This window comes from Lissotriton helveticus, chromosome 1_1 (genome assembly GCF_964261635.1).
Source record: "Lissotriton helveticus chromosome 1_1, aLisHel1.1, whole genome shotgun sequence".
NCBI classification, from domain to species: domain Eukaryota; kingdom Metazoa; phylum Chordata; class Amphibia; order Caudata; family Salamandridae; genus Lissotriton; species Lissotriton helveticus.
Window position 1 is genome coordinate 2,055,603,740 of NC_136057.1, and position 288,358 is coordinate 2,055,892,097.

Genomic DNA, 288,358 nt, shown 5'->3' on the forward strand with positions numbered 1-288,358 from the left:
CTGCCAAAGGAAGGAGAAAGGAACTTTGTGTACTTTGCTTTCACCTTATGGAGGATCTCCAAGGGCTTGGAAAAGAACTTGCCTCCTCCTGAAGTCTCAGGGCCACCAGACTTCACTCCCCAGCTCCCTAGATTTCTTTGGAAGTGCCTGCTGCTGTTTTGGGCCTTCTGAGGGACTTCGTGTTGCAAGGAGTTGGAAGCGGGACTCAATGAAGAAGAAGCGTGTCACCTTCGCTGTGCCTGCCATCGCAACTCCGAAGGAGCGTGTCGCCGCTGGAACTGTTGCACTACACTGCATCGAGAGAAGCGTGCCGCAACAAAGAGGAAGTGTGTCCCTGCTGCTGCCATCGCAACTCTGAAAGAGGGTGTCGCCGCTGTAGTTGTCGTATTGCACCACATCGAGAGAAGAGTCTCGCAACAAGGTCAAAGCGTGTCGCCGTCGCTGTGCCTGCCGTCGCAACTCCGAAGGAAGGCATTGCCGCTGGAACGTTCGCACCGCACTGCATCGAAGAAACGCACCTCGCATCCCCAAGAAGCGCACCTCCGTTGAAGCTGCTGCTGTCGCATCATGGATGTCGCCGCTGAAGTTGCCGCATTGCGCAGAAGCTTCACGCATCATGAGAGAAGAGTGTCGCAGTTGGAGCTGTCGCCATTGCAAGGCTGAATAAGGGTGTCGCCGCTGCAATCCGCGCATCAAACCGAGAACTTCTCGCATCCCGGGAGAAGTGTGCCACATCTGAAGATCTTCACGTCTTTATTTCTTTGCACCTGAACATTACCGCATTTCCCTTGCTGAGACATTGCTTGTTGTGGAAGCGCAACGCAACCTATGGTACATTGACGCAAAGTGTCGCATCTAAGAACTGAACTGAACTAAGCTAAATCTACCATCTTAAAGTAACAGTTTTGTGTATTTGTGTCAGTTATGGTCTTGTGGTAACTCTATATAAAGAATATTTATTTTTTATATAAAATCTGTATGGTGTCCATTTGTAGTGTTGTCACTGGATTACTGTATGTGGTCACAAATGCTTAACACACTGCCTCTGAGATAAGCCTGTCTGCTCGTGCCAAGCTACCAAGGGGGTGAGCAGGGGTTATTTTAGGAGTATAATCCCCTCATCCTGACTAGAGGCAAGGGTCCCTATTTGTCACAAGTACCTACCTGTGCCAAATAGAGACCCCCAAATCTAACACACACCATATCTAAACTTAACATATAGAGATTTGGTCAGTTGTGGGCGCACCTCATCCAGAAAGGCCGCAAAGCTTGCCACTTCTTTAAAAAGAAGGAACTTTGTTCTTAATGTACCAGTTTCCGAGCTATGTAACACACTATTTTGAATGTAAGCGCAGAAAGTGGATTTTAGCAGTTTCCTGGAATATAATGTCAACTGGGTTGGTTCTTCCCAAAAATGAGATAGACCTAGTTTCACAAACCAAGAAGAAACATGTTTAGGCCACGGGATACTCCTGCTCTCATCAATCTTTAGGATCTCCTCTAAATCTTCCTTATAGTGTGTCTATATATATGGTTGACCAGAGTCGCACCCAAAATAGCAGAGGTCTTAATATAGCATGGTGGTCTGTACATTTGACATTTAGGCACATAACAATGGGAATTAAGGGTATTCGTACCGGTAGGCTTAATAATCTTCTACAAAATGTGTTTTCTCCTAGTTCAAAACCCTTTTTTCAATAGGGCCCCCATATTTCAGCCCATAAAGAGAGGCTGATTGTGCTCTATGTTTAAATTCACCCTCAAGGGAGCTAACTAAGGGAGTGCCACAGGGCTCATGCCTAAGCCCCACGCTTTTTAACATATATGTGGCACCCTTAGCAAATCTGATAAGATCTTATGGTTTCTCCCCGGTGTCATACGCTGATGACACCCAACTCCTATTCCCATTCCAAACTCTCACACCGGCAATTCAATCAACCTTTGCGGATGGGATGAGAGCAGTGGCGCACTGGATGGCTTAGAACTTCCTCCAATGCAATGTATCCAAAACCGAGGTCATGCTGTTCGGGGGGGCGACTCTTTTATGGTCCCCAGAATGGTGGCCCCTGGAACTGGGTCCTGTCCCTAGCCCCAAACCAATAGCAAAAAACCTGGGCATCAAACTAGATCAAGCGCTCCTACTCAAGGAACACACCACCCAAGTGGCAGGTGCCTGTTTCCATGTGGTGGGGCTACTCCGACGCGTCTTCCCATTCCTGCCAGACAATCACAGAAAAACACTAATTCAGACTCTAATTATAAGCAGAATGAATTACTGCAACGGATTGCACCTATCGGCAAATGAGGAACAGCTGGATAAACTACAGGTTGTCCAATATATGGCTGCAAGACTGGCCCTCAATGCTCCTCCCAGAACACCCTCCCGCCCTCTACTCCGCCAACTTCACTGGTTGCCGGTAAAGCAGCGCATCAAATTTAAAATATGTAGTATAATACACAGATGCCTGTTTGGAACTAGCCCCAAATACCTAAAAGAAAAATTTGTCCCTTACATCCCCGGACGCACTCTACGTTCAAGCAACCATCAGTTGCTACAGGTCCCTAAAATAAGAAGAGCTAGACAAGGCGGTCGAGCTCTGTCATATAAAGGACCAATCCTTTGGAACTCCCTACCCTCCGCACTGAAACAGATCAGGAATCTTGAATCATTTAGGAAAAAACTTAAAACACACCTTTTTACGCTGTCATAAACTTAGCCTACCCTCCCTTCCAAAGATGTATTTCTAGAGCGAATTGTCCAGTGCAAGCAAAAGCGCAGAGATATCCCTTCGGAAATTGACTCAGGCGCTTTATAAGCATATAAATAAATAAATAAATAAATACCTCCAATGCGGGGGACACCGCTTTTGAGATACTGCTCCTGTGTCTCTTTATTATCTGCAATGAATTTTGAAGCAAGGTAATCTTGTTTTTTTCCAATTGTGGCTTCCAAGATAGTTTTGTATCTAGGGTTATACCTAAATAATTAAAACTGTGCAAATACTCTAGCTTTTGGTTATTAATCACTAAATTCTCTTTAAAAGATCAATGTGGGTTTATTGCCACATACTTAGTGTTGCTGTAATTTATTTTAAGGACCTTGGTATTGCAATATGCATGGAAAGGATCCATTAAGCATTGTAGTCCTTTGGGGGTTTGTGATATCAGTATGGTGTCGTCAGCAAATAAAAGTGCTGGCACCAGGTCCCCCCCAACTTAGGCGAATCGTTTGCACATCCGTGCAGATGGCTTAAGATATCATTTACATACAATGAAAATAAGGTGGGTGCCAGTACACACCCCTGGCGTATACCCCTTCTTACAGGGATAGCCTCGGTGAGTTCGCCGCTCGGGCCCCACCTTACTTTGGCGACGTTATCCTTGTGTGATCTAATTATTTGCACAAGTAATTCGTCTGGCACCCCTTGGCATTTCAACAAATCCCAAGGTAAATTTCGGGGTATAAGATCGAATGCAGCCTTTAGGTCTACAAAGGCAATATACAAGTGGCCCTTTTTTAAATGTATGTATTTCCAGCATAAGCATATGAATATAAAAACCTGATTGATTGTACTAGTTTTAATACTAAATCCCGCCTGGAATTTTGAGAGTACATTCTTCTCTTCAAGCCAATCATTCAATTTGTTTAAAACATGCCAAGCTATTTTTTTTTGTAAAATATCATTTAAACTAATTGGTCGATAATTTGCGTGGTTGTAACGATTGCCTTTCTTAAAAATCATAGTAATTTCTGCCCCTTTCCAAGATTCAGGTATTGGTGCGCCCAAGGCTATTGCATTGCACAAGCAGTTTATGTATGGGGCCCAGACACTGTTGTCATGTCTCAGCAAATCTCCTGGTATTTTGTTGGGGCTGAGCGCTTTCCCTGGCTTGACTGCATCGACTGCCGTCAGTGTTTCCTGCAAGCTAAAATGTAGATGAATAGCATTTGGATTAGTTACAAAATCAACAATAGTAAATGTTTGTTCAATTTCAGCGACCGCGTAAAGGCTGGAAAAGTGATCAACCCGAGTATTAGAATTAAGGAAGAGATCCTTAGTATCCCTACCTGTCGTATTTCCTTTTGTTATTAGTCGCCAAAAGGCTGCCTGGTCTTTGGACTTAGCTGCTCTAATTAAGTCCGTCCAAATATTATCATCCCAGGTTTTTTTTTGCATAAGCAAGGATTCTGTTATATTTAATCCTTTTTTCCCTTATGACAATTATGTTGTTATTTTTTATTGCCAATATAAGTTCAGGTTTTGCTCCGAGATACTCCTTGTTATACCAGGGGTTAGCTCCTACATTTGAATCATTTTTTCTTCTGCTACACTCCGTTGGTATTCTACTCACAATCGGTGCTAAAGCTTCTAAAAGGGCATTGTGTACGGCCAGTATTGGAATCTCTACTGCTGTAGTGGGGGGAAATTATATCGACAAAAGTATCATAGACTGATCATTTACTAAGATGTGAGGCCACTTTAAGGCTCAGCGATTGTTGCTCACTAAGGTGTCATCCATGGAGATATTATTATCTCCACTACTCAAAAACGGTGGGAGAAAAAAGGTGAGTTGCTAGTGTCAAGTGTAGAGGTTGGTGGTCACTCTCAGTTCTGGTGTCTACTATTAAATCATGTACATTATGCCAGAACTAAATGGATACCATTATGTAGTATATGTTACTCTGGCAATTACTTCAACAAAATGTAAAAGCATTTGGTCTGTCCGAGGGTAAGTGGCCATTACAAGCTCTAAATCCCTGCCCTGATGATAATTTCATAATTTGTGCAACAGCTACGGTGCACAACACTATCGGGCTACCTTACTGGTTCAAATTTACAATTTAGATCGCCCCTACAATTACCATTGCCCTCTGCTCTTTGAGTTTAAAAAATAATTGAGTTGCTCTATTACTAAGGGTTCTTTCGTAGCTGGACTTGGTCTATTATAAATATTAATTACATATATTTATTTTTTATCATGTGTGATAATTTTTATGCCAGCCATATCCTGGGATGATATGTACAACTGGGTTGTGGTAATTTTAAGAGTAATTCTTACCCATATGACAAGACCCCCTGATGGCCTAACTCTTGCTGATGGAATAGCGGTGACACTGAATATCTTGAACCCAACCCTGTGAGGGGTTTCTAGTGCCCAAGTCTCTTGCAAAAGGCAAATATCACGTTGTTATATATATTTGAGCCATTCAGTGTCTCTAAGATTCCTGTTAAGTCCCCCAATATTCCACGAAGTAAGTTGGAATTCTGACTGCTTATTTGCTTCTATATCTAAGTATAAGCTATTGATCGGTTTATGGTTAGTTATATTTGTCGTAGGGGATTTAATTGTTGAATCAGGAATGGGCTCTAAAATAGTAAGAGAAAACATTTAGGTCTTCTTTCCCTTTTCTTCATGAGACTCTAATGTCTCACAAGTGTTTGAAATGCCCTGGGTCTCATCTAGGCCCTTTATGTTTAAAGAACCTGTCTGATCCATATTGCAATTTGTCTGGATAATAGCAGGAAGATGTATTCCATGTTCTAAAGGGGTTGGTTGTCAATCTAAAGCGTCTAAGACAGATAGTGCCTGGAACCTATTTGAAAGTACAAACTAGGCACCATCATAGACAGGTTTCCTTGGTGGTGGTTTGCAAAAATAGCCTAGGGGAAGAGCGCAAATACAAGTACTTTGGGAAGATATCTCCTCTTGCATATTTAATTGACTTCGAACCATCTGAGGCCAGCGGAAATGTATTACTACACAATCGCCAGCTATATTCTTGGGGGATTCGCCAACCCACCCTACTCCACGAATCATGAGAATGTCTTTCATATTCTGTGGGTTAAAAATTTTTAATTTGGTCAACCAATCAACAGTCTTATTCCGTAAGTTGGGCCAAGATTAATTCTGCTCACTTTTAAGAGTGGGGACCCCAGCTAGAAATAGCACATAGGGACATGAAGCAGGTAGCAGGACCAGGACAGCAGTGTTTGGTTTCGAGTCGGTACCTTTTGGGCCATTTGTTACAGCCGAACCAATACGGCTCACCGATAGATTAGAAGCTGCATGTGCAGAACATGTGTCATGTGTTTCCCCTTGTTTGTCATTTGATTCATGGGATATACCCCATGTGCTTCTCCCCCTATTGCTCAATTTTATCATGGGATTTATCGTAGACATATCTTTCCCCATATTACTCATTCTGACTTGGCTGTTAGTTAATGGGCCTTCTGCATGTATTGATTAGCTCGCCCCTTCAACAGCATCAGAGTGAGTAATACCATTGCTACCGCTCAAATTTCCTAAAGCAATGTTCAGCTGCTCTATCTTTTTATCCATTAAACTAAATTTCTTGTCCATTAGTTCATTGATCTGGGTTAACATAGATCGAAGTAAAGTTTCTAATGTCAATGTTAAGACATGATCTAAATCCCCAAAGCCCTCTTTCATTGGTAAAGGAAAAAGGGGAGAATCTCCTACTGTCTGTGTAAAGGTTTGTTCAACATTGCATCTTGTTCATCTATATGACAAGTTAGATTAGTCAGAGGCCGTGATCCCCCTGCTCTCTTTGTTTCGGGTTTTGTGTGACTAACATCTCACTTCTGCTTGATTTGATGGTCTTTCTCCTTAGGCTCTTCTATATAATGTCCTCGGAGCATGTAGTCTGGTTGCTATGCCCGATCTATTTAGATCATCTAATGCTGTAATCAAAGGTGTAAAAGGTGAATTTGGCGGAGCGGGTGTCATTGGCTTATTTTGAGCTATTATTGTTCGAATTAATGGAAGCAGTTGTGGATAATCACTCAGATTCAGAAAGCGTGTTTGTTTATGTGTTGGGAGTTTTGAGGGGTCAAGTGACGAGCTCCTCTCTGTTATTTGTATTTTGAGCGGCAATAGGGATTCCGCCCTGATAATAAAGGCATCTAGGGTGCCTGCAGCACCTTTACGCTTTAAATCAACTTTAAAATGTATAAGTCCCAATCAGGTAGCATAAAAGCTTAGGGCACTGTCTGAAAGTCTTACTGCACGGTCTGAGAGTGAGGCGTTTCTCAGAAGGGTGGCCCATCCTAGCCTCTTCCGGTCGCTGACGGGCGAGATGAGTCTGCCCTTTGTCGAGGCACGGCCTGGGTGCGGCCCGGGCATGCCTGCATGCGGTCCGGGCATGCCTGCATGCATCCCTCGATGCGGAGGTGGCCGTGGCTTTTATTGTGCCTCTGGGCGCGAGAGAAGGGTCAGGATTGCACGAAGCTGCTCGGACATGGAGTTCTTGCCGTTCCCCTCACAACCGTAGGTGAGACTGTTGGCGTTCCCTCCTGGCAATTAGTTGCAAAGTAAAGCCGCCCCCCCCCCGCGGCGATGAAATTAGATAAACTGAACAGGACCGGCGGCAAAACCAGCACGTGAGCATCCTGTGATGTGCGAGGTGGGCGTGGCTTTTATGGCTCTGTTGGGCACGAGAGCAGCATCAGGATGGTGCAAGGCTACTGGGATTCGTAGTTCCTGCCGTTCCCCTCACGTCGTATAGGTTAGTTGCAAAGTAAAGCCGTTCCCCTCACGGAGATGAAATTGGATAGACTGAACAGGACCGGTGGCAAAACCAGCGTATGAGCTTAAATAAGAAGATGACGTCTCCCATCCCTATCCTCTGTGTCATTCCTTTCCTTTGGGGCTGCCAATGAGGATATAAAACTGAGGCTATTCTATACTGTGTATAGGAGAAGATAGAGACATTGATACAGCACACACTTGGAATGGATACCCTACTTTCTATAATGAGTATTCCCGGCACTGACCTGAGGAGAGCAGCAGTCCTAAGCAACGCCGCACCAGGCGCCAGTCACCGCGAACACCAGGCACGCCAACGACGCCCCGGGACTTCAGGTCCCGGCAGCCTTTGCGGCGGAGGCGCGTTCCCTGACGCGTCATCAACGCGCCAGGAGGGGCAGATAAAATCAGGAAGCCCTCGGTCGAGTGGGGGGAGCAACATTTAGACACTGTCTGGCGGAGCATTTTGGGAGCCGGCACTGACCTGAGGAGAGCAGCAGTCCTAAGCAACGCCGCACCAGGCGCCAGTCACCGCGAACACCAGGCACGCCACCGCCGCCCCGGGACTTCAGGTCCCGGCAGCCTTTGCGGCGGAGGCGCGTTCCCTGACGCGTCATCAACGCGCCAGGAGGGGCAGATAAAATCAGGAAGCCCTCGGTGGAGCGGGGGGAGCAACATTTAGACACTGTCTGGCGGAGCATTTTGGGAGCCGGCACTGACCTGAGGAGAGCAGCAGTCCTAAGCAACGCCACACCAGGCGCCAGTCACCGCGAACACCAGGCACGCCACCGCTGCCCCGGGACTTCAGGTCCCGGCAGCCTTTGCGGCGGAGGCGCGTTCCCTGACGCGTCATCAACGCGCTAGGAGGGGCAGATAAAATCAGGAAGCCCTCGGTGGAGCGGGGGGAGCAACATTTAGACACTGTCTGGTGGAGCATTTTGGGAGCCGGCACTGACCTGAGGAGAGCAGCAGTCCTAAGCAACGCCGCACCAGGCGCCAGTCACCGCGAACACCAGGCACGACACCGCCGCCCCGGGACTTCAGGTCCCGGCAGCCTTTGCGGCGGAGGCGCGTTCCCTGACGCGTCATCAATGCGCCAGGAGGGGCAGATAAAATCAGGAAGCCCTCAGCTACGCGGGACGCGAGCGGGACGCCCGGGGCTAAGCCCGGGCAAAGGGCGGGCCCTCTGAGGCCCTCCGAGGCACGAGAAGGCCAGGCAAAGCTATCCCCTTGGCATCTACCGTGTGGACACTAAGGTACTTTTCCCAGTTCGATATTTGGCATACTACATCGTATAGATGACATTCAATCGTTATTACACTGCAGCTGTGTGAAATTTACACCACCCCGTGTTATTGTCATCCACTGACTTGGTCTGAGTCTAGTTTTGATAGGCCCTTTAGAGTCATAGTCCAGAGTATGGGGAAAAAACTGGTACCTGCCCCTGCCGAGACTTTGAATACCTTAGATTCTTATCTTGTTCAAGTGGTCAGCAGCATCAATAATAAGCGAAGGCAATCTTTGGGCCTAAGCCAATCACCTGTGTTGCCTGCAGAAAGCCCATCTACAAGTGCATTAAGCACAGCAATGTCTGATTCATTGCTAGATAATCCTCCGCTTAATCTAGCTGACTCTAATTCTTTAGATAACTGCATTGAGGCAGCCGATGACTCTGATCCTGTAACGGATAGAACAGATTTAATAGATTTATCAGACAACGCCATTATTGATTCAAACAGCCAGATAGCTGCCACGGACGAAGACCTACAACCCCCGCAGCTAGAAATACGTGCTGTTAGAGCGTGTAGAAAACCTCCAGCGAAACGAGGGGGGAAACAACTAGGTAGGAAAAAGCCTGCCACCCCTCCTTCTAGACGGGTGGGCAAACATGTAGATCCCGAGGTAGATATTGAGTCCAAACGCATTATCGATGATGACCTCTTTAATAGGATTCAAGACATGATAGACATCAAAATTAGGACCATAATTAAACCTCTGATCGGGAAAGTGGATAAACTAACTGCTGAAGTTAGGAAGTTGGGTGGGGTTCATAGTAAATTGGCCAAGGAGGTAGAGAATCTATCTTCCCTCGTCACAGATTTAACAGCCACGGATGAGGAGGTTACCCCAACCGAAAGCAACTCACAGCCCATCCAACAAGGGCTGTCGCCTTCACCTTCACCACCATCACTAACTGTCCCGGGTCAGAATGTTGAAACTGGAGTCTCTCACATCAGTTTAACTGATGCAACAGCGGTAAGACATCAAGAGGATGCTTCAGTCCAATTCATCGTGGAAGCCTCACCGGTAGTTTTGGTGTTGGCTAACGTCCCAGTTCTATCACAAGATAAAACAGAGTCCAATCAGGGTCTAAAAGATAAAGCTTTACATTGGCTTTCAAACAATATGCATATGGCTCAAGAAGGGTTCGATAAACTGGCAGGGGATATAGTTCTGACTAGGAGGGTATCTTGGATTGGCAGTAAGCCTAAAAAGTTTAAAGGCGATTGTGTTATTTTAAACTTTGCTAATGCCGAGGTCCTTCCAGACATCCTGAGTAACGTTTTTCCACCCCAACGTCGCAGTGGCTCTATAATTCCATTGACTCTCAAGTTCTTCTATGATGAGTGTCAGTCTGCTACCTTACCCAACACCAACAGATATAACAAGCCTATTAATACCAGTAGCTGGGGAGGGGCCACCGGATCGCGACATCCAAATGACTGGTTTCAGCCTATTGCACATCGGGAGTTAGGAAGAGCTATTTACCCGTATGAGCAAAATATCAAGTCTGTCCACCCGTATGAGTTAAGAACAAACGGGTGGGGGCCTGGTCCCCTGGGTTATGATCATAGTGTGCGGGGTATAAGGCCAACACATTGGCAGAGAACTGATCCATTTTTGATCCGCCCAAATACCCCACATTCCATGTGGAATCCAGCTCTAAATGGACAGGTTCAGTTAGCCACTCCATCTGCGTGGGGTTTCGCCACAGGAAATAGGTTTGGCCCTCTATCTGACTTAAATACCTGTGATTGACTTGAAACAGGAGTTGATCAAGAAAGTGTGGGGCTGAACAACCCAAAAACTAGTAGTGGTGGTTTTAGCATTGATGATCATTCTAGTTTTCCAATGTTTAATGTAGCCGCTGAGTCTCAATTATCTACAAACTTTGACCAGCAATTAATTCTATCTGGGACTGTGGCCTGTGCTAAACCGGGTCCTATCGGAGAGGTCACACAGAGCTGCGGTCAAGCGGTAACTAGCGAGGTACTATTACCGCAAGAAATAGCGGAAGGAGACTCAGAGGGTGGTAACGAGTTAAGGACAGTTACTGACTCGTGTAAGATCATAAGCTGGAATGTAGCAGGTTTAAATGCTAAACGCCAGGACCCCGTTTGGCGGAGCTTTATTTCAAAGCATCACATCATTGCTCTGCAAGAAACCTGGGACACATCCAGTAATATTTGGTGGGATGGGTTTACCAGTTTCACAAGACCTGCAGTCCCTAGTAGAATGGGCAGGTCTAAAGGTGGTTTGGCGTTCTTTTTCGCCTTGGATCTAAAAGGAAGTTACAGGCAGATTGTCTCTGATTCTGATAATATCTTAATAGTTGAAAGGGTGATTAACACAACTAGTAGGACTTTATATGTCAATTTTTATAATTCTGGGAACAGTGACTATGGCGGCTGTAATATTGCCAGTCTGGACAGTATTTTAAACACAGTCTTACAGAATATCTCATTTGCTTCTGAGTTCATTTTATTAGGTGATTTTAATATTCATTTATGTAAATTATCCTGTATGGGAAGAGGAGCTAACGAAGTTGACAATGCGGCCCCAACAGGGCCTCACTTCGAACATTCTGTAGAGGGACAGGAGCTTGAAGACCTACTTGCAAATTACAATCTATATGAACCCGATTATGGTTTGAGAACGCCAACCTTCACTGGCGGCCACCATGGTACGGTGATAGATTATATTTTTGTCTCTCTTGGTATTCTAAATCGGACCACCGCTTATCGCACAGTAGCAACTCACTATAGTGATCATAATCCAGTACTACTCGAAGTGGCCTGGGGTGCTCAGATGGGTGTATCACCATCAATTGTAAAATCGACACATCCCCTGAGGACCACTGATCAAGATAGAAGAGTGAAGTGGGCAAATGTGATTCCGGATAATTTTTACGAAAAATGCTACCCTAAAATTAAAGACCAGGTTGAGCTTTGTCAGAATCCGGACACTCAATGGAATCATATTGTAGCAGCTTATGAGGAAATATGTGTCCAGGTCTCTAATGATCTTTTAGCTAAACCCATCCAGGGAGCCCAAGGACACAAGCGATGGTTCGACTCAGCATGTTCGAAGGCCCATAGAGATTTGTTGGTGGCTTTAAAAATTGTCCCGAGGGTAACAGATGACATTGTGAGGCTAAGGAAAATTTATAAGACAGCCATAAAGAATCGCAAAGAATCCATTAAACGCGAAACATGGGATAACCTCCTTTCAGCGGCGGTGCTGAAGGACAGTAGGATATTTTGGGAGATCATTAAGCAGCCCCTATTCTCTGAAGATAGCAATGCACCCATGGACTGCGTGATTAGTGATGAAAAATGGCTGTCTTTTTTCAAAAATGTATATGGGGGTGACGAAGTGGAGGAGGGCATTAATATGGGTCTGCCCAATGTGGCTGCACATCCTATCGTCTTTAATCCCCAAGAAGTGGAGAAAGCACTCTCGGCAACAACCAAACATAAGGCACCTGGACCAGATGGAGTCCCGGCTGACTTTTTTATGCACTCGCCTAAACTGTGGTCGAAGGTTCTGTCTAACGTGTTTAATGCAGTTAATGGCAATTCAGCTCCCGCATCATGGGCAATATCCACCATCGTCCCCATTTATAAAAACAAAGGGCAGCGGGACGATCCAGCATTTTATAGGCCCATATCCCTTTTGGACTCAACCATAAAAGTTTTGGGTAGAGTCCTTTTATTTAGATTGAGGGAGAATGTTGAGGGTTGTGGTGGGCTATCCGAACTGCAATATGGCTTTAGAGAGAGAAAAGGGACCATCGAGCAATGTATTAATTTGCATTTACTCATCTCTAAGTACACGGTGGCCAAGGAGGGTTCTATGTATCTTGCATTTATGGACCTCTCCTCGGCTTTCTACCTCGTTAATAGATCCAAATTATGGTCGACCCTGCTGGAATTGGGCATTGATGAAGCCTTGGTCATGTTTATGGCCACCTTGCATCAGGAGCTTTTTGCAGCCGTTCGAGTGTCAAACAACGGCAGGTGTACCCCTCTATTTAAATCCTTAAAAGGGGTACGGCAAGGTTGCATTTTGGCCCCCACGCTTTTCACCATCTATATTAACGGCCTGGGGGCACACCTGCGAGGCCAGGGCACGGACGTTCCACGTGCAGGAGATGTCCAAATCCCGGCACTCCTGTACGCGGATGACGCCGTGTTGATCGCCCGCACTGGTGTTGGTCTTCAGCTTCTCATGAATGCCTTTGGTTCCTTCATGGAAAATCTGGACCTTAAGGTTAATGTGTCCAAATCACACACGATGGTCATGGGGCGTGAGTGTACTAAAAAAAGACACAAATCATTTTTTTGCAGCGGGGTCTCTGTCTCCAAGGTAACCACATTTCCCTACTTGGGTGTTTTGTTCGATCAAAAAGGAACGTGGGGACCACAGATAAGTGCAAAGAGGCTGGCGGTAATTAGATCTGCCTCAGCGCTCTTGGGTTTTGCTGGTAAGTTGGGAGCCAGGCCTATGGAAGCGATGTTAAAAATCTATAAGTGTAAACCTGTGGCCATTGCATTATATGGATCTCCCTTGTGGGGTATGCAAACCTTGACCCCATCCAGAGAGCAGAAAACAGATTCATTAGATCTCTCCTATCTGTCCCCCAGTCAACCCCAACTTATTCCATCCATAAGGAGGAGGGTTTACCTTACCTGTCAGACTTACTGAGTTTAGCGCCCTTGACCCTGTGGTTGAAAATGTGGTTAAATGAAGACCTTCCACTGAATCACAAAATTTTGAAGGACGTCCAATTATTGGATAATTATAGTAAAATTCCATGGCTGGCCTACCTAACTAAATCATTCTCAGAATTGGGTCGCCCAGAACTTTTCTTGTGCCCAGAAAAAATTAGGGCCCAGGACGTAGGCCATATAAAAAAGTTATTCATTGAAAGGAAGGAAGCGTGCCGTGAGGCAGTCGAACTGCAGAAACCAGCAGTTAGGGCCCACTATCTTTTGGTGAGTGTACCCAATCTCGCACCTTATCTCAGCTTTGTTACATTCCCTTATCACAGGTTTTTATTAACCAAATTCAGGTTTAACCTGTTACATTTTTACCTTGGTTCCTTTAAGGGCTGGCAGAAGCCAGAACTAGCCGCCCCTTGCAGTTGTGACCATTTTTCTGTGCAGGATACAATGCATTTTGTCATGTTTTGCAGTCTGTATCATGAGCAGAGGAAAAAATATTTGTTCCCCATTTTGAAAGAAGCAGGGTTCACACAGGTGCGCCCTGCGCTGCTCTACTTACAGCTCCTGTCAAATCCACGCACAACTTTTAGTATTGCAAATTTTCTAGTGGCCGCTGCGAGGGTGAAAACCGTTGGCCAAACTCCGCCTTAAAAACGTTCCTTTTAATGGGATAAGATGTATTGTTTTATATAAAATGTATCTTTTTAAATTTTGTATATAGTATTTATAATGCACAGCTAGTTTGAAGCTTTTTATTTTCTTTTTTAAAGGTAAAAGGAAAGTCATGTTTGCTTTCCATGTTATGTTTTTATTGTTTTTTGTTTCTTTGTATGACTTGGAATAAGTCGAATAAAGATATTCTGACTGAGTATTCCCAATAATGATTCATCATGTTGTGCAGGATGGGAGGGTCTTGTAAGCCACATTTGATAATGTAACGCTTGGGGGGATCATTGTCCATCAATGCTTGCCTTTCAAATAATGGGTTTATATATTTGAATTTTCAATCATTAAAAAGTCCCTCATTTTGAGATTATTTTAAGAGCAGTGAGTATATTTTCAAGAAAAAACGAATCTCCAAATTATTTTCATCTTCTTGTCAAAACTTCAGATATATCTCTTTTTGGCTGAAATAAATCTTAAAGTGCCATTAACAATTACCAAAAGAAGAAATATTGCCAAATAATTGCTTTAATGGGAAACAAGAGGACTGAAAGAGGCCTACCCCTGGAGGTTTGAGTGGTGTGTTGATCAGGAAAATGCAGACTAGTGTCTCAAATCACAAACTCTATATAAGTGATTGCTAGAGGGATCAACCGGATATATGAAATTGGTTGTCTGTGATAGGTGGTACTAGACAGGTTCTTCTCACTTCTTAGTTAATGGCACACTACTAACCCAGCCCATGCTCTCCTGCTATTCACGTTCAACATGCTTACCTTAACTCTCCAATATTGGCCTTTTTTTTTACACTCCATAGGCCATCTCGCCTCCTTAGCGCTCCAGCTTGGCAATTAAGTCCTGGACCCAAGATGGAAAATGTCAGCTGAATGCAGATGCATCGTCCATTTGTATACATTATTATATTTCTTTGCATAACTAGAACTAATTTGTGAACTGTAAGGGTCCTCCCTTTTTTGCATTTTTTTAAGCCATAGATAGAAACATTATTAGATAGCTTGGTAGTTTGAGGGCTGAGGGACTGTTTGCTTTTGGTAAATTAACTCTCATCTTCCTTCCACAACAGATGTGATAGGCTCATCAACTTGGTGAATTTTAACTTTGTATATCACTCCCCTTTCCCTTACTCCTGCTACCCCTTAATTTGTAAAACCCCTAACCCTCTTCCACAGGCTGTGTAATCAGTTGAGTTGTTTGTTAGTTTCCACCATCAATGGATCTCACTTAGCTTAACAGATGTGGTTAAAGCGACACCAACGTTTCAAGGAGGTGATTAATACCATTATTGACATTTCACCACACCACTCATTCTGCCCAGGCATGAAAGGAACTTCATAGAACAGCGAGTTAATTAAAATAAGTTTTCAACAAAGATAGGTAGTGTACACTTTTTTCCACAAGTTACACCCCATATATTCTCCTGAAGTAACCTTGCACTGAGTCCTGCTGAGACTTGAGGTGTTTATTATGCTTACAATAGTAACACAACACTATGTTGATAATTATTGTTTCATCATGGTAGTCACGATCTTGGATTTTTCACTCTTTCTGTTTTTTTCTTTTAATATAGTTGATGGCTGTGATGAACTAGTTCATCAGATTCATTTATGAATAAGAAAGATGTCCTGCTGCAATCTCTATAATTTCAACAAGGAAATATCCCCTACTATGTAAGGTCTAGTTACAATCACTACTATTAGTCAACTCTTGTGGACATTCATTCACTCACTATTCTCAACACACTGAACTCTTATATATGCAAAAATAGTCAACAGTTTATTATATTGATTCCCTATACATGTACAAAAAACAGTTAAAAAGGATAAATGCTATACGATCAATCCACATATTCTCATCTTGCCACTTTCTTTTACATTACAATACCTAATGAATATGTCTTGAGATACATAAACCAGGTGTACTACTTTATATTAAGGGCAATGGTCTCCATACACTTCAGGCCATATGCCCCCCTCTCCTTTAACTGAAATTGGCCCTGTGGATAGGGTCACAGGGCCCTATAGTGGCTCAGGGAGTGGGACCACATGCCCTCTCCACTTTATTTTACAAACTGCTCAAGGGGATAGGGACCCAAACACTAGAGTGATGCAGGGAAGGGGGCCACATGCCCCCTCCCTAAATAATACAAAGGTACCCTCCCCTTGAGCCTTGGCTCACCAGGGGGTGGGGGTTGATTTCATTTTTTTCAAAGATCCACGGAGCTTCCATGGAGCTATGGCGCTGGTCAAAAAGAGAAGCCATTAAAAGGAAAACGTGATGTGTTAAAAAAAGTAAAAGCTTTTACAAACATTTCTTAAATAAGCAGTGGTCCCATGATGACCCCTTCCCATTTGTCAATGGGTTACCACCTTGTAGTGTTTTGCTTGTTCACGTGACTCGACCTGCTAGGGAGATCACGAGGACAAGCAGAAACAAGACTGTGTTACTTTTCAAATGTAGTGCTCGCGCGTTGTTTACCACGCGCAGTATACAACCGATTTGTTAAGGTTTAAAGTATTAACGACTTAAGGACAGTTATTCCTTGCGGAGTTGTGGTGCTACTCGCAGGTGGTGATGTCCGGTTAAGTTTTTGAAATAAATACTTCAGTTCAATTAATCTGCTTAAGTGTATTCACTACACACCTCCTTTGTGGTGTCAGCAAAATACCAATGTTTTGTTACTGGATTTCGGTTGCAAAACATTAATACATACCATAATGACGTGGTACTTGGAAGGGACATCCTTAACACTCCGCTGCCAAATACTGATTTGTATGCTTTCCTAAACCAATTCAATAATCCATAATACCTTTGTTAATTTTGTAAATTGGCCTAGTAAACTTCAAAAAGGATTTTAGCATCCATAAACCTTCTGAGTTTCCAAACTAGAGAGTTTGTGAATGCTGAAACCCTTAGTACATGAGACCCTGGAGCCAAATTCCTTATTCTCTCCCAGTCAACATCCCTTTTTCATCTCTGTATCGTCTAACACCTCCAGCCCACCTTTGCGGTAGCGGCACTAAGGATTTTAGGTGCATTTGTTAGTAAATATTTGACTGCAGGTTGAGAGTCTTTGCTTTGTCTTTTGAAACTTTTTCAATCTTGCCTAAATCTTTCTGTGAGACCCAAAGCCTGTTTGGTGTGCATTAGTTTTAAACTGCATTTAGAAATCACCCTGAAATCAGAGCAAGTCATTTGCTCATTCGCTCACTAGGACCGAGGCAGCAAGACAATGTGAAAAAAAGACAGAACTCCATCTTACATTCACTTTCCTAAATGCAAGATGTTAACAGAAATTATTAAAGTGAATAATGATAAATGTTCCCAGAACTTTTAAATGACTTCACTAACCATTCTTATGTTTGCCATTAGAGAGTCAATTTCCACACACATATCAATTTCAATTTTATTAAAGAGAGCACAAAGTTCCTTAACAGACTCAGGCTGATTTGTATGCATGTCACAGATCCCACCTCACAGGTCCAGGCACTTAAATGTATTTGATTCAGGAACAGCTGCAATTGGCAAGGCACATATAATGCCAGTCTTGTTAACCACTCACATTCTGTGACATTTACCTCTCAGTGTAGAATAATGCCTTGTGAAATGTTAGTTCTGTGTAATTTAGACACTCTGCTATGACGTCTGTGCAGCTATCATGTTGTTCAGAAGCTATGTCAGATGAGAATGTAGGAAGGAGAGGAAGCACTTGATATTGCCTTTGTATCAGTTAGAACATTCAGTCCATTTACCAATGTTAAGTTTATCAAAGACGTCCCCAAAAATATTAGTTAAATTGCCTGATTATAGTTAACACTGGACTGGAGGAGCGCATATGCTCATAAACAGCAAAGTGAAAGATCACAATCACTTTAAGACAGTTAACATTAGAAGTACATTCCACATGTGACTTATAACAGTGCCACTGTGGGGGTTATTTGCTAAAGTTTTGTGCAGAATTTTCGCAAAGCATTACGTTGATTTACTTACAGTTGTAAGAAACGACTGGTGCAAAGTTGCTCAGCCATGTGTCAGCACATGTGAATACCTTCTTACACGCTATTTACATCTAGCTATACCTTGCTTTTAGTAGCTAACTAATAAGACCCTCGTAAGACATTCCTGTCAGTAGTGCAGTCGCGCATCTGTGACAGTAATTCTAGGATTCATTGTAATGAAAAAGAGCTGTTCCTGCCCACTAGAAAAAAAACACTGAGACCCTCGTTATAAGCTAGACAGAACAGGGTGAGGTAAATACCATAACTCCAGATGCAAACACTTAATTTGAAAATGTATATGTCCTTTTAAATACATACACTGTGACCTGACCTCTCCAAATACAATAATTTGCAAGGTAAAACGTAGGTATAGACCTCAATTTATCTTGAAACCATTCATATAATTTTCCGGATGTTGCAAATACCTCCTATTTCAAGTTTTCGACTTGAAAATGAAGCATGACAAACAAGAGAGGTTTTTAGCTTGCCAAATTCTGCATGTTTTTCCTTTTTCATAGCCTGTTTCTCCTGATAGGTTTGACCTATAGGAATCTGCCAGGGGGATTCTACTTCTGCATATCGACACCAACAATATTGCAGCATACTAATATTGAGAATATTGAGGGACAAAATATCGATAGGTAAGTGCATATATGGAAACATTGATTATCTATCCCTGACTGCAGATCACATACTTTCCAGATATACGCACTGCATGGGTACAAATATGTGGTTAGGTATACAAAATCTAGCCTTTTTCAATATTCTGCCCTATTGAAATTGTTGATTCCATATTCCTTAGGCACACCACCAGGTGGAAACCATACTCATTGATTCAATTACATTTTCAACACCTTTGAACATAAGTGGTCATAAAGAAGTGATGAGATCAACTTTGTCTGACATCTGCTGCATTTGCCTGTTGTCAACACTAACATCTCCTATTCCAGCTTTTCCATTTCCATCATTTGGCTCTCAGAGGCTCTACTATTTCTATTTTGTGCCTTTGCTCCGACTGTTCTATCTCTCTGATAAAAAATGTGAAGTTTTCAAGACGTGTATAAACGTTTGTATTATATCTGTGTGCTATCTAGGAAGAAATGTTTTTGTTATTTATAATGTGGGTTACCTATTACCCTGGTTACCTATGATAAATATGATAATTGAGATGACTTAGTTGTCTCCATGATCTTTTAGTCTTGTTGATGCTTTGGTGTCTGAAAGCCCTGCATTTGATTTCACAATATAAGATAAAACTGCTAATCAGATACTATAATAACTATTGTTAGTAAGGGGCTTTGAGCTAGGACTATCAAGCCAGATGTCATGACAGTTTGCAGCGCAAGCCATCCTCTTTTGGGGCAACTTAGGAACAGTGAGAAGAAGTAGCCTTTAGTCTGTTGCTTTTTATTTTAAGGCTGTGAGCAATCTGAGATAGATAATAGCTGACTTGATATTTTATAGCGAAAACATAGGTATGTTGTGTGATCGATCTCAGAAACGAGCACAATCTTGCTATTTATTGCTTTAGCTAAAACTTAGTGTAGCGCTTGGTAATAATAGTCTTAGGGTGTTAGGATGATAACAACTCAATAACCATGTTAGTAATGGTCATGCTATTTTCGTTGATCATGGTATGTTTCAGTGCATTCATTTTTGCTTTCTGGGCGCTCACCATTCACATTTTGTACCTTAAAATAAAATATTTTCAATTAAATATTTGTAAATACATGCCCTGTTTCTTAGAGCTAGTTTGAGTGTGTTGTTGATTCTCAAAAGGGGGTTTGGAGTTTCAGTCCCTGAGCTCATCTTGTGGGACTGATCATTACCACCAAACACTTCCTGCCCAGTATTGTTCAGTGAGTTGAGTGTGGGTACCAGTCCAACTAGATTTTTATTTTCTCTTGGTAAATTAACAAACTCCTTGCCCCAGGAGGTTAGAAAGTTGACCCAGATCATATTGCATAATTTGCATATGGCACCTATCGCAAATGTATTCCGCTCTATTAGTACATCAGGAGTTTTTGCTTAGGGCTTCCCGCTTTTTGCATCTTTATTGTAGATGAGCCTCACTAGCTGAGTCTCATTTACATTTACATTTACATTTACATTTACATTTACATTCATTTCACAGTACTTGGACATGGCATGTTAACTTCCACTGTCTGCCTTTTAAGAAGATAAGGCTGCTGCACAGCTAAGGTAAGCGGCACCATGCTGATTACATATGAATACGTGTGTACATATGTGTGAGCTGCGCATTTGAGATTATCATAGTACAGAGCTCAATAACTGCACACAACCAGCCTGTGACACAGGGACCGTGCAAGGATTGATGCTGACATGGGGTAGGCCTTATAATATTATTGGGCATTCATAGATACGTCAGTAGGGTTTATTGGGAAATCTGTTGTGTTTTCACTGTATTATACATATATGCAAGATTTGTCTTAAAGTGCAGTTTTGCCACATTTAGGACTATACAGTCCAGTCAGATGTTAAACTGGGGTAAAACATGCATTGCAAGTTTTATTTTGCAGTTTTTAATATTCTAAATCAACACCTTATTGGACTTTAGGACTTGCCATAGTTCTCTGGCTCAGTTCATATCCAAAATCCAGGCCTTTGTCCCTCCCTACTAGGTGAAGTTAGTTACTCTGCTCCCGAGCAGAGGGAACAAAGGCCTTCCCATATAAAATGAGCAATTATCAATTAGCAATGATTGAGCTAGTTCCAAGGTGAGGAAAGGAGTGTGTGCAAAATCTGCATCTGATAATTAGCTTGTCGGACTGCTGGGGTGGGGTTGCCTATTCCCACTGAAAATAGGAGAAAGGTTGTGGGAAGGTATCAGACAGTGATGCCTGAAGCTCAACACAGAGAAGACAGAAGTCCTTGCCCTTGGTACCACCCCTTCTGCATGGGACAGCACCTGGTGGCCGACCGCCCTTGGAAGCCCACCTACTCATCACTCACCATGAACCGACTGGTCAATGCCGTCACCTCCAGCTGCTTGAACTCCCTCTGCATCCTCCTCAAGACCTTCAAGTTGAAACAGACATCAGCCGCGCCCCCTCCCTGAACACCTTCAGGAAGACCCTCAACACCTGGCTCTTCGGCTAAACAGATCTGGGGATGCCCCCACCCCCTCAGCGCCTTGAGACCTTCATGAGTGAGTAGCGCGCTTACAATTCCCTGATTGATTGAATGATTGAGCTAGGGGCAGAGCTGAGACCTTCAGAAGTTCGCTTTTTAGAGACAACTTGACGGAGCCATTTTGAATAGCTAAAGAATGCTGTGCAGGAGGGTTAAGGCAGGGCTGAAGGGATGATGTGGCATCCTAGGGTTGGCATCTAAAACATTCCACCCCACTTAAAAACCATTGTAGGATATTATGTTATTATTTGTTCAGGATGTGATGCCTGTGCAAGTAGTAGAACCGCAATTTCCCCTTACCAGGATTGAGCACCCTATTGTAGTGCTTGACTCACTCAGGGTAGTGAAGCATAGCTGTCCAAGGAATACACAGGGTAGGTGGTGTGGGCTACTAATCACCATTCGCTGGCACTCAAAAATAAAACTTTATAAATGAATGTCCAGTCTGTGTTTTTCCTTTCAAAAATAAAAAGTACATTTATTAAACACACACTATGCATTCATTTGTAAATATATAAATAAGGCACATTTATACCTGAGAGGACATTCTGTCATTTTTGACCACCAAAGAGTCCTAACCATGAAAATGACAGTACCCTCCTATACCTGGTAGCACATCACAATATAGGGGGTATCACTTCAAATAAGGCAACTCACCTGTATTTCACTATAATCTGTAATGACCATGTGTAAATGCAATACTTATTGTCAACAAACATTTTAACAATCACTGTCAGCATGAATGGTTAATAATGCATTAAAAATTAGCATAACGTATGTCTGTGTCATTTTTATAAACATTCAGGCCACATAACATGCAGCCACAGTGCCAGTCCCTAGAGGACGCTGCACTCCCATCTGAAGAGCAAAAGCTCCAGCCACGGGAATGCATGAAAACATGAATGGAAATCCTGCGGGTCCTAAATTCTGGTAACCCAGCAAGTTAGGGTCATTAATTAAAATGTTATTGGGGGGGCTTCTGCACCTCCTACAACCCCCATGACATTGCTTGTGGTAACCTTCCACTTCTGGGGTCACCACAGGTGAAAAACACTTTCTGTTTAAAGCCCCACAGGGCATTATTAGGTGCTTCTTCATGAAAGATGTTTCTGAGTAATGAGTGCCTCCCCTGCTGCACTGAGGAGAGCTGTTTTCCTCTTTGTTTGGCATACAACCTTGTGGTGCCATGTGCCTCCTTTTATGGTTATTATTTTATTTTTCAAAGGCACTGCCTCGTCCCACCTGGACACCCTCGTTTTCTTAATCATGGGGCCGTGCTGGGATCCCACTCCTGGGTGACCCGTCAATTTCCTGCACGACTGGCACCACAGAAGCAAGCAGCCGTCTTCTCACTGCATGTTATGTGCAGGCAGGGTACTGGGATGGTTGGCGGATGCCCTGCTCCATCAGGCATGGGCAGGGAGAGAGGGAGCTAGGCCACCACAATTGTGGGGGTTTGACACCACCCCCCCTTATTAATCCTTGCTCAGGATCTTGGGGTTGGGGCACAGGGATCCGGGATTCTATTCTGTACTCTCGCAGGCCGTATTTGTTTTCTATTGGCCCCTGAGGAGATAGTGTCACCAGGGAGAAGGTGGCAAAAAGCCCCACACATGTTCCTTCCTTAAACATACATAAGTAACACATGCGCTGAACCCTGGGACTAGGCCAACCTTGGGGGTATTTCAAAATACAAACAGCGGAATGCTATGCGCTTGGCTTTCCGTTGGGGTCAAAGGTCAAATTCTTTAACAGGACTGTACCTCGAGCCCCGATAGATCAATTTTGAATGTCCTTGTCTCATTTTACTCCTGCTGGTGAACTCTAGCCACCAGGTGCAGTTTTCATAGATCACCTCACCTCCAGGGTGGTGTACTTTGCAGGGAACCGGTTCCTCTGGCTCCATGAGCTAGCTCTCCTCCTGGTCTTAGTCGCTGGTGCTCTTCCTTCTGGGGTGCAGAAGTCCAGACCTTTCACCCAAATGGCGCTCAGGGTGGTGTAAGGTGACCAGTCTCACTGGCATTTGGAGAGACCCACTTGTCTAAGAGTCAACTGGGGCAGATCTCTCCGTCCCTTAGAGCATTCGGGGGGTTTGTCCTTTGAGTTGTCCATTGCTTTTACTGCTGTCAGTTCCAATGAAAAGCACAGGAAAAAACAACCGCTCACCTTTATGTCGACATTTTTAAATGGGGGTCTAAGGTTCTAGAAGCCAGGCACCCCTAGCCAACTATAGGTTTCCACATCACCTCTAAACCCAGCATGTTGGGACACTCCAGAAGTCACAAGCCACATCTCCTCTGGGAGCCTCAGCTCTGCCACTAACTGACATCACTGACAGGGCCTTTCCCATCAAGCCTTCGAAGAGGAGCCCCCTCATGTGTTGTCTCCAGTTGTCTGGGCTTCCTGCTTGGTTCAATAGGCCTGGGCCCTCCCCAGCTCTGGTAGAGTGTGATGACTAATTAACAGATGCAGATTTTCTTGACCATCCTTTCCTCCTCAGGAGCTGAGGGAAGCACTGTTACTTACTGTTTTTGTGTGGGGAGACCTTTGTTTCCTCTGCTGGGAGCAGAGTAATTAACTTGGCCCAACAGAGTGACAAAAGTTTTGGACTCTGACCCTGAGCTCAGCTGGGAAAATTAGAACATTCTGGACGGCCCTTAAGATGCCCATATATGATCTTTGGACATTCATAGTTCAACTGTGTGCACATGTTTCATCCCAGTTTCATACATCACATGCCTTTGTTTGGCCTAAGGGAAGCAAAACTGCACTCTAAGACAGGTTTCCCGCTATGTGTATAATAAAGTGTCACTGCAGACACAACAGTAAATCATACTGATGTTACCTATGAGTGCCCACTAATATTATAAGGCCTAACACAGGTCAATATCCAACCCTTCAGAGTCCCCACTCCACCAGGCAACCTGGGGGCAGTTACTTGGCTTTAAACAACAGTAGTCTCACATGCACAGCCACACACGTGTCCACACATGTGTGCGCACATGTTCAAGTGTAACCAGTCAAGTGTCCTTTACCCTAGTTGCATCATAGAGACTTTATCATAAAAGGTTGACACAGAGTAAACACACGCAGTGTGCTTACCATGTGATTAGTGCATGTAAGGCACAAGTAATGAGTCTCACTCATAGAAAAAAGTCCAAAACTGGGTGATCACAGACTGGACCTGGAAGGTGACAACAACTGAGGCATGACCAGCAGAAAAGGGGAACACCTGATGCCCTGCAAGATGGACTAGGGACTTTTTAACAACTGACCCCAGGTTCATGGCCGGATCTCTCCAGGACCAGTGGCACTGTCCCACCTATGCCCCTGAAGATCAGTTTGGTGAAGACCTGGATTTCACTTCACCCTGGAGTCCTTCAAGCCTGCCTGGAGTCCCTGGTACCTGGTGAGTGCAGGAACAGGTGTTGTGCTGGCTGGTGGTGAAGGGGATGTACAACATGTCTCATCACCAGGAGAGGAGCACCAGGAGACAGGCAGAAGAAAAGGCTAGTACTGGGAGCCATAAAAGCCAGCTCTCCACAAAGGTACTCTTTGGAGACCAGGAGACCTGGCCATCAGGAATGAAACAAGCCAAAGATCATCAAATTCCATCTTATGGGGCCAGAGTTATGATTTTTTTCAAGAGTTATTCTTTTAAAAAGTGGGAACGTGATGCCAAACATATGGTTCTCTGCTGAGATAACCTTCATACCCCCCGGGTGGGCCAAGGACCGGGTGTTCATGCACTCCTGAGTATTTAATTCTCATGGGGAGTGCCTGGGGCGCCTCTCCGAATGCTAATTCTCTCTTTTCTCCTGATGCTAGTATTGGGAGCCAGAAAAGCCAGCTCCCCACAAAGTACACCCTTCAGAGACCAGTAGGCCTGGCCAACAGAAGCAAAACGAGCCAAAGATCATCAAAATCCACCCTAAGGGCCAGAGTTATGATTTTTTTCAAGAGTTGTTCTTTTAAAAAGCAAAAACATGAAGCCGAATATGTAGTTCTCTGCTGAGATATCCCCTTCATACTTCTGGGGTGGGCCAAGGCCCGGGTTTCAATGCACTCCTGAGAATTACGTTCTCAGGTGGAGTGGCTGTTGCCTCGCCCTGAATGTCAATTGCCCTGAGAGTCCCTCATTTCTCCAGGGGAGATGCAAAGAAACCAGCAGTGCTGACACACCATGTGTGTGTCCTGGGACCCCATCCTCTGGACCAAGGAAAAGGACCTAAGACTGTTGGTGGGATGCTGCACTCATTACTGTAAACAGAATGTGGGAGCTGCATAAGGTACAGCTGCCCCAGGAATGTGCATCTAAAAAGCAACTCTACCTCTCCCAGGGAATTACATCCTTGACCCTGCAAGAGGTACACCATTGGTCTCAAACATTCCAAGAGCTAGAGCCTTTGGTCTCAGACTCTCTAGCAGGCACTCCAAGTGGTTGGTCCTATCGCTACATTATGTGACCTGAGAAGTATAAAAGAAAGACTGCAACACATGTTTGTTATTGATTAATTATGATTATTGTTCCTATTGGTTTTTATGACCATATCCCTATATCACGTGCTGTTATACATATTAATGTGGTGACCCCCTTGACAAGGCCAGTAAACCTGAATTATATATATATATTGATGTGGTATCCTTTAGACACGTCCAACAGGCATGCTTTATGTTTAGTGTGCTGACCCCTAGATTAAGCCAATTAGCCATTATTATAAATATATTGATCTGGAGCCCCCTTGAGGAAGCCATTAGGCCTGCCCTTATTACAATAACACCCGCTTTTATTGTGATGGTAAGTCTGGTATAGATTGGTTGGTGCTGTGAATATAGGGTTCAGGTACCACTAGGGGTGCCATATGTAATATGATATGAGGGTGTTACCATAGGATTTCTATCTACCTTACATGGCTGGACTGCCTGTAGCAGCCATCGGGCATTTCCCCGGAAGGCTGGAAGGGTGGGGGCAGGTTTTGTTACTGGGGGAGGGTATTAGAGTGGTGCTGCAATATTGGCCCCCATTAACAAAAGCAGCAGTGCTTCACACTTGCAGGTCCCCCCTCCATCCCCTGCCGGCGGCAGGTCTGCCAAAATTTCAGGGTTTCTTTGGGTTCCTAGTGCGACTCTGCTACCTTATGTGCATATTGGTGATTTATTGTATAGTATTTAGTAGTGTATGTGTAATAAATGTACTTTTCCTTTTTAAAAGAAAAAGCACTTCTGGATAATAATTTATTGAATGTTGTTGTTGTGTTCCTGTGAATGGAGCTATTAGCCCTCTCAATCTCCCCTGAATTGTCCTTTAACTGTTCTGCTATGTAAACCTGAGACGGTCACGTGCTACAACCGTTGCTTGGTTCCCAGTAACAAGGCAATTGCAGACCTACTACTTGAGAAGGACTCACATTCTTCCCAGATATTAACACAATTTAGGAAAGCAGCTCTTATACAGTTGAGCGAAAGAAAGTAAAGAATTTAAAAAGAGATAAACAGCCCTGCAAATGTTACCCTAACAAGAGCTGCTCATATGTAATTCTGTTTCCTAGAGGGAACTCTTTGGACCTGATTCAAGAAGCCATTTAGCCTATAAACCTATGTTTATGACCTAAAATAGCTCTGTTTGCACCTATCCAGGAAATCATACCTGTCAGGCGAATACGATTCCCTTGCTGCATACGTATTTGCCAAGACTGGCACAATTAGTCAGTGGCGAACCCTACACATGTGAACCTGTTGACATTCACATGCATTTATTTGCCAAAAGCATATGCTTGCCAAATGAAAGAAGATTGCAATTCCTCATTCTCTGCTATTTGTCTGAGAAACAGCTAAGCCAACTCAATCTGAAGTAACGCTTTGTTGTTCTAGCCAACGTGCCACGAGCAATAACTTTCATACTGCCAGTACCCAAAAAGGAACTCACTATCCTATCACATTAGGTCGCCAAACCTTGTTCATAGTATTTCAGCAGAGTATCATATGAAGTCAATACTTTCCCTAAACAACAAACATGACAGCATGTTTACAAAAATAAATTTTATCGAAACGACTTTACTATTTATTAAACACTAAAAAGAAAAATCAGAGCGTAATGGGAGAAGTACTCAAATGACTTTAGAGGAAACATCAGAACATTCAACAATTAAGGCTCTAAAAAGAGTGCCATAAAAACTAGAAACCGACTTTTTATGTGTTTCATGTAATTATTATAACTGTTCTTGCTAAAACGTAGTGAGAACAAAACAGATCAATCTATCGTGAAAAGTTGAAATACTAGCTTTCATAGAGAAATATATTTCTTAACACCTCCATGAGCAATCAAAAAACGCAGATGAAAGAGAACAATCTATCGAGCAAAAACTGTGACAGCACATATCACCAATCATGATTTATGGAACTGTGTTTAGAATAGCAAAATATTACAAAAGCAGTCAGGGAGGGTATTACGCGTATTTATTAACTTTTAAAAATCAAGTTTGCTAATTTTATCAAGGTAGCTCACCAAAATACAATGGAAATCCAGCACTAACTCTGAAATTATCAGCTGAGTTGCAGTAGAAGGCTTTCTGAGATTTTATACAATTTTGCAACCTGTTGTGGTAACAGCATGTGATTCCTACTGATTCCAAGTCAAGAGGGCACAATGTCTTGTCCTGGCCATTGCTTCAAAAATTGTTCTATTAAAGTGTGAAACCCAAGTGTGTTCAACTGAAATAAACCAAGAGTACAGGTCCAGAGTTCATTCCTGTGGATGATCTAAGTTTATGGCAGGACACTAGCTTTTCCTTATATGTTGCATTTTTTCTAAAGGGGGCAGAACATGACCTGGAAGGAAAGCAGCGGACAACCTTCTGGAATACATAAGAAGGAAGCTCAGGAGGATGCTCCCGGGGGAACACTGTATCCTAGCACAAGGCCATGACCATAGTGCGAGTTGTCTAAAAAGAGAGCCATGTGTTGGACAAAGAGTCAACGGCTGCCTGGCGTCATTGGTTGGAATTCTCAGCTGACAATCCGCACAAGAGCGTTTAATATTATAGTTTTATAGGGTCCTTTTAGCAGTGCCATGGACAACCTGCATACGTCCTGTTTCTTAAGTGAATAACACAAATATTGCTTTAAAATATCGTGTTACCTAACTATCGTGTCAAAGATATTGTCACTCCAAAAATATAGAAAAATAGAATATAGGAAGTAAGAAAATAGTTGTTTACGTACATAATATCATTTTTTTAAATTGAGTGGTTTTTATATTGTTTGCTTTAATATGGATGTATACATATTGTTTTAAATTGACTTAATATATATTATTTATTATATTATTTTAGGCGTTGCTTACTCAAATTATAAATTATTTTTCTTTACATTATTTTTTATATTAATTAAATATGTCATTTGTGATTTGTTATGTAAATTGTTTAATTGATTTTTATACATTTGTTGTGTATTTTGTGATTTTTATTGTCTATTTTATTTTTGTATAGATTTTAATTACTAGTTTATGTTTCAGTTGCATGAGGGTTTGTAAAGGTTGGAAGTTCTTTAAATTACATGTTTTTACAAATTATTTGTTTTTCTGGTTAAATATTTATTTCAAAATCTGTTTATTTACATTTTTCTTTGGAGAGTGCGACAAAAAGCATTTCATAGGCAACATCAGTCACAAAAACATTCAGCCCGGAAGTACAGTTCGCTCATGAAGGTTACAGCTTTTCCACAAGGTCCGTGGCGAATGAACTATGATACAGAAAAAAGCATCCTCATAATGTATTGCTTTCAGGCCCATGTTTCTGAGCATCAATCAACCCTCCCAAGAGAGTACCAGAGAAAGGAAACTTAAATATACCTATAAATGAACAAAACTGCGATGTCATGGTGCAATTCGAATAAAATGAGCTTGACGAATGGGCTACCGGTGCCTCTACTCTAGTGTGCATCACACTGTTCAGTGATCCCGTCACTGTGATGTGACATCACTTATTTGTCACCCTGTGTTTGGCATTCAAATTGAGATCTCGGACCCCCAGCAGGACCTGTTCCATAGAGCTGGGACATGGATAGCCTAGGATAAGCCTAATTTGGGACAACATTTCCTTCCAGAATGGTTGTATGGAGGGGTAGTCCCACCAAATATGTCTGAAATCGCCTAACATCCCACAACCCCTGCAGCAGCTGTCCGACGAACTGGGAAAAAACGTGTGAAGTTTCTGAGGGTACAGGTACCAATCATATATAATTTTATAGTGTGCCTCCCTGAGGTACATTGAGCTGTGAGTGTGTCCCCAAAAGCGTTTGAAATGCAGGATCGCTCTGGGACTCATCGCTTGTCTGAGAGCATATAAATAGGAGATACATCCTTTGGAAGAGGACCCAGATTGAGCGAACTTCTGGATGGAGACCAACTCCCTGGTGGCAGCCAGCCACACCAGGGGCTGCTGCACCCAGTGTTTCAGCTGCAGGTAGTGATATTCTTCTTTAGCAGTCAAAGCGAATTGCTTCTTGCATTCCTGAAAAGTGAGGAGTTCTCCTCTGCCAAACAGGTAAGAGATCATGTGGCAACCACCCTCCCTCCAGGCTTCAAAGGTACCCTCTTATAGCACATGGGGGGATGCAGTGTTAAAATGTATAGGCATGCGAGGGGAGGGGAAGGTCGATGGGTGAAATCTTTTGTTGAGGATTTGGTTTCCATAGAAGATCCCAGATGGTGCGCCCTGTTATCTGTCTGTCTACATGTAGCCAGTGCTTCTCTGAAGCCCGCAGTGACCATTCCGTGATTACCCACTTTTGTGCTGTTCTGTAATAGGACTGGAAGTCCGGTAATGCTAGACTGCCTTCTTTGCGCGGTCATATGAGCAAATTATAGGGAAGGCGGGCCCTTTTACCCTGCCAAATAAATTTGCTAAGTATATTTTGCAGCTCCCTAAAGAGACCTCCCTCCACTGGAATAGGCAACCCCTGAAAAAGGTAAAGTAAGCGAGGGAGAACATTCAGCTTAATGGCATTAATCCTACCCAACCAGGTGGGGTATTCCACAATCCATTTACCCAAATCAATCTTTAGTTGTCGCAGAAGGGGGGGAAGTTAGCGTTATACAGATCCCGTATTCAAGGGGTGACCTTAACACCTAAGTATGTGATTTCCTTAGTGGTGCAGCGAAAAGGTGACACCTCTTCAACCCTTCGCCAATCGTCTTTTGATATTGTTAGGTTCAGTCGGAAGGATTGGTCAGATTAATCTTGAGACACGCCACCCGTTCAAATGGCTCCAGTTCCTCATTGATAGCCAAAAGAGAGACAATAGGGTCTGATACTGGGAGAAGCACGTCATTGCCAAATAGCGATATTTTATGATCTTCTGTGCCAAAACGTATTCCCCAGATCTTGTGGTTTCCCCTAATCCTGTGGGCCAGGGGTTCTATGCTCAAGGCACAAAGGAGGGGGGATATGGGGCAGCCCTGTCTCATCCCACGAGACAGACTAAAGGGGGAAAACTCAATTCCATTAACAAGAACCCAAGAGCTGGGAGAATGATAGTTACTGTGAATCATCCCTATAAAGGTTTTATTGAAGCCAAAGCACTGGAGCACTCTATATACAAAAGTCCACTCCACGCGATTAAAGGCTTTCTCCATGTCTAGCGAGAGAAGCGCTCTTGGGATGTTTTTCTTGCGGGCCTTTCCAATGATATGGATGATGCGTCGCAAGTTATTATGAGTCTGACGACCCTTAATGTATCCGGACTGATCCGGATCTATAAGATCAGGAAGAACTGATTTGAGACGAGTGGCCAAGTACATTTTTGCATCTAGGTTCAGAAGAGCAATCGGGCGGTAAGCAGAGCAAGCTGATGGATCCTTACCAGGCTCAGGAAGCACTGCCACTATCACTTCTCCCATGGAGGGAGTAACTTGTTACATGGAGGTGATGCTATTGAATAGAATAGTTGTTAGAAATGGTATCTCTGGTTGGCTATGGCTTTCGCCAAAGCCAGGCAGAGACAACCACTCTAGTCAGGGCAAGGGAGTTAAACGCCAAAGATAACCCCTGTTCACCCCCTTGGTAGCTTGGCACGAGCAGTCCGGCTTATCCTGGAGGCCATGTGTAAAGCACTTGCGCATGCACACAGCAACAACATCCCGGACACACTACAAAAAGAATTCCACACAAGGTTATATCAAAAATAGCCTTTGTATTCTCATAACACATTAGAATAGTAATCACACAATATACAATGTGCCAACTGGCACTGGGCAATATTTACAAGGGATTATATACACATGACAGGGCCACATGGACCACTGTCAGAACCATTACAAACTGAACTTAGTAAAAGTGAAACAGATCATAAACGTACAACCAGTAACCACTGGTAATCACTGTACCTAGCATCAGCCTGTAACATAAACTACATTATGCACAGTATCACATCAGGTGCAAATCACATTCTGCGCCAACCTCACCAGCATAAACACATTATTCAATCCTCTCACAAGTCTAAACACATTAGACCGAAATCTCCTAAGCGTAACTCACATTAGGGGCATAAATCACAGAGAACATAATCTCACTAGCATAAACCATGATATGCAAAACAACCTCATAATCATAAAAACACATTTAGAGGTATAACACAGGGTGCGTAAATCATACTACATACATGACATTTCCTAGCACCCTATAACTCACACTAGGGCCTGGCGCCCTATAATCCTAACAGTTCCCCTGGCCTTAAATGCCCTATGTCCCAAGAGTCAGGGCGCGCTGCCAAAGCAGCAAAAGTCAAGGGTGCGCAATCTGCGCAGACCTAAACGTTGCAGCTGCCCACTACTTGCTGGGCAGCTGGGAATGTCAAGTAAGGGCCTAAACGATGCAGCTGCCCACTACTTGCTGGGCAGCTGTGTATCTCAAAGCGAAGGATGGCACCACTGTGCCTCTTCTGTCCCACCTTAGGGACCAAATAAAACTTGCCCCAACGTTGCAGCTGGCTGCGCTCTCGCAGGACAGCTGGGATCAGCCCTGAGGACTAGCGCTGACACTATACATGCTGTAGGAGCCCCCCCCGGGCACTCTGGAATACTAAATTGCCCAATCAGGGCAGCTGCCCGCTATCAGGTGGGGCAGCTGTGTAGGGAAAAACAAATGTAACACTGGCACTGACCGTGCCTTGTGGGCCTCACTCCGGGACTCAGGGAATCCATCTTGTCCCAGCTGCCCACGTTCTCGTGGTGCAGCTGGGAAGATCTAGTGGGGCACTGACCAGCACCAAAACAAACTTGCCCCCAATGAACTGTGGGGCCCACTGGGGCTCTCTCTTGCACCCAAGAAGTGGCTCAACAACGTTGGAGTGGCCCGCTGCCAGACGGGGCCGCTCTGACTCTGCCTCTCCCAACCCAGGCTCCCTCGAGCTCCACTCACCGGCTTGGAGCTTCTCTCTCACCAGTCCTTCTCCCTCACTGCCGGCTCTTCTCCAGTGGGGCAGACATCCTCCAGCCAGACGGGATGGTGCTTTTACCCATGTGGCGGGGCCAGACAAATTCAATGTGTCTCAGGCCCCTCTGCCTCCAACACCATGGGCTGCCGGCTCCTTCGGTCAGCGCAGCACACATGGGGTTCTCCCTTTACCACGGGAGCCCCGCTGAACTGCCACAGCGCTTTTCCTTCTGGGATTAGCTCCGCCCGAGTTAGGCGGACATGCTTGTCTTTTGCTTTTTGCCCTGGGTCGTTGCGGTGATCTCTCTTTGTAGCGGGGTGGGTACCCGCTAAGTAAACAACTAGTCAAGGCGGGGTGGCCACCCGCAGAAGTGCAAAACTGCGGGGTGGGCACCCGCCAATTTAAATAAAGATAAAGTGGGGTGGGCTCCTACTAGGCTCCAGGCCATAAGAAAAATAGCAAAATAAGCGGGGTGGGCCCCCGCAATTAAAGAGAAACAGGGTAGGCACCCGCAAATGTAAAAGCACCATAAAGCGGAGTAGGCTCCCTCTATTTGAAATAGAGCCAAGCAGGGTGGGCACCAGCCATCTAGACATAAAGGGGGGAATCCCTACGTCAAGATTCCCTCTGAGAAGGGGATGCAGCCCAGCGCTGCGCAGCCCCCACGATGTCCCTCTGTAGAAAAGAGCCAGGTGCTCTTAAAGGTAAAAGCCAAGCACACACAGGGCACCAAATAATGCAACCAAAGCCCTGGATCCCAAGAGTAAATGTTTTAGGCATCATGGAGCAAGGCAGGGCCCAGGGAGGTAAGCCCTCCTGGCAGCCCCCACCCTGGGCCCCAGCAGCAGCGCGCCCTTCCGGAATCAGCACACAAAAAAACTGGGCACTTCATGGGGTCACGAGGCACTTCATGGGGTCATGGGGACTTGAACAGAAAAGCCTTGTTTCTAGCTCAAACATTACCAAAAATGCAGCGACAAGTGTTACAGCGTGGTGGAAGGCCCTATGCTAACCTAGAATGGTCACCTGTACTTATTGCTAAATTTGAGTGTTAAATTAGTACTAGTGGGTGTCTTGCCTCTTTCTGAAAATCTCTTCTACGTTGTGCTCTTCTCCTCCCTCTTTCTGCACGTCTGTTGAATCTTTCTGCACCTCATTTGCATCATTCTGTACCCCTCTTGCCTCTTTTTGCACCTCTGTTGCCTTTTTCTGTACCCATATTATGTCTTTCTGTACCCTTTTGGCCTCTTTCTGCTCCTCTGTTACTTCTTTCTGCACTTCTCTTCCTTCTTTCTGAACACTCTTTCTTCTTTCTGTACCTTACTTGCCTCTTTCAGCACTTCCGCTGGTTCTTTCTGCACTGTTATTGCTTCTTTCTGTACCTCACTTGACTCTTTCTGCACTTCTCTTGCTTTTTTCTACACCTCTGTTGCTTCTTTCAGCAAATCACTTGCCTCTTTCTGCACTTTTCTTCTTTCTTTCTGCCTCTCTCCTGCCTCTCTCTTAAGATGTATTTTTCAGTAGGTGAAATACATTTACTGATGACAGATTCTTCACTGTAAAAGCAACAATGTTGTGCCAACTTACAAAATTGTTAAACATAAAAAAACTGTTATTAATGTATTTTCTGATAAAGACATTTGAAATAAAAAAAATCATTGGAGTATTATATAAATATGATACACAATATTCAATTATTGAAAAAAAGCATGGACATCTTACAGGTTCACTTACAAAAAAATGGACATTACAATTGTAAATTGTAATTGTAATTTGATACTTGTATAGCGCACTACTCACCCGCAAGGGTCTCAAGGCGCTTGTACGAATACCGCTGTGGAACCCATCCTGGCTTTCCCTCTGAGGTGTCCACTCCTGGGCACCCCCAAGGTCGAGGCCAGGCATCCTTAGCTTTGTGGGGGCCGTTGTGGAGATTAAGCAAGCTATTGCCCAGAGTGGGACTCCATGATTCGAAAAGGCACCGAGGCGAGCTTTATCAGGTCCGTGGAATTTTTGAGCCCAAGACCCGCCGAGGCGGGGAATTGAACCCTGGTCCCGGGCTAGACCTCTGCATCAGGGTCTGCCGCTCTAACCATTGAGCCACACTTCTCCAATTAAGAAATAGAATCTGAAAAAACTTTTAAATTAAAAAAAACAAAAGATTCAGGAATGTTATAGTTAACAATTAGCCTTAGAAATTCACTGAAAAAATCAAAGGTTACAGGGACATTATAGTTAGGCTGACATTTCATGCATACAAAACCAGAGGAATTCAGCATTTATACTTTATATTTTATACTTAGCTGAGCTAACTATAACTTCTGACCCAGCAGTGTACTGCTTATGACCTCACATAAGACATCACTCATGACATGGTCAGTGATGTCAGTGTTCACATCTCAAATATCATCACTGATGACATCATCCTAATAATCTCTGATGCAGCCAGTCACACCCCTATGTAACCATTTATATACCGTTTCCAATGCTTACATACCCACTCACTCATTCCTAGGTCTACACCAGCATCCACTCACTCACCCATACAGCCACTCCTATACCCACTCATTTACTAATACAGCCACTGACATATCCACTCATACACGCATTCAGCCACTCATACATTGCTAGATGCTCATAGAGGTACTCACACATCTACTCACTCATCCATAGCGTCAATCACACTACCACTTTTTCACCTGTACAGCTATACACACACCAACTCACTTATTCATACAGATAGTCACACATACTTGCTCATCTATACAGTCACTGACACAAGCACACACTTACCCATACAGACACTCTCACTATCACTCACTCTCATATAGTCACTGATATACTCCAACACTCACATACGCTGATTTTCACATATGCAGTTACTCATCCATATACCACTGAGACATCTATTCACACACCGACACAGCCATACACACACTCCCTCACCCATACAGCCCATCTCAGATGCACTCATAAACCCATACAACCAGTGATTCACTCACTCACTAATTCAATCAATAACACATACAACTACTCATGTACCTACTCGCCAACCATTGCAGCTGCGTACACACCAACAGACAAACTGATACAGATATTCACATAAATTAGTCAATTCCCCATACATTAACTGAGGCACATATAATCACTCACTTATACAGTTAGTCACATCTGAAAAGAGGGGTGCAGGAAAAGGCAAGCGATCTGCAGACAAAAATAACAGGTGCTGAAAGGTGCAAGTGAGGTGCAGAAAGAGGCAAGAGATTTGCAGAAAAAAGCAACAGAGGAGCTGAAAGAGGCCAATGAGGTACGGAAAGAAACAAGAGAGGTGCAAAAAGAGGCAATAGAAGTGTAGAAAGAAGCAACAGAGGTGCTGAAAGAGGAACAAAGGGTGCAGAAAGAGGCAAGAGAAGTGCAGAAAGAAGCAACAAAGCTACAAAAATAGGCAAAAGTGATGCAGAAAGAGGGAAGAGAGGTGTGGAAAAGGCAAGATGGTTGGATAAATAGGGAAGAGGGGTGCAGAAAGAGGCAGGAGAGGTGCAGAAAGAATTAACAGAAGTGCAAAAAGAGACAAGAGAGGTACAGAAAGAAGCAAGTGAAGAGCAGAAAGAGGCAAGAGAATTACTAAAATGAGCACCAGAGGTTTAGAAAGAAGCAAGAGGAGTGGAGAAAGAGGCAATAGAGGTGCAGAAAGAAGCAAGAGCAGTGCAGTGCAGAATGAACGAAGGTGCAAAAATAGGGTAGAGAAGTGCAGAAAAATGTACTGAAAGTCTGGGGGTGATTCATGAAGTGGGGGCTGAGAAAAAAGAGGGTCCCAAAACATGTTTTCCCATGCGATTTTCCATAGGAACCATTCATCGCGGCTACAGCCCGAACTGCTGAATAGAAGTACACCAAATTTGGCAAAGAGGTAGTCTTTAGTTCAGACTCGTGCCTTTTGTTTAAATGGTGTAAATCTGTTCAGTAGTTCCTGAGAAAATGAGATTTAAAAGTACATATATATCTATGGCCGTGTAGGACTCGCACATCCTGATCGCGTGCTGAATGCTAATTGGCTGTCAAGTGGTTGTCAACATTTAAAACCAGGAAGTGTTGGCAGCCATTTTGCGCCTCAGTAGATGTGAGGCTGAAGAAGTCAGTGGAACAAGTGTGCAAAACGTATAAAGGGGGCAGGGTAAAAATACGCTGATCCTCTAGACCTGCTGAGGGGGTCCCTCAAAGACTCCCAGGGCCCCAAAATGTGTTTTTTTTAAAGTTTGCGCAGGGTACGCCGATTCTGCCGTAAAAAACATAAAACGGAGCTTCTTTAATAATTAGCCCCAGGGGGCAAAATTATTCAAATTTATGGGGGGCCCAAAGGGCCCCCCAGCCCCGGGGACCGCCAACCCTCAGTGCTACAAAATAAATGATTGGGGTGGCTTCAAGGTCCCCCGAGCAAAATACGTGGATGGGGGTTCAACTGCCCCCCAAAGCCCCGGGGACCACCACCCCTCGGGCGTTGAAAATAAATGGTTGGGGGGCTACAAGGCCCCCCCAGGAAAATACGTGTTTTGTGGGAGGAGGGCTATGTGGCCCTCCTGGAGCCTTTGAGGGCCCTGGGGACCGCCATCCCCCAGGGCTGGCTCCTGCAGTGTCCCGGGGTACCCACTTCCGGGAAACCTGCTCTCCCTTTCAAAATCCAAACCAAATTGCTTTTCCACACGGGGAGCTGCATGTTAGCAGCTCCCCATGTGGAAAAGCAATGCCGGCTCATTAAGGATGCAGGGAGCCGGTTGGGACCGTTGGGGCATTGGGGCTCCCCCTACGGTCCCCAATGTTTTATATAAGCCCCGCGGGATGGGGTGGCTGGGGATAATAGAAATTAGTGATAGGGGATATTTTTTTAATGGTAAAATTAGGAGTTGCACAACCAGCACAGCATTCAGTGTGGCCCCATGGTGTGCACACGTTGGATGCACGACTCATATCGTATAGGGTACGCGACTGCAATGCGTTTGGTGCACGTCTTCTGCGCATTGGGTGCAGGACTCTGACTAACTAACTAAGGGGTCCATTAGGATGTCGGGCGGATTTCCCCCGCCATATTAGGATGGCGGGGGGGACTGCGACGGATGAAAACACCGTCCACCGCTTTTCCGCCCCAGTCGCTTTTTGGCCGGGGCGGTAATGGGACCATATGGTGGCGGTGTCTATCAGACAGTCTAAAAGAGCCGAACGGATTTGGAGAAGGAATTATGAAGATGGCCTTAAAACTGTTTATTTGGCTAAATTAAAATACGAAATGCATTTTTAAGATTGTTCAGGAGCTGAAGAACATCAAAGCTTCGGGCTCCTATGTAAAATCGGCACAGCAATGCGAGGAGCTTGCTTCTTTCTTTATAAATAAAGTGCAGAAAATTTATGATACATTCCCGCAGCTTTCCTTTGTCCCGAGCTCTGTCATGGTCAGTGAGGGGGTTTCTACTTTGACAGCTATACCCGAGATTTCTTGTGAGGAACTCGTGAAACTCTGTAAAAAGGTCAAATCGGGATCTCCATTAGACCCCATGAGGCCGGCGCAATTTATGGAATCTATGGCGCTTGTTCAGCAGCCGTTAGGCCATATACTTAATCTATCCTTTGCCACGGCCAGAGTACCCATGGCCTGGAAACAGGCTTGGGTCTCTCCCATCATTAAAAAGCCCACACTGGACCCATCTTCTCCAGACAGCTTCAGGCCGATTTCTTTGCTTCCATGGGTTGCTAAACTGGCAGAGGCACATGTGAACGAGGTGCTATCCCAGCACATGACCCTTAATAACTTCCTGGATCCATCGCAAAACGGCTTTAGATCGGGTCACAGCACCGAGTCTGCCTTGTTAGCCACCACTGAGCATTTAGGAACGATTCTTGACGCCGGTCAGAGTGCAGCGCTTATATTATTAGATCTCAGCGCTGCCTTTGATACGGTGTCTCATGACATCCTGTTGTATCGCCTGGAGGCAATAGGGAGTACGGGCTGGGCCTTGGAATGGTTTCGGGCATTTCTGTCTGTCAGATCCTTCCGGGTTTCGGCACCGCCATTCTTATCTCAACCCCATTCCATCAGCCAAGGGGTTCCGCAGGGATCTGCGCTGAGCCCGACTTTGTTCAATCTGTATGTACAACCGCTTGCGGTAGTGGCAAGAGATTGGGGCCTAACGCTGGTATTGTATGCTGACGATACTCAGCTGGTTATTACCTTAGCAGAAGGCCTTTCCATATCAGCCACGAGGTTTAGAGATGGGATGGCTGCAGTTGCTCAGTGGATGGCTGACAACTGTTTGCAACTAAATATCAGTAAAACGGAAGTGATGCTGGTAGGGAAAAACATCTCCCTCTGGAATGAGCATTGGTGGCCGGCTTCGCTGGGCACCATGCCAACATCCAAGCCAGTGGTTAAGAACCTAGGAGTTTGGATAGATGCGGGTCTCAATTTTCAGACCCACACGAAGAAGGTGGCAGCGACTTGTGTGGGCCTGTTGAGAGGTCTGTACCCTATCCTGAGGTTTTTTAATGCGTCAGTTAGGCAGCTCATTGTCCAGGCTACTATTTTATCGCATCTGGACTATGCGAGCGTTCTACTTCTAGGTGCAAACAAAGCCGAGATTTTATGACACCAACAAGTCCAAAACTCGGCAGCCCGGGCACTGGTGGGACTCCCACGTAGATGTTCTGCCAGAGCCACAATCAGAGCCTTACACTGGCTACCGATTGAAGTAAGAATCCAGTTTAAAACTCTTTGTATGGCGTTCAAAATCCTAAAAGGTACCAGCCCTGAGCTACTTCGACCTCTTCTAACCCCATACATTCCCCAACGTAGCTTGCCCTCCTTGGGTCAACATCTGGTAACTATACCAAGGACTAAACTATGCCGTGTCTGGGGCCTTTCATTTCGGCTCTTGGCGGCTAAATTGTGGAATTCTCTGCCAATCTTCATTCGTGGTATAGAGGACATATTGATTTTCCGGAAAGCCATTAAGCCCTTCCTTTTTCCACTGTCTTAGGGACTCTGTTTTCTTGGCCTGCATCCGCTATCATGTACAATTAGACTGACAGCGCCGGGACGCCCCTTAGCTGGGGCAGCTGCGCGCTTAACAAAATTATAACATAACATAGCATAACATATTAGGATGTCTGTCTGCAGCTGCTTTTCCGTGGTGGCAATGCCGCCACAGAAAGGCATGCGGTAATTGCTTGTGGGGGCCCGTTGCGGACCCCCAAGGACTCGGGGGGTGTGGGGGGTGCACATGGGGGAATACCTATGGTACCCCCCAGCAGTTCCATGCACAGCATGGCAGGCACCGCGTGGTGCCTGCCATTGTGGCGGGAGGTGGTGAATGCACCGCCCGCCACAATGGAATGAATGCAGGATGCGCCCGCCACTGTGGTGGGCGCATCCTAATGCTGCCCACGGGACCCCCGCCCTTAGGGCGGGCGGTCCCCTACTACGACAGGATGTCCGCCCGTCATCCTAATGGACCCCTATGTACACAATTGTGTTTCAGGCCTACAATTCAACAGTCAGTATCCATACACTTCAGCAAACACCCTGTGACTGCTCTTGCAATCCCATAGTGACTCTTTCAGTACCATGTACTAATCCATTCTCTAAAGTAAAACTCAACCAATTCTGAATTCACCCAGTGTCTCTCCTTATAGTACTGTTATCATTCAGTCAGTATGCATGAACTCATGCAGTGAGCCAGGCTTTAGGGCACGGAGTGCTTCAAACTCCTATGTTGAAGGGGCGTTCCATAGGTGTACGTGTTTGTACAGAACACTCATAGAACAAGACACATCTCCAGTTTTATTAGAAATCATAAATCAGGACATGTGTGTGAATGCTGCTCCATCCTCCAATTGGTGTAACAAGGCACAACAAGGCACAACAAGGAGAATTGAATTCTTTTAATTTCTCCTCATTTTTGTTCTTTAAATGTATGCTAAAATGCACAGCATACTTTGAAGGAGAAAAATGCCTTTACAGATTGTTTTTGTGCAGGACGTTGTGTCTTCCTGCACAAAAACAAATTCTGCATGACAATGATATCCTTGCGCCATGGTGCAAGGGTGCCTGTGCCATCGCATGGCTGCAGTTTAAGCAGCAGTGCAGAGGGAAGCATATACTTGCAACATATTTCTGTACATATGTTGCATCTCTGTGCTTCGGATGTACTGCAGCTAAAGAGCTAAAAGTGTAATTCAACAGTACTTCCTTATAGTTCTGCACTTTTACATACAGCATACAGTACTAATGTATTCTTTCAGTCAATCATGCACTATGCATACATTCAAACAAACTTTCATACACTATCATACAGATATAGCTCTTTCTTTAACCAGAGAAGTTAGTTCTGAAAATAACTTTTTTTTTTGTTTTATATTTTGTTGTAGTTTTTTTAACAATTTTTTGATTTTTTTGTTGTTTTTTTAAAAGAAAAATGGACAACAAAACCAGTGAACTTCAGAAACTAACAGCCAGAAAAAATAGTCTAACAGCAGTGGTTTTGTTTTGCTCTACAAAGTCCACAGACTACTCTCCGTAGCACAGAAGTTGGTTGCACTTGATGCAGTGTATTTTTATGTGTGCAAATTCAAAACATATGTCCTGACGTGCTGGCGAAGAGAAACTGGCAGAAGTACTTGGGACTGCAGTTTGAGGGTGGTCTCAAAGTATGCTGCACTCCTCCCAAGACAGATTAACAGGGTGCAGACTCTTAAGATGTTTGTACATACTTGCAGTGCCGCAAGAGTACTTTTTATCGGCACTGCCTCTTGAAAGCACGTTACCACAGATTTTACAGGTGACTTTTGTGGCATTCACCTTCTTTTGTCCTTCAGGGTAGGTAAAAAACATCCACACCACTGAAGAAGGTCTTTTTGGAGGTGGAGGTTCCACAACAAATTCTTCGTCTGAAGAATGGTTCAATTCTTCTGGTGGCTGTTGTCCTGACGCCATTTTTCCTCAAATTGGAAAATATCAGAAAATAAATAATCCAAAAGAAGTTCTTCTCAGCTAAGAGATCTGTCTCCAAAGAAGATCTCAGAAGAATGATTGAAATGAGTGGGGTCCTTCAATAGTTACAATGGGAAAAGTTATGAACCAATCAAATCTCTTTTTTCTGGTCACATGGAATCCACGTAGGGTGCGCAAATGCAGCTCGCACCCAGCGAGACTTCACAAAATTGCATTGAAAAGTAATATAACCTCATTAAATGTAAAAGAATACTATTTTTATGATTAGCTCAGATAATGTCTTGCCTTAATATCTATAAAAAATATATATATATATATATTACCTACTGGCGGTCGCCAGTAGGTATATATAGTTAGGATTTTTTCCCTATGGGATTTTTGAAAATTCTATGTCTAATAACTTTGGCGTTTGTGGACGGAATTGGCTGAAATTTTCAGGAAAATGGAACATTTTGTTTCTGAGCAGCCCCTGAAAATTGGGGGGGGGTTCGTCCAGGGGGGGTCGAGAAAAAAGGGGGGTCCCAAAACGTGTTTTTAACATTGAGTTTTCCATAGGGCGGTTGGCCTCACTTTTAGCCCGAACGGCTGAATGGATTTGGACGAAACTTGGCAAAATTGTAGGGACTGTTAGCCCGATGTGCCTTTTGTAGGTCTCAATATATGTGCTCCAGTGGATTTTGAGTAATTTAGGTTCAAAAAAAGATATATATCTGGGCGGAGCCTAACCACACATCTGATCTGATTGGCTGTCAGCACTTCATCCAAGAAGTGTTGGCAGCCATCTTGGGACCAATATACATGATAGCACCTCATTAAAAAGCATTGTAGTTAATAGAGGGTTTTAGGACTTTAGTTACATTATAAATCATTTGTTGATGGTACCATACTCGTTTTAGGAATTGTGGTGGGTTCTAAGGTGATTTTACCATGTGAAAAAACCTTCTGCTGTGATATCATGAATATTGTTTGAAAGAAAACTAATATCTCATGATTTTCCCACAGTGGTTTGGAAGGGGATCTATAAGCTAAACTGAAAGCATATTTTCTGTAAATTCACATTATCTTTCTCAGTCATGTGAAAATGAAGTCTGACATTCTCAGTAAAACATGTACATCCAACAAGGACAGAGACTGTCAGTTGATTCCTTTGTGTTCTACTGCAGCCTCCTAGAGTGTTCTAAAGAACAACTAGAGCGCTAACAGTCCTACTTATTACAAAGGTATGGCACACCTGAAGCCATCTTGATTGGAATAAAGTGGTAACTCTTAAAACATTTAATTTAAAAAGAAACAACATGAGGGGGTATATTTTGCCATAGAAAGTATGATTAGTGCTGCAGAATGAAAAATTAGGGCACATTTTGAGTGACTTTTCAAATCCTTTTCTATTTCATTAAAACATTCTGACATGCAGTCTCTCAAAATGGCCACCAGAGACAAAAGAGCCCAAATGTAGCCCAAATATCACCCAGATGTAGCCCAAGTATAGCCCAATGACAGAATGTCCCAGAGTGTTCTAAAGAACAACTAGAGCGCTAACAGTCCTACTTATTACAAAGGTATAGCACACCTGGAGCCATCGTGATGGGAATAAAGTGGTAACTCTTAAAACATTTAATTTAAAAAGGAACAAAATGAGGGGGTATATTATGCAATAGAAGGTATTATTAGTGCTGCAGAAAGAAAAATTAGGGCACATTTTGAGTGACTTTTCAAATCCTCTTCTATTTCATTAAAAAATTCTGACATGCAGTCTCCCAAAATGGCCACCAGAGACAAAAGAGCCCAAATGTAGCCCAAATATCACCCAGATGTAGCCCAAGTATAGCCCAATGACAGAATGTCCCAGAGAGTTCTAAAGAACAACTAGAGCGCTAACAGTCCTACTTATTACAAAGGTATGGCACACCTGAAGCCATCTTGATTGGAATAAAGTGGTAACTCTTAAAACATTTAATTTAAAAAGGAACAAAATGAGGGGGTATATTTTGCCATATGAATTATGATTAGTGCTGCAGAAAGAAAAATTAGGGCACATTTTGAGTGACTTCTCAAACCCTCTTCAATTTCATTAAAAAAATTCTGACATGCAGACTGAAACATGCACTTTGAATACCAGCAGCAGACGTCCCTGGTGAGCAGTAGCTTTACTACAGTGATCTAATGTGCAACTAGAGTGCTAACATTCAGAATTTATGGCAAATGTGTGACAGATCTGAATGCCTTCTTGATGGAACCAAAGTAAACAAGCATTGAAAATGCAATAGATCTCGCCCTCGTTTAAGTTAAAGCCATTCTGTTTGTAATGAGGTGGCTTTTTAGCTTTGCTTTTATTAGTGTTTTTTCAACTTTCATGTAAATAACATGCATCTGTATGCATATAAGTATATGTATGCATGCATTTATGTTTGTATTTATATAGATATACAGATGATATATGTTTATATATGTATGTATATATATATATTCACTGAAAAAACCATAGGTTATAGACCATATATAGTTAGGAATTAGCATTTACAAAACCTTGAAAATTCACTGAAAAAACCATAGGTTATAGACCATATATAGTTAGGAATTAGCATTTACAAAACCTTGAAAATTCACTGAAAAAACCATAGGTTATAGACCATATATAGTTAGGAATTCGCATTTACAAAACCTTATTTTACTCACACAAAACCATTGAAATTCCATATATAGTTAGTTGCACTAACTATATATCGCGCACCCGCAATCCACTGCTGATGATGTCACATATTACATCATTCATGACATGGTCAGTGACATCACTGATGACATCTCAAATGACATCACTGATGACATCACTGATGACAACATCCAGTGACTGTATGTTTCTGTAAAGTTAAAATATGTCTTACATATTGAAGAATGAGTGGATGTATAAGTGTCTGGATGAAGGATTTAGTAGGTGCATGACTGACTGTATGAGTGAGTGATTAAATGTGTCTCACTGAGTGCATGAGTTAGTGACTAAACTGTCTTAATTTGTGCATCATTATGTCTGTTGTTCTGTAAACTGTTGCATGTGTTGATAAGTAGCTATATGAGTAACTATATGGGTTATTGATTGGTTGCCCAAGTATTTGTATGGGAGACTGAGTGTGTGTGTGGGTGGCTGGGAGGTGTATGACTCTGTGCATAGATGTGTGAGCAGTTGATTCACTAGATGTATGGTTTCAAAAGTGCATGTGGAAACAGCTGTATGGGCGGTTGACTGTGTGCATGAGTGTATTGGTGAGTGAATGGATATCTCAGTGCTACATGTCAAAGTAAGTACATATGTAAAACACAGTACATGTGAGAGTTGACATATATAAATAACTGTGCATAAGAGCCAGTGAATGTGTGAGTGGCGGTATGGATCATTGTGAACTTGTATCAGGGATTGTATAAGAGAGTAAATATGTGTTAGTATATGTTTGAATAAGTAAAGTTTGTATAACTGTATAGTTGAGGAAATGGAGGTGTGATTGATTCTTTGCATGACTGACTAGGTGTGTGAGTAACTCCATGGATGAGTGACAGTCTGTGAGTGTCTGTTTACACTGATTGTATCTAAGGTTATATTAGAGTCTGAAGAGGTTCATCGTATTATCACATGAATGATATCATCAGTGATGTGATCAGTAATGTCAAATGAGATGTCATCAGTGATGTCATTTGAGATGTCATCAGTGATGTCATTTGAGATGTCATCAGTGATGTCATCAGTGATGTCACTGACCATGTCATGAATGATGTAATATGTGACATCATCAGCAGTGGATTGCGGGTGCGCGATATATAGTTAGTGCAACTAACTATATATGGAATTTCAATGGTTTTGTGTGAGTAAAATAAGGTTTTGTAAATGCGAATTCCTAACTATATATGGTCTATAACCTATGGTTTTTTCAGTGAATATATATATATATATATATATATATATATATATATATATATATATATTTTTTTTTTTGGACATTAAAATTTTTTGCGGAAGTCGTGCACCCACCGCATCGAACACGTATATGATATCACGCGAAACCGCGCGCCCATCGCGTAGCCTAATGTCGCATATGTGCCAGAAGTTGCGGATCGATCGCATAGCAATCGTGCAGGAAAATTAGTACCCGTCGCACAGCCTACGCGGATCCTACACAACAATCCTAAAATGGTGGCTAGGTTCCGCACAATGATCGAGAAAGGTGCGCTCTGGGTGCGCGATTCCAAAAAAAATTAGAAAAAAACAATAAAGAAGATAATATAAATATATTTCAAAATATATATATATATATATATTTTTACTTTTTTTTAAATATATTTTTATTAAATATGTGTAATGTCATTTAAAAAATAAGATATCTAAAAATACATAAATTAACAAAATTTAGTAAAATAATATGAAAAAAATATAAAAATAAATACATTTAAAAATTATCAGTGAACAAAAACCTTTGAAATTCTCTGAAAAAAACGTTATAGTTAGTTGTACTCACTATAACTTCCTCGCCCGCAATCCACTGCTGATGATGTCACATATTACATCATTCATGACATGGTCAGTGACGTCACTGATGACATCCCTCATGACATCTCAAATGACATCAATGATGACATCATTCACGTGACAATGACAGCGGGACGCTTTGCTGCTGTACCATTGCTCGCTGCTTCTCACTGGATTCGCTGTTGCTGCCCAGGGGGAGACTGTTGTAGCCCAGGGGAGACCGCAGGTGCAGACGCGGCCACACCACGATCATTCCCTCAGTTCCGGGACTACATTGCCCAGAAGCCCGGTGGGCACAGGACTAGCGCGTCACTGGGAGCGCCGTACGGTGATCAAAAACACCCGAGCCCTCACGCGGCGCGGGACGCTTTGCTGGTGTACCATTGCTCGCTGCTACTAACTGGATTCGCCGTTGCTGCCCTGGGGGAGACTGTTGTGGCCCAGGGGAGACTGCAGGTGCAGACGTGGCCACGCCGTAATAATTCCCTCAGTTCTGGGACTACATTGCCCAGAAGTCCGGTGGGCGCAGGACTAGCGCCTCACTGGGAGCGCCGTGAGGTGCTCAAAAACACCCGAGCCCTCACACAGCACGGGACGCGCGCAGGCGTGCCTGGGCAAAGCCCGGGCCAAGGGCGGGCCCGTCTGCGCCCATCTGAGGCCGGATGAGGCCCGGCTGGGCCTACTCCCTAAGCCCCACTTCCGGGACTGCATTAAAGGAAGAATAGACAGTAAGGAAAAACTGCCACTTTCGGTGTACAGATTGACTAATTACGTGATTTTGCCCTTTTCTGAAACTTTATTGCACTAAAACTGAACGTGTAGCCCATTTTACCTCGCTAACTAAGTTCTTTCTAATTAATCAGCAGAACTTCGGGGTTTTCCCCCAAGATTAACAGCTGAGGGTTACGGGAATCACATACCTAACTCGTATCATATAAGATCCTGTTTATTAATTTAACTTTTCCAGAAGGGCCATGGGCAAGAGAAAGATGCCTAGCCCCAAGGTGGGGGGACTGGTCCGAATTTCGGGTGACACACAGCAAACTTTATTAAGTTACCTTACAGGTGCCATGGGTGCTTTAGATAAGCAAATATCATCCGTTTATGAATCACTGGAAGCAGGCTCTGCCTTGCCCCCGGACAAAACTGAGGTACCAGAAACCTTGACGGTAGCCCCAAAAACAAAACTAGCTTTAAATGGCTGTGTATTGCTTCACCAAGATGATATAGTAGTAAGTGACCTGGACTCCCCGAAACAGCCCCCCCAGAAGAACCCAGTACAAGGCATGGAAAAAACGGGCGCCCAGAATCAGAGAGAAGGTAATAACAATTCCCAAAAATCACAGAAGCCCACTTCGCTGTTAGCAATGAAACAGGGTCACCAAGGAAAAAAGAGAGCGGGAACTAGAAAGGTCTCTTATAAGGGGAAGGAAGATAACAATAGAAAGAGCGAAAATAATTCAAACGAAATAAGAAACTTAGCAACACTGGTGGAAAGACTGGATCTTTACTTTAGAGTCAGATTAGATCAAATGAGTGACAGACTAGATCGAATTGAGCAAACTATTGCAAGAAACCCTGACCCTGAGCTCGCGAACCCTTGAGATTTAGCCAATCTCGAGCAAGCTCCTGCGATTACAGGGAATAATATATTAACCAGTCAGCTACATCCCATAGACACTGATACCAATACAACAAATCCACTGAACCAGCCTAACCCTTCAAACAATACACATCGGATAGCAAAAGATTTATACCTACAAAAGAACACTCCAAATTTACTACCTGTCATAGGGCTAAGGAACGAGCACAGGGCAATCACTACAATTGGAACCACTAGTAGATCTAACCTTCCCTCCCAACAGTTAAAGATTACTCCTGGATCCATTCCCCACGGAGAACATCCAGACAAACTTAGTATAGATCAGCACTTACATTTACCATCGGAGGCAACTCCGTACGTAGTTGTCCTAACAAACGTCCCAAAATTAGCTCAATCGCAAAAAGAAAATTGGGACTCCCTGAAGAACACATCACTTTACTGGTTAGGGGAGAGGATGGGACTAACCCACCAACTGTTTAGTGAGATTAAGATGGCTAGGAGGGTACAATGGGTTGGGTATCATGGTAAAACCTTTTACGGTGACTGTATATTTCTCACGTTTAAAACCCCAAAATTAGTGAAGAACATACTATGGGCTGAACGTGGGTACACACTAGATGTAGGCGACATTAACGTTCTGTCGCTAGGAGTCTTTTATCCACCTTGTACTTGGGTTGATCTCAATAACACGAACATAAACACCAGTACTTATGGTGCCCATCCTGGAAACCGTCAGAATCTCCATCTAACTAATAGGTTTAGTGCTCTATCGGGCCTGGAGGACACCGATTGACTCAATAGGATGAAAACTGACCAACAAGAAAAAACTTGAGGCCAGGATATATACGCCCCATTAGTGACCTCACCCTCTCTTTTCCCACAGCCTCCCACAGCCATAGAGAGCTTTAGAGCCCAGGACAACCACCTTCCCCATTCGTAAAAAAATGCAGTTTCTAACCCATGTAAAACCGTGCCACAGGTACAGATGGAACTAGCGGTTGTGGTAAAACAGGATAGCCCTCCGCACCCTAGGAATCATGATAAATTGGGACTTCACGAGAAGGGAGATTGGGATAGGACAGGGATTGACATAGTATTTGGAATGTAGCGGGACTCCGAACTAAAATAGATAACGATATATGGCTTAAATTCTCTAGTACATTTTCGGTCCTTTGTAAGAAGTGCGCTTTTCACCCTCTTGAGGCAACAGCCGGGAGGTCTCTCTTTCCATTTTAATTTGTGATATTTTGCGATATTCGTGATACCTGTCTATTTTAAAATATATACTGAGTTCATTGAACCTGTGTGTCTCTGCTTGATTAAAAAGCATTTGAACTCAGGACACTCTGTGGAGACCTCCTAGAGATCTCTCTCCCCTTCCCCTCGCCACCGGGCCACTCTAAGCTGAGTACCGATGCTGAGAGCCGTCTCGGGCAGCCGATCCCAAATTAGCGGCCATATTGGGTGTGGGCGAGCGCGGTGACGCGCTCCAGCTGCAGATAAAAGGCCACGGTCATGCCTCCGCGCAGCGGACCGGTCAGCGGACGCGCCGGGCCTGTGCCGGAGTCGTACCAGAGTCTTGCCCGTCTGCGCCCGTCCGCAGCTGGACGGGGCAAGGGGCCATTACCCCTAATCCTTCAAACAAAAAGTCTACGAGTTATGATAACACTACATTATATTGGCTAAAACCTACTGAGATAGCGAAATGTCAACATACATTGGACCCTGCTAAGTCTCTTTTATTATGACAACATTGTCATAGGCATTTTAAAAAGCACGAGCACCGGGACAGAGACCATACGTCCACTACACTTTACAATCTAGCACTTCTAAATTGTAGATTCTTGCCAAAACACTGCACAGAAATAGGACTTTTAATAGAAGAATTTGAATTGGATGCCATATTCCTGACCGAAACCTGGCTCCAAACAGGAAATGAACCAGACATCGTTCGCACCCTTCCTCCAGGGTACAATATCTGTAGAATAGACCGCAGCACAGGAAGAGGTGGAGGGCTAGCCATTATTTTTAAGGACAAGTATAGCTGTCGCCTCCTGCCTTCAACCTTTATAGAAGGAGAAAACCTTATTTTTTCTCTATAGCTATCTTCTACAGACTGTCTATCTGGCACTCTGATATATCGCCCCCCGGAGGCGCTTAAGGATTTCATTCCAAAACTGATTGATTTAGCCTCTGAACAAGTGATAGCCATGGCCAATTACACCATCTTAGGAGACTTTAATATTAATCTAGATGATGTCTCTCTGTCCACCACCAATAATCTCCTATCTGGCCTTCAGGCCTTAGGTCTTGACCTAAACTGTCCACTTCCTACTCACGGGAAAGGCCACTTACTGGATTCTGTATTCAGTAACCTGCAAAATCTTACTTCAGGAGATCCTATTCCTCTACCTTGGACCGACCATTTTTTAGTTCCCCTGTTCTGGGTCACTAAAAATACGCGAGAGGTACCTCCCCTTAATGTGATATACGACCGAAAGTGGGGTAAGCTACCCTTGGATAAATGGCAAACCTCTTTAAAAGCCACTCAACCTGTAATAGGTACCAACATTGAAGAGACAAATACCAACTTTAATATCTGGATCCAAAATACGTTGGACTCCATTCTCCCAAAAGTTATCACACAGGAAAAACACTGCACCATGGTATAGCCCTCAACTAAGATTGTTAAAACAAACTTCCCGTAGACTTGAAAGAACCTGGAGAGCTTCTCCCTCGAAAGACACAAAAGATACATATAGACAAGCTATTAGGAGCTACAAAAAGGAGATAAAAGAAACACAGGCTAAATTTTATGAGGAAAAAATAGCCACTGCCGCTAACTCTCTCAAAGAGATCTTTCGAATAGCGAAAACTCTGATTAATCCGACACAAACACCCCCTGCTAAAGAAGGAGTCCTGGAACGCTGTAACAAACTTGCAGCGTTCTTTAAAGAGAAAATAGAGATGATATATAACACCTTTCCCTCCAATCAAAATGATACAGATAGTCAGCATCTTACTAATTCAACCGGAGTACCCATCTTAGACCATCTGGACCCTCTGACGCCAGAGACACTTGATACAATCATTAGTAAAGTAGTCTCAGGTTCTCCGACAGATGCTGCACCGCCCAAACAGCTAAAAGCAATAATTCATTCTGTCCAAACTATCATACTGGACATATTAAATCTCTCCTTATCGACCGGTATAGTCCCCCCATCATGGAAGTGTGCAATGGTGAAAGCATTAATCAAAAAGCCTAGTCTGGACCCCTCCATTCTATCCAATTATCGGCCGATTTCCCTCCTGCCATGGCTCAGTAAATTGGTGGAGAAACATGTAAACAACATTCTCACCAATCATCTCGAATCGAACAGTCTGTTGGATGACACCCAGACTGGGTTTCGACCTAACTATGGCACGGAGACTGCACTGTTGCTAGTAACAGAAGAGGCAAGGTAATTGGTAGACGAAGGAGGAAGGGCAGCAATCATTCTGTTGGACCTCAGCGCAGCGTTCGACACTGTCAAACATTCCATCTTGACCAACCGCCTCAGAATGAGCGGGGTGTCGGGCGCTGCACTGAATTGGATTGCCTCCTTCCTTAGTGATCGCCATTTCCAAGTCTTCGAGGGAGATATAGTTTCATCTATTCAGTTGCTGGAATGTGGGGTTCCACAGGGTTCGGCATTGAGCCCAACACTATTTAATATTTACATGAAGCCGTTGGCAGCTGTGGTACATCTATTCGGCATTAAGATCGTCAGCTACGCAGACGATACCCAACTGGTGGTATCGCTGGGCCAAGATGCGGGTTCGTCTGATAGGCTCACACCCTGCCTTGAAGCAGTAGCCGGATGGATGAAGGACTCCTGCCTCCGTCTTAACGGAGAAAAAACTGAAATCATGTTGTTGGGCAATGCCGCCCCTGCTTCCACCATGCCCTCATGGCCCACATTTGTGGGTCTAGCTCCACTACCCAAACCGCATATAAAGAGTTTGGGAGTGTGGCTTAATGACAAATTGACCTTTAATCACCAGGCCACAATACTATCATCAACATGCTACAGCCTGTTAAGGATGATACGAAAAATTCTCCCTCTCCTCCCTTTTGTAGCACGAAGAATTATGATTCAGGCCTTAATTCTTTCCCGGCTGGATTATGGGAACTCACTATACCTGGGAGCTCCTCTGTCCACCATCAACAAATTACAGGTGGTACAAAACAGTGCAGCCAGACTACTCCTCCAAGTCCCTAGGAGACAATCGGCCAAACAAGCTCTGCATCAGCTACATTGGCTGACAATGAATGCCAGAATTCAATTTAAAACACTGTGCATAGCCTATAAAGCCATTTGGAAAGCAGGCCCTAAAATTCTCCACCCATTAATGCCACTTTATTTACCATCTAGACCGCTTCGATCCAGTAACCAATTTTTAGCCTCCACCAGAAAGATAAAGAAAGCAAGATGGGGGGCCACTCCTTTTCACACTTAGCGGCTAAATTGTGGAACGCCCTTCCCCAGTCTTTGAGAGAGACACGTAGCCTGACTGTCTTCCGCAAACATCTGAAGACACATCTCTTCAACTAGCGTCTTCACTGAATTGACAGTCTTGGTTCTGAAGCGCTACGAGACCTCCGGGTAGTCTGGCGCTATATAAATACTCTTTCAATTCAATTTCAATTCAATTCAATTCTGCAGGAAACCTGGATCACCTCTCCCATACACTTGAAGGGATACAAAACCTATTTTTCTTCTGCTATTCCCACCACATCTGGAAGAGCCAAAGGTGGCCTGATAACACTCATATCCAACCTCTTAGACTTTAAATATATAGTCCCCCTTAAATTAGAGCCAAACTTTCAAATAATCTCTCTGGGAATAAGCAAACAAGAGTCTTATCTCTTGATCTATTTCTATAACAACATTTACAATGAACAGCTGATTCCTATCTTGAAAGAGATCAGGTCCACTTTGTTGGACTTCAAATTTAAGAGCTCCAAAAATGTGTTTATAATCTGGGGAGGCGACTTTAATTTATCCCCCTGTGGCAATAGCAAAGGCCCAGCTTGTGGCTTGATTGATGAGGAGGGGGAAAACTTAATTCATTTCCCCCATACGATAATTGGAAACTGTCTAAATGAAACCCTTTTTTTAGTAGACCTCACAATAGCTAACGAGCTGGTCATACCCCAGGTCCCGCTGACACAGACGTTTAGTGGAAGAGGAGCAAACACTATAATTTATTTCATATTCGTATCCAGAAATGCAGCTTCCCATATATTACATTTTAAAACTCATACAAACGGGATTAGTGACCACTTCCCGATTAGTATAAAATTAAATAATCCAAATACACTTAGGCAGAAGCACAGGTCTAAAGAACCAGCACAAGATAAATTGACGTTAGATAGGCTAAATGGATACTCCCTGAAATGGGAAAAAATTAATCCAATACAAATAACTGAGACAGTCTTAAAAAAACTCCATTGATTCTATAGAGGTCTGTCTGAGTGATTCTCCCTCTCATATGGAGATTCTAACAAGTTTTGAAGCCATAGTTAGAATAATAAAAGATGCTCTTACTGCGCAACAGAAGCATCTAAGAACATCCAAGGGGTGGTTCAATAATACATGCACAAAGGCATATTCTGCCTTAAAAGACTCCCTACGTAAACCAAGAAGAAATAAAAATGAAATAGCACTTCTGAGGAAAGCATACAATAAGTCCATAAAAACAAAGAAACTTGAAATAAAAAACGAGGCCTGGGATCAACTAAACAAGAGCTGTTCCAAAAAGGACTGCACGTCCTATTGGAAAATCGTTAAAATGCCTTTCCTAAACGAAGACAGAGAAATCCCTAAGAAAGAAGTAGCCATAGACGAAACAACATGGATAGATCACTTCGCCCAGATTTTTAGAATAGCGACTAAGGAAAGTACCCCATCTTCAGTTTGGGTTCAGGGAGGGTATGGGTAAAACAGAACAAGCCCATAACCTTGCCCAACTGATGGCTAAATATACTAATGCTAAGGGGGGCCGTTTTTACATGGCTTACGTAGACTTGTCAGCAGCATTTGACTGCGTAAGCCATTCCAAGTTGTGGAAGGTACTGAGTAAAATGGGGGTTGATCCTCCTTTACTAAATTTTCTGAGAGAACTGTATTCAAACGCTACGGGCAGAGTTAGGTACGGAATAGGGGGTGATCTTACAGCGCCGTTCAGAGTGGAAAGAGGGGTCAGGCAGGGCTGCGTCCTGGCCCCCTTCCTGTTCTTGCTCTATACCAATGGCCTGGAGCGGGCAATGTCGGAAGGGTCCCAGGACCTACCCTGCGTGAGAAAAAGACCAATACCCGCTCTGCTCTACGCGGACGACGACGTAATTATAGCCCAAACCCCATTAGAACTCCAACATGCGGTTGACAGATAATATACCTACATGGCCGAACTAGATCTAAAAGTAAATATTAAAAAAACTTTCGTCATGATTGCAGGGGCCGGCGAAGAGGAAAACACGCAGTATATTTATTGAACAACTTAAACTGGAAATCACTACTGCGTATCCCTACCTTGGTATTTTAATAAATATTAAATCTTCTTGGAAGCAGGCAATAGAGGCAAGGAAATTGTCGTTTATTAGGACTACCACCGCCCTGGTTAATTTCGCTCGCAGGCTTGGTAAAAGATCACCCGTAGAAATGATTCAGATTTACCAGGCTAAATGCTTAGTGTGGCGATTTATGGAGCAGGAGTTTGGGGCCATTGAAGAGTGGAGGCACTCCAAAAGGTGGAGAATAGTTCTCTTAGGTTCCTCTTAGCGGTTCCGCGTAGCACCTCCACCTTTAGTTGCCATGTAGAACTGGGTCTCCCATACGTTACTTATCTAGCCAAACTCCAACCACTCCTATTATGGCATCGAATATGGTCAGTGCCAAAATTAGCGTTTAACAGGGAACTCATAAGCGATTACCTTGCCCTCGATAAGGTACACAAAATAGCCTGGCTGGCTTACATTAAAAACTTTTTGTCAGACTTGGATCTAACTCGGTATTATCACTACCCACAACAGATTATTGAGATTCCCCAGAAAAAACTTTACGAAATTATATCTGGCACACATGGCTGAACTACGACTGGCCACTGAGTCCACTAAAAGTTCAGCCCAACACATTCTACTGGTTCAAACTACTTTGAACATCCAGCCTTACTTGACCTTTAAACTGAATGGATTTGATAGGTTTGTTCTAAATCATTTTAGAATTAACACATTTCATCGCCTGATCAGATTCCCTAAGGTCAACGACTGGTGAAATCCACTGACTCCCTGCCCCTGTAACTGTGTTTTTTCTCAGTCCACATTTCATGTGGTTATGTTTTGTAAATGTTACCAGAAAGCAAGGTTACAGTGGGTCATACCAATACTAAAAATTCTAGGGCTGGGACAATGCCGTCCAGCTTTTCTGGCAATCCAATATCTGGAAACAGAGTGTTTTGCAAAGAGCCTGGCCAGATTCCTAAAACTCTGTTTAAAACATAGACCAAACTTAGAATCATTGTGTTGAAGTAACTGTACCTTATATAAAAATAGGACATCTTTCGCCTACTTTTCCCTATCTTTTTATTATGTTTCGATTTATTCTTGCACCTGGACATTCTGTATATTTCAACGTTCGTGATATGAAGTGGTCCTCTTAGCAAATTGGCAAATATCAATCATGTTTTATTCTCTTTTTAACGTATTTATTGTATTATAGATTTAAAAAGTCTCATTACTTTTATGAAATTGTTTTTATTATTAAACTTACATGGTTTTTCTACCTTTAAAAACCAAATAAAGTATAATTGACTTGAAAATGTGATACATCTCATCATACACTAGTAAAACCTTTCATCACTCACTATAAAATACAGAGAACAATATTTGAAACCATTGACACACCAATACAAATTTCTAAAAACCCACTCAGTGATTCTGACATCTACACGCACATCTAAACACTTACCTATACATTCACTCATACATGCTAACAAAGATCAATAGAATACTATTAAATATACTTATACACCATCATCGACATTACACACCAGTACACATCCTATTCAGTTATGGAGTGCTCCTACTCACTTATGCAAACAATTTATCATACTTATATTTACTAAGCTGCACACTTATACAAACACCACTTTATTCATTCATATAGGTAGTAACTCATACTAAGTGTGCGATAAAATCACTATTATAAGTATACAGTTTTCTATACAGTCACTCATGCAATTACTGAATCTTATGTATACTTATTTATATACAACAACTGTCACATACACTGCCTTTTATATTTCTAGTTTGTTGGACATGTATCATTGAGAAATATATTTACTCATTACCACACCCATAAAGAGATTCACTCACCCAAACAACTGTTTCCACATACAGTCTTAACTCATATACCTACTAAATCAACTATTTGCACATCTTTGGATAGTCACACACCTCCCACCCAACCACACACACATTCACTATTCCATAGAAATACTCACTTAACTAATTATTAACTAATATAGACTTTCACATAGCTAGTAACCAACGTATGTAGTAGTTTACACAACAAGGGATAGAGTAATACAGGTATTCACACAGTTTGGTCACTATCTCATATATTTAGTGAGACACTTTAAATTAGTTACTTAGACAGTCAATCACAGTGCTACCAAATCCTCCATCCAAACACTTATACATCCACTCAGTCTTCAATGCAGATTACTGTACATATAATACTTATTTAAATATCGAACCAAACCACATTCACTGAATGATGTCATCAGTGATGTCATTTGAGATGTCATCAGTGATGTCACTGACCATGTCATAAATGATGTAATATGTGACATCAACTGCAGTGGATTACGGGCGCGTGAGTTATAGTGAGTACAACTAACTATAACGTAGGAATTTCAATGGTTTTGTACGAGTGAAATGTCCAGCTAACTATAACACCCCTAAAACCTATGTTTTTTTCAGTGAGCACATTTTATTCTGGTGAGTTTCCAGATTAATCGCCTCCAAACACTTTTCCCATTTCTGTGAAGACAGAGGAAGTTGTGATGACGTCAGTAGACACGGATTGCTCAAATATTTCAACAACTCTGAAATATATATGTAGAGGTACTGTGAACAACTTTGGTATAGCTCTTCAGTATAATATTACAAGTTCTGCTTTTCTTCCAGTTTGAACAAAACTACTTAAATTTATATTTTACATTTCGACTGCACCTTGGTAACCACAACTATTTCGGTCACCGCAAATACCACATGACAGGGAAAGCAAGGAATATGATTGGATAATATACTTTTCAGCAAAATTAATAGGAAGTATACACCCACTGCTCCTTCTTGAATCTTTTTTCATAGAACTTCATTCTAAGCAGATGGATTCAGTTTGCATTGGAAATGTGTTGCTGTTTTTTTTTTCAATTAGAAATGGCAACACAGCAAGGAGATGGGGGTGAGCAGGAACAACAGCTGTACCAGGATGTAGAGAAGGTGGACAATGAAGGTCTGGAAAAATTAGAACCTCCACAAAAGAAAGCCAGCTTGCCTTTCAATTTTTTTACAATCCCATCTGATGAATCAAAAACAACTACCAAACTTGTGCAAAGCACAATTTGCGGTAAGAACCTGTCTATCATAAAAAAAAACCTCTCCAATGGGTGATCAAGAAGAGGGAAGCTGGAGGACCATCTACTTCAGTGGCAGCAGCAGCAATTCCAGTTCAAAAACTCCCATCTGAGGTGCAGAGTACTGCAATATATATGGCTCCAGAGTTAGCAAGAATGGCCATGTACTGCATGGACTGTAGTGCTGCATTAAGTGCTGGTGAGGAGTCTCTTACAGCTATTAACAATGCTGCGAAACAGCATACATGCTAATTTGTTTTCTCTTTTATATGCTATGCACATTTTCAGTGCATGTTTTTTCAATTCCTGCTGTCCCAGTTGCCATTTTTGTTATTATAAATAACAACAAGAGAAATTAAAACTTTAGAAAAGTCTTTAAAAAAAGCGCCTTTAACAGTTAAAAAAAGATAGAGTATGTATATATGCTGGAATGAGTATATGGCTGGTGAATAGATAATTGAATTAGTGCAAAACTGGTGCATGGATGTTACAATGAGTGCAGCAGTGGTGCGTGAGTAAATCTATGAGTGTATAAGTAGTGCCCGAGTGATTGGATGAGTGCAAACATAGTGATTGAGTGATTGCATGGGTAGTATTACTCTACACTTCAAACTCATATTTTTTTTTCAAAAATGTTTTATTGGGTTCAAACTCATATTTTGTTTAGTTTATTTTTTCAACAACCATCTCTAAAACCTTTTTCCGTTTTCGCAGTGACTCCGGATATTGCAATGACGTTGCTCATCGCGGTCCCTGCGGTTATGTTGTGAAAGTGGAAAACAAAAGCAGACATTCAATGACCACCAACACATCCTAAAATGAATATGTACAAAATCCATTCTGAACATTCCCCTACACATATTACTATATACACACTTCTTTTAAAGCATGTTCAATTGCAATCATCACAGTAGATAACTCACTATATAACCCTATAAAAGGATTTATCAGAATTTCAATATCTCTGTAAGAATGTGCATTAATGATTCACCAATATTCCTGATGATGTTGATAGTCATGATGTCCCCACATTGGTATATGGGGGGATTATGCTAACGGTAATGGCATCATCACAAAAAAGGTGTGTAATTAAAAAAACTATTTTGGACACATAACTTGTGTCACTAACACCTTCATTTCTCAACCATTGGGTCAGAGTAACTCCACTCTGACCCCTTATGCGGGCTTTCACGCACAATTTCAGCCCCGGAAACCATTCCCAATAGATAAACTTTCTATTCAGGTTGTGATAAGCCAATCAGAGCATTCCCGTTGGTGCGTGCATTCGCGATTCATCGTGAAACCACTTCAAAATATCTGCGGGCAGAGATAAGACTATAATTCTAAACTTACATTTCTCAATAACTGCTGAACGGATTTACATAAAATAAGCAAAAGGCACTTCCTTGACCTGACATCTACATCCCTGCCAAATTGGTTGTAAGTTCGTTCAGCGGTTCGGGCTGTAGAGATGGCTAAATGTTCCTACGAGATTTAACATTACAAATACAACCTTATTTCATGCTCCAAATTCTCGGTCCCCACTGTATGGATCATCCCCAAACGTTCCCAATCAATAGTATCCTCTGTGACACTTTTTTGGCAAAAGTTCATGCAGTTTGGTCAAACAACGCCAAAGGTATAGCTAAGTCACAAAATACTTTCCCTATGGAAACTATATCCTAAATATAACTGTAATATATATATATATATATATTTCTTTGGACGTTTGTTATAGTTTGGAAACCTATAGTTTTTTTTGTATGGTTTCTATAATTGTATTGTTTTCATTACCCATTTTTCTGGTTCCTTTTCACATGAGGCGTCATGCACCTTGCATATTGGGATTGTAAAATATATTTTACTATTCTGTTTGCCACAATCGGTGTTTCACTATTCTGTGTTGCTTCTTCTATTTGCATCCTCCAAACAGTTACACCATGCAATTGTACATATTTTTGCAGCAAGTATAAATTTATTATACCATTAGGGGCCATTGTTATTTCTGGTATTTTTTAATGCCCTGGTTCCTTTTGAGTGTGATTGCCTTTGTATTGTGTTATAAAGCTTTCTAAAGGTGGCATTTTCAAAATTGTATTTTAAAATCGACTTTACCCTGAAAGAAGATTTTTCATTAGCATTCCAATGACACCAAACATGAACTGGTCCCCTCCTCCCATTTGGAAATTACAGCCTATTAAAGGTAATAAGGTGACTCCAATGTAATCCTATGGGAGAGGTAGGCCTTGCAGTAGTGAAAAACTAATTTTAAGTATTTCACTACTAGGTCATGAAAAAATAGTAAAAGTATGTGGCTAACTTTTTTAATTCACTGCACTCTGGGCTGTCCAGGGCCTACCCTAGGGTTGACTTATGTGTATTAGGAAGTAAGATTTGGGTCTGCCAAAAGTTGTATTTCACTCGATTGAACTGCAGTTTAAAACTGCACCCACAGGATGCAATGGCAGGCCTACAGTGGCGGCTCCTCCGCTTATAATTTTATGTTTCCATTGTGGGCGGGATGGTTTCCGGGGCTGCTCTGCTAATGGAGCAGGGCAGGAGAGGAGTGGTTTGCCCACTTCTAATTGTGCAATGACTGTTTGGCCTGCCCTCTCAGGCAGCCCAAACCAGTCATGTGCACTTTCCCACTTCTCCATGCAGGCTGCAGTACAGCATGCACGGAGACCATGCCTACCCCTCTAGCCCCTGGCTGAGCGCTCAGACCATTGACAATGTTTTGTTTGGCTTAGGGGAGGGAGCCTGGCTGCCTGCTTCCTGTTCCTGAAGTAGGAGGCAGGAGAGCAGGAGCAGAGATGCAGACCTGGCGGGGGCAAGATTAGTGAGTATTATTTACTTTTTTAAATTGTGCTCCCTCCCGCAAAGGCACAATTGCGACCCCAAAGCGACCCCCCATGACCACCCCGGCTGCCTGCACCCACTCCCAGTAACCATGCCGGAGGCTACTGCAGGCCTGAGAGATAATTGAAGGGCTACCTTAGTGGATGGCACAATCAGTGCTGCAGACCCACAACCAGCATTTAATTTACAGGCCCTGGGTACATGGTGTACCATTGTCCTAGGGATTGACAAGTACATTAAATATGCCAATTAGGGATGAGCCAAGGTTACCATGTTTTAAGGACTGAGTACATGCACTTTAGCACTGGTAGCAGTGGCAAAGTGTGCAGTCCTTAGCCAGCAAAAGCGAGATCATCAAAAAATTTTGGAGGAGATGATACAGATTGAAGGAAGACCACCCTATGACTGACAGGTCTAACAAGAACTAAGTGCCTAGTTAGAAGCAGTGCAAATAATGAATTCCTTCTCAAAATCAGTGTTGTTTTGGATTCTTGAATATAACCTCATGGTCAGTATTGGAATGGCAAGATGTTAAATAAAGTTTTGTTGCCCTGATAAATTCCTTTAGGAATGTACCGCCTTAGAACATGGTTTTCACTCTTTCTGCATGCCTTCTTTTGCCATTACTGTCTGTTTGTGCTTTCAGAACTCTGCTGTGCCTGTGTGAACTCCACCATACCTGGAATGTACAAAAGCCATCTAGCTAGAACACTCCACCCTAGACCATTGTCCCATCTAGTCGAGGGACTTAATTTTAACTAATTTTCTACAGGGACAAACAGTGTTACTCTTCATGCATAATGCAAACACCCAGACTCTGGGAAAGAGTCTTTCTGTCCACAAAATAAAGGCCCATGAGTATTATCCCTCAGGCCAAATTAAAATAAATAATAATAAAACTGAAAAGTTGGGCCAACATTGGGTGCCTGGTCAGTGGATGATGGCAACTATGTGGGATAATAGATACTGTAGGATGGAAAATCAACATACCTGAAAATTGTCATAAGAGGGCCTTCTTATTAAAAAATAATCACCATAATAATAAGTAAAAGAAGAAGAAGTAGCAGAAGAACAAGAAGAAGAACAAAAAGAAGAAAAAGAAGAACCTACAAAAATACATAATATTAAGCACATAACTGATGTACTACAAGTAGGAGTAGTGCATAAAGGATGTTACTCTTAACAAACACATGACTGCCAAAAACACTACTGGTTACCAACAATTTCGCTGAAACATCTGCATTCAACTAAATGTAAAGGAGACACATGCTGACCAAATGACACAGATGTCCAATACACTTCAACTTTGCAGCTGTCTTTGCGATTGCAAATGCAAATCCTTGCAGATCATAAAGGGTATGGGTGGCGACCAGATTTGTCTTCCCTCGCCCAACTCACAAGAAAACACACAAATTCTTCTCCTGTATTCGCAAACCAATAAATTGTTGCTGACTGTCGAGGTGTTGCTTCCTGACAGCTTAAATGATGTGCGCAAATGGTTGCCATCGAAATGGATAAATAATAGCCTCATAAGACCATTCCATGAACCTTCCATCGACGTCCCATTGACAATTTGCCACTTTTGAGGTATCGTGACCATGTTCTCCAAACGCGAAAGCATCTCATTGCAGACAGATTGTAAAATATTATGGCCCTCATTACTTGTGGCCCATAAACAGTGTGACATTTAGCGCATCTGATAAAATCCGACTCCAAAAAGTCGGAATTTATTGGGTGCGAATCTATTGCCTGATTACAAGTTTTTGATGGTACTTTCCGCACCAAAATTCGCACGCATTGGTCAATCCCAGAGCATTTTTTTCGGAAAAGTTGCAGCAGGTCGGAATTTATCAGGAAAAAAACTCTGAGGATATAATAATAATCTCACAGGAGCATATTACCAAGCAATAGCGATAATTATCGCTATTGCTTGGTTAGAGACAAAAATTTACCGCTAGGCTGCGGCGATTTTTATCGCAGATAAACCTTGGTATTACCAAGGTTTATCGCAAATGCTATAAAAAACGGCCGCAATGCATGAATATCGCTGAAAAGTCAGCGATATTCATGCATTACTGAGCTAATGCTCTTAGCCATGTTATCCACCTCCCATTGGATAACATGGCTAAGAACTGCTCAGGGCAGTTGTTAGCTTTTGGAGATATTCGCGCTTAGCGCGAATATCTCCAAAAGTTGGTAATAGGAGATAGCGATGTCAGCGACTGTTTCCAGTCGCTAACATCTTGGCACGCCCACTTTGCATGTCATTAGTGATAAATATCACTGAAATGCAAAGTGGGGTCCAAGATTGTCGCTATCTCCTACTAGCTGTCGCTAACTGGTGTTAGCGACAGCTAGGTAATAGGGAGATAATTTTATCTCCGCTTTCTTGGCTTTTAAAGCCAAAAAAGCGGAGATAAACCCCCTTGATAATATGCCCCACAATTCCTAATTCCGATCCCTGTGCAAACACGGGTTTGCATGGGGTCTGTCTGACTTTAACCCCGATCTCGTAATGAGTCCCTTAGTTACATGAACGTCTATTGTCCTTTACAGGCACCCGTCTAAGTAACGGCAGAGAAAGGCATGCACTGGATTGCACCTTGCTGCTTTGATCACCACGCAAAGCAATCTGCTGCCAAGCCGAAGCAGTCTGCACTTCTCCAGAAAAGTAATTACAGTAAAAAACACAACTTCTGATGTAAAATGTTTTGCATTCTTGTCAATACAGCTACACAGCAACACAAATAAGCTCCTTGAACAGGTTGGCGCGATTCACTTGGGGTATACCACGGAGAGTCCATGGCTAAAGGCGGAACTGTAGGTTATGTTTAACTACAAACCACATTCACGTGGGGCAGTAAACAATCTCCATCCCTGCAGCAGTGCGTCAGTACCTTGTCTGTAACATCTGCTCTCTCCCCTGCTGCTCGCCTAATGCCAGTATTGATTGGACCGGTCGATGCTGTTTGGGGCCATCACCATTGCTTAGTACACGTTCTTTATCCTGTGAATTATTGGCCTGTTTCCATTGGCAATGAGGTTTTCAAAGTAACTATCCGAGATATTATGGCTGATGCACTTGAGCGATTTGGCCAGCACACAACATTAACTGTTACTATCATTTTCTTTTGTAATTCTTGAAAAAAAACACAGAAATAAATATCACATATTATGTTCGTTTAATGGCATTTCACCACTCACCATTTACAATTCATCAGTTAGTTTATTAAGGTATGAGTGTCGAAAATTAAACATCCTGGAAAAAACAAACTCAGAACATCAGTTCAATACATAGTGGACTTATTGGTCAAGCTATCAGCAATTTGATTATAAAATTGACTAAAAACAGGTTTTAGTTCATGGATCCATTGTTTAGCAAAACGTAAGTGCTCTATCACCATGGCTACACACATGTATTCCTGGCAGTGTTCATCTGCCTTCCCAAGTAAGACTGTTTTTGTTGAAGCGAAGATAGACTGATTGATAACCATGATCAGCATTGCAAAGTCTGAATATCAAACTCTTAAGGAACATGTTGCAAATATGTGAGTTTCTTCACCAGCATGGTCCTTTGAACGTTCACTTAGGTGTAAAATACAGCGCAAATTGTCTGCGATATTATTAAATAGTTAACCAAATCTTTTCTGATATAAAGTTGATCTTTTGCAGAGAACATTAAATTCTAATTTCGAAACTATTGTCCCTAATCTCTGTCTATCTTCCCATTCCATCCCAGTCTCAAAATAAAGACGTTAACTGTATCTGTGTGTAAAACTGAGATAGGATGATACAAAAACAATTCTGCAATAAAGAAAGAGCAACTAGCTCCTGAGAAATAAGGTCCCTTATGTAAAGCCTTTTACAAATGAATCTGTGCTGCAAGTAAGCTGTTTATTTTATATTTCTGTTAATGACCGTTAAGTTGTCCATGGGATTTCCGCTGTGAGACCAAATGGTACGAGAATCAAATGGGCTAAAATTGACCCTGACAAGTTAATGAAGGATGTTATTTGTAAATGCACTAGAGAGGTTGAATATTGTCTTGCACCTAATGTGATAGCAACAGCCGTTCTCTCTAATTTTATGAAAATTACATGCACAGTTGAAAATACTTTGTTAAGAAGAAATAGTAGGATTAAAAGAAAAAAAACTGTCTGGTTTGACAAACATTGTGCTGAGACTTTGAAAAGGTTGAAAAGTGTACTTGATGTTAAACCCAGAGATAAAGAAATAGTTAGAGAAGAACGTATTAATTACAAAATGGCCTTGTCAACGAGGAAAAGGGAGTTACAGTACGATGCCTGGAACAAACTTGATATGGCTGTTACAACTAAAAATCATAAATTGTTCTGGGATACTATAAATGGCCCATTTCTAAAGAATGAAAATATTCCAGAGGTCAGTTCCCACGTTAGTTGTCTAGCATGGATTGCACACTTTTCTGAGATTTTTAAATCTGATTTTAATCCAGATGGGTCTATTTTATGTTTTAAATGGAAGAAAATGCAGTTGTTTTTAACATTAAATGAAGTGACAGATGCAATTAAAAACAGTAAGGGGGAAAAGCACCTGGGCCCGATGGGGTACCCATGGACTTCTATAAACATGAGATATTATTATGGGCCCCAATCCTGACTCGCTATTTTAATGCAGCGGTGGAAGGTAATTTACCAGCGACATGGGGCCAATCAATCATTATACCCCTTTACAAAAAAGGTTCCAGATCAGAGGCTAGGAATTATCGGCCAATCTCGCTTCTGGACTCGACAGTTAAAATCCTTAGTCGAGTCCTATTAGTGAGACTGGAAGCCTGGACCGAGGAGAATAACATCTTGTCCCCTGTGCAGTATGGGTTTCGTAGGGGAATAGGAACAATGGAGCAGTGTGTGAACCTGGAACTCATAGTCGGCAAGGATACCAAAGCTAAACCTGGTAATCTTTACCTATGCTTTGCCGACTTGAGTTCCTCGTTCGATCTGGTGGACCACGCATTGCTCTGGCCCACATTACTGGCAATGGGCGCCCCTACTGAAATTATCCATCTGCTCGCCCGTTTGTACAATAATCTATCAAGCAAAGTAAGGTGTGGAACAGATGGTGAATGGAGCCCTTTTTTTGATGTCAAGAGAGGCATCCGTCAAGGATGCGTACTCGCCCCCTATTATTTTCCTTATTTATTAACTATGTTGATACAACTTTAAGAATGACCAATGTAGATGCACCAACTATAAAAGGTAACCCTATCCCAATCCTTTTATACGCGGATGACGCGGTCCTCCTCTCTAGGACTCATAATGGACTGCAACACCTAATTAATCAATTCCACGTATTTATAGAAAACAGGGGATTGAAAATTAATAAAGGGAAGACAGTTACCATGGTGTGTGGTAAGAAACAAAGAAAACACAAGTTTTTTTTCTTAGAAGGGGGGAAATTAGAAAGTGTTAATAGTTTCTGTTATCTAGGTATTACCTTCTCAGGAGACGGGAAATGGATTAATGAACAAAAAAGTGTTCTTTTTAAAATGGCTAGGATACTAACTGTATTTTCAGATTTGCTGCGAAACTAGGGGATCGCAGAATTCCTGACATGTTGACCCTTTTTAACGCCAGATGCATTTCGTCAGCCATATATGGGGCTGGAGTTTGGGGGTATGATGCACAGAGTGCCAAAACTGTTCAGGGGAAGGAAAATGTGTTTTTAAAAAGACTAATCAGTGCCCCAGCTACGGCTTCAACGGAGTTATTACACAAGGAATTAGACCTGTATTATGTCAAAGATCTAATTGCGCTCCGTCCTCTGTCCTTATGGCGTTCAATATGGGCAAAGGAGGAGACAAAGTTTACACAGGATGTAATAACTGATTGTATTAATCTTGACCATCGATCAAAAATTCCTTGGCTGAACCATATACATCATTGGTATAAAACATTGTATGGTCTGGACATTTTTAAAGATTTTAAAATGGATCCTATTTTATCAAAACGGGAGCTGAAGGCCTCTTTTTTGAAATATTCAGCAGAGATTAGAGTGGAAAAATATAAGAAACAAAGTACATTCAATCTCTACCAACAATATAACATTAATGTAGGTTTCCAATTTTATCTTGTAATAGTTAGTATTCCCTCCCATCGATTTGTGTTAACCCGTCTCCGTTTAGGAATTGTGCATCATCTCGTGGCCTTCCCTGTGCCTAAACAACCTGGAACGTGCCTGTGCCCATGTGATGGCAAATCAAAACAGAGCGTATGTCACTTTATGCTATTTTGCACTTTTTATACGTCTTTTAGGAAATATTATTTGAAACCCATCTTTTTAAAATATGATACGCATCATTTACAAACAGCAATGAAATTAGTGTTTAATCTAGAGTTCCCAGATGTATGTTTTTATGTGGCTAGTTATATTTTAAAATGTATTTCTGCTAGAAAATCAATTATTACATGAATTTTGCAAGCTGCTAAATGTATTATGCACTCTATAACAGGATGTTGTTGATATCATGTATTATCATGCTAATTTGCACACATATGTTTGAGTACTTGCTGCTATGGTACAATATCCACTATTGGAATGATCCAGCACCTGCACTTTTGTCATAGTTATTCCTTGTGAATAGCCTGATTAGACGCTGTTATATGCATATTGCACTTTAGGAAGTATGTTGCAGAATTCCCTTTAGAAATTATCAATCTGTATCATTACAGAGATGATACTTAGCACTTTAACTGCTTATTTGCATATTATCAATGGTCGTATAATTATCAATACTACAGTCAAATGTATTTTTCTAGATGACCTTATGATTTTGTACTATTATTGTTGCTAAATGTCTTTATTTTAAGCGCAATCCCGTTATTTGTTATTTCTCTTCTCTATAGCTGTTTCAATATGTGTAAAATTTTATGTCTGTTGCTATATGGTTGTGTTATTTTACAAACCGAATAAAGCATCTTTGACTTTGACTTTGACCGTTAAGTTTCTTCATTATAGAGCTGGTGAGTTTATTTAATAAAGAGTTTTTCCACTTAATGCTGTGTCTGATGTGGAAGGTTTCAGAAGGGCAGATTTATTTCAACAGGTGTAAGTGACGGAGCATTTGTAAATCATGTTTAGTGGGTTTTTATTGCACAGTTCAATGCTTTTTAAAAATGTGTCAACCCTCATTTGTGTATTCCATCGTAGAAATTAGTTATTGGCAGTAAACAACTATGATAGAAACTTTAGTCACATGATCCCGTAAAAAGATGTCCTTATTTGGAGTTTATGACTAATAATATGGAAAGATCAAGAGTTAATTTCTGGAACCAAAGTGAAATTCATACCAAAGTGAACAAGTGAGCCAAAAATCACCTGCAGCCTGTATCTGTAAGCCTAAACATCATAGCAGATTTATTATTTTAACCTTGTTGACTGACATGTAGTAATAATGAATGCGTGGGACGTCTTTACTCAAGAACAATAAAGCCTTCATGCTTTCATTTTTTTGTCCACAAATGCCAATAGACACAAAAGTCACACACCGGCAGGTGTTCTTTAACTGTCTGCTATTTTCACCTCCGAGGCTAAAGGGAAACAGGGAAAAAAAGAACTCTCCTACCCACCTCCCATGGCATGTTATTGTTAGGCTTAATCACAGGACATAAAGAATTTGATATTTCCCTCTCTGGAAAAAGTGTAAGCTGTCCTAAACTCTCCCAACTTCCCACTTCTCCTGCAGTCTAAATGCGGTTTCCTAACTCTGTCTACCGATTTCAGCCCACTTCTGAGAGCCAGTGGGGTGGACCTGAGCCAGTTTATGCAGATATCCCTCCTTGCCATCAAGATGAAGTAGAAGAGAAACTGCATCTGCCTAAGTCAGTGTTCTTTAATCTTTTTAATGCTGTGTCCACCCTTGAAAAAAAAAATCATTGGGGCTCCCCTTAACAAGTTTCACAATTGTTCTATTAAACTGGCAATGTTTGGATGTGTCTAGGCTTATTTAAATATTGCAGTTAAGTTCTGTACCATTTTAAAAATGCAATATCAACTACATGATTGCCAAACTATTCTGGTCAAGCAGGCCTTACTAATGTGTAAAGTATCCATAATGTGTTTATTAGAAATGGAGGTGGAGGTTTGAAGAATATTTGGAGTCCCTTCTCTTTTGACACCTTCTTTCGGTCAGAATATAAATGACAAAAGATGTTAGTGATGGCCATTACAGAGCTGCTTACTGCTGCTCATTCCCCCGTCCTCAAAAACAAAGTACTGTTATCAGTATAGTGCTTCTTTGGCCAGAACCTGGCGCCCACTCCCCCTCCTGGGATCACTCGAGGACCCCCCCTGGAGCTCCCCCAGTTTGAAGACTCCTGGCTTATGTGATATACACCAGTCAGGATGAATGTTGGTTCTAAATAGGATCAGAAGAGGACACACTATGATTTGATCTCCCATAATATCAGAAATTGCTCTCCGCAAAAGCCACTCAGTCCGGAGCAAGACAGAAACATGTGAATATCACCCGCCTTTGCCTTACCGCAACGATTGCAGCAAGTCAGAGGACCTAAAACAAATTTTGCGTGTCCCTGGGGGGTGCTTTGGGGGGGGGAGTATATTCCATGCCAAGTGAAAAGACGGTTCTTCCTAAGTGGATCTGATGTAACTGTGGAATATAGGAGGGGTAAAGAGGACTGGCAAATTTCAAGCTGGTCTTTTACAAGCTGATATCCACCCCAGGGGTGGACAGGGATCTTACATCTCTCATAATCAGCCTTCGCCAACTCCCAATACCAAATAGAGATTTTCTTCTTTACAGACTTGGAGTATTATAACCTGCTCTCTAAACCCCTTCTCCCCATACTGGCCTTTCTGTGTCCAATGCTCTCGAGACCAGTTGCACGTACATTTACAATGACAGAGTACCCTTGGTTTCTGCACTTAACGCCTCCAAAAACATGACCCCAGAACCTTCGCATGACTGCCCCCAGCAAATAATTCCTGCCTTAATCAATGGGATGCTCAGCTTGTCCAAGAATAAAGCAGGAATTCCAAACTGGGGCGAACGCTGATTAGTAATCAATTCCAAGGATTTTTCTCATACAATACCAAACCTCCAGGAAGGCCTGCAGTACTTTTAACTGGACCTTCTTGAAGTACTTCTGGTCCGAACTTATACAATAAACCATCCTTCCCAATCAGGTTCAACAGCCAGTATATATTCTATGCATGCCAGAATCATCAGGAATCCCCAAGAGCATTCTGTAATTCCTAAATTAGAAGTAGTAAAGAAAGACATCTGGCAAGGCTATCCCGTCCTTAACAAGCGTCCTTCATAGTTTCTTTCAACTAAGTCAAGGACATTTTGAGGCCCAAATAAAGCTCACTGTTCTCCCTTGTATCTCATCTTAGCTGTCCCAAATAAAAGATAAAGGGATGTTATCAAACAAATAGGTTAGCTTGGGAAGGATCACCATCTATCATCTTTCTTAAATTGCCTCTACCATACAGGGTCAGAGGGTGATGTCCCCATCTAGAGAATAATACCTCTTCTAGCTTGTGTAAAACTGAAATACCTAGGAACCCAATCACTTTTTCGCAGCGCATCCAAGTGCTTACTAAATTCCACACCATCACCTTTCTCTCCTTATTAATAGAATAGTCCAAAAAGGCCCCAAATGTTACCATTATGGCCTCCATCCATCCCACATTCTCTCTCTCTCTCTCTCTCTCTCTCTCTCTCTCTCTACATATATATCCCAAACATTCAGGATCTATGGCAGCTGCAATCTAGTGTAGACTATCTCTTCAAGAAGCATCAAAATCTTACCGAACTGATGATTTGGAGTTAAAAACCTCCTTGAATTGACATTTGGTGTTGTTTTTTTTGTGCGCCGAGTCTTTTAAAAAAAACTTTTTTTCTAACTGGACGTGCCCCAGAGTTTCCAGCATCCTGTTCCTGTCCAGCAGGCTCATCCAAGTGCTTTGTCCATCTCCTGGTCACTTTTCATGTGGATTTGGAGCTGGAAGGATCACTCTTTGCGTCTGCTGCATATCCCATTGGATGTAAGGACTTTTTGTATTTGCTATTTCACAAGTAAGTTGAAAAACTGATGTTGTTTGTTTGATTGGGGACATGCTCCTGGATGTATTTATCCTTTTAATGGATTTCTAAAATGTACTGGGGTGGGTGGCCTGTTGTTTCAGTAGAGTCCTAGTGATTTCTTTGCATTTAATTTTTCTTCTTTTGTAATGTTTACTCCATGTTTTTTTAATACATTTGCAGTACTGATTTAATTCACGTTGTGGGCTAGTCTGCCAATTGGGATTCCTGGGTGTAGGCTCAGTGCTTGTCATTGGAGAATGAAACAACTGTTTCTGTAGGTGTCTGTTGAATTTGAAACAGTGTTTAGGGCATGGGTGGATTTGGATTGAATACAAAATGTGTTTTATTTGTAATAGTTCAGATATTTGTTTCCTGCGAACAGTGTTTAGGACTAGGTGGGGTAATGCCTTTGAAGGATGTGTGTTATTGCATTCTCTGTTTTACCATGCCTCCCTTCTCTGGCCAGTGTGTGTGTGTGTTTTTGCAGTAGGCCGCCATTTGCCTTTGTTCCAGATGCCTTGTTTTGTACAGTCAGTTTTGTACAGTCAGTGGACAGTCCATAGGCCTTCATGTGCTCTTTGTTTTACAGGCCTCCTGCTTCTTGTTATGAGTGAACATTCAGCTGGTGGCCATTTTGTGTTTCCAGCTAGTGTATTTTTGCCCTCGACCTGCATCCATTCTTTGTTCTAGACCTCCTGTTTTTTGTTGTGACCATGTGGCTGGTGGACATTTTGTGTGGGCAGCCAGTGTGCTTTTGCCACAGGCCTGCACATGTTCTTTGTTCTAGGCCTCCTGCTTCTTGTTGTGACCATGTGGCTGGCAACCATTTTGTGTTACCACTAGCTATTGTGTATTCAGCCAGTATGCTTTTGCCATAGGCCTGCATGCGTTCTTTGATCTAGACCTCTTGCTTCTTGTTGTGACCATGTGGCTGGCGGCCATTTTGTGTTACCACTAGCCAGCCAGTGTGCTTTCCCCATAGACCTGCATGTCTTCTCTTTGTTCCCAATGCCTTTCTGCTCAGTCTTTTTGTTGACAATGTGGCCTTATCTGGCAGCCATTTTGTGCGTCCAACCAAATGTGGCCCTTTGCCATAGGCTGCATGGATGGTTAAGCAATGAGTTAGCAGTTTAATAACTTAATAGTATATCTTTGATGATAACTTCACTTATGTTAATTTTTTTAATTTTGATTCTTTTCAATTTTCTAAAATTGGTTACTTTTTTATTTTTGTAAACTTTCTTTATAATTCAAAAAAAAAGTGTTTTTGTTCACACCATTTTCCACTACATCTGGCATCACTCAACCCATGTCTGCTATAGGTGCACAACAGCATTCATTGTCTAGGGATTATTCCTTTCCAGTGACAAAGCCATTGGGTTTGACTGTTTAATGCTGCATATTACATGATTTGCTCTAGAAACAGAAGGGGTGATTTTGTTTCAGGATTTAAGGTCTACAGCCACACAACCATTGTGAAAGCCTCAGACCTACAAGGTCAATTTTGTATTTAGTGAGTTGGTTGAGTTATATGACCTTTCTCTAGTACACAAGGACATTTAGAGCGTGTTCTCGTTGTTTTTTCTACTTCAACATGAATTAAAGATAGAGCACTGGTTAGGTAATTGTAATTGTAATGGACACTTATATAGCGCTACTACCACTCCAAGAAGTATCTTGGCGCTTAACCAACCCAGATGAAAATGGATTGGAGGGAAGACACAGCTCGATGAAACATACCTTACACTAGTGCTCTACACGCAGCATCTGTAAGTGGAAAATACCCAGGTTTTAAGGGCTTTCCTAAAGTGTTTTTCATAGGACAGTGACCGAAGGTGCAGCGGGAGCTTGTTCCAGGCCTTAGCGCCCAGGACAAAAAGAGATTTCCCTCCTTTAGTTGCCAGACTAAATCTGGGAATAATTAATAAATTCTGACCAGCAGACCTCAAACAATGGGTAGGATGATACCGTTTAAAACCATTAGATAGATATTTAGGCCCTTTCTGTTGAAAAGCTCTAAATGTGATCAGAAGGATCTTAAATAATATCCTTTTACCAATTGGCAACCAATGAAGCACATTGAGCGCGGCAGAGGCAGATGACTTACGGGGCCACCGTAGCACCAGCCGGGCGGTCGCGTGCTGGACCATCTGAAGCCTATGGAGTATGGACTTGTTCACTCCAGCATATAGGCTATTGCAATAGTCCAGCCTTGAAGTTATTAGAGCGACTGCAACTGTTTTCCTGGCTGACAGGGGAAGAAGTTCAAAAAACTTCCTCAAGGATTTGATTATGTGAAAGCACATACCAGCTACGGTCACCACCTGCTGTTTAAAAGACAGCTGGTCATCAAATTTGATACCCAGATTTCGGGCAGACGAGATGGTGTTCGGGGGGATTTCAGCATCAATAGGCCACCAGTTTTTCGGGGAAAACAAGTTTTGCTTTCCGAACGACAAGATTTCTGTCTTGCCGAAATTACATTTGAGATGATTGTTGGTCATCCACTCAAACGTAGCCATCAGGCAGTTCTTCAAGTTTTCCTCGGCAGCAGGCAGTTCCTTATCCAACACCAGAATAAGCTGTGTGTCATCAGCATACGAGATTGTGCTAATCTGAAATGACACGATTAGCTCAATCAGGGGTGCCATGTACAGGTTGAAGAGTACAGGGCTTAAACTGGAGCCCTGAGGGACCCCAGAGCTGATGACTTTAGCTTCAGATTGAAATGGGCCCAGGACTGTGACTTGGCGTCTGTTGTTAAGAAAATTTCTAAGCCAGTCCAGAACCACTCCTCCTATTCCAGCCATAACCATCCGGTCCACTAAGATGGTACGTAAGACTGTGTCGAAGGCTGCGGACAGGTCAAGTAAAATCAGGACAGCCTTCTTTCCCTGGTCCATGGCCATTCGTAGGGTCTCTGCTGTAAATAGCAGGGCAGACTCGGTAGAATGTTTCGACCGAAACCCTGACTGGTTTGGGTGCAGGATGTTATTCTCCTCCAGAAAGTTCGTGAGTTGGCTATTCACGAACTTTTCAGCCAGTTTGAAGACCAATGGGAGCAGGGAAATGGGACGCAGGTTGGAGAGGGTGGTTGGATCAGATAGGGCCTTTTTCTGGAGAGGCTTGACTGCTGCAAGCTTCCATTCATTGGGGATTTCTGCTGTGGCTAGTGATGAATGTATGATGCTGTTGATGGTAGGGTTAATCACCTCTATTAGCGTCTGCAATACTGAAGGTGGACAGGGATCAAAAGGAGATCCAGATTTGCTGGCCAAAATGGCCTTAAAGGTATCATCAAGAGAAACCGGATCAAATGAGTCAAAATGAGGGGACCTAGTTAATGACTTCACCCCCTCCGTTAATATTGGATTTCCTAAAGTAGGGGATACCGGGGGAAAAGTCTTCACAATGTCGAGGATCTTATGTTCAAAATAGTCAGCAATCGCATTACAAAGATTTTGAGACGGAGGAATCTCCTGCGATAAAGCTGAAGGGTTAGTGTAAGCGTTTACTATTTTGAAAATTTATTTTTGTCCATTTCCCGCGTTAGATATAGCCTGTGAATAGTGGGCTTTCTTAGCTGACTTAATCCCTGCGTGATATTGCCTTCTGGCCAGCTTATAGACATTGCGGGCAGTTATATCATAATTCCTGCGCCACCTCCGCTCCAATGTTCTTACCTTCCCTAGTTCTAATTTCAGGGCTGGCGAGAACCATGGAGCCCTCCTTTTACCAGTGGAGACACCAGAATTATTCTTGCCAGTTGGACCCAATAAAGTACCGGCAGTTGCTATCCAGTCACAGAATTTCTGATTGTCAGTGGAGGTATCGCCCGTAAGAACCGGCGTGTTTTCTCTTAGCATTCCTACAACATCTGGTCTACTGGATAGTTTCTTCCAGTTAGGTTTATAATTATTATCAGGTTTTCTATTTTTTGTAGAGTTTATCAAGGCATTATGTTTCAACGTAATGTCGAAAGGGATAAAATAGTGGTCGGACCATATTAAAGGACGGGGGGGGGATTTAACTATTAGTCTAGATGAATTGGAACGAATACAGTCCAATAAATGTCCTGCAATATGTGTGGGTTCTCTTTTAAGGAGCGTAAGACCAAGAATGTTGATGATGTCTGTGAAAACACCCACTCCTAGCTCTTTAGGGGAATCTAGATGTAGATTCAGATCCCCAAACACCGTAAAGTGGGAGAATATAAGCGCTAAATCGCTCAGAACATCACCTATACTTTCTAAAAACTCTGTAGGAGACCCTGGAGGGTGATAAATCAAGGCGCCCGAAAAGGTGTAAGAGTCGTGGATACCCAAGCAGAAGGCCAAGGCCTCTGCCCCTTTGATGTCTGTCACCTCATAGGTGGAACATTTGAGTGAGTTACGATGAATGATTGCTAAGCCCCCCCCGTTGTTCAGTCCTATCCAGACGCTGTATCAGGAAATCCTGAGGGAGAGCTACAGCTAAATCAGGATTACACCAAGGTTTCAGCCATGTTTCTGTGACCAGGAGCCAATCCAAATTGGTATGCACAATCAAGTCATTAATACTTTGGGCATTACTACAAAGAGATCGGGCATTAATAAGTCCTCCTCGCAACACGGAGGGTTGTGAGGGTGTTTCCGGGGCAGACTCAGGAGTCAGCGTAGACTTACACTGACTACAGCACACAGGTCCATACCAGTTGTCAACATTTATGACCTTATAACAGTGCATATGAGGGATGTTGTAAGAACGAAGAAAATCCCCGGACAAACCTGACATGTCATTGCCGTTACGAGGGGCAAGGAGCGGCGCAGAGATCCCCGCCTCCGGCGCCTCCTTGGCGCTGACGGGCGCAGACGGGCAGGACTCTGGCTTGACTCCGGTGAGAGTCAGGCAAGCCCGCTGCGCGTCACCGCTGCGCGTCTGCATGGGAGGTTTAAATAGCGAGCTCACCGCACCTTGACGCCTGAGCACTAGAGCGCTCAGCAGAATGGCGCCACCAGACCTCCCCAGCTACCCCCAAGATGGCGGAAAACGCGAGGAGCCACAGGTCAGCCCGCTAAAGCAGCGGTGAGGGGCACAGATTATAGTGCAGGTATGTGGAGGGTGATCCTGCTAAAATCAGGGTATAAAAAAACAATTTAAAATAAAATAGACAAAACGGGGATATTATATTTAAAACCGCGCTCTGCTTACAAATAGCTAACTACAGCGCACAGGCAGTGTAGGGCGCAGCGTTCCAATTAAAAGCCTTTCCCAAGACCGACTGGAAAGAACAGTCGTCTTAAATAGCGAGCTCACCTCACCTGGATGCCTGAGCACTAGAGCGCTCAGCAGAATGGCGCCACCAGACCTCCCCAGCTACCCCCAAGATGGCGGAAAACGCGAGGAGCCACAGGTCAGCCGGCTAAAGCAGCGGTGAGGGGCACAGATTATAGTGCAGGTATGTGGAGGGTGATCCTGCTAAAATCAGGGTATAAAAAACCAATTTCAAATAAAATAGACAAAACGGGGATGTTATATTTAAAACCGCACTCTGCTTACAAATAGCTAACTACAGCGCACAGGCAGTGTAGGGCGCAGCGTTCCAATTAAAAGCCTTTATCAAGGTGATAATTTATCAAAGGTTATATTTTGATTAATTCTGAATTATTAGTCACAGCACTTCCATAAGAAAGCCTTGGACTGCTCTGCCTTTCTACACTGAGAATTAATTTCATCAATAGGAGACCTCTAGGTTATGAGTCTTAAATATGGAGGTCCCAGTACACCAGGTCCCATAGTCATTAAAGGTTTGTGCTGGCACTCTTGTGACAAAAAGCAGTGCAAACATTAGACATAGATCAGTGATCGCACCCAAACGTTATTTTGCACTGAAGGATGAACATTGAGCAGCACCCAAACGTCTTTGCACTATACTCTTGTTAATGTGTGCAACAGGGTGTGTGTGAGGCAGGTCAATGCATAAAGAATAGGTTTTGTCGAAAAGTCACATTTCTAAAGTAGTGTGATCTGCCTCTGTTCCAAACACAAATGCCAAGTAAAAACTAGTGCAAGCTAGGGAGCAAGCACTATACTCATGGATGTCATTTAGAGGTCATCAGGTGTCACAGCTGTGACCCGCTTGCTTGCCCTTTGATACCCTGACAGATTCCCTGAGACCCCTGATTTATGGAGCTCCCTGAGTGATACTTAACTCATGCAAAAGAAAAACAAGAATATCAATGTAGTGTGGCTTGCTTGTCTTAAAAGCATTGAACATAACGTTAGCTTTCGTTTTTGTTTTCAGCCAAAGTTACGTGCTTAAATGAAGTGCTGCAAAAAGAAATGTACTGTCAGGTCTCATGTAAAAAAACACTTATTAGGAGTAGGCCTGGGCGGTAAATTTGGTTCCGCTGGCGGAATTTGCGGAATTGAGGTAATTTTGCATTCCGCGGAGAACGCGGAGTTGACAAAAATTCAGCGATCCGTGGCTTTGTGGAATTTTTTGCTTCTTTGCACTTTTAATATGCGCGTTTGCAAGATATTTCTTCCTGAACATTCCAACAGCGTTAGCGAACAGAAAAAATGCATTGCAAACGGCTGGAACAAGCAATTCTGCGTCTTCGCCTAATTTTTGCGTGCTCGCAAAGATTTTTTACCGTTTCGCGGAGCTTTGCGTAGCGCGACTATACAAATTCCGCCCACCCCTAATTAGGAGCCTCGCACAACAGAGATTGGTTTCTCAGTGTATGTGTCTGCATCACTGGAAAAAATTCTTCTTTTGCCCAGTGTTCTCAGCCCATGGGGGTGTGTATGCTGAAAGGTGAGAGGAGCTGACCAATGGTTTTAAGACTTGCATGGCCAAACTAGCACTGTTGTTAAGAATAATATATCAACCCACAGAATGCGTTCCTGTTTTTAAAGTAATATAGAGCAACTGTTGAGGATGATCTTTTTTTCGTAATTCTACAGTTTAATTAGTGCTGAAACAAGCATGTTTATGAAAATGGAGTACCTAAATAATAACTAGAAGACATAAACTTTGGGTATTTTGGGTCAGCTATATTCAGCTTTTTATGGGTTAACTGAGGGAAAATACTATTGTCTTGAGTTGATAATATTAATAACTGTAAAGCAGTTCTTAGAAATTGCAGGAGTGAGGATCAAAATGCTATATAAAAAAACAAGTTATTATTCTTGACAATAATAATCATAATAAAATTAGCTTTTACTTTAAACAGCGCTTCGTACCTAGAAACAAAGATATACTTCTAGAATTATTCTACCTACACTAGCCCAAAAAACATTGTAAACATAAACTGAGCTTGTAAAAATGTATAACTGGTCAACGGGCTTTTCTACGGTGGTTTTGGTATGCTTCTTCCTCCTATTATTAATAATAATTATAATAATATTACTAACAATAATTGTATCCATGGTTGGGGTCCATGAAGCCTGTTTGCAAGACTGATTTTGAGACAGAGAAGAGTCAGGCTATACTATAATGATGGAATTTGACATAAGATTTTATGTCTGAATACTTGAGACTATGTCCGAAAATATGATGATTGTACTTGAGCATTAGGTGGATGCGCCTATGATGGCATGTCATTTTGATAATTATGGTTGTGCCTCGGGCATTCAATGCAGCTTCATGCTTTAAATATGGGTTATATTCTTAATGTCTTATCAGATATTATGGTAAATTGCTTTTTTTTGCAGGCCTTTCACGCTCTGACCTCACTTTCTGGAAAGATAACCAATTTTGAGGGTCATGCGATCACTTCCTTTGATGTCAGAAGGGGCGTGCCAAAGTGTGTGATGTCACTTCTGCTACTCCTGGTATCTTAATGACTCAACATTCATGACACTTGTCTTGTGTGCCTTAGCCTAAATCATACATTTTACATGCCAGACCCTTGTAATAGAGTGTGCCCCTCCGGTCTAAATCGTCAGCTAGAAATTAAGAGTGTGAGTATGAGTGTCACGGGGAGCAGCCAGAGTTAGCATAAGCACTACTGATAATGTCATTCGCAGGCAACTCTCACTAAATCATATGCCGTGCTATTATCTGCCTGTATACATACAGCATAGTGCTGTAAATTTCCATAAAGCGCTCCTGCATTAAAAAGTAAATCTGGGCCCAGAAGTGAAAGCCAACAGTTGTCTGAATTGGAGCCCAGTAACTTATGACTGTCATGGCAGCCTGTGACACAGATTTCTCACAATGTCCTTCAGTGATTATATTTGTGGTTTGGCGGGTCATTTAGTGCTCTTGCTTTGTGGTACCCTGAGGCAATAATTGGCAGGTGTGCACATAATTTTGAGCGTGTGGTCTGAGAATGGATTCAAACATGCTATTTGAACATTGTACACATTGTTGGGTGCACAAACCAGAAATATGCCCAATTTACCCTACCAATTTCATTCATTTTTTTTCCCAGAGAAAACACGTGGGTAGAAACCCTTTGGCTATGCAATCCTGAACTGGTACTAACTCCTGATTTTGGATTAATGCATGAATTAGTATGAGGGTCAAGGGTGCATGACATTCCTAATTACTCTGATGGCAGTCAGAAGACAGTCTCTTTGAAATTTGTGAAGATGACATTTAGTTGATGATTTTCAGTGCAAATATGAAAATCCATGGTAAAACACCCAGTTAGACTTCATGTAGGTTGAGATATATGTATATGCTAACAAAAGATATGAGAAATCTAAGAAACTCTGCTCTCGGAGGAGTGTTTCCTTGTTGAGACTTGCAAGATAAATCATATCAGATGGGTGGCATTCCCTTATGCCATGCATACATAGAAAATGTCCCCAGACACGGATCTACCTGAACTTTCTGTCTTCTTTAATAGACAGAGTCTGTCACTTGGGATTTAACATCGAGGTATTGATGACAGCACATCATCTCTAAAGGAGCATTTGAATATCTTCTTCTGAAGGGCTGGCACTTCCATAACACAATAAACATTGTGAATGCAGACCAGGTAAAATCACAATATTGTGCTGTCAAGCATTGTTAACACCAACCTAATTCAAGATGTAACAGAAAGATACATCTTGTTATCATTTTTTTTCCCGTTTTATATGGCGCCTACTTGGCCCAAAGACAGTAGGTGTGCTTTAAATGAACATCAAATCTCATTACAAGACAGTTCTGCTATATGAAGCCTCCTTTCTGCTGTTTATTTGAATTGCACCTTAAAGTGCACCACAATTCTCATAATCCTGCTCCGCGGGCAGGGAGTAACAACATAGAGAAAATGCATCAACACCAAGCATGTCCTCTTTTCCTTCAGCTTGAGTTAAATACTAGGCCTGGGCGAAACTCACAGAGTTTCGCTCCATGGAATTCCACGAAGTTACAAAAAAACACCAGATTCCATGAAATTCCAAGAAGAGGTGGAAATAGGCATGTTTCTCTACATACGCTGTAATTTAGCATTGGAAAGTCATTACGCACTGAAATATCTACGCAAACGACACCAAGGCATGCATCAGATGGTGCTCCGTCTCAAGTTGATTAAGCTGCCGCGAGAATAAATGTTCTACTTGAGCAGCAACTTTCTGATCCGACAACCCGAGACTGAATACATTGGAGAAATCTCACTGGGTGCCACCTAGAAGGCAATTTTTGCCGCTAAAGCGGCGATATTCTTATCACCCTATTAACAAGGCGGCGCTAACATGCATCCCCGCACGTTAGCAACTGATTTTCTAACGCTACGCATCTTAGCGATATATATCGCTAATGAGATGCAAAGTAGGCGTTCCTTACAATTGCTGCATTGAAAAACGTCGCAAACACTACTTTGCTGTATTATCAACGCTGCCCCTGACCAGCCTAGAGATGAGAAAAGGCAAGCTAAGCCCCCATCAACGCGTGATCCTAACGCCTGAATAAAACCTGACTTACCATTATTGCCTATGGGAGGCGGATTGCATTTTTAAGTACACACTCCCCTATTACCAAGCTTTTAATTAGCGCTGTGAAATCATCACTGGATTTCACATGCTAATGAGGATTATTGCAGTCTATCGCGGAATTACACTTCGCCTGTGAGCAAAGCGTTGCTAATATGCCGCTAACATGGCAATGTAATTCAGCGATAGAGGGCGATAATGTAAAATGCGCTAAGTGCGTTTTGCAATATTTATCGCGGTTTGTAGATATTATGCCCCCAAATCTCTCTTGGGCACACCAATATACTATTAGCGAGCTGTGTGTTAGTAAAAACTCTGCCATGCGACGGTTGACGGAATTTGGCAGAACCTGGAGTAGTCAACATTGCCCCAATTCCACAGGAAGAGCTGAATATATCGCCCACCCCTATTAACTACATGCTACTCCTATGTATTTCATTGCCTGAAATATTGGCGAGCTGAAGTTTTGTTATTGTTAGAAATGTGGTTTCTGGTTGGCAGAGGTATGCACCCTGTCTAAGCAGGAATCACAATCCTAAACAGGGTATGTCAGAAACACTCCATCAAATGACCTGTGCTCAGACTCTGGTAGCTTGGCACAAAGCAGTCAGGTTTCGCTTAAGGGACAATGTGTGAAGTATTTGTGCAAGACTTCAAACAGTAACACAGTGCAAACACCACAAAAAGAATCCCACAAGAGTGGCAATGTGTTGATTCTGCTACAAGCAGCAGAGGATGCATTGGTTCCACTGGAGCTACAATTCTGTATAAACATTGGCCGAAGCAGCCAAAGACTATATGGGAACAAGGCTGGACAAACAAACAGAATATGAGTGAGGTTCTAAATGCCAAAGTTACATATATTACAGTTTTTCCCTATTTTAATAGCAGGAGACCAATTTGGCCAGACGTGGGTCCCATTCTCACTGTGCCACTGGTTTCAAGATAGCCTGACTGATGAGCGGTGATATCCTGAAACTGGTCCTCAGATGTTTGTTTCTAGTCCAGGGAGGGCCTGGCCTGGCAATTCGGGATGGTCTGCTCCCCCAGGGAGCAGGGTCAAAACTGATTTGCATGTGGCTGGTTCCAAATGGAGGTGGCGTGGTGAGCAAAAGAATGATGATTTAAACGCAGATCTGTGACTGGGGGTGAATATATGATTTGTCCATCTTTTGTTCTTTTTTGCAGACCCAATTGTAGCATTTACTTTACAGGCCCTTGGCATAGGTTGTGCACTCTACTAGGTACTTACAGATAAATTACATATACATATTGAATGAAACAATGTTTTTTGGACAAGAAAATGCACTTTAACACTGGTTAGTAGTGGTAATGTGTTTACAGTCATAAAATCAACAAAAACAAGGTCAGAAAAAGAGGAGGTATAACGTTTTGGCATACACTTCAGAGAGGGCCATTTTCCAGCAGTTATTATAATTGTTTTTAAACTGGCCCTATTCTGTTAAAATCATTGTAAACTGCTGCTGTATGCCTGGAATAATGGATAATGGCTGTAGTCAGGGTAGCACATAGTTAAATCTGGGTAATATTCTTTGTTTTAGGTGCTCGCCAGCTGGGCATTTTACCTTTAGAAACATTGTTGCTCTTGGGTATGTGCTGCACAGTGTAAAGATCGTGTTTATTTGTTAATTTTTATTTCTAGCAGTGGGAAAGAGTGAGTGCATATCAGAGTTCTAGTCAGTTTAAAAAAACTGAACAGTTACATTGTATATCTATTCAAGCATTGAAAGTGAGCCTGCTTCTGTATCAGTAAAGTCTGTTTTTTTTTTACTTTTGCATTGGAAAAGAATGTAGTCACTTGTAAACTAGTTGTTACCATTGAGTTCGGTAACAATAAACATCTGTTATTCAGCGCCAAGATGCCTCTGGGTGAATGTGTGCTTTGCATATGCACATGTTATGTTATGATAAAGATGTTAGCCTCTTACTTTGAAAGTCTGGAGTTCAAGGCATGGTATCTCAATGGCAGGTAAATTGTACAGACATAGGGCTAGATGTAGGTAAATCAGATTTACGGATTCATAAATACCGAATTTTACCGATTCGGTATTCATGAATCAGTAAATCTGATGTAGGTAATTATTCAGTAACAAATACCAAATCGGTAGGATTCGGTATTTACCGATTCGGTATTTACCGAATCTGTATTTGCCATTCATTCCTATGGGCCTTGAAGCCCATAGGAATCAATGGCAAATACCGATTCGGTAATTACCGAATAGGTAAAAATACCGAATTGCCAAGGGGGACAGGGTGTCACTTTGACACCCTGTTGCACCCCTGTTTCTGGCTTGTGTGCCATGTGACACACAGACATGCCCTTAGGGCATGTCTGTGTGCCACATGGCACAGGTGTACATGCACAGATGTGCATGTACACAGGTATTCGTTATTTACCATGCAATAGTATTGCATGGTAAATAACGAATTCTTAGGGGCCTGTGGCACTGTTTACTGTGCCACCTACATACTGATTTACACAATCGGTAAATTTACCGATTCTGTAAATCATAGGCCGCCTTCATTACAAGACTCAAATATCGGTCGGTAACGGCCGAAATCGGCCGTTACCAACCGGTATTTGGTCTCCTACATCTGGCCCTTAATGTTCAAGAAATATAGTAAAAAGTGATGTTAAAACGTGCTTTTAATGGTCTGAAAGAAACGTTAACACTGTGATTTGAAACTTTTTCAGTGTAACTACATTTTGGAGGGGGTTCTATTCCCTATTTCCTAGAACATTTCCTTATCAATGAAATCGATAATGGCAGTAATAATAGAGACTCAGAGGAAGTTCTCCTCCTCTTTCAAATATCTGGCTAATGCTTTTGGTAAATCAGGGGCAACAGCTATATCACCTACTTTGTCTGCACCTAATGGGGCCACAAGATCAATGAAAAAAATGCTGATTGAGGACAATTATAAAAGATTGAACATAATGCGGATGGTGAAATTTCAATCCAGCAGTATTGGAAGGACTTACTGTCTCTATTACTGGACACAAATATGGGTGATTTGGGTAGAACATACAGGAGGTCATATGATGATTTGAATGATCAGTTTTCTGATAACTGGTATGATAATGATGCATATTATGCTGCAAGGATGCTTCTAGTTCTCCCCAAAAAATTAACAGCGAATGATAAACATACACAGTTGTTTTGGATGCAGAACGAATGCCTATGTTTGACTTTGGTTTGTTACAACAACAAAATTCAGATGAATCGTTTCCTTCACTTTTTGTTGATGCCCATAACATACGGAATTCCCGGTGACAAGGCTACGAGGTCTAAAATGATAGCAGAATGCTGTAGAGCAACTATTACAAACATGGCTACTATGCTTCCGGTGCTGAATGCTAAAAATGTCTTTTTGTGCAGTAGATAACCCTGAACGGGTGTGGACAGAGCCTAGGCATCATCGTTTAAACATAAGATGTTGGACACCTTGGGATCACTAATATTTTGTGCCTGGCTAAACAAGCTAAAAGTACAGAACTTGCTCCAGAAGGGTGGTACAGCGTCATGTTTTGTATACTCTGATGGGTTTGGGAGCAATAGATTTTTAGTAACAAAGAATTACAACAAGTTTCAGCCAGTCATAAATGTAAAAGATCTCAACCAAATTGTTTCCTGTTGACATTTCAAAATGGAGATCATGGTCAGTCCTGGAGATATTTTCTTCTCCGTGCACTCGATGATACATCTGGATTTGCAGGACGCTTATCTTACAGTTCAATTTTGTCACACTCACAAGAAGCATCTACTGTTCCAGTAGCAGTGGCAGGAAACAGGTTCAAGTCCCTAACTCTTTGTTGGTCTAGTACGCTGTTAAAGTCAGTTGCTACAGCTCTGAAATCCAGACTGAGGATTGTTATAATTTGAATGACGTGATAATCCAGGATCAAAATAAGGATCTTTTGCAGAGCCAGGTGCAAATAGCAGGAGAATTCTGTAAGGAAGTCGGAATTGGAATCCTCAAAAAGGATTTACATTTTGGGGTTCTTAGAAGATTCAGACAGGGAGGTAATTTTACTCCCAAATGTGAAACAGAAGATAATCTAAAAGAAATTGAGGGGGATACTATCTCTACAACCAGTTTCTCTCAGGTTTTTGGCAAGACTGGTGGACCTTCTGTCGTCCTTGATTCAGGATATCTTTTCAGAGCCCCTTTATTTCAGGGCTCTCCAATTGTTAAAGACAGGCACTTTCATAGGTGTCAAGAGTACTAACTGATGCTTCCTCAAGATGTCATGGCTAGGGAGGATATAGACTTGTACCATGTAGGTAAGTTGATTAAAGGGAAATTTTTTCAGCTACCTCAGATCCACTATTAGAATCAGATGCATGTCTCTGGGGATGGGGCGGCAGATATGGCACCTTTCCCAGTGGAGGAAAATAGTGCAGGAGGGAATTGTTAATGCACGTAAATTGTTTAGAGCTCCTTGCTGTCTCCTTTGCAGTTCAGAGCTTGGCAAAGGCCATGGTCAGATGTTCAGTCCTCCTATGCATGTACAAACTTACAACAGTGAAATACATAAACAGCGTGGGGGAAAGAAGTCAAGAACCCTAGCAGAATCTGCTAGGTCTTTGTGGGAGTTTTGTCTCTGCCAAGGGATATCATTGAAGGCAGATTATCTTCCGGGGCCATTCAATGAGATGGAAGACTTGGGCGCAAGGAACCTCTATGATGCCAGAAACTGGCATCAGGATGTTCATGTGTTCTAGACAATGAATACAGTTTAATTCAATATAAACCTATTTGTCTCCCAACTAACGACTCAGTTACAGGGTTAGGCCCAGATCCAGTTTTCTTTGAAACTGGTCCAATGGAAATGACTATGGGCCAGATGTAGGTAGGGTTTTACCGGTCGGTAACGGCCGAATTCGGCCGTTACCGACCGGTATTTGGCATTTGATATGTAGGGGCAGGTAAACAGGGAAAATCGGTAATTTTACCGATTCGGTAAATATACCGGTCGGTAAATTTACCGACCGGTATATTTACAGAATCGGTAAAATTGATATGTAGGTGGGACTCTTCTGAGTCCCACAAGGCCTACAAAATCGGTATTTTACCATCAAATTGTATTTGATGTTAAAATACCGATTCAGGTGTGCATGCACATGTGTGCATGCACACCTGTGCCATATGACAGGCAGACCTGCCCTTAGGGCAGGTATGCCTGCCATATGGCCCCCGAACCTTTTGTGGGGGTGCTAGAGGGTGTCAAAGTGACACCCCCTGCACCCTTGTCAAAATCGGTATTTACCGAATCGGTAAATACCGACCGGTAATGCCCCATTCATTCCTATGGGCTTCAAAGCCCATAGGAATGAATGGAGCATTACCGGTCGGTATTTACCGAATCGGTAAATACCGATTCTTAACGATTCGGTAACTGGAACATCTGGATGTTCCTACATACCCCCACTTCTTATTTACCGATTCTTAATTACCGAATCGGTAAAATTCGGTAATTAAGAATCGGTAAATAAGTTTTACCTACATCTGGCCCTATGTCTTTTCCACGCTTCATCATGATCCCCAGGTGTGGCACAAGTGCAAAGGACAGTCGGCAAAGGTGGTCTTGATAGTACCACCTTCGACAGCACAGCCTTATTATTCCTCCCACTTGGAACTCACAGCAAATTGTCCAATTTGTCTGCTGGTCATACCACAATTATTGAAGGCCCTCATGGCCCACATCACACGCTCATTCTAAAGGGCAACCTGACGATGGAAGCATGGAACCTCTAAAGTGGATTGCAACTAAACCAGCACTTTCGGAGTCTGCTTCAACATTCCTCAGCAGGTCCATTTTACCATTACAAGACATACCAAGAAGATTTCTACCTCTACAGAGTTCTCTTCATTTCTGTCACATCCTAAATTGAGTGTGGTGAGGTGCCCTAAGCATTAAGTGAAGGTGACAGAGGTTCTGAGGGCGTTAAAAGGGTAATGGCCAATGAGAGGGTGGAAATGGGGAAGTATGGGATTCATTCGGGCTGGGGTGCCATGACATTAACGGCATTTTGGGAGGGGCTAGATTAGAGGATATTCTTAAGTCAACAGTTTGGTCTAGGGTGCCAACGTTTAAAACGTTTTACTGAAAACTAATTCATCATGCGGCAATGACAGTTGTTAATGTGCTTCAAACATGCATACTAGGAGCCTCCTGTCATGTAATTAGACTGCAGACTCCCCTGGTTAGTTGATGAATGAGAGTCCTGATTTAATTAAATAAAAGGAGACAAATATTATCTCAGCATTAGTGCGTATACCCACCCTGGCAATGGTGTTAACACGTTTTTATTTTCTGGTTGTTCCTAGTGGTATTGGACTCTAACCAGGCATTATGGATGGAGGACATTTTCTGTATGGAATTTCATCACTAAAAATAAGTTGTTTGGTTTCTTCTGGGATCTGTTATGTATGTGTACTGTTTTAGTATTCCATTGACTGTGAACTATAATCATTAGAAAAAGAGGATTGGACTGACCTTATTTATAGGTTGTTGGTGTAGTTTCTCTATGTTGCTACCTCCTGCACAGGGGATTATGGAGATTGTAATGCACTTTCTGCAGATGGTAGTCCTGGTCCAACACCAGGCCCGACTGCCACTCAGATACGAACTGCTTAGGGGATGTACAACTGTGCCCTAAATCTATTATTTTATATTCATTACATGTCTGGTTGAACTCCGATTTGATCAACACAGACTAATGTGACTATATGTGGCATCAATGAGCAACCGTGGAAAATAAGGCATGTTGCACATGACTGCATTACTTTTTTTGGTTTAAGCATAAAAATAAAAACATATTTAAAAAAAAGACAGTAATCTAATTCAAAGTTGCTATTCGAAATAAACAGCAGGAAAATATACTATGTTATATTTCTCTTCCTTTGTTTTTAATAAAATCAGGACTCTCCTTCACCAACTAGCTAGGAGAAATTGCAATTACGTTACCCCGATTTTTGTAGGGTTTTTTTTTTTTGGGGCATGGACAGATTAGGTGATTTACCCGCGATTATAGAATGTTCAGTCAAGGCCGGGCCTCTAACTTGGTTTCCAAACCTGCAGCTCTGGGCACACCCCATTGGCTTGAGATATGGCGCCATATGCGACAATGCACACTGCAAAAGTGTGTAACCCGATATGCAGTTAGTCACGTATACTGTAACCCATCAACATTTCTATTGCAGACTTTCAGAATATTTTTTATCCTAGAGCAACCATAAACATTTTAAGAATAAACAAACGAACGATTCATTTATCTCAGAAAGTTTAATTCATCGCAGTAGAACGGCAGGGGCTGTTTCTACAGCATTTCTTATCAGTGCCAGCGGGTAGTCCAATTTTAATAAGTTTCAAACAGTTCCACAAGCGTAAAAGTTTCCCCAGCACACTGGTCTTAAAACAAATACACGTCACAGCGTCTGTGCTGCCGGAGACGGCACTGTGGGCTTAACATTAGGGGGAAAAACGTCTGTAATGTTCACTACAGTGGAAACCATTCTATCAAATCACACAGATGAAAGTGTTTTCTGATGGATGTCACGTAAATTCCCTGAAGAAGCCCAAGAAGAAGAAAATATGTATTAGTTCTTAAATACATTCTCAGGTATTGTACAGGGGTTAGAGTCACCACGCTGAATATCATTTGCATAGACTCGCCTGGCAATATATTGATCTACAGGGCTTCATCATGCAGATATCAACCAAATATAAATGTTGAAGATAAAATATACTGACTGAAGGCTGCATGGCTTTGAACAGTGCCTGCCGGCCCCTCATGGCGCTTAAAAATGTATTTCTTGGGGTTTGAGAAAACAGAGAGTTCTGAACCCTAGGCAATGTAATGTGTTTCCCGGGAAACTTTATAAACTAGGGTCCTATACAGATAAAATATAAATGTGCCGAGCTTGAGTAAAAAGCACATTAAAGCACAAAAAGAAACTTTGTGAAGAAAACATCTCTCTGGCCTCTCATTTGAAATAGAATGTAAACGTGCTTCTTGGATTGAGAGGCCAGGAAAGCGGCACCTAGGCTCACCTTTTTAGCACAGTACCTGTAATGTTCTTTCAGTCACTCACTGCAGCTGTAACTTCAGATAAATAATATACATGCACGTCGACCACTTTAACAAATCCCTTTTTCATGCTGGCGTTTTTCCAGTTTGCCCTTCAATATTTATACTAGCAACAACCTTCTAATAGGCCCATTAGCATTAATCACACGAATTTACTTTCCACTTAGATGAGTCACTGTGTTAAGGATTTTGATACTGTGCTTTGCCCTCGATGCCTCACATACGTGGCCTTTCTCATGAACGACTATATTTCTTCTGGACCTAGGGACTTGGGCGCCTCCATCTGCTCTAAGCCATCTCACCCCTGATTTTCGTACACGGGCCAATGTTTGGCCTTTCATCACTCAAAATGGTGCGCGTCGCCTGTGACTATTACTTGAGAAGTAAAAGCTCAGTTCTAAAGCATAGGGCAATGAGCTGGGATGTCGGTAACGGTATGTACAGTTTCTACAACTGTCCTTCATTGTAGGACCTGTTTTTTTTTATCCCTGTACCAGCAATCACGTGTTTAGCAGTGATCACTGCTCAGTAAATACCGGTGCATGCAGATTTAGGTGCCGATAGGATTAAAATCGCATAATGTTCTCCACTTAAACCGGGTTACTTCATGATAGTAGCTATTTATCAGACCGGCAATCGGCTTGTAACAGGTCTGAAAAATATCTAGATCCCACACATAATAAAAGACAATGGGGCATATTATCAAGGGGGTTTATCTCCCCGCTTTTTTGGCTTTAAAAGCCAAGAAAGCGGAGATAAAATTATCTCCCTATTTCCCTATTACCTAGCTGTCGCTAACACCAGTTAGCGACAGCTAGTAGGAGATAGCGACCATCTTGGGCCCCACTTTGCATGTCAGTGATATTTATCACTAATGACATGCAAAGTGGGCGTGCCAAGATGTTAGCGACTGGAAACAGTCGCTAACATCGCTATCTCCTATTACCAACTTTTGGAGATATTCGCGCTAAGCGCGAATATCTCCAAAAGTTAACACCTGCCCTGAGCAGTTCTTAGCCATGTTATCCAATGGGAGGTGGATAACATGGCTAAGAGCATTAGCTTGGTAATGCCTGAATATCGCTGACTTTTCAGCGATATTCATGCATTGCGGCCGATTTTTATCGCATTTGCGATAAACCTTGGTAATACCAAGGTTTATCTGCGATAAAAATCGCCGCAGGTCGACGATACATTTTTGTCTCTAACCAAGCAATAGCGATAATATCGCTATTGCTTGGTAATATGCTCCAATATCATTTCCTACTCAGACAAACTCACTGCACTGTTAACAAATGTAGCATTGCTCTTAGTCCTAAAAATAGGTGCCTTTACAAACATTGAGCATGCACGCATTCATAGAGAAACTCTGAGCCCCACCGATCACTTAAAAAGAAGGGCCTATCTCTCACAAATTAGAAATTGACATTTCTAAGGATAGGGCAGATTACGAATATTGGGCAGAATTCTGATCCTGGCACAAGTACTGTTCGTGCAGGACTCGGAATTCGGAGCCCTGCAGGTCTCTCCGCAAGCGCTAACAGCAAGGTGCAATACATTCATTCATTCATTCTTAAAACTTTAATTCGGCTATTACAGCCATAAAAGCACATAAAAATGTACAACATCTTAAAATTCATGTCAGAAAAGGAATCAATGGTTATGGGAGCACTAGATAATACACATAGCAGTATAAGTTACACTTTGGGAAATTGGCCAATAAAAATCGTCACTATAGGAAACTTGATTAATTAAAACATTCATTAAAAATATAATTTAAACTATGAATATTAAAAACAAACAAGGATTCACATCCATCATTTTTCTGAAACCAAAAATCACATAAGGAGCCAATTATACAGGTATTACTATATCTCACAAGGGTTTAGTCGACAGATACCTGCGCTTACAGACTGAGATTTTACAGAACCCATAATCACAGCAGATAACAAGTAGGAGCCGGTGTTATATATTCTCATATCAATTATTAAGTAAATGCCTTTGTTTGCACCACATAGCAAATAAAAATTTAGAAATAGCTACAACAAAAACCGGGTTAGTATCTGATTTTAAAATCCTATAAAATTCTATGTAATTTCTGCTACCCAGGTTTCCGCAAAGTTGGATCACCCACTTGGACCTAGCCCGCTTATATGCCAAGCAGAAGAACAACACATGGATAACAGTTTCTTCCTCCACTAAGGACCCAGGGCAGAGACAGCAGGTAGCACCCGCCCACTTGCTGGTTAAAGCATGGAGTGGTAGCGTCCCATATTTAAATTGCAAAAACAACTTTTTTGCTAATGGTGGTTGTATAGAATCTAACACCTGCTCCCATTTGTATTGGAGCTTGATGTCCAAGAACCCGTAGGCTAAACTTGAGGGATTAACCGTCTGTAAAATATGTATCAGTTTATATTCTTTCAAACCGCTAGCTAAAGATTTTTTTGTAGTCGCTAAACATGTCTCCTCAGGTGCAGTCCATAAATCCTCCCTCCCTATTGCCCGAAATGAGTCCCTAATAAAGGACAGCCACGGAATACTTCCAACCCCAAAAGTGGACAGTACCACTTTTAATTCCTCCCTATAGTGACCCAACTCCGTCGTGCTCCACAGCTGTTGCAAATACAGCAGTGGGTGCAAAGAAATTAGGTCCGCAATCGGGAGGATTTCCAGATCCATCCTTAATGGTACTAGGGTGTACTTTTGGGCAGGCTCAGAATATGTCTTATGAAGTTATTTTCTGTTACCGTAAGGGCATTAGCTGCGCTATGCCCCCACAGGTCTGCCCCATATAAGGTAGCTTCCCATGCTTGAACTTTGTAGATTTCGACTGGCGGACTTATAACCTTCAAGGCACAACTTTTGTGAAATTTTAAAATCCCCCAATGGCCTGAGTTAGCTTTAAGTTTGCTTTATTGATTTGCGGTCCCCACCCCATTTTATCTTTTAAGGTAAGACCTAATTAATCAAAGATAGGGACCCTATCCAATGGTCTATCATCCATTCTAGGGTGAGGGCAATTTGTAGAATTGGCATTGAAGAGATTTCGTCTTCTTAATATTTACCACCAAATTCCTCTTTTTGCAAAACTGACTAAATTCCTCTAGCACACGCTGCATCACCATAGATGATTTTGAGAGGAGCAGTGTGTCATTCGCAAAAATTAATGTGGGAAATTTGCGGTTGGCAAGTTTTGGGGAGTCGATATCCTTAGCGGCAAGCAGGTCTTCAATTATATCATTAAGAAAAAGCGAGAAGAGGGTCGGAGCAAGCACACAGCCCTGCCTCACTCCCTTTTCAACGGGGAAAGATGCCGTTAGTTTCCCATTCTTGCCGAACCTTACTCTACCATATGTTCCCTCGTGGAGGCGTTTGAACTGGTGGGAGAGATATGGTGGGACCCTCATATCCAGCATAATACCCCACAGCTGATCGCGGTCCACCATATCAAACGCTGATTTAAGATCCACGAATGTAAGGTACAGACTCCCACCCTCCAAAACAATGTGCTTCCAATAGATCAGTTGAAGCCTAAATAGCTAATCTATGGTAGATGTTTTAGATCTAAAGCCTGCTTGCAAGGGAGTTAAAATATTAAGGTCTTCCATCCATCCCTGGAGTCTACCCAATAGCACTCTAGCAAAACAAATTTGGGTCACATCAATAAGGCTGATTGGCCTATAGTTTACGGGCTCCATGGGTGACCATTTTTGTAAATTGGGATAATCTCTGCGCCTTCCCACGTAGGTGGGGGTGGCATGCCATAAAGGATTGCAATAAATAATGTTTGGAGATATGGAGCCCACACTATCTGATCATTTCTGTACAGATCCCCGGGAATTCTGTCTAACCCAGGAGCTTTGTTTGGTAGTACCTTGGCTATGGCAGCTAACACCTCAGACAACGTGCAGGGAGGTGTATCCCCAGGAGAATAAAAAATTTGACAGTGGACCGTGATCCCACTCATACTGGAACCATTATGTGTGCTTGAATATAAATCCTTAAAATGAAGACGCCAGGCTTCCTCGCCAATATTAGGTTCAATGGTAGTCCTTCCCTCAATTTTTCCAGTATGGACTAAATTCGAGAGCCTCTTTTGTCTTTATGGTCCAAGGCGTTCTTAATGGCCTACCATCTTTCCATTTCCCATTCAGATTTTGCTTGTAAAAGAGCTTTTTTTAAAGAAATCCTAGTTTCCCTTATATGCGAACTATCATCCCCCCCCAAGACATAGCAGCAGGGCTCTCTTTGCATCCCTGCACGACCTATTGTACCAGGGTTTTTTTCTACAATGGTTGCTCTTAGTGGGTTTGCTACTATAAAAGAAATCCACCAGAATTGCAACCAAGTCCTGGTGGATTTTTCCTAGGTCTATATCAGATTCTATATTGGCACTGTTTTTAGGAGAGGAATAATGCAATTATACATATCCGCCATTGTATCTGGTGATTGGACTATTGTACCCCAACAGATTCTTCAACCTCCATCAACTACTACTAAATTCTCTGATGTGTGGTTATCCAAGACTTGGCCTATTTCTACCAATTGAGATTCTAGCGTTACGACCAGAGGATTATGATCGCTTTCTTCCCGAGGATGGACACAGAACTTCGCAACTTTATGCCAGATTTCAATGCTTAATAAAATATAATCAATTATTGTTGCTTGACCCAATCTATCAAAAGTGGAATGCCCAGGATTGTCATCAGGGAACCGACCAATACAAACCCTGAAGGAGTGGGTAAGGGTAAGAGAGGTCAATTGCAGGAACAAGGGGTCCACTCCCTTATCGGATAGGCGTTAGACGCGGGGATTGACCATATTGAATCCTCATCACTAGTGATGGATAATGACAACCCATTAAGGGGTTCAAAATAGCAATTAAAATCCCCACCTATTAAAAAGTATGCTTTTTCTTGAAAGTGAAGTGAGGAGGGCAGCCAAACATTCTAATGTCGGAGATGTGTGCCCGTACTTAGCTGGCCTAGAGTAGACATTAATAATGGCCAATTTTGGGAGATCTCTGTCGGTGAGGAGAATGCATAAGATAGCTGGTGAATGGGTTTCTATTCTCTTCACTGTGCATCCTAGGTGAATTCCCACCCATTTACATAGACCCCCCAAAGGCCTACCCCTGGCACCCTTCACTGTTGCTTCACTATACGCTGCAAAGCCAACTCTAAATAAAGGTTTTAAGGCCCAGGTTTCTTGGAATAGACAAATCTCATGGGAGTCTATGAAATCACCCCAATCGGGCAGCTCTAATCTAGTCGATAATCCCGCAATATTCCATGACAGGATCCTAGGGCCATTTGATCTAACTTCCATCCCACTCTCAACAGTCACCTCTAATTCTCGACTACCAATGGCTTCAAAGGGCTCAAAGTTATTAACGGGAGTCACTAGGATTTGGGGAGGTGATCCCACCTCACAAGTTGTGGAATTATTAGATTTAGAATCATCTAAAAATGTCCCCACCTCCTCACAGACACCAGCTGTAGAATCTTTGAGAATATCTTCGAACCCCGACACAATACTTTGCTCTGGCTGTCGATTTGATACCTCCACCCCCTGGTCCAAGGTGCTATCACACGACTGATTAACCGAAGTGGATGGACCGATGTTAGTTGGAATTAGTCAGTCCACCAAATCAAGCACACTGAATCTATTACTGAGAGGGATACTAGGCGCAAAGCCAATACCATCTGTCCCTGCTCTGTTGCTGGCATTGCCAGGCAAGGCTCACCTTTCCCAGGTCTTTCCCAGGTATCCGAATTTCTCCATATGAGTTGGGGGGGAGTAGAAATAGCTTAAGTCAAAGGTCTGGATACTAGTTCTCATGTTTTGGTGGGGCCCCTCGCAAATATGACGCACCACCCAACTGTCTCTAAAAATAATAACTATGCATAATAACTATGAAATTACCCGCTATTTCTTTCTTTCTATGGCCTACCTAACTTACTCTGCGGGCAAACAAGATTTGACTTTGCACATTCGGCGAGAGGGGTCTATTACTGTTCAGCCAATAAATGGTTTTATTTTTTCGTTCAGTATAAGATTCAACCCTGCCCTTATCTAATTCAGGGACCCCGGTCAAAACAACCACTTAAGGTACGGAGTCAGGAGGCGAATCAATATGTGGCAGGTTGTCCTTGGGTTCATTGACATTCAAACCTCCATGTAATTTGTGGGCCAGACCCCCTCCCAATGATTGTTGTGCAACACTCTCACTCTGGGAACAGTCCATATTTTGCTGTATATCTACACCATCATCACTGCTGGGTCCAGCTACAGCATTCCCGCACGAAGTGCCATCCATTAAGTTGGGAACAGACCGATGTGGTACTTGGAGATTGATGGTAGGGGGGCCTGAGGCCCATTCATCATCAATTAATTAGCCCTAACACTCTTCACCAGATTCTTCTTAATACATTCAAGATTGGTTGTAGTCAACTGTTCAAATTTCACCAGTCTGTTCTCAATTGACGACAACCTCTTAAGTAGAGGCTGCATAGAAGATGTAATAAGACCTCCTATTTTTAACCAGAATCCCTCTTCCACCGGAAACGGGGAACAGTCAGAGGGAATCGTGGTCGAAGTATTTGGTACGGAAATAATCACCTGTGGTGCCTCAATATTTAGAAGAACAGTGTTCACCAAGTCACCAGTCTTATTCAATTTAGGCATCCTTGAATTTTTCCCCCTCTGGACACCCCCTCCTCGCTTCCTCTTAGAAGCTGCCCACAATGTATGCTCTGGTGGATGGGGAAAATCCTTGGGAACAGACCCCATAGATGCATTGGAGGCTGCCCCGGTATCGATGTTTATCGGAGATTTATGTGTAGATTGAATAGAGTGACGAAGTTCCCTAACCAACAAAGTATTCGCTGTTTCCTGAAGCACTTGTCTGCCGCTTTGACTCAGATTCCCGGGGTCAGTATCTGTATGTATATGCTGCTCCGGAGTACGAGCCAACATCAGGCCCCCCAGGGATGAGCGTTTGGAGAATACCAGGTCTTGTGAAAGGCGACGCTCGGTGATTGCGATCTCATGTTCCAGCACTGACTTAGCCCTTGTTATAAACTGATCAAGTGTCCCGGCTACATACCCGCCCGTTGCAGCTTTCCTCCCCTTCCCTTCACGTCCAGACATCGCAAACTGAATAAAGCACTCTAATTTAACATAGGATATGAACAATGGTTGGCAAGCACAATTTAAACAAAATGGCTAACCTTGCAAACTAGAGATGTTAGAGGGGGGCCCAGCCCGGCCTCCTCTGGTCTCCAACTGGCTCAAACCGGCCCGTCCTTGGCCCGGGCTTCGCCTGGTGTGCGCCCATGCACGTCCCGTGCAGCAGGTGCCACGAGCAGTTATGAAGAGGCAGCAGGGAGGAGCTGATGCGCCTCAGGTGTGGCAGCGTGGGTCTCCTGGGACCTGGAGTCTGTGTTTGCTGCTGGCAGGCAAGTAGGTTATCTGGCAAGTCTCCCCGGTGAAGCGCAAAATAAATTGTGCATCCCCAGTTTTCCTCAGTTCAAATTTGGCACCTCAAACGTCACAAAATTGACTAGGGTAAAATAGCCCTATAATTACCAAGACGTGATATTTCTTGTAGTAAGTAACTCATTTTGTATGGCATGCCCCAATTTTGAGTGCAAACTTAGAATAGGAGTTAATCATGGAAACCGGTAAATACCTCAGCCGATTGTGTCGGTATTTAGCGGGTTAGTAAATGCTTCAGCTATCTCCAGGGCACTCGCCATTGAGGCGTAAGCATACTGACTCTAACTTCCACACAGCAAAAGGGTGAACATCATCCTGGGTAAGCTTAGACCACAGAAACATGCCATGCGACCTGTTCTAGCAGATTTTATGAAATGCCCTATGGCAGCCACTAGAGCACAAATTGCCCACTCTGCAGAAAATCTTTGCAGTTCCAACTATTTAAACAGCTCCCCAGAGGCAACTGTGATTAGAGGCATACCCATTACAGTACCGCGATCTTCCCCACCCAAATATCTCTCCATTACAATACACTAATTGTGTATGACAGCGCTTAAAGGATTCCAAGATGATATGTTGGCACTACATAAACCAGTGTTAATAAAGGCGCTGAGTTACTGAATTAACATAGTTTTATTTCTCAACAGCTGGAATACTATGAACATTTCTAAAACTTTTGCCCGGCCTGTTTAATGTTTCAAGCTACTTAATGCTATACTTATTAATACGATTCTTTGCAAGTACTTAAGCTAGCTCCAATAAATTATTTGAGCAACAATTTTTCATCTGTTATTAAGCATATGTCAGAATCATAATGGAGGGTTTCAGCAGAAACAGGAATGAAATGCTAACACCAAGATTCTCTTAAAAGCCCAGCAGACGCACCAGATGGAACACACGTCTCAAAGGCCAGGCTCTTAGTATTACCCAAGGATCGTGATATAGCAACAGTCTACTAAAATGCTGTGTCTGAAGAAAGCCTCTCCATTTCCCATATTACAGTACAAAAAAGTTGAAAAATCTGTATTCGCATTGTTAATTAAAGTCTTTGCAAAAAAAAAGAATACACAAAATATTGTCTAGAAATACTACACACTTAAAATCACAATGCGTACAGGAGTGCGAATCTTTGCAGAACATGTTCATCAAACATTACATAAAAAAGCTATTTTGTTGAGAATGTGAAATCACAGCACAGCCGCGCTGGAAAGTGGTAATTATATAGGGCTATAAAACTGGAGGACAATAAAAATGGTAAAGTGTGTAATTCATAATTATCATGCATTACTTAAGAATTCTCCATGACTTTAAACATTTTCAATCACAATTCAACATAAAGTGCATGTTGTAAAGAGTTATATAACTGGATGTATTTAAACTGCAATGTATGATTCATTTATGACCATAAAAATGATTTAGGACAAATGTCCATTATGTAGGACCATTTCACTGAACTTAGATAAAAACTTTACCAGCCTGATGTTCAATTTAGGTGTTGACTGGGTTAATTGCCATGATAATAGCCAGTCTGCAAGACCGCACACTAAGAGTGTTGAAGGTTCTATGCAAGATGTCTCTGCTCAGTCGGAGGAGAGCTGGGCACAAATAGACTAAATGTGTGTTTCTTTAGCGGTTGCTCACAGCCAAAAGATGGAGTCTGTGGGTTGGGTAAGCCACTTGGGTTTTCCAATGTTGGGTATGCCCCAGATCAATAATGCATAAACTTCAGTTTGAGATACTTTGAGTAGTTTGTGTTTAAAAGTACCTGGTTGCCTTTCGCATTGTATGTATTTAACACATCCAGGCGGGCCTCCGCTGTGCTAGCACGTTCTTATCCTCTAACCTGGTAACCTTGTAAGGGCTGATGGTGACACATTTTTTAAACGCTGCCTGTAACACCTGCTGGTTCGTAAATCCCCCGCCTCGAAAGTGTCTAAGGATGTTTCCAGGAACCTACGGTGCAGTGAATTGCTCAGGATGGATTCAATTTCTCTAGCCGTATTTGTGCAGGAGAAGCAGTCCTAGGAAGACAAAACACAGATATATATGTCTTGGCCACCAAAATGTTCAAGAGGTGAGCACCCTTCCCCATCAGGATTTTCTCTCCCATATGTTATTGTTGGCAGTAGATTTGCCCTTATAACCTGGAACATTGGATCTAATTTGGAGCCCCATAGATGTTTAGAAGCAGGTTTAAAAGCACTTTGCAGAGCCTGTACTTTGCAAATGATTGACTCCATTTGCCGGGATTGTCTTCCTCTTACGCCAATCCACACTCCTAAATATTTGTAATCGGCTGCATTGTCAAGGGTCTCATTTCTCCAATACAAGTATCCTTTTTTGTTTACCCTCTTGCCGTAGACTATGATGGAACCATGTAGAAAGTGATGCAGACGCTAAACTCATGTTCTATTATGCCTTTCAACGTAAGGATCCTATGTCCTCTTGAGGCTTGTATCTTGAAGCCGCAGTGAGGAAAAAGCAGCAAGAATATCTGCAAATATGATGGATTTCAAACCCAAATACTCACTTTTATTCATTATTCTTTTGTAGAACCCTACATGTCTGTAAAAGTGAATATTTAAATAAATAAAATTCACATTTTCATTGTGTTTCTGGAATGAGGGCTAGCACTCAATTCCAACTGCAATCAACTTTTAAAAGGTAATGGTGGGAACTTTTATTTCTACCACAGGTGCTTTGTTTGCCTGTGTGCTACAATGTGACCACACATGCAGCACTTTAAGCCCTAGCCAGCAAGGGGCATAGTTACCAAAATGTCATGCAACTCAGCGCAGCACAGCAAGACACCTTGCTGTGTTGCATTCTGGGACAGGGCAGTGATGTGCCATATTTATCATTATAAGGATCATTCATATCCTCTCCTTACTCTGGCGCATTATGTGCTGTCTAGCAGCAACAGACACACCCATACACCATGTTGCAGTCAGGATTGTTTTTGTGCAGAAAGAGACACCTTCCTGCACAAAAACAACCGCAGAAGCTTTTACCTTTCACTGTGTGCTGCAAATGCAGCACATGTTGAAAGAGGAAAAGCTGAGGAGAAATAAACATATTTCTCCTCTTTACGCCTCCCCTAGGAAGGCGTAGCATTTTGACGCATTCCCAGGTCTGTCTCTCATAGCAAACCAGGGAATGCACGAAAATCCATGGGTGGATACGTAGGACCACCCTCGCTCAACCCATTGAACTTAACCCTGGGGCAGACTACTGCAAGGCAGCAACTTGTGCTTCCTTGCATTACCTCAAATTTACTATTCCACACAGAGCCATGCAAGGTGGACTTGCGTAGGTTAGTAAATCTCATTCTAGTTTTTGTATCACCCTGTCTCTTCTTGTGTGGCAGAAGGGTGACAAAAAACCTTTGATAAATATGCCCCTAAGTCTGATAAGCCTCTTAGTTATTACCAATGCATAACTTTCTGAGCTTTCTTTTGCGTTATTCCCCTTTGACATATAAGTTTAAAGGAATATCAAACTGTTCAGTAAGATTTACAATTCTGAATTTAGTTTTGTGTAATCTCTCTTCTAAAGTAGAGCAAAAAGCCACATTAGAATTCAAATACTAGTGTTGTTACTACCCTGCAACATATTAACCCCAACAATTTGCAGATTGTTTCTTGGCCTTAATGGTCCACCCTTTCTTTCTTACTTCATACTCAATGATCAAGCAGTGGTTGTATGGTTTGCAATTCATTTCTTACAGCACAATTGCACGTTTGAAATACTCAGACGCCCATTTCCCAATGACTGATTGTGATTGTAGTTTTTTCGAAGTGCTGGCAGGATGGTTAATTGAGCTGTACACCCAACTCTGATAATGCTGATGTTCTCGATGTCATGAGTCTGAATCCCAGCAAAACAGGCTCTGCCCTTCATCCTCCTAAGCTTGGTAAATCGAATACCATACATTTGATAATAGTTGCATCGATTATTAACAGTGCAAACGTGTGGTCATAACTGTGATGACATCTCTGGGAATCCTGACTTTCTGTTCCAAAGATTGTACCATGTTAACTGTTACAGTCATTGACTTACTTTGAAATGATTGATCTAATTTTCCTCCATCCCTCTTTATTATTGTTCCAAAATGTTTTGGTAATTAGCTGATAGGTTTGCGTTATAGTTTGTAACTTATACTCTTTTTTCTTTAGATACTTTGCTCGTTTGAGGTGTTGACGCTTTTCTTCAGAGCCCATGTATCTAAAGGATGATACAAGAATACTTGAAGAAGCTCGCTATGATCGTATAGTGAGACTTTCTTGACCACAGAGTTCTCCGAGTTTTGCAGTATGACAGATAAACTTGCTTGGCCATTCACCTCCTTCCACCTCTTGGACCATATTCTTACCATTGGGGTTTTGGGTGACCAGTGATTTAAAAATACACACACGGCCTGTTGTATTATATGTGTGTCTAGCAGTGCGGGACAGATCGTCTACACTCTCTGCAACTTTCTAAAAATGTTGTAGTATTGATAGAAGAAACCAAACCAGTCCTCACTTCTGAGATGGCCAAAGTCTTGTTTTGAGTTTAAAAATCCAATCAAATCACCTTCCAATTTCCAGGCCACACTCCATGAAATTAAAATGTTTGTCAGTTGAGCAGATGTTTTGGAAGGTGGTTAAGCACATCCGTAGGTGCACATTTGTTTTTGAACATTTCGAATTGGTATGAATAGCAAAGACACGTGGCTGAACACATTGCACTCTTGCGACATCAAAGATATTTCTAAAGCGAGTGACTCAGTATCATAAAATGTGGGCAGAATTAACCCTATTTGCCTGATTTCCCCGAAAAAAACAATTTGGTAGGGCGCAATCAGTTAAAAATAGCACTGTTTTTCTAGGGACTAATACAAGCATAATCAATGGTAGTTTAAAACATCTAAATATTTGCAATTTCTTGTGTATGTGCAAGTGATGAAACGTCAGTCTGAAATGTTTATGGTCTATGCCTTGAGCATTCGTCTGGTAACCCCGATAGATTGAGTCATAAATCTGTAAGCTATTGCTGTCTTTGATCAGTAGTTTAGAAAAAATACCAGGTACGAGTGCCCTCCTAATGCTTTAATTTATGCAGAAATCCCTTGAAGTGGAGAGCAGAAGGGATTCACAGTACTCAATATAAATTGATACTTGTATAGCGCACTACTCACCCGCAAGTGTCTCAAGGCGCTTGTACGAATACCGCTGTGGAACCCATCCTGGCTTTCCCTGTGAGGTGTCCACTCCTGGGCACCCCCAAGGTGGAAGCCAGGCATCCTTAGCGTTGTGGGGGCCGTTGTGGAGATTAAGCAAGCTATTGCCCAGAGTTGCAGAGTGGGACTCCATGATTGGAATAGGCACCGAGGCGAGAATTATCAGGTCCGTGGAATTTTTGAGGCCAAGACCCGCCGAGGCAGGGAATTGAACCCTGGTACCGGGATAGACTTCTGCATCAGGGTCTGCCGCTTTAACCATTGAGCCACACTTCTCCACTCAATAAGAACAATAACAAACAGCATTCGTAAGAATAGGGAGAAAGATTGAGGATGACTATTGCACTGACACTAAGGGGCATATTTATGGGAATGGTGGCGCAGGGCAGCACACATATCCTATCATCCCTTAAGCACATATTTGTAAATAAAAAAATGTAACTGCTAGATGTGGCATTTGAAGCATTAATTGCATTAGCAATTGAATTACCAATAATATATATCTGACATGAGTCATTAGTGAAGCAATGCTTTCCTATTAGAGTTATCTTGTATAATATTCTTTTGATTACCCAGAAGGAAGAAACAAGACATAGGAAAAAATGAATTTCAACTACATCTGGGCATTTCTAATGTAGAATATTTGTTATTGAAATGAGATACTCCAGGCAACTAGAGTGGTGGACAACATAAATAACTCGTTTTTTAAAAGGGTTTTTCAAACTAGGACTGGGCATAATTTTCATTATGCTGACATAATCTCCCGTAATCTCTGGCATTTTGCATTCCAAAATTGATACAAATGCCAGAGATTATGCCATTACGCTGCGGTGCCAAAATAAGGTGTCTATTCGGTACAAAAGTTCCTATTACTGGAGCATGGAAACAACACAATTGGCAATTTTTTAATGCAGGCAATGATGAAATTAACTTCAAATTTCTTTTTGAGTTGTTTTTTTACTCGAATGGACTGTTCTGGCAATTTTTGTGTGCAAAAAGTATCTTTTGGAAAATGTTAGTTTTGTTTAAAGGGGAAGTATACTAAGTCTGGATTCACGGAGTTTGAGGAGATCTCGGCACGCTGCATTACACGGAGCTCACAGAGGTCCGAAAAACTCTGCTCACCTATTCGGAGCAGAGTTTTTTCCCTCTCTTGCATTCGTAAACATCAAGTTGGCAAGTGTGAGCGAGGAAAATCCACCTCCTGGCGAGATTTTTCCTTGTTTGCCAACAACATCAAATTGACGAGCGCAAGCGTGGAAAATCAACCTACCGGCGAGATTTTGAACAGCATTTATCCAACGAACTCTGCCACTTGCGGAGGTCTGCATATTGCCGCGTAGCAGAATTCTGCTAACTCCACCCAGACATAAAGTATACCAGACAGAGTGATGCTACTGTATCTACATCACTACAGCCTCAAAGTCCTCTTCTTGGCCTGAAGACTCCTCCCAGTGCTTTGCACAGCCATCCTTTTGGCATTTTGGGTTTGGAATTTTGGAGAAAAAGCATCACTCATCCCTTGTCTGCACTTTTGAATCTTCACTTTTTGGAGGACATTTCAAGTGCACAAACGGATACTGAAATGAAGAGAATTCTGTGATACAGTAGAAACCAGAGTTCTGAGAATTTTCTGGCAAGTGCATCCATTTGTGCTGCTGACCAACAACAGATGAAATAATCACTACTCACACACACTAACAAAGCACTGTGCAATGTAGGACCTGCATATCTAGACAGGCACATCAGCCTCCACATCCATACCTTACATCTTTCATCAATACCCTGCTGCTTACCCATATTCCACGCGTCAAAAGAGCCAGAAGCCAAGCTCATTAGTACTTATCTTTTAAAGCCTGGAACAACTCCCCCGTCATAATACTGCCCACAGCTAAATTCTAGAATTCTGAAAAACAAACTGAAAACCAGGTTCTTTCTACAGGCCCCAACCAGGTCAGCACCCCTTTCTTATGGTGGCAGGATAGCTTCCTGAGTGATATGCGGGCGTTACAAATACACATAATGTTTAGAAATGAGGGTTCTGTTTGGCTAGGGTATGCACTTAAGCCAGGTAGAACCCACCGCTCAAGTCCGGGTAAGGGAGTTGCACCTTCAAGATAACCCCTAGTCACCCCCTTGATAGCTTGGCAGAGCAGTCAGTGGTATCCCAGATGCAATGTGCAAAGCGTTTGTGCAACACACAGACACACACACCAGTGACACACTAAGCACACAATAAAAGGGACTTCACACCAGGTTATATAAAAATATTCCTTGTATTATACATAAAACACATTAACCATAATCACAGAAATCACTTTGCCATCTAGGCAATTGTCATGACATCATGTAGATCCTAAATCACTTTGCCAACTAGGCAATGTCATAACATTAAAGGTAGAGCACTAAAGTAAATGCTTCTAAATTGTACATATCACAAAAATATTATGGGAGGCACCATTACTGTGCATATCATGCCATCCCAATATGGGAAACACAAGTCACCAGGTATCACCATAATTCACTGAAGGATATAAATCACCATACATCATTGCAAAAACCATAAACGTTTAGGGTAATCATTTACAAATGCAGAGAACTCAGCAAGACAGCACACCTGTGCTTCTCCTTGACATTATACGGTACCAGCCGTGCCCTTCTGGGGGCACTAGTGACGATAACGCAAAACTCACCCTTAGTTCTATGCTCCAGTGGTGGTTTGGGGTGATGATTGGGACAAGTTCCTGGCAAGATGAGCCACCACTCCTCAGTGGCAAACTGGGTCTGCGTTGAGGTTCTGCTTCTCAGTTACACCAAGTCCGGATCCCTCCAGGGAATCTCAGACCACTCGCTGGGACTAGAGTCAGGCTGGATGGGGACTGCCCACGAAAGCCATGTGGTGCAATTGAATCAACCCCCTGGGGCCTAACTCACCAATCTGTTCAGTGCTGGCTTCCTCCAAAGCTGATGGGAGTCAGGTGACAGCCTACGGTCCACTGCTGCCAGTTGGGAGGTCAGTATGCACCAAACTCTGCTCTCAGGTATGCCACTGGGGGGTGCTTCCTCACAGCCCGTGGTTCACAGATAAACACCGGAAAATTCGGCCTCAGCCTGTTCCCGGACCGCTGCCTATTGTGGTCCATCATGCAGAATGGGGGCCATGGTTGAGAGCATGACAAGAGTTCCTTGAGGAAGCACTCGCAGGATTACCGGCAGCCTAGGACCTGGACCCCCTCTCCCAAAAGGTACAGTGTAGAGCGGCCGCTGACTTTCTCACCAAGCCCACCCACAACAGGATGACAGCAGAGCTCTTCATGGGCAATTCCCTAGGGCTATTCCACCCGCTGTCATGACATTCCTCTCTCCCACTGGAGAGGAAATCCCTCAAAGCCCTCAGTGTTGCTTCTTGGGAGCCTGAGGTCAGCACTCACCATGTGCTCTTGACCTGGGACCTGGGAAGGAATTTGAGACACCAAGGGGATCAGCAACGTGCTGATCCTATTGCTAGGAGTAGCACTCACAATGCACTAATGGCAGGCTTCAAAAGCGCTCCACTAGCTCTAGGCTTCAAAAAATAAATTGCTCCTCATACGCTTTTAATTTAGGACAAAGGGGAAGTACAGCCCAGTCATTCTCCTGCAGAAGCTGTAACTGTAGGTCGGCCAACCCCACACACAGCAGTGGCAGCACTCCTTACACAGTCCTTCCGCTCTTCTTCTTGGCAGGGTCCTCTGTTTTCTCGAAGTCATCAAAAGTCTTGGGGTTTTAGATCCAATACTTATACCCCATTTTGTTATTGTTCTCTTTGTGGATAGGGTCTCTGATCCCAGTCCAAACCAGTCCTGCACTCCCTGGCGCATCATGACCACAGGGGGTGCAGAAAGCATTGTGATAAGGAGATACAGCCTATTCAGGTACTAGCGAAACTCCTCTCACCACTCTAAATGGAGTTCAAGTCTAATCAGCCTAGCAATGAGTAAAGTTACCCAGGCAAGGCCGGACATGCCTCAATCCCCCCTTGTGACTGTCTAGAGAGAATGAACATTCCCAGCTCCCATTACTCCAAAACCAGACGCTGAATACACAAAAGGTCAGAGGCCCACATAATGGTCAAGTAAGAAAACGTCCACTTTCTTAAAGTGGCATTTTCAAACATGCAATTGAAAAACCACCTTCCCTAAAAGGGGTGTTATTAAATTCGGAGTTCAGAGAGCCTAAACTCCATTTCTCAATCTTATCCCAATTGAAATTTACACATGAAAAAAGTTACAGTGCAGTCCCAATGATGGGACAGACAGTTTTTCAACAGTGAAAAATGAAAGAGACAGTATGTCACAGTCAGGACATGTAAGACACACCAGTAAATGTTTTACCTTTCACATACACTGCACCCTTCCCATGGGGGCACATTGGCCGTACCTTAGGGGTGCCTTACATGTAAGTACAGGGAAAGTTTGGGCCTAGCAAGTGGGTGCACTTGCCAGGGCAACATGGCAGAATACAATTGCGCATGCGGACACTACAGTGGTAGGTTTGAGACACATTTACAGGGCTACTCATGCAGGTGGCACAATCAGTGCTGAAAGCCCACTAGTAGCATTTGATTTACCAGCCCTGGCACACATAGTGCACTTTTTACCAGTAAATCAAATATGCCAATCATGGATAACCAATCATATTCACATTTTATATAGAGATCATACTTTAGCAGTGATTGGCAGTGATAAAGTGCCCAGATTCCCAAAGATAACAAAAACAGGGTCAGAAAAACACAAACATTACATAACATAAAATAACAAACACAATTATTTATTATTCTCTGCATTTGCCATAACAAGTTCATTAAAATACATACCAAAATTATTAGAAAAATAGTACAACACCTCAATAAATATTTAAAACATTACAAGGTACCTATAACACTTCAAAGTTAAAATAAATTACAATCCCAATTCCCAGACAAAATCCAAGTGCTCCAAATGAATATATAAATGGTATGGTAAATCTCTACATAACAACGTAAGAAAGGTAAACTAACATAACATAACATGTAAAGAAGATGGCCCCAAAGAAGCAGGTTCCTGCTAAGAAACCAGGTAGTGAAGAGTAGTCCGTTGCCACTACTAGCATCAAGCCCTCATCCTTTTTGTGGCAACATGCCATATCCAAGCTGTATCCTTTTCTGGGCAGGAAGCTGCTGGAGAGAGATCACCCTTGGATCAACACAGTGCCACCAGCACCAAAACAAAAGTGGAGGTATATGTATGGGCACTAGTTATGGCTGAGTGAAGTGAGTCTGATTACATATTATCTTAGAGGCAACCTGAATCTTTCTAGGAAACGTAACAGCAACTAGAGTCTGCTACACTTGATCTTCTCGGGGAAGGAGCAGAGCAGGAATTTTTCTGCAGTTCAGGGTGTTCTGACTGCTCTTTCACTGGACACATCATCTCCACTATCTCCTCTGAGAAAAGAGAGTGTGCTCCCCTGTCTTCTCCAAGCCTCCATCAAATGATTGTGCCATGGATTGGTCCCTTAGCACTGTCGTGGGAGACAAGGGAAAAGGAAGGTCATCAAAAGCCTTGGAATTTAGGATGACGATCCAGTGATTTTTTATCTGAAGAGTAAAACAGTGGATGTGCAGATCAGTCATATACAACCTGCTGTAAGTCGTGTAGTACCATCAACAACACCACCTGCTTTCATCTTTTTAGGAACCCAAACACCTGCATCAACCACCCTCCCTACCACAGTCATAGCCCACCAATGGAAAGGTAAATGCAACCAACTAGCTCCACCACAACAACTCTTCAGTATGTAGCTCAATAAGGAAGTTTTCATCAACTATTTGGGACTCCTTTACTGCTGCTAACCACTGCTTGGTGGGAAGCTATGTGGACATTCTAGTACCGGGGCCAACTGTTCCATATAAAAAACAACTAGAATCCATGAGAGAACAGCATCTGAAAAGAATAGCTGATGCAGAGAGAAAAGAAGTAATTGAAGCAATAGAAGACGCTGGTAGTATGAAGTCATCATACATAGAAACCACTACATGGCACAATTAAATGAGGGACAAGTTCACAAGAAGGTGTCCATGGCAGCCTACCTGCTACCAATTGATCACATGGGATTATTAAAACAAAAACAACCTTAACAACTCTACTATTAGTTCTATGTTCAGTACCAGTACACTGTTCCATCAAGCCCATCATATAGTCCATTTATACAATGAGAAGCTGGCTAAAATGTTAGAGCTTGAACTACTCCTTTTTTTTTTAGTGGTAGGAGAAGGGCTTCTGAAATTTGTAGAGACCCTCTGTCAAAAATGAAAGGTTCTAAGTCAGGTCAAGTTTTTTAACACTTGCTATTGCAGAACTTTACCATCAAAGTCTGGAATAGTTTGGAGAATCAATGAAGAAGGATGCTGTTCAAGCCACCCTTTTCACAACAGACATTTGAACCAGTTGTCAAGCCCAAGATTAAAGGTGCAGCACTTCACTTCAATTGGGTCTACGTCAAGTGGGTTACTTGAAGCTTAGCTGATGATCTAACCAATATTGATGCTTTCAAGACTTTCTTTGGCATGAAACTGCTGCAATAGTCTCCATTGAGAAATTACAAACAGCTGCCAGCATCCCTTAAGAATCTAATAACAAAGTCTAAGGGGGTCCAATATGATGGCGGGCAGACTTTGTCCGCCCGCTATCGCCCCAGGAAATGGGACCGCCCGCTAATGGTGCAGTGGTCCCGCATGGACAATTAGGATGCGCCCGCCACACTGGCGGGCGCATCCTGCCACCCTGGCGGGCGCATCCCGCCACCCTGGCGAGCGCATCCCGCCACCTTGGTGGGCGAATCCCACATTTTTTATATTGCGGCAGGCGGTGTTGTCAGCAGCACACGCCGCAATGCAAAAAAGGCATGTGCACATTTGCATGCACAAAGTGGCAGGCACCGAGTGGAGGCGATCCACCCTAAATCACAATAGACACCTAAGAATGGCTTAATTCTAGAGGTCTCATTAAATTAGTTGCCACACGGAAAGGGCAGTAATAGTGTAATCCTTTGTCAGTAATGGCTGACAAAGGATACATCCGATGTCTATGTGCAAGACGTCATCAAAAAAAGAAGTAGTCAGCAACATACTGGTCACTTTTCACAGATGCACTCATTTCAGTCATTCTTTCAAAGCCCAAAAGAAACTGAGGATTATTCATCTTGACAAAATACTCCCAGTGGGAACTGGCATAAGGAGGTCCCAGCTTATTGGAACTCCACATTCTACATTCTGCGAAAGCAGTACAAGTCTATCAATGCTAACATACTTCAAAGGAAAGGGGATGAAACTGCCGAAGCTGTGAGAATGGAATCACTGACAGAATATCAAGAGTCAGAATATCGACCTACAGAAATATTAACGCAAGTATATTGAAGTCAAGATTAGCGACATCCTATTTACACTATGGTAAGTACAAGTAAAAACATGATGTAAAATAAAGTAAATAATACATATAATTAAAATAAACATAGTTAAAAATATTTTTTAAAGTTTAAAAATTATAAGTAATGTATATATATATATATATATATATAATGTAAACATAAGTTAAACATATACATATAATACATAATATATATACTTATTAATATTTTCTAATGCATATTTTAAATAACTTATACATTATTAAACCATATCTTATAAATTATAAATACATCTATACACATAAAACAATAATAGAAATACAAATTAAATAAATATATATAACAATTTTTTTTTAAATTAAATTGTTTTTAATCTTTTTAAAATCAATGATATACTACATTAACTAAAACAATTCAAAAAATATTAGTGAGCGGAGGGAATAGCGTAGGCGTGAAAATTACTATTCCAACTCCAAACAATGGAACAGTAGGGAAAGTGTTGGATAGCATAGGGGTAAAAATGACTATACCCACTCCAGAGAGTGCAACAGTAGGGAAAGTGTTGGTAAAGCCTAAGGGTTAAAATTACTATTTCCACTCCAGTTAGAGGGGGGGGGGGGGGGTAAAAATTACTATTCCAACTCCAGAGAGTGGAACAGTAGGGAAAATGTTGGATATTGTAGGGATAACAATTACTATTCTCACTCCATTGAGTGCAACAGTAGGGAAAGTGTTGGATAGCGTAAGGGTTACAATTACTATTCCCACTCCAGAGAGTGCAACAGTAGAGAAACTGTTGGATAGTGAAGGGGTAAAAATTACTGTTACCGCTCCGGATAGTATAACAGCTGGGAAAGTGTTGGAGAGCAGGGGGTTTACATTAAAACACTTATTAAAGATGGTTTTTTAAATAAGTAAAAAAATAATTATTATTTACCCATAAAAAACAGAAACCAATACAAAATAAAAATTAATTAATTAACTAACAATAAAATACCTCCCACCCAATTCCCCTATGAACACGCAATATGCTCATAAAATAATTTAACAAAATTAATATAATATATAAATGATTAAAAACTAATGATCAATTAATAGATAATTAACAATAAATTAAAAATAAATACCAATAAATAAAAAGTTATGCTACATTAATCATAATAAATTACTTGCCACCCTATTGCCCTATAAACACACAACCCACCCTGTACAAATGTTTACACAATAAATATAATTCTCAATTAATACATTAATAAAAATTAATTACCAATTAATAATTAATTAAAAATAAATTAATTTTTAATACCAATAAATACAAAATAATAATGATTTAATTAAAATAAATCACTTCCCACCCTATTGACTTATAAGCCACAACCCGCTCTGTAAAAATATTTACACTATTAATATAACTATCAATTAATCAATGTATAGTAATTAATTATCAATTAATAATTCATGAAAAATAAATTAATTATCAATAACAATAAATACATGAAAATAATAAATACATTATAATAAATTACTTCCCACCCTGATCCCCTATAAACCTACATCCCACGCTCCGTAAAAATATTTACACTATTAATATAATTATCTATTAATCAATTATTAATAATTACCAATTCATAATTGATACAGCATAATTTAATTATCAATACCAATAAATATAAAATATGAATTACATAATTATAATTCAATTACTTCCCACCTTATTTCTCTATAAACCCACAACCCACTACAGAACTAAAATGCAAAATTTAATTTAAAATAATTAATAATTTTAACAAAATATGAATCAATTTATTATATTTAAATTACTTCCCACCCTATTCCTCTATAAACCCATAACACGCTACAATACTAAAACGCAAAATTACCTTTAAAGAAAATTAATAACTTCTAAACATGTAATACATATATTTAAAATTAATAAAAAACAACAAAAAATGTTAAACACATACATATAAAATACATACTAAAATACATAACACTAATATAAATGTCGATATTATTGACATCTATATTATTGCAAATGATATTACTTACTTCGATATTAATAAAAACGATATTACTTACCTTAAAGTTGATATTCTGGTCACCAATGTTCCTGCTATCGATATTCTGTCCCTCCGAAATTTAAAACTCGATAAAAATGTAGGTCGATGTAAAAAAATAGATATTTTGACTGTGCACCGTGAGTATGGAGCTTGCATTGGAGGTTGAGACTTGAGGGGTTGGGGACTGTCTGATCGAGAAGCTACTGCATATTGAGTTTTAGACACAGGATGTCAACAAGGAGGATTTTATCATGAGCCAACCCATTCCCTTGGTAAGAATGTTGAAATGCTGCAGGCCCATTTGCAAGAGGTAGACCGGCCGTAGCACAAGATCCCATTGAAAAATTGGTGTTTTTTGTAATCCCTGCCCTGTGTGGCAGGCACCTAGTGGTGCCTGCCATGTGGTACAGGGATTAATAGGGGGGCACCATCCGTGCCCCCCAATCCTCCAGCCATAGGTCAGTGTGACAAGAGGGCCATGATAGGGGCCCCCCAAAGTCGCTTTCTAACAGGCTTTTCATATTGGAAAGCCCCGCATGAAAAACCTGTTGGAAACTGGCATCATAATCCTTACAGTGGAATCGGCGAACATAGGGGATTATGAACGGCCTCTGACTGGCCAATGGTCTTCTTGAGGGGTCGCATCTGCATAATATGCATTGCGGCGGGCGGTGCTGTCAGCAGCACCTGCTACAATGTAAAATATGCATGTTGTGCATTGGTATGCACAACGTGACAGGCACCGCGTGGGGCCTGCCACCCTGAGCATACCAATGAAGGGGGATACCATTGGTATCCTCCAAGTGCAGGCATCCACCCCCTCCAACCTCTGTGGGCACGCAACAGGGCCCCCAAAGGCATTCTATGCATGCCTTTCGGCATGCCCCACACACCCATCCTAATATGGATGGCGGTGCCTGCAAGGCACTGCCACCATATTGTGGGCCTTTTCCACCCAGTAGGCAATCGTGGCGATTGCCTGCTGGCAGAAAAACGGCGGATGGTCTTTTTGTCCGCAGCGGTACCCCCCACCATGCTATTGTGGCAAGAGTAAATGGCCGTCGGGCAGGGAGTTCTGGCGGGCGGATAGCCACCGCCAGTCGGGCGGTGGCGATCTGCCCGTGATCCTAATAGGCCCCTGTGTATTTTCAAAATTAAAAGTTCCGGGTTATATGATAAAACCTGTGCGTTCCAAAACAGCAGCTGGATTGTCCTATTACGTCTAGGTGCTATTGCTCGACCACAGCGAATAACAAGAAGTAGTGTTGTTTGACCTTGCATGAGATGTTCTGACTGATCTCAGGAAAACAGGCCTGATAGTTTTTAACATGTGCAAAGCAAAAGCGGCACACACAACACTATTTCCACCATCAAGGGATATCACAATTGGTGGGCGGATTTGCTGTAAGCAATGCAAAACCATTACACAAGGAGTTTAAAAAATGCAATCTTGATCACATCATCCACCTTACCCTGGTAAGAAAAGGACATATTAATGCAGAAATTAAATTATAACAATAATAGGCCTATTGGAGGTAGTGTTTTTTTTCCCGATAATCTTTGCCCTCCACAAAATCATTGTACCTGAAGATTGATCCAACGTAAATGCATCCATAGACTTGAGTGTTTATTAACGACACTACTTTCGGAAATGTCTCTTACACTGACTTGACTTCAGTTGGTCTTTGTCTTGGATTTTCACTCGCTTTGTATTTTTTGTTTGTTTCAAGTTGCAGAATGAGAATCCTTTTTTGATGGTTCATCCTCTCTATTCAGTATAAGAAGATGCCTGTTTTTCCTGTGACGTCTTCCCTGTATGGGCCTGTTAGACCAACCAGCAGTTAATTCCTTCAGCAAAACCCCTGCATCAAGATATAGATGTCCAGAGGAATTGGTGGTGGTCCAGACAATACATTTCTACTAATGTAAGAACTGGAAGGGAATGGTTGGGTTCAGGCTGGGACTTTGCATTATGCATAGTATGCTCAAATCTCTTTGCCATGATTTGTTTTTATTAGTATTCCTTAATAGTGAGTGGTGACAAGGTCTAGAGGGTCTGACGGTCCACAGATATTGCTTAAAGGAAAGTTAATGCTCAGTTGACATGGATTCATAAAGGGGAGAGGCAAAGGTTGTGCAGTGTCTGTTTTCCAAGAACGATTGCAGGTGGGTTGACTGCAGGCCTGCATTGGGGTTAGCCTGATAAGGGAGCTCAGCTCAAATAGAGATTAGAGAGGGATTATGTGAGTGGACAATTGGATAATTACTTTGTGATTGGCCAGGTTTGGATTTCAGTCTCTGTTGATAGGTAAGTGGATCATCCTGATTTAACTGAAATAGTACAGAAAACATCAAATTCTAATAAGAACAAGCACCAATAAATGTAAACAAACGTTATACAAAAATACACCCACTTCACTCCCAGCAGACCTACCATGCTCTCTAAACCCTAAAACACTACATCTAATTAGAACCACCTCCCCAAATATTCTCAACCACATCACCCAAAAAGCCCCACCTCTCTCCCTAAACCCTTAAAATATCTCACCTAATTCCTGTTTCCTGCTCCTTCCACATCTGTTCCCACCCACAACTGACCCGAGCCCTCCCTAATTTAATTACAATGTCCCTCTAAAATATTGCATCTACGTAAAATCCCCTCTTGAAATCCTTCAGGCAAAGCAATGTCTCCAGTTAGAGGACCTCTGCAGACAAAGGGAAGACGGGTGAGCTGCTTTGGTGGATGGTATGGTTGGCCACCTGCAGTGGCTATTTCAATGGAGATATCTTCTAGGTGCTGCCGACTGGGCCCTGAGAACTCACCCACTACCTCCTCATTCATAGTTTGGCAGCACACCAAGCAGCTATCTCCTGCTGGTTATCCTTATTACCCCCAGACTCTGGGGCTGGGTCTACAGCAGGGACGGATGTTGGTTTGAAGGATGAAGAAAAGAACATGATTTGTCGCTTGTAGCCGCTGTCAAGGGACAGAGATTCCTGTTTTACTTTGCCCTACCCTACCTGCCATTGCCGTTCTGGGGATCGATTGCTGATGTACTGAAGACGCTGACCAGGGCTGTGAGGGCAGGAGCCACCGTTTCCGACGCTGCAGAGACTCGAACTACAGGAGGCAGCAGGACTGCGAGGACCAGCAAGCAGTGCGCGTTATCGGGCGCAGCTGGTCCTCTTCCCGCCCGCCTCCTCCCTGAAGCATAAAGCCGGCTCGCGGGCCCCGCTCCTCGGGTGACGCTTGTAGCCGCTATCAAGGGACAGAGATTCCTGTTTTACTTTGACCTACCCTACCTGCCATTGCCGTTCTGGGGATCGATTGCTGATGTACTGAAGACGCCGACCAGGGCTGTGAGGGCGCAGCTGGTCCTCTTCCCAACCGCCTCCTCCTCTACTTAGCCACTTCCTCGTCCGCGAGACGCAGGACACGCGCGGGCTGCGCCGGGCGAAGCCCGGGCCAAGGACGGGCCCGTTCTAGCCCGTTAAAGACCGATAGAGACTGGACCGGCCCCCCCCCTCTAACTCCTGTCATCACCTGATTTTGTATGTATATTAAAGTCTTACTGTAGTCATATTTCAATCGTGTTGACTTGCTACTGTCCATTGTCTTCATCTTTTCTATTATGTCTACTCGCGGAAGTAGAAGTAAAACGGCTGCAGGCGGGGCTTTGTTAACAGGCACGCTAGATAATTTTATCATAAGGGCAAACTCAGTCATAGACCAAGGCATTACCCTTATGGAGCGCAGAGTATCCCAAGATCTCGCCTTGGCAAAAAGATTGTCGATGGGTCACTTTGCACTAGCTAAAACCCCCGAACAAGTTATGGAAGCGGACCGTTTAGTAGCTCACGCCGATGTGCATAGTCTGCCAAATATGGTGGATCTATCCACGTCCCAGCTATTAACTGACTCTCAACTAAGTCTGGAGTTAGAAAAGACTCCTGAACTAGCTATTAACATTACTCCAGATGACATAAGCACTAGTCAGTTGAGGGGAAGAAGGGAGGGGGCTATCTCAAAAAAATCCAAGACAAAAAAGGTGAAGGCAACTGCCCCACATAAGAAGACCAATCCCTTATTCAAGTGATAAAGGAGGTGACGAGAATAGGAAACGTAGAAGCTTCCGCTAGTCCTAGCCTGATAGGGGAAAACGTAACTGATGAGGTTGATAGCCTACTTTTCTTAAAAATGGGGGAGCTTTTTAAAAATTACCTCTCCCCGATTGAGACAAGATTAATACATATAGAAAAACAGCTAGCCGATCTATGCGCTTTCTCCAAGAATCCAAAAATGTATGGGCCAATAAAAGTAGGGGATAACAAACCTAGCAATCCCAAATCTGCAGGACAAGTAATCATAAACCCTCCAGTCCCAATGGCTAGTGCAAAACCAAAGGCTACCAAAGTCCCAGCTAAGAAGGTTGCGGATAAAACTAAAGATCTTGCCGCACCTATCAGACAGAAGGTTAATTCACCTAGGGCCTCTAGCTTGCACCCTAAAGGAAATCAGAATAAGGGAGCCCCAGAAAGGAGACATGTGATCAATCTTCTGCCTGAGGCAAGCTCTTACTTGGTGGTTATGACGGGGGTCCCAGAACTTGTAGACGCCATGGAAGAACCTAGTTGGTCTTTAAAAAACAAGGTCCAACATTGGCTTAATTTAAATCGGCCACTGCCACCTCATTGCTCGAGTAAGATCCTAATGGTACGCAGAGTGCCCTGGGTGGGACATGAGAGGAAAATTATACAAGGTGATTGTGTCCTGATTAACTTTGAAGATCCACGTACAGTCGAATACATATGTTCATGGAACATGCAAGGTAGACATGAGGGCATAGAAACGAAACGACTCTCTTTCTTCTATCCTCCTAGGAGCCGTTTTAACCACGACTTAGATCGGGAAGGGAACTGGCATAGAGTAGGGCATCGAGATTGGCGTGGAGCCCGGGGGGAGTCGGGGGGTAACCATAGTAGGGACCTAGCTTTTAGGGACAACTGGGGAGGAATCACGTTGGCCAACAGTTTCAGCTGTCTTGAGATGGTTGACTGACGGTCAACGTACAATGAATCTCAGAAGAGAGGGTGGATGTGTTCTACTATGTCTACCAGTAGACAAGAACAGGCGGGAAATGGTAATATTAATTCCACACCCGAGGTAAGGGATAAAGATAAAATTGTAGCCGCCATTACACTTTGTCATACAGCCAAGGAGATAGATAGCCGTGACATTATAACTACTAACCACACTGGAGATGAGGAAGGAAAAGCGCTAATTCAGCTTAATCACTCAGGCGAAGAAATAGGGGGCACAGGCGTTTGCACAGCATCCGTGGCTCAGATAGATGGTAAACCTAAGGTTATTCCTTCATCATTTGCCAGAGGTACTTCACGGGTTGACCAAAGGGGAGGGATGACCTTATTATCATGGAATATAGCTGGTTTGTCAAGCAAAGTAAAGGATCCTATTTTCCTAGCGTTCATTGACAACTATGATATAATCTGCTTCCGGGAGTGCTGGGAACAGTCCGAGATACATCTAAATGGATACCGCACTTATTTTACCCCAGCGCAGCAGTCTAGTAGGGGTAGGTGTTCAGGTGGTTTATGCACTTTTATATCCAATACAGTCAATGTGACAGTAAAGTGTTTGACCAATAGGGGAAACTTTTACTATCAGGCACTCTCACTTTTGGTGGGAGGCAACCAGCATATCACTTTGATAAACCTTTATAATAATATCCCAAGGGACGAGCAAAAAAGGGTCCAGGAAGAGTTGAATTATGTTTTATGCAGTGAAATTAGACCTGAGCAAGAAGGAAGGTGTGCTATAGTGATGGGGAACTTTAACTGTCATCTTTGTCCTCATAGAAACACAGATATATGTGGCATGGTTAACCTCAAGGGAGATCCCTGTACTCACTTTGAGTATTCTACGCTCGGGAATCAGTTTAATAACTTACTCTTTGAGGGGGACTTAGGTTTTGCAAATGAGCTCTGTTATCCCCAGGTTAATTTTCAAACTACATTCAATGGATGGGGATCACAGTCTGTTATTGATTATATTTTGGTCACCTCAAGTTATCATTGCAATGTTATGTCATTTAAAACAGAGGACATTGCACTTTATGACCATTTCCCGTTTAGCTTAAAATTCGCTAGCGGGTTGAGTGGCAGACATGTATCAAATGCAGTTGAAAACCTATATAGTCACGAGATTTCTCTGAATAGAACTAATGGTTACTCACTAAAATGGAGTAAAGTTGATCCTAAAAGTTTTCTGCATTGCTTAGTAACGGACCACCTCTCTGATTTTATATGATTTGCCTTGCGGAAAACCCTAATCAAACTGAGGTTATTGCAGCTTTCCAGAGAATTACTGCGCATATTTGCAGCAAACTAACAGGAACTGCATGGGAAGGGGTGAGACATAAGGCTGAGGGCTGGTACAACTCTGAGTGTAGTAAGGCACACTCTAAATTAAAACAAACTCTAAAAAAAAAACGCCCAAAACATGTCTGAGATAAGGATTGCTAGAGCATATTACAAATCTGCTGTGCAGAAACGGAAAAACGAACTAAAAGAGGCTGCCTGGGAAGCCCTGCTTAAGGCATGTTCCTTGGGAGATAACACCGCTTTCTCTGAGAAGAGCTGCGACCTGATAGAGATTGCCATAGAGGAGACTGTATGGGTCAATCATTTTACTGAGCTCTATAACAAAGACGACCTGGTTAGTATAGAAAGTCCAAATTTAGATCAGATGATAGCCATAGAAACTGCCCCTCCTAATTTGTTTCCGCTGGAGATAGTTTTCTCCATGTCGGAGGTGGAATTGGCCATCACAGATAGTTCAAATAGCAAAGCCCCGGGCCCAGACGGCATTCCAATTGACATTTATAAGGATAATATTACCCTATGGGCACCGCTTATGACAAATGTGCTCAATATTTGTAATGATAGAGGTTTTCCTTCCACTTGGCAGGATGCGATTGTAGTGCCCAAGGTGTGCTATGGCAAGAAAGGCGAATGCACTGAAAAATTTCCAATTATGAAAGGCGTACGACAAGGTTGCATTTTGGCACCTTTTCTTTCTAACCTTTATATTAATAGTGTTGCAGAACACCTACTTAAATTAGATGTTGACTACCCTCAAATTGATGGTGCCGCAGTCCCGATTTTACTGTACGCTGATGATGCGGTTATCATGGCTAGAACCCAAATAGGCCTCCAAAGGGCGTTAGCTAGTTTCTCTGTATATATGGGATCTAGGGGCCTTAAGATTAACATTGGGAAAACTTTTACCATGTGCTGCTCATCAAAAAATGATGTTTCCTGTAACACCTTTTTAGATCAGTCAAGGATAGAAACCACTGATACTTTTTCTTATTTGGGGGTTGTTTTTAATAAAAAAAGGAACTTGGACTACAGCTATTACCACTAGGAATCTAGCTTTTTCACGCGCTATTGGCGCATTAAAACAGTTTGCCAATAGGCTAGGAGGTAGGCCAATACGCATTTTGCTTGATATTTATAAAGCCAAATGCGTGTCAACTGCCATATATGGGGCCGGCATTTGGGGCATTGCTAACTGTCAGGATATCCAAGTAAAAGAAAATGCTTTTCTTCGATATTTGTTGGCTGTCCCTAAGGCTACCTCAACCCATGTCTGTCTTAAGGAACTCGCCCTGGTATATGTATCGGACTTAATTAGGATCAGTCCAGTGCTGCTTTGGCACAAGCTATGGACTTCTACTGAAACAGTCTTTAACAAGGCAATCATTGCGGACTGTATGAAACTTGAGAGGTCTAAAAACATTCAGTGGCTTGCCTACATTAAGGATTTTTTAACACATTTAGGGTATCCAGAGTTCTTTAATTCGCCCGTACTATTATCCTCTATCTCTAAAAAAGCTTTAAAGGAATTATGTTCTGCTTTTTTGGATGATCAACGCTGGCTAGTGGAGGGGAAGAAGGCCTCTGTTATTCAACATCATTTATTATTGGAGGGCCCTGGTTTGCAGTTCTACTTATCCCCTGAGCAGTCTAGCTATGATAGAATGTTATTAGCTCGGTTGAGAATGGCCAGTTACTTTAGGCTGGTTACCTTTCCAGTCATTAATGACTGTTCCAAAAACCTAATTAATTGCCCATGTGACGACTCTTCCGTACAATCAACAATTCATTGTATCCTTTTCTGCAAATTCTATGCATGGGGAAGGACAAGATATTTAATACCCTTGTTAAAGACTTGTGGCCTAAGACAATGTAGTCCGGCCCTATTTAAGATCCTTCGGCTGCTGGACGCAATGACTATAAATGCTGTTTCCAAGTTTTTAAAATGTACAATTAGATGCAGATCAACTATGGGTTAAATGAAATTCTGTACTGTAAACAGGATATTAGTATGAGGCTGTAGTGTTTTTCTCGTTCATGAGTAGTATAGTTGTACTAAATGTATTATAGATGAAGTCAGAGTATGCATTCTTAAATCCTGTTATATATTTTGTTTTGTATTTATCGTACAACTGAATTTTGAATTGTTCAAACTGTTTTGTATGTGCTTTTATATGAAATCGAATAAAGCTATCTTTGACTTGACTTGACTTGATTTGTCATACCCACTGCAAACGGGTTAGTACGGACAGCCATACAGCGTTGCTGAGTCCCTAGGACCACTGAAATGTTTCTCTTTCACCATGTCAGACTTAACAGCTTCTAGACTAAATCAAAACGCACGTTAGTAGTAGCACAGCTCACCACAGTCTTTGCACAAGTTAAAGACATCACCTTACAAATCTCAAATGAATTGCTAGCCAAAGTTTCACTTTGCTAGGTTTATTCTACATTTACTAATCAAATTGTAAAAAATTCACCATTATCAAAGAAAGTTTTAATAATAAAGGAAAATGGCTATGAAAGGATTAGGAAAACAATTCTTAAAGGAAAGTAAAGTAACAGGAAAGGAGAAATATGAAAGAGAAATGAGTGAACAAGCCTCGTTTCGGAGCCATAAAGTATAGGAATCATTCACAAACATGCACTTTTTGCATTTTTAGCAGTGTATTTTGTAACAAAGATAATGGACACGATGCGAAAAGTGGATTTATTCATGTGAAAGGCCCTAACATGTTATGACTTGGAATTCAACCTTTTTCACTACGACTGGGTGTGTGAAACCCTGATTAGGTGCACATGCTGTATTATACCTTTTCCCAGTGCCCCTTTCTCTCTGGGAAGTTCTAGCCTTTGCCAGGCTTGCTGCCTGCTGCCAACATTAGAGGTAGATGGTGCTGCAATGGAAGCGGAAGCACTGCCACCTCCTCCTCACAAATATTGATGTTTGGGGTCACTGTCATGAGGTGCCTACAGGAGCTGATGGTTGTGTCTGGTGTCCGACTACCTGCCTCTGCCTTGACGGCTAGAGATGGAGAGTGATAACACTTAGACAGGAGGTTGTGATGTATTCCTATAGGTACTGTATCGATTCCCCCATTCCTGACCCTGGTCTGGTTAATAATTAACTAGCAGCCATCCAACGGTGCAAAAACCATTATCTGATTAAGCCACACCACGGCACAGAAGCGCGTTATCTGATTAGGTCATAACGCATGCCATCTAATTAGACAAGCGATATTCCTCCAGCCCCTGATAAGGCATACGGAGTTCTCAAAACAAATCAAACCTACTGCGACCTGGGAAATTCCCATAGCCATTGTTTTGATTTCACCGAGAACTTCAGCAAAGAATGTGCGAACGAGCCCGTTCATATGACATCCTTATTGACGTATATATGTCCATCCTTACGTCAATCTCGGCACCTTTCAGGTATAAATATTACCGACATTGCCTTAAGCAAACACATGCGGTGGTGACGAGATCGGAGCAGCGAGACGTGCTGAGGAGCCCAGCAGAGAGCGAAGCCCACAGACGCTGCCCTGCCTTCCTGACGCGCTGAGAACGAGACGCTGCCTTTCTCCTGCCGAGAAATCCAGCTCCGGCGCTTCCAAGCAGCCCTCGCAGGCAGCTGGAATATCAAGACCTGGGATAAGAGATACCAGCCCTCCATCATTCTAGATCTCAGGTACAGAACTGAATAACCCCTTGCAGAGAATTCTCGAATCAGTCCCTTGGCAAAACAAACTTAACTTAAACTGCTACTTATCTACTCCCGCCCACGTATTAGGCTTAGGTCAGGTACACTGGGGTAGGCGTGGTTAGAAGCACCAGTTGAGTATGATTAGTCAAATGTATATATGTATGTATCTATTTTATCCATTTTAAAGTACCATATGGCTCAGAAACCATATCAATGCTTTTACAGTATTATTTTATAATTCTGTCTCTACTGTATGCACTTTACTTGGTACACAGACATAATATCGACTCCAAAATATCATTTGGACATAATATCGACTCCAAAATATCGTTTGGAGAAAATATCGACAGGACAGAATATCGACAGCCAAAATATCGTTTTTAAGGTAAGTGAAGTAATATCGTTTTTAAGGTAAGTGAAGTAATATCGTTTTTATTTTTAGGGTTCAGGGTCAGTTTGGGGTTTTTGGGTAAAGGGGTATTTTTAGGGTTCAGGGTCAGTTTTGGGTTTTTGGGTAAAGGGGTATTTTTAGGGTTCAGGGTCAGTTTTGGGTTTTTGGGTAAAGGGGTATTTTTAGGGTTCAGGGTCAGTTTTCAGTTTTTGGGTAAAGGGGTATTTTTAGGGTTCAGGGTCAGTTTTCAGTTTTTGGGTAAAGGGGTAGTTTTAGGGTTCAGGGTCAGTTTTCAGTTTTTGGGTAAAGGGGTATTTTTAGGGTTCAGGGTCAGTTTTCAGTTTTTGGGTAAAGGGGTATTTTTAGGGTTCAGGGTCAGTTTTCAGTTTTTGGGTAAAGGGTTATTTTTAGGGTTCAGGGTCAGTTTTCAGTTTTTGGGTAAAGGGGTATTTTTAGGGTTCAGGGTCAGTTTTCAGTTTTTGGGTATTATTTTATTATATTTTATTACTATATAGATATGTTTAATAAATATGAAATAAAAAAATATTTATTTAACTTTCATTAATTATTTAATTATTATAAGTTAATTTAAGTAATTTTAAGTATATTTTAGTAATTAATTATTAATATTAATTTAATTTAACACTGTTTTTAGTAAATACGATATTTTTTACAACTATATTTTTGTAAACGATATTTTGTACTCGATATTTTTGTACTTACCTGTTTGTACATACAAACTCAAAATTTTTGCTGTAGATATTTTTTCCTCGATATTTTGGGTAGTCGATATTTTGGTAGTCGATATTCTTTCAGTGATCCACTTTACTTAACTACAAGTATTGCAATAATAGCGATTCATTTCTCTTGTATGTGAAAAGAGACTGATCAATAAATAACATCTTTTATTGAACCAGGCCCATCTCTTATTTCTCTACAAACTGGTGAAACTAAGAATGCACGTACTGACTGAGTAAAATAAGTTGTCTATTGTTTTCACACGACTCTAGAGATACACTCTTGATTAGGGGAGAGCAAAGTTGTCATGTTCTATGGTTGTCAGAAACTAAATCCCTTCTTGTCTATCCAGGGAGGTTAAAATCCTCCTTGCCTATTCGAGAAAGTTTCTAGTGAACTCTGAGCTAGCTGGCAAACACAAAACTTTAAGTCTAATATCGTCGGTAGAAGACCTAGTTAACCTCTGCCCTAGGTCTATACTATTGAAGATATTATTCCAATGCGCAGAGCCTATTGGGATAATAGGAACTACACTACAAGGTGGAGTGGGAAAAACATGAAATGTAACATAGCAACAGGGAAAGTAGACAAAATATGAATAGAATGGTGGAAAAATGAGAGCGGTATATAGAAAAAGATTCAACTTGCAGTGAGATCATCTGGAGAACACAAGATAAGAGTTAGGCAGGAGTAGGTTGGCATGAGGAGTATCACACCCCAAGCACAATGGCTGCACATGTTTATAAGGCAAAGTACTTTTTTGTGGGCTGGGCGCGAGAGACACATTTCTCTTGATAATGCATATTTTTCATATTTGTTTGATGATTTGTGTGATTACACTAGCAGAAATTACGTGAATTTCACACATCCTAAAACACAGAAGTTTGGTATGCGTGAACAAAGGCTGCTAAATATCTAGAAAACAATGTTGGTAGAAGAGGAAAATATTTGACTCTGAATATCCCTTTTGTGAACAGAGGTTAAAGTGCTTACTTTTCAATTTGAGATAGCAAGGGGTAAGATCGTGATCTATGAAAGTGAATTGAAGAATAATTACAGTCTGCCTTGAGAGCAAAGATGAAAGAGAGAAAATTGGACGTCAGTCAACGTTATACACTTGAAGCAGACAAAATTCATAATGGATTTGAGGGACCAGATACCTTTATTGCAGTATGCTGTCATATTATGGAGGTTTTGAACTGGAAGTCTTTGGAAAAATACAACCCCATCCATTTGGAAAGGCTACAAATTGCCATGAAAATGCTTGCCAGCTGTCACATCAATAAATATTAGGGTATTTCCTGAGACAATTTATTGACATAAGGCTGTCACAAAAGGCTATAAGGTGTAAAATGATCCATTAAAGGACAGAATACAACGTTTAAATAAGTCTCCTCTCATGGTGAGCCTCAGAAAATAGCTTGTTTGGCCCTGCAAGGGATAATAAAACAACAGTGAAGTTTTTCAATGGGAGTTCAAACTGCCTCCACCTCCTATTAAATGATGCCTATTCTCTGGAGGGTAATTAAGGACAAACGTGTGCTGCAGCTGAATAAGAGACTTGGGGCCAGATGTACGACCCTACCAATTTGCGAGTATCAAATTGCGTCGTTTTGCGACTCGCAATTTGCAACGCGCAAGTAGGAATGTACAACAGTGTCTCAGACACTGTTTGCGATTCCTGACAGAGTCGCAAATTGCCTGCCTTATAAATATTCAGGTGACAAGGGCAATTTGCAACCCCATTAGGAATGGCTAGCACTCCCAGGGATGGTGGCCTGCTGGGGTGAGCAGACCACCATGACCGTGACTGCTTTTTAAATGAAGCCATTCTCCTTAACCCCTTAAGTTGGCCGACGCAAGCACTACCTGCTGGGTGCGGCAAACGACCGTTGGCAGACGCCTGCACTGCGGCGGAATGTTTGCTGCGGTAAAGGTGTTTAAGGAAAACGGGTTGCATTCTGAAACGTTACCGTTTCATTTTTCAAGACCACTGCCTACTCCTAAAAATATTTTTAATGCCAGTCACAAAGGGTAAGGGGTACCCTGGTGACCTCTTTCAGTTTCCGAATGGCTTAGCACCTACTTGAAGGTAAATTGCAAGCGTTTTTAGACCACAATTGCGGGCCCAAAGCAATGGCACATACCATTGAGACTCTCTATTAGAAAGGCACACCCCTTCCTAATAGGGAGTCACAAACCCTATTTTGTGAGTCGGTAATAGGTTACTGACTCGCAAAATAGGGTTTGTACACTGGCCATACCTATTATGTGGTCGCAAATGTGCCGATTACCTGTTTTCGACTGTAAAAAACGGTTGTACATCTGGCCATTGGCCGTCAATAAGTTGGACAACGCCCCAAAGAGCGAGGGACAGTTTTACCATGAGAATTAGCATGCGCAAACGGGTTTGCAACCCATTTGCGTATGCTAATGATGATAGGTCCATGTACAAACACTATTTTGCAAGTCGCAAAAAATAAGCGACTCGCAAAATAGTGTTTTGTGACTCGGTATTAGAAAGGGGTGTTCCCTTCCTAATAGCGAGTCACAAGCCATGTACCAATTTTTTTGACCTTAATTGTGGATACAAAACACTCCCAAATTACCACCCTCTTCAAGAGGGTGGTAATGCAGTCATAAATGGGAAGGGTCCCCAGGGGACCCTTCCCATTTAAGGGACCCTTCCCATTTAAGGGACCACTACCTGCCCTTAAAAAATGAAACAAAAACGCTTTTATTGTTTTTTAAATGCAGCCCGTTTTTGGGTCTGCATATGAAAAAAAACATGCTTTATTGACAAGCAGTCCCAGATAGGGAGGTCTGCTGAGCCCAGCAGGCCACCATCCCTGGGAGGGCCAGCTATTCCTAATGGGGTCGCAAATTGCCAGTGGCTAATTAATATTCATGAGCCTCGCATTTTGCTACCCATTGGGGATCGCAATCAGTGTCTCTGACTTGTAATACATTGTAAATTGCACCTCACAAATTACGACTCACAATCGAGCGCAAATTGCGAGGCACAATTTACAAGGGTTGTACATCTGGCCCCAAGTGTAATTTGTCGAAATGATTATGCTAGAATATGCCATTTAAAGTTGATGAATTTTTTTTGTGTTCTACTGTTTTATTTTGATATATGTGATCTCCAAAATGTGAGTGAACTTGATAAATGTGGCTATGAAGAGATTTACAACTTTGTTTGTCAGTTAGTCTTAAATTAGTTAATGTGCTGCAACACAAACTTTGAGAAAAGTGTTGCCTGGTTATTGCCATTGCTGCTTTATGTATATTCAGATTCTGAATGTGACAGTTGGCATGTCATGTAGGCCTACCGATGACTACTGACTATTCTAAGGAGAGTCGCTTTTACAAAAAAATCACTTCAGTTCATATTTCTTTTTAGCCCAAACCCCAACACAGCAAGTACCCTCCGATCTTCTTGATCCCTTGCCAGCATGCATTTATTATACGTACTCAAGAAGTGAAAACACATTTTATCTGAAGTGCTCATGTGTGGCAGAAAGCGCGAGGAACATAGAAAAGTAATTGTTATACTTAATTACATAATTAGCCACATTAAGAGCAATTAAAGCTTTGTATGACATTTTCATCACTTGAGGAAATATAGAAGATGGTAGCAGACTCAAATATTCTTCACAAGAACTATTTTACAGTCTTAAATATAAAAAATACAACACTAACCTAATGCCTATTTTCTTAAACTAACAAATCATGTTAAGTATACTGTGTATACAATGAAGGAATGCTGTGGATTATAGCCTTAGAGCCCACCATAGCAGGCTATACCGGCTATTAAAGGCCTGCTGCAGCGTTAAAGGCCAGAGCCGAAGGGACTTTAACAAGGCAGCAGGACTTTAATAGCCGGTATAGCCCTGCTACGAAGGGCTATAAGGATATTAGAATATTCTGCCACTAGAGGGCAGAATTTTCTAACAAATTAAACAAAGGCTTCAGGGAGCGCCAGGGGATTGAAATCCCCTCAGGCACCCTGAAGCTTTTGTTCACAGCCACAAAGAAGCATTGGAATGTTGGAGCTCCGGGCTTATACCAGCCATTATAAGCCCGGAGCTACTCCATTGTTCACAATGGAGCTTGCAATGTTCCAATGTTCTAATTCCCTATAGGCCAGCCAGGCTCTTTAATCTAGTATTAATGTTCCACAAATTTACGTATGGACAAGTGCCTTATGTATGTTCTTCACAGTACTCTGCAATATCAGAAAAGAAGAAAACACCAATCCAATTTTGAATGTTTTGAATGCACATCCGATTCCTAATTCTGAAATTTGTTGGTTAATAAGGCATCTTATGCTTGGTTTTTCTTTTGGTTTTATAAATTGAAATAATGAGGATGGGTGTTAGATTGGAGGAGGTGTGACAGCAAATGATCTTTCATAATAGACATAGTGTGAAGATCTGGAGAATGGTAAACACAGTACATAGTCTAGAGGATGTGGGGGTGTAAAAGAGTTGATAGAGTTGGGATGGAGGAGAGAGAGTAGGCTGGTTGAGAGAAAATGAATATATAGTGAATTAATTTAAAGAGAGGGTCAGAGACTTTGAATAGGTGTACGTGTAAGGATACAGATGACAGAGAATTAAAAACTGAGAAAGAAAATGAGGGGATCAGGAGGCGAGATTAATTTGAGATAGAGTAGATGAGAACAGAGAGTGGGCAGGGATGCAAGGATGGAATGTCAGCACATGGTAGGAAGAGGTTGTGGTGTTGGGTTCAACCAGGCCTACATATTCTGCTAAACTCTCGAACACCTTAGTATAGAAGTTGGCACGGACACTGGAAAATGCAAAAGACAAGTTTATTAAGACCCCATGGGGTGGTGGTACATTCCTACAGCACCCTTCGGCAATGTAAGAAGTAGCACACCGAACATCGGTGCGCGACCTCTTTTATACAGTTTAATGACAATAAAAAGATAGGCGGTTACAAGTTACACACTTTAGGTACATATAAGGTCATTTTTGGAACACAGCCAGCATGTGGGAGGAGTTTAATAGCACTGGTCAGTTTATGCTAACATTCCTAGAGAATGACCAGTCGATGCATAGTGCGCATGTGCGCTTGACCAGTACTAAAAATAGCCTGTTGCCGAGCAGAATAAATGACCATGGGTATCGAGAAAGGACAAAGGGGCACGCTGACCACGAGGCAGCGTGTTCATACAAAATGGAAGTCGGAAGGATTCAAAATGGACCCCGTACATTTTGGTCAAGTTAACGGAAAAGATTGTGTAGCTGAGCTAAACGCTAACTCAGGAGCTGTCAAAACACGACAGACGGCCCTTTTAGCGTTTAGCAAAAGCTACCTCATAACGGACGTAATCAGGATTTTCGTCCTCAATATTGATGGAAATTATTTTTAGCACTTCATCGTTGATCAATTCCTCTTGCTTAATAATAGCTCGTTTGGACGGGATACAGGCTGTGATACATACAGAGCATAAAGTAGGGCCACATTGAATACATAGACAGAGGAAAAACAGTGTTCCAATAGAAATACATAGAATGGTTAATAATTTCCAACCCCAAGTACTAAATAGGGTCCAGAACCAACCAGAAAGGGTCCAAGTTCCATTTTCTGGGTGGATCTCAGCAGCTATCTTATGTAATTTTGTAATCGAATCATACACGGAAGGTGAATTATCTGGCACGTACACACAGCAACTACTACCGATAATGCGGCATGCTCCACCACGATCAGCTAGTATCACGTCTAGAACCATTCGGTTCTGGAGCGTCACAATTCTAGTAATTTGCAATTCTTCAGTTACATTTCCCAAAGCAGAGGCAGTTTCATTAGCAACGGCTTCCACCACACGTGTAAGCCTCCTAATCTTTCGGCTATTCAACGCAGCTCCTACAAATGAAAATAACCCTAGATTGAAATCTACATATTGCTGTAAAGTAGTATCAGTTTGATCTATCCCATCAAGATCTAATGTTCTTTTAACTCTGTTTAGTACGAAGTCATGGTATAAAACGTAATCATTGTGATACATAGGAGGAGCAATGAATACAGGCGGCAGTACAAAAGCTATGTAACATGTCCCTAACCATCCCAGTGGCAGACGGTGGTATCCCTTATTCCCACAAATGAAATATGTATTACGCGAGGCTACAAATGCAATTCCGTTTGGCGTATCAAAAGCAAGTGTAACATTACATTCGCTGCGGCCTACAGGGATTGTACCTTTATTTCTAATACAAAGATCTGCTTTTGTATCAATAACCGTTATCACGTGTAAATCCGTTACATTTATAAGTCTTTGATTCGTATAAACACGAGGTGTAGATACATTGTCCGGACGATATTCTTCCCATTCAAATTTAGTTCCTTCAGCTTGTGGATAACCATCTTTGTCATTAAAACATATCTTGTTCAATCGAAAGAGTAGTCCACCTTTCGTTGGCCATCGTAAAGTAAAAAGAAGAGTGTACCAAGCATTACAAGAACCATTATGAGAAAACGGGAGAGGAATAAGTGGCGTTCCTCCTCTCTTCTGATGTCCAGGCAACATTCCACATACCCAACAGTTTGATGTGTTGGTCATGTTGTGAGTGTGATGCAAAATCTGAATAAAACTATTATTCAAATAGGTCTGTCTATGTCTCTCTTCATGATAAGGCAAAGTAAAATGAAAATGTTCGGACGGGCTTGGAGTGGTAGGCAGTAAGTGTTCTCGTGCAGGAAACAATTGTTCTATAGTCCAAGCTACCACTGCAATCACTACTATAGTCAACACAAACAATACAGCACCAAGAATTCTCCCTTTTCGTGTCGAAGGAGATGCCATAATTCGCAAAACAAATGATCTTCAAAAGCAACACTAAGAAAAAAAAAAAAACGATGGTTCTGGACTGAGGCTGCCGTTGGTTTGTTCTCCGAGATTCAAGACGGGTGTCGCTACACTGGGCCGAACTGATCCCCCCCCCCTTGATATTCCCGGCTTCCCTTTCACAAACCTCAGAGCGGTTACCAACCAGTTCAAAAATGCAAAAAGAAATTATTTCCTACAACGTAGATTGTACTTCACTCCATCAGAAACAGTGTGGTCCGGGAAGGCTCCTTCCAATTCATTGGACGTAACAGCTGGGCTCTTTTCTGCATCCAAAATTTTCCTGTAGTCAGACAGCACCACAGGGCTCACCAGGTCCGGGGAAACACGACGACAATGGGTAGAATGGATCCACCGTTTCTTGTCGGTCACTCGTACTGCTGTTCGGGTGGCGAGCAGCACTTGCTCAGGACCATGCCACCTCGGTTCCAAACTGCTGGATCTCTCAAATACTTTGACCATCACATGGTCCCCAGGACGAAGATCGTGAGCCTCACCGGTGGAGTTGTCGGGGAGCGCTTCTCGAACCTGCTGATGAATAGAAAGTAAATCATTTGTTAATCGTGCCAGATAGTCATTCATCATTATACAAGGCACATCATGTATCAAACGAGGCTTAGGAACTCCCCAGATATTCATCGGCCTTCCGAACACCACTTCATATGGTGTGAAGCCAGATCGAGAATGTGGCACTGTTCGAATAGACAGCAATGCCAAGGGCAAAGCGTCCGGCCATTTCAAAGATGTGGATGCCACAATCTTTGCTAGCTTCAGCTTCAGAGTTGCATTGTATCTTTCTACCAAACCTGCTGATTGCGGATGAAAAACAGCGTGGAATCGTTGCTTGATTCCTAATCCTTTCAGGACGTACTCCACTACTTTCCCAATAAAATGAGGACCATTGTCATTCCACATAAATTTACAAACACCATAGCGCGGGAAGTACTCTTTGAGTAACACCTTAGCTGTTGTCAATGCTGTATTGTCTTTCGTAGGGTAAGCCTCAATCCATTTACTGAAGGCACATACCACCACTAAGACATACTTGAGGTTATTACAGCGTTCCAGCTGGATGTAGTCCATTTGCAATACTTCGAACGGTGCAGTAGGTGGAACAAACCCTCCTTTAGGAGTATGAGTCCCTTGTCCAGGATTGTGCTGTAAACATATCAGACAGGTCTGCACTACTCTCTTAGCCGTACTAGCAATTTCAGGATTTTCCCAAACCCGTGTAAGCAATTTAATAATTGCGAGAGCTCCAATATGTGCCAGCCCATGTGTCATTTGCACCATTGTTTGTAAATAGGCCATGGGTAGTTTCCATCTTTCCATATCTTTACTGCGCCAGCAACCCTCATCATCCAATACTCCTTCAGTGGCCCATTTCGTAAGTTCTACTTCAGATGCTGACTTCTGTATATCTAATATTTCTTCTCTAGCATCATGCCACCGCTCGGCTTGTGATTTCACCACGTACATGGGGGAATTATTTTGTAGCATAGCGGTCTCTCTCGCAATGCGATCTGCGAAAGCATTGCCTTGTCCTACTTTATCCGTCACCTTTTTGTGTGCACTGCATTTGACTACTGCTACTTTCTTTGGACATAATAGTGCATTCAGGAGATCACGTACCAATTCTCCATGCATGATGTGTACTCCGTGTGAAGTCAAGAATCCTCGTTCCTTCCAGAGTAGGCCAAAATCATGCACTACTCCAAAAGCGTAACGACTATCCGTGTAAATGTTCACACATAGCCCAGCACTTAACTCACATGCTTTCGTTAAGGCTATCAATTCAGCTGCTTGGGCCGATTTCTGGGGTATCCGTGCTGCTTCTACCACTGTCTTAAGTGTCGTGATCGCATAAGCTGCGGAAGTCGTGCCATCTGGTAACTTCACACACGATCCATCGACCCACAGCTCCCCATCTACATCTGGAAATGGTGTATCCTGTAAATCGATACGACCCTTTGTCTGTTCCTCAGTCAGAAAAACACAATCATGTTGTTCTTCCTTCTGGGTCTCAGCAACAGGATCCGGCAGTAAAGTAGCAGGGTTCAGTGTCGCACATCGTTTTAGTGTGATGTGCGGCGCCAACAACGTTAGCTCATATCCTGTTAGACGGGCACTGGTTAGATGCTGTGTTTTCGTTTGATTCAACAACGCATCTACCGCATGGGGAACTAACACCAACAATTTGTGTGACAAAACTATTCCTTCACTTTGTCGTATTGCTACTGCTGTTGCTGCAACTGCTCGAAAACATCCAGGCAATCCTCGAGCCACAGGGTCGAGTACCGCCGAGAAGTATGCACAGGGTCTCTGTTTGTCTCCGTGTGTCTGCACTAAAACTGACAATGCGCACCCATCCTTCTCGTGTACATACAATGTGAAGATCTTCGTATAGTCAGGTGTACCTAACACTGGTGCAGAACAGAGAGCCTGTCTAAATTGTTCAAAAGCATTCTGACATTCATTTGTCCATTCAATGGGAATCGGTGTATCTTTGGACAGCAATGCTAACAAAGGCTTAATAATGTGAGAAAAACCCAATATCCATTGCCTACAGAAAGACGTCAAACCTATGAAGGCACGAACATCCTTCTGAGTGCGGGGAACTGGTGTATCTAACACTGCTTGAATTCGATCTGGTGTTAATGCACGGCCCTCCTTAGACAAAAGATGACCGAGGTAGGTCACCTTTGGTCTACAATACTGTAACTTCTTCTTCGAAACCTTATGATTGTTTTTGGCTAAGAAGGAAAGCAAGGAAAAGGTACTTTTCTCACACTGTTCCTGCGTTTCTGCTGCAAGTAAGATGTCATCCACATACTGTATAAGAGCCACTCCATCCTGCAATTCAAAGGAATCAAGCTGTCTCTTCAAAGCCTGACTATAGATGCTAGGACTTTCTGGATAGCCCTGGGGAATTCGACAAAATCTATACGATTTATTATTTAATGTAAATCCAAAGAGATATCGACTATCAGGATGTACAGGAATCGAGAAGAAGGCATTATTCAAATCGATGACTGTAAAAGTAGTTGCCGTCGGTGGAACCAACGTAAGCAATGTGGTGATATCAGACACCACTGGGTACTGAGGCACTACTATCTTGTTGATTTCCCTCAAATCAATAATGAAACGGTAAACCTTAGCATCTGTATCTCTTTTAAGGATCGGTAGAATTGGGCTGTTGCAAACATTGTAGGGAACTTCCTCAACTACTCCTGCCAAAATCAAATCATTCACAATGTGTATCAAAGCAATTTCACCTTCCCTCGAAATTTTATATTGTGGGACACGTGGCAGAGATACTCCCTCCTTTACCGTAATATGTACTGGGGGAATACTCATCTGTCCTACATCAGTATCAGAAGTGGCCCACAATGTTTTTGGTAGGGAGGCTAATACTTCAGATTCATGGAGGAGACACACTCGCTTAACTTCTGGATAATTTTCGTTCAACACAACTCGCACTCCTTCCGGGGCACAGCGAATAGTAGCTCGAAAATGTTTTAACATATCGAGTCCCATAATATTATCTGGTGTATTTGGAGACAGCAAAAAGGGACAAGGGGCAGCAAATTTATCAACATGAAATGTAACGGGTTGAGACAGTGGGCTAGAAGTAGGTGTTCCATCGAACCCTATAGCTGTAATTACCTCGCCAGACAGGGGAGCCCTTGGAACCAAGTGTTTGGACAAAGCGCTACGAGTAGCTCCTGTATCGACCAAAAATTGATCAGTGGACCCCAAGACATGTGCCTCTATGTAAGGACCCCTTTGATCAACTGGTACCTCAACCGATTCCACACCCCATCCTACGCAATCCTATGCATAGCGCTCATCACGTGGTTCAACAGAGCCACCCTCATTTATCTGATATTGATTGCGATTATCGAATGTATTATAATCTGTCTGACCACGACCCCTTGCTCCATGTCCTCCACGATCATTCGTCCCATAACCTCCTTGATCATTTGCCCCATAACCTCTCGGTCCTCCATAATTATTCCTGGACTTACCACTTCCTCGTCCCCTCCAATTACGCTGTTCCCGAAACAATGGACAATCTGCAATCCAATGTCCAAACTGTTTACAGTATGCACACTGATTCACAGATATGTCGGAACGAGGAGGAGGAGCGTTATTATACGATCCTCGTCCCCCTCGATTGTTTCCCCTCGTAGCCTGAACCTGAGCCAACATTACCTTCGTCTTCAAATCCTTCACTTTCTTATCACTACTTTCCTTTGCCTCCGATTCCTGTCGTTCATAATATTGAGCCATAGTCAATAAATAAGCAGGGGTTGCCGTGGTCCACGAACTTTCACTCGCTTTTAATCGTTTTGCAATCTCCGGTAGGAGATTAGCCACATATTTGTCAACGAATAAATGTCTGCCTGTATCTTCTGTCAATGATTGTCCACTGTAATCATGGAACGCTTCCTCAAAGCGAGAAAAGAAATCTGAAACCGATTCATCCGTTTTCTGTTTACAAGAGGCTAATATGGTCCAATCAATCTTTTTAGCGGGAACGAGCGTTTTTAATTTATTTAGTATGCACCCTGGAAGGTCCAATATTAATTGACAAGGCTTACAGGCTGGTTCCCTGTCTAAGTCAGCTTGAACTATATCTTTCCAACCTGCCCCAAGAGTCGTGGAATCATCAAACTTACGAATCACTCTCCACATATCAGGGGGCAATATTAGTCCAAAAAACAGATCAATATCAACTAACGTCATAATACACGATGAAATTGCACTTTCAACACTTTCATAGAAAGCCGCTGGGTTTTTACGAGGATCAGGCAAAGCATTCTTAAGTGCCATAACATCTGCTCTATTCCAGGGCGTATAAACCCAGTTATACACAAAATACCCCTTGGCGTCTTTAGATGTTTTATCATCATCTGTGCCATCCCCTTTATGGGGGACATACAAAGGCGCAGCTTCTCGCATAGGTCTAATATTAATCGCGGCGGTCTTATCTGTTCCAAAGATAGAGCATTCTTTGGATATCTCCGTCGATCCGGACGCAGGCGGACCCGATGACCTTTCCACCTCCCGTAGTCGTGTCGCCTCATTCCGTAGCTGAACCGAACGTTTGAAAAATTCATCCGCATCTGAAAGAACAAAGAGACCTTTACGAAAATTATCGCGACCCTTGGATATCTCCTTGGGTTCTAACTCTGGAGAATATTTTCTAAAGCGTTCAACAACCTCATCTCCAAAATGATCTAAGAAATACATTCGCTCCTTATCAGACCATTGTTCCATTTGCTTACTAATTTCAGAAACAGTGACAGTATTAATATTTAACTTTCGTGCAAACGAACGCAATTCCGCAGTTCGTTCCGCATGTAACCTTGTACGCTGTGTATTCTGGTCGTCCTCATCCGCATCCTTGTTCGGAGCCGTAGGTGCGACGTACGGAGGCGGACAACGATCTAGTAATGAAAAATCATCTGTTTCATTAGTAAGGACCGGATAAAGAGGACGCCGGATGGGAAATTGACCATTAACCTGTAAATTATGTTCCCGAGTCTCCCTCTCTTTCTGTTCCTGCAACTCCTTCTCCTGTAGCTGTAAAGCTTTGTCACGTGCAGCCTTTCGCTGCACCTTCTCCGCCAAGGCTTCCTCACGCTTCATTCGTTCACGCACCTCTTTCTCCCACATACGCACACAATCAAACATATCTTGTCTAGACCTTCGCTGAAACAAACACTGCTCCACATACTGAACCTTTCGTAAATCAAATGACCCATGTAGTGGCCACTGTAATTCACGATCGGCTTTGCTGTATTTGTGCCATAATGTGCTGTACATTATTGGCGGGATGCCAAATTTTACATACATCTCGCGATTAGGAGTCCCCTCTGGGGGAGCCGGCTGTGATTTATTTAATCGATAATTGGTACCATTCTCAAAGCAGCACATCCTTCGGAGCGTGCTGAAAACAGGCATGTTCAAAAGTACCACAAAAACGCGATACTACATAAAATGGCACTTAATGTGCTTCATACACGGTGTGCCGTTCAAATCAAATAAATTAGAGAAATATCCCTACATGCCTGCCTATGTGAGGTGCACTCCACATATAAATCAAATTCAAAGATTCAAATGTTAGCTAACTCAACAAATTCAAATTCAAATTCAAAAAGCCATAGTGAGTGTCAGTAGACTACCTCACCAATCAGAAGCTTACAACATCTCTTCAACAAATTCAAATTCAAAAAGCCATAGTGAGTGTCAATAGACTACCTCACCAATCAGAAGCTTACCGAATATCTTCAAACGTCCAAGATCCATCTGCCAAGTTCTGTAATCGAATCAGCCAAAACGGCACTACACGACAATCCAAGATCGGAATCTCAGTCGAGGACCGGCGCCACCTGGAAGGTCAGATCAGAAGGAAGGAAAGAAACACCGTGGATGCCAAGACTCGGGTCACTCAATGGCAGCGATCGCTTCCATGGCGAGTTTCCAAACCTTCGTCGCGACCTCTCCTTCGGGCATCCGAGTCACCGATGAGTCCCTTCGTGGTCGCCAATTGTGGTGTTGGGTTCAACCAGGCCTACATATTCTGCTAAACTCTCGAACACCTTAGTATAGAAGTTGGCACGGACACTGGAAAATGCAAAAGACAAGTTTATTAAGACCCCATGGGGTGGTGGTACATTCCTACAGCACCCTTCGGCAATGTAAGAAGTAGCACACCGAACATCGGTGCGCGACCTCTTTTATACAGTTTAATGACAATAAAAAGATAGGCGGTTACAAGTTACACACTTTAGGTACATATAAGGTCATTTTTGGAACACAGCCAGCATGTGGGAGGAGTTTAATAGCACTGGTCAGTTTATGCTGACATTCCTAGAGAATGACCAGTCGATGCATAGTGCGCATGTGCGCTTGACCAGTACTAAAAATAGCCTGTTGCCGAGCAGAATAAATGACCATGGGTATCGAGAAAGGACAAAGGGGCACGCTGACCACGAGGCAGCGTGTTCATACAAAATGGAAGTCGGAAGGATTCAAAATGGCCCCCGTACATTTTGGTCAAGTTAACGGAAAAGATCGTGTAGCTGAGCTAAACGCTAACTCAGGAGCTGTCAAAACACGACAAGGTGAAAGGAAATACTGGGCAGTGAGTTATCCTTCAAAGTTCAGCCAATGAGGCAACACAAGGGACTACTGACGTCTTTATGTTGTGTTGAGATAGATTTTTTTTAAATAATTTTATTTGTACATTGTTTTATTTTCATTAACCTGAAATGTTTGCTTACTAAAAATTTGAATTGGCACAAAGACATTTTTGATTTGAGAGCTTTCACTTTAGCCTAGAATCTTGCCTGAAGTGCAATAAATTCAGCTTGTGGAGTGGACTTTCTCTAAAGGAGGAAGACAGCTGAGGACAGGAGTTCTCCTTGGAAGACACTTAAGTACTTATGATTGTGAGTTGGATGTCTATATGAAATGAGGCAAACATAAATAAATGAACTATAGATGAGGGACTATGTAAGATAGCTGACAGCACAGGAAACTGGTGATTTCAGCAGTCCACACGCAGCTGTCCTCTCTTGAATGTGCATGTGAGATTGCATTTCTTGAGCTAAAGCGGAGAGATGTACTATTTACTGCTCAACAAAATACTATTCAAAATTTGAGACACGTTTTGTGACCAGTAAACAATTTTCTGAGCCAACTCATGTTCAAATAGGTTAGTTTGGAAAAATCCTGATTCGGAGTGCGTCACATTCTGACATACCTCATTAATACTCATGAGGTAGATCAGAAAATGTGACTCACTCCAATTGAAGGCCATCACATAGATCGTTCCTTGCAGAGGTCTATAGACCACAATATCTTTCAATGAAGTAAACTTTTTCTAAATGCTGCCAATTTTCCATAAAGGAAACAGGACTGTGTTTGTTGACTTTTTAAAAAAAAAGTTTGTTTACAGTTGGCAGCGGTCCCATAGGCAATAGCCTACTCCCCAACAAGCTTTCTGTAATAATCACAAAAAAGAAGGCATTCCAAGAAAACCTTTCACTTTGGAGAATTGATTACCAACTCCAATTGGTCGCTGGTAACTTTTCAATGGTTTATTACCGCTATTTCAGTCTAAAACAATTCACACTTCTGGAAGGGAATCAGAATCGGAGCAATTGCAATGACAAAAATGCTTTGCACATCTGGCCCTGGGTTCCATAGGAAATTAAGGGGCCTATTAGGATGGCGAACGGAAACGGGTTCCGTCCGGCATGGTTGCGGCAAAATCACTCCCGACCGCACCACAGAGAATCTGCGGTTGTGATTAGGATATTTATGTCAAGAAACTCCGACTGCGGCGGACGGATCACATCAAACACCATCCGCGGCGGACAGAGCACACCAAAGACCGCCGTAAGTGGACGGTACCAAAGAAACACCCTCCTCCGTGGTCGAACATGACCGCGGGAACAGGCCCAACCGCCGCGATACCTGCGGAGGGTCCGGCCGCGCGATTCGGATAACGCCGCCATTCCAACGGAACTCACCACCGTCCTCGACCGCCGCAGAAACAATGCATCGCCAAACGGACCATGACTGCGGAAGGACCACACAAACACCATCCCTGCCGTCAAACCGATTACAAAATGGCCGACAGAAGTAAATAGAAAACACACTAAACAGGACACCCAACCACCTGAAACACCCACCCCCAGCAACTACACGCCCCAATGACACCCCCCGAAGTACCAAAAAATGCACCAAAATCACCACACCCACAGAACACCTGATTGGCAACAACCATTGGGACACCACCACCATACAGAGTATAAAATGAATCCCTCCCACTACCACAGTCCTTTGCATCACAGCATAGCTGCAAGCAAGAGCCAGAATACCACTAACAGCAGACACACACAAACACACATACAACCTGCACACAAACACACCCACCACACAAACCCCCACAACACCATCCCTACACACCACACACCTGTACATCCCACCCCACCCCACCAATACCTTGCACATCACACACGATGGCACCAAAGAAAAATCCCAAGTTCACAGACAGTGAGTTGAAGGTCATGGTGGATGAAATCATCTGTGTCGAACCACATCTTTTCAGCACCCTAGTCCAGCAGACCACCTTGGCAACCAAAAACAACATGTGGGACAGGATAGTGGCCAGAGTCAATGCGTCAGGGACCGTGCCACGCACCAAACACGAGATCCAGAGGCGGTGACACGACCTCAAGGCAAGGGTGAAAGGCATCAGGGCGAAGAACCACCTGCGGGCACACCACACTGGCGGCGGCACTCCCCCGGAGCCCATACCATTTGCAGAATGGGAGGAGAAGGTGCTGGGCATACTGCATCCTCAGAGCCTGGAAGGAATCGAGGAGGGACTAGAGGCTGATAAGTACAAACCAATGACCACTATCACACTGCCATGGTCTGCCTTGCACAACTGCCAACACACATCTCCCTGGCTCCAATCCATGCATGTGTGCCACATAGTCACCCAAATGTGAAGTCCTGGGCTCAAATGCACCCACCATGATCAAACACAAATGTTGCCTCCTACGTTCCCAGCCTTGCGTGTTGTCAAAGCAGCCAGCACCACAACTCCCAAGAGGCCCCCATGTCTACAGGGAGGGTGGTGGTGGGTGGGGTGCGTGAGAGACCAGCACTACAACTCCCAACAGGCCCGCATGTCTACAGGGAGGGTGGTGGGGGGTGGGGGGGGTGAGAGAAGTGGGTGGAGTGGGTGAGAGAGGTGGGTGGGGTGTGTGAGAGACCAGCACTACAACTCCCAACAGGCCCCCATGTCTACAGGGAGGGTGGTGGGGGGTGTGAGAGACCAGCACTACAACTCCCAACAGGCCCCCATGTCAACAGGGAGGGTGGTGGGGGTTGTGATAGAGGTGTGTGGGGTGTGTGATAGAGGTGGGTGGGGTGTGTGAGAGACCAGCACTATAACTCCCAACAGGCCCCTATGTCTACAGGGAGGGTGGTGGGGGTGGGGTGTGTGAGAGACTAGCACTACAACTCCCAACAGGCCCCCATGTCTACAGGGAGGGTGGTGTAAGAGAGGTGTGTGGGGTGTGTGAGAGAGGTGGATGGGGTGTGTGACAGACCAGCACTACAACTCCCAACAGGCCCCCATGTCTACAGGGAGGGTGGTGATGGGTGGGGTATGTGAGAGACCAGTACTACAAATCCCAAAAGGCCCCCATGTCTACAGGGAGGGTGGTGGGGGGTGTGAGAGATCAGCACTACAACTCCCCACAGGAACCCATGTCTACAGGGAGGGTGGTGGGGGGGTGGGGTGTGTTAAAGACCAGCACTACAACTCCCCACAGGCCCCCATGTCGACAGGGAGGGCAGTGGGGGGTGGGGGGGTGAGAGACCAGCACTACAACTCCCAACAGGCCCCCATGTCTACAGGGAGGGTGGTGGGGGGTGTGAGAGAGGTGGGTGGGGTGTGTGAGAGAGGTGGGTGGGGTGTGTGAGAGACCAGCACTACAACTCCCAACAGGCCCCATGTCAACAGGGAGGGTGGTGGTGGGTGGGGTGTGTGAGAGACCAGTACTACAACTCCCAACAGGCCCCCATGTCTACAGGGAGGGTGGTGGGGGTGAGGGGTGTGAGATATCAGCACTACAACTCCCCACAGGCCCCCATGTCTACAGGGAGGGTGGTGGGGGGTGTGAGAGAGGAGGGTGGGGGGTGTGAGAGACCACCACCCATGTCTCACCCAGAGCAAGATTGATTCCGCCCACCATTTGCTGACCAGTGCATCTCTTCCTGCAAACTGACAGGTAGATAGACATCTTCTCAGGGGGAGCATCCAATAGCAGGACAGGACCACACATATCCAAGTAGTGCCTTCCCACCTCCACGCCACCATATTGCCCTGTACTGTCAACCACAACAACATGATGACAACAACAACCATGTCCTGATTCCATAGTGATTTGTAATGTTACTACCAAAAACATGTCATGTCCACTGCATTAATTTTGAAAATCTTGTCCCTCAGGTGATCGCAACTTGACCGGCAAAAGCAGCAACCGCCAGCACCAGTCGCCCCCCTCATAGCCAGGACTCTCTGGGGACGATCTCATTGACAGCTCGGGTGCAGAGGACGAGGCTGGCCCAAGCAGACTCCCAGGGCCATCAGGCTCCCAGGACATCCCGGCCTCCATCACCTTGGCCTGTGTCACTACACCAACACCTGCCATTGTGTGCTGTGCAGCTACCACCACCACCACCACCCCCACTCCTGCCTGTGCCCGATGATGGGCCATCGACATCCCAGGCTAGCAGGGAGAGTGGGCGGGAGAGGACACAGGTGAGGCCACAGCTCACAACCAGGATTGCAGTTGCTAGGCGAGGTCGGGAACAAGACCCACCCCATCCTGGGGCCGAGAGCCTGGAAGCCATCGCCAGAGTCAATTCCCCCTATGAACGGACGCAGGCACAGGCCGATCAGGCCCACCAAGACTCGCAAGAGAGCAGCCAGCTGTTGCGGTCCATCGACACTCACATTGGCCAAATTGTGGACCTCATGGGCCAGCAAACTGCTTTCTGGAGGGAGTGGTTATCCCGTGCCACACCACCACCCCCTCCCCCAAGTGCCCAGCAGGACGGGTCACCATCACCACCGCCACCATCACCTGAGGCCACGGACAGGGAGATGGCCCCTGACCAACCTGCCCCCACTGCTCTCTCCACTCCGGCTCCAAGACGGAGGGGCCGTCCGAGGCTGGATGCAGCTGAGAGCAGTGGAAGTGCACCATCTACCCGATCGAAGAGGGGCCGCCACTGACTTCACCCTTCCTTGAGCCTGACATTTACCCTGTCAACTATCCTGCCCCACAATGCCAAGCATTGGCACACGTCTGTTGGACTAGGTGGACATCACACAATGTGGTGTCCCCACGGTGTTTTCATCTGCCATGACCTTCAACTCTCACTTCCCCCAACACCTACTTGTAAATATGCACCAACATCAATCCACAACCTGTAAATAAACACCACGTAAACACTCTATGCTGTGTGACCTCCATGTTTTAATCACATGTTTGTCTAATAAATTGCCATTACCAGGTGCAGGGATCAATGTTCTGGAGAATCATGCCTCTGTGGGAGTGACCTACGGATAATGAGAGAATAACAAGCACAGGTCAGGAAAGTGATTCACACCCATCACAACACACTGCAACATCCCACAAACCACACTCATCACCAATTAGGGAGCTTTGCATGTCCACCATCTCCCACACACATTTGAAAACAGAACATACCAGAAGAGGCAGCATAGATACACCACACCCACACATCACCAGCAAACATACATCACGCATTGCCTAGCTGCACAAGAGGTAGTCACTCACATTAAGGGAAAATAGCGATCAAAGAGCTGACGCCTCTGGTCCACTCCTTCTTCCTCCCTACTATCCTCATCAGTGGACATGGGTGGGATGGGGGGCGGAGCAACCTGTTGGTCTTCAGGGTCCATGATCAGTTCAATGTTATTGCGCAAGGCCACGTTGTGGAGCATGCAGGAGGCTATCACGATTTGGCATACTTTGCCTGGTGAGTATGGCAGGGCCCCTCCGGTTTCATCCAGGCAGCGAAACCTAGACTTCAGCTGTCCAAAAATACGTTCTATCACTCAACGTGTCCTCCCACGGGCATCAATATAACGCATTTCACCAGGGTTAGTAGGATTCCGTATGGGGCTCAGCAGCCACGGCCGGTTTGGGTACGCAGAGTCACCTAGGTGGGGGGATGACAGACACAAATATCATTACCAGGATTGGTGGGAACACCATGCCACACATACAACACAATTGTCCTCACAGCACACTCACCTACAAGCCACGCACATTCTGGACGCAGATTAGCCATCAGTTGGGGGACAATGCTGCTCTGCAGGATGTGTGAGTCATTGGCGGACCCGGGAAATCTGGCACACACATGGGAGATGATGTTGTCAGCCAGGCACACCACTTGCACGTTGATCGAATGGTAGTGCTTCCGATTGCGATATACAGGTTCACGTGCCTGGGGTGGAATGAGACCAATATGTGTGCCCTCAATGGAACCCACTACGTGTGGTATCTGGGCCAGGGCATAAAAGTCCCCTTTGACTGCTGCCAACTCTGACGGCCGTGGGAAATGGATGTAATCATCCTTGTAATGCATCATGGCATTCAGAACATCACGCAGTACCATGCTGAACATGGATTGGGACATCCCCCCGGCATGACCAACTGTGTACTGGAAAGTGCCAGTTGCGAAGAAGTGAAGTGCCGCCATCACCTTTACTGTGGGTGTAATAGCTCCTGGATATGTCCTGTGTGGCTGCAGATGGGGTGACAATTGTGCTACAAGCTCCTGCAATCTACGTCGATCAAGCTGGAATTTGCGGATCACCTCCTTGTTAACCATGTCCTCCAGCACAGTGTATGCTCGATGCACATTTGGAGCCCTCCTGTGTGGGAGTAGATGGTAGCAGATGTCAATTGACCAACAACGCATAGTTGTGCCACACTATCACATCTTGACAAACACAATGCAAATAACACATGTTGCAGACAGTCATTATATGTGTGACGTAACCAATATATAAGGCAATACAGCTAACTACACACACAATGTTCACCCACAAACAACATCCTGTGTGCAAACATGTCCAATGTAACGTGCACACATGTTGAAAGATCTAGCATCAACACATGACTGAGGACCAAATGTGGACAAGCGTCCCCACAGACACACATGTACGTGCACACACAACACGAACATGGAACACACCCTCCTTATCTTCACGCACCCATGACCCCACCTACAATGCTGCGGATCCTCACATAACATGCATGGGCACACAACAACAGACAAGCATACACAGAATGCATGTACACCCCCATCATTGTTACTTGCACACACAAACCACACATTCACAACAGCTTCTGAATGTGGGTACACACCCTTGATGTACTGTGTAGATGTGTACAAATGGAAACGTGTGTCCACAAAACCAAGACGTCAACACGTTGCCATGCACATCTGACGCAACTTGGGTGCACATCACTAGCCTTTGTTAACCACTGGCAAGGTCAACAGTATGAGCACACATGCAAAAAATGGACATGAATGTCACACGTGGACACGGGCCATTGCCTTGACATACTTATTCTTGTAGCATTCCGGACATGTCCTGACACACATGTACAACTATGAACATTACATGTGTGCGGAGACATGCAGTGTGTGTACATACGCCATCTGGGGACGCCTTCCACCAACACAGAAGATGATCGTTGATACAGCAATTAAGCATTACATGTGCTTTATGGTCAAGGACCATCACGGTCACACCCCGCAAAACGCATGTGCGCACTACCACGACGGTGCATCATTTGAAAATAATCACTCACTGGTGTCGCTATGGCAGTGCACGCATTCCGCGGGGGCGGTGCAGGCTAACACATACATTTGAATATGCAATTCGAAATGGCAGTTGATACCCCCCCTTACAGTCACATTGCAGCACCCTCCGCAGCCCGTCGGTCCTGGCCGGTCACCCACCGCCGTTCTTGGCTGGTCATCCACCGCCGGGTGCTGGCCAGTCAACATCCGCCGCTCCTGGCCGGTCACCCACCGCCGGTCCTGGCTGGTCACCCACCGCCGGTCCTGGCCGGTCACACACTGCCGCTCCTGGCCGGTCACCCACCGCCACTCCTGGCCGGTCACCCACCGCCAGCACCCGGTGGTGGGTGAGCGGGCAGGACCGGCAGTGGGTGACCGGCCAGCACCTGGCAGTGGGTGACCGGCCAGGACTGGCGGTGGGTGACCGGCCAGGGCATCCATGCCATGGTGACCTCAATGCACAGGCCACTCACCCACTGCCAGCACACGGTGGTGGGTGACCGGCCAGGACCGGCGGTGGGTGACTGGCCAGCACCCGTCGGTGGGTGACTGGCCAGGACCGGCGGCAGGTGACCGACCAGCACCCAGTGGTGGGTGACCGGCCAGGAACGGCGGTGGGTGACCTGCAAGGGCCATCCATGCCATGGTGACCTCAATGCACAGGTCGCTCACCCACCGCCAGCACACGGCAGTGGGTGACCGGCCAGGACTGGCGGTGGGTGACCGGCCAGGACCGGCGGTGGATGACCGGCCAGGACCGGCGGTGGGGGACCATCCAGCACCCGGCGGTGGGTGACCGGCCAGGAACGGCAGTGGGTGACCGGCCAGCACCCGGCAGTAGGTGACCGGCCAGGACCGGCGGTAGGTGACCGGCCAGCACCCGGCGGTGGGTGACCGGCCAGGAACGGCGGTGGGTGACTGGCCAGGGCCATCCATGCCATGGTGACCTCAATGCACAGGCCGCTCATCCAGCGCCAGCACACGGCGGTGGGTGACCGGCTAGGACCGGCGGTGAGTGACCGGCCAGGACCGGCGGGGGGTGACCAGACAGGACCGGCGGTGGGTGACTGGCCGGGACCGGCGGTGGGTGACCGGCCAGGGCCATCCATGCCATGGTGACCTCAATGCACAGGCCGCTCAACCACCGCCAGCATATGGCGGTGGGTGACCGGACAGGACCGGCGGAAGGTGACCGGCCAGGACCACGGTGGGTGACCAGCCAGGACCGGCGGTGGGTGACCGGCCAGGACCGGCGGTGAGTGACCAGCCAGGACTGGCGCTGGGTGACCGGCCAGGGCCATCCATGCCATGGTGACCTCAATGCACAGGCCGCTCAACCCATGGTGGTGGGTGACCGGCCAGGAGCGGCGGAAGGTGACCGGCCAGGACCACTGTGGGTGACCGGCCAGGACCGGCAGTGGGTGACCGGCCAGGACCGGTGGTGGGTGATCGGCCAGGACCAGCGGTGGGTGACCGGCCAGGACTGGCGGTGGGTGACCGGCCAGCACCTGGAGGTGGGTGACTGGCCAGGACCGGTGGTGGGTGACCGGCCAGCACCCGGCAGTGGGTGACCAGCCAGGAACGGCAGTGGGTGACTGGCCAGGGCCATCCATGCCATGGTGACCTCAATGCACAGGCCACTCACCCACCGCCAGCACACAGCGGTGGGTGACCAGCCAGGACTGGCGGTGGGTGACCGGCCAGGACCGGCGGTGGGTGACTGGCCAGGACCGGCGGTGGGTGACCGGCCAGGACCGGTGGTGGGTGACCGGCCAGGGCCACCCATGCCATGGTGACCTCAATGCACAGGCCGCTCAACCACCGCCAGCACAAGGCGGGGGGTGACCGGCCAGACCAGTGGTGGGTGACCGGCCAGCACCCGGCAGTGGGTGACCGGCCAGGAATGGCGGTGGGTGACTGGCCAGGGCCATCCATGCCATGGTGACCTCAATGCACAGGCCGCTCACCCACCGCCAGCACACGGCGGTGGGTGACCGGCCAGTACCGGCAGTGGGTGACCGGCCAGGACCGGTGAGTGACCGGCTGGGACTGGCGGTGGGTGACCGGCCAGGGCCATCCATGCCATGGTGACCTCAATGCACAGGCCGCTCACTCACCACCAGCACACGGCAGTGGGTGACCAGCCAGCACACGGCGGTGGGTGACCAGCCAGGACCGGCGGTGGGTGACCGGCCAGGACCGGCGGGCTGCGGTGGGTGCTGCAATGTGACTGTAAGGGGCAGTGTCAACTGCCATTTCGAATTGCATATTCAAATGTATGTGTTAGTCTGCACCGCCCTCGCGGAATGCGTGCACCGCCATAGCGACGCCAGTGAGTGATTATATTCAAATGATGCACCGTCGCGGTAGCGCGCACATGCGGTTGCCGGTGTGTGACCGTGATGGTCCGTACACATGTAGCCAATGGAAACAGGTTACGCGGGGCGTGTAAGCGCATTCAAAAATAGCGGAAGCCGTGCACCGCCACACCAGGGCGAGTCATTGTCTCTTTTTGAATGATGCATCCAGGGAAAACCAATTGCTGCAGACGTGTGCCACAGATATAAGTCCAGGGCCCTATATATGTGTGAATTTCTTCTGCACACATTCACAGCTTCCAGCCACTGCTGCCTGCGACCGTGACCTCGACCTGCTTCTGCTGAGCTATCCAACAACTGCTGACTGCAACCGTCACCGCGACCTGCTGCTGCTGAGCTATCCAACAACTGCTGCCTGCGACCGTCACCTCGACCTGCTGCTGCTGAGCTATCCAACAACTGCTGCCTGCGACCTTCACCTCGACCTGCTGCTGCTGAGCTAGCCAACAACTGCTGCCTGCGACCGTCACCTCGACCTGCTGCTGCTGAGCTATCCAACAACTGCTGCTGTAGTGCCACAGTCCTGGACTTTGCCATGCAGAGAGTGCGAGAGGTCCAGTCTCGTCCCTTCACCGCTGCGGAGCTGGATGTCCTTGTGGACGGTGTGCTCAGCCACTATGACCGGCTCTACGGTGCCCCCGGACAGGTGGTAAGTGCAGTGGTTAACATGTTGGTGGGCATGAGGTAATCACTGACACCTGGCTTCTGCAAGCTTGGCGGTGTGCTGTGGGACCTTCACATGTGTTGTACTGAGCATGGATGCATGAAGATACGTGTTTCTACGATGTTTGTGAATGTCAAACTGTCCACTGACGTTCCCCTCTTGTCTCCCATCCTGGTAGGTCAAGCTTCACCTTCGGAAGGCCATGTGGAGGACCATAGCACGTGATGTACAGGCAGTGGGGGTGTGCAATAGACGACAAACACATTGCCACAAGCGCTGGGATGACATATCCAGGCTCAGCAAGAATGTAACGGAGATGACACTGGTGATGATTCCAAGAACAACCGGCCTTTCCCGACGCACCATGACCTCTCTAATGCACCGTATAATTGCTGTGACGCATCCTGACCTGTCCGCCCGGCTGAGAGGGGATCAACAGCAAACTAGCAGTAAGCAGACTGTATGTGTCTGTAACTTGTGAATGCATGCATGTATTGGTGCTCAGACATGGTAGTGACATCCGTGGTGTGTGTGTTTTGCAGCAATTGCATGTTGGTGCCATTAGCGGAGTGAGCGTTAGCATCCATGTCCGCCAGGTGGACATACCAGTTGATTTGTAGTTGAGGGTTCCAGGACATGCCGTTGAGGTCTGTGGTCCCATGCCATGTTTGTATGATGTACATGTTTCACAGGCACCCCCGGTTCTTTGATATGAGGATGGCTGGTAGGGGTGGTTCGTGTGCGGGATGGGTGCTACATGTTATTCGACTGTAAGGAAAGTTGTGAATTTGTAACCTTCACTACGTGAGTGTGGCACTTAGGTTAACATCTCTTTCAGCTTTCGCTGAGGGCACTGACCCACAAATGACGGAGATGAGTGGTGGCAATGCATCCGGATCCGAGATCACACACACGTAGACTGACACTGAAGAGGGCAGCCCCGGAGAGGGGGACAGAACCGTCCCTGAGGACTCACATGTGGAGACACCATCATCCTCATCTTCAGACAGTGTTGGTGAGTCAGCACTGTTGTCACAGACAGGGAGTGGGCAATTAACACCTTCAGTTGGTACACAGCACACAGGGCCCACACTGCCACCAACTGCAACAAGTACTGCTCGTGCTCGCCAGAGTGGGGGTGTGAGAAGTTGGCCTGATATACAGTGCTCACTATTCTAGTGAACACTATGTATCAGTCCAAACAACCCTTATTGATGTTTGGTTGTAAGTCAACCTGATAGACCAGCTATCCTAGTAGCATGGACACGTGCAGTCTTTAGGCTAAACTCTAGAGGGCGTGTTAAGCCAGCTGTTTTACCATCACATATACCCCTTGAACACCAAGTGAAAGGACACCACACAAGTTGTTATGAAAAATAAAGTATATTTATTTATAACAAGACTACCCTGGCTCTTTATGAGACAGGGAGCTAAGCACACAACAAAACTCTTAAAAAAATACTTAAAGTCGCACAATTTACACAAATGCCCGAGGGGCACGAAAAACCATATACTATACAAGTGGAATGCGAAATACTAGCAGGTAAGTAACTATTCTCATAGGCTTTAGAATCGCTAGGACTGGACTACTGAACCTTTAGATTTCAAGCAGGAGGCCTAGGGACGTTGTGTGCAGAGTGGGAACTCTCACGTGTAAGGCGGGAAAAAGTCTATGGAGGCTAGTAAAAGCAAAGTTAGTGTTTTCGGGCGAACCCGACTAGGTAGGTCAAAAACGAAAGTGGATCTAGACACTTAGAGAGTTGGTCTACGCTGGAGCACCGGAGTACTCGGTTTACCTAGCCCAGGGGCTGCGGCTGCATAGGGTTCAAATGTCGTCGGGTTTCTTCGTTGATGAACCAGGAGCCGGAAGAAAGAAGTTGCTGGCAGGCGACCAGTGAAGAAGTTCTTGGGGATCCAAGCCTGGATCGGGGAAGAGGAAGACCTGTAAGCAGAGGGGACCAAGTTCTGAATCACTAGCCAGTGATTTAGGTGGGCACCAGAGTGGCACCGGGCGAAGTCACCTCAACCAGGTGAGTGGGCGCTGCTGGGCTCTGCAGTCTCTCGGACCAGGAGGCGTTGTCGGCGACCAGGATGGAGGTGCGAGCTGTCCCACGAAGATATCTGCTTTCGACGTCGCTGGACCCAGGATTGGGGCAACAAGTCTTGGCAAATGCAAGCCCACGCGGTGGACTTAAAATGGCGTCTGGAGTGGACCAGGAGGGTCCAGGGTGCTCCTCTGTTGGAGGGGAGCAAGGGCCAGTCTGGAGCAACCAGACCAGCGGTGTTTGTCGTCAAAATTCGTCGTCAGAGGGCCACTAGCCAACGGGCAAGCGACCTGGACAACGCGGTGAGCAGCAAAGAGCAGAAGGGCCCCACGCAGATCTCGTGGATGCAGGGGAGCTGAACTTCGGTGCTGGAGCTGCTCAGGGTTGGGGCTTCTCTTACCCCAAAGCACTCAGTCGAGGGTCACTCGGGAGTCGTGCTGGTCAAGCGTCGTGCAGTCTTGGAAGATGGCCGGTCCCTCGAGGTCTCGTCACATCCACGAATCACAGCTGGGCTGATGATGCAGGTAGAGGTCAGAGGTGCCAGGGAAGCCGGTTCTCGTCGAGCTGGGCAGTCTTGATCCGGTGAGGAGACTTACAGCAGACCGCGATGCTTGGTTGGTGCCTGCTGCTGCAGGGTGACTACTCCTTAGTCACAAGGGAGAAATCTTAGGAAGAAGTCTTGAGTTCCTTTCGTGGAAAGTAGTTTCAGGATTCAAAGATGATCTAATTTGGAAGGGGGCCTGCTCCTACCTTTATCCTGCAAAAGGGGGCTGGCACGCGACTAAGTCCTGCCCTATGGGTGGGACTAGGAGGGGGGTGGTTACACCCCTCTCCTTTGGTGGGCTTTCCCCAGATATGGGGCTGGAGTGCCCCTGGAACTGGTTCAAGCCGGCCTATGCACAGTGAGCACCGGGGTGCCACTTGCAGTCACCTTCCTCTAAAGCCCTGCCTACCTAGGATACACAAAATCCTGTCTGGGACGGTGCTGGCACCACCCCTGGCAGGAAACCCTTTGTCCTTGCCTCCTGTGCTGGGAGGACTCCCAGCAGCAGGAGGGCAGACTTGTGTCTCGGTGGCAGCATCCATCTTGTGGAGCTGAGGCTATGTCTGACTTTAACCGGGGTTACAGGTTACATACATGTCGTGTCCCTCTAGAAGGGTGGAATGCTAACCCCGTCACCAGAATTGGCGAGGGGTTAGTATTCCAATTCGTATGACACCTTACTCGACATGTTTTGATAAAGCGATACCAGAGTTGGCATATAACCGCGAGGATTATAATCCACTTAAGAGTATATGGTATGCGTTATCATGGAACAGCTATTAGGACTTGGTTCCGCAAGCTGCAAACGGGCTCAGCTCATGCCAGAGCACCATTTCACCTTATTCCACGCACTCTGCCTTCAGGATTGTTAAGGCCTGCCATAGGAGTGACTGATAGGAATATAGGTGTCCATTGTAGGTTTAGATATAGGAATACTATATCTAAAGCAAAGGGTGATTACACCACCTTGCCCCAGCTGTCAAGCAGCCAGTTGTGTCTGATTTAGTTAGTCAACCCAGGGGTGGCATAATACATGCTGCAGCCCCTGGGAGACTTCTGGGTGCACCTCAGCCCTGGGTACAGGGACTTGGAGAGGGCCCAGTGCCAATTCAGTACCTGGGTACAATTTGGAGTAGAGAGAACAGCTAGGCTGTGGGTCTGATTAGCAGGCCCACAGCCAGGGAAAGTCGTAAACCAGTGAAGCAAAAATCTGGGTGATCATAGGATTGCAGACCCTACTCTCCTACATGACCCCCCCCCCAAACTTTGGGACAATAAGCTAACCTTGACCAGGTGAGTCTTCTTGCTCTAAGTGGAAATACCTGGAGAGCCCATCAGCATTGCCATGATCAGTACCAGGTCTATGCTCCACTGTAAAATCCATCCCCTGTAGGGAAATGGACCACCTAAGTAGTTTGGGGTTTTCACCCTTCATCTGATTTAGCCATAAGAGGGGCTAATGGTCGGTCTGAATCTTAAAGTGAGTGCCAAACAAGTATGACCTCAACTTTTTCAGGGCCCACACCACAGCAAAGGCCTCCCTCTCAATAGCTGACCAATTTTTCTCTCTGGGGGTCAGCCTTCTGCTAATAAAAGCAATGGGCTGGTCGTTACCATCAAAATTCAGCTGAGATAGAACAGCTCCCACACCCAACTCAGAAGCATCTGTTTGGACAATGAAGGTCTTGGAGTAGTCTGGACTCTTTAGGATAGGTGCTGTGCACATGGCCTGCTTTAGGTCATTGAATGCTTTCTGACAGCTTGCTGTCCACTGAACTTTCTTTGGCATCTTCTTACTTGTCAGGTCATTAAGTGGAGTCACAATGGACCCATAATTCTTGACAAATTTCCTATAGTACCCAGTCAGGCCCAAGAAAGCTCGAACCTGAGTCTGGGTGGTTGGAGGAGCCCAGTCCTTGATGGCCTGTATCTTGCTCTCCAAGGGTTGAACCTGGCCTCCACCTACAAGGTGGCCCAGGTATACAACCTGTGTCTGCCCTATCTGGCACTTAGTGGCCTTGATAGTGAGACCTGCCTTCTGCAGTGCCTCTAACACTTTCCTCAGGTGGACCAGGTGGAACTAAAGACAGCTATATCATCAAGATATGCTGCACAGAAGTCATCCAACCCAGTGAGAACTTGATTCACCAACCTTTGGAAGGTGGCAGGTGCATTTTTCAATCCAAAGGGCATTACCACAAATTGATAATGCCCACCAGGGGTAGAAAATGCTGTCTTGGGCTTGGCCTCCTCAGCTAACCTGATTTGCCAATACCCAGCTGTCAGGTCAAATGTACTTAAGTAGTTGGCAGAAGCCAATCTATCTATAAGTTCATCTGCTCTTGGTATTGGGTGGGCATCAGTCTTAGTGACTGCATTGAGACCTCTGTAGTCTACGCAAAACCTCATCTCTTTCTTACCACCCTGGGTGTGAGGCTTTGGCACTAGAACTACTGGGCTAGCCCAAGGGCTATCTGAGGGCTCAATGACTCCCAGCTCCAACATTTTCTGCACTTCTGTCTTGATGCAGTCTCTGACATGATCAGGCTGTCTGTAGATTTTACTCTTAACAGGCAGACTGTCTCCAGTGTCAACTTCATGGGTACACCAATCAGTTTGACTGGGGGTCAGAGAGAACATATGTCTAAAGGATTGCAGAACTTGTCTACAATCATGTTGCTGATGTTCAGAGAGGCTGCCACAAAAGACAACACCATCTACTGATCCATCATCAGGATTCTGAGTGAGCAGGTCTGGGAGAGGGTCACTCTCTTCCTCCTGTCCCTCATCTGTGGCCATGAGCAAGCTCATGTCCTTCCTGTCGACATATGCCTTAAGCCTGTTCACATGGAGCACCCTGAGGGGGCTCCTGGGAGTTCCAAGGTCCACCAGGTAGGTGACCTCTCCCTTTTTCTCAATGATGGTGTGGGGCCCAGACCATTTGTCTTTGAGTGCTGCTGGGGCCACTGGCTCCAGCACCCACACTTTCTGTCCAGGCTTGTACACAGTCAGGACAGCCTTCTGGTCATGCCAAGCTTTTTGGAGTTCTTGGCTGGCCTCAAGGTTTTTAGATGCCTTCTCCATGTATTCAGCCATCCTGGAGCGGAGACCAAGTACATAGTCCACTATGTTGGTTGCAGGCTTTTTGAGAGGTCTCTCCCATCCTTCCTTCACCAAACACAAGGGTCCTCTTACAGGATGCCCATACAGAAGTTCAAAAGGGCTGTAGCCAACCCCCTTCTGTGGGACCTCTCTGTAAGCAAACAAGAGGCAGGGTATCAGGACATCCCATCTACGCCTGAGCTTTTCAGGTAGTCCATGAATCATCCCTTTGAGGGTCCTGTTGAATCTTTCAACAAGCCCATTGCACTGTGGATGATAGGGTGTGGTGAACTTGTAGTTGACACCACATTCCTTCCACATTGCAGTCAGAGATCCTGACATGAAGTTTGCACCTCTGTCAGAAACAACCTCCTTAGGGAAGCCCACTCTGGAGAACACTCCAACTAGGGCTCTTGCCACTACAGGTGCTGTAGTGGCCCTAAGTGGAATAGCTTCAGGATACCTGGTGGCATGGTCCACCACCACCAGTATAAACTTGTGCCCTGATGCTGTCTGGGGTTCCATTGGACCAACAATGTCAATCCCCACTCTTTCAAAGGGAACCCCCACCACAGGTAGTGGTATGAGGGGGGCCTTTGTTGTGCCACCTGACTTACCACTGGCTTGGCAAGTGACACAGGAGCGACAAAACTCCTTGGTATTCTCATTCATGTGAGGCCAGTGAAAGTGTGAGACAAGTCTGTCCCAAGTCTTTGTCTGACCTAAGTGACCTGCAAGGGGAATCTCATGGGCCAAGGTGAGAAGGAACCCCCTCTGAGACAAGGGGATGACCAGCCTCCTGGTTGCACCAGGCTTGGGGTCTCTTGACTCAGAGTACAGGAGTCCATCTTCCCAGTATACCCTGTGGGCACCTGTGGCGTTCCCTGCAGCCTCAGCAGCAGCCTGCTGTCTGAGGGGTTCAAGGGAAGGGCAGTCTAACTGTGCCTTCCCCAGGTCTTCTCTGGAGGGTCCCCTTGAGCCCAGAAACTCAACTTGATCAAGTTCAAGCTCTTTAGGCTCAGTTTCCCTCAGCTCTCTCAGATCAGCCTCCTCAGAGACTTGATCCTCAACCTGGGGCAAGGGGGAAGGCAATGCCTAGCCCTACTGCTCTTCTTCTTGGAAGGTGTCTGGTCCATTGTTCCAGGATCCAGCATCTGTTCAGTGGGGCATCTTCTGGCCTGTGACCTAGTCACAGCAAGCACATGTGCTGGCAAGCCTAACTTTTCCATGTGAGTCTTCTGCTCCACTTCGGACCATAGTGATGACTCCAAATCATTGCCCAACAAACAATCCACTGGGAGGTCTGAACAAACCACAACTTTCTTTTGGCCACTTACCCCTCCCCAGGAGAAAGCAACAATCGCCATACTATGACTGGTAGTGACGTTGCTGGCATTGGTCACCAGGAAATCTGTACCTGGCATGATCTGTCCAGGGTCCACAAAGTTAGGTGTCACCATGGTGACACTGGCACTAGTGTCCCTATAGGCCTGAGCCATTTTGCCATTTATCAAAGGTGTCTGCCTGTATTTGCCCAAAGTATTGGGACTGACATCAGGGGACATATCCATATCCCCTGTACAGACAAGGACAGCCTGAGTGAGTGTGCCAACTAAGTTGTCAGACCCCTCAGTTCCCAAGGTTAACCCAACTATTCCCTTGGGAGGTGCACTACCACTACTGACTGTACTAGGGGGTGCAGTTGCCTTAGGGGCTGTAGTGGTAGGAGTTTGCCCTCCTCTTTTGGTGCACTCACTAAACCAGTGAGACTACTTTTACAGTACTGGCACCACCTTTTTGACTGGCCTTCTTGAGTCTTCTTTTTCTGCTGTGAAGCCTGACCCCCACCCTCTTTGGTTTGTTGGAGACCTGTTGAAGACTTCTGGTCATTTTGTTCACTCTTGTTACTACCCTTCTGGTCTGCTTTCTTCTGACCACCCTGGTTCTGAGTCTGGTTCTGCTTGACCCTTGTTCTGACCCATCTGTCTGCCTTCTTTCCCAATTCTTGGGGAGAGGTCAGATCTGAGTCCACAAGGTGCTGATGCAACAACTGGTTCTGACAGTTATTTAAAATCTGTTCTCTCATGATCAGATTGTACAACCCTGTATAATCAGTAACCTTACTGCCCAGCAACCAGCCTTCCAAAGCCTTAGTGGCACAATCCACAAAGTCAGACCAATCCTGAGACTGAATTTTCTGGGTATCCCTGAACAGCAACCTGTACTGCTCAGTGGTTAAGCCAAACCCATCAACCAGTGTGTTCTTCAGGACTTGGTAGTTGTTAGCATCCTCCACTCTTGTAGTGAGGAGCTTATCTCTACCTTTGCCTTCAAAGGAGAGCCACAATATAGCTGCCCACTGACTTTGGGGGATGCACTGGACAGTGCAGGCCCTCTCCAAAGCAGCCATCCACTCTTGGATGTCATCCCCTTTCTTAAAGGGGGGCACTATCTTACTCAGGTGTTTAGTATCTAAACTCCTTTCTTTATCTCTTGGGAGATTGCTGCCACCAGTGGGGACTACCCCACTAATCTGCTGTTCTCTAGCAAAGGCAAGCTTCTCTTTGGCCAGGGCAAGTTCTTCCCTTTCAATCCTCAGATTAGCCTGTCTCATCCTTGCTTCATGCTCTATTCTCTGAGGGGAAGTCAATCTCCTCTGGGGAGAATTCCTTCTCCTCTGAGAAGAGGCATTAGAGTGCAGAGATCTATTGGAGTCCCTAGAATGAGATCTATATCTTCTAACTCCAAGGTTAGGCCTCATTAGGGTCAGCACTGGGGGTCCCCCAGCTCCTTCCCTAAATAGGTCTAAGTTGGCCCTAGTAAGTCTGCTGACTAACTCCGACCTCTTGTCTGCCTCATCCCCAGAGAGTTCCTCTTGATCCTCCTCCTCAACTGCATTTTGAGTGTCAAGGAGGTCTGGATCACCACTGGTACCCTCTAAGGCTGGCATATTCCCATCTATATGAGAGGCTTTCCTAGCATCATATGTCTCTAAGAGACCTATCAGAAAGGGAATGGTGGGGTTAGACCCCTGTTTCAGTTTCCTGGAGGTACACACTTGTCTCATCTACTGGAAACTGAGAGCTGCATATCTTGATTTGACCTGTGGAGGGTCAACAGCCACAAGGGGAGTCTCAGTAGACTCTCCATGGGTAGACATGCTTTTCTAGTGAGGTGTAAGTGGTGCACTTACCTACACTATTTGTTTACCTACTGATCCCTTGCTAGAGTTGTAGTTTAGGGTGTGCTAGGCCCTAGGAGCTACAACAGCTGGTTCAGTAGAACTCAGAGTATTCTAAGTTCAGTTTTATGTACCTTAGTACTTATGTGATCTTTCAAATGATATTCTTAGGATACGTGTGGTAAAACAACAGCAAGCTGAAATCCCAACCGCTGCTCACCAATGTGAGAAGTTGGCCTGATATACAGTGCTCACTATTCTAGTGAACACTATGTATCAGTCCAAACAACCCTTATTGATGTTTGGTTGTAAGTCAACCTGATAGACCAGCTATCCTAGTAGCATGGACACGTGCAGTCTTTAGGCTAAACTCTAGAGGGCGTGTTAAGCCAGCTGTTTTACCATCACATATACCCCTTGAACACCAAGTGAAAGGACACCACACAAGTTGTTATGAAAAATAAAGTATATTTATTTATAACAAGACTACCCTGGCTCTTTATGAGACAGGGAGCTAAGCACACAACAAAACTCTTAAAGAAATACTTAAAGTCGCACAATTTACACAAATGCCCGAGGGGCACGAAAAACCATATACTATACAAGTGGAATGCGAAATACTAGCAGGTAAGTAACTATTCTCATAGGCTTTAGAATCGCTAGGACTGGACTACTGAACCTTTAGATTTCAAGCAGGAGGCCTAGGGACGTCGTGTGCAGAGTGGGAACTCTCACGCGTAAGGCGGGAAAAAGTCTATGGAGGCTAGTAAAAGCAAAGTTAGTGTTTTCGGGCGAACCCGACTAGGTAGGTCAAAAACGAAAGTGGATCTAGACACTTAGAGAGTTGGTCTACGCTGGAGCACCGGAGTACTCGGTTTACCTAGCCCAGGGGCTGCGGCTGCATAGGGTTCAAATGTCGTCGGGTTTCTTCATTGATGAACCAGGAGCCGGAAGAAAGAAGTTGCTGGCAGGCGACCAGTGAAGAAGTTCTTGGGGATCCAAGTCTGGATCGGGGAAGAGGAAGACCTGTAAGCAGAGGGGACCAAGTTCTGAATCACTAGCCAGTGATTTAGGTGGGCACCAGAGTGGCACCGGGCGAAGTCACCTCAACCAGGTGAGTGGGCGCTGCTGGGCTCTGCAGTCTCTCGGACCAGGAGGCGTTGTCGGCGACCAGGATGGAGGTGCGAGCTGTCCCACGAAGATATCTGCTTTCGACGTCGCTGGACCCAGGATTGGGGCAACAAGTCTTGGCAAATGCAAGCCCACGCGGTGGACTTAAAATGGCGTCTGGAGTGGACCAGGAGGGTCCAGGGTGCTCCTCTGTTGGAGGGGAGCAAGGGCCAGTCTGGAGCAACCAGACCAGTGGTGTTTGTCGTCGAAATTCGTCGTCAGAGGGCCACTAGCCAACGGGCAAGCGACCTGGACAACGCAGTGAGCAGCAAAGAGCAGAAGGGCCCCACGCAGATCTCGTGGATGCAGGGGAGCTGAACTTCGGTGCTGGAGCTGCTCAGGGTTGGGGCTTCTCTTACCCCAAAGCACTCGGTCGAGGGTCACTCGGGAGTCGTGCTGGTCAAGCGTCGTGCAGTCTTGGAAGATGGCCGGTCCCTCGAGGTCTCGTCACACCCACGAATCACAGCTGGGCTGATGATGCAGGTAGAGGTCAGAGGTGCCAGGGAAGCCGGTTCTCGTTGAGCTGGGCAGTCTTGATCCGGTGAGGAGACTTACAGCAGACCGCGATGCTTGGTTGGTGCCTGCTGCTGCAGGGTGACTACTCCTTAGTCACAAGGGAGAAATCTTAGGAAGAAGTCTTGAGTTCCTTTCGTGGAAAGTAGTTTCAGGATTCAAAGATGATCTAATTTGGAAGGGGGCCTGCTCCTACCTTTATCCTGCAAAAGGGGGCTGGCACGCAACTAAGTCCTGCCCTATGGGTGGGACTAGGAGGGGGGTGGTTACACCCCTCTCCTTTGGCGGGCTTTCCCCAGATATGGGGCTGGAGTGCCCCTGGAACTGGTTCAAGCCGGCCTATGCACAGTGAGCACCGGGGTGCCACTTGTAGTCACCTTCCTCTAAAGCCCTGCCTACCTAGGATACACAAAATCCTGTCTGGGACGGTGCTGGCACCGCCCCTGGCAGGAAACCCTTTGTCCTTGCCTCCTGTGCTGGGATGACTCCCAGCAGCAGGAGGGCAGACTTGTGTCTCGGTGGCAGCATCCATCTTGTGGAGCTGAGGCTATGTCTGACTTTAACCGGGGTTACAGGTTACATACATGTCGTGTCCCTCTAGAAGGGTGGAATGCTAACCCCGTCGCCAGAATTGGTGAGGGGTTAGTATTCCAATTCGTATGACACCTTACTTGACATGTTTTGATAAAGCGATACCAGAGTTGGCATATAACCGCGAGGATTATAATGCACTTAAGAGTATATGGTATGCGTTATCATGGAACAGCTATTAGGACTTGGTTCCGCAAGCTGCAAACGGGCTCAGCTCATGCCAGAGCACCATTTCACCTTATTCCATGCACTCTGCCTTCAGGATTGTTAAGGCCTGCCATAGGAGTGACTGATAGGAATATAGGTGTCCATTGTAGGTTTAGATATAGGAATACTATATCTAAAGCAAAGGGTGATTACACCACCTTGCCCCAGCTGTCAAGCAGCCAGTTGTGTCTGATTTAGTTAGTCAACCCAGGGGTGGCATAATACATGCTGCAGCCCCTGGGAGACTTCTGGGTGCACCTCAGCCCTGGGTACAGGGACTTGGAGAGGGCCCAGTGCCAATTCAGTACCTGGGTACAATTTGGAGTAGAGAGAACAGCTAGGCTGTGGGTCTGATTAGCAGGCCCACAGCCAGGGAAAGTCGTAAACCAGTGAAGCAAAAAGCAAAAATCTGGGTGATCATAGGATTGCAGACCCTACTCTCCTACAGGGGGGAGCAGAGTTGCCTTCGGTGGAGGCACCACTGCCCCTGCCCCTGTGCCACAAAGTGCACTTTGTGCTGAGGCTGTTGATCTGCTGCGACAGCTGTGTGTAGGGCAGACCAACATGATCAATGCATTCCAAGACCACGATAGGAAGTTGGGGCAGGTGGTAGCATTCATGGAGGGGATGCATTGCGATGTTGCTGGTCTCCACAGAACAGTTCAGTCATTAGCAAACACTGTGTCTTCAGCCATTCTTCAGTCGCATGGACAGGGTGCTACTTCTATTCCCCCATCCACACCATTAGATGTCTCAGGGGAAAGTGAAATTTCAGACCAGGCGTCATTTTCGGGGTATTGCACTAGAAGCAGCCACAGGCAGCAAGGCAGGGCACGGAGGGCACAGACACCATCCCCTAGGACAGGGAAATCTTTCACCCATCATGACATGAGCTACACTGGAGTTGACACACAGGATCCTCAAGGGGTGTTGGTGGAAAGGGATTTACATGTAACACACGCATCCGCCTCAAAAGGTACTCCCAAGGCAAGGGCACCTGCCAAGTCCAGGGACACTCCCAAGGACAAGGACACTACAAAGGAAAGGGCAACTACCAAGAGCAGGGACACTCCCTAGGACAAGGATACTACACAGGCAAGGGCACCTCCCAAGTCCAGGGACACTCCCAAGGACAAGGACACTACAAAGGAAAGGGCAACTCCCAAGAGCAGGGACACTCCCAAGGACAAGGACACTACACAGGAAAGGGCCCCTCCCAAGAGCAGGGACACTCCCAAGGACAAGGACGCTTCAAAGGAAAGGGCACCTCCCAAGAGCAGGGACACTCCCAAGGACAAGGACGCTTCAAAGGAAAGGGCACCTCCCAAGAGCAGGGACACTCCCAAGGACAAGGACGCTTCAAAGGAAAGGGCACCTCCCAAGAGCAGGGACACTCCCAAGGACAAGGACACTACACAGGAAGGGGCACCTCCCAAGAGCAGGGACACTCCCAAGGACAAGGACGCTTCCCAAGGACAAGAACGCTTCAAAGGAAAGGGCACCTCCCAAGAGCAGGGACACTCCCAAGGACAAGGACACTACACAGGAAAGGGCACCTCCCAAGAACAGGGACACTCCCAAGGACAAGGACGCTTCAAAGGAAAGGGCACCTCCCAAGAGCAGGGACACTCCCAAGGACAAGGACGCTTCAAAGGACAGGTACACTACAATGGACAAGTCTGCTCCCAGGTACAGGGCACCGCCCAGGGATCAGGGACATTCCAGAAACAGGACACCTCCTACGTCCAAGGCACATCCCAGGGCAAAGGGTTCTCCCATGGACACGAGCTCCATCAAGGACAGGCATACATCACCCCTGGCTGCCCTGAGGCTGATGTTGTTGAAGGAACATAAAACACATGTGTCAGTGGTGGAGTCCCCACATACCTCAACTCCCATCCACACCCCGCAGAAGCAGAAGAAGGAGTACACTGTAGTGGCATCCCCCATTACACATGATGCAGAGGGCAGAATGCAGGGCCACAGCAAACGTCAAGCAGGATCCAGCACGTCCCCAGAGAGCAGACCACCACAAGCACATGATCCACCTTTGAGGTCTGATGAGGACACAGTACTTACCAGTCCAGTCATGTCCAGGGTGCCCCTACATTTCACAAAGAAACAGAGACACACACCAGTGAGACATGACCACCCCAATGTCGCTCCAGTACAGCTGTCCCCAGCTCCCAGAGCCACCCTGCCTCCTGGCCCATACAGCCCTGTGGCTCATCATTTCAGTGGTCTTAGTGGCTCAGCTGCAGTTCACTCTCATGTGTCAGATAGTGGCACTGTGTCTGTTGTTCGCTGTCATGCATCATGTAGTAGCACTGTGTCAGTTGTGCCCTCTCCTGTTTCAGGTACTAGCACTGTGTGTGTCTGCCACTCTCATGTGTCAGATGCTGGCATGGTATTTCTTGGTCACTGTACAGGGACATGTCCTGGCAGTGTGTCTGGGTCTATGGCTCATGTGTCAGTCACTAGAGCTGTGGCTGTGTCTCACACTCCTGTTTCTGGTGCTGGCAGTGTGTCTGGGTCTATGGCTCATGTGTCAGTCACTAGAGCTGTGGCTGTGTCTCACACTCCTGTTTCTGGTGCTGGCAGGTGTCTGGGTCTATGGCTCATGTGTCAGTCACTACATCTGTGGCTGTGTCTCGCACTCCTGTTTCTGGTGCTGGCAGTGTGTCTGGGTCTATGGCTCATGTGTCAGTCACTAGAGCAGTGGCTGTGTCTCACACTCCTGTTTCTGGTGCTGGCAGTGTGTCTGGGTCTATGGCTCATGTGTCAGTCACTAGAGCTGTGGCTGAGTTTCACACTCCTGTTTCTGGTGCTGGCAGTGTGTCTGGGTATATGGCTCATGTGTCAGTCACTAGAGCTGTGGCTGTTTCCCACGCTCCTGTTTCTGGTGCTGGCAGTGTGTCTGGGTCTATGGCTCATGTGCCAGTCACTAGAGCTTGATCCAGCGGGCTATAGAAAATATATCATAAACTACGCTACCCAACTTCATAACCTATAAACAAAATTCTATACTAAATATGGACCCATTTATGAACCTGATATATTTTGGGCCTACTGAATCAGGTGGTCAGAATAAATCTATATACACATTATCTACAAACTATATACATATTTATACATTTGCAGAAAGAATATTGTCATTAGAATAAAACCCAACCATTTAAACGACCACCATAGGCGACGTGATCTAGCTAATAGTAACCTACACTTCTGAATAACCAAGACCAGCTTGTTTGTCAAAAGTAAGATTTTATTTTCTAAATTATGGTATATAAGTTGAAAGTTTTATAAATGAATTTTATTAGCATTAAAGCAAGCATGATTGTAATGAAATATGAGAAAAATACAATTTAAGCAAGTGAATCAAATTTAAAGAAAATATATAAAGTTTAGCATTTCTAAAACCTAATTCCCTAACTAAGCTAAATAGATAGAAATTAAAGTAAAGTTCTTTGAGGATTCTTACGTGCTCCACGCAAAGTCCAGCAGCACATCACCCTCATCGGAAAGTCAGAAAGCAGCAGCCAGCCCAACCCTAAGGGCATGACTTTTTATACCTTTCTACGCTAACTAAACTACGCAAAGGAAAGTTTTCAGAAATCCTCGACGTCCCATTGGCTGAGAGTGACAAGTGACATGTCACCCGTTTCTCAAAAAGTTCCACAAAATCATATCACATAAAGACCATTGTCTCTTCCACGTGAAGCCAGAAGCTTCCTGCGTTTGCAACTTTGTATTAAGTCATCCTCACAGCTTCCATAGACATTCATTACAGCTTCCGCGGATGCCAAGTTAAGGACTGACAAAATGTTCACTTTCGACCTTGGCCATGTCCGACAGAATGATGTCAGCTCATCAGTTTTTGCTTTGTGAATGCAGCTTCAATAAACGTTTTAATTCAGAATGGGCGTCTCGTGACTTTCTGCAGAATTATATGTCAGCTCTTTTTCTGCGGTTCAAATGACTAGGCCCAAAAGCAGGCAACTTATGCTTTCTAGTATAAAACAAACACAAGAAAAGTATTAATGTAAGAAATAAAGTAGATTCTGTATCCACCCCATGGTTTACTAATCAATTAACCCACCCGATTAATCAAAATGTTACCTAGCCATTGGAAACAAATAAAGCAGCGTTTATATTTACCAGTCTCCGTATTTCTATGAGACCCATATGCACCTAGAATAGTAGAAATGACATCACACCAACAAGGAAAAGCAAAACAAGCACATGCTTATTTAAAGTTTGCAGCAATTAGTAATGACAAAAACGAAAACAATAAATTATTTTATTATTTTGCACGAACAAAAAGATGCAACAATTATGCACGTTTATGAGCACACATGTTAGTCCCCCCACGTGTAAAGTTTAATCTAAGTTGTATTAGCACGACATATCACAAATCATTAATAATTTTATTCATGTTATGGAAATGTGACTTTGCGAGTTTAAACAAAATTTTGTTTTCTATCTCGCTCCATCAACTCCCTCATCTGGTGATTAACAAATCACCACACCAGCACTCAAAATTTTGGTAAATTAAATTTTTAAGAAATCGATTCAAATTCATTTGTATCAGTAAACCTAAAAGTCTGTTTCTGCATAATCTTTGCAATTAACATGACGCTCTCTATGTAACTCCTGTAATTCGATCTCCCTTTCTTCTTCTTTTCTGAGTTTATAGATTCTTTTCTTTTCTCTCAACTGTTTCTTTCTTTTATGTAACAAACAACCTAATTTGGTCAAAATAAAAATGAATACTATTATAATCAAAGGTGCCAGAATCTTGCCAAGAATTGAACTTCCGATATTATGAAACCAGTTTTTAATTGCTTGAAACCTTTTTGAAAGTTTCCCTGTAAAATCTTCTTCTTCTAAAGGAATTATCTCTGAATGCATTTGTGTAATATTCTTAATATACATTTCAATATTCTTACTTTCATCAGGTATATATGTACAGCAATGTTGGACATGTAAAATGCCACAGACTCCTCCCTCTTTTGCTAGGAGTATGTCTAATGCAAGACGATCTTGAATTACCATGGATCTAATTGCAATAACTTCAACATTCACTAATTGAAACCCATCAGCAGTGTCAGTTGATAATCTATCAACTATAGTGGACAATTTTCTGATTCTTCCTGCATTTAGGGTTATACCAACAAAAGGTATTACTGCTTGAAAAATATCTCCCAGAATTTCAGTAAAAGTTTCTCTTTTAGCTCTATTTACATAATTATGAATTTTAAACAATCCTTCTGAATCTCTGTCAACATGAAACACTTTAGGAAAAACAATTCCCACATAACAAGTTCCATACCAATGGTCTGGAAGGTTGTAGTAGGCTTTGTCACCACAAACAAAATAAATTCCAGGAAAGATAGGATCTTTTCCACCTTTAAATCCCCAACCTCCCATAATCTGATAAGTATCTTCACAGTTACTTGCACCTACAAAATAATTATCAAAAAGTGTATTATCTCTTCTAATGCAAAGCTTTCCACTAACTGGTTTGTCTATGTGAATTGCAATATTTTCAAGCATTTTGCCATTTAATTTCTCATCCTCTTTTTGCCAGAAGGCTGACTTAGTCTGCTTGACTAATTCATTTCTCTTATAAATTGCTCTTCTCTCCTCAACCATATTCAAAAATTTCTTTCCTTCAGCACTTAATTTACATGTTAGATTATTCTTGTAAGCATACTCGTAAGTGAGTTCGTTAGTAATAAGGAAATATTCTCTCATTTGTTTTGCTTTCTTATGCTTATTTAAAGCATTATCAATCTTAACATTAGCAAAAATTTCATCATAATTTGAATAGTAATATTCTAAACGACCAGTTTGATAAAATAAACTAGTTAATACACTACATGTTACAGCATAAGTGAGAGGAAGCATATTATATGTTACTCCCTCAGAAACAGAAGCAGGTAACTTAACACAGACATAGCAGTCTTTTGCATCCATTACCTTTACATATTCACTCAATAGCTTTGTGAATGTATTACTTGAAAAATCACCTATTGATTTATCTTGATGAATGTTAGGCTGATGATCAATAACTTTTGCAGATGCACTATGTTTAATTTGGCTAACCAGAGCTTTGCTTGTTATGTTAACTTTGTGTAATTCTCTATTCATTTCTAAAGGGATGATCACAGCTAGTACCAACCAGAGCAGAACTAAAATGAGCAGACATACCAGAGTCATCTTACAGCATCTTTTAAAAACAGAACACTTTGAAGTGCTCTCCTTAACATAAGGCATTTTTAGGTTAGTTTTAGCCTCAAAAATAAAAATAAATTTTAAAATTTATATATACCCCCCTTTTTAAAATATATTTTTCTTTTATAACCCTAAACAAGATTTCTTCGACCTTATGTCATACATAAGTTTTCTTCTACTAAACAGTTTTTCTTCGACCTTGTGTCAACTAACAGATTTTCTTCAGCCTTTTGCCAAATTAATAATTCTGTACTTCAATCATTGTCACTAATTTCTTGTATTTCGTTTTCTTCTTCACTACTATCATATATGTCAATAACAGGTGGAATTACTAAGTAAGTCCACTCAGGAGACTTGTATTTCTGGTTTGGTCGTATTATTCTCTTCCCTTTTCTCGATATCACTTCAATTTTTCTTCCAACTCCAACTTCTTTTCCTGGACTCTTTTGACTACTTATTTCTTCAACTTGTTCTATTGGCTTTTTGATCAATCTTACTCTCAATCTTCCACCTGGCCAGTAGTCTGCTTTTCTCACGTACTTCTTCTTTGGTTCAGAATTATTTGATTCTGACTTCCAAGTCCTTTTCTTTCCGTTTTCACTTTCACCTTCCACGTCACTTTCTTCAGTTTCGTAGTCTGAAATTTCTATTGACTCAGGAACTTCTCTATTCGGCAATTTCACTCCTTCAGGAACTTCACTTTGTCTTCCATCACTGGTACTCGGTAATTCGTTCTCCTCCTCTTCCTCAATTACCTCTAACTTCCCAGATTTCGGATTTTTGTTCCTTACTTCAGAGTTTGTTCTCTGCCTTTCGATACTCTCCTGGTCTGAAACTTCTTTTGGTTCAGCTTCTTTGTCTTCAATAGAGACAACCGAATCCTCAGTTATCTTTCCTTTTAACAGATTCTCTTCACCTTCAGAATCTATTTCAATTATTTCCAAGTCTTTTCTTGTCAGATTTCCATTCACTGGCACAGTTTCCAGATGTCGACTTTCTTGTCGATCTTCAGAATCTGGAATTACTTCACCTTCTGTTCTGTCTTCTGCTTCAGAATCAGAATCATCTGTGGTATCACTTTCAACATCAGAACTCTCAGGAGTTGGTACTGGAATAGTATGACTTGGATGAATCCAACGCTTCAATCCTCTGCACTTTACAGCATTAGTAGTGATCAAGATTACCTGCCTAGGTTTCTGCCATCTAGGAGATAGACAATTCCTTCTCCGATGTACTTTCGTTCTGACCCAATCGCCAGGTCTCAGATCATGAGTCAAAACTTTTTCATTTGATTGAGCTTCAGTTCCCACCTGATTAGACACAGAAGTTACCATATCAGATAACCTTTTACAGTAATCCAAAATTGCACTGTCATTTATGCTCAACAGTTTACCTACAGGTACAAAAACTTGCCTCATAACTCTTCCCATTAAAATTTCATGAGGACTCAAACCTGTCTTTTTATCTGGTGTACTTCTTAATGACATCAAAACAAGTGGAAGAGCATCAGTCCACTTAATACCTGTCTCAAGACACATTTTTCCAATTCTGTTTTTGATAGTTCCATTTATTTGTTCAACTACACCTGATGCCTCTGGTCTGTATGCACAGTGTATTTTCTGCTCAATGCTCAAAGCTTCACAAATTAACTTCAACAGTTTGTTATCAAAATGGCTTCCTCCATCACTTTCAATAGTGACTGGAAAACCGTACCTTGGGATGATTTCTCTGAGCATTAGTTTTGCTACTGTAATAGAATCACAATGTCGTGTAGGGAAAGCCTCTACCCATCTTGAGAATAAGCATACAATTACAAGTACATATTTCAAACAGTTGTGTAAGGGCATTTCAATGAAATCTATTTGTAACCTGGTAAAGGGACCACCCTCTCGACCAATTATTCCTGTCCCCACCACTGATTTTCTGTTTGGATTCATTTGTTGGCATGACAAACACCTTTGACAAAAAGATTCTGCAATGGTTCTAAATTTGGTATTGAACCATGTTTCTCTAAAAAGTCTGACCATAGAATCTCTTCCTAGATGTGCAGGACCATGATATAATCTGGCCATGTCAGCAATCAAGCAATTTGGTAAGACTATTCTGCCATCTTTGTAAACCCACACTCCATCTTCTTCACGTGGTCTACAATCTGATCTTAACCATAGGTCTTTTTCTTCTTCATCTGCTTCGTTTTGTAAATCTCTAATCTCATGCCATGTTTCTACAACAGTTGTTAGCATTAATGAATTTGAATCAGTTTCTTTACTCCTCTCCCGATTGTATGAATAATTTTTCCTTGCGCAGTACTTTGCTGTTTCGTCTGCGAAGGCATTTCCCTTGGAAATATAATCAGTTCCTCTAGTGTGCGCTGCACACTTGACAATTGCAATTTCTTTTGGTAATTGTAGTGCTTCAATTAATCTTCTAATGAAAACTGCATTTTTAATTGGTGATCCTGTTGATGTCATGTATCCTCTCTGTGACCAGAGTTGTCCATAATCATGTACAACTCCGTACCCATACTGACTATCAGTAATGATGGTAACTCTTATATCCTTAGATATTTCACATGCACGAATTAAAGCAATCAATTCAGCCACTTGTGCTGAACGAACTCCTTCAAGACATGATGCTTCTTCAACATCTACAACTGTACAAACTGAGTATGAAGCTTTCAAGACACCTCCTTCGGATCTTAAGCATGAGCCATCTACAAAGTAGACAAAATCCGATTCAGACAAAGGTCTGTCTTTGATGTCTTTTCTTGGTTTAGTGCAGAATTCCATGACATCTAAACATTCATGTTCAGTTTCAATGTCATCAACAATTTCAGAATCAGGCAGTAATGTCGAAGGATTCAGATTCAAACATCTTGAAATCGAAACATTATCTGCTCCCAGTATGATTTTCTCATACTTTGTCAATCTGCTACTTGTTAAATGTTGAGTCTTACCTCTTGTCAGTAATATTTCAACCGAATGAGGCACAAAAACTTTCACAGGAAATCCCATAATGATTCCTTCACTTTGTTCGAGGCTGATACTTGTAGCTGCAACTGCTTTCAAACAACCTGGTAATGCTTTTGCAATTGGATCAAGAACTGCAGAGAAGTATGCAATAGGTTTCTTTAAATTTCCATGTCTTTGAATTAACACAGATAATGCACATCCTTCTCTCTCACTGCAATACAGTTCAAAATCTTTCTCATAATTTGGCATTCCTAAAGCAGGAGCTTGGCATAAGCTCTTTTTCAGGTTCTCAAAAGATTCCATCTCAGCATCATTGAGAATAATCGGATCTTTTACATCTGATTTGGTCAGTCTTTGTAGTGGTTTTGCAATTACTGAAAATCCACTTATCCATTGTCGACAGTAACCTACCATTCCCAGGAACATTCTGACCTGTCTTTGTGTTCTTGGCGGTAACATTGCTTGAATCATTTTTATTCTCTCTATTGTTACTTGTCTTTTTCCTTTTGCAATTCTGTGACCAAGATATTTTACTTCTTGTTTGCAAAACTGTAGTTTTGCTGGGGACACTTTATGTCCTTCTTCTGCAAGGCGATTTAACAGAATTATTGTGTCTGTTACACAATTTTCTTTTGTCTTTGCAGCTATTAGCAAATCATCAATATACTGCACCAACGTAGACCTACCTGGTAAGTCTAAATCTTCTAATGATCTTTTTAACAGTTCGTTAAAGATTGAAGGACTTTCTGTATAGCCCTGAGGGATTCTTGTCCATCCAAGGGTCTTACCTTGGAATCTGAAAGCAAAGATTTCATAACTGTCTGGGTGTAAGGGAACAGTAAAGAATGCATTGCAAAGGTCAATGACTGTATACCATTCAGCATCATGTGGAATCTGAAATAGAATTACTGCTGGATTTGGAACCACAGGACAACATGGAACGACAATTTGATTAACCTTTCTCAAATCTTGTACGATCCTAAATGTTCCGTTAGACTTTTTAACTCCCATAATTGGTGAATTACAAGAGCTACTCTTCATTTCCTTTAATACACCTTGCTTGATTAATTTTTCAATTATAGGTGTAATACCTTCAATTGTTTCTGTTTTCATTTTATACTGTGGAGTGTTTGGAAATTCTATTCCCTGTTTCAATGCAAATTTTTACAGGATCTACGTTTTTCATTAGACCCATCTCATTCCCAGTAAAATCCCATATTTCAGATTTCACTGTTTCCTTTAGCTCTTCAGGTAAATCCTTTTCTTCAAATGCAGGAAACAATTTTGTTTCTTCTGCTTCCATCATCATCATTGTCATTCTGTACAAACCATCTTCCTCCATTGTTTGTAACTCAACTCCATCAGGAGAACAATATATTCTGCAATTCATTTTACATAGGATATCTCTACCTAATAGATTCACTGGACTACTATTACAAACCACAAATCTGTGTTTGTCTCTGTAATTTCCAATTTCAACTGGTACTGGATCAGTTAAGTCTGTTTTAATTTGCTGATTACTTACTCCCACAACTTGGATGGTATCCCCAGAGAGAGGTAGGTTTTCAATTTCCACTGATCTAACAGTAGAACGGGTAGCACCAGTGTCCACTAGAAAAGTGATGTCTACATCATTAACTTTCCCGTTTACATAAGGACCAGACTGGTCAACCTCAAGAGTGGCTCCAACAACACACTCTTCCTCCTCTCTCGGGCACCGTCAGCAATAATCATCAGAATCACTGTCTTGACTTTCTGTTAATAAAAATTGTTGTGAAGCATTTTGCATTTGAACCCTTTGCTGCTTTTGCTGTTTTTGTGGTTTTATTACCTGTTCACATCCCTGAAATCCCACGTTTGGATTATATTTTTGAACTCCCCCACAATTCGGAAAAGGTGGTTGTGGCAATTGGTCTTGACGATTATTCACCTGTTGTTGTTGCTGTTGCTGTAACTGTCGCTGAATATTAAATTCATTTAACCCCTGTTGCATCTGTAGCTGTTGCTGCAGGTTAACACCATTCTGCATCTGTGGATTCAATAAGGGATTCTTTAAGTTTTTAGGAGGATGAGGACACTCGTCCCTCCAATGTCCAATTTCGCCACAATTAAAACAAGGTAATCTTTGTTTCAGCTCTTCTATCTTTGGGCTAAATTTCTTTGGGAAATTATTACCTTTAAACTTTCCTTGTATCTGGTTTGTACTTCCAGTTTGAACAAAATTAGTGTTCTTATTTCCCATGCTGGCAATCTGTTGCTCAGCCACTTTTACCTGAGCCCACATGGCTTTCTCCTTCAGCTTCTTCTGTTTTACTTCTATTTCATCGCTACAATATTTTGCTTTTCTTAGAATATCATCTACAGATAGTGCTTGCCATCCGACAATACTAGTTCTGATCATTTCTCCAATTTCAGGTTTTAGTCCATAAACAAATCTATAGATAAAATGACTTATGTCTTTTTCATCTAATTTTTCATAACCACTGTATTGTTTAAAGATTAACAGTAGTCTTTCATAAAAGGAATGAACTGATTCTTTTGTTTCCTGTTCTGTTCTTTCTATTTTAACCCAATCAACTTCTTTAGGTGGAATTTTGTTTTTCATCCAGACAATTACTTTTTCATAAAAATCCATTACAAGTGGATTTGGGGCACCTGTTTCTTTGATTCGTTCAGGTTCTGCTTTTGGCCAACTAATCGTTATTTTGCATTCTGTCCAAAGATCAGATGGAACTACAATATCAAAAAATCCATCTAAATCAATCCACAGAACTTTTGACACTTTGATAAATCTATCGACTTGCCTGTACCACTCGACTGGTTTTTCTCTCAATTTTGGAAAATCATTTGTGAATAACAGAATGTCCTGTCTCGACCAAGGGACATGAACATATCCTCCTCCTGCAACTTCTCTCATTGGAAATTGTTTTGACAATTTTTCCAATCTTTCATCTTCCTTCTTTTTGGTCCATTTTACTCTCCATTTATTCAGTTCTCCTAGCTTTTTGATATAGACGATCAAATCTTTAATGTGAACTATTCTTCCCATTGAGTTCAAACTCTCAATGTCACTTTCTGAAAAGTCTAATCTGTAATGCTTTGCAAAATTCTTTTGTTTACTCACATCAATTTCAAGTTCTGCTGCTAGATCCTCTAGTTGATCATATTTATTTTTCGTTTTCCACTGGATGCTTTTGCAGATGAACAGTAGTTCATCATCTCGATAGTAATTTAAACTATCAGGACCAATCGTTCCAATTATTAATTCTTCGATATTCGCTTTTAATTTGGCCACATCAAGTTTTGGTGTGGTTACTCTGACTTCAGGACTCCCTACATCTGACATAGCACCCATTGGTGTTTTTGGAGATAAATCCTCATTAAAAGTTAAATCAGGCATTCTCGATCTAGAAGTGTTTAGTTCAGTTAAGTCTGAATAAAATTTTTCAGTAGCCTTTTGAGTTTCTGTATTTAAAGGAATAGTTAATCCATTTTTGTTTGTATCTCTTTGGTCAAATACAGGCTGAACAGGACCTATTGTCACTGGAACTGTGACAGCTTCCATGCCTTTTGTCATTCTTTTAATTAATTCTTCTTTAGATCTTAAATATTCATTATAATCAACATCCTCAACGTTTCTTGTCTCTCTTGTATAATCTTTAGGAGGTTCCCTTGCTCTTGGAGTCATTGTAAAATGTCTACCTTCATTTCGAGCATTCTCGAATTCTGATCTTCTAGGAGTTTCAGTGATTTCACAATTATTTGGATAAAGTTTAGGAGCTTCACTAATTGGAGGTGCACTCGGTGAAGTTTCAGTAGAAACCACCGGAGTAGACCATGATCTAGGAGGTCTCAAAGGCTGATTAGGCTGTTTCTTTCTAGCAGTTGTATATATTTCTTCCATAACTGCATCCTCAGATTCACTTTCCATAGATTTCCCTGTAGGAGAACCCATTACCATTTCATGAATTAAATACAATCCTTCACTCATGTTTCCCTGTCTCCACATTCGCAATCTATCTTCATGTGTTTCTCTTTTCCAAGATGGATTTTTAGAAGGTCTTTTAATTCCACTAGCTTCTCTTTGTAACTGATACATCTCGTCTTCCCACTCAACTAAAGCTTCAAATTGAGTTGGTCTCGGTTTTGGAACAAGAGCATTCATTTTCTCTCTTAAGTTTCTTAAGACTCTTACATTAAATGAACCATCATCAGGCCAAGCTAAAACACCGTCGTTTTTAGTATAGCGTTTCCAACTGTCGAACCATAAGACAGTATGATATCCGTATTCACCTTCCATGTACGCTGCAGGTGTTTTTTACTTATGAAGTAGTTTACCACCTCGCGTTTCGACTTTCTTGTCAGGTGAAAATAAATTTTTAAATTTCTGAAATAATGTTGTCTTTTTCTCAACATGTTTAAAATGATAACTCATTTTTAAAAGTTAAATTTAATTCACAAAATCGTTCGTAAAATATTTCCGGGATGTTCCGCAAAACAACCAATCCGTGCGCAAAACACACCAACAAGCCAATGACAGTTGAGCTACGTCACTTTTCTGCTCAACCAATAAATTTAGAGTTTTTCCGAACGACCAATCAGCTCACAGGTCGTCAGAGACTCAAGAGCCAATCAGAATACAGCTTGTGACGTAGGTCACCCAATCCCAGCGCGGCTCTGTGACGTACACAGCAGCTGCGGTTTCTCGCTTCTCACTCCTGGCGCTTACCCCTCCTTCACAAAATCTTTTCACAGCGCCATTTTAAGGACACTTTTCAGTGTAAATTAATTCTTAACAATGACTATAAAGACAACATCTGTTCGTTTCACTATTTAGGATAGTTTACATACATTCAAGTATCCACACTTCGGAATAGACGGCGCTATTCACACTAAGGATAATATTCAATTGTCAGTAGAGTAACCTTACCCCACCCTTCTAACAAGTATAATTATGTACTCGCTTTGCTCTGAACCCACCGCGAAGTGAAAGTTCTAAGAGTTCCACTTGAACATAAAATACAATTCAAACTCGCACTTTTACACGGAAAATTCCCTAATTTCAAACACACATGAAATCCGTACAGGACTCTCACCTGTTTATAGAAATCATGCACCGTTAGCAAAATAACGACGTTATCCGTACAGGGCTCTCACCTGTTTATAGATATGAAACATGTACCCGTACAGGACTCTAACCTGTTTATAGATAATCATGCACCGACGCTAATTTTACCCTTCACTCAAGCTCGGATATAACTAATACTCTCATCACAGTGAGTTTTATGGAAGGCGCTTTGTCCCTATTCTCATGCTGCTTTGATTTCTTAGAAAACCCTCACTATACAAGATTCAGACCTAGCCCTAGAACTGTGCTGCTCGGCGACAACACTATGGTACACGGCGATACCTCTTGTGATACTCGGCGATATCACTACAAACGGAACAGATGGCTTGCGTGACTAATTTCTCGCCACACAATCTATACCGGTATAGCTTACAGATAGGCACGAAAAACGAACTTAACATGTGTTAAAACATCGATCCTATTTCCATACCATGACGTAACCCTTAGCAACCAACATATTACCTTGGTTACCTCTTAGCAACCATCAATTTCTGCTACCAGAGAATTGATCCAGCGGGCTATAGAAAATATATCATAAACTACGCTACCCAACTTCATAACCTATAAACAAAATTCTATACTAAATATGGACCCATTTATGAACCTGATATATTTTGGGCCTACTGAATCAGGTGGTCAGAATAAATCTATATACACATTATCTACAAACTATATACATATTTATACATTTGCAGAAAGAATATTGTCATTAGAATAAAACCCAACCATTTAAACGACCACCATAGGCGACGTGATCTAGCTAATAGTAACCTACACTTCTGAATAACCAAGACCAGCTTGTTTGTCAAAAGTAAGATTTTATTTTCTAAATTATGGTATATAAGTTGAAAGTTTTATAAATGAATTTTATTAGCATTAAAGCAAGCATGATTGTAATGAAATATGAGAAAAATACAATTTAAGCAAGTGAATCAAATTTAAAGAAAATATATAAAGTTTAGCATTTCTAAAACCTAATTCCCTAACTAAGCTAAATAGATAGAAATTAAAGTAAAGTTCTTTGAGGATTCTTACGTGCTCCACGCAAAGTCCAGCAGCACATCACCCTCATCGGAAAGTCAGAAAGCAGCAGCCAGCCCAACCCTAAGGGCATGACTTTTTATACCTTTCTACGCTAACTAAACTACGCAAAGGAAAGTTTTCAGAAATCCTCGACGTCCCATTGGCTGAGAGTGACAAGTGACATGTCACCCGTTTCTCAAAAAGTTCCACAAAATCATATCACATAAAGACCATTGTCTCTTCCACGTGAAGCCAGAAGCTTCCTGCGTTTGCAACTTTGTATTAAGTCATCCTCACAGCTTCCATAGACATTCATTACAGCTTCCGCGGATGCCAAGTTAAGGACTGACAAAATGTTCACTTTCGACCTTGGCCATGTCCGACAGAATGATGTCAGCTCATCAGTTTTTGCTTTGTGAATGCAGCTTCAATAAACGTTTTAATTCAGAATGGGCGTCTCGTGACTTTCTGCAGAATTATATGTCAGCTCTTTTTCTGCGGTTCAAATGACTAGGCCCAAAAGCAGGCAACTTATGCTTTCTAGTATAAAACAAACACAAGAAAAGTATTAATGTAAGAAATAAAGTAGATTCTGTATCCACCCCATGGTTTACTAATCAATTAACCCACCCGATTAATCAAAATGTTACCTAGCCATTGGAAACAAATAAAGCAGCGTTTATATTTACCAGTCTCCGTATTTCTATGAGACCCATATGCACCTAGAATAGTAGAAATGACATCACACCAACAAGGAAAAGCAAAACAAGCACATGCTTATTTAAAGTTTGCAGCAATTAGTAATGACAAAAACGAAAACAATAAATTATTTTATTATTTTGCACGAACAAAAAGATGCAACAATTATGCACGTTTATGAGCACACATGTTAGTCCCCCCACGTGTAAAGTTTAATCTAAGTTGTATTAGCACGACATATCACAAATCATTAATAATTTTATTCATGTTATGGAAATGTGACTTTGCGAGTTTAAACAAAATTTTGTTTTCTATCTCGCTCCATCAAGCTGTTGCTGTGTCTCACACTCCTGTTTCTGGAGCTGGCAGTGTGTCCGAGGCGACTAGTTCAAACAGTCCACCAGATTCTGTGCTGTGAGGTGTAGCTCCCATCACTCAAATGTACTTTGACTTGGTGTCTAGATTGTCCATTGTAAGCACCCTTGCATTGTTACTGTCCTTGGGACGGGGCGCTTGACCCACGTACTTGTGTTGCCTCTGATGTACCTGCACCTTGCCATGGACTGTTGATGTACTTGGCCTCTCTCACGTGCTGCCTCTGATGTACCTGTTCTGTACCATGGACTGTTAATGCACTTAGCCCCTTTCATGTGCTGCCTCTGAAGTACCTGCTCTGTTCTGAACACTGCCCTGTTGCTGTTATGATACTGCATTGTGCCCTCTCATGTGCTGCCTCTGATGTACCTGCTCTGTTCTGAACACTGCCCTGTTGCTGTTATGATACTGCATTGTGCCCTCTCATGTGCTGCCTCAGATGTACCTGTTCTGTACCATGGACTGTTGATGCACTTAGCCCCTCTCATGTGCTGCCTCTGATGTACCTGCTCTGTTCTGAACACTGCCCTGTTGCTGTTCTGATACTGCATTGTGCCCTCTCATGTGCTGCCTCAGATGTACCTGCTCTGTTCTCTGCCATGGACTGTTGATGCACTTAGCCCCTCTCATGCGCTGCCTCTGATGTACCTGCTCTGTTCTTTGCCATGGGCTGTTGATGCACTTAGCCCCTCTCATGTGCTGCCTCTGATGTACCTGCTCTGTGCCATGGACTGTTGATGCACTTAGCCCCTCTCACGTGCTGCCTCGGATGTACCTGCTCTGTGCCATGGACTGTTGATGCACTTAGCCCCTCTCACGTGCTGCCTCTGATGTACCTGTGCCTTGCCATGGACTGTTGATGCACTTTGCCCCTCTCATGTGCTGCCTCTGATGTACCTGTTCTGTACCATGAACTGTTAATGCACTTAGCCCCTTTCATGTGCTGCCTCTGATGTACCTGTACTGTACCATGGACTGTTGATGCACTTAGCCCCTCTCATGTGCTGCCTCTGATGTACCTGCTCTGTTCTGAACACTGCCCTATTGCTGTTCTGATACTGCATTGTGCCCTCTCATGTGCTGCCTCTGATGTACCTGCTCTGTGCCATGGACTGTTGATGCGCTTCGCCCCTCTCACGTGCTGCCTCTGATGTACCTGTGCCTTGCCATGGACTGTTGATGCCCTTGGCCCCTCTCACGTGCTGCCTCTGATGTACCTGTTCTGTACCATGGACTGTTAATGCACTTAGCCCCTTTCATGTGCTGCCACTGATGTACCTGTTCTGTACCATGGACTGTTGATGCACTTAGCCCCTCTCATGTGCTGCCTCTGATGTACCTGCTCTGTTCTTTGCCATGGACTGTTGATGCACTTAGCCCCTCTCATGTGCTGCCTCAGATGTACCTGCTCTGTTCTGAACACTGCCCTGTTGCTGTTCTGATACTGCATTGTGCCCTCTCATGTGCTGCCTCAGATGTACCTGCTCTGTTCTCTGCCATGGACTGTTGATGCACTTAGCCCCTCTCACGTGCTGTCTCTGATGTACCGGTTCTGTACCATGGACTGTTGATGCACATAGCCCCTCTCATGTGCTGCTTCAAATGTACCTGCTCTGTTTTACCCAGTGCCCATGCTCTTGGGTAGTGTAAGATTTTACCCCTATTATGTTTAAAAAAGCAAGTCAATCATATGGCGTTGTCATTCCTAGTTGTGTACTTGAATAGTTGATATATTGGTGCAATCGTAAATGCAGTTTCTCTAACATGAAATTCCCCCTCCCTACGCCACAGCCCTGGCAGGTACTCCCCTTCCGACAGCAATTGGTTTTTTGACGTACCTGCGTTGTCGGCGGCGATGGGCCATGACTTGCTGGTGGTGGAGCACGAAGAGTATCGGAAATGCGTGCAGTGCTGGGTCCATGACGGCGATATGCTTGTGGTTGGTATCTCTGAAATGTGTTGTCTCTCCGCTGTGGGGAATCCGCCGTATTCAGGCAGGTTGTTTTTCCGCAGCGATTTGATGTGTGTTTTCCGCCATCGTGATTTGGAGGACGGTCGGAGACGTCATTCCGTACGGCGGTGTCTCTGGATTGGTTCCGTCCGCCGCGGGGTTGGGTGTAGTTCCGCGGCGGTGCGTGCTCTTCCGCCGCGTACGGACATTTGACAGTGTTTCCCATCCTAATATGGCGGACGGAGTGACCGCGGCAGGTGGACTGGAAAAAGGCATTTTCCGCCTACTCCAGGCCGGCAGTCCTCCTTCCGTCCGCCATCGTAATCGACCCTTAAGTTCAGTGCTATGAGCGGGATTTGAGAAAGAAGGCCTCTATGAAGAGCAGCAATGCACCATCAGGTTGGAGGTCTTGCTGCATAAGATACTTATTAGTGTGCTATCCTGTATTCTTAATTCTTTCATTTTGCTGCAGTACTGCACACCGACTAAATATGTAAGGATTAGTTTACTCACAAGACACTTTACTAGATATAGATGAAAACTGTGTAAAAAGAAACAAACAAGAGTACATGGGCTTCCAGCTCAAGAGTGTGGGTGCTGCACAACTTGATGAGAACCAAACATGTATTGATTAAAAATACCACTTTTGTAGATTTGTAAAACCTTAATTATTGGTGTGTGTGTTACAGAGATTGACAATTCAATGGTAAGCATAGCTAATTGTGAAATGTATCGTTCTAAATGTCAAGTTATTTGTGGGTTCCAGAAATAGGAGGGACAATAATAAATCCAGCAAAGATACTGCGATATCAATTTGTATACGTTAGATCACTGCACTATGGAACTGAATTATTTGCTGTCATAATTGACATTTCTATATTCCAAAAGGCATATTTCAGTGATCAAGATGCAGAGAAATTGAGGAACGATTGTGTTTAGTAAAATTAATAGGTTGAGGTATTCATCTAACCAGGATTCATAAGGGTTGTTTGTCCTAGTTCTCAAGGTCGGGTATATGGAGGAAGTAGAGACTAGTTCAGTTATTAGTCATGTGAGTGAGAGAGGGGACCCGCTGTGTAAAAACGAAATTATTAATTTATCAGACACTTGATAGGCATAGCTGTTGGTAGGCGCAAGAAAATGTGTGTTTTTAAGTTGTTCCTAACATTTTACTTGGCCTGGTAACTAGAGTATTTGGACACCAGGGCAGTGAGAGATTGCTAATCTACCTCTCATTGCATGTGTTCTACTCCTAAAGCATGACCTTGATTAAAAACACAAATTTGCATATTTGAATTTTAGGCAGGTCCACGATAAATCTGCATAGAAACTGAGCAAATTACATAAATGCTATTGAAGGATGATTTTACAATAATGCTAAGATTAGTGATGAGGACAGTCCTAAGGATTCACCTGAGAATGTCTGGCTTCAGAGGCGGATGAAGATTTTCATGTGCTCTTAATCCGTTCTTTGTAGCTCAGACCGAAGCTGAGCATATTCATCGACTGAGTGATTCCTTGGCCTTAATGCTCGGGATGACACAGATGAGATTTCCTGCAAGTCTTAAAATGAGTGGATCATGAAACAGTAGCAGCGGGACTCCAGATTTCAGCACCGGCTGCAGGATGTCAAACATGGGCATCTTCTTCATAGTCAAACAAATGTCTTGGTCTCTTCTAAAGAAACAAACACAAACATTATATATCACCCTATCCAAGATGGTGACCTGTTCATTGGAAGATATCAGTCTTCCAATCCAAGATGTTGTGAGCATCTCTCCCTGTGATATCAGTTCCTGTTTAAAGCATATATGAAGGAGACTTTATGAGAGTGTTAGACCTGGCATCTTTGGCGTGGTTTCCCCTGACTTTTTGCCTCTACCTCCTGTATTTTTGACGCTGTGCTGGATTTATTTTTTGCTGGTTTAGATGCTTTGGGCACTTTGCCACTGCTGATTAGTGTCAAAGTGCAAGTGCTCCCTAGGTAAATTGTTATTGTGATTGGTTATCCATGATTGGCATATTTGTGTTACCAGGAAGTCCCTAGTAAAGTGCACTGAGTGTGCCAGGGCTGGTGATTCAAATTCTACTAGTGGGCCTGCAGCACTGATTGTGCCACCCACAGGAGTAGCCCTAAAATGGTGTCTCAGGCCTGCCACCACAGTGCCTGTGTGCAGTTCTAACTGCCATGCTGACCTGACCATTGTCCACACTGGCCAGGCCTAACCCTTCCCTTTCTGTACACATTGGACACCCCTATGGAAGGCCCTAGGTACCCCTCTGGGCACGGTACAGTGTATGTGCGAGGCAGAGCATGTACTAGTGTGGGTGACATGCTCTGGTAGTGAATTACAGCCATTTTCGTTTTTCACTATTCAAAGGCTATCTTGCCCATAGGCTATAATTGGGAATGCTGTGTATAATGTTTACCTGCATATCTTTCCATAGGAGCAAGATAGAAAATTAAAGTCTGGTATCCGTGAACTCAGAATTTAATAACACAACTTTTGGGAAGGATGGTTTTTAAGTCCTGTATTTGAAACAAGCACTTTTAGAAAGTGGCTGCTTTCTTGTCTGACCTTTCTGTTTGCCTTGCCTGTTTGTGAATTGACTGTCTGGTTTGTGAGTGACAGGGGCTGGGGTGGCTCCCAGAGGCTGAATGAGTCATCCCTGGGCTGAATAGCTCCATCTGCATCTTGAGTGGTGGGAGGGGATAGCACCTGGGCCTGAATAGGGCTGAGCCTGCCTTCAAAAATGCTGGCTCCACCTCCTGTTGGGCGGCGGATGACCCTGTCCCTCTCTCGCAAAGGAAAGAAGTCAAGTTCTGACTAAGCCAAGGAATCTCTGCCCTCAGAGAACAAAGAGAATATTGGTATAAAAAGGGTTACCCAGACTTCAGAAGATTAGATCATCCTGGAATCAAGAAGAAACCTCTGCCAAGGAGAAAGCAGGAAGACTGAAGAGGAAGAACTGTCCTGCTGTGTGTTTGTGGGCTGACCTGCAGTTGCTCTGCTGCCAAGTTGAGGGGATGGACTTTGATGTTGCTGTATCCCCTTGCTTGAAGAGATCTCCAAGGGCCTGAGGAGAGCTGGCCTCCTGTTAAGAAGTCCCAGGAACAAAAGGACTTCACCCCCAGGTTCCCCCTGAACTCTGCTGAGTGAGTTCTACCTTCCTAGAGTGCTTGATCCAATTGTGGGGCCTCTGGAAGTTGTTGCCTACTGTTTGGGGAGCTGAACAAGAAGAAAAGAAGAAGATCTGCAATTTTCACGCATTGCTCGCTTGTGGACATTGTGAGAGAATTCCCATCACCGCGAAGATCGTCACAGTGCCTGTTGCCTCTGCAAGAACCGACGCATCGTTAGCTTGCGGAGCACATCGCCCCGGTGCGGGAAGATTCCTGTTGCAGCAAGTATCGTTGCAGAGCCTGTCGTCGCTAGGTGAGTTTATCGCACCCCTTACTTGCGGACCGCATCACATCGCTGCAAACATTTTCGCAGAGCCAACTCATCGAGGGGCCGCGAGAGGAGATCAACACAGCGCCACGCATCGTCGCCGCACCGGAGATCGTCGCCATCCGGAAAATTGTTGCATCGTGCCTGTGCGAGACGCTTCCTACAGAACCTGCGCACGGGAATCCATACAGGGTATCGCATCCCTCCCCATACAGACCGGATTCGTCGCAACACGCCCGTAGCATGCAGCAGGGCTGTTGCATCACCTCCCCAGGGTCTCAGGAGTGACGCATCGCTTGTTTTTCAACACTGCAGCCTCCACTTGGAACTTTTGTCACATCTACAGGTACTTTGGGCTAAACGTGACGCAACTGTGGATTATTTTGACGCAAACCCTAGAACTCTTATTCTTGAACTGTGTATGTTGGATTTTTGTTGTTTTGGTCTTGTGTAGTTTAGATAAAGATACTTTATTTTTCTAAACTGATGTGGAGTCCATTTGTGGTGTTTTCACTGTGTTACTGTGACTGTTGGTAGAAATACTTTACACATTGCCTTTGATAAGCCTGTCTGCTCGTACCAAGCTACCAAGGGGGTGAGCAGGGATTATCTAAAGAGTGTATTTCCCTTACTCTGACGAGAAGCAAGGGTCCCTATTTGGACATTGGTACCTACCTCTGCCAATTAGAGACCCCCAGATCTAACAGAGAAGAAGATAAGTTGCAATACATTTGGTTCTAGGATATTTTGATGAGATGGTCTCCCCATGCTATTATTTGTGTCCCTAAATTTTGCTTCAAACAAGTTAAATCATTTTCTTGAAGGGTGGTATTTACCAGGTATGTTCTACTTTGGCCAGGCAGATGCTTCCCATATTTAAGTACTGCATTGACACAGTGGTTGGCCATCGCTTTCTTTGTCTAGTCGCACCATCTCAACTGATTTCAGATTATCGCTTTCACGGATACAGGACGCTTCTCATATTCTCATTGCTCAACATGCCTCCACACTTGACACTTCTTAACTCAGTACGTGAATACATGACCTTCATTTTCCTTTTTGTTTTTAAATGAGGTGGACATAGGGCTGATTTCCAGCCACATTCAACTTGTTTACTCTTGGGGCTTTGGTTCATTTATCTACATATAACACACCCTTCCCTTCTTGTAGATATGTTCCAGGTTCTAGAAGGTTATGTTAATTGTCAGCACTAGTATAGAAACTTTTTGTTTGCAACGAAGAACGTTATACGGGTGAGAACCAATATTTTTATTTTCCAGACAGTGTGATATTCTCTCATTCTCCACATTTGTAGCATACTCCTTGCCTCCCTTCACCAGGCCCCTGATAGCATTGCATGAATCTGTGTAGGCAATTGCTAGGGTATGCAACGTTTACAACTAAATGTTTACAACGCACTACCATTACAACGCAGGTATTACCACGCATACCATTACAACGCATTGCGCTGGGGGGTGCTCTAGGATAGGGAATAAGTTTAATTTTCTATCCAACACCTTCACTAGTGTCCACGGGGACTGGAGTTGGAATAGAAAATTATACTTACCACTATCCAGCACCTCTAAGCGCTATGCGTTGTAATGGTATGCGTGGTAAAAACCGCGTTGTAAAGGTATGCGTGGTAAAAGTATGCGTTGTAACGTCATACATCCATTGCTAGTTTTGATAGTCCTATTCTACATATTGTGCTGCTCTTTACTTGATTTCCACAACAGCACTAAACGCCATATATGGCAGTGAGGTTGTTATTACCTCCTTGACCCTTATCTTGTTATGCCACTTTGGGAGGCCCTTTTAACGTCTTGTGACATGTGCAATTCCACCTTCCAATTTGGATGAAATATATATATTTTTCAATTTTTCAGTGGTTTTCACTTTTTTATGTTCATGCACAGAACATTGGAACAGATATATACTTCAGGTACAGCTTTGTCGAATTTGCATGCACAATGCATGTTAATTTCTTCTTTTCTGGTTTGGTCTATGTCAGCCTCTTACGGTGTGGGGTAATTTTTCGACCTTCACCCCCCTTCCTTTGGGCTGTTCACTATTACCATCCAAGCAGCATGTTCCCTCTCTCATCACCTTGATTGATCTGATGTATATACTTGTCATTACTCGATAGTACTTCGCACAATTTTAATATGGACAGTCAATGATGAACAACCGCCTCTTAGCATCTCACTTTATGCACACAGATCTTTTACTGGGTTTGTTCGGGACTATTACGGTATCTTTCGTGTTCCATATGGTGATCTAACAGTTGCAGTTCTAATCCCAATCTCATCAGAACAACTGTGTAAAATACTATGTATATCCTTTTGCAGCCTTGACAAAGTCTCTGTGATAAACCATGTCAGCTGCCTGTCTGTATTGGGTATGATGTCTTTAATGCAAGAAATATGAATAACTGTGGAAAGAATAAATCGCGACAAACACAACTTTGACCTTAGCGTACTTTTTTACTTGCTTTACTTAATGGCTATTGTACTTCCCTGCGGGCTTCGGTACTTTTCTGCTTCTTTGTTTCTTGTGTTAGCCTTGCTCTCTCCCCCTCCCTGATGTAAGAAATAGTGTGGTGTATTGGTGATTTATCCAGCACCACCTTTAGCTTCAATCAAGAATTACAAGATTGCTAAATGATGTGTTTTCCCTTTTGTGCATTTTTCCTCTTGATTGTGACCCTCTAAAGAAGACACTAAAGGCCTTTCATGCATATTGTTCTGTGAAAGCGACCCTAGCTACTTGCAGGAGGCATCCTTTTCTCGGGCACTCTAGAAGGACACTTAAGAAAGCTTCTCTGCATCAAGCTCCTAACAGATGGCCTTACACCATTCAAATATCAGATCTGAAAATACAGCCCCAATACTAATGAGTTTGAATGTATGACTGCAGCTAATGTTGAGTCCTAATATCAAAGTCGTGAGCATGCTTAAGACTACTTATGGTGTAAATGGGTTTATAGTAACGTGTGCTTCTGAAAGTGTACTAACGTATATGGCTCTTGATAAAAGTTTCACAAAAGTACGATCATTTCCTGCATAGTCTTAAGCCTGCTTCTATTGATTGAGATTGTACTATTGTACTATGTTCTAGAGAATATTTCTGTATTTGGGGGTTAGAAAACGAAGCAGAAATATTTTTCTTGGGGTATTTCATTAGTGAGCAGCAAATTAAGAGATGAATTAGTATTTCTAGTACAAATTTACTGAACGGTATCCTTCCAGTACAAAATACTGAGTGTTAAGATTAACTTTTAAATGTTTCTCACGTTGCATGCGTGCTGTACAGTACAACACTCATGCACAGTTAGGAAAGTTTGGCGAAAATAACACTTTTTCTTTGTGCATGCCTCATGAAGACATTTTTTCACACAGCTTTCTCTACAAATGTTAGTAGATAGGCTTTGCGTAGACAACCATGGGTGGTTTCAAGGGAACACCCATGTAGGACCCATGAGACGCCTCCATAACACAAAGTAGAGCAAAGTATTTCAAAGCGCTACTTGACATTACTTTAGGCAACTTCCATTTTTGCACTGGAAAGTAATTTCCAAAATCAACACTTTGGGCTAGTTTGCTCGCTTTTTGTAAACTTTGCCCTTCCGCAAAGTGTTCATACATTTGGCTCATTGTGTTATGACAAAATATTTAGGGAGTGTGTTCCTCTTGCACCCCTGTCCCCTTTCTTGTGAGATATATAGAAGTTTGTCATACCTAGAAAGAGAGATCGTTGTCATTGGAATCTGAGCAAATCTACAGTTGAGGTATTAATATTTTATTGCCATTTAGATCTCGTTATACTCAGAAGAACGATACACATATTTCATCAGAGAGAAAGGTTTTTCAAAGCAGTCAGGTTGATGTCACCTTTTTAGCAACCAATATCGTCTGTGATAGGAGGACGAGGGAGGTGAGGGTGCAGGGGTTTAAGAATTGATTCCACCAACTAGTTAAGTTTCATTTCTCCATTGTATTTTTGACTGGCTAGTTCTTCTGCCACTTCAGCACCGATTCTGGTATTTTCTTGTGATAAAATAATTATTACTCGTGGTTTAAAGATTCATGATGAAAAAAACATGCAGCCTTCTCACAGACGCAGAAAAAAACAAGACTCACAGAAGCAGAAAAAAAGCAATTTCATTCTGGCGATAAAAACAAACAAAAAACCTGCATCCAGAGAACTTTGCCACAGATGGGTTTTCTGCGTGAATCTATAATACCAGCATGAGGTGTTTTGAACGAATCCCAACACACTAGTGGACTGATTGAAGCTGGCAGTCTTTTAACAGCTGCATCAGGATGGCACAGATAGCATCCTCATTGTGGCAATATCAATGCGGAGTAAAGCAATGGGAAATCTACAGATTTATATATAAACAAGACTTTATTTTGCGCAGCAGGGTGGAAGATGGACAGCATTCTTTGAATTGAAAGATTGTCTGGCCTAGTGTCGGTGCTCCCGTGGAAAGTACATGACATGTTCTGTGTGATGTTCTAAAGCGTCATTGCTAAAACCATTATTTATCTAAAGAAAGATGCATAGTGCAAAACACGCTGTGTCCTTTCAGTAAGGAACACGAAGTTGAGATCCCTCCTTCACGGCTACGTATGTGAAACAGACACCGATAATCAGCAGAATTGAGTGACGTAAACACGCAAATGGTCTACTTAGCAATTTCTTTCAAGCTCTGTTTTTTCGATGAGTCTCTGTAAAAGTATTTTGTAAACATATGACTGCATAACTACTGTGCCTACAGAGTGGCGCGCGACAGTTTATTTTACAACATAGAAGTGGAACTGCAGAATGTCCTACTAGACGTGCACTGACAGCTGCTTTTGCAATAATTTCGTTTTTATCTTTCAGTTTCCACATTAGAAAGCAGGGCGATTGTTAACAGCTTAAACTGTCTGATACGTGTAATAGTGTAAGGTGTGGGACCAGGCCTTATGCTGATCGCTAGCGCAGGGGTGGAGGCGCGCAACGGACACCAGTCAGCCTCACACCCAATGCTAGTCGGAAGTCACGTGCCCGAGCGCACGCCTTCCATTTATTGGTGCCCCGCAGGCCACGCCTGGCCTGCGGATGAGTGGATGCGTGCGTGCAACAGCTAGAGTGTTAACAGCACTACATCCCTATCCAACTTTACAAACTTTGATTTTGTCATCGCAAATGTTCCTGAATTGGGTGATCAGTCTATCATAGTCTCAATATGAAGCGCTGTACATGCGTGTCCCTTGTTGACGACTTCAGGGGCTCAGCTGACAGGCATAGTCCTTTAGCTTCTGACTCGGGGGTGGATTGGGCCGTAGGTTGTATCGCTGGGGTTGGCTTCGACCATGTTCTCGGTGGTGTGGGGTGCTCCTGGTAGGGGTTTGCGTCGTTGATGGTCCACTCTCTGGCTCCGGCATTACTTCTTGTGTCCCTGCTGGCGAGTTGTCTTCATCCTCTTGCGTTAGAGCCCTGGGCGATGCCCCAGTGTTGTTAAACGATTCCGAGTTGTTGGCCAGCCCAGGGGATACCACTTTGAACCACAAGGTGTTCCTCGACACTTCTTCCCCTTCCTTGCGCGCGGTCACCATAGTTCCTTTGGTGGCTGTCACAATCCACGGTCCCGGTTCGTAGGGCGTCTGGAACTTCCCTCCAGGGCGTCTATTCCGTATGACCACTTGGTCTCCCCGGCACAGCCGTCGTGGTGTTACTCTTCGACGCTGACTTGCTCGCTGATTGTTCTGTCGCCTCCGCTCCTGGGTCTCATCTGTGTCATTCGGGGTCGGTACCATCCCCGGGGCAGTGGGGAGGAGATCTCTCCGTTGTCCTTGGAACATGAGGGCCCACGGGATTCTCTGGGTGGTGCAATGAGGGGTCCCTCTATATTCCCGTAGGAAGTCATGTAGTCTCTGTTCCGGATCTGCTTGCTCTACCATCGCTATCCGGAATGTCTTGTTTAGAGTTCGCATAAATCTTTCGGCCTCCCCATTTGCTTGCGGCCATTGGGGTGTTATGCGCCGGTGTGTGATGCCTCTGGCCTTCAGGAAAGTTGCGAACTCTGCTCCCTGGAACGGTGGTCCGTTGTCGCTTTTTAGTTCTTCTGGGTATCCAAACATGGAGAATAATTTTTCTAATGCTGGCCCCACGTGTGTGAAAGCAGTGGAGTCGATTCTTTCAACGAATGGGTATTTCGAGTATGAATCAATAGCCACTAGTGTGTGTCCTTCTCCCAGAAAACTTCCGAAGTCCACACTTATTTTGGTCCACGGTGTGGTGCAGGCCTCCTCCGTGATGATCGGGGCCGGCCTCTCCGGATCACCCGTCAGCTGACATGATAGGCAGTTCTTCACATATTCTTCCACCATAGTTTCCAGCTCGGGAAACCACACCTTCTCCCGCATGCGGGCCTTCATTTTCGTGGCGCCTTGGTGGCCGCCGTGGGCGAGCTGCGTAGCTCGATGCCTGAGGCGTCGTGGTACCACCAGTCGTGTTCCCCTTAGTAGCAAACCATCGTCGGTGGCACTGAGTTCATGACGGACATGCCAGAATTTTGTGAGGGCCTCCTTGTCCGCTGCCGTCCAGGTGTTGGGGGGGTGTAGGTAATTGGCCCAGGTCCCTTCCTGGGTGGCTTGTAGCGATCTCATGTACAGGTTGTCATCAGCAGCCGCTTCTTTGATTTCACTGATGATCATGCACAGGGGGCAGGATGTGAGTGCCACCCATCGGGCGTACTCTTCGCAGTCATCATCGGTGGAGGTCGGCTCCTGAGGTAGTGGATGGCGTGATAGATAGTCCGCCGGGTTCTTGGCTCCTGGCCGATTCACCACCTCCATTCCATACGATTGCAGCTGGATCACCCATCTTTCAATGCGTGGTGGTGGATGCGGGGCTGTGCCCTTGAAGAGGTGTACTAGGGGTTGGTGATCTGTGACCATAACGAATGGGTGGCCCTGTAGGTAAAGGTGAAAATGGCTGCAGGCCCACTTGATCGCCAGGGCTTCCTGCTCGATTTGGGCATACCTGGTCTCGGTGGGGGTCAAAGCTTTGCTAGCGAACGCTAGTGCTGTCCATTGTCCGGGCTCGTGTTCTGGGTCAGGACTGCCCCCAGGCCTACCGGGCTGGCGTCGACAATGACCTCGGTGCGTTTCCCAGGATCAAAGTAGGACAGTGTGGCGTTTTCCAGTAGGGCATCCTTGATGCTCTGGAATGCTTCATTTTCCTTAGTGCCCCACTGCCAAGCGACATCCGTTTTGGTGAGGGCTCGTAGGGGTTCACTTTTCGTGGCCAGACCCGGTATGAATCGGCCACAGTATGTGGCCATCCCAAAGAAACTTCTCACCTCCGTTGGTGACTTGGGCCCTGGAGCGTCTTTGATGGACTTGGATTTCCTCGAGTCGACCTGAATTCCTTCCTGGTTAAATATGTAGCCAAAGAATTCAATAGATGACTGAAAGAATTGACATTTGTCTTTGTGGAGTGTCGCTCCATATGTACTTAGTCTCTTCAGGACGTTCCGCAGATGTTTGTAATGGTCAGATGCGGTGGATGAGTGTATTAGGATGTCATCGCTGACGTTGATAACTCCTGGCAGCCCCGATAGGAGCTCTCTGATGGTGTTTTGGAACACCTCAGCTGCTGACGATATGCAGAAGTTGAGGCGTTTGTAGCGCCTGAGGCCGAGATGAGTGCTGAATGTGGTGATGAATCGGCTCTCCTCCGCAAGGGGTAGTTGATGGTATCCAGCATTAAGATCAATTTTGGAGAACCATTTTGATCCATTCACGTCGGCTACTATGTCGTCCATTGTGGGCGTCAGGTGTCTCTCTCTCCGGATGGCTGTGTTCGGTAATCGCATATCGATGCACAAACGGATTTCGCCCGGCTGTTTAGGCTTTTTGACAATGACCATGGGTGAGACCCATGGGGTAGGTCCCGTCACTTTCTCAATGACCCCAAGATTCTCTAGTTTCTCAAGTTCTTTCTCCACCAGGGGTCGGAGGTGGAAGGGTATCCGGCGGTGGCGCAAAGCTGTGGGGGAGATCGATTTGTCAATGTGGAGCTTGATGGGGTCACATTTGATGCACCCTAATCCCTTGAACAATTCAGGGAACCGCTCTAGCAATTCGTCCACTTGGTGAGCTCGGATCCGGTTGGCGAAGGCTATCAATTTCAGATCCTCTGCCGTATGGCTGCTCAGTAGGGTGTCCGCTTCCCGGTTGACGATGTGGATTGTTGCCGTTACTTCCTCCTCATCTGCTCGGATGGGTATCACGATCTTCCCCTTGAGAGGTAGGGGTGTGTCCGCACAATAGGCGAAGATTCTCATTTTGGACGGTAGAACCTCGGGGCGGGGACGCAGCTTGTTGAATTGTTGCAGTCCCATCACATTCACGGTGGCCCCCGTGTTGATGATCGCCTTCACTTCGCTTTGTCCCATTTGTACCACGCAGGTTGGCTGTGGTCGTCGCCGCTGCTTGAGTTCCCGGGCGAAAGAGACGACGTGCGCCTCTTCGTCTTCCGAATCTGAATCATCATAGACCATGGGCAGGTGTTTCTCTGACTTCTCCGGGGCCGGGTCGGCTAGTGATAGTTGGCGGACTGCTTTAGTGGGTGTCCATGACTTCTTGGGGTTTCTAGTCTGGTTCTTTCTGCGGCAGACTGACACGAAGTGGTTTGGGATCCCACAGTTCCCACAGGTCTGTCCCTGAGCCGGGCAGTCCTTGGCCGTGTGTGGTTCATGGCCGCAGTATCCGGCAACTTGACAACCCTGCACATTATGTCAAACTCTCCAAAAATCCGGTTGCAGAAATACAGAAATTGATACAACTGATCACTAAGGAAGCATTAGACTCTGGCTTCCTCAGTAAAAAAGAATCCCTTTTTCTCAACGCCAAATCTCTCCGCACTCCGGTAATCTATACGCTGCCGAAAGTGCACAAAAACACCGAACACCCCCCTGGGCGGCCCATCGTATCTGGATGTGGCTCGGTTTTGGAACCCTTGGGCCTTTTTGTTGATTATTTTATCAGAGATTTTGTGCCTACAACGAAATGTTTTATAAGGGATAGTATGCACATGATAAACCTAATTGAGGAATACCCTTTCGACTCCACGTCATATGTACTTTGTACCCTGGACGTGGAGTCCTTATATACCAACATACCCCAGAACGACTCAATGTTGGTTATCCAAGAGATTTTGAATACACGCCCAAGACCCCACCGTATGCCTACTATGTTCATATTACCACTTTTGGAAATTTGCTTATCCAAGAATTATTTCTTGTTCGACGGCCAATATTACGGCCAAATCAAAGGGACATCCATGGGGGCTGTTTTTGCCCCGAACTTGGCCGTACTGTATATGGACAGCCTTGAATGCGGACAAATTCTGACTACGTCCAACCCCTTCCATAGTGGCATTGCCCTATGGAAGAGGTACATTGACGATATCTTTATGATCTGGATTGAGTCTGAAGAATTGTTATCTTCTTTCCTGCATTGGTTAAACAGCAACTGCAGTAGCTTGACCTATACCCTAACTTCAAGCCATTCCAGTATTCCATTTCTGGACCTCAATATACAGGACAAAGAGGGCAGACTTATCACCAGTCTGTTCAGAAAGCCTACAGAGCGCAATACTTTGTTAAGTTATAAAAGCAATCACCCTAGAGCGCTTCGCGATTCCCTCCCATACTCACAATTCTTGAGGCTGAGAAGGAATTGTTACCTTAAAGATGATTACTTTAAAGAAGCACAAGTACTTAGCGACAAACTCAGCATTAGGGGCTACCCACGTAGACTAATCAGAACTTCGCTCAAAAGAGCTTGGTTTTGTCCTAGTGAGGTGTTGTTGGAACCTAAACCCAAAAAAACACAGGACCGGCGGGTCTGTGTTACCACCTTTTCGCCAGCGTCTAATTCCTTGACGAAGAGTATAAAAAAACACTGGCCAGTGCTAAATGTGGGAGTACTCCAATTAGACAAACCCCTGTTTGCATTCAAGAAATCAAAAAATTTGAAAGACCACTTGGTGCGAGCTGCATTACCGGTCCCCGCTCAAATGTCTACAATTGACACACTGTGGGGACTCCCAAAACGTACTGGGCACGCGGAATGTGGCAACTGTTCCATGTGTGACAGTACCATTGAAGGCAAAGAATTCATACACCAAAATATCAAACATGATCGTAGGGAGTTTTCAAATTGTAACAGTACAAACGTGATTTACGCTATTGTCTGTCCATGTTCCATGATCTACATAGGGCAAACGACACAGAAAGTACGCACACGAATGTGCCAACACAGGAGCAGAATACGCTGCAGTACCCCTAATGCTCCTCTTTTGCAACACTTCACTGAACTGTCGCACACTGAACTTGATTTTACTTGGACTGTGATTTCAGTGATCAAACCTCCAACCCGTGGTGGCAATCTACAGCAAATACTCAATAAAGAAGATCTACGTTGGATACTAAAGACCAAGAGCCTACACACGGGCTTGAACCGTACTGAGGATTGGACCTCTTTGATTTAGACTATTGTACTTTCTATTGCGGTATAACTGCTTCTCCTGACGATGGCACTTTTTAAACTTTTTGGGTTATATAACTGCTTGTGTTGGATTCTTGTCTACACCTGCCAACTATGCACCACACCCCTCTTTCATAAGCATGCGAGTACTATAAAAAAAAATTCACTTGGATTGTGGCCCATTATGGATTAACCACTATGTTCGTGCACTGATCTATAACTATAACAATTTTCCTTAATATATTGCATGCCTACTTCCGGAATCACTATCATTCCGTTATTAGCATACAAAGCACCGGCCCCCACTCTGAGCATTTTCGGAACATACCGGCTCGGTTTCCTTTCCCATCCCAAAATGGCCGATCCATCCTGGCGCACTCCCATTGGACGCCAGTACCCATGTGATCGGAACCCTTTGCCATACTATGTAAAGACGCCGCTTCCGCGAGGTGTGCAGGGACCTTCTCCTCCCGTAAGGACCCTCATTGTGGACCTACGCTATTACACTCTGGTAAGCCCGCTGTTTTTATCCACGCCACTTTGCCCGCCCAGTCGCTCCACTTGGCATTACTCTTACTCTTTCCTCCCTGTTTTTTCCCTTAGACCATATCCCTTGGGCATCGACCCTGCTGGTAAGCGCAATTTGCGTTAGTTGTCAATCGCTAGGGTGATATCACTTGAAGCCCTTGCACCTCTAACTACCCTCCTCCTTTTGCACGCAGATTTACATTATATTACCCGAGGACTTTCCGCTTGGTAAACCTACCGTGACTTAATTTTTGCTGGCTGTAAATTCCGACTTCGAGCTAATATAAAGCATTAGCTCTACCCCATAGGTAAGCATTTCACGGGGCTCTGCTCGCATTCAGTTTCTCTACGATCACGAAGAGTCCATACTGTACACCCCCGCACGATCCTAGCTTCATGTGCATCCCTTCCCTGCATGCGTTCTCGCAATGCGACGTCTTCGTGATTATTTACATGTTCACGCCCATATCTTTTCTCTCTAAGCCTCACACTGGTTTTTTACTGCGCCGAAATTAGCCAATGTTAAGCACATTGTATGCAATTTGTGTGCACACCCCAATTCCTCCGTTGTCACTACGGCATGTCACGGCATGAGCCTGTCACAAAATAGTCTGGCACAACACAAGGAGTCTGGCACAACACAAAAAAAGTTCTAAGCAGCCACAATAAGTTTCCATTCAACTGACATGTTTTATCTCCTTTTGTCTCCCTCTCCCCTTTTTATTTCTGTTACCATTCATGTTTTTGTATGACATAAATAACTTTTGTTGGCATGTGTAATTTTTCATAAGTGGGACAAAATTCAGATTGTCTCTTCTTCAGGCAATAATTGACTGTACTGAGGATGAACCAAAATGTTGTACGGTTCAAAACGTCGTCGACCAGAAATGCACTAATTGCATAGTTGTTAACCATTGCTTATGCATATGTGTATACTGTGGATCATCTGTTTATAATTTATGATATTCGGATGACCATTTCTTGCCTATTATTTGTGTATGTAATGTTTGTGTGTCTATTGGGTTAGTCGGACATCGGCTGTTGTCCCACTTCCACCACACTTTGTGTAAATTTCTTTGTGAATACTTTTTATTGAGATATTAAAACTGTCCGGCTGGACATGTCTCCAAACAGTATAGTTCTATTTAGCCTATATTTATTCTTGTAAACATTTTTCTCCCTTGCCTAAGGACCACTTGGGATGTCTTACAGCAGGGGTATGGGGAGCAGGCTATGGGTCAGCAAGGGGTCAGCAGAGAATTGACATTGCACTTGTTATGTTATGTTATGCGTATTTTTATAGCCCACGACTCACCCGGGGGCATCTCAGCGCTTACATAGTGAAAGAGGCTTAAGGTGGAAAAAACCAGAGTCAAAATCGATGCATAGATTCAAAACAGAAAGGCTTTTAATTGTTTCCTGAAGATGCTATATGGGGTACTTTCACGCAGAGCAATAGGCAATTGATTCCAGTACTGTGGAGCAAGGTACGAGAAAGCTTTGACCCCAGTGCGACTAAGACATATTCGGGGGACCTTTAAGAGAGCTAGTGAGTTAGATCTGAGGTTACGACCAGTTACCTGTTTAGTGAATTTCTTTTGCAGATAGTAGGGGCCTTTGCTGTTTAAGGCATTATAGGTGAGGCAACAGATCTTGAAGTTGGATCGCTTCCTCACTGGTAACCAGTGAAGCTCTCTCAGCAAGGGGCCTGAGGGGAAACCTGCCGGGCGATTCAAAATCATTCTTGCTGCGGTGTTTTGAATCATTTGCAATTTGGCAAGCAACGTTTCACCTACTTCAGCCAACAGTACGTTTCCATAGTCCAGGCGACTAATCACCATGGCCTGGACCAGGGTTCTACAATGTTTGGTGGGCAGATAAGGCAAAATCTTACGTAGGAGACGTAAGCCATAATAACAGGAACTAGTAATAGCCACAATGTAATCTTTCATAGATAATGTCTGATCAAGCTTTAATCCAAGATTTTTCACACATTGTTTGGGGGTGGAGGCAACTCCCAGCTGAGACGGCCACCAATCATCCATCCAAATGGTTGATGCTTTCTCCATTAGCATAACCTCGGTTTTACTAGGATTCAACTGAAGGCAGTTCTCCATCATCCAGTTTGAGATGGTGAGCACACCTGCCAAAAATCGGATTTTCTCAGCTTCTGAGTTGGAACCGATTGTTTAAATAGGCTGAGTATCGTCAGCATATGAAATTATCTCGAACCCTAGTAGCTCTACAATTTTTGCCAAAGGGGCCATGTAAACATTAAATAATGTTGGACTTAGGCAAGATCTCTGGGGTACACCCTTGTCTAAGCGAGTTTTCTCTGAAAGGTAATGCCCTAGCATAATCGTTTGACGTCTAAGTGACAAAAAATTATGCAGCCATTTTAGGGTTGTGCCTTGAATACCACAGGAGTGTAGTCTCTCCACGAGCTTTGAATGTGAAATGGTATCAAATGCCGTGGAGAGATCTGGTAGGATAAGGACTACTGATCCTCCAACATCCATTATCTGCCTAAGGGAATCAGTCACAGCCAAGATAGCGGTCTCAGTGCTAAAGCCTGGTTGGAACCCTGATTGTGAGGTGTCCAGAATTTTGTTAGACTCGAGATATGAACTTAGCTGCCTATTTGTTGCAGTTTCCAATTGTTTGCCCAGCAGGGGTAACAAGGATATTGGTCGATAATTACTACGTACCTGAGAGTCGGTGGTTAGTTTTTTTAATATTGGTCGTACATATGCTTCTTTCCATGAGGTGGGGATGATACCTGATTGAATTGAGCAATTCATTTTTTTTTAATTTCAGGAGCACAACTAGTAGATAGAAGGGCTATTATTTGGAGGGGGGCAAGGATCGCATGGCGAGCCGGATTTAGCAGAGGATAGTAAATTGTTGACCTCATCTAGCGTAATTGTTTGAAACTGATCGAGGGTGCTGGCTGTCGGCGTTCCCAATTCTCCAGGTCCAGTAGGGGTTTCAGGATTCTGGGACATCATAGTTGGAACGTTAGCATAAATATGTGTAACTTTTTCATGAAAATAGGCTGCTAATGAGTCGCATAGTTCTTGAGATTCTGTCGGGGATTGTCTGCAAGCTTGAGGTGACGCAAAGTCCTTGACTATGATAAACAGGACTTTGGATGAGTTACTGGCCTGGTCAATTTGATTCATAATAAAGGTTTGCCTAACAGTTTTTATACTCTGATGATAACTAGACAGAGATTGTTTATATGCTTGTCTGTCTAACGAATCGTTACTGACTCTCCACCGTCTCTCCAATGTCTTACACTTGGATTTATCAATTTTTAGCTCCGATGTGTACCAGGGGTCTGATTGCCGCCGCTGAGCTGAGCTTTACTTTTTTTTAGCAATTAGGGAGTCCAGTGCTGTCGCTAAGGCAGAGTTAAAGCCTTTCAACAGCCCAGAGATGTCAGAGCCACTCTCCGATGTGTAAGAACGTAATACCCCTTAAAAGTTTCCTGGCATATGTTATGCCAATTTCTATGCAACTCCTTTTTCCGTCCCGCATTCCCTGCTAGGTTCATAGTAGACTGAGATTGGATGGTAAACATGACCATAGAGTGATCTGTCCATGTTAGGGGATAAGGAGAGATACAGGTCAAGTGATCAATATTAGTAAAGATTACATCCAGGGCTTGGCCAGCCCGATGTGTAGAGCCGGTAACCCTTTGGGAAAGTCCAATTAGATTAAGACTAGATATAAGCTTATTCACTTCTGGATTGGAGAAGTCTTCACCTTGAAAGTTAAAATCTCCCAGCAGGATAAATTTGCTGGAGGCTAATACTTGCATGGCTATTTGCTCAATCAAATAATTGGAAAAATTAGCTCTAGGTCCTGGAGGCTGATAAATCAGCGCTCCATTCCAACTATCAGTTGGAGACATGGTTATTCTACAGATACCCAGTTGCAAGCTGTTATTGCTTCAGGTGGAAATCCATTGCACCTTAAGATGGTTTTTGAAAGCTATAGCAATGCCACTCCCCAATTAGCCATCCCTATCCAGAGGAATACATTTCTAGCCATCCGGGATGGTTAGATTGATCGATGGATGTTTGTGGGATTTAACCAAGTTTCAGTGAAAAAACAGAGTTCTGCAGAGTGTGTGGTAATCATATCCCATATTTCAATGGGATGTTTTGCTAGAGATTTTACATTAAATAGAATGTTATTAGGACTAGTTATGTCTTGGTCAATTTCATTATTATGATGCAGTGTGCTCATCATAATCAGATCTCTTTGAAAAAAGCAGGTCCTGCAAGCAACCGGCCCCTCCAGGACAGTTGGAAACTTTCTAGAGCAGCATGTGTAGGAGGAGTGTTTGGTTAATTCCCTAGTTCTAATATTAAGCAAGGTTTTAGCGGAGTAAGTTAGTCGGTTTGTGGTTAAAGCGCTTACCCTGATTTGTGTAGCATTCCCTGCCTCTGGGATAATTTGGGTGTGGACGTGCACAAATAGGCTTGCCTTTGGCACGCCCTCGCCGCGCGTCTGCTGCGCCTGCACCCTATCGCGGTCATTTATCCAATCAGGGGCGAAATAACTAGCCCGCTAACTGTTGCTACCCCCAAGATTGCGGCCACTTCAACCAGCAGTCTCTGATGCAGCCAAATTACCCCACCGGTCAGCACCTAACTCGGCTGTTACGGTGAGTGCGTAAAATGGCAGAAACACAACTTAAAAAAGACAATACAAGTTTTCAAAAAGCAGACGAGAGTGCGAGCGCAAATAATTAGATTAACTCCCGGCTTCCGCCTCAGGAATCACTAGGTGCATGCAATACAAGTTTTCAAAAAGCAGACGAGAGTGCAAGCGCAAATAATTAGATTGACTCCCGGCTTCCGCCTCAGGAATCACTAGGTGCTGCGCGTGCGCGCTATCGCCGTCATTTATGCAATCAGGGGTGAAAGAACTAGCCCGCTACTTGTTTCTACCCCCAAGATGGTGGCCACTTCAACCGGCAGTCTATGATGCAGCCAAATTACCCCCCGGTCAGCACCTAACTCGGCTGGTACGGTGAGTGCGTAAAATGGCAGAAACACAACTTAAAAAAGACAATACAAGTTTTCAAAAAGTAGACAATAGTGCGAGTGCAAATAATTACATTGACTCCCGGCTTCCGCCTCGGGAAACACTAGGTGCTGCGCATGCGTGCTATCACAGTCATTTATGCAATCAGGGGTGAAAGAACTAGCCCGCTACCTGTTGCTACCCCCAAGATGGCAGCCACTTGCAGCCCAGGTCTGGCACAAGGGCTGCCCTCAACACTTGGCAGCAATTCTTTTTCACTAGTGGTCGAGCACCAACAATATTGTAAACAGTATATCCAGTTAGTGATAGTTCGACATATATTCATCAATGATTTGTACTGAACGCACATCCGAAAGTATGATACACAACGTAAATCACTGCGTCTGATGAAAGCATCTCAATTCAATTATTCTTTATTCATTTTCTTCCCTTCTCATATATACCGGAGTACGAGGACGGTGTAACAGGTACAAGGCAGGCTCTGACCAGAAAAGCTGGTCAACCCCTTACCACTTCACTCCTGGAAGCATTGGCTGCAAAATCTAAGCGCATATATGAGAAGGGAATCCCCCCTCTCACACTTAGAGAAACACATTAGTGAGTGTAACACATAGCCTGGATTACACTCCTTTTTAACCTGCACTTCACTCTATTTTAAAAAGGTCCTGAGGAACTGGCACTGGCTGAAACATGTCGACCAACTGATGGATGTAGGAGGTAGTAACTCGCCTCCCTTAAACATCCCCAAGCCTTATTTTAACCGCTGACGGGGGCCCAGTTATTAAAATGTAATTTACCCTCGGGTACTGTGACCCTCGCCAAGCCGTTTTAACTCACACTTCATTTTACACCTCACACTGCACTCTCAGTTAAATACCAGCTCCGCTGTAACCAGGCGTCGCAGCACACCGGGACACATTAGGTGTCACTGGGTGCCCCGATGATGAAGCATGCCACCAACCAGGTTGGTGGGTGAGGGCTTCATGAACTCACCAATGAGGTGCCCATGACAAATCCAATCAGAGTCCTAACAATATTGGTCATATTTAAGCTAGTCTCTTTTGATAACATATATAAACTACGGGGACTCGGACTAGCTTTCTAGTCCTCTCTCTCTCTCTTGATACGCGCATAGTGATTATAGTAGCCAACACGTTTCATCCTACACAGACTTCTTCAGGGCTCCAATGTGTGTACGGAAATCTTTTGTTGCAAATTTGGAAATACGTTCCAGATTTTTTTTTCAGTATCAAATCCTTCTTTTTAGTATAAAAGTTTTAGTTTGTGTGCTCAAGTTGCAAGAAACCTCTTTGGCATATTCCTGGATCAAGCTTGATCCACGAATATGCCAGGGACATTATTATACAGAAGGATTTGATACCCCAAAAAATTCCAGAACTTATTCCCAAATTTGCAACAAAAGATTTCTGTACACACATTGGAGCCCTGAAGAAGTCTGTGTAGGCTAACATGCATTAAAAATAAAACCCCATAGGAAAATATGTTAAAGGAATTTAAATTATTCAGAATTCTTAAAAATATAAACAAATACAATGTATATTAAAAATATAAATAAAAATGGAATGCATTTATTATTTAATTATAACAAAGCTTAACAACCCTTTTGAATTTAAAAATGAATGTATGATCACATTTTGATAACATTTAAATAAATAACTTTGTTGCAGGGATAATGTCTGGAAACAGAACTGTGCCTTGGGAGACTAGGACGTCAGAATGTAGGGACTGAGGGCCATATGTTTTAAAATGTTGTTTTGAGATTCTCAAATAACGATTTTTTGTGAATCGCTATTTGAGGATTTGCAAAAACATTTGCGAATCCTACATATTCTGTAATTACGAATCGCAAATTTTGATTCGCAATTAAAGAATACCTCTCAATTCATTCCCATGGGCCTCTAGGCCCATAGGAATGAATAGAAAAGGCACTCGCAATTTGCGAGTACCCATTAGGCACAACTTGGGTGCTTCCTACATTGCATTTAAGGAATCGCAGTTTTTGCGATTCCTTAAATGCATTCGAAAAATAGATAATCATACATTTTGAGATTACTTATTTTGCGAGTGGGTTTTTGTGTGATACATTGCACACTGCTAAATTGCGATCGCAAATGCTGAAATTCTGCGAATTTCAGCGTTTTCAATCGCAACTTGGCTTGATACATATGGCCCTGAGTCTCTTTATCACATCAGTACATGCAGGCCCAAACCTGACTAGCTTACAGTGCCTCACCTGCACTCCTAATCTTTCAAGAGTAGCGGGTGATTTTGGCAAACCTAGAACATGAACCTTTAGTCTCCAAGGGAGCTGTGGAAACAGATCATCACCTTTCATTCTCACTCATGCATGTCAATAGTAAAAAAAGGAAAGACACAAATGGATTTTACAATATATTTATTGAAACTATTGTAGTATAGTTGGAAGCAGATTTGCTGTGATTATTAGACATATACAACTAAGGGGCATATTATCAAGGACGGCGTTAAAATTATCACCCGTTTAGCTGCAGAAAACGTCCGCTAAATCGGCGATAATGGGCTTGATAATATGCCCCGGAGAATTCCTATAGAAGCCCATGTTCACACCAGATCATAGACTTCTATTGGAATTCTCAAGGGCCTATTATCAAGCTCACTATCGCCGCTTTTGCCGCAGTTTTCTTCCACTAATTTTTAACACCTTCCTTGATAATATGCCCCTATGTAAAGTAACCAACATGACCAACAGGCTGTAAACTATGAACAACCTGACATCGGCAACTAATATATCTATATAAGCCTTTCCTCACTATGTGAACACAGGGATATATTAGTGATCTCTGGATTAGCGCTGAACCCATACATGGTATGTGTCATTATGAGGTCCACATCACAGATGTGCACTCAATTTACAAATGGCTGCTACCTCCATTCAAAGAATTACCAAAGGGGATGATGGGCGGAGTGTTGAACAATGCAAGCACTCACCCCCAGTCAACTGATCTGGGTTTAATCCATCATCATTCTTTAGCTCACTCCGCCACCCCAGTTCCGACATGGCCATATGTAAATCAGTCTAACCCTGTGCCTCATGGTAACAGTCCAGCACAAACTGCCAAACTATGTCTTCCCTGGACCGGAAACAAGCATCCTGGGACCGGTTCCAGGCTAATCAGCCGTCATCAGCCAGGCTAGCTTGAGTCCAGTGGCAATGTGAACAAGGAACCCACGTTTGGGCATACCCTGCCAACTTAGGGTGAACAAAGCAATACCAAAGGGAATGATGGACGGAGTGTTGAACAAAGCAAGCACTCACACCCAGTCAACTGCTCTGGGTTTAATCCATCATCATACTTTAGCTCACTCCGCCACCCCAGTTCAGGCATGGCCATATGCAAATCAGTCTGACCCTGTGCCTCATGGGAACAGTCCAGCCCGAACTGCCAAACCATGTCTTCCCTGGACCGGAAACAAGCATCCTGGGACCTGTTTCTGGCTAATCAGCCGTCATCAGGCAGGCTTGCTAGGGCGAATAAAGCAATACCAAAGGGGATGATGGACGGAGTGTTGAACAATGCAAGCACTAACCCCCAGTCAACTGATATGTGTTTAATCCATCATCATTCTTCCACGGTGGCGGAGTGAGCTAAAGAATGATGATGGATTAAACCCAGATCAGTTGACTGCGGGTGAGTGTTTGATTTGCGCCAGCGCTCAGTCCATCATCCCCTTTGGTATCGCTCCATTCAAAGACTGGTCTCTCTGCTGGAATTCTCCCCTCTAACCTTCAAGGGGTTGAGACACAGTTTATATTGTAAGAACTGTTATATTGGATGTCTGCAGCTGTGCTACTGTGTTGTGTCTAAAACATTAGGCAATGTTGCTGACCAGGCAGTTCACCTTGTTGTTTGACCTTGTATGAAATGTTCAGACTGAATCTTTTTTTTAAAATTTTTATTTGAGCAGAGCATATGGTTCATGATAGGTTGTATACTTAAAAACAATAACAATAACAATAATACAGCTTTTTAACACAAGCAGTTAATCTCATAATCATTTAGAAGACAACCTTCAAAATGAAAATTTTACGTTTTTAGCATAGCAGCAATATAAGAGAAAGATTTCCAAATATGCCTAAAGTGCAAAGACCAACTATAATCATTCGTCCTATAAAGTGCCAAGTGCAAATCTGTAAAAAGCTATAGCCAATATTCCTATAGTTGTTTACCGAGCAAAAACTATGATCATTCTGCCTAGAAAGTACGAAGTGCTAATTTATAAAGAGTTAACACAGCTAATCCCATGACTATTCATAAAACAAAGTGAAAAATACAATTTATCCAAATTACATATCAATAATATCAAGACATTTTGGTAGGCCTAAAGAGCAATATCAATATAGTGCTAGTGCTAGTGTGCTCTTAACAATAAATTCCTACTAATACACCTTTAATACAATCACCTGAAAATGCAAATGTCCCCTGCAAGAAGAAAAGAGCTGCTATAATTGTTAAAATCTTCCAGTATTATGATCTCTCTTTGATCTTTTCCAACTCATTAAAAAACTTCCAATTATTTTCAAATCTCTTAGTAGCTCCTATCCTCCTGGCGTAGGCTTCTTCAAATTTTCGAGTCCTTTTCATTTTATTGAACCATTTCAGATGGGAAGGAGCTTTCCTAGATCTCCAATTTTGTAAAATCAGGGAACGGGCTACTGAGCTTGAAATGAATAAAAAAGCTGTTTCGGAATAAGATTGCCTTATTTCCCCTTTACAAATTCCGAATAGGGCAGTTTCAGCCTCGATCGGAATTCTTTTCCAAATCGCCTACTCGATATTTAAAAAAACTGTCTCCCAGACAATCTTTAGGCCTGGACAGGTAAAAAAGGTGTGATGCCACCTACCTTGCCCTTCAGCTTGACATCAAAATCATTTGTTTTCAACTCCCGGGAATCTTTTACTTAGGGTAGCCGGAGTTAGGTAGGAGAGCCATCAGGATAAAATGGCCATCCTTTTATATTTTGCAGCACGTAATGATTTACTTCCCAGTAGGAAAACAGACTCCCACTCCTTCCCAGACAGCTCACATCCGGTTTTCCGATTTATTTTCTCCAAATGATTATGTAGCACGGGGGCTTGTCCTGGTTTGTGCAACAGCATATACCAATTTCCTACCCCTCTTATTTTAGCCACATAAAGAGCAGCCACTGAGAGGTCAGGGGAATTCAGCATACCACTAGTATTTTTTAACCAAGAAACAATTTGTAAATATTCAAGAAAGGTCAGCTTCTGATGGTTCTCTGCCCTTGCCAATACCTCTTGCCAGGAGATCGGTCTGTTTTGTATTATAAAATGCCTTAACTCAGACAATCCACAACCTTCCCAAATAGTTATATGTCTCAATTGTAGCTGGAGGCCAAGACTAGTGCATTCATTAATTTTTAAGTACTGGAGACCCGACAAGCTCGTCTTTTTATAAAAGGACTGAAGTCTAAAAAGATAATCTTTTAATGTTTTGTAACGTGTTTTTTTGGGAAGTTTTGAAGTTTTTAAAAATACTGGGGTTAGTGATCCAATTTCATGTGTCATTTTATCTATAAAAAAAGCAAAATGTTATCCTATCAAACACGACACCAACTCTAAAAAGGCAGCTACGTGATAGGTTCCTAGATGCGGCAGCACCAAACCCCCTAGCTCTATAGGATATTGCAAGACATTTAGTTTGACCCTTGGAGCTTTCTTACCCCAAATAAATTGTCTAAATAAGATATCTATTTCCCTGAAATATGACTGGTTTATTTTTATAGGGATATAAGAGATTAGGAAGACAAGCAGCAGTGATATGGACATTTTAATTAGTAATATTCGGCCCACTATTGATAAGGGGAGTAATGTCCATTGTTCCAACAAATTCTTAATCTTACTCTTCATCTTCAAATAGTTTAACTCGAATAGTTGATTAAACTGTGCAGATACATATATCCCGAGATATCTTATCGGGTCAGTTTTGGTCACTTGAAGTTTCAAACAAGGTGGAAAAGAATTCAGATCAGCAATAAGGGCTAGAACCTCCAATTTTTGTGCATTAATTTTGTACCCGCCTATTTTTTCAAACTCAGGAAATTCCCTCAGGACTGTTTCAAAATTCACCCTTTCCGGAGTCAGGTACAAAATGATGTCATCCGCAAATAATTTGAGTTTGGCCATGTCAGGAATTGGGGGTTGGATAGCAGCATTATTTTGTATCTTTAAAACCAGAGGTTCAATAAAAAAAGTAAAAAGTAGGGGCGAAAGTGGGCAGCCCTGTCTGGTGCCGCGGTTCATTTTAATGGTTCCCGCACAGTTCACATTAATAATAATCTTTAGCTGTAGCACCCAGATAGATATTCCGCAGCATATCTACTACTTGTACGGGAAACCCAAACCGTCCAAGGGTGGCAAACAAGGTTCTCCAATTCACTAGATCGAAATCTTTTTCCGTGTCGACCGTGACAATGCTCACCGGAATACAATTCGTATTAATATAATCTAGGGCATGTGTTAGGAACTGGGTATTAGCAGCCATTGATCTAGCCGCTATGAAGCCTGTTTGATCTTTATGTATGACTTCCTGGGCGGCCGATAAAAAACATTCTGCCCATATGTTCATCAGAAGTTTATAATCGGAATTCAAAAGACTGATGGGCCTATATGAGTTCACGTCCTCCGGATTTTTATCCTTCTTAACAAAAGAAACGATTATTGCTTCTTTAAAAGCCACCGCAACTGTACCTCCTTCTCTAACAAAATTAAATAAATTCCGCAAAGGAGTCAAAAGTACTTTTGCAAAAACTTTAAAAAACTCAATGGGGAAACCATCCTGTCCGCAAGCTTTTACCCCGGCTGTTGTTTTAATAGCTGCTAAAATCTCACAAGTCTCCACTTCCCCCTTCAATTTGCCAATCCAATTCTCCGAACGTTTTGGGATATTCATGTTAAAAATATTCCTTAATTAACTCATCCTCCACTAAATATTCGGTAGAATACCACCGGCGAAAATGGTCCATGAAGACTTGAGAGATTTCGCTTTGTCAACTACAAAGACTGGACAGAGGATCCAAGATTTGCAATATTATAGCTGACTCTTGTTTCTTTCTGGTAGAATTCACCAAATGCTGTCAACTACAAAGACCGGACAGAGGATCCAAGATTTTCAATATTATAGCTGACTCTTGTTTCTTTCTGGTAGACTTCGCCAAGAGTTTGCCAATTAGCTGGCTCTCCTAATAGACCCTCTGCTGAAATAATTGCAAGTTACAAACTTCTTCTAAGATAAAAAAATCCTTCAACATGGCTCTTGTCTGTTCATATTTATTTCAGAGGAACTGGAGTTTAAGAGCATAAACCCGATCCACTTCTAATTGCAATTGGGCTATCTTAACCTTTCGGGTGTGCGACTAACCCACCGTATAAGCTGTTATCCGCCCTCGGGCAGCTGCCTTAAACCCTCCCCATACAGAGAATGTAGTGGCAGTGCCTTCATTGATCTGGAAGTATTCCCGAATCCATTCTATGAATCCCTCTACCCACTCCTCATTTTTCAGAAGAAGCCGAACTAGCTGCCACCCACGGCGTTCCCTACTTTCTCCCCCAAGTAAAATTTCTATCCCAACGTATGCATGATCTCAAAAGGATTGGCCACCTAGACAGACATCTCAAATCTGAAGGGATCTGGAATTAAGAAAAATATCTATTCGAGAAGCCATCCGAAACCGGCATGAGTAACAAGTATAAAATTACTTAACTTCATTTGATTCTCTCCATGAATCTACTAATTGATACACTTGTATAATAGCTTCCAATATTCTTTTTGTATTTGATTTTAATTGTTTTCTATTTCTGTTTGAGGTATCCTTATTAATATCCTGTATAAGGTTGAAATCCCCTCTTAATATCACCTGCCCAGAAACTCCTACCAATAAATCATAAATCTCTGTCAAGGCTCCTATATCATCTGAGATTGGTCCATAGTAATTTATAAAATGTAATATTTTTCACTGCAGCTTAGCTACTACCCATATCCACCTTCCATATATATCCCTATGAACCTCTAAGAATTCCCAGGGAAGTTTGTTTGAGAAGTAAATTGCTACACCTCTTACTGCCAGACCTGAAGATGCAAACAATACTTTAGAAAATATTTTGGGTAGATTTCAGATGTGTCTCCTGTAAAAACAAGACTTGGGGATTTAAAGAGGACAGCCATCTTATAAGAGCGCCATACTTCTTTTTGTTAAGTATTCCATTTACATTGGCTGATAGGATCTTGCATTTACTATCGTCCATAATTAACTATTCTTATTATATTTTACCAACCTTCATGAACTTTCTGCCCCTGCTCTTTTCCCTGCTGTAAAACCCCCCCGTTCAGACTGAATCTTCAGAAGATTCACTGTAGAACAAATAATATGTGCCACATATTGCTAAAATAATATTACATCACAAAACAAATATATTATGTATAGCTGCACGAAGCAAAGACAGCCTAAAGCTGCCAATACATGCAACCAGTGGAGAACCAAAGTTAGCCCAGAAGGGAAACTACTACACCCCCTCCTTGGTTGGAAAAGTAACTGAAAGACTAACAAAATAAAAAAAAACATTAGCTGAAGCTAAGCAAATTCAATGCGAAATGCTGTACAAAGAATAATTATAATCATAATAAAAAAATACAAAATGACACTTTGAGAATAGTGCCCACATTGAAGTGATTTCCTCCACAAGAATAATGTTTAGTGAATCAAGAACGGACTCCATCTCCGCAAACGATGATTCCGTAAGTGCCCCATGTAAAAGCTCCAAAGAGCAGACATGATCCTCATTATCAGCCAATGCTGAGCAAGTAGCTAGGCAACCTACATCTGTGTTATTAGAGCCAAAGTTCAGTATTCCTTTTGCTGAGACACCCATCTCTCCTGGAGGGAATGGCTCGTACCATGCTTCCTAAAGCAGCTGCAAGTTCATTGGACAATTCTGAAAATGGGTAATTATAAGACTCATCAACAGGTTCCTGTCCACAGGAACATGCAAGTGCAGAGTCAAGCAGACTTTCCATAGGCAATGAAACACGGGATGTACACAGGTGAACAACGGTGGGTCAAAATAACAATGACCAGTCAGTGTTCAGTTCCTGGCACAATGGTCCTCCAAAGAGTCATATTATGCACTCACAGCACAGCTGGATTGGTGGTAGTTCAAGAAGTAATGGGCTTCAAAATGGAATATCCATTGCAGAGTAGCAAAAATAGAAGCAAACTGTTGCAAATGAGGAATAACAGCAAGGGTATACCTCCGGACACACTGGAAAATAATAAGTGAATAAATAAAGGTATTGCTACAAAAATCTCCTGGAAGTGTTTTGAGTACCCGGGCCCTGCGGCGTAGGTAGGTCGAGCTGTTGGACACACGGGATACCAGAACCATACTTTATGGAAGTCTGAACCCGATGTACAGTCCGCCGGGTACTGTTGTTGCCTGGATACTTGACACATTAGGCAGATTCAGCGCAAAACAGGTACATTACCACATGAAGCACATTTCCTTTTTGTGAGGTTTTTAGAACAGTACACCAGATACTTAGGTAGATCCTGTAAACGATGACAGTCATCCACAAAAAATATTTTTCTTTACTTAGGTCCTGAAGAATCTAACAAAATGGATGCCCAACTGTAGGACTCACTGAGACCAACAGTATCCAGACACTAGTGTGACACATACATTCGCCCATTTGAGGAACAGCCCAGCCTTCTTTGTAGTACTAGTGTTTTGAGTAAGCCAGTCCTGATTACTTAAAGAAATGTGCTATACCAGCCGTATTCGAGGCATTACATATTCGGTGCACTAGCTTGCCGAAGTTTAATAGAAGGTTGTTATTCAATAAGGCTACATTTCGCTAGATGTCCTTGCAACCTGCAGTCCAAATGTTTCTCAGGCAGATGTTAATGCCACATCCTTTTGAAACAATCAGCTTAGCTTGTTAAACTCTGCCTTCAAAGTTGGAATTGTAGTCCACACCGAGACTTCAGAGACAGTGTGCGATAGGGGGAGAAACACATTATTGCAGCAGGTGACTATATAGGAGACCGATAATATATTTCATGCCACAGCAGTCTTTTCTGATGGGTGTGCTCCTTCAAAATCCCTTTCCTCTGTTGCTGTTTGGGATTCATTTACGGAAGTGTGTTTAATATGTTAAGTGTGTTTAGGGCTCCAGTACCACCTCCTGTCTATGGGGGCTGAGCTGAGCAAATAAATAAACACACATGGTGAAACACAGGTCCCCACAATTTCCAATCATTTACAAGACTTTACCTTGTGGGGACTTGGGTACAGGTCCCCCCAGTACAATCAAGTCCCCACAGCGTGAGTGTGTTATCACACCCAAGTCCCCACAAGGATAGTAACACAAACCCCCCAACACACATACATATTTTACCTACTGGCGGTCGCCAGTAGGTAGTTATATTTCAATAAAAGTTTACATAGGAAAAGCATTTGTTATTTTGCCAATCGCTTTGGTACCGCTTGACAAATCTTCACAAAGTTTTCAGAAAACACACCCTAATTAGTTCATCTGCTTTCTTGAAAGTTTTGGGGAAATCCATGAAGCAGGGGTCAAGAAAAAAGGGGGGTCCCAAAACACGTTTTCCCTTTGCTATGTCTATTGGGATTTTTCAGTTTTTTAACACGGCTTCTGCCTGATGTACAGTGATGTCATCAGTGTTGTCATTTGAGATGTCATCAGTGCTGTCACCTACCATGTCATCAGTGATATAACTATAACGTACTTGTAACCTTTGTCTTTTTCAGTGAATTTCTATGGTTTTTTAAATGCTAATTCCTAACTATAACGTCCCTGAAACCTTTGTTGTTTTCAGTGAATTTCGATGTTTTTTTTAACTAGTAGTTGCATTTGCAGAGTGGTGGAGAAAAGACATTGAGCCTCCAACCAGCTCTCAGGAATTCCACTGTGTAGGACTTACATGTGGTACCAGGAAGGCTTATTGGCCCCCAAGGTCCCTCGTGAAAAAAGAGGACTTCATCCCCAAACCAGTAGTGCACCACAAGCCATGTTTGCTGAGTAGTGGAAAAGGGGGGATGGCCTCCAAAGGTCTCTTATCAATCCCTCTGGTGGGACTTATTGGAGATAACTAGTGGGGTAGCTGGCCCCCAAGGACATCCTTGGGTGTCAACTGCCCCTCCTGGTACCTCTAGCAAGTCACGGCTCCCCTGCATATATTTAGATCACTGGTGGTGGTCACCGGGGCTTTGAGTAGTGCAAGGAGGGAGGTCCTGTGCGCCCCACCCTCATTTCCATAATGCCACCAGGACCTGGCACACCTGGGGTCTATAGTAAATGAAGCATGTTTGCTGCAGATTTTTGGATCCACCTTTAAGTCCACAGCAAAATATTTTAAAAAAATGCTTTTTATGACCTATGGGGACCCTGAGCCCCCCCAACATATCTGGGGCATTAGGGTATTCCAAGCCTGCCCTCTTTTCCTCTTTTTAAACTTTCTTCTGGGACTCAGCTTCAAGCCAAGTCCCAAGATGGCTGCCAACACTTCCTAGTTGAAGTGTTCCTAGACAATCAAATTTTAGTAGGATCTATGAGTCCACTGCAAGGACTCGCATCCCCAGATATCTATATTTTTTTCATTTTTATTTCTCCAAAACTACTGAACGAATTTACATCAAATCGCAACAAACAAGCTTTCTGAGGCAACATCTTGATTTCTGCTAAATTTGTTGTAATTCCGTTCGGCAGTTAAGGCTGTATTTGTGTTCAAAAAATGAAAAATCCCCACAGACATAACATGGGGAACCCAATTTATGGGAACCCCCTTGTTTCTCGGGCCCTGCTTGATGGATTACCCCACAACTTTCAAAACAACTGCTGAATCAAAAATTGAAAGTTTTGTGACAATTTCATGAAGATTCGTCAAGTGGTGGCAAAGTTGTTGGCAAAACAAAAAACGTGTGTGTGTGTATATTTATATTTGGGTACGTATATCTATATATTTATATATATATATTTTCTTTAAGAAGTTGAGAGAAGTGTTTGTCTTGATATGTATTGTTAGACTCAGATGTCACTCATACAAAACCAGAGAATTTCAGCAGTTGTTGTTACCTGAGCTAAATATAACTTACGCCCCCACAATGCACTGCTTATGACCTCACATATTTCATCACTTATGACATGAGTGATGGCATCTCAAATAACATCACTGTTGACATCATCCAGTGAGTGAAAGTTTTTTCTAAATGGTTATGTATGTTAAACATATGTAATAACCTACTACAAAAGTTAAGTTAGTATACTAGGTGTACAACTAATGAGTGATACTATTGTTATATTGCATATAGGTACCCTATATAGGCGCATGTGAAATTGCAACTTTTCACCTATATTCTTCCCTACATTTCATACAAAACGGTTCTTAGGGACTGACCCTTTACTTAGATACGACACTGCATTCAGAACGCGGGTTTTTCCCTAGTTCGAATCTCATACATTATGCATGAGGTATCTTGGAAGCACGGCAGGACTACCATCTCCTGTATAATATCTCTGTATAAAGTACAGGCCCAACTTCATCCTTTAGGCCGACACAGTAACACAGCAATCAGAGCTCTGCATTTCTCTGCACCAGCTCATAATTTTTCATAATTAATCACAAAGGACACGTGGCCACCGATATCACTATCTTCGTTTTCTTATCTTTTCTTAAATTCTCAACAACTACTGAATGGACTTACACCAAATAACTGAAAGCGTGATCTGCGTAAATAGAACTTCTTTTCTGCCAAATGTGGTGTAATTCTCTCCAGTGCTTAGGGCTGCAGATTTGTCTAAAGGTGCTATGGGAATTAACAGGAGAAATGCACTTTTTAACCTCCCTTTTTTCTTGGCCCCCTCTTCTCATATCACCCCGAAACTTTCCATGCAGAATAAAATTCACGAGGTTACATTTTGTTTTAGAAAATTTCATGAAGATTCGACAAACAGCACCAAAAATATAGGCAAGTTAAAAAACGCTTTTCCGATGGAAACATGGTCCGAACTATAACTACCTATATCTATTACACTTATTTTGCTATTCTTACTGATCAAGTTAATTCCCTATTCCTTTAAGATGTACTATAGCATGATCTTCAAAATGCTGTGTTTTGATTCTTATTTGTCTTATTTTAGGAATCTACTTGGTGTAACCACTTCCTGCTCCCGAACCAAAATGGAATAAATACATTTGTTAAAGTATAAGACCTGGTTTGGCTAAAATCCAAAGAGGAAACTGGACACGTGCATTTAATGGCTGACTCTCATGACCAGCAACCCTCAACTTTTTTAATTTAGTCAAACTTTGCTCTCATTCATTTCAGTAGTACTCTTTGTTTCACATGAACTGCAGATGCATTATGAGGCCCATACAAATCTCGTCATAATCCTGATTATTACAGTAACTAGACAGCTAAAAATCACCCCAGCGACCCCTTAGAGAAACCAGTGAGCGAATGTCAATCATGAGCAATATTTGAGATTGAATAGAGTATGTGAGGACCCCAAAATATACTGCCAATGGGAGCCCGATAGACGTAGCTGATTCCTAAACAAAGAAAGGGAGACATTTAGGGGCAGATGTATCAAGCTTTTTTTATGTCGCAAACGCTACGAATCGCAATTTCGCAGCGTTTGCGACAAAATAAAGTGTAATTCGCATTTATCAAAAAAATCGCATCACATTTTAAGAAATCGCATTATTTGCGATTTCTTAGTGTGCGAGAAGTGTTTTTCTGAGAATTTTTTTGCGATTCCTTATTTTGCATGTTCTTAGTTCCGCGAACTTCGCAAACAAGAAATCGCAGATTAAGAAATCGCAACAGGATGTATGTAAAAATCGCAATTTGCAATTTTTCTAAAATCGCAAAATCAGAAATCGCAATTAACACCAAATACAAGCAGGTGGTAATAGAAAAAAAAGTATAAAAAGGCACCCAGAATGCATTATTTTCAATTCCAAAATGGCTGGACCATACCTGATTGCCAGGAGGCTGCGCATTCAAGCTCTTGCCCAGAGGAGACAGAGACAGGAGAGAATCTTCAGAATACGCATTACGCTGTTCCAGCAGACTCAGGAGGAGATATATGACAAATACAGACTTCATCCACACACCATTTTGGACCTCATGAATGAATTGGAACTTTTTTTGGAACATCCTACGGCCAGGACACAATCAATCCCAACACATGTGCAGGTATTGTGCTCACTGCACCTTTTGGCTTCAGGGTCTTTTCAAAGTGTCATTGCAGAGGTTGGTGGATTGTCACAAAGCTCCTTGTCACGCTTCTTTCATGTGTTCCTGGATGCAATGCTGAGGAGACTCCAACATCATATATATTTCTCAAATACACAACAAGCCTTACAGGAAACAAATTTGGATTTCTATCAAATCGCACGCTTTCAACATGTGATTGGATGCATTGACGGAACTCATATTGCTATCACTCCACCTGCAGCTACAGTATATGTATTTCGTAATAGGAAAAGCTACCACTCTCTCAACATCCAGATCATATGCAATGCCAAATACATTATCAGTGACATTGTGGCAAAGCATCCAGGGAGCACACATGACTCCTTTATCTTCAGACATAGCGCAATTCATAGACGTCTGAGTGCTGGTCAGTTTGGAGATGGATACCTGCTAGGTGAGTAACACTCATGCAAACATCCACCCATCCATCCATCCATCATTTGAAAATGGAACATACAGTTACAATTTTTTTTCTCACATGCAGGTGATAGTGCCTATACAGTGCGTGATTTCATCCTAACACCATACTTGAATACTGCAAATGCAAGAGAAAGACGGTACAACAGGGCACACCGGTCTACACGTGGGGTCATTGAACGTACATTTGGAATTTTAAAAAGCCGTTTCAGATGCATACACAAAAGTGGAGGAGCTTTGCAATATAGTCCTGAAACCTGTTGTAAAATTGTTACAACATGTGCAATGCTGCACAACATGGCCTTGCGCAAAGGCACAGACATTGAAGTGAGTGAGTCTGACTCATCTGATGATGATGACATACCTCCACCTAGAATGGCAGGAGCTGGAGCAATGGCTGGCTGACAAAGAAGGACAGAGATTACACAAAATTATTTTTAGGTAAGAAAAGCCAAACTACAGACTCATGTTTGCAATTGTTGTTTTAATCCACAACAAACAAACCATAGTGCATTGTGCAAAAATCAAAAATTTAGAATGAAGGAAATGAAAATAGCCATAAGTGGAACATAAAGACACAATGCAGTAATGCTGAATAAATTGCAATTCAAAATGTTACTTCTTGCGCTGGCGGCTTGAAGCATGTTGTTCCTGTGATTGCATGCCTTCTTGTTCAGGTCCTGTACTAGCACGCCTTCCACTTCTGCGCTGGGTCAATTGAGTTGTTGGAGTGGGGTTCCTACTGCTCCTACTGGAGGTGTCCTCACTATCAGCTGAGTCAAGGAGAGCGATTGCGCTAGAGTTGGATGTTTGCATAATTTCTACCACAGGAGTCACTTTTTGATCAAGCTTTTAGCCATGTCACATGTGCAGTCGCTCATTTCACGCTGCATGTTAATGCTGCACCTGGTGAAATTGCTAGTGACAGAACAAAGCCTGTTAATTGCCTTTGTGTACCCATGCATCCTCACATGTGCTGTCTGTGCAGCCCTGTTGCGAGCACTTTCTGTGCGTTCAAGGGTCAGGCAGAGTTTTTCTATTGATGCAGCCATGCCTTCTTGATTTTTATTTAATTTCAAAAGCTGCCTATTGATTGACCTGAGGGCCTTGTGTTGCAGGCGCTGTACATAAAGCATGTCCTGCTCAAGGCCAGCAAAAATAGTGCCTCCTTCAATTTGCCCACTGCTGCTCCTACATGTCTCCAACCTGAATGACCATGGCCTCCTTGGTATTTGTGGTTGGTCTTGTGAGTCTTGAGGGAAAACTGCGTCAGTCTCACTGGGTACTGTACCTGAATCTACATTATCATCATCTTCCATCATCTTCCATTGGTGGCAGAGGAGCAAAATGTCTGTGCTTTCTGTGCATATTTGGATTGAGGCAGTGACATCAGTGCCTCCTCCTTCTGTATCAGTTGTAACATGGAGAGGTGAATTATCCAAATCACTTTCTTCCCTGGATTCCCTTGATTCTTCTGTGGATGTAGAGTGAGATATATGAGTTTGTGTTTCTAATAAATAAAGTGTTTTCATTGATAACAATAACTTGGACTACACTGTTTTTCTACCTTCATTAGTAATTGCAAACAACTCATGTGTTTCTATGATGATATGTGTGACAATGATGATTGCACTACAAATCCCATGATGCATTGCTTGCTACAGGTTTAACAGTCTCACTAGACTTCTACCTTTCTCAAACTGAGTATAAGCACAGGACACACACACATGCATTACACACATTCGAAGGACTTCTTTGCATGCATCTTACCTTGTGTAGTTGGTGTAGGGTCAGAGCTATCAATGTTAGCCACTCCACTCACACTCTCTGGAAGCAGGGTTGATTCAATGAATTCCTCATGGGGTGTAGGTTGGTCTGCAGATGATGTACCACCACCAGTTTTATTTGCCTCTTTGATCCTTTCTGCAAGCCTCTCTTTGGATCTTAGTCGCATGTCATACCATCTCTTCTTTATTTCATCTATGGAGCGAGTGGTAACTCCAACTGAATTTACTTGTTCCTGGATCTCCAACCAGATTTTTCTTTTTCTTGAATCAGGAACTTTAAGTGCTTTCTTGCCAAAAAGAACCTCATGGTTACAAACCATTTCTTCAATGAGGATATCTTGTTCCTTTTCAGAGAATTTTTGCTTCCTTTTCCTATTTTCTGCAGACATTTCCTCCTGTGTGTTTTGGGACTCCATTGCTCTCCAAACAGGTCTGCTCTTCCTCACAACAGTCTTCCAACTGCCACTGGGTGTGGCTCAGGCAAGCATGTGCAAGCATTCACTGAAACTTCCTGGTTGTGATGTCATCAGCCTGTTCCTGCATTGCAGATTCCCGTTTTTGCGATTTCTTAATTTGCGAAATTCGCTAATTAAGAAATCGCAGAAAATTCGCAAATTATTCTGTGATTTTTACGGAATCGCTAATTTATCGCAAAAATGTACATACATCCCATTTTGCGATTCCGAAATTGCGATTCGCAAAAAATCGCAATTAAGGATTCGCAAAACAGATTGTTGATACATCTGCCCCATACTGATCCACAGAATCAATCAATCCAACACATTTTACGCTTGTAAAATCTGATTGCCTATGAGCAATGTACTGAGACACAAACATTTGATTTTTGAACAATATTTTCAGATAAATAAAGATCTCTGCGGTGCAGCAGATCAGTCACTTTATTACAAAGAGATTCCTCAGTTCTCTAACTTAACATAACTGCTGGAAAACCGCAATGCACTGGGAATTTTATTTGAATACTATGCGATTTTGGAAGCTAATATCAAAACCTTCCAATATCATAAAAGGCTTTTATAAATGTAGTTAATAGAAATATGCAATGTCTTCTCATTTTTGTCCTACAGTACCTTACTCCAAGTGTACCAATTCTATTAAAACTCATTTATTATCGTGAGGCACCTACGTGGTTTTGAGTAGCGGCATGATGGCATCCCCTTTGACCTTTCACCATACTCCACTTTCGAAATGACAACTTTATTAGAAGCAATGCTCAATTCTGGAAATCAGTCGTAAACCAGGAGGATGTAAGGAGATTTAAGGAGAAAGTAATAACTACTCACAGCCAATTATTTGTGATTCTGGCTTCTAGTCTGACATGAGTGTAAGTAATGTATCATTAACTGGAAAAAAGACCTGGGGCAAATGTACTAATTTGTTATGCAATGGAACGTAGTAAGAACATTTGCTGTGTTGTGTTGGCAAGAGGGAAAACCACAGTGCAGAGCCATATCTACTCAGATTGACTTCTGGCACTGTCATCCCCTGGACTGGTGTCAAATTAGGCTGCCTTGCAAAATGCATAGCATTACACCATTATACATAGGTGAGTGTGCCATGTTTAGCTTAGGATCTGTTCAGGAAGCATACCTTGTGTAGAGTGCACTCCAGTACACATACAATGCATGTAATGTTTGAAAAACCTAAAATATTTCTCCCTGTTAATGTCAGATCCAAGGAGATATTTGTTATTGAGGCAAATCCTGGTCTGGCTGTCTGAGTAGCTTTTTTACACTGTTCTACTCAAGAAACCCAACATTATAACCTGCCACTCAATGATGCACAGTGATGCAGAGCAGCACAACAATTTTTTTGTTCTAGTACAAAATGCCTTTGTGTTGGAAAGTATAAACCAAATATGTTGATTTGTGTCCTCAGAAACTGATATGGCCCCCCACAGAATGTAGTACGAGCCCACTGAGACACCTATATGTCACAGATATTCATCTGCCTTGGGGTGACTAAGGGACTTACTGGAGGGAATGCCTCTGCCACATCTTGCTTTGTGTCACTTTGAATTACTTTGCGGCAGCAAAATCCCTTACGAAATATTGGCTGTTAGATTTCTAATCAGTCCCTCCGATGATTCTGTGCAAACATTCAAAGTAAGTTATCCATGTTAAAGTCTCTAAATTCATTAATATGTATGTTAAACTTCAATGAAAGAGAGTAAATCAACCGAGGATCCACCAATGCACAATGCAGTCCCAGATATCTCTAAAGAACTGTCAATGTGGTGGACACACATGATTTGAAGCATTCATTATAATCCAGATCAAATCTTAATGCCCCGCCCTGCATGAATGCAAACTTTCAAGCTTTGGATGGTCTCAATTTGATGAAGTGAGGAGGAGGCTCACTTGTCCTAGTGAACCTACTTTGGAGAAAAGTTACTTGATTCCATTTTGACTCATTTGATTATTTTTTGTGATGCAAAGTCATTAGCTCATTTCCTTCCATGCATTTACAGACTGTTGGAGCCAGAAAATGGTCCTACTTAATCTAATGCCTCTTTCTTCCTCATCTAGGGGCATATTACCAAGGGGGGGATAGGCAATTATCGACGATTTAGCAGCCGTTTTCGGCCGCTAAGTGGCGATAATTCTATCGCCCTATTAGCAAGCTGATGTTAGCGACAGCTTTTAGGCGATAGCGAGCGGTTTGGGGCCCGCTTTGCATGTCAGCGATGGTTACAAAGTGGGCATACCCAACCAGTTAGCGACTGAAAGCAGTCGCTAACGTCTATTAGCAAGGCAGGCGTAGCGTTGGAAATATTCACGCTAAGCGCGAATATCTCCAAATACTAACACCTGCCCAGACCAGTTCTTAGCCATGTCATCCAATATTCATCACCCCCAAAAATTATTTGGGTTATTTTTCTTAACACTCTCTGCTGCCATCAGGTTGCATTGGAGTGTTATGGAGTAATAAGTAACTTTTATAGTGTGGGACCAAAGGTTTAAATGGAAGAAGCGTCGTCCTGCCGATGAGACTATTTCAGAAGCCTATTGTGATCAGTGCAGCTGGAAGTCTGCCATTTTACAGCTTCAGCATTTTCCACGTGATTATGTACTGGTCACTTAATTCATCACCTGCCGCATTATCTGCAGATTTGAACAAAAATTAGTTTTTAGCTCAAGCTGGTCAAAAGTTACAAACAATGCGCTGACTGATGTTGCCGTACAATGGAAGCACCTTCATAAAGTTTGACTGGTCTCCTTTCAGTTTTTTATTGCTATATTTTGGTGCTAAGCCAACTAGTACTACTGATATGAATCCTTTGCCCAGACAGTGATAATAGGTGCACAAATGGCAAAATAATGAAGGAGTTCTATCACAAAATGTGCTGCATTATGCTACATATTTAGCATTTTCTTTCAGCATTATATTGAAAACCCTGCTGCTTAATTTGGTCCTACCCTGCTGCATAATTCCAGTGGCCCTGATTATAATTTCCTGGTTACAAACGTGATAGTGAAGGCATGTAGGATTGATTGGTTAAACAGAGAATGCTTCAGAGTCCCTCACCCAAACATGATTAAAAATGGTCTCAAAAGTACCGCCATTCAATTCATTACATTATCAAATCAAATCAAATCAAAATAATCTTTATTTCGATCATTAAGATCCTAAAAGATGTACAGATAGACAAACGTTGGCCCAATAACAATAAAAGTTGCAATTTAAGAATAAATTCATCAATTTTACAATTCATAAAATCATTTTCTAAGTTTCAAAATACATTTTTAAATTAATTAAGAACAGATTGGTCGTGCCGCGGTAGATTCCCTTATAATTCTTGCGCGTAATCTCCACATTGCCGTCAAAAATTTCGCCATAACAAACACAGTTGGAGATGTAAGGTCAGTTTTAAGGACTCTGTAGGCTGGGGCATAAGTTCGAAAGCCCAAGTTCCTTAGGTAGGGGACGAGCCAATAGCTCCTAATTTTGCTATAGGCTTTGCAGAATAAGACCATGTGTATCTCACTTTCCAGCTTGTAATTACACGCAGGGCAGTTGGCCAAGTCTTGGTTACCATCCCAGTTTTTGGTGAGTGACCTCAAAGGGAGAGAGCCATATCTCCATTGGAGGAAAGTTTTTCTCACGTGCACTGGGGACATAGCATCTAGGACATATTCAAGACTATAAAAGTCTTTTACTTTAGTGAATATATCAGTTAGAGAACCCTCCCGGATTGAACTAATAGATCTTTGCAGCATAAAGCCATAGAAAAGTTTAGAAAGTTCTTTCCTAGGAAGCCTTACAGACATAAGTTCGGGGTTGCACCATAGCTCTGGAACTCCGAGGGTCATACACATGTCCCTAATATACTTAAGCCATGGAATTTTGGACACTTGTATTGATCTAAGGAGCTCCTGTAATTCACTTCTATAGTGGCCCAAATCCTGACTGCTCCACAAGCGCCTCCAATAAGTCAAGGGTTTGAGGCTCAGTTCTTCGGTGATTGGGCACAGTGCCAAGTCCATTCTCAACGGAAGTAGTGGAGTGCTCGAGGGAAGGGCCGTCAAATGTCTGATAAAATTGTTCTCTGCCACTTGTATAGATTGAAGTGATGTGTGTCCCCATAGTTCAGCCCCATAGGTGATGCCTCCTCGTGCTTGGGCCTTATAAATGTGTATGGCAGGTGCCAAAGGACGAAGGGAGGATTTTCTAGCGATTCTTGTGATGGCACCGGCCCTCTGGACTAATTTAGTGGTTGCTTTTGTTTTGTGTGGCAACCAGGTTAAATGTTGATTGAGTGTTATGCCCAGATACTCAATCACTTGAACTCTCTCTAGGGGTGTGGATCCCAAGCGGGGATTTGGGCAGCTTTTATGCTTATGGCTCAGGATCATGAATTTGGTCTTCACAGGGTTTATTTCTAGTCCCCTTTTATTACAAAAATCCAAGAATCCATCCAGGATCCTCTGTAGCCCCATTGGTGTTTTTGACAGCAGCAGGGTGTCATCCGCGAACATGATCGCTGGCACCCTACTGCTGTTCAATTGCGGCGCATCAATGTTGGAGATTCTACACAGGTGCTCTATCACCCCGTTCGTGAATAGACAAAACAGGGTCGGCGCCAGCACACAACCCTGTCTTACCCCGCGTTGGACAGGAAACCTATCTGTCAGTCTACCTCCCTTTCCATATCTTACCCGGGCATAGTTGTCTGTGTGAAGCCTGATAAGAATCTGGAGAATATCTCCAGGGACACCCATGTCCTCCAATACCGCCCACAACCTGGCCCGAGGGACCAAGTCGAAGGCGGCACGGAGGTCCACAAAAACCGCATACAGTGACCCCCCTTCTAGATATGCTGTTTTCCAGAATAGGATGTTTAATCTCAGTATTTGATCTACTGTTGAGACACCCTTCCTAAATCCCGCTTGAAGGGGGCTCAAGATCTCTGTCTCTTCCATCCAACATTGCAGCCTATCTAGGATTAACCTTCCAAACAGCTTTTGAGTAACATCAATGAGGCTGATCGGGCGATAATTGGCGGGGAGCAGAGGCGAGCCCTTTTTATATATCGGTACCACCTCTGCTCCCAGCCAAGTATCTGGTAACTTCATTCCCCCAAGCACTGCATTGAATAAAACCATCAAGTATGGTGCCCAGATCCCAGGTTCCTGTCTAAAGAGGTCACCTGGCACCCCATCTAATCCAGGGGCTTTTCCAGGAGCTAGCCCCGCTATAGCCACCTCAATATCTTTTAAACTAAAAGGGGCAGATGTATATGGAGTGAAGCTAGTAGATGCTGATGTTACTAACTCATCAATTTCAGGGGCATATAGCCTTTGGAAGTGATCCTGCCAGACGTTGGCGGCAATGTTGGGTTCAATTGCAGATGGGAGGTCCCCGCTCCCATGATTGATTATTCTCCAGAATCTACGGGAGTCCCTTTTGGCTAAGGACTTTGATAGATTCTCCCAATGCTGTATATCCCACTCCATTCTAGCGTTAGCCATAAGTGATTTATAGGCATTCCTTTTAGAACGGATCTCTGCCCTAGCGCCTCCTTCTTTTATGATGGAAATGAGGTCTCGTTTTGCCGAACGGCAGGTACTATTATACCAAGAGTTTGTAATTTGTCCCTGTGCTTTCGGGCGGCCCTTGCTGAAAAGGTCAGCTTCAAGCTTCTTGATTAGATGAGTGTGAACTTGAGCTAGGTCCTCATTTCTATCTATTATGGAATGTGGATTCCACAGGTCAAAGGCCTCCTCAAGGATGGGGATAATCCCAGCGTATAGTGAGGCAAGCTTTTCTCCGCTGGAGGCAAGCTTTTCCCATTTTATCCGCCTCCTATTGTTCTCTAGGAAATTTCCTCCTTTCGGTTTCTCCTCACCTATCACTCTCACCCAAGGGATGGTATACTCTAGCTCCAAGGCATTGTGGTCACTATCATGTCTGGGTGTTATATTAAAATCAACCACCCTTTTCCATGCCTTCAACTGTACCAGGAAATAGTCTGTTCTGGATTCCCTCCCTGTTTTATTAAATGTACATTTGGATGGAATGTCGGACCTAGTGCGGCCGTTACAGGCTCTCAAGCCATGGGTGAGATTTAGGGTGTTTATCTGTACGGCAAGTGTTGTCCATGCTCTTGGAGGAGGTGCTTCAGTCCGAGGAATCTGCCAACTTGAATCCTCCTCTAGGGAGGGTCCATCAAGTAAACCAGGTAAAGGCTCGAAATGTGAATTGAAGTCCCCCCCTATTAGGTAAGACATGTCCGCAGGGATAGTTTCCAGAAGGCATGAGAGACACTCTATAGTTTTGGAAGTGGACCCATTTTTGACTGGCCTTGAGTAGATATTAATGACCAACAATTTGAAAAGACCCGGCCATTCGAGTAAAACAGCCAAAATGTCTACAGAATCTACTGGATATCTTGAGGCTCGGCATCCTATATCCGAGGCGACCCAGGTTGCTAAGCCTCCAGAAGGTCTGCCTTTCCCGCCCCAAGCAGCAGGGATTGAGAATGTATGGAAGCCCCGAAAGGAGGTCTCATCCCTTGACCAAGTCTCTTGAAAGAGACAAACGCTATTTAATTGCGTTAGATTGGCCCATGCATCCGAGTCTATTTTGTTGGACAGGCCAGCCACATTCCAAGAAAGAATTTTTAGGGTTTGTGGGGCTTTCTGGTTGTCCGGTTGCTTGGGCGTGGGATTTATATTTTCTAACCGAGGCGGGCTTTCCAATTCCCCCTCGTCCATTAGCGGGTCAACTCTATTAATTTCCCCATTATGTGAAGCCTGAGATGGTTCAAAAATCCCAGATGTAGCCTTCTCCTGCCTGCAGATAGGGGGGGGATAATTTGCACATTCATTCCCTGTCAATTGTGCTTAGAGGCCAGCTATCAATCCACCATATCGAGGCAGTCGTAATAATTGAATAGAGGTAGAGGTGGTGGCTGATAAAATCTCGGGGGCCATGGCTCATCTCTATCGAATCCACCCCCTCCCATCCTTCTTCTCTGGACAGTTTCCCATCCGTGGGAATCACTATATGTGTTAGAGCGGAACAGGGGTATTCGTGGTTGAGTGGGGGGAATTCTCCTCCTTCCCTGATTACCCTGCCAGTTGTCCTTTAAATTCTGATGATGTCCCCTGCTCTGGGCTTTAGTTACATGATCATTAGGTGGATAGAAAAACGAGAGGGAGACTGGGTGAATGTTGCTACCTTCATCTTCCAATGACGGATTACAAACGAATGTGACTGTTCTTGGATCTCCGAAACTCACCAATAGGCAGTCACCACTAATTGTTTTGGGTCTCTTACCTACCCATGAGACCCTTCTGACCATGCGAATATCGCTGGTCATGCCTCTAGGGAGGGGTCTGTGCGTTGAAAGCCAATTGATGACTTTATTTTTCAGAGATTCTTCAGTTTCGTGTGAGTCCGATTTTAATTCGGGTACCCCAACTAGAATAGCAGTATATGGAGCAACCTCAGGTGGGAGATTGACCGTAACTGTTCTAGGTGCTTTTACCTTTGTATGTTTCGGGTCATTCATATCATGGTTGGTAATCAAGGAAGGTATGGGGGAATTCGTGAGTTGTAAATTAGGCTGCACTTTGTCCTTGTCTGAGGTAGATCGCTGTTTTATAACATGAGATTGTTTGGTAGGACCAGAGGTCGATATCACAGCTAATTTAGGGTTTGATATTAGCGGTTGGTTACTACGTGAATTAATGTTATTGTTACCTGCTGTAGATGTTGTTCCTGCCTCATTACCTGTTACAGGTTTGGGAATGGCCAAATTACTGTTATGTTTTGGGTCAATGTTGGGAAGCATGGGGCCAAGAGCCCCAGGTTTCCAACTGTCCATAATCTGCAAAGTTGTTTTCTCGATTTTAATTATTCTCGCCTCCATTTTTATCAGCCGTGCTTCTAAAGGACCTATAATTGACTTCAAAAGGTGGCCTATATCAGCTAGGGTTATGTCCTCTTCTGGTAACTCAGAATTGTGTTCAATGGTGGAAGGTGGAAGATCAGTGGGGATGTTATTGTGCAATTGCTGGGAAGTGTCAATCGCTATCACTAGTGAGATTATTTCCTGAATATTATAGTCTGGGCTGACTGAGATGGAGGTCTTCCCTATTTGTCCCTTTGCATTTTTGATCTTCCTTTCACTAGTGCTATTTTTCCCCGGTATCCTTTTTTGAATGGCACCCTCCCTTATCCCCCGGGTAGTACTTGTTGTCCCTGCTAAATTTGGGGTATCGTTTGTCGTGGTCGATTCCTCCCTAAGTGAAGTGCGGCATTGGGTTACTATGGCAGTCACCTCCCCCGTGTTTTCTAGGTTGGGTGGTTGGGTAATTGCCATTGTAGGCAATGGGAGGAGACTCATATCCTCTAAATCACTTATTGTTGCCTCTGAGAGATCAATGTTAGTAGATTGCTGAGCCCCACCATGGGCACCATGTTGTAATGTGTTTTTAATCCGCCTGTCTTCGGGGGTTTTTGCCATAGCTATTGCGCCCATCGATGACCTCTTAACCCACTCTATTTCCTGGGAGATTCGTCTTTCAAGGAGATTGATGTAATCTATCAAGAAAGAGCCTGCTTTCAGGAAGTAATTGTCGATAGTACCTTGGGTTGAGGCCGTTACTGTGGGGCCAGTAGCTGCCTGATTGGCTTTGCTCCTGGTCTCCATTTGGCTCATAATTGGCAATAGGGCTCAGTTGCAACTAAAATGAGGGCGTGATACTTTTTAACTGGAAGGTAGATTTTATAATAGTACCTGATGTATATGGGGTGGCCCAGTCCAGTCTCTCACAATCTCGAACGGCCTCAAACGGCCCGCTCTTTGCCCGGTCTTCGCCCGCGCCTTCGTCCGCGCGCGTCCCGCGTTCGCGTCTGGAGGCTGGGCTAAGTAGGAGGAGGGGGGCGGGAAGAGGCACCAGGTGCGCGGAATGATCTTGCTGCAAGCGCTCCTGGTCCTCGCAGTCCTGCTCCCAGTCGCTGGACGTGGTTTCCTGGGTCGGAAGGCTGACTGAGCACACGGGCTCCCAAGTCAGATGCACAGTTACACTTGAGCCTCACGGGCAGCAGAGAAAGGAATCCTCACGAGTCCCACTGCGAGTGGCTCCCGCAAAGCGGGGGCCGCTAGGTGTTTTGAGCTCACAGGGAGGAGGGGGCGGGAAGAGGCACCAGGTGCGCGGAATGATCTTGCTGCAAGCGCTCCTGGTCCTCGCAGTCCCGCTCCCAGTCGCTGGACGTGGTTTCCTGGGTCGGAAGGCTGACTGAGCACACAGGCTCCCAAGTCAGATGCACAGTTACACTTGAGCCTCACAGGCAGCAGAGAAAGGAATCCTCACGAGTCCCACTGCGAGCGGCGCCCGCGAAGCGGGGGCCGCGAGGTGTTTTGAGCTCACAGGGAGGAGGGGGCGGGAAGAGGCACCAGGTGCGCGGAATGATCTTGCTGCAAGCGCTCCTGGTCCTCGCAGTCCCGCTCCCAGTCGCTGGACGTGGTTTCCTGGATCGGAAGGCTGACTGAGCACACGGGCTCCCAAGTCAGATGCACAGTTACACTTGAGCCTCACGGGCAGCAGAAAAAGGAATCCTCACGAGTCCCACTGCGAGCGGCACCCCATTACATTATGTCTATCCCTTCAAACTGCAGTCTGCTGTGAGAAGCCTGATATAACTCTAACCAGCAGCAAAGGTGTCTTGTGGGGGGATCTCAAACTATGAGAGAATTCCTCTATGAAGGCAAAGCTGGTGAAAACCACTATTATTATGAAGGGCATGACTGGCTCGTCCTAGAGCAAAGCACCTATTTGTATGCCTCAGCGGTGCATAAACTGAATTCATTTACCCCAACAGTTCTCTAAATTAACATATTAGTTTAGATAGCACAGCTTAGAACTGGGGTGGCAGAGTGGGCTAAAGAACGGTGATGGATCAAACCCAGATCTTTTGACTGGGTGTGAGTGTTTGATTGGTTCTGATGCTCTGTCCATCACCACCCCCTTTTGTACCGCTTTTGGCCGCCATAAGTGTGGCAGGGTATGCTCAGACGAGAGTCCCTTGCTCACTTGGCCACTGGATTCAAGCAAGCCGGGCTGAAGACGGCTGGAATGCCAGAAACTCGGAAGCTTGTTTCCGGTCCAGGGAAGGCATGGCTTGGCAGTTCAGGCTGGACTGTTCCCATGAGGCACAGAGTCAGACTGATTTGCATATAGCCATGTCTGAACTGTGGTGGCAGAGTGGGCTAAAGAACGGTGATGGATCAAATCCAGATCTTTTGACTGGGTGTGAGTGTTTGATTGGTTCTGATGCTCCGTCCATCACCACCCCCTTTTGTACCACAGCTCAGAAAGAGTCAATCCCTGCTCACTGTTTTCGAGCTGTACTGTGTGAAAATCAATCTCCGACTCAGAAATATATGGTGCTAGATGGAATCCACTTTATACACTGCAGGTGTATGAAACAGGCTCGCCATCCTTCATGATATGTCCATTGGTGATTGTATGCAAGAGGGAAAATAAATTATTCACTATCAACCTTTCTTAACTGGCTCTGGTGATACCCATCAAATGAGACTGGAGTAGATTGATGATAATGGGCTTATGATAATAAAGGGACGATCCCAGTCCAAAATTGTGAAAATTCTGCAATATCTGCACCTGTCCCTGAAATGAATCAGAAGTGCATGAGCAGACACATTCTGCCATTTGAAGGGGTCCATACGCAAATGTAAACAATTGAACACACTTTACATTGAACAGTTGGTAACTGCATTCACACAATGGATCACATGAGATCATATATGGCATAAAGTACCCCTTGCCGTACATTATAAGGATATTGCAACTCATAGAGGAGTTCCATGACAACAAAGATGGATAAAGCCAAACACTGAGTTTCATTATAAAGATACTGAACTCCAAGGTGACTTACAATATCTTTATCAAGTACAGCAGGGGGTACTGTATTCCCGTATAATACATGGTCACACTCACTTTTGCCACAAACTACTTAACCTCTTCGAGGCTCATGACGAGCTGAGCTCGTCATGAGCCACGGCGCTCCGGTGCTCATGACGAGCTCAGCTCATCATGAGCCGTGGAACGCTCAGGTGCGGGGAGAATTCCCCTCCTGTGCTGAGCGTTCCACGGGAGGTAATACACCTGTGACGAGCTGAGCTCGTCATGAGCACCGGTGCGCCGTAGCTCATGACGAGCTCAGCTCGTCATGAGCATGGGGGCGCTGTGCGCGCCCCCCTGACCCCCAGCACAGCGGGGGAATAACCCCCGCAGCAAAGGGGTTAAATACTTGTTGTGTAGCTCTTACAGATGAAAGAAAGAACATGTTTCCAAACATGAACAATAAAAATAGAATCTTCTAGTGTGAAATTAAACACATCAAAAAAGCTGTTAGATATTTGTTGCAAAAAGATATAAGATTCTGTTTACTACAAGTCAGTATGGATTGTGTAGAAACATGCAGCAAAATTGTTTCTGTAATGGTCTAATCATAACAAAAAATAGACATGTCATAGATATCTTATTTCTGCTGCCACTGTACAACTAGAAAGCCAGAGCAGAGGAAAGAAAAGCCACACTTTGTTTTCCTTCATTTAAAAGACTGCTTTAATATGCTCCAAGACCTGACCTGCCTTTCCCTTGCTGATAACTGTGGCAGGAGGCATTGAGAGGTGAGAACTCAACGTTAGTAAGTTATTACAGTTGAGTTCTGTTGTCATTTGTTTCTAAAAGGTGACTGGGTACTCACAAGTCGCTTATTATAAAGATACAGCTTTTTATACAGGAATGACAGAATCCCATGTATTTACAATAGACTCTGACAGATTTGGCCCAATGGCCATTGCGCTTTTCACTTGCAAAATTAAGTCATACGTTATTTTGCTTAGCTGTCTCTTTGCGGAGTTAAACATGCGTGGATTCGATGGGGGTAATTTTGCACCAGACATTTCCTGGACTGGATAATATCTTGCTTATATGTTCTTTGTTTCTTGTGAAATGAAGAGCCACATATCATTTAGTACTTTATTTTACATTTGGCTTTTTCTTGCACACTCTCGGTCTAACACAGTCATTTTACGCAGAACTGTTGTTCTGTCATCACATAGATATAAGCACAGCCAGGTTTAAGTTGGATTTGCATGTTCTTTCACTTCCAATCTCTATCAGTTCTGTTGCAAATTATTTGACAGGTTCCAGGATTTATTTCTATCACATCTTAATAGTTTTCTATAATTACTTCCCGCCCCTTATTTCTAAACTACTGTAATGTCCTCAAGCCTACTTAAAAAGTCCTTTTTACAATCAAGAACACCGATTAAAATGACAAGAAAGCTTCAGCTGGACGTAAAAATATTTGATCAATGTCAACATTTTTTATGCAGTCTGACAAGCTCAAAGGCTTTCAATATAACCTGTTCCCAAATAAAATGATTGATTTCATTTTGAATGTGCAAAAGTGACATTGATCAAAGTACACCTAAGATCACGTGGAGCTAAATTCCTCCACCCCTCAATGCCATCATTCCTGCATTTTCAAAAGCTTCAGCAATATTGGGATATTTCTAGTGGTGGCCGCTCTCACCTGGGGTGGAGGGGCAGGGGGAGAGAGAGGGTGTGCGTAAATTAATATAATGTAAAATAAAGTACTATCCTTCAGGCCTGCAACCTGTCTGCCCCGCCTCACGGTCGACTAGCCGTCAATTTTGCTCCAGGGGAGCTGGAACCAGGAAGCCCCCAGCCTCCTGACTCCCCTAGCCAATCACAACAATGAAAAGCAGAATTGTGATTGGTCTGACCACTGTGGTTTGGCGCTCAGATGGGGAATGGGTGCCTGGGCATGATCTGCACCCAGGCTGTAGATCAGGGTGCAGAATATGTAAAGTGCGCATGACTGTCATGGCCGGCCAAACAGTTTTGCACACTTTACAGTGGGCAACCAATCATCCTACTGGCCCCTGCCCTGGCGGAACAGCCCCTCCCACACCAGGAAACTAAAATGATAATAACACTGGGTATTATGATTTTACTTTCCCTTTAACTACTGCTTGCAGAGCAGTGGGGTGACACTCTTAGTGGAAGAGCCATTCCTGGGTATTTTATAATTATCCTTAACACATTTGATAACATTTAGACCTGAATTGTAAAACAAAGGGAAAAAAGGTTGCTTTTGATTTCTGAGGAAAACAAACTTTTTGAATACCAAACCTGGGATTCCAATTCACCTCACACCAAATCTCCCTTTTTGTTTTCTTTTCAGACTGCCATCATTCTTCCTTCTCAATTTCATTCTTCCCCTTTGACTCTTGCTTCTTCACCTCCCTCCTATCTTCTTTGTTTCTCTTCTTTTTGCCTATATTTACGGGACTTTAATCCACTAAATCCATTTCCTTCTGCCCATCCATTTCCCCCATTTCCCCCATTCTCTCTCACTTCTTTTTTGTTGTCAAAGCTTTGTTGATTGGCATTTTAATATAAACATATCCAGTGTGGCTCCTGGCCTTCTCAATATCCTGTAAGCGATACACCACTAATTTTGTAGCAGTATCTTATCATACAGGAATTACTTTCTTATTGAGCTCCACATTGGCCCTTAATGCTATTGCATTTTCAACAAAAAGAAAAGAACATCAAAGAACTAAAACCCCCAAGCCCCATCCCCTCCCGCTCCCCCCTCCCTGTGATGGAGAACCACCCTCCTCCCCTAGCTACTACTCAGGGTTGACTGGTGGAATGTAGTTTTTCTGCTTGATGTCTGAGGAGTGTGATGTCGTTCGTTGTGAAAGACCTTCTGTTTTAGCGCTATTGCCCAGACTAAAATTGGAACAGGTGGAGCCCTCTTAGTGTGGGTGGACACACTGCAAGCGGAAGCCCTTTTGTAAGATATGACACCAGTGGACCTCACTTAAATTCAGAATTTTTATATTCGCCTCTGAAAATGTCCGACATGCATTCCATTGTGAGTATTTTCCATAGGTGAGAGTGCCAATGCACCAGGATTGGGGCTTCTTTTTACTCCCAGTTAGCCACTATCGCCTTTTCGCTGCTCCTAGGCATGCCCACATAATTGCTTTAACCGCCTTGGTTTGGTGTTCTAGCGCGGGGTCTCTAAAGCCCCGGAGGATCCCATCTATGGAGCTCGAGAATGGTGTAACCTAACATGTCCTTCATGTGGGCCAGAATCTCCTCCCAAAATGTCTTGATCATTGGACAGTCCCCCCAAATGTGGCAGAAATCCCCAAGGATACCGCAACCCCTCGTGCAGAGGTGCAAGGTGAGAGGGAAAATCTAAGTTTGGCAGGGACTAGGCACCAGTCGAATAAGATTTTGTAATGTGACTCCCTCAGGTCAAGCGAGTGATTACATTTAGTGATGTCTGACCATAGGTGTTTCCACTCCCCCTCAGTTTCTCCCATCCCAGGGCCTGGTCCCATGCCATTCTGTACCGGGGTTGTGATGCGCATGTAGTGGAAACCAGCAGTTTGTATAAAAAAGAGAATGTGCCCTTTGTCGAGCTCCCCTTCTGCACCAGTGTTTCTATCGGGGTCAAGACCCTAGTCGCTGCCTCCCTGACCGGCGGGAGAAGTGCCAAATGTTTAAGTTGCATATAGTGAAAGTGTTCTGCAGCTGGTACGCCAAAATCTCATTGTCAATTCTCAAAGGAGAGAATATCCTAGTTGTTGAATAGATCGAAGAGTATTCTGCACCCTCCCTCTCTCCAGGCATGAAATGGCCCCTCTTTGAGTACATGCGGGAACTCTAGATTAAAGTGTATAGTTGTCTAGGGGGACAGAAAAGAGGTCCAGCCGAGGTTCCTATTTACCTCATACCAAGTCTTAAGTGTGGTCCTGGTAGGGGTGCTTAGGTATGCATTAGCTGGTCTATCCTTTTTGGGTTTCCATACCACATCCCATATTGTCCTGCCCACAATGGCCCGATCCATGTGGAGCCAGTGCTTATCTGATGCTCGCATGGACCACTCAGTGATAACTCTGAACTGTGCTGCCTTAAAATATTGCTCTATGTCAGGGAGAGCCACCCCTCCCTCCACTCTAGGTCTCCTTAATACATGAAAGGGTAGTCTTGCCCTGCCATCCTGCCATACATAGCAAAGTATTACGGAGCTCACCTCTTTCAGGTAGTTCTTATCTACTTCTATTGGAAGTGCCTGGAATAGATAAAGCAGCTTAGGGAGAGGGGCCATTTTAACCGCATGGATCCTACCAAACCATGAGATAAACAAGGGCTTACCATGCTTAGCCCACGCAAATGGGGATTCCTCCGGAATTACTCACTTCTTCCCCTCCGGTAATATAATGTTCAGTATAGAAGATTTAGAGAGGTTAACCCGAAAGCCCGCCACATCCTCAAATGCTCGCAGTTCTGGTTGTAGTGCTCGGAGGGAAGAGCTAGTAATCGTGAGGGATAAGAAAATATTGTCTGAGAACAATGATACCTTATGTTCCTCCCACCCAAATCCGATTCCTTGAATGTCTGGGTTCGCGCAAAGACGGGCCGCCAGAGGCTCAATGCTCAGAGTGAACAACGGTGGAGATAGGGGGCACCCCTGCCAAGTTCCCCGTCCCAACTCAAAGAATGCTGAGCCCATTAACCTGAACCCTAGATCATGCGTTTAAATAATTGGCTCTTATCATCTGTAAAAATCTATCCCCAATGCCAAACTTCTCCAGGGTGAGAAACAGGAAATACCAGTCCATCCTATTGAATGCTTTTCCACATCTAAGCCCAACACTATTGACGGGATTTTCAACTTGTTAGCTTTTTCGATAAGGTGGAGTATCCTGCGGATGTTGTTGTGTGTTTGTCTCCTTTTTATAAAACCGGACTGATCTGGGTAGACAATGTCAGGCAGTCGGTTTTCTAAACAGGTCGCTAAGATAGCTGAGTAAAACTTGGCATCTAGGTTTAGAAGAGCTATCGGCCTATATGAGGCACAATGCTGGGGGTCCCTCAGGCTTGGGGATTACTGTGATGAGCACTTCTGCCATGGTGGGGTGATCGCCTGCCTCACTGCTATGCCATTAAAAAGGGCTGTCAGATGTGGCACTAGTTTGGGTGTGTATGTTTTGTAGAAGTTTTGTAGAAAAGGTCCGTTAGTCCGTTGGTCCCCGGGGATTTATGAAGTATAAGCACCTCAATCGCAAGGCACTTCTCTTCATGAGAGATTGGAACATCCAATTGGTCCCCCCACGAGTTTGGGATATTAGGAAGGATGAGGGCGTCCAAGAAGGCCCTCTGTACCGCGGTGTCTGGAGGCGCTGCTTTATCGCGATCTTGGTAAAAATCACCAGAGAGGCTTTACCCCTGTTGTCAAATTCTGGTTTCCCCCTCTTTGAATAATCTCACAATATACTCCCTTGTCCTCTCCTCCCTAAGCTGTCACACCAGGTGGGAGCCCACCTTATTCTCCTTAGCGTATGCACTTCGCTAATGCCGGAGCAGTGTAAATTCAGCTCTGTTTGTATAGATTGCCCCCAATTTTCCTTTGAGAGTACTCAGCTGCTACTTTAGACTGTGGTTGGGGTTCTTCTTAAATTTCTGATCCACTTGTGACAGGGCTGCCTCCAGAGCCCTCCTGTTCCTTAGCCCTTTCCTTGTTAATCACCAATACCAGCTCCATACACTTCCCCCTGATGACCGCCTTAAAGGCGTCCCAGTTGTTCTGGGGGGGGAAGTATCCCCCGGGGTTATTCGTTTGAAAAACCTCTCTAATTGCAAGTCGCAGTTCGTCCCGCATGGACTTGTCTTGTGTCAATGAGGCAGGAAAATACCATTTCGAGAACCCCTGCAATTTTCTTCCCCAGTTTAGGCCAACCATTACTGGGCTCTGGTCAGATATAGTGATGGGAAGAATCTTGGCCCCCTGGAGAGAGCCCTGCAGTTCCTGTGACATAAAAATGTAGTCCAGCCTGGAGTATGTTTGGTAGGCATGTGAGTACAACGTGCAGTGTTTGGTGGAGGGGTTGAGAAGTCTCCAAGCATCAAAGTGCTCCAGATTGAGAAATGCTTGTTGCAGGGATTTGGGGACCTCGGTCCACGGACCTATGTGGATGTGAGATATTGTCCGTCAGATGCCAGGTGAGATTAAAGTCCCCCATGATGATTTTTTGACCCTCTGCAAACTCACTCGCCTTGTTCAATAGTGAGCTCACAAAAGTTGGTTGCACGGTGTTGGGAACGTAGGCCGAGACCAGAGTCACATCTCTACTCCTAAGCTTCCCTTTCATCATTACTACCCGCCCATCTTTGTCCGTCCGGATGCCTTCTGTCTGAAATTTCGTGTTGTTGTGGAACAGTAATGCAACCCCATTGTGTTTTGTTTTGGCGGATGACCACCTTAACATTTTATGCTTCTCCTCAGTTAATGCTGGCTCCTTGCCGGTTCCCCCTGGTCGCAGGGAGTTCTGTGCTGCAATTATCATTGGATGAATAGTAATTGGGCTACAATGGGGCTTTACAACTGTCCCTGACAGCCTCGTGGTGACAGAGCCGAGACGGATCACATCAGATCAGACATTTGCGTGGCCACGCCTCTCTCTCACTTCTTTTTAACTGAAGGGAATCCTTTCCCTACACCCAAAGATATTTTTTTCCATCCCTTCCACCTTCCTCAGCAACCCCATTACCCCATCCCACTCACCTTTTCCCTCCCTGTTTTTCTTCTGCTATTGTTGACAACTCATGCTCCTTCTGCTCTTTATTATGCCATAGAAATAGAAAAAGGACTCCATTACCCTATAATATTTATTTTCTCTACATTCCATTTTAAAATATCTAAATGCATTTTGAACTGCTTGTTATTTTTTAAATTATCTTCTGGACCAGGAGCTCAAAATTTGCGAACTTTTTTCTCATTATTTTTGTTTCCTCAGTGTTGGTTAGAGTGAAAATGTTATTACAAAACTTCTTTTAATATTTCGGAGCCTCATCTCTAGTAGTCTCCAAATATTTTTTTTTACAATGCAATATTATTCTACAACAACAATACTCTAACATATTATATTTGTGCCAGGTGGTGTTGATGTTCTTGCATTAGAAGGGGCCTAAAATAGGAAATACCATTAGCAGTACTTACCACTATATTGTGTACATTATTGTTGCTTCACTCCTAGATCTCGTTCAAAGTTGGGGGAGAAAAATTACCTGTGATTTTCTGTTTCCATTCTCTCTAGTCAACCACATCTTTTTTGTTATCTATTTTGTAATCATGTTCTACTTCTCTAGTCAGTCATTACTTTTTAATAAAAGTATAATTCTCAAATGTTTCCTCCTGTTCACCTCAATGTCCATCAACTTTTACTTTTATGTAATCAATTTTGTTAACAGCGAAGAAATTATGAAGATGCCAAGGGCTTAATAATGAGTCTGGAGATACGAGGATTGGCAGACAAGCAGGAGTGCGGCAATGGTGGTCAAGCCTCTGCCGAACCGGTGGTCTGACCGCCCAATTACAACTTTGTCATAGGCTCATCGATATGCTGGTGGTGCTGCTGCAGCACTGCCATGCATTTTACAAGTTTCAGGACCACCAGCGGTGTCATGGAGGTCTTTACCCCATGAAAAGGTTGGTGTTCCTGAAACAAATGTCCCCTGTTGCCAGTGTGCATGAGGCTAATGCCGGGGGGCACAACATGGGTTTCCCTGTGTGCTTTGACACTAGCTCCAGCACTGCATGGCCTTTATAGTCTTTTTTGGGCACTCCCATTGTGGTGCCCATTTTCAGAGGCACCACCAAAAAAAGCCAGCCAGACACGACGATATTCGTAATGTGGCAGGTGGTGCGCACATGGGTTCGGCGGGATGGACCGACTCACCGGTGTGGCTGTCAGCTACCGCACCGGAAAACTCATAATCCGGCCCATAATAGGAAACATCAAGGCTCTGCCTGTACAACATGTCCAGACTGCTTGTAAGAACTCTTGGATGACACTGAAAGACATGAGAAATATTACTAGGTAACCCAGTGTGCGGCACAACTAAAAATGCTGTACGGCGGATTTCTTTCACCTTATCTTGTTAAAGAGTTATCAAGCAGGATATTTTTCCTCACACTTCAAAATGTATGTCAAAATGTATGTCATGTAGCTTGCAACAATGCCCATTCTTCATGGGGAAGTATGGAAATATGTTTGGCTGAACTAGCCTAAGTGAATTTTTGAAATATTCACCCTTGTGAGGGTCAGACTTGAACAATTCAAATATGCATAAGCCAGCGAGGGTTTCAAAAGTCAACTAACATAACAACTGAAAAAAGGGGAGGCTACTCCAATTACTTCATCTATACATGGCCCTGTCCTGATGATGAGCGCATGTAAATGACCATGATGTATTAAAAAATTAACGTCAAGGCTTTGGACTGTCTAAAAACGTTACTCATTTGTGTTGTGCGCTTATCATTTGCTTAAGCACTGCGATCTTTCACTTTGAGCATATGTGGCACCTTTTATGATTTGCTTTTTACTTGTATTTTTGAATTCATAGTATATTAGCACACCTAACATTTCTGTGTTCAGTACATTTTCTGTTATTCCCAGTCATACACCAATAACATATTCCTCTATTCTCTAACTTCCCTTATTGAACATTTCAGCTTTTTTATTTCTCATTTTCATCAATGAATTATAGTAGCTCCAAATGACATTTCAGTTTTATTACAGCTTTTCATGCACCATTCTGTAATATTTGTCCAACTTTGTATTGTCTAGTATTCTTTACAATCTAACGGCCTGATTTAGAGTTTGCCAGATGATTTACTCCGTCACAAACATGACAGATCTTATGTCCGCTATATTACAGGAGCATTCTATACAATGGCACTTGAGATACATAGGACAGAAAATCCGTCAAAGTTTTGATTGAGTAACCTATCCGCTGAACACTAAGGGCCTGATTTAGATCTTGCTGGTCTTATCGCCATCCTGCCGCAGTGGCTGTCCCGAGTACTCCGCCAAGCTGATGTTTTTGCCCACTGTATTTAGAAGCCTGCAGGCTCAGTCTGCGTTGACTGAGTGTTTCCTGCTACCACCCCTGCTAACCGGTGCAGCAGATTCCAATGTTGGTGAATAGTACTCAGTCACCGTCAGGGCGGCGGGTTACAGCTGAACAGATATAGATTTCACAGTTGTGCTGGCGGTCTCCTATCGGCGCTTCCCTGACAGAGGGAGTCTGTCACGGTGCGCACTCAACAACACACTACCACTGTGCCCATTGGATGGATACTAGTATAACACACCTGATATCCATTGACCAAATACAAACACCTGCATACTACACTATAAATCACACTCCATTTCAGACCATTATCCTTTGCCATTTCACTGCACCACAACATTTTCTAGCAGAACCTATGACAGTTAAGTGAGGTTATTTTGTTGCTTTTCCCTGTTACTTGTCCCTTTATCTTCTTTCATTTATTTTGTTGAGGTTAGTTAATTTGATTTCATCATATTTTTTACACAATGTCACTCCCCAAAAATCCTCATTTCACTGAGGAAAAATCATCAGTCATGATGGATGGAATCATAAGAGTAGAACCACAAATGTGGGCCAGAATACTCGACAGAGTGCATGCTATAGCAAATAACCTGTGCACAGAGGAGGAAATTAGGCAAATGTGGAATGACCTGCAGGGGCAGGGTACGTTCCCTGGCCACCAACCATCTTCAGGAGGCCCAGAGGACTAGAGATGTTTCTCCAAGGACCCCCTTACAACTCATGCCCTGGGGGAGATGCTCTTGCAGATCCTACATCCTGAGGCTTGACAGGAATAACTGGTAAAGTGAGTGGAGTCTGGTAAGTTAAACTTTACAAAGTCTCACTAATTGTCAATTACACATATCACATCTCCACTGTGGTGCTGTAACACCTCAGCTAACCAAAGCGTCCACTTACTGGTAAAGTGAGTGGAGTCTGGTAAGTTAAACTTTACAAAGTCTCACTAATTGTCAATTACACATATCACCTCTCCACTGTGGTGCTGTAACACCTCAGCTAACCAAAGCGTCCACTTACGTCTACCGCTTTAACACTGATTGTGTGCCCCCCAGTACTAGCTAATGTTGAGACCACAGTATCACCAGCTCCAGCTCAGCCAAAAACCAGTGGGATGGGGCACACTGGGCCAAAGGTCATGGGGTGGGGTAGTGGGAGGGAGTCTGTGGGCCAGCATAGTAAAGCCATTGAAGTCTTGGTAGCCTACCATTAATCTCAAGACATGATCGGCCAGGTATTCACCAAGCTCCTTGAGATTAAGCAGTTGCAGAGGGAGCTCAATTGTCAGATGGAGGCTCAGAACATCCTCAGAACATCCTATATTCGCTCCCTGACTGAGGTGCTATAGGACATTTACACCCATATGCGCAGGGCTTTCCCAGCACCATCTAGCCTTCCCTGTGGTCCTACAACATCTGGCTCATCTATATCAGCTCGGCGCTATAACTGTGGATCCCACCTCACCCACAGGAGTGATAACTTAAATTATCCTAATTTCCTTCAGTGTGTGACTACCAATCACTCTGTGGGCTATTTCTGGACAAATTTACCTTTCTGATGCCAGCCGTATTTTAAACATTGGCCTTCAAACAATTTTGCCTTTGCAAGTATGTGGAACAATCTCCCTGAACGTCTGAGATGCCAGGCAAATCTGCCTAGATTTTGGAAGGAGCTTAAAACACAGCTAATTTCTGGCTCAATATGATAAGTTTATTCAGTAGGCCTTGTTTCCATAATTACTCATTAGACAGTGCTTTGAGACAAGCTCCAAGAAGCAATTTGAACTTGAATGCTTTAGAAGTCTAATCAATATCAATATCAACAATGGTTTCATTCACCAAGACCACTTCTGCACTTTTTGGTTTGTTTTTTTCATTTTCACCTTGTTTAATTTCTTCATGTTCATCTCAATAAATTCACAACTCAAAGACTCATAGACTGGTGCTGTATATTTCAACTCTATCAATACATTCATTTCCTTCCATCATAACTTTTCAATGACAAAAATTAAATGATTGTGTAAACATAGATGATTTCCAAGTAGGAAATGTTTTTGCCAAGTTCCCAATTTTGATTCCCCCTAAAATATACCATTCAGTCATCTACTACTATGTTTATTCCATTTGACCAATAATTGTCTGTCAAAATTTTTACTAAAATAACATTCCATACATGGCACTAAAACTCATTGCCAGTTTTCACATTTCCAGTTCCAGACTTTGCCAACATGGAAGAAAGGGATACATCCAAAGTCATCAAATTGAATAGGCAAAATATCATTGACTCTTGTCATCAGCTGGAGTCATAACTTGTGGCTCACATAAGGAATCCCACATCAATAACACCAATTGACAAAACCATGTCAGTAATACATTTTGTTGACACAGGATCATGGCAATCCACTGTTATAGTATCTGATGGAATGTCACAACAAAGTGTCAGTGCTGAGCCACAAGAAGTATGTTCTAGAATAATAAGGCACATCAACAGCTACATACACTTTACACACAATGAGGGTGCTGCCAATTTGAAGGTAGATTAACATGATTTCGCTCCACTACCACATGTGGTATGAGCTAATGATGGCCCACGTATTGCCTCAGTGCCAATACATGACAGAAAACAAGTCCAATGTAACTTTCAAATCTTCCATTCAATCACAGTGCAAGTTGCCTTGGTACAAGATTTGTACACCCACAATCGGTGTCTGTCTTTCCCAGAATCAGCCCATGTTCCCTTTGTACTTCGAAACAGCACAAAATACCTGCAAATGTCACAATCCTGAAATGTCCAAATGTAGATGACACGGTGAAGGAACGTAAAACAGATCAAAACAAAAAGATTACTAATCAAACATAACATAATAGACACATTACAAAGTCAACTTTTTGAGGACACAGGTTCTCAAAACAATCAGGGATAAACAATGTAACTGATCACAGTAGTCATTGTGTCAAAACTGTTATCAATAAACAGCTTTGGCCTGTATTTCCCTTAACTTGCCCTTCCTAACAAATTGCAACCAGATACCACTCTCATCATCACATCAATTATTGGTGTAATGGTGAAAGTGATAACAAGTAAAGATATACTTATACTCATGAGAAGAAGTTGTCAATGACCTCTTGGCATAAGTCAACTCATTCCTCTTCATCACTATCATCTTCATTTGACATTTCATGATTCTAATTGGTGGCTCTTCATGGTCTCTTTCTCTGTGATGTAAGGGATGTTCTGTCACAGGGTGATGTTGTGGAGCATGCAGCAGGTCACAGTGACTTTGCACACCTTTTTTAGAGTAGAGGAGGGCTCCACCAGTTTTGTCCAGACATGAAATATTAATATTGACTTTAGGTGCCCGAAAGCCTGCTTGACTGCCAGTCGCATTCTTCCATGGGCCTCATTGAAGCTGACTTCCCCAGACATTGTTGAATTCCTCAGCAGTGCCAACAACCATGGCCAGTTGGGATAAGCTGAGTCTCTTAGATGGAAGACGAACAAAAGTGTCAAAAAATGTAACAATTTCAGATTATTCAACTAGAATTTCCACAAACAATATTATGAAAGATTGTACTAACCAACAACCCAGGCACTCTTAGGTCCAAGTTGTGGCATTTACAGGGTTATGGGGCTGTTCCATAGTACAAATAAATCATGGGCAGAGCCAGGGAAACACCCACATATGCTTGTGATGTACAAATCAGGTAAGCAGGCAACTTTCACATTGATTGAATAGAAGTGTTTCCAATTCCAGTAGACCTGTTCTCTGGCATGTGATGCCACTAAGGCAATATATGTGCCATCAATTGCTCCAATCATAAGTGGTACGTGATCCAAACCATAAAAGTACACCTTCACATTGACTAAATTCTGCTTGAATACAGCTGTTGATATGTCTCATCATTGAAGATATAACTTCTTGTAGTACACCACTGAAAGTTGGTTGTGACATTCCACTACATACTGCCACGGTGTATTGGAAGGATCCTGTGGCCACAAAATGAGGTACTGCCATGAGTTTGACAATTGGTGTAATATATGTGACATTTCTGTTGTGAGGATAAAGATCTGGCTTCAACTGATGCCGTAATTCAGTTTAGTTTGCCTGTTCAATCTATACTTCTTCATTATGTCCCTTTCTTCCACGGTGGAAAGGTCTGGAAATGGGTAGTAAGCCGTGGTCTTAAATCTCCTCCTTATCCCAGCCTTCATATGTCTGCACTGAAAAAACATTTGAACATTTTTCACATTTTCCGCACATATTTGATAATTAGCCCTAAGGTCATGTAGTTCTACAAAACATACATGGTTTGCTACATGTTTTAATAAAACTTTTGCCTTTAGTCCTGCAATCATCACAAATGACATTTGTAGCCTAAAATAAATTTAAAATAAAAACAATGTAAAGATACATTTCAAATGTATTATTTACGCATTCTTTTTTCCACCAAAAATACTGTCAACTGAGGTATAAACAACAGCGCACAAATATCGCATTTCAGCACAGTAGCACACTACATATAAATGTTTATTTTAAAAAAAAATTAATGTTCATTGAAGTTGGAATATGTAAACAAACTAGTCCACAATTTTAGTGGTGGTAATATACTTAACTGTCACAAATACACTATTTTGAACTTCTAAAATCGCAGTTGCCTGGCCTTGCCGATAGGACATTTGGAATCGGCTGGGAGCTGCGGAAATTGACTGCGTAGTGGTAAGTAGACTTCATGATGGACACAGCCATAGGCTAACATTGGTGAAAGTTAAACATACGTAGGCCAATGACTGTATCTTTCTCCACTGATTATTGCCTACGTTGTGCACATGTACATGGCAGTTGTAAAAAAAGCTCACTTGCCTCCTAACACTGCTGCTATCAACACCTCTTCAACTTTTCTGCTCTTTAACTCATCTAGCAGCAACCATGCCTGGTCGTGCAAGTGAGAGGGCCCTGTCCTTCAAGCCAGAGGATCTGAAGTTGCTGGCAAAGTATGTCCTTTCCCTGTTTGGCCAGTTCTATGGCTCACCAGAGGAACGGCTGCATGTTTGAAATGCATATGTGAATCTGTCTAACTGTTTTTATCCATTAACACAGGATACAATGTAGCTTTAAGTTCCTGAGTTAAGTGTAGTAATTGATGTTAAGTGTCATATATTTAGGGTCCTTACATAGTACAAGAATGTTTGGGAATTAATATGTGTTGTGTGTTTAAAGACCTAGTTTCAAACACATTATATACTCTTTACAACAATACAACAAGCATTTGCAATTTAATCGGTCTCGGCTTTGGGACCTCATATGTGTTTAGCTATGCAGCACATTAGCCTGGGTGCTGAAATATATAATGTTGTTTAACATGGGGGAAAGTAAGCACCAAACTGCTTGACGTGCCTGGTATGGGAACCCATGGAGAGAAATATTGCCTTTCAGTGGGAAATGGGATAGTCCATAGCTCTGTTTTTAACATAATATCAGGGCCTTCTGTGGTCATATCACTGAAAATATAAGATTTGAAAAAAATATTGTCTACGGGTGCTCGTGGAAGACAATTTCTATGGACTGGAATCTAGAGAATGCTAAAGTAATTCTGGTATTTTACTGACCTCTGCTCGCTGTTTTCCATCAGGATAGTTAAATTGAGGTAAGTGCCTGAAAAAAAAAGCCTCTCAGCAGAAATCAAGTCTGGTATTTTACTGACCTCTACTGGTCATTTGCTATCATGATAGTTAAATAGAGGCAGGTGAAGAAGCAGAAAGCAATTCTGGTATTTTACTAACCTCTACTGGCCGTTTTCTCATAAGACAGTTAAATAGAGGCAGTTGAACAGAAAAAAAAGTCCCTAAGCGGAAGCAGACAAGTCCTAGGGCTTTTCTCCAGAGCCCATAAAGTACATACACATATAAGTATATGCCAATGTATATACAAGAGGTCCCTATGCTCAATCTAAAAATACGTATTCCATACAAACCAAATAAAAATGATGGTAGCTATGTGCATTAACCCACAAATAATTCAGCCCGGCTCAGGGCTCTCCAAACTGTTATTGGGAGATTCTAGTAGCTACCAAACCCCTTCAGAGTAGCAATTAGCCTTGAGATCACATATTAGATGGGCACAAGATCATTTTTTTCATGTAAATATTAAGGGAAGGCTTTGTTCATGTGACAACATGATCATCAGGCGGCAGAAAGCAATGCCTCACAATGAGCAGTGCTCAGTCCCAATCATGGGCCAGGCTGGGGCTGTGTCATAGGGACAAACAACTGAAGCACTGAGGTATATCTGTCATAAACATATATACTTGCAAGTCATATTTCGAGGTCTGCTTAAAAATATGCTCCTGAAAGCTTTTAAATGGACGAGAGTTGAAAGGGAGAGTTACCTAACTTCTTGAGCTAGCACTTCATTTCATTTAACTCCATATTCAAACTGTGTCATGTCCAACATGCAGGCCTCTTACTCGCAGTGGCCAGTATTCACCGTGCCATCAGTATTTATGTTTAGCCTTCAGCAGTTCACAATGATTTGTACTGATTAGAAGTAGATCACAGAGCATGTAGGAGCCCATTGGGCTAGATTGTGTCACATGCCCAGATTGATGAGTTTAGGCCATGGCATGGAATGAGGGTAGTCAAAAGGTCACTACAAAAGTGTGCATTAAGATATTTGTTTTGGTCAGTATGTGAAAATACGCATGTTGTATGCTAACCTATGAGTGATAGATGTAGAAATATGTTCTAACATCAATACAGACAAACAAAAAGTCACAAAAACATTGTTTTTTCTTTAATTTCTTGTATCCATACAGGTCATCACCAGGAAGGTGCAGACCCTGGGGTCAACAACTAATGCGGCGCCCATTGCCGCCAGAGGTGGTAGGACCTACGTAGCTGGACTAGAAAGTCAGCTAATGTCCAGCTCAGGCAATTATCCCAATGTGGGATACACATGCACAGCAATCTGACTCCCCAAACAACTTGCATTCATGCAGTGGCCTTTCGGGAGCTTGATGGGCAGTTGAGGGCCCAACAGCAGCAAGAAGATGGTGCGTTCACATGTTACATGACTTAGTTTTGTAACAGCCAGGTTTTTCCCAACAACATTAAGGGTGACCCATGTCCAATGCAAAAGAAGAGCTAACCTCTTTGATGCATCAGACGGCTGGGGGGCGTGTGTGGAGTACGGCCGGGGGCCATCCGAAATGCGCATGTGCCATTTCTTTCAGCACCGCAGCAGAATATCCGCCACGGCGAAGAGGTTATTAAGGTATAAGTTTTGCAAAATGTGTTTGATGATGTGCTTTGTCTATTAATAATCAATCAGTGTATGTCCAGCATTATCTGCTGGATGAAGGGCAGTTCACTGAAGACAAGTGCTGGGTTTTGGCTTGCAGAATTCCATCAGGTCAAATGCTTGATGGCCGGCAGTTTGTAGTCGCCTCCCTGTCCCGTTTAGGACAGCAAAAAATGTGTGGGTCATTCTTGACGAAGGTCTAAGTTTTGACGCACAGGTTAGCCACACATTGAGTACTTGCTTTTATATTTTAAGGACTCTCAGAAAGGTTTTGCCTTTTATTCCATCCGAACTGCACCAGTCTATTATCCTCGCACTCGTCAGCTCTTAGCTGGGCTATTGCAATGCGGTCTCCCTTAAAAAGCGCCAGGTGGTACAGAACGCAGTATCACGGCTGATTCTTAATATTCCAAAGCATCAGTCAGCCAGGAATGGAATTTTTTCCTTGTATTGGCTCCCCATTAGGAAGTGTATCTCCTTTAAGCTACTGAGCATGATATTTAAGGCCAAGCATAGTAAGGGTACACCACATCCGAAAATTCTTTTAGGAGGGCCGTGAGATCCTCCTCACAGAGAAAACTGGTGACTCCCAGATTTCACAGGTCTAGAAGGAGTGGCTGCTCCTTTTCAGCAGTGCGCACAAAGGTTTGGAATTCCCTGCCCACCTTTATTTCCAACGCAGAGCTTAAAATTGTTTTAAAACTTCAGAAAACCTGGCTTTTTTCATCTTAGATGGCTATAGGCATGTTTCTCTCTTCTCCTCGTCTGTCTACACAGCGTCTTGACAGCCTCAGGTATAAGTGCGCTCTATAAATATTATCCTACCCTATTATCCTAAATTTGTTGGAAAGGATCTCACCTGATTCCTGTTCACAACCAAAGGACTGTTCTGAGCAGACACATTGCTGCCTAAACTCCACTTATACATCAGGTTCTTTGATGTTATGAAGGACGGTTGCACCAAACAGGCCAATAGTCTGTTTTTGCATCAGGTGTGATGCTCCTTCACTGTTAACGATGATTTATTGGTAGCACTATTACATATGGGACAGTATGATAGGCACTTATGATACAGTGGCTGTCACAAATATAACATTTATAAGTTGGGATTCAACACAAACAAGAGTGAGCATTTGACCCAAAATGACTAGTGACAGCAGAATGAATGGCTATATTTTGGAATAAAAACATATCCAATTTGTGTTAAGCATCAGAAATATTGTTTCATACATATTACAAGTGACAGATTAGCATGATGCCTTAACCCTTCACAAATGCATGTGTAAGGCAGTCTGTTTTTGGACAAATAATTGTGATAGGCATATAATTTGGGTTGAAACACAGACAGGAATGTGTACACATTGGTAGCAAAGTAATACACACCCATATCAATTTCTCAATGTCCTTGGTCATTTCCAGATACTAAATTAATGATGGAGAAAAATGGGAAACTTAAAGGGATTTTTGAAGATGGACCTTCCATCACATATATGTAGGAGTATCCCTTCAGGAAAACTCAGAATTAGGCCAAAGTTGTGATTCATTAGGCAACTGTTGAAATGCATCAAGGTGTAATATGTTGCATATTGTGATTTACATTTGAATCTTTAAGGTAATTATTATATATGAATCATTGCATGTTATAATTACTGTGATGCTCTACAAATTTGTGACTACAGTGAAAACAAGCATATTTAGTGAAGCAATTTCACAATGATACAACAAACTTCAAATACTTAGAGATGATTAAGAGCTAAATGTGAACATATTTTTGCTTTGTACTTAGGTGTATTAGAAATGGTTCAAGGGCTATCTATTTACGTATGCTGTATAAGTCATTTGTCAATCCACCCAAATGTTTCTTTCTTACTGTCTTCAACAGCATAGGTATCTACATAGTATGTGATGAATTCTAAGTTACTTCAGTACAGAATTATGTTATAATTTTTGACATTTGATGTATACTTTAGGGACTTGAAGTAAGTGTTACATTTGTTAAATGCCCAAACAAAGGCAACCTGATTTCAGATCTGCTAATATTGATACAACATTGCAGTATTTGTTGATACACATTTATTCATATTTTGAGAATGAAAAGTATGCAGATTTCAGGGCCTTGAGAACACACATACGAATGTTTAGTTGATATCCTTTTCAGTGACATCAGTTCACTATTCTGAACTACAAAGGCCCACCATTCACAGATGTGAAACAGTTCCAGAGAGACAGAATACTAGATAAGAAACAAGATCATACGTGATATAGGAGCTCTCATGTATAACTGTGGCCAAATGATTTTTTACAACGTTGCCTACATGCATGAGATTACGCTAATGTGGAACCAAAGTTTGAGAGCCTTGAATCAAGTGAAATCTGAAAACTTGGGAACTGTTTTTTGATCAAAGATCACGATGAGTTCTGTTTATACAGATTCAATCAAACTATTGTATATGTCATTTCAGCATCACCAAGAGCAAGCAAAGTGAAAGTTGCCAACATAGGCGGGGAAGCAGCTGGCCAGTGTAGTTTGGGTGCAGAATCCACCTATACAGAGGGACTCAGTGGCATGGATGGTGAGAGGAGTGCAATGGAGTTGTCCAATTCCCTAACATCTTCTTCAGATGCCTGCTATTGTGAGCACTCCTCCGTAGTGGCCGACCTGACAGGAAGTCTATCAACTGGATCCTTGTCCACCACCCAGAATAACATCTCCACCCTCCCTCTTGCTCTCCATCAGTTGGCCAAACCTGTACCCTAAAAGGGGTGGCATCACGTTTGCTTCAGGCAACTCACCCTCAGTCACCCCTTGTTGCGCTGAGTGAGGAGGCTATTCCGTAACATCTAGTGAATGCCATCCAGGGGCTTGTCTGCCAATTGCAACAAATGGTAGCCTACCTTGACAGTATTCGCAGTGCTATGTCTTGCCGACAGAAGTCTTTTCAAGGTCCAGCCTCCTCACTGACCGCAGACTCCTAGCCATCCCAACCTTGTCCCCCACCTCCTGCCCCTTCTCCATCCAAATTCCCCATTCCCAGACCTGTCCCAAGCACACTTGTACCTCTGCACACACCCACTCAAGCAGACACAAGCAGCATACCCACATAGAAACACAAATACCTACAAAAAAACACAGATGCACCTCCTAACATGCAGACACCATACCCACCAGTACACCCACATGTACCACCACCAGCACACCCACAGACACTGTACCTACCGCACACATATGCACCACACCCACCAGCACATCCACACATACCTTGCCCACCACCACACACACATTTTGTCAGGTCTCGTCGGGGCGCCTGCAGTGTAGCGCACCGCGAGACGGATGCCTTTTCAGACTCAATACGGGGTAAGAACTACATTACCCAGATGCCCTAGCTGAGGCTACATCAGTCAGGGCGACACGCATCCTGTTGCGTGTTATTCCGTTTCCTGGTATCCGGTTTTTGGAGAAAGGAGTCGCGTCTTGCTGCTGGCGGAGGGGCTCGTCCTGGACGATTGCTGTGGTTCAGCTGGTCAGGTAGGAACGGCCCCTCGCCGGTGTCTTCTCCGTCATTAAGCGGAGCGCTGTGGGGATTCCACGCGTTGCCGTTTGTTGCTAGGAGCGCGCAGTGAAGTAACTGCTGCGTTTGTTGCCTTTTTGCTTTGGGATTATTCCGAGGAGCGGAGCGGAGTGGTAGGATGCCACACGTTGCCGTGTCTTCTTTCTTGTGTTTACTTTCGACCTGGGTGATACTCCTGAAGGAGGCGGTGCACTGAGGTGGTCGCAGCTTCAGGCAACCAGTACAAGCGCTTGTGTGTTTACTTATGGTTTATGGAACAATCAGTATGCTCAGTACTTAAGGAGCGCTGTAGTGGTCGCAACTACGCGTTGCCATAGGAGCAGTCCTCTTGGGATTGTGTGTGGTGTCATACTGGAACATTTCCGCTTTCTTCCCAAGCCCCTTGCCTATTTACTTTGCTCTCTTTTCCTTGGTATCTGGGGACTGCCTGGTGTTCAGAGGGTGCTTTTCTCGAGGGAGCGGAGTGCAGTGGTTATTGCTTCCCACGCACTACCGTGTCCTGGATTCAGACGTGTACACAGCTGCCTAGTGCAATATCATTTCGTTGGTTTTCTTTTATGGTGGCGAAACTTCCACGGAATCCCGTATTCTACAGGCATAGGCTGTGTTCAAGGTATAGAGGAGGGTTCTGTTTGGGTGATAAGCGTGTTAGTGTATGGGAAATGCAATGTGTCTAATCTATGTGTGTTCCTTATAGGTTTCATGTTCATATATGTCTACAAAGAGAACAGCCAAAAACAACCAGTGGGAAAGACTTGCCTTTTTCCTCACAGGTATTCAGACTACCTATCTATACCTTAGATGTTACGGTGTTGTACGACAGGTGGCCTTACCTTTATATGTTCTGTCGTTACAGGTACCTCCCTTCCCAGCTGTCCCCTTCCTTCCCTTCCCTGTTTGTTATTTTACTTTTCCCCTCACCTAATGGCTCAAATCCTCTGTTAACTCAAAGTCAGAGTGTTTGTGACGTTTGGAGGTGGGCTTTATATTCATCACTCGGATCCTGTGGAGCGGACCTGACACATTTACTATCAGAGTACGCCCACAGACACCTCACCCACCAGCGCACCAACAGACAAGCACCCACCACCACACCCTCATGCACCGCCAGCACACCCACAAATACCACACCCACATGCACCATGACTTTCACATATACTACAACCACACCCATCACTTCCACAGCACACCCATCCAGACACACAAAACCTTAGAATACACAACCAAAGAATTCAAACGCCCACACTCAAGCAAACAACAGACACCTCACAAGCAAGACAATAACCAGACCCACAGGCACCCTCAACAGGCACATGCACATTAAACACTGCCACTCCCGCTACCTCCCAAACCTAACTCACTGCGGAACACCCTAGCCATTTTCCGATTGAAGATGTCCGTTGTATCCTTGGCAGAACCCCTTCCAAACCTCAACTCACCCCTATCAAAGGCAAATCAATACCTCCCACAACCCATCCCCCCGTCCACATACCAACCCATCCCTACCAAATGCAAATCTACACCTTCAAACACTAAAACTCAACCCTTCCACATTCCAACCCACCCTGCCAAACGCAGGAGCACCCCCACCTAAAACTCCTCCCCTTCCAAACCCATGGGCATCCCTACCAAACCCAAAGACACCTCTCCCAAACCCAGCCCCTCCCTTCCATGTGAGTTCTTTGAGTAGCCTGCTCCACCCACTAGTAGCCCCTTCATGAGGAGGTTCCCCTTGTCAGTGAATTAGAGGCAAGCTGTGTGCCACTGCGCAACAGTGCAGAAGTTTGGACTTTATAGACTTCCATTTGGCTTGAATATTATTATGAGAACCTTATCTCATTTTGTGAAATAAATCCACACTTTTCATTTCTCTAAAATAGCCCTGGCATTATTTTTCCTTAGCAATTGTTGGATTCCTAGCAATATTTCTAGGTATGATGTTTCGGACCTATGTTACTTTATTATGATGGCAAGTAATACAACTGATTTGTTTAATGTCTACTTTGTTAAGTTCATACACTGTTTAACATAGGATGTGAATGTCATTTGAAATTAGGTAAGGATATTTATCATAGTAATGGCGTCTTGCACCAACTAATTGATATTTAATTTTTTTTGATGTGTTACTTCAGGTGTGTATCTTTCGCCTCGTTTATTGATCGGTGTGAAAATATTTGTAACTATTGAAATTTGATACAGTACAGGACTTGCACTAGACAAGGGGAAATATTTCATGAATGTATATGTTGAATAATTCTAATTTGATTTTATTGTTAATTTCTGTGGTAAAGGGTACACCTTGTCTAGTGCAATTGCTATATCATGTTACACTGCACTTATAAGTATCATATGTGTGGCATATGTTTTAATGTGGGAATTTTAGAAATGTCTTTAAACATACATGTATGGTGACTTTTCTGATTTTTATTTTGGTATTCTTTTTTGTGCAAGTGTCCATTTTTTTTTAAAGCAGCTTGAACCAATTTATACATAAAATGTGATCAGACAGATGTGTTCCGTTACATTTTTTGCACTTCAACATAAGAGACATATGTATTGCACATTGGTTTGCTATTGCTTTTAAGAGAGATTTATAATCCATGAGTCCTGTGCAAATGTTAACAGACAATTCAATAGGTAACAAGTAAAAGGGGAACTTACTATTGATTGCGTCCACTACGATGTTCGTTTTATTCGTCATGAAGAAGCAGCACCAGCACCAGGACTTGGAAGATCGGATTCAAAGTGGAAGAGGAAGTGTGAATGTGAGAAAAGGTGAGTTTCTTCCTTTTATCGCTTCCATTTCACCAACTCAGGTGTGGAGAATTTACCACCAAAGTCAAGTCGGTGGGAAGACACATCATGATTGGCCTGGCGAGGAACATGAAAGGCCTCCTTCCAACACCTGCTTTTGCTTATCTTGCCATCGACGTGATCAAGATTTTCTGGCAGTGGAGGCGGGATCGCAGTGGTCTTTCGGCTATGGACCTGCTAACATGTAAATGGGGTGGGCAGACCACCAAGCCGCCGGGCATGAAGACCACAGAAAAAGCCACGGCTGAACTCAATCCATCAAGATCTAAATAAGGTCCTAAGAAAAAAAAAATCTGGGAATACAGCAATTCCTTGTAATCTTTTCCAAAATATTCTCGCAGAGGTCCTTGTTGCTTTTCAAAAACGTATTCAATGCCCTGAGAACTTTTGGCTAATTTGTCCATACCCAGTATCCAATCATTTCTTGGAAAACCTATTTTGCATGGATCCCCCCATCTTTCCTTACATTGCCTGGATGGTTTGCTTTGCAAGAAGCATGTGAAAGATTGTCTCTCACTTCCTCTCATATGATGGATATATTTCCTCCAAAGGTTAGCCAAGAATAATTATTACTGGGCATTTTGCCACTCTAGACCCTTTTAATCTTCTCAATTGTGTGTATTGCCTTCTGCCAGCAGGGTTGCAAAGGCGGACAAGACCAAAGGACATGTGGCAGGGAGCAGGTTTCTCCACACCCCCTCCAACTACCTGTCCCTCTCAGGGAATGTATGATGTTACAATGCATACATTTACAACAGATGCCTCTACAATGCAGTTTTTACACCACAACATCCCTTACAATGCATACATTTACATTGCATGCCATTACAACAAATGTTTTAAAACTACATTTACAACACATTCCATTACATCGTATTATACCTTTACAACACATACCATTACAATGCATACTAATACATTGCATTTAAGGTAAGTGTTTGATAGTGTAGGGGTAAAAATTACTATTCTAGCTCCAGGGGCTGCAACAGTAGGGTAAGTGTTGAATAGTTTAGGGGTATTATACGTTGTAATGGTATGCGTTGTAATTACATGCAATGTAATGCCTGCGTTGTAGTGTCATGGGTTGTAGTGTCATGCGTTGTAGTGACATGCAATGTAATGGTTGCGTTGTAGTGACATGCATTTTAAAGGATGTTGCGATGTAATGACTGCGTTGTAAATGTATTGCGATGTGATGACTGCATTGTAAAGGTTGTTTCCCCTCTCAGGTAGTCTATAGTTCCCGGCCATTTTTTCAAATTTGTTATATTAACATTTCTAAAATATATTATAATTTAGAGAGATTCATTATTTCTACACATTAGGGACAGTCACTTTTATGGTGCCAGCTTACTACGTCCACTTTCGTTCATTTCGTTGATTGCGGGTACTATCTCTAGATTTAGTCAGGGAAATTGCCAAGTCTATTCCCAGTACCTAACTGAGATGTCTGCCCACAGGAATTGGGTTCTCTAATAAAATGTGGATTTGTTCTTCAGGTGTAGAGATTTAAAATCTCTGATTTAATAAAATTGGTCATTAATCCTAACAATACTTGATATTCATGTATTTTTATCATTAAGTGTGGTAAGGATCTGCGGGGTTCCACCAATGACAGCATGATGTCATTGGAAAACATTGTGAGTTTGAATTCCTGTGTTCCCTATTATATCCTTAGGATTGCTGTGTTGTACCTGATTCTTTGGATTAGTAGTTCCAATATCAGTGTAAACAGAAGGGGTGATTGAAGGCAGAACTGCCTTGTGCCCTTCCTAATTGCCACCCACTGCACACAGGCCTTGCTAACTCAAGGCCATAATGATTGATATACTGAGAATACCCCACCTTTATTAAAGAAGGTTAAATTAGAGTGGGAATAGTAAATCATAAACCCCTCAATGTCCAAAGCAGCTCAGATTGGGGTGGGACGAGTAAATGTGAGCTCATCAATGTCCAGCACGTTCCCCAGTGTAGCATAGATTGGAGTGGAATAGTAAATATGAACAACTTCATGTCTAAAACCTTCCCTAATTAAAGTTAGAATGGAGGAGGAATAGTAAATGTTGACCCATCAATGTCCAACACTTTTCTAAATGTCGATTAGATTGGTGCGGAACTAATCAATGTGAAGTCAATCAATGTCCATTGCTTTTCCCAATTTTAGCATTGAATGGAATGAAAATAGCACATTCACACCTCTCAATGTCCACAACTATCCCTAATGTGGTTTAGATTGAAGTGAGGACATGTGAGGGAAGACAAAGGGATCCTGAGGAGAATCCCCCTTACTTACCTTGGGAATCGGTGCATTCTCCAACGTCATCAAGCCGTATCTGGAAAACACAAGAAAAACAAAGGATAAGAGTCAGGAGACTAAAGAAGGACTCTCCTCATCCCCTACAGGCATAAGGTGGAGCAGGATGGAGTAGTGACCAATCAGGACGCCCGGGAGGGGAAGAAAAGGAGACCAATGGGTGTGAAAAAGAGAGGAAGGAAGTTAAATATTGGAGCTGTGGCCAAGGAAACTCAGAAGAGATGGAGAACGCGGAGTGAGCAGAGAAGAATGCCAACAACGCCGAGAAGCCTCTATTGGATTAGCCCGAGATCGAAGATGTCCACGTTGGCGAGACCCCAGAAGAGTTGAGTGAGGAGTGGTGGCTGCATCCAGAAGATGCTTATAAGCTGCTGCAACTCAGAAGAGTTGAGGCAGTCGTAGTACGTGACCTGGGGGGGGACTCTGACGATACAGGTAGAAGTTCAGGAGGAGGGCGGGACAGTGGTGTTTCTTTTGATCTTTTCTTCTCTTGCCTCTTCATTTCATTTTTCTTTTCGTTGTTGGGTTTACCTGCATTGGTATCATTTATAAAGTAATGTCAGCAGCCCTAAAAGTGACCTTACTGTCTGTTAGGATCACAATATATAAGTTTACTTTGTCTCAAAGATACTAATACCTGCACAGAGGTGTTAGAGAACGTACTTGCAGAGAGATATTAGGGAGTACCCATAGAACCTGAGAACCACTAGAAAGAAGCCCCTAGGCCCCTAGGTAGTAAAGATGTATTCCTTTAGGGTGGCCCTTCCAGAAGTAATAAGAAACTGTCAGACAAATCATAATACAGGGAAAACGCTATTTATTTATTTTTCCATTTCTCTTTCTCACTTTTAATCTCTAAACAGAGTATATTGTCACCTTTTTTGTGGTGAAGGACTCTAATCTAGCCAAATCGAAGCAGATATACAACTACTTACCTCCATCCTTTTTTTCTTTCTCCGAGCTTCCGGGTGACACCCTCCTCGATGAAGCAGACGACCTGGAAGATGGAAAAAAGAATGAAAAATGGAACAAGACCGTTTTCTTTTCTTTCCCACATATTCCCTACCTGACAATAAAATATGTCAACATTAAGAAACTTATTCCGCCTCCTCGCTTATTTTTCCACCCATCCTTCCCATAGGATGAAATTCTCAATGTCTAACACATTACCCACTGTAGGTTAGATTGGATGATAATAGTAAAACTAAAACCTTTCAATGTCCAACATGTCTTTAATGCAGAATGTAAACCAACATGAAACCAGTTTAAAACACCTGAGTTTGGATAACATGACTGAACGTTGAGGTCTTGTTGTCCATTGGGCTGTATACATTTTCTTCCTGACTATGTTGTGTGTACAATGTTATTTTGGATGTTAAAGTGATGCGCTCTCTGTACAAATAATGTCACATGTATTTGTGCTTTTATTTTGGTTTTAGGAGTATTAAATGTTTTCCATATGTGGACATCTCCATGTGAATTTATATGCGGAAGATGACTAGATATTTGTCTGAAGACGGTAGATAATAATAAGATATGCCACTGAAATAAGTTGACGAATACTAAGAACTTTTGTCCCTCCCCATTTTGTGTATTTCAAATAGGGAAATTTAACCTATTCAACTTTTTAATGATGAGAAGTGAAAATAGGTTACAACACTCATAACCTGTATAGTGTCCTCTTTAATTTTCTGTGTATTTATTTATATGTGTACATTGTGACAGATATTGTTTGGGAAAAATAATGTATTGCATATTTTTGTATATATGCGATTTTTATGAGGTTTTATTGCACAGCTGGCACAGCAGTCTGATTCAATTCGATTTTATCTTTATTGATTTTTGACTAATTGAGTTCTAATTGATCAAAGGGGAGATTTTATTTCTTGCATTTAGTAAGCAACGGATACTGCCAGCCATCTATTAGACAATGTCTGTTCCCCTCCTTCTGTTTTCTATGCTAGGCTGTTGTACTTTGATCCTGTCCTCTTTGGATTCAACTTCTGGCATAGTCAGGATTTGATTAATGATGACCATTTACAGGTTTTCTAATGTTGATTTTCATCCTGCTAGGTAACCAGATGGTACGGCTGATGTGATCCCACGCACGCCGCCGTAGTGCTTCCTGTTTCCTCGTGGCCCCGCCCATGCCTGTGGCGCTGGATCCAAGCCTGCCGCTCCGCTGAAGATCTCCGGGAGGATCGATGTGGCGTCCCGCTGCTGCTCCGCTGCTGCCTACGGAAGGCTTAATTCCCGAGTCGGTCTTGCCACTGCGACGATTCGGCGGTTGGCGTCGGATTTCTGAGACGCCGAGACATCGAGAGCTGAGGTACTTTGCCCGCACCTTCGCTTAACTCTTCTTCATACCTGCCCTTCATCACGCCTTGTTGCGCTACAAGCTCCGCGCTCCAAGCTGTCCCTCACCGCGGAGCCTCGCTATTCTCCTAATGCTCTGCGAGCCTAAAACTTTTGAGGCAAGGTCCAAGCGAAGGGGGGGGGGGGTAGAAACTGGGGCGTGGAAAAGGGAGCTGAGCTATGCAGTGCGAAGGGAGGCTGACGTGAATAAGACTTCCGGCAGAACTTTTTCCGGGCTATAAAACCACACTCTCCCTTGCGTGAAAAAGTGGATAATAAGCAGGGGAGTGTTTTTGCTTGATCTGTGAAACTGAGAAAACCAGCGTATTTTGTAATTCGACGATACCGTGAGCTAAAATTCAATAAACCAATAAACCACACGCAACTATGGTGGCAGGAGCAAAAGGCAGGCCAAGCCGGAGCTGGGGAGGGAGCTACTAAAGTCACCGATTAGACCCCCACCAGCAGCAGCGGCAGCAGCAGCCAAGGGAGAGAAAAAAATAGAAGGAAAACTCAACAAAAAAACGCCCTGAAACAAAAAGCAACAGAAACTGCCGAAATATACAGAAAAAATAAATATAACGTCCTAAGAAAACAAGTCGATGAAGATAACGAGGATAACGAAGATGACCAGGAGGAGGGTGAGGAGGATGAAGATGCAGAGAGTTTGACTCTGTCTGGACTTTCGGCAGAACTGAGCCTGCTAGCTGTCGGTGAGAAAGGGGAGGAGCATGGGAAGGACCAGGGAACAAAGACAGGCCGGGTGGACAAAGCGGTGGACAAAGGGGTCAAAGCTGACAACATGCCTCTGCCTAAGGGATCTGAGAGTCAATCAACCCTCAAGCAATACCCTCTCTTCTCGAAACCCCTTCTCCAACAGGGGCAATTTTCGAGTACTCCCACACGGGGAGAGACCAATCAAGGAGGGTCAAGTGGCATGACGTACCAAGATGTTTCCAACGCTGTAGGGAATATAAACGGCCCCACAACGTCTGAGTCACCAGTGGCGGCACAAGAGGCCGCTGAAGGCGTAGAAGAAGCAGTTTCGGCAGTATCAACTGCATTAACCAGAGTTTCCCCTTCTGTTGCGTTGCCCCAGACTTTCTCCCACCCTCCGGTGCAGCTGATTACAAGCCCAAACCGTAAGCTAACTATGAAAGCTCTAAGCCAAGACTCAAGCTCACAAGCACCTCAGCTTTCCCAAGAGGGTGGCTTGTTCTCTCTTCCGAATGCCACAAAATCGAACTCAATTGAAGACATGCTTGCAACTATCCTTCAGGAACTAAGAGACTTTAAAAATTCCCAGGCTCAGGAAATTTCTCAGCTGCACAGCAGGCTTACGAAAATGGAGGAACATCTTGGCAATCTCCCCTTGAGAGTCTCTGAAGCTGAAGCTCGGATTTCGTCCTTAGAGGATTCCCTTACGGTAATGCATAAAGATCTTCAAGTGGCCAATAAAGAGAACACTCAACTAACGGAAAAAATGCAAGACCTTGAAAACTATAACAGGAGGTCCAACCTACGACTAGTAGGCATACCAGAGGGACTGGAAGATAAGGATGTAGTTAAATGGTCAGAGTCCCTCCTGAAAAAAGTTATACCTGAGCTTGAAGGCGACCTAATGATCACAAGGGCCCACAGAGTCCCGGCGTATAAACCCAGTAACTTGAAATACACCCGCACAATTTTGCTCAACTTCTCAGATTTTAGGGTAAAAGAGAAAATTCTAAACACTGCGTTTTCAAAGTAAATATTCAAAGCGGAGGGGGCAAATAACTTTCGGATTTTTGCTGATATGTCGGCGGCATCTGCCCATAGACGCAGGGACTTTGTTAAATTGATTGACTCTCTCTTTTAAGAGCAAGGGAGCTCAAGCCATGATGGTACAGCAATCGAAACTTAAAGTACTGGCCCAAGGGAAATTTTTTATCTTTACGGATTTGCATGAAGCTCAGTCTTTCCTTGAAGGTCTTGGAGCATAAACCGCTGTTGAGTTTTCAATTACCTTAAGGACGGGTCCATGGTGGAGACAGGAAGCACACAAGGATGCAATGAAATGGCATCCAAAAAGAAGAAATATCAGAGAAAGACGGAAGTGGGACACTGGGGATTCCCATCCACTCTAGGGGGGCGGGAGGGGGGTGAAGGGGGGTGTTGCAGGGGAAAAAAGAGAGTTCATATATTATCTGTTTTAATACTGACACACCTATGGTACGGACAATGTCACATTAAAAAGGCTTTTTTCTGCACAAAATGGCGATTCAATTTTTGCCATCCTGCACCTATCACTTTAAAGATCAATCAATATGCTTTTGCTGTTCTCCTTCCTGTTCTGTTGCTATTATAAAATTCCTGCTTATCTGCGTATTTGCACATGGAGAGGTCTAGAACAATATGTTTTCCTGCTGTCGTTCAAGTGTGCTTATTATCTGCTCATCTGCTTATTTGCTCATTTGCACAGGGAGAGGTTTAGAAGAACATGATGCTGCTCTTTTTGATTTTCTGTTTCTATTATATATCTGTGTTTATTGGCACGTTTGCGTATTTGCACAAGGGGAGGTTTAAACTAATACGTTTTTGCTGCTATTGTATAATTGTGCTGCTTATTTGCATATTTGCACAAAGAGAGATTTAGATCTGCTCTTTTGCACATATATGCTGCTTCTCTGTCTATTTTGCACAAAGAGAGGTTTAGTAAAAAATCTGTTGTAGTTTTCCTTTTACTTTTTTGCTGCTATAACATATGTACGCTGCTTATTGCTTTTTTGCACAGGCTGAGGTTTAAAATTCCCCGGGATATATTTATTTATTTATTACTTGTTGTTGTTATAGACGTTTTAACATTTTGAAGAACAAACAGTATGTTGAAAAAACGCCATTGAGTGCTGGTTAAAAAATCTTCTCCCAGATGTTATATACCTACAAGAAACCCGCTATAGAGACCAGGCTGAGTAAGATAAAATTCTTAAGGGCTGGGTTGGCCACAAGATATCCTCAACAGCTGGGCTGGCACAGAGAGGAGTATGTATACTAATAGGAAGACACGTAGGCTTTAATCTAGAAGGGGCACTTATAGACCCCTGAGGTAGATGGGAAGTTGCGCATGGTAAATTAAATATTGCAAACATAATCTTTGCCACAATCTACGCACCAATCTTAGATGACCCTCTGCCAATCTTACAGTTAAAGCATGCTATAACAGGCCTTCTTGGACCAATAATATGGGGGGGAGACTTTAATTTTTTACAAAATCCTCTATTGGACTCCTCCAAAAAAGATCACCACCAGAACAAACCCCAAGTTGCTATGGCCATCCAAAGCTGCAAACTAGACCTTGACGTCATTGATAATTGGCGATTCTCTAATCCCCTCAAACGAGAATACTCATACCATTCAGCAAAGTATAACTCTGCATCTAGGCTAGATTTCTTTTTAACACCTCACGATTTAGAGTTATATAATTACACCCATCTACCAAATGCCTTCTCAGACCATGCGGCACTCTGTATGGAGGTGAAATAAGGGATACACGACGCAAGGCCCTTAAGAAGATGGTTTTTTAACAAACTGAACCTCCAAGACCCACAATGGTGTATAGATATGTAAGACAAGATTGAACAGTTTTTTGCACAGAATAGAGGCACAGCCCCATTAAATACGATCTGGGATGCATTTAAGGCCACCTTACGGGGGTTAATTACGTCTAAAGAAATACCAAAGCAGATGGCAAGAAGGGAGGAGAAAATCAATCTACAAATTGAACTCACGCAGGCAACCCAAGAACACTACAGGGTTAGGTCATCGCTCTCTGGGCAAAAGCTGTCTGAGGCAAAGTGCAGGATGAAGGATTTTTATTATGACTTAGGCAAGACTAATAACAAGCTCTATGCCCAAAAGATATATGAGGAGAGTGAATATACAGGGAAGCTATTGGCCTGGCAAGCCAAAGAAAAGCAGGCCCGAAATAAGATAGACCAACTAACTGACCCCATCCCTAAATCACATGTTAAGACTACTGCCTCTATTGGTGAGATGTTTTTGAAACACTACGAGGGAGTTTATCAAGCAACTGAAGGGGGTACACCCTATCCCATTGGGGAATTTTTAGAGTCACTCACAATACCCAAATTAGAAGATGAGGGCAAGAAATATCTTATAGAGGACTTCTCAATGCTAGAACTAGATGAGGTGATTGGCCCCTTCCCCAATGGTAAGGCCAATGGCGATGATGGTCTTCCTAGTGAATTTTCTAAAAAATGTGGAGGTGCCCTACGTAAAGAACTTCTGATTTTAGTCAATTACTTACTTCGAGGAGGTTATAAAATTTTTACAAAACTTTTAGCAAACCGATTAAATAAAATAGTGGGGTCTCTGGTAGCCCATGATCAGTGTGGTTTTATTGCAGGTATGCATCTTCATTCAAATACAAAATTTTTATTGGAGGCACTAGATTATTTTAAGATTAATAAGGTGAAGGCTCAAATTTGGCTTTTAGACGCGGAGAAGCCTTCGATCTAGTGTCATGGGACTGCCTTTTTGCTATTTTTTTTTTTTAACTACTGCCTTTTTGCTATTTTGCACAGTTTTAAATTCCTGATTGTTTTTATTTCTCTCTTAAAACAACTTTATATGAATTCTAGAGCACAGATTATTATTAATAATACCAATATTGGGACATGTCAGGTCACTAGGGGCACGCGACAAGGATGCCCCCTGTTGCCAATTTTATTCACGTTATTTATTGAACCGTTGGCGATCGCAATTAGGGATACAAGGACCGACACTGCCCCAGTGGTTGGAATGACAAATATAAAATTAGACGCGGATGATATTGCTCTTTTTTTAGAATCCAAACCGTCGAATCAATTGAAAATTTTAAAAATGTTCTCCGATTTCCAAAAATTAGGCGGCTATAAGATTAATGTTAACAAAACGGAAATTATTTTAACCAACTGCACTGTAGACACCTTAGTACCGGAATTCAGACAGATATAAAACACATGCCCAAAGAGATATCTGGGAATATTCATATCGGACAATCTGGAAGACCTGTATTCGCTGAATTTTTTACCTCTATTAAAAAAGGCTGGGTCTCTTTTAGATCGTTGGAATTTATTACCCTTGTCTTAAATGGGACGGGCAGCGTTAGTACGCATGTCAATTTTACCTCTTTTCAATTTTCTTTTTAGCTCCTTACCCTATGAAATCCAGGCCTCCTATTTTAAAAAAGTAGATGCTTTGATCTCTTCTTTTCTCTGGGCAAAAAAATCTCCTAGACTTGCACTCAGCACTTTATATCTCCCATCTGCACAAGGAGGGTTGTCCCTTCCAAATATTAGAGAATATTATTTTGCGTCTTTTGTACACCATAGTTTTAGGTTTTTTTTTTCTTCAGAAACCCACGAGGTAGACAATTTTTTCATGAAGAAGATGCTGTCAGAATCAAAAATCACTGACCCGGTTAGAATTACGAAAGATCCAAAGAAAGTTCGCTATAAGTCCCAACAGTGGATTTTTAAACAGAAAACTCAGTTTTTGAATTTTTAATCTATCCCCAAAATAGGCAATACAACGGATTTAACCAACCTTAGTTTAGGAGAAGAGGGCTGCATGGATAATAATATAATAAATCTATGGAAGGAAAATGGCTTTGAGAAAATGGAAGACTTCCTTATGGGCAATAGGTGGAGGTCCTGGGATGAAATTTCTAGACAGATATAACACTCCCACACAATTCTGAACTGTCATTTCTTATGCTCAATCCAAAACTCAGAGAGCTCGATATAGGAAATTTATTCCATAAAAAAATATCTCTACAGCTCTGAATAATCCAATACTAAAGAAGATCAGTACTTGGATTAAAATACTAAAAGAAAACAAAGGGCAGGTATCCTCCAGTGAGATCATTGAGAGGTGTAAAAAGAGGGAAGACTTTGAAATTAGCCAGCAGATATGGGATAAGATAAATAAATTGAATAAAACCATTTTCCGCGGCGCTAATATCAAACGTATGCAATTTTATAATAAACGGTTAATTTACAGAACCCCCTCTTTCCTCCACAGTATCTTTCCCCATGTCACCGACAAATGTTTTCGATGTGAAGAAAAAGGCACCTGGAAACATATTGTCTGAGAATGCCCAAAAATTCAGTTATTCTGGAAGGAAATAGAAAAATACCTCTCCATTGAGCTCAAAGCCACTATAATATTCGATGATTTAATCCCTGTCCTAGGCTGCTCTTTGAGTCATACTCCATACGATGAGTCCCTTTTTATTGCCTCTTTAATAGCTAAATCCCTCATTTTGCAGTCCTGGAAAACAGATCATGTTCCAACCTTTCAGGCATGGAAGGTAAAATTACTACGAATCCAGGGCAGGGAAGGAAAATATGCATTGAGATCAGGGGCTCTTAAGAAATATGAAAAGTTCTGTAGTATATTTGAATACTAGTCTGTTTTCTGTCGATAGCTAACTGTAATCACATCTTTTTAATATCAGTCTACCAGATTGTTTGTATTTATTCACATTGCACTTTGGATTGTATTACATTTTTTCACTTGGTGGGGTCAGGCACAGGATCACAATAGCTTCAGTTAGCAATATTATTGCCCAGTGCATCCCTTGACACTCCAAGAAGATGCAGAATGGGTAGCCCCATTTGCTTTTGATGCCTTTGTCATGTGAGAAGGAGGTCACCTATTAAAATGATCATCTGTTTAGGAGGGTGATAAGTGACAAGTTTTGATAAATCTGTAGGGCTGCTCCATTGTAGAGGATTGGTTCTCCCTTTCACTCAGCTCTCATAACTATTTCCTTATCTTCGAAGTGGTGCATACATGACAGGATGTCTGGCAGTGTTTTTGGTCTACAGCCATTTCCGTCAAGCTCATTAGAACTCTATCAGTACAGAGGGGCGTGTCCTTATTATGCTAAAGGATTGCATCTCGAAGGTCTAGTACAGACATTTTATGATCTTTCCCTTCCTTTCCTTGTGGGACTCCTTGTATACAAAGATTGCATCTCCGGGAGTAATTTTTCCTGTTCGTCTTGGAAGAGTATGAACTGCTCGCCTAGCGTGATAAGTCTGACACTATACTCATCTAGTTCCAGTTCCTTTCATCTTATGTGTTTTCCAAATAGGTCTTTTTATATCTCAATCCCTTTACTTGACTTGTTCAGTTGCTTGTCATAGGCCCGTAAGATTATTATTGGTGCCCTACTTAAAAAAAAAATTACTATTTGTCTCCCTTGTTCCTGCCTGATGCCATGGCGGTGGGTCAGCTTCAGGTAAGTATATATCATGATCTCTTTTAGACCACAGGTCGACATACCCAAAACCGCAATCATCAGACCCCCTCAAACTGAGGACATGATATTTCTTTTGTTTTGGAGGTTTGCTTATAAGGGCCTTTTTCTTTGGCCATCTGGTCCACAGTGATGACTGGTGTTCTCGAGTTGTGCAACCAATGTTCCTTTTGTGAACCTGGGGGTTCAAATGTGCTTCTGCTAAAGGGATTCAGTGTTGTTGTCTTTGCGAAGGTGGGGAGTGTCTGTCACTGTGCTATCAGCATCCTCTCCGTTTCATGGCTTCCCTGAGTGTAGCGGTGATTCCTCTCTTATTACTAGGTTGTGGGCTCTCTATGTGGATTACCATAACTTTACCTCTGTTTGGCTATACTTTTTCACATCAAGCCTTTTAACCTCATGTTATTCCCTGCTTCTCTCAGGCATCTGTGATTGGAAATTATTGTTGCTTTTGCACTGCCTTCCTTTTCTGACTGACCACGACAGGCACCTTGCTGGGGCACCCCATTTCCTGTTGACATAGTTTATTTCTAATTTTATTATTTATTCACCTAAGAATATAATGTCACCAACAGACTCCAACTCAGTGATGGAGATCTTAAGGAATCATTACTCTCTCAACACTATTGAAAGACCATGACAGGGACAGTGGGTGAATTTATTCTGTTTGAAAATCATAAAATGACAATGGTGTCAAAACCCCTGAATGGAACCCCAAAGGAATTTATACATATAGTGTAAGCAATACAAAAACACTATGTTTATGAGGTAAAAAGCACCTATATCATATTCAGATATATGTCTAGCAAACCCTAACATTTTTGTGAAATAGTGAAACAGGCTATCAACTTTCAGGCCATTGCTAGTACATGTAAGACACAGAAAACTGTGGGAAGTTTGCAACAGTCATTTATCATAAAGTGAAAAGTCAAAAATTCTCACTCAGTACCCTGCATGAAGACCAAATGCATTGCTATAATCTTCTGAATTTCATTTCCATTTCATTTTTCCCATTACAGACGGAAGATTCCCTTCTACGAACCAGAGCTTTGCAGAGCTTATGATGCAACAACTACCAGTACTAGGTTCTTCTAAGGTGAGGGGTCCCCAGAATTCACTTAAAGATCTTCATTTATAAATTTACTTAAACTAATATTCCTACCTAGGGGATGGTGGTGCTTCCACCACTGTTCAGTTATCATGATTTATTTCCCGACTGTAAGTAAGTGTAACAATGTTTATTGTTTTAATGTTATCGATGTTCCTGTTGGTGCTGAATTATAGAACAAAGTACAGAGCTTGTCAATTCAAAATAAAAACTTTGAACTTACATAGACTCGGTGGTATTTGGTGTGGACTTACACAAGTGAGCGAGCGAAAGGAAGCATGTGCATTGCTTCCACAACTGAAATGTTAGATGTGTTATGTTCTGGGTTGTCTACTTGTTGGGTATCTTGGGGGGAGGGTTCGGAGAGCTAATAGTTATGACAAGACACTACTATAACTAGTCGGGCAGGGGATTGTGGTGGGTTCTGAACTTCTGATTGAGGTGTGTGAGGAAGGTCCTACCTCCCATCACCAACATCCTATTTTCTTGTGCAAAGTTCTGTATGTGCAAAATCCCTACAACAGTAGTAGTATGTCCTATCATATCATAGAAATAAATCTGGTTGGGCATTTGTTGGTGTGAATTGTCAAAGCCTCAAGATTAACAAAGACTAAAGATCAATAAGACTAGAAGTAGTACAAGAGGACGACCAAAAGGACTGGACTCAATGGCTAGAGCTACTGGTGAATCTGAGTTTTATTTAAAACCTTTTAAATAAAGAGTGGCCAACTGGGCAAGCTTAGCTACTACAGTACAGACAGACTAATAGTAGTAGTAGTACAGAGAGTATTCATAGCAGATGCAGGGATAACAAGATTTTCGAAACCGTACAGATCGAAGGATAATTGTTGGAAAAAATAGCATTAGGAAATGGAAACTATAGTTCAGGAAAAATATGGAGCAGTAAAAGTTATGGAATAGGAATTTTTATTAAAAACCAGAAGACTTACTAGGGCCAGCAGAAGAGCCCGCGTTTGTGTCCTCCTCTTGATGTTGGTAAGGATATCCAGTCGACTGCGCCCCTGTCTGCCTGCCCCTGGGTGCTGAACAGGAATGATATAAGAAAGAGACAAACAGTGCTGGATGGTGTCAAACAAATAAAAAATATTTGTAAAGAACGGTCAAAAAACACTTATGTAAACACCAATTGCAATAACTAAATTGACCGATCTCATCTGGTCAGCAAGTAGTATCGGGAGATTCGCGGATTGACTACTTACTATTTATCAACACTAATCCAGTCTTCCATTCTGATTCCAGAATACTGACTAAGCCTCAGTATGACGTACCACCTGACCTAGCCCAGCTATTCCATGTGTGCCAATTGTACATTATGTATGCATTTCCACTTCTTTTAGTCCTCAACAATGCATATGGTCAAATGGAGGACACATTACTAAATTTTTGTATACAGCAAATATTTGGTTGATTGATTGATGCTGATGTTCTGCTAGTGCTAAGCCTATTACCACTAATTGAACAAACTAGAAAAGGTTCTAATAAGACTAGGGTACTAGCAGCACATGACGTAACAGGGGACATCACGCATACCACAAAAAAATTACAAACTCCTACAAAGTAACTAAACCTAAGTATCAATCCGACCCTATCTCTTAGTGACAGGACAAAGTAAGGGCAAGAGTTACTATGGCATTACGTAACTTAATTTCTCTAAAATGAACTCTTACATAATCACGCTAAGCGAGCGCAAACGCAAAGTTGCAAACAAGTAAGATTAGTAGTAGCTCAGAAGAGCACCTGTGTCATAACAATCACAGTAGACTTTTAAACGTAATAATTAACCAGTAATGTAAGCAGCAGCATTCTAGCTGGTTGAAAAAAAAAGATATTCGCAATATAATTATATAACACAAAGCAGAAGAACAGATACAAAGTAGTAATAATTAAATAGTTACTCACCAAGACCCGGGACCTCCACTCCTAGCAGGTCCAGCAGGTCCTGCTCCCGGTCCAGGATGTCGGAGCACCGGTGCGTCAGCTGGGCCTGGGTGCGCCGAACCCCAGAGCTGCAGAACACTGCCCGGCGCACCTTCCCCCACCGCTGCCGATGCTCTAGTAGCCTGTACCCGGACCCAGGCCTGCCACCTGCTGCCACGGTTAAGGGGAGTTGGCGCTGCACAAGGAAAATGAGTGCAGCCAAGTCCACCTCCCCAAATAAGGCCTGTGCTTGCACCCCTTGTGGGCGCCACTTTCCACAAGGAAGGCGGTCGCGGCTCTGGCTGCGGCGAGCCCTACCCATGGACATGGTTCTGGGGAGAGTGGGGCGGGAAATAAAAAGTAATCAAATTAAAAAACTAAGTGAAAGAAATGAAAATAGCAGGCAATAGAAAAAGAGTGAAAAAGTAGCTAACAAACACAGAAAAAGTAGACAAAACAAAAAATATAGAATCAGTAAAAAAGATCAAAACAAAAGTTTCTAGAAATAAAAGGATTGAAAAGATAGAGGGAGGATTCAAAAGCAGGCCCCAGAACCATATCAATAGAGTAAAAAACAAGATGGCCTCGCCCACTGCGACCACGTGCGCAAGTTTGCGCGATATGTTCCCCCCCGAGTACGCAAAAAGCAGAGCGAACACGTAAAAGCGTTCCCGAACAGGAAATACGTAATGCGAATGGGCGCGACCATGCATTGCGTGACCCGGAACAGGAAGTAAGCAGCGCGAGCGGGCGGGACAAGTAAAAACAAGATGACTGCGCCCATGAGCGACCGCATGGTTAAGTTAGCGAGACATTTTAAACGTGATCATGCAGAAAATACCACAAACGGGCGGGGAAAAAACATCCGCGTCTTCGTGATATTTCCGCGTCTTCGCAAAGATTTTTGACATTTTCGCGATAGTTTGCAAAAGTGAATTTTGCAAATTCCGCCCACCCCTACCTGAGATTAAATTTTCCGGGCTGAAGAAGCCACAGGTCCCTTGGGTGGGATATCTTCAGCTTGGCAATGTACCTGGAGGCCCTCCTGCTCATGAATAGGTATATAACAGGCAGGAATGATTCGTTTGTAAACAACTGCAATTTAAAACACTCTTTAATGGTAATGTTGGATTTTAAGTCACAATTCCAAAAATGCCACTTTTAGAAAGTTGGTGTTTTCTTGTCCCAATGATTCAGTGCTGGAGCCTGTATCTTGGGTCATATGACTAGGTATAGCTGGCAGTTGATCTTTGTGAATTTCTCCCAGACAGTGAGAGAAAGGGGAATAGATGTTGACAGGATGAATCTCCTCTTGCCTTGATATGGGGCAGAACTGCCACATTGCCACATCACAAAGGTTCTGCCTCAGCACACTTGCAAACAGTTTCACACTAGTCCTTTCTGCCTCCAGAAAAGCTTGGGCCAGGTCGGAGAAGAAGGAAATTCCAAACACTTTTGGGGGTAGAACCCTCCAGAAACTTCGCCTACTTCAAAGTTGGCACCAGGGATAAATAGTGCACCCTCAGCCTCAACCCTTCAGTACACATATGGATCTGTTGAAGAAGCAAAAAAAGGACTGCTGTGCTGCAAGAAGGACTGCTACCCTGCTGCTCTGTAGCCTGAGTGAGGAGGACTGGACCTGCATTTTGAACTCAGGACCATCAGAGTGAATCCAATGGCTTGTTGGCTGGCCTCCTGAACAGATGGTCAGGGGCAGAAAAGGCTTCAGCCACTCAGTACTCTGCACATGGACTCTACCTGCTATGGGTCTTGTCGCCCAAGTCGTACCACCCCAGGCCTGGATCCTTGGAAGAGGGCCTGAATGTGCTCATTCAGCCATCTTTGGTCATTTGGAAAGAATTGAAGTAGGGTGACGCATCTACTTGGAGCTCCACATCGGAACCATTGCTGTGTGGCACATCCACTGCCTTACGCCTCCTTGTTTCAGGACCTTGCATCTCATCCCCAACTCCTCGCAACCACTGCAGCAAAATGCAGTAACTCACATTGCAGCCCTGCAGCTGCCCATAATGGCCGCTGTGCAGTGCAACCTTAACACAGGATTTTGCATCGCAGTACCACAGCTCATTGGAAGCGTCTCTGCATGATGTATCCTCAACATGGGATATCACAACACTCCACAATCAGGATTTAAGGTACTTTGTTCAGTGGGTCTAACTTGGTCCCTGTATCCGGCCTGTGCTCCCTCGTGATCAGCCTGAACGTGTGACTTTTCTCAGTCTGGTTTAACCAGAAAGCAAAGTTGGCACTTTGTGCTTTTAAGCACTATCTTTACCTACATTTTTTTAATTGCTTATCTCCAGTTCTACTAATTGAATTTTTGTAGTTTTTGTCCCAAATACTTTTCAGTTAATTTCTACTCTATGTTTCCGAATTAGAGTGAGATTTTTCTTGTATGAAGTTTTCACTTTACGACTGTTTGAAGTGCTGCGTAATTACTTCACGCATTGTCTCTAAGTTAAGCCAGAGTGTGTTTGTGCCAAGCTACCAGGGGGTTAAGCACGGGTTAATTTGGGTCTTACTTGTGACTTCACTCTGATAGGAATTGTAATTGCTGCTAAAGTAGGGCTCACCCCCTCAACCAGAAACCCAAATCCCTACATCACCATTAACTGTCACTGCCAAACTGGCTCCATCCTACTAAAATCTCAAAAGGGCCCTCCGGAAAGAATGTTATTAGAAGTCTAGCTGCCTCTGGGAAAGACATGCAGGGGCTTGTCAGTCAGTGTGAACTTAACAACCTATGTAGACCCTGCCCCACCCACTTCATTTTACCGGAGAAGGGTAAAAACCCAAATTATCCTCTTGTCTAGAGGTGCTTTTGATCCACCAGAAGGCCAGAGACACAATTAATTTGCCCTCTCATGGCAGTTCAAAGTAAAAATATAAATAAGGGTTGATTCAGTAATATATAACCAAACCTAAATATGTTTGAATTTATATTATACTTGTGTTCATGACCTTTGTTTACCTAAAAAAAGATGTTGAACCTCTGTAGGCTTGGCCAAAGCAGAATTATTATTGTGGTACAGCATTCACTTAAAGTGTGAATACAGTAAAAGACTACAGACTCACATTATAGTAAAAGGAAATGAGGCTCTGCCTTTTGAATGCTCAGCTATATTATAAGGCCTGAACAAACCATAATCTATGTATTAAAGGTCCTATCTGGACAGTATACCAGTATGCAGATACCAGGCTGAGTTAGGCCCATTGCTCACTAGGCACACTTGTGCACAGATGATCACATGTAAAAAGCACAGAACTTCTTACCTTGGTTGCACAGGAGCTGACCGTGCTTTAAAATGAAGAAACTTGTGGTTTGCATTGAATTCCTTTTTAGAAGAGCTGACAGTGAGTGCTGCTCAGTGAGACTCACGGCAGTGATTCAGAACACAGATGGTCCAAAAGCAAAAACGTCTACAGGGCTTACATTGGGTCAACACCCATTCACCACAGGATCAAAGGACAGGCAAGAGACACATGGAAGAGGCTATGAGTTGGACAATGTGGACAACTTGTTTCCTGTACTTAGTGCAGTCTTCAAAGACAGGTTTCAAAAAGTTCTTACAATAAAGCTGCAGCTGCCATCTTTTAGGTGTAGAAATGCTGCGAATGCAGTTCAGAGTGGATGCAGTTAATAATATAGACCACATAGATGGAGGCTATTTTAAGACAGGTCTCATTAACTGTGTATTAAAATCTATTGTGCCTATAATAAAGTGGAAGGGATATCTCTCCCGGTTGTGATGAAGTCAGAGTCAACCAAATGATAAATCAGACCCTTGGTCTAAAAAGTGGTATTATGTCCCAGCTACCAAAACATGCATTTAGAGCAAGTCATGAAATGCAAATATATTCACCTATGCTTGATCAAAGTCCAATTAATTGGTGATTTCTTTTGAACAGGAGCTCAATTACACATGTTTTACAGAAACATGGATACACACAGGTAACTGACCCTTACGACAAGATTGGCCTTACCAATCCTCCAAGTGGTTTTGGACAAATTGGGAGGAAAAGATAGATTGAGCCTGCCATTTTCTATGTTTAGAGATCTGTTGGATAATTTCAATCATTGTGGAGATCAAGAGTGAAGGGTAATTGCTGGGAGAATAATGGTGGTTCCGGACCTGACCTATACTACAAAGGTTTTTAGCCCAACTCAGTCTGTGGCCATCAACTGGAGTGATTAGTTTAACTTGGGTGAACCTACAAGAGACAATCTGCCCCTGCTCTCTTGGCGTAACTATTTCTTCATTGGGTGGGTCTTACTACTTCCAAATCCATCAACCTACACTGGAGGAAAGCAGTTTCTGGAATTGGGCCAAGGATACCTCCAAGCAGTTGTATATTTTTTGGAACAATCTTCCAACACCGGGAACAAAGGGGCTTTCTTTTTATTCATCCTGGAGGTAATATTTGATCAAGTGACTTGTATAATGAAGGATCCGAGTATGTCACTTCCAGTTAAAAAGGTTGCCTAATTACCTGAGTAATTGGTGGTTATTGGATCTAATTCCTCATGGAGTTTTCCCGTAAGCTTTCTTCAGTAAACAGGTTTGACTTGCTGAATTCCATTCTCAGTGTCAATGTCTGCTTGTGGAGAGAATATAATGTATCCTATAAACGTGCCACTGTTCTGGTGCTTTCTGCAAAAAGGCAGCAAAAGTACTAGTTTTGCAATTATCAAGCACATATTTTGAACATATTTACAAAGGACGAATCAAAACGTCTAATTCTGAAAATATTTATTGCATTATGTTTAAACTGTTGACAATCAGTAAAAAGCAAACAACCCATAGTATATTTTAGGTATGCATTCAACACTCAGGGAGCATAACACTTCAAGAACTTTGAGGTGTTGGAATTAGAATTTGTCATTAGCATTAGAAGTATCGCAAAAAAGGTTTGTGTTACTGATATTTCGTTTTTTCAAAAATGAAACTTGTTAACAATATTTTACTCTGATGGTAAACAATTACGAATAAGATCGCATTGCCAGCAATGAGAAATACATCATGCAATGCAATTCGGGGCCAAAATCAAGCCCTGCTCAGTTTCCTTCTGACAGGTTCAAATACCGCTTACAGAGACGACGCCAACACACATATCTTTTAAAGTGATAGGCAATATAGACAACAACTGACACAAACTTTTTTACACAATGCAATTCTTGTTTGGTGGAAATATATGTTTTAATGTTAATTGGGAGAAGAAATTAGAGCAGAAAATTAATCTTAAATGGATTAATTATATTGTAAGAAACTGCACTAAACACAGATCATTGCTCATTCTGTCTTTTTTTCCAGAATTTCCCCGTCACTTTCCTTGTAGATTATAAAAGTACAATGGCTACATTCTCTTATATGTCTGAGATCAGTGCTTAGACTGAAGGATACTCGCGAGTCTGTGGTGTCTTCCTGAGATGAGATTCTACAGAATGGAGGCCCTGCCGGGAGAGCATGAGCAGCTCTTAACATATAATGATGCTATCCTGTGCCAAATCAGTGCACAAGAGGACGAGAGACATAAAATACAGGACAGTGAGTAAAACATCGCCTTGGGAACATTATCTCCTTCTTGGCAGGTGTTAAGAGAATGTGCAGAGCAATCAACTGGTTTGACAATACATGAGGAACAGTTCATTTCGTAGCCATAACTTAGAAGAAATCGACTCTGAGGTGGTTGAACATACATATTTTATCTGGTTGTTTGAAATCGCTTGATTCTGAGGCCACGTTGACCGAGGCAGTTTTCTCAAAATATTAAACGGCCTAAAAGCTCTGTTCTCCACTATTCATCACAACTGCTATGGTTCAGGCTCCCGCTCAAATGTGTGATTACTTATAAAAATTTTTTAAGTGTTTATTTGCAAAACATAAAGAAATGACTGAGTTTTTTTCTGGGGTGCAAACTTTTTGTTAGAAGCCATGCACCGTAGGTGCCTAATGCCAGGGTTGCCAAAGTTCAGGACTACCTAGAAATCATTCCACCTCATGCATCTATCTTCTACCTCACTACAGTTCCTTCATGTTATCTACCTTTTACACATTTGTAGGAAATTAGATGGGGTGGGCGACTACCCAACTCAAGAAATTATCACAACCCCAGTCAGGTTGAACCCTTACAGTCCCCGAATTAGCCAACATCCTGGCAGCCATGGCACAAACCAGATAGGCTTAACTTAGGGCAATGTGTGAAATATTTATGCAGTACCATTATTTATGCAGTACCAAAACAGTTATGAATTCAATATGCAGAACAAGAAAACCCTAAATTGAATTATGAAAACAGAGTAAAATGTTATAAACAAAAGGACCCCAAAATGACAAAGCACTAATAAGGGGAACTAGAGATATTTTTTTTTTTACTTTTAAATAAAAATAGCACCAAGAGATTTAAAGTGCCTTTGATAATCAAGGCTCGAGTGAGACCAGAACCTAGTATCAATTTAATGCTGACTGAGACGAAGCGCAGATCCGACACAGCAACCAGGTTTGTTCTGCTCAAAGATTTCACCTTCTGACTTAGTCCTTTAAGCCCCAATCCACCATAAGAGTACACTTCTAAAGTTATCAGAGAGGCACAGGGCATCCGACAGAGGCCAAACAGCAGGGTTCAGTCCAGGTCTATTTGACACTGACGAGCTGAGCATCTGCAGTAAAAGGATTTTTTCAGTTTGTTGTCTACCTGTATCTTTAACAGGAGCTCAGCCTTATGACACTTAGAAGGTACCTCTTTGTCATGGGTATAAGAGGGAGCAGGTGCAGTTGTTTCAGGGCTAATCTCAGGTCGTTAACAGGTTGCGCAGTTATTGTTTCATATTCCGCAGCTTCAGGGGTGTTGTAAAGTGGGTGCTTTCAAAAGCCACATTGATGCTTGGCAGGAGATAAGAGGGGAACCACTCTTGAGCATGTGCTAACCAATGAGGTAAAAGTCCCAGGGGCCAACTCAAACCCAGTTTGGACATTTTTCAAGATATTGGAAGCCTTTGGAAACACTTTTAAACTTGGGCTCTGATGACTGGGGTGTGGTGAGGGAGTTATCTATAGTAATTGTGGTGTTCCCCAACATCTAACTCTAAAATCCAATTTGGGCTAGTCATTATACCCCCAAGAAGCCAAGATACAGAGATCTGTTAGAGTAGAGCAGGGGTTCCAGCAACCAGATAGGGGGTAACCAAGAACTGTTTTAGCATCCTGTTCTCTCTTCTTAAAGTGTCACCAGACCTAACAAGTAGGATTTGACACTCCTGCAGGATTTAATAATACAGTGTCTAAAAGAGGCCCAATGTGATTGGAGCATTTCTGGATGGGGGGTGGAGGGAGCAAAAGCAAGAGCTCTGCCCAGTTGTCAGATAACATTTGCCTTTTATACTGGAAACATCTTTGAAGTGTGCCCAAAGGGTTACATATAGAACTGCAGGAGACCTGTCAAGCATGATTTGATATTCAATTAAGATTTTACACTGTAACGTCAAATGAGCTTCCCAAGGTTTTTGTAAGGGAAAAGGTAACTTTATAAAAGTACATTTTCCATTTCCAAAAAATGTGTCTTCTCCATTGAATTGGATTCTGTATAACCTCAATAACTAGTAAAACTATAAAAATATATTTAGCTATTTCCTAATCAAAATTAGCATTAATAAATGTAATAATATAACATAGTGTTTTCTCATAGAACAGCAAGCCTTGCTAGAACAAAAACAGCTTTTGGGGCTTTTTCACAGTAAGGACATGTTTAACATTAAATTCTTTTATGTCCCACTTTTAAATACCATATGCTCTACCTTCTAGGCAACAAGGCCTTCATAGTGGTGACCTATAAATATTTAAAAGGAAGGTGTTAACATTTCAAAAGGTGTTAGTTTGATAGGTCGAATTTGAAGTTTAAAACTGTGACCGTCAAGCTATAAATGGTAGGCCTGAAGTCATGTTTGCACTACCACTGTGTTGGTGGCGCAATGGGAGCTGTAGTCCATTGAGACATTTAACTTACAGGCCCTGGGCACACTTTGTACCATATACTAGGGACTTACAGGTAAATTAAAAAGGCCAGTTTGGGGTATGCTAATTTTACCATATTGAAAGGGAGAGCACAGAGTTATGCAGCCACCACAAATATAGAATCCAGCAAAAGGCAAAATATTCTGGTGTGACCATGCAGAAAGGACACATTTCCAAGAATGTTCATTTTCACTGCTGCTTTCTCCATTTCCGACAGTTTTCTTATTATGTTTTTCCTTCTTCTGTCTCCCTCTTTCTTTGTGTCAAAGTTGGATGATGAAAACCAAGGGCCTGATTTTGATTTTAGCAGATCTGGCCCTGTCATTGCTTTTCTGTTGGTTTTTGCCATACACCTACTGGCGGGTCAGCACGCTCAATTTAGATGCTGGCAGGTCTTTGGACAATAGTCTGTCCTAGTACCGCCATCTCTGTCAGAATATTATACCCGCTTCAATGGCCCCATAGGCTGTCAGAGGGAGTCCAGTTCCCATTTCCGCCGTGCCAATCGCAATGTGCCTTCCCGCTGATGTAACTGTGGCAGGTAAACCTCCACACCTAAGTTGGCTATGTTGAGGGTATATAAGGTAGAGACATAACTTTTTTACCTTTTTACACTTCTGTTTCCAACATAAACCCAATCATTCAAGCCCTTCCTTTGCTGTTGCTACTTGACTACAGAGCTAATCATTCCTGTCATTTCCGGAATCAAAGGCAAAATTATTTATTACTTGTTTCTGTTGCATTGCCTGCTTGCAATAGCTCTTGACTCATGCTTTTTGAAATCTCTCTTACAAGCAATATTTTACTAATGTGTAATGCATGTGTGTAATGTTGTCATTTAAGAGATTTAAAGAAACACACAAGTATAATTTTATTTTAAATTCAAATTTGGTGCAAGCTGCCTTGATGATAATGGACACTTAAACAAAAATTGACATTAATCAAAAATTCTAAATGTGTCTAAGCAGGTGTGTTCAATTATTTTCACTAACTATTAAATTATAAACATATGTATTGCACATTATTAGATTCATTTATATTAAATATAATTTAGAAATTGCACCAGACAAGGTAAAATATTTTTTTAAATAAATGTAAAATCAATATTAGTTCTAAATTAAAATCATTTCATATATTTATAAATGTAACATTTCTCCTTATCTAGTGCATTTCGTGTATTTTACTAACTTTCATTTCTTTTACTCAAGTTAAAAAAACACACCCCTGTATTAACACTTAATAGAAACATATTGGTTTATTTAGTGTAAGTAACCACTATAACAATAAATGCTTGCACCAACATTTTAATGTCCAGTACAGAATTTAATGTTTGGACTGTACAGATATGTAATTTGAAAAAAACATTTTGTATTTTCTATCATAAATGTAAGATTATGTATTTCACATTTTTATCATCAACATTTTAAATAAGCAATGACTTGTAAATGAATAATAATGTTAGGACAAATTGAAATATTTTTATTCATAAATGAGATACTTCTCCCAAAGTTGTATTAAAAGAAATAACATAAATGAAGAACTAAATGATATCCAAGCCCAACAGGCTGTGGTTTTGTAGCCCATAGCTTGCCTCCTAAACAGATTGCCAAAGGGTAACCTCCTGAGGAAGGGGCTTCTATGGGGTACAGAGCAGGCACTTGATGGACCTTTCTTAGGAAGGGTGGGTTTGAATTTGACAGGGGTTAAGGACAAGTAAGAGGTGAATTTGGTAGAAGAAAGGGTAGAAGGGGTGGGAGAGGATTTGGTTTTGGAGGTATAGGAAGCTGGAGTGCGTACTGTGCGTGTGTCTGTATATTTGGCAGTTGCATGTTAGTCTGGAGTATGTTTTGTATGTTTGGATGTGTTCTTTTTGGGTGGTGTTTGGTATTCGGTTCAGTATGTGCATTTGGTTTTGGTTGGTGTTGTTTTGGGTGTAGGTGTGCTTTTGTGTGAATGTGTTTAATTTGATGAGTGTGCTATTGAGGTGGTTGCTGTGGTTGTGATACATGTGAGTGTGGTGGTGCTTGTGGGTGTGGTGGTAGTTGTGGATGTGGTGGTGGTTGTGGTGCTGTGGGTGTGCTGGTGGTTGTGGGTGTAGAGGTGGTTGTGATGTATGTGGGTATGCTGGTGGTTTGGGTGTGGGTGTGGTAGTGGTTATAGGTGTAGTGGTGGTTACGGTTTATCTGGGTGTGGTGGTTGAGCTACTTGTGGGTGCGGTAGTGATTCTGGGTATGGTGATCGTTTTGGCAGTTCTGGGTATATTGTCAAAAGTGTGTGTATGGTGTTTGTGTGTTGGTGTTTATGTGTGTCTGTTGGAGTGGTGCCTGAAAAAAAGTGACTGTGCTTTTGCTTGGAGTTGGAGTTTGGAACTGGGTTGAGGAAGGGACCTGAGTAGGGCCAAAAGGGTGGGTTGTTTGGGAGGCTGAGGTGAGTGAAAAGGCAATTTTTGCAAGTGATCTCTGCATGCCAGACATTGAACTGTGAATGATATCCAGAAATGCAACTATTTGTTGCATTTGACAACTAAGGCAGGAGCCCAACTTTGCTGCACCAGGTACTGGGGAGACCACAAGCCCCAGTAGGCAACAAGGCTGGCGTGCCACCAACGACGCAGTCATTTCACGCCAGAGGTGCACTTAATCATCCTCGGGCCTCCCACTGCGCGGGAGCCTGACTTTGGTGCACCAGGCATCCGGAAGGCCACAAGCCCCAGTTGCAATGCAGGCCGCCAACGACGTTATCGTTTCGTGTCTCGGAGGTGCACTTAAACATCCTTGGGCCTCCCACAGCATGGGACGCGAACTGGCATGCCCAGGCCATGGCCGGGTTAGTCTGTGCCTATCAGCGGCAGACAGAGGCAGAGCAGAACCACCCCCCTTGGTTCTGATCCAGTTTGATGTCTTGTGGGTAAGAAATTGCATTATACAGATGGTTCCCATTTGTTTCATTCCACAGAGGCAGTTTACAGCAAATTATTTGCTGATTTTATGTTACCACCTTTTTTATAGAAATAAACAAGGACCCCCTGAATGGGATAAGTTTCCTGGGTCAGGGTAAAGCAATATGATGCGAAGGTATAAACCCAGGCAAATTAAAAGCAAATTAGCTGGCAAGAACACATTATAATTATAAGAGAACACAGCATAAGGAGAAAGACACTAAAACAAACAATGATAACATGAAAAATGTAAGTATACTTATAAAAATTGATATGAACATATTCAATGATACATATAATTTAAAAAAAATTCTTTAAAAAAAAAATTCTTCAATTCAATTCATATACAGTAATCAGGGAAACAATAAAATATTGATGATTCCCGAAAATAATCGAAGAAGCTGATTCCTGTCAACGCGTTTTGACACATTCATTGTGTCTTCATCAGGACAATTTCAGCAAAATTCTAAAAGTCTGTTTCCCATTGGTACCGATACATTGATGACATCTTTTTTTGTATGGACCGATGGGGAACAGACCCTGAAGGGTTTCTTGGCATGGCTCAATCTTACCGATGTCAATCTTCGGTTCACTGCCCATATAGATTCATCTCAGGTGGAATTCCTTGATATCTACATCAGATACAACGAAGGCTGCCTAGAGGTTGATTTATACACAAAACCAACAGCAAGAAACACCTTGCTGCACTTTAAGAGCTATCACCCTAGGTGCCAAAAGGATAGCATTCCTTTTTCACAGTTCCTTAGGGTAAGAAGGAATTGTACGAATCTGAAGGACTATGATAGCCAGTGCATAATGATGAAGAAGAAGTTCTTGGAATGAGGTTATCCCCATTGCCTAGTTAGGGAAGCCTTCAAAAGGGCACGGTTCTATGACCGTGATTCCCTGTTTAATGCGCAAAGGCAAAAACAAGACCAGAAATTAATCTGTATAACTAAACATTCAACTCTGGATGCCACTGTTAGACAGATAATTAATTCAAACTCGCATCTTCTTAATGTGAACCAGACCCACAGTAAACTTGCCAAACCTATGTTCGCGCATCGCAGAAATAAAAACTTAAAAGACTTCATAGTGCGATCACGCTTCAATAAGTCCACAAATAATACCCCGTATATACAGAAATCTATTGATGGAACTAATGGAGTGAAAGGTACCTCTCGCTGCGGTTCTTGTCAATCTTGTTATCAAATTATCACTGGTGAAACTATGATATTTAATGGCAGTACCATTCATGCTAAAGAACTTTGGACCTGTAGTACACGAAATGTGGTTTACCTAATCGTATGCCCTTGCAATTTGGGCTACGTGGGGGAAACCTCACGGGCTATTAAGACACGCATGACAGAGCACAGGTCTGCAATTAAAACTTTGAAATACACAGCCCCTTTGGTGAATCATTTTGTACAATATAAACATTCACCTTCAGATGCAAAATGGAGGATTTTGGAGAAAATCCACATTCCGAACGACAAAGGAGGAGAGAAGATCAGAAAAAAGAGAGAAGTCTTTTGGATTTTTTCCCTCGGTACTTTTACTCAGGGGTTAAATAATGAGCTCCCATGGGAGAATGCAATAATGTAAATCCTTCCTCAAGTAGGAGATTGCAATGACCCTTTTGATACTCCCTTCAGTTTGTTTTATCTTTATCGTTGTATCTATGGCATTATTTAGGTTTATATAATAATGATGATAAATATATCATCTGTAATAAAATTTAGTGGCGTTAATCCGTTTTCTGTTTATTGTTAATGAAGTCAGAGGAAAGGACAATATCATAGGTACATTTACCGCTGATTTTGGTACTTTGACTTCGTTACATACATCCGAGATATATAATTTAGCTTGCCCTTTAAGAGAGAAAGTTCTCACAGCTGCTGGCCATTCAAGAGGTCACATGCCTATATAAACGTTTTTGGTTCGAGCACACGAACCCTTCTAAACGGACGAGCTACCAGACGCCAGATATATCGCCAAACACTCAGCTTCCAGAAGGTATGTACGTTAAGAACGAACGCTACAGCTGCCAAAATAACGTTTAGTTCATACAAGCGACTCTATTTAAAACCCATTTTAATAATTTATTAATAGATTCAAGAAAACACATATTTATGTGTGAAACTTTGCTGTAACAACTTTTAAAAGAGCACCGTAAGATTCCAGATCGTAAAGCATACTTGAACGGCTTATATTATCAGGTAAAATCTACAGCCTACCGTTCATTTTTAGATGAAAATAGTGTTAATACCATGGCGGCTAATATGTGAAACCTGGACACTATCTCATTTTAGGGAAATAATAGCAGAGACCTTTCTTCGTGATCGGCTTTGTTTGGCGTCTGGAGCTGGCCTCTTCGAATGCGTTATCTTTAACTGAAGGTAATACTTTTTTGCCAAACGCTAGCACATAGCAACTCTCGTTAGATTGAGGAGCTCTGACATACGATGTATCTTTTCTAAGTTTTCTTTTTAGAAAGCTGTAAATGAGAAGTGTTTTTAGAAAACCAGAATAGGAACCCGTAAGAATCACCATTTTAAATAGATGATTCGGCAAATACTGTCTTGTGCACTAAAGGTAAAATCTCGCGACAATATGGTGATTCCTAGTTAGGGTTATGTTATTGAGGTTGTGATCTGTCTCTGGCACCTTGATCAGTTCTTTAGACATTTATTTTTTCTTTGATAGTGTTGAATATCTCTAACAGCTTCGATTGAAAGTGTCACCTAGAAAATGCGGCATACTTTGAAAAACATCCTATGAAAAGCGTGCCAAGAAAAGAATAGGTACGCCCTAAAATGAGGATATTTTGAAACTGAATATAGTGGCTTGTACACTTTTGTAAATAAAATCTTTGACACGATTCCTTATCATCATTAGAACTGCGGATGCATTTCGGAATACACGTGTTGCCGTAGCTGCCTTCTATAGTGAACAATACCGTCTCTGCAATCACTATTATACCAAAAAAGGTAATTAGAGTACGGAAATGTGAGGTTGTGCCTATACTAACGATTCTTTGAAAATGTGTGATATTTGGGGCCTACTAGAAAATGATATATGTAAAGAACTTAAGAAGCACTTCTATAAGACAAAAAATAAATAGGTAAAAAAGCACGCTAGGAGAGTGTTGACCCTAATTCTAAATCTAAAATATACTAACCAGCTCTTTTGTATGTCATTATTTTTATGTAGTTATAAAGATGAAATTATCATCCTTACAAGTCAGAATTTTTTAACTGCAGAAAATCCACTTTTTCAAGCCTAAAGGTAAGATTTATAGAATTAGAAAAGTCAAAGCATGAATGATTTAGGTTTAATTTTAATTTTATTTTTCGTTTACTACGGAAAAACAGGTTCCTCCTATGTTCAAGGATAATTACAAGACAGTGTCACTTAGAGATAACAACAGGTGGTATTCATAGGAAGTGTATGGAAAATATATAAGAATTTAGGAATTCAATCCAAAACTAGTTAAGAGAAGAGCACCAGTACACCCCTGTTTAACTTGTTTTTCTTTATCTATGCTTCCATCTAAAATCTGTTTTTTTCCTACTTCATGGTTTTTTAAAACATTGATATTAGTCTCCAGAATGTATATGACTTTGTTGTGTACCAAGTTTTTTATAAACCAAAATATGTATATTTTTTTTATATTAGCGATGTACCATGACAAATCACTTTCTCTCTGGCAACAGATGGTAACTCCACTGTGTTGAATAAGTAATGAATGTATTGTATTGGTAATAATCTTGTTTAAATTTTAGAATTTTGCTGAAATTGTCCTGATGAAGACACAATGAATGTGTCGAAACGCGTTGACAGGAATCAGCTTCTTCGATTATTTTCGGGAATCATCAATATTTTATTGTTTCCCTGATTACTGTATATTAATTGAATTGAAGAATTGTTTATTAAAAATATATATTTTTTTAATTATGTGTATCATTGAATATGTTCATATCAATTTTTATAAGTATAATTACATTTTTCATGTTATCATTGTTTGTTTTAGTGCCTTTCTCCTTATGCTGTGTTATCTTATAATTATAATTTGTTCTTGCCAGCTAATTTGCTTTTAATTTACCTGGGTTTATACCTTTGCATCATTTATGTTACCACCTGCCATTAATCATTCTTTTTTGTGCCAGGAAAATAATGGGAATAAAGTTGGAGGATTTTTTAGTCCTTTATCGATCATATTGACTAATTAAGATTTAATTTTCTAATAGACCTGGATAGCAGTTAATTTTGGTTACCGTTCAAGTATTCTAGAAGAGCTGATATCTCCAACCTTGATGTAATGTAAAGTATACAAGGCATATTGTTGTTCTTATCCTGCATTAATGTGACTTGTTTTAACCTCTTGCATGCTCGTGATGGTACCATTCTGTCATGAGCCACTGTGGTGCTGTGCTGGTGACGGAATGGTTCCGTCACGGCCTGGCCGCCGCGCCTGCGCGGCACTGATTTTGCGCCTGTGCTGAGCATTCTATTAGGCGGGCGGGCCGTGACGAAACCATTCCATCACAAGCATAGAGCCACCACGGCTCGTGACAAAGTGGTTCCGTCACGAGCATGGTGAAGCCGCGAGGCTCCCCTTCCCCCATAGCGCCGCGGCAGAATTACCGCCGCGGCCAAGGGGTTAATATTGTAGTTCTCTCCTATGGTGATTTCATTGGATGTTTTAGCTGGATCCTACTGTGTTTTATTCTGTGATTGTGATTTTAATAGAACAGACCCTATTGCACTCGCACCTGCACTTTATTATTTGAATATTATTATCTCAAAGCCCTATATTGCACTTTCATAGGCACTTTACTATTTGAACACCATTACCTCAAAGCCCCAAATGCACTTGCATTGGCACTTTACGATTCAAATACAATTATCTCAAAGCCCCATATTGCACTTGCATTGCACTTTACTAATCAAATACAATTGTCTCAAAGCCCCATATTGCACTTACATTGGCCCTTAACAATTTGAATACTATTATCTCTAAGCCCCATATTGCACTTGCATTTGCACTTTTCTAAATTAACTCAAGGCCCTATATTGCACTTACACTTTATTATTAGAATATAATTACTCTAAGGCCTCAAGATGGTAAAGAAGAAGACACTGGCAAAAACTCCTTTAACTAATACCCTCTGTGCAACCATTGACTCTTTAATGGTACTTGCAGTTAGTGTAAAAATTGATGAAATAGATAGAACTGAATGCCATCTCTCTATATTGGGCTAGGTAGAATGGTGGTAGGTCTCAAGTAGATAATACTGGGTTAGTTATGGAAGGTGGTACCATTCTGGAAAATCTAACCCCTACTCATGGAAAAGGAGCCTCCGAAGCCTTGGTAATTGTGCCAGATCATGAGCCTAGAGTACAAGCTGACACCCGCTGTGCCCAAATACCAAATGGTACACCTACTCCAAAGAGAAAGAAAGGGGGTAGGAAAGTAACGATGGGCGACAGTAAGAATGTGGAAGGGCCTACTGTGAGAGATCACACAAGACTATACCGTAGCCTGGAAAAAGACAACTGAGAAAAACGTGCTTATAAATGCACAAAAGACACAAATTACAGATACAATTCTAGGCAAAATAGAGGAAATGTAATGACGATTAAGGATAAACGTATTAAGTTTTCCACAGAAGTTTCTAAGATTAGTGGTATGTTTAAGGATATAAGCATTAATAATAAAAAAGAGATAGATATAACAAGGGAAGACGCAATTGGTTCATTAGCACAAATAACTGACCCTTTAAGAAAGTGATCGAATAGTGACAAAAAAGGGATGTACTAAGGGGTTTAAATGATCCATCAACCTCAAAGGAAATAATTGGGAGACCAACATTAGTAAATAACAGCTGCAAAAGACAGCAGGTAGAGGCAAATCAAGTGGAGCAAGAACATGTGTATAGATCTGGCCTGGACAGACCAAACACTATAAATTCTGTAAGGGAGGAGAATAGGGCCAATATTATTAACGATAGAGCAGATGTATCTATAAATCTTTCACCTGAATGCTGCTCCTCTGTGGAAGTGTTTGTCAATATCGTCCTATTGCAGCCAGGTCAAAGAAGTCCCATGATAGCCTAAAGAACAGAGTAGTGCATTTGTTTAAATAAGAACAGTGGATTTACAGTGGAAGGAGCTGATCAAATACTGCTAAAGCAGAGAGTGAGTTGGATAGGCCCCTTACGTAAGACCTATAAAGAGGATTGTATCATCATTAATTTTAAAAATCCAAGAAGGGCAAGAATTACTCTAGATAGAGTAGGCTTGTCTAGGCAAAATTATGAGAGTATATCCCTATTACCTCTTGGTTTTTATAGGCATTTAAGGTCGACCCAAATTACGTTAGAAGGAGGATACAGCAAACCTGGGGCACACTTTCATAAGTCCACTCACCCCCAATATGCATTACCGATTTCAAATAGATTACAGGCCTTGAGCAATCTTCAAGGATTCGACTGACAAAAGGGTTGCTATCTGTCCAGTAGTGATACTAACCTTACTGGAATAGGGATAGCAGACAGTCGTAGAATTCAACAAGCTGTAGATGCTTTTTTCCGATAGGGCTTTACATGATATCATAATTACTGATGGTTCTCAAATAGATTTTTGTGATATTAACAGTTGCATGGTATCACAAGTGGTAGTTACCACCCTGATACAGCTTCATTTGTTACTATAAATGGAGAAAGTATTCCTAATAATCTAAATGATATAAATAGGGATGCAGATAGTTATCTGGAGACCCCGACTGCTACTTCAGAGAGCAGTATGGGAAATGGCTATGAAATAGCAACTTGTAATATTGCAGGCTTTATGAGTAAACGAGACACGTTAGGATGGCAAGATTTTATTAATGGGTTAGACGTGATTTGTCTGCAAGAAACCTGGTTCCTCGACCCAATATGTACAGATGGATTTTCGTCATATTGGTTAGAGGCTGTACTATCAAGCGCTAGAAGAGCAAAACGGGGGCTATTGCTCTAATATCGAATAATCTATAAGTAATCGTTAAAAAAGTTGCTGGTATTGGAGCACACTCACAGATTATATGGCTGCACTGTAAAGAAGAGAGGTATGTGATTGTGATCAATTACTATAATAATGTGTTTGACACTAACAGAGTAACATTGTAATTGAGCTGAATAAAGGGCTAGATACCTTTATAAACTCCATTAGTAATGATGTGGTACTTATATGGGTTGGAGATTTTAACATCCAAACATGTTACATAGCAGCTACTTGTGTTTGTGGCATTAAGCATGATGAAGAGGACAATTGTATACAAACAATGAGATTCTATCCTGTTAATCTTATTGTTAAATGTTCTGTGGTCAGTGAAAAAGCTGTTCCCTAGAGATGTAAGGGAGAGGCACTATGTGTTTTTAAAATACCCCTCACACACTATGAATCCCATATTGTCATGCTTCATCATAGGGGTCTTCCCGACCTTCTACGGGGTAGGGCGTGCTACGACTTACGACTACGCGGGAGCACTTGTTTTTATGTGAAGAGACTATGTGTGTGTTGGATAGTGAGAGTGGTAGGGAAAGTGCGGATTACAAAAAAGTTTTACAATTTCTTGGCTAGTGGAAAAAATAAATGTTATTCAGTTCCCTAGCTGGAAACCTTAAAAATTGGGAAAGAAGTAAATAGGGGGTAAATCTTACTCCCTACTTGGTCGACATGTTTCGAAAGCAGTCCCCACTGCTTTACTCATCAGGACCTAAATACGATCCCTACTACACTCTGGGATACTGATGTGGATATATAGTATGCCCATTATCTCACGTTGACTGACTGCAAAAATAGGCTGGTCAGTTTGGAAAAAGAGGTTGAATGGCCCCTAAAAATTACCAAATTGGTACTTGTGAAAAAGGGAGAAAAAAGAGAGAAATAACACATCAATATACAACCGACTGGTTGTTTTGCATAACACATCATCATAGTGTGGACTGCTACTTAAGATGTACTTAGAAAGATTTTTTTTTTTAATTTTCCAAAAACTGTGATATATTTTTCTCAATTCAATTTTCTGGCTGTGAATACCGCCGTTCCTTCATGTGAAGGGCATTTCCTTTTTAGAACTAGACTGGACATATATACACACACACGTTTGTACTGGCCGACATACATTCATATACACACTCTAGATGCGATGGTACACACTCTAGATGTGATGGTATTTACACACAAATACATGATTTCGACAATCATTTCAGTTAGGATTGAAGAGAATACATAATTTTTTTTCTGATCGATGTGCCACTTGAGCTAGCGCCGGGGGGAGGATTCCTTTTATAAATAAGTGTTTTTCATTCTAAAACGAAATAAAATAACATAAAATGTGGAGTTGGGTGATTTTATAAAACGGGACTCGTTTCTTAGGAGCGGGGAGAAAGAGACTCGGCAAAAGTCTGACTTACGTGAAAGCCGGTAATCCCTTGCCCGCATAATACCTCCGTGCTGCTCCGTGGTTTGTGTATGGCAGACTGGGGATCAGCTATTTATGCCATGATTAATTGCCACTGCTGCCTAATCGGATTTTCTTAATGCCATACACCTGTGCCTTAATTGACCCGGAAGAGTATTGCCGGCTATGAGACTAGTAAGAAGACAAAAAATGGCAGAACTGATCCGGACCATTCAATGGTCGCTGGCTTCTCAATTCACCCGGAAGAGCACGGCTGGCTCGTGGAAACTAGTGTAAGAACAAAAATGGCCGCCTTGTACGGGACCATTGTAATGACGATCTTGACCCAACTTCATGATGGTCTTTAAAATGAAAAAACTGTTCCGGCAATGAACTCTCGATATCATTAATCGTTATCACACTTTCTGTTTCGAGCAGCATATGAACACTGTTTTTCAAAATTCCCCTCATTAAAATTGTTTTGTAAACATTCTCGGGTCTTTACGGATGTGCTTGAATAGTGAGCTCATTATAGTTCGTTTTTCATTGGCCCCAAATGCACATATTACAATTCCTTATCTTTAATACCAAAGTGGACGGTCTTGGGTATTTAGCGGTCTGTATTATCAGAGAGTTTTATTTTTGTTTGCAGACAGTTTGATTTACATACTTTTATGCAGTAGATACACCCTCGCTGTGTCGAGTGATGCATCCCTGGTGCACATCATTGCATCTTAGGATTTTCTTACTTGTGCTGGGGTGGTCTCATAGAAGGTCCAATAAATTTGGTTTCTGTAATTCATTGCATGATTCATGCTATATGTTATACCGCCTCAGTCACTGAAAATGCTAGTATACATTTTGCTTGCATAGTCTGCAGGTTAATGGGGGTATGCATTTTCTATGTTGTCTCTGCATTCCGATTGTTCATAGGTGGCGTAACAGCAGTGATTCTGAGTCAAGAGTCATACTGGCTTAACTGTAGCACTGGATAGCGAGATTTGTGGAATTTTACAGTTGGCTCCAGGGGATCTCCTCATTGAGACCTCTCTCATTAGCCCTGAGACTGTGCACCCAACGTTGCTCTTTTTCAACAAGATTTCTCTCATTAGCTACTTGCTCTATCACTGCCTAATAGATGTCATTAGGGTTATGAACTTTCTCCAAGAAATGTGCCGCCATTTTGGTGGTACTCCTTTTGCAATTAATGTTGCTTTTATGCTCTCCTTTTCTCATGTTCATGTCTCGAGTGGTCATGCCAATATATTCCAGAAAACAAGGGCATCTGATCAAATATACTACACCTGTGGAGTTGCATGTAGTGAACTTTCTTTGTTCCGCAGTACTTCCGTTTTAGAATTTGATTTCCTTGCTCTTAGATGTCAGATGGCAAACCTTGCATTTCCCGCAATGGTGATGCCTGTGTATACTGCTCATTGCCGTAGATAGGTTGGATACTGCGTTCCTTGTTGGCCTTGTATGAGCAACCATGTCTCAAATGCTTTTTCCTTTTCTGTGGGAAAATATAGCTTTAGGGAGTTGCAGTCCGCCACTATTCAAAATTTTCCAATGTCTATTGACAATTTTGGTTACTTGCTTGGATTTTGTGTTGTAAGTTGTGATACAGAAAGGTCGCTTTTCCTCTTGTTTAGGGATGGTTGGTTCCAGAAGACTTTCCCTGCAATTGTTGCGTGCTCTCTTATATGCTTTCTCCACTACCTTGTTAGGGTACTGTCGCATCTGAAGTTTCTCTTTAAGTTGATGAGATTGTGTTTTAAAATCCACAATTTCAGTACAGTTCCTTCGAAGGCGCAAACATTGACCATAGGGAAGGTTGTCTCTAAGATCTTTCGGGTGGAAGCTCTGGTACATGGGGAGACAATTCTTTAATGTAGCTTTGAAATGCGTAGTTGTTATAAGTCTTCCATCTTTAGGCGTTATATTGAGATCCAGAAATACTAAATGGTCCCTGGAGATGGTGCTGGTGAATTTCAAAAAATCGTTTTGATAGTTCAACCAGGTGATGAAATTTTGGGCTGTCATTTCATCTCCATCCCAAATGATCATAATGTCGTCAGTATACCTATTCCAGGTGTGAATATGATTGTGAAATGGATTGTTTGGATGTAATATTTTCATCCTCTACAAGTGAGCAAAGGTGCTACCCATGCTGATCCCATGCTTCTGGAGGGATAGGGTGTTGTTGTATTCAAAGACGTTCTCTTTCAATGCCAGAATGCAGCATTCCATGATGACATTCCTGGGTGTTTGATATTCCCAGTCAATGCTGAAATGTACTTCCTCAATGATGTCTAAGGTTTCCTTGTGTGGAAGGCTGGTATACAGACTTTCAACATCACAACTTATCAAAAGTTGGTGTAGTGGGTCAAATCTCACAATCCACCACACACATAGTCTATTCACATAAAAACAAGTGCCCTGCCCCGTAGAGGGACGGGAAGACCGCTATGATGAAGCATGACACTATGGGATTCATAGTGTGTGAGGGGTATTTTAAAAACACATAGTGCTTCTCCCTTACATCTCTAGGGAACAGCTTTTTCACTGACCACAGAAAATGTAAAAATTAGATAAACAGGACAGAATCTCATTATTTGTATACAGTCTGACTGGAGGTAGATTCTATTCATTAGAAACCTCTATCCTCCCTCTCTTGGTTGTTTTGAAGGGGACAATTGTACAGTTTTAATAAGCAATGTATAGGGGAAAATGTTAAACACAGTGATTGCTAAATACTATCTTGAAATACTACAGTGTGCTTGTGTTATTGACGGGGACCTGATACCAACATTTATTCGGAAGAATACTAATTCGATTATTGATCATGTTTTAATCTCAACTAATGCTACCCACATGTGCCCAATTATCACTAAGTGATCATAATTGTATTGTTAAGTCATTTGAAATGTGGGGCCCAAAAAGTCAATGCATCAAGGTACAGTAGTAAACATTGCCTCACATAGACACTATGGGATCAGTATTAGATGGGATGGTGTGGAACCTCAAAAAGTTATAAATGAAATTGTTTTAAAATATAACGATTAGATTACCTTTTGTTTACAAGAAGATGTAGAGAATAGGGAGCTGATTGCTAACGTTACAAAGATTAATACAATTATTGACAGGATTTTAACAGCTCGCAATAGGGAGGGAAGGTAAAAAAGGAAGGGGTGTTTCGACCATAGTTGCACTAAAGCATTAAAACAACTGAAACAAGCCCTACAATGCAAGAAGAGACACAATGTATTAATTAAAAAACTAAGATATAATTATAAACTTGCCCTTGATATTAAGAAAAGGGAGCTACAAGAGATAGCATGGGACAAACTCTCCATGGCCGCAAGTACGGGAAATACTAAGCTATTTGGAGATATTCTAAATGTGCCATTTCTGAAGGATGATTCACTCCCGGAAATATTACCACATGTTACAAGCGAAGCTTGGGTAACACGCTTTCGGGGTATTTCTAATCCAACGGGTGTTGATACATCCATGGCATCTAATCCAAAAAAGAGTGATTTGCATGTCATACCATTAAATGTTACAGTGGAAGAAGTCCAGGAAGGAGGGTCAGTAGGGGAGGGAAAGCTCCGGGCCCTATTGGAGTACCTGTTGATGTATATAAAGCTGAGCCCGATTTGTGGGTGCCAATTCTCACGAGGGTGTTTAATCAAGCGGCGACAGAGTGTATACCCGCATAATGGGGTCAGTCAGTTATTGTTCCCATCTACAAAAAAGGAGATAGGTCAGAAGCTAAAAACTTCTGTCCCATATCACTTTAAGTTTCATCCTTCAAAGTGATGAGTAAAGTTTTAAGATTTCGACTGGAGGAATGGGTAAATGTCAATGATATACTTTCCCCAGGGAAACATGGTTTTAGAAGAGGTTTAGGGGCTATAGAACAATGTATTAATCTAGAATTGTTAATAGGCAAATACACACATGCTAAAGAAGGGAGAATATACCTATCCTTTGCCGACCTAAGTAGTGCCTTTTACATAGTTGATCATACCATTTTGTGGCCTACTTTACTTAACCTGGGGCACCTAAAGGCATTATTTATTTTCTTGCAAGCCTTTATGAAACGTTATCTTGTAAAGTGAGATATGGACAAGTGCACTCCAAAACGTGGCATTCGCCAAGGTTGTGTCCTTGCTCTCTTACTTTTTTTGCTTTTTAAATGAGATTGAAAAATTGTTTCAGCTGGAGAAGGCAGATGCACCGTTAATATCTGGCAATCCCATACTGTTTTTATTGTATGCAGACAACGCAGTACTACAGCCTAGGACCCGGGCAGCCATGTAAAAATGTATCATGTTCATAGGGGAAAGAAAACTGCTAATTAATAAAACAAAAACTTTTACCATGATATGTGGCACCAAAACAACGAAAAGTAAAACCTTATATGTTGCTCCAAGATGGCTAAGAATGCACATGGGGTTTTTAGATTTGCTTCTAAATTATGTAATTACTCCATAAAGGAAATGCTGACAATATACAAGGCGAGATGTGTTACTACAGCCTTTTATGGTGCTGGAGTATGGGGATATCATTGCAGCCAGGCCCTACAACAAGAAGAAAATGCCTTTTTAAAACATCTCCTAAATCCATCTCCCTCAGCTTCTACTGAACTAATACATCGGGAGGTGGATCTGACATACCTAGCAGATTTAACCTCTATGCGGCTACTGCTGATATGGGCTGAAGATGAGACAGTTTTTACTAGATCTATCATTAAATATTGCTTACTCCTTGAGAAAAAATCACATATCCTGTGGTTAAAATATATTATGGATACATACAGCAAGTCATTTAATATCCAGATCTCTGATAACCCGGGTACACTGGTCTCCTTGAACAAAAAGGAAATTAAGATTCCTTGCATCGTTATGTGCTGACTAGACTGCGATTAGCCATAGTACATCACCTAGTCGCATTCCCACTTATGAAAACATGCCCCTTGGATTCTACCCCTTGCGATAAATCTCCTAAAGAAAGAACTGTGCACTTTATGTTCTTTTGTAAATGTTATTTGTATTTTAGATGTTTTTATCTGAAACTACTTTTTATAAAAAACAATGTAAGGTCGCATCATGCTGCTATGCATTTGCTTTTATCACTGAATGATCCAGGAACCTGCTATCATGTAGAGTTATTTATATTAACCCCTTCGAGGCGGATGACGAGCTCAGCTCGTCATGAGTTACGCCTCTCGTACGCTCATGACGAGCTGAGCTCGTCATGCACCGCTGGTTTTTTAAAAACTCAGCACACATGCGGTTAAAAGCAATTAATGTCAGGAAAGGTATTGTTACTAATAATTGACCAAGAAAAAATATATTTGTGAGACCGCATAATGTTGATATGACCAGCTACTGTTTTTGAATGGTTATGGAACTTGGTATGATACTGTGGTATTAATTTTATAAGATATGTTACCATTACTGTCTTGTATGGTTTTGGAACGTGTGACTAATTACATCATTGATTTTAAATGTGTATTTTAACTCATGTAAATGCTGTTATGGTTTTTCTAACAAACCAAATAAAGTATATTGAATTGAATCAACAACTAAGGCCCTGGATGCCTTTCATTATTTCAGACTGGCCGACAGAAAGGCTGCATAAGAGGGCATTAACCTCATACTCAGTCCAGCTGGTGTGACAGGGGCTGAGGGTGAGGTGCATGTGGCAAAGGAGACCCCAGCCCATTTAGGGGGCCATGTTTAGACAACTGGGGGGAGCAAGAGGGAGGGTGTAGATGGGTCTCTGGGTGGTGGCCAAGGATGAAGTTGTTAACGTTCCTGTAGGGTCCACCACCACTAGGTACTGGTCACAGTCCCCTTACCCCCCAAGACACTGTTTCCATCGGTGTCAGATGTTTTACCACCCGAAACACAATGGCGAGCTTCTTCCCAACCTTCTCGGGCCACATACCCTTTGCCTGCTCTTGAAGGTGCTATAAAGACATATACAATAGTTTTATTGTAGCTTTTTAAATATAACTGATCATGAATTTATTTCTCAAAACATTTTCCAAATTTTAAAGTTTCACCTGTTTCAGGGCTTTTAAACTTTAGTTTAATGTTATTATTATCTCCTGCATGTAGTGAAGGTCTTCAGAAACCATTTGGTCACAACTGAAGGTAATTGCTGGGAGAGTAATGGTGGTTCCAGACCTAGCCTACACTACAAAAGTTCCTAGGCCAACTCAGTCTGTGGCCATCAACTGGAGTGATTAGTTTAACTTGGGTGAACCTACAAGAGACAAGCTGCCCCTGCTCTCTTGGCGTAACTATTTTTACATTGGGTGGGTCTTACTCCTTCCAAATCCATCAACCTACACTGGAGGAAAGCAGTTTCTGGAATTGTACCAAGGATACTTCCAAGCAGCTGTATATTTTGTGGAACAATCTGACACCACCGGGAACAAAGGGGCTTTCTTTTTTTCCTCCTGGAGGTATTATTTGATGAAATGACTTGTATAATGAAGCATCCGAGAATGTCACTTCCAGTTAAAAAGGTTGCCTAATTACCTGAGTAATTGGTGGTTATTGGATCAAATTCCTCATGGAGTTTTCCCGAAAGCTTTCTTCAGTAAACAGGTTTGACCTGCTGAATTCCATTCTCAGTGTCAATGTCTGCTCGTGGAGAGAATAGAATGTATCCTACAAACGTGCCACTGTTCTGGTGCTTTCTGCAAAAAGGCAGCAAAATTACTAGTTTTGCAATTATCATGCACGTATTTTGAACATATTTACAAAGGACGAATAAAAACGTCTAATACTGAAAATATGTATTGCATTATGTCTAAACTGTTTACAATCAGTAAAAGCAAACAACTCATAGTATATTTTGGGTATGCATTCTACACTCAGGGAGCATAACACTTCAAGAACTTTGAGATGGGGGAATTCGAATTTGTCATTAACATTAGAAGTATCGCAAAAAAGGTTTGCGTCACTGATATTTTGTTTTTTCAGAAATAAAACTTGTTAACAATATTTTATTCTGTTGGTAAAAAATTACGAATAAAATCACATTGCCAGCAATGAGAAATATATCATATGGTGCCATTCAGAGTCAAAATCAAGCCCTGCTCAGTTTGCTGCTGACACGTTAACATTTCCCTTACACAGACTCCGCCGACACATTTTAATGCCACACACATATCTTTTGAAGTGATTGGCAGTATAGACAACAACTGGCACAAATTTCTTTGTGCAATTCAATCCTTGTTTTTTGAAAATATATGTTTTTAATGGTAATTGGGAGAAGAAATTAGAGCAGAAAATTAATCTTAAATGGATTAATTATATTGTAAGAAACTGCACTAAACACAGATCATTGCTCATTCTGTCTTTTTTTCCAGAATTTCCCCGTCACTTTCCCTGTAGATTATAAAAGTACAATGGCTACGTTCTCTT